General features: G+C 51.6%; 3 protein-coding genes across 9 annotated transcripts; 1 reads left to right on the plus strand and 2 right to left on the minus strand.

The window, feature by feature from the left end:
• Positions 1 to 2,499: 2,499 nt before the first annotated feature.
• On the minus strand, positions 2,500 to 16,710 carry DEXI (Dexi homolog). Its single transcript, XM_014793447.2, has 2 exons — positions 15,803 to 16,710; positions 2,500 to 3,168 (listed from the first exon to the last, which is right to left on the minus strand). Exon 1 carries the CDS (start codon positions 16,238 to 16,240, stop codon positions 15,953 to 15,955), a length of 288 nt encoding a protein of 95 aa, XP_014648933.1. The 5' UTR covers positions 16,241 to 16,710; the 3' UTR covers positions 2,500 to 3,168; positions 15,803 to 15,952.
• Positions 16,711 to 18,786: 2,076 nt separating this feature from the next.
• CLEC16A (C-type lectin domain containing 16A) lies at positions 18,787 to 228,399 on the plus strand. 7 transcript variants are annotated; one of them, XM_014793442.2, is made up of 24 exons: positions 18,787 to 19,012; positions 30,980 to 31,108; positions 34,558 to 34,691; positions 40,047 to 40,195; positions 42,966 to 43,071; positions 44,798 to 44,921; positions 47,662 to 47,836; positions 49,316 to 49,369; positions 53,141 to 53,254; positions 72,702 to 72,933; positions 86,282 to 86,414; positions 90,348 to 90,448; positions 104,828 to 104,950; positions 108,677 to 108,786; positions 109,601 to 109,645; positions 112,039 to 112,089; positions 115,220 to 115,348; positions 124,261 to 124,381; positions 172,126 to 172,277; positions 174,531 to 174,735; positions 176,420 to 176,587; positions 214,257 to 214,418; positions 221,033 to 221,156; positions 224,564 to 224,647. In XM_014793442.2, the coding sequence occupies exons 1-23, from the start codon at positions 18,933 to 18,935 to the stop codon at positions 221,107 to 221,109; spliced, it is 2,874 nt and encodes a 957-aa protein (XP_014648928.1). In that variant the 5' UTR covers positions 18,787 to 18,932; the 3' UTR covers positions 221,110 to 221,156; positions 224,564 to 224,647. The 7 variants fall into 7 exon arrangements, with proteins under 7 accessions (XP_014648928.1, XP_004438128.1, XP_014648925.1 ...); XM_004438071.3 differs by lacking the exon at positions 221,033 to 221,156 and having other exon boundaries at positions 224,564 to 228,399; XM_014793439.2 differs by lacking the exon at positions 221,033 to 221,156 and having other exon boundaries at positions 72,702 to 72,885; positions 224,564 to 228,399.
• A 49,820-nt stretch (positions 228,400 to 278,219) lies between these two features.
• Positions 278,220 to 280,013, minus strand: SOCS1 (suppressor of cytokine signaling 1). Its single transcript, XM_014793438.2, has 2 exons — positions 279,936 to 280,013; positions 278,220 to 279,350 (listed from the first exon to the last, which is right to left on the minus strand). The coding sequence occupies exon 2, from the start codon at positions 279,298 to 279,300 to the stop codon at positions 278,629 to 278,631; it is 672 nt and encodes a 223-aa protein (XP_014648924.1). The 5' UTR covers positions 279,301 to 279,350; positions 279,936 to 280,013; the 3' UTR covers positions 278,220 to 278,628.
• Positions 280,014 to 283,563: the final 3,550 nt, after the last annotated feature.

Below are 283,563 nucleotides of genomic sequence, written 5' to 3' on the forward strand. Positions count from 1 at the left end.
GACTTGGCAGGTTTGCTCTCTCCAGGGAGCGCCGCCAGCTCTGCTGCTGTTGTTTTTCACCCGGGCACGGCCTGCTCAGTCAGAAGCCCCGATTTGGGACAACTTGGCTTTCTCCTGGTGGCAGTGAGACCTGTCTGCCCGGCTCTAGTGCACCAGCCCTGATGCCTGGTTCACAAACTCGCCTCCTCTTCCCAGCAAGGGGGAGTGGGGGGTCGGGAGGGTCCGAGGGATTTGGACCCAGCCGCCTGGTTGGCGATCCCGGCAGAGGCGGTGCGTCCTGCCTCAGCCCAGCTGCAAAGGGCATCAGGCGTCATGACCCAGGCTTGGGTTTTAGATAGCTCGGGCTCGGGCGTCCTCCCTCAGGGCGTCCCTGCATTTGTGGACTTTGTGGAGTCCACGGGACTCCCCCTGGTGCAGCCACAGGGGTGAGCACTGAGCCAGGCTCCCTCCAGTCCAGGCATCTGCCGCCCCCTTCAGGCAGGCGGGGAGGGCGCTACTGTCCCCACTGCTTGTGGTCTGTTCAGACAAAACGAGGTCAGAGGCTGTGACTATTCATAGTCGTGGCTGTTAAACGACAACTACCATTTATTAAATGAGCTGATACGTGTAAAGTGCTTATCACAGTGCAAGGGATGTAGGAAGTGCTCGATACATACTGGCGTTATTATTACTTTGTGCTAGGCACCATGCCAAGCCCCCTACTCATAGTCTAGGTCAGCAGCACAGACTCCAGAGCTAGACGGCGTGGGCTTGGAGTCCAGCTCACCACTTGTGCAAATTACTTCTCTGTGCCTTGGTCTCCTCATCTGTAAAATGGGCACAGGCATAGGACCTTCTTCGTGGGGTTATGTGGAGATTCAAGAAGCTAACACACTGAGAACAAGGGCGTGGCATGTGGCTTGATATGTGTTAGCTGGCCTTACTGCCTATGAATAGGTGTTTCTTTCTTGCCTCTCCCTGGCATGTTCTTCCCGGCTCTTCGCGTGGCCGACTTCTTCTCATCCTTCAGGACTCAGTGTGAAGGAGAGCTCCCCAGGAAGGTCTACCAGACCACCCTATCAAACACAGACGCCCCTTCCCCCCCACTCTCCAACCCTGTCGCTAGTTTCTCTTCTTCCTGCGTGTGTTGTGTCGTCTGCTCTTGTCCCGGGGTGTGAGCTCCGGGAGGCCAGTAACCTGTCTGCTCAGCTCACTGCTGTGCTCTCTGCACCCAGCAAGGCGCCTATACATAGTATGTGCTCAGTAAATGTCTGTGGAATGAACGAATAATCCTTACCACTTTGCTATACTCGTTCCACAAATATGAACTGAGTACACAGTGGTGAATAAGACGCTCTGGTAAGTCTTGCTAATTTTAGTAAAATTTAAAAATCTCGGGGTAGGGCTGTTGGGTGTGGTGGGGCAGTCTGTGCACTGCACAAAGGCACCTGGACAAGGGGGCAGCTGGGGGCTGTAATCCAGTCTGGGCTCTGCTTACCAAGCTGTCAGTCCTGGTGTGGAGCCATCTCGGCCCAGAGGGGCACCTTTGTAACCAACACAAAGTCATCTCATGAGGAGAGTAAATTACTGTCCCCATTTCACAGAAGATGTGACTTGCCTAAGGTCGTACCCTATAAAGGAGGGAGTCAAGATGCAGACTCGACTTCTGACTTCTCTGGAGGGTCTCTCGGCGGGCACAAGCCCAGTACGCTAGAATTGTGGGGCGGGAGAAGCGATGCCCAGAAGGGTCCGGGCATCCGACACCTGGGGCCACACCGCCTGGCGATGCATGATTCCCCCTTTAGTGGATTTCAAGTCCAAGCATCTTTAAACCCCCACCTTTCCCCTCGGGCCTCTCCCAACGACAATGTCTCCCTGCTCACGCTCACCTTTCTCCTCGGGCCTCTCGAGCGTCTGCTTCTGTTCACATTTCCGAGTGTCCCCCGCCCTTAGACTCACATGAGGACACGCGGTGCTGCGATGGTCTTTTCTCGAGTCCCGCCGGCCCTTTACGCCCCCACCTGTCTCCTCACCTGGACAACGGGACTCATCATCAGCACTTGGTTAAGGAGGTGTGTACGGGAAGGTGCTTTGAAAAGCATCCAGTGCTCTACAACTGGAGAGAATTACTGCCTTTTTCTCTCGAAACTGAAGTGGAGCCGGTTTCACTCACTCCTTCGTGCCTCCCCTCACTCACGCACCCCTCATCTTGAGGGAGGTCTCCGTGTGCCCAGCACCAGGCGTACCACACCTCCAACTTCTCTGGGACTTGGGCCCCCTTTCCAGCATGGCCACAGGCCTTCCTCCCACACCCCAAAGGCCAGCCCTGGCTTGTCAGGCTTGCGGAAGCTAGGAGGGGGCCTCTGGGACCCCCGTGCCAGCCCAGCTGAGTGAACTCTCCAAACCCCGCTGGGCCTCCAACTGCGGAGGCCCCGACTCTAATGCCCTTTGTCAACCGTGAGGTTCTGCGTGAGGGCTCTTTTCCCGAACCTCAGAGAAAAAAAAGGCAGGGCCCCAGGATTGGAGTTGCATATATTTTTTAATTGAAGGAAGTCAGCCTCCTAAGTATTGCTTGTACAGGTGTATCGAAGTCAAGTATTCATACCACTCACAGTTTCAAAAAATATTTGCGGCCAGAGGAGCAACGTGGCGGCCCTCTCCCGGCACTATGTGTCAGTTCTGCAACTTGATGAAGAACAAGCAACTTGAAATGAATAAGTCGAAACCCCACGCTCAGCCCCCGACACGTCCCTCAGCTTCCTTTCCTCCTGAGTCACTCCCAGAACAGTCCCTGCATCTAAGGCCAGCCTGGGGCCAGACCCAGCCGGGCTTCAGGCTCTGCTGGCAACAGACAGCTGGAAGTGGCTTTTGCGTGTGTGTCCCGGGTGTGAAGTGTCCTCTCCAAAGGTTAAGTGGGGGAAGCAGGTGCGGTCGGGGGTGAAGAGCCGGGAGGCAGACTTGGGGTGCGTTCCTGTAAACATCCATCGCAATCGCGAAAGGTCAGAAGCCAAGGCAAGGCCATCTGTGCGACGCTGCGGGCGGCTGAGGTCTCCGGACGCCCTGCCGTCCCCCTCGGGCAGGGAGAGATGCCTTCCCCACCTCGGCCCTCAGTCTCAGTCTCTCCATCCCACCGTCCTGGGTCTGGACGGGAACCTCTCTGTTGGCACGGAGCTTATGAGGGGAGCAGGCCTGATAAGAAGGAAAAAGGGGCATTACCAGTATGGAAGCTCCGCCCTGCCACCCATTCGTGGGGGATCTAGACCCCCCCACCAGGCCTCAGGAGGCTCCAGGTGCGGCAGGGAAGCCTTCCTCCATCCCCCACACTCAGGAACCACCAGAAGCCCCAGACTCAGGCTACGAGTGTTTTCCTATAATTTTTATTAATAACTCTTTTTAATGAATTTGCCTGATTCCTAAGGACCCTGGGCTGGAGAACCGGTGCAATTTCACATGGGCAAGAACGACAGTCCATTATTGGGAGGGAGACGGGGATCCTGGTACCTGGAAAGAGGGCAGCCTGCTTGGGGCTCACCCAGGGCTGCTGGCTGACGTGAGCTCCGGGCAGCTGAGCATGGTCTGGGCAGTGGGCAGGGCTTGGCAGCACCTCGCACATTGCCCAGAAAATGCTTCGCAGCCTACAGAAAGGCTGTGACCACAGCCAAGGTACTCAGCAGCCCCACTTGGCTCGTCCTCCCAGGACATGGCATCATCCCACTGCCTGGCCCCTCGGCTGGTCCCACTTCCTGTTCCCTTCTCTCCGTGTCCAGCTGGGTGCCAGTGTCTCTGCAGCATCTTTATTCCCATGCCACCCTCCTGCCCTGGTCTGACCCTCATCTTTGCCAGCTCAGACTACTCCTTCTGCAAATGTCATTGAGCATCAAATAAAACTTACATGTTACACACGCAACATTGTTCATCAGGGTGCTATTGACATTGGGGGCAGGACAATTCTCCGATGTGGGGCTGTCCTGGGCACTGGAGAATGTTTAGCAGCGTCCCTGGCGCTGACAACATGCCAGTAGCACTCCCAGGCACTGTGACAACTAAGAATGCCCCCTTGCCCCATTTCCAAGGGCTACCAGAGGGTGCAGAACTGCTTCCACTGAGACCCACGTAGCTCCCTACGGTTCAGAGAAGCCAAGTGACCTGCCTAAAGTTGCACAGCTGTGACACGCAGAGCTGGCACTAGACTAGTGACAGTGATGGAAAAGATCACAGTCAGGGCAGCCACCACTTCCTGAACTTCTACTATGTGCCAGGAGCCCAAGGTAGAGGTGTGGGTGCCTCGTCCCATTCCCTCACTCACCCTTCTGGGGCATGCTGACCTGGTGGCTTCCGTCTGCAGGGACCTGCCTCTGCCCGAGACCTTTCTCTGCCTGGCCCCTGGGCTGCAAGTGCAGGCAGAGCTAACGTCTCCCCATAGCCGGCTTCTGACCAGTGATAGCCAGAAAGGCAGTGGATCAATACCCCGGCTCCCGCAGCTGGGGCTCTGAGGCATACTCTCCATCGACACTGGCTCCCAGAGTTCCTGAGCAGGACTGAGCCCAGAGCCGCAGTGGTGACCTACTCAGTGACACCTTCCCTCCTTCTCACTGTCCCACTCCCCACCAGTAGTTCCTGGGATCACCTTGTAAATAAATGACTTGCACTTGAAACTTTGTCCCAGTGTCTGATCCCGGGAGAGCACACCTGAGATGGAGCATTACACAGGTTATTTCATTCAACCCTCCTAACCCCAGGAGTTACATAGGATTATGATTCCATTTTACAGATGAAGACACTAAGGTTCAGAGAGGGTAAGTAACTTGTCTAAGGATGCTCAGCTCTCCAGGGTTTTGTCCCACTGGATATTTTAAACACTACATAATCTCATACTTCCTGTGTGCCAGGTCAAGCTGAGCACTGGGGACCCCATGATGAGCCCCTGCCTTTGACACATAATCTAGTGAGCAATTTCAGCCCGAAGTAATATACCTGACAACAGGAGGACGCACAGGAATTGAATGGAGCCCAGAGTCTGGGGAAGGCTGTGCAAGAAGGGCAGGCCACATAGAGGGAGGGTTGGTGACGAGGGCATGGCAGGTCCTGGACCCTCCTGCAGTTTGGTGAGGGGTGGGGGCAGGGGGTGGAGGGCAGGCCATGGGGGAGACATGGCTGGAGAGGTGAGCAGGAGCCTATCAGCCAGGTTTCTTGTGTCCTCTGCCAGATGCACCTTCTGGAGGCCAGCTGGGAACACAGCCTTCCACTGCTGAGACACCTTCCTGGGCTCCGAGTGATGATACAGGCAAGTCCTCGTGTCCTCCCACTGGACCTGGCAGCGGGAAGGAGACGCTGAGGCTGCAGCCAGAGCATCAGAGAACATGGCCCTCTAGAAAGGCATTTAGGTCCCCCTCCTATCCAGACAGGAGTCACCTTCTGCTAACCGCCCTCCTCCAAGGAAGCTTCAGGGTTCCCTCTGGGGTCAGTGGTGGTGCTCCTGAGAGCCCTGGGGTCCAGGAACCTGGAGCAGAATTATGCACCAATTCCCCCTGGCCAGGGCTCACCGCAGGGCTCCATGGTAGGGGTCACACCTGAGCCCACTGCAGACTTGTGTGGACGAGGTGTTGAGGAACCTGAATCCCATGGACAGAGACTCACTCCTCTCCCGATCCTCGTGACTACAAACAGCGCTGAGAGCCAGACAGGAGTCCGCCCGGTGGGGGCGCCTCTCACAGGTGCCGCCGCCAGTGGAATTCACCAATGCTCTTCTGTTTTCACCGTGTTTGTCTGTAGACTCACCTTCTATTTATGGCACGTGATGCCAGTTTCCCATTTCTGATAGTAATATAAAGTTCCTCTCTTTTCAGAACACTAATTCCACTTTATACAGAGAGCCGGTTTAAAGAAAAGACCATGTACATAATAGTTCAGGCAACAGGCAGATCAAAGCAAAAACTCTTGACAGTTATCACATGAGGTTTGGGAGACCCCAGTGGGTCCCACTCACTCCACAGAGAATGAAGGGGCTCAGAGAGGGCGGTGACTGGTGCTAAGTCACACAGCAAGTAGAAGACAGAGATGTATCTGTGGCTGGAGGACGTCCTGGGACCTCTCATCTGTGTCACCCACTATGGCTGTTAAAGATCAATCCCCTGTTCCTTTCACCTGGAAGTCTGGCCTCACAGCAAAGCCTGAAGGAGAATCTTGACAACAGCCAACATTTATCAAGTACTCTATGCTCCCCTTGTACTAACTGCTTTAACTCATGTCTTAGCTCATTTATCCCTCAAAACAACTGCAGGAGGTGGGGCCAAGCAGGACCATCAAGCCTGAATTTCAGATGGGGCTCAGAAAGATTAGTAAATCGTGCCATACAGGGCCACACAGCTTGTAAAGGGTAGAGCCAGGATTTGAACCTCCGCAGTCTGACTCCGAAGTCTTAATTCCTCTCAGCATCTTAGGTGCGTCTCTTTCCTCCAAGGCATCAAAAGCCCCAGGTGGACAGCATCCCGGAGCTGCAGCTTACAGAATTCAACGCAGCGGGTTCTCCAACCTTCTCACATCATTAGAGCATGACAGACAGTTCATTAGCCGCTGGCTTCTTTTTCTTTCTTTCTGAAACTGTAACCATTCATTCCATGAAAGGTTTCATTCCTCCAAGCTGGACAGAGGGAGTGGCCAGCTGACTCCTTTCTGTCATAAGAATGACAATTGGGCACTTGATCCATTTTTAGAAGCAATGTCTCAGCTCAATACCTCTGCGGAGAAGCTGCCTGGTTTGGGATTTGGCTTGAGCGAGGAAACGGCCCTTATGCCTTACGGGTGCTGGTGGGGATGCTCTGGCCATGCTGAAAGGGGAGAGGCCTCTTTGCAGCTCAGCCGTCCCGTTGTCACTCTCCTCTGGGGCAGCCAGGGCGAGCTCTGGAATTGGCCTATCTGGGGTCATTCTGGCTCTGCCCCGTCCTAGCTGTGAGACGCCAGGCAAGTCACCTCATCTCTCTGGGCCTGTTTCCTCATCTGAAACGAAGACAATGCCTACCTCATCGGGTTGTTTGTTGTGAGGATGATATGGAATCGTGTGGGTGGAATGTCTGCAGTTCCCAGCACACACGAGGCATCAGTACCTGGTGGCTCCTCCCCTCCCTGCCCTCACCTGTTCTCAGGTAGAAAACACAGGGGCAAAGGGCCCGGGCAGTGCTGGGGGCCTTCTGAAAGGGGCGGCCCTCTTCTTCTCCCAAGACCCTGCCTGCTGGAGACCCACTGCTTGTTCCTCTTCCTCCACGTACCCAACAACCAACCAAAGTGGCTGAGACAGGCGCCACCCCAATACCATTTGCCCAGCGTCTCCACTGTGGTCTCAGTGATGGGCTGTGTGACACAAGGGCCTCCGCCTGGTCTAGTTGACAAGTGCGTGGCCGGACAGGGACGGGAAAGGAGAGGCTGCCCAACTGCCTGGGTCTGTGTCCCTGATGGAGGCTAGCGTCCCGTGCAGTTTCTCAGCCTTGGACTCTGGTCTATCTGTGGGCTGTCCACGTGCATCAGCTGTGGGTCTTGTGAAGATTCTTGGTCCAGAATATGTCTCCATTTGGTCAGTGCCCAAGACTCTGTGAGGCCTTCTGAAAGACACCCTTTACCCAGCACCCTCACATGTCTTGCCACATCCAAGAACCACCCAGACTATTTAAGCATTTAAATAGTAGTAATATTTTAAATCAACGCACCTTTTTAACTCCAAAATTTTAAAAGGAACCTTTATGCCACTATTATGAAGAAACAGTATTATTTGTCATAAACAGAAGGCGATGCTAAAAATAAATACGATAAAATGAAACCATTAATTCCAGCCAGACACCGCCGGCCTGCAAAAGTGAGCCTGGGCCTGGTGACAAGGGAAAAGTACCAAGTGCCCAAGAGGTGGCAGGGCATTGAGAGCCTGGTCGCGCTGCTTCGGTGTATTCACTGCCTCCCGGGGACACTGATGGCAGAGGACCTTGCTCAGGAAGCACTGGGATTGTGGCTAGGAGGCCCAACTCGGCCACCTCATAGCTGGGCCCCTGCAGTGAGTCACTGAACCCCCCAAGCCTGTTCCCTTCCCTCCAAAATGGAGCTAATGAGCCCTGCCCTTCACAGGGTGACGGTCAGGGGAAGTGATGGAGACGTGGGGGAGGTGTTATTTATCTTTTTATGGAGGTCACATTGGTTTATAACATTGTGTAAATTTCAGGTGTACATCATTACATTTCAGCTTCTGTATAGACTGCATATGTTCACCAGCAAAAGTCTATTTTACATGTATCACCATACATATATGTCCCTTTTACCCCTTTCCACCCCTCCCCCTCTGGTAACCATCAAGCTGTTCTCTGTATCTATGTTTGTTTGTTTGTTTATCTTCCACATGTGAGTGAAAACATATGGTATTTGTCTTTCTCTGACTTATTTCACTTAGCACAATACCCTCAAGGTCCATCCATGTTGTCGCAAATGGCATGATTTTGTCTTTTTTGTATGGCTGAGTAGTATTCCACTGTATATATATATATACCACATCTTGATCCATTCATCTGTCAGTGGACACTTAGGTTGTCTCCAAGCCTTGGCTATTGTGAATATTGCTGCAGTGAACATAGGGGTACATGTCTTTTCCAACTAGTGTTGTTGTGATCTTTGGATAAATATCTAGAAGTGGAATAACTGGATCATAGTGTAATTCTATTTTTAATTTTTTGAGGCATCACCTTACTGTTTTCCACAGTGGCTGCACAAATTTATATTCCCAGCAGCAGTGTATGAGGGTTCCCTTTTCTCTACATCCTCTCCAACACTTGATATTTCTTGTCTTTTTAATAATAGCCACTCTGATGGGTGTGAGGTGATATCTCATTGTGGTTTTAATTTCCATTTCCCTAATAATTAGTGAAGTTGAACATCTTTTCATGTGGAGAAGCAGTTATTTTTAACCCCCCAGCCAAGTGCCCTGCCAGGAAGGAATCCCAGGAATGGAGCCTTCCCGTTCTGGAGGTGACCGGAACTGGAACAAGACTTAGGGCAGGGGACGACAGCTGTGAGGGCACCAGTTATCACCACCCTTGGGCTGCTTCAAAGGCTGCTCACACAGACACATCCTCCTTGGTAACTGGCCCCCAAGAAAAGGAAGGGTGCCTGAGGAAAGGGGAAGGCTTCCTGGGCTGAGCCTCCTCTGGGTCTGACACACTGTCAACACTGACAGATCATTTATTGAGGACTACGCGTCCTTCAGCATCTCATCGAATGTGCCCGAGCCCTTCAGCAGGTACTACTATCATCCCCATTCTACAGAGAAAGAAACTGAGGTTCGAGGAGGTCAAGTCTCTTGTCCAAGGTGTTGGTGGAGCTGGGATTTAAACCCAAATCTGTCTGATTGCAAAGCCTTTAAGCAACAATTTTGGGGGGAACATGGAGATGGCCTTAAATAACACCAAGTCACACATGACGAGCAAGCAATTTGCTTTTTGGTTCTCGGTCAATCCTTATGATTACTTTGGGGAGCAAGTTCCACTTCGGTGCTGCTGTATCTTTATCCCCTGACAGTTGCTAATCTCCCTTTTTAACAAAGAGCAGGCCTGAGGCCCTGCGCCATTAGCTGGCTGTAGTGTTTGGCCAGAAGTTAATGACATTGGCACTTACTCTTTTTAATCCGTGCCAAGCGAGGCTGGTGTTCTTTTCCAGTGACATAAACATTCTTTTAAAAATAAATTCACATAAAAAGGTAGATTTTTTAAAGATGAAACACTAAACCCAGTGTATTTCATTGTAAACTGTAAGTTATAAAGGGAGAGATAGTAACTTTGCAGCAGAGAGACCGACAGACGCCACCTTCGCCGAGTGATCGAGATTAACGGCACCAGTAATGGGGCAGAGAGACGTTACGTGTCCCCTGACACCATGCGCTCACTTCTCTGGTATTACTGCAAAAAGTACATCATCTGAACCTAATCTCCAGAGTAAACATCAGACAAACCCAAACTGAGACATTCTACAAAATAACAGACTTGTACTCTTCAAAAATGTCGATGTCATGAAAGACAGACAGACTGAGGAACTGTTCCAGACTGAAGAAGGCACAAGAGACATGACAACTGATGCAAACGGTGATGTGGGACTGGATCCTGGACCTCAGCTCCCCTCCTTCTTATGGTGAAAGGACACGACTGGGACAAATGCTGAAATCTGAATAAAGTCATAGATCAGACTGGTCATTAAGATTCTATCAATGTTAAATTTGCTGATTTTGACAACCGCACTGTGGTTAGATAAGTGGAATGTCCTTGTTCTAAGGAAATACACACTGAAATATTTAGGAGTAAAGGAGCATAATGTCTGCAATCCATTTACAAATGGTTCGGAAAAATAATTTTACATGTATATACATGTGTATACATACATGTACATATAGACACAGAGTGGGCACGTGCTGCATACATGAGCAAATGTGGCAAAAAGTTAATTGGTGCAATTGGTGAATCTGAATGAAGGGTTTTTGGGAATTCTTTGTAATCTTCTTGCAACTTTTGTATAACTGTGAAATTATTTCAAAATAAAGTTTTTTACAAAAACTCAGAAAAAAAGGAGCGAGAGTGCCTATGAGGCAGGCCTGGCAGAGCCGTGAGTGGTAATCCAAGGATAGGGGCTGAGAGCCCCTCCCTGGAGCCCCCAGACCCCACCCTCAGAACTGGATTAGGAGGTTCGGCTGTCTTAGCTCTGTTCCCCTGGCCCCTCGCTCCCCTTTTCTGGGCCTCAGTTTCTTTATTTGTGAGATGGGGAGAATGATGTTTGTCTCTTTTATTGTGATTTTGGTTTCTCAAAAGCAGACTGTGTTTTCAGAAGTCCCATATATGTTTTCAGAAGTCCCAGGGGGAAAGATAGCAGATAAACCAGGAATACGAATGGTCACATTGACAGGAGCCCTTAATTTCTTAGTTCAGTAAAAACAGACACCAGGGCTGGAGGGTGTCCCTTGGATGAATTCTCCAATTGCATAATGCAGGGACAAGGGAGCGGGACCCCCAGCATCTCAGCTGTCTGGAGACACATACCGGGGTCTTCTCCTGTCCAAAGGGGCAGCCAGCACTGATGCACCTGTGGCCAGCACCCTTCCAGGTGAGCCTCTTGTCAGGACAGAGCTGGAGAGTCAGCCAGGCCTGGAGGTGCACCTGCCTCCCCTCGCCACCATCACCTGTCTCTTGCCCGGATGACAGCCACAGACCCCTACCTGGTTCCCCTGCCCCCTGCCTGGAGCTCTCCCGGCTGCCTGTAGGATCTCCCATGACCTCAATCTATCGTACCTGTGTCCCCGAGGAAGGTTTGGGTTTCTAAGCAGGGCAGTGATATGCCCAGCCTGGCTGTTCTGCTGATGGCACAGGCCACTGACTGGCACAGAGGGACCAGGGCAGGTAGATCAGGAAGGAGCAGCTGTGCACCCACTTGGGAGACTGAAGCCTGGGAAACCCCATAATAAGTAGACGGATGGGTCTGGTTACCCTTAGCTCCAAATCTGAGCTCCACTAGGCCACACTGACTCTGGCAGCCACACTCTCTCCATTTCCAGTCCAGAGAAGCTCCTCTCTCCCAGCCCTCCCTCTGAGCCAAGGGAGGGCTGGCAGGTGCCAGCCGCTTTCATCAGCAACCAGAACAAATCAACCAGCTGAGCTGCCTCCACATGGGCACTGCTGGGACGGGAGACGTCTCCCGGCTCAGGCCAGCCGCAGCGGCCCTCTCTCCTGGGAAGGAGGGTGCTCCTGACTCCCCACTCCCGGGCGAAGATTAACATTCTAGGAAAAGTGCAGAGCCACGGCTCTCCCAGCTCCAGCTCTGGTGGCCTCTGGAGACCACAGGGCAGTGAAAAAGGTCTCCCGAGGGTCCTGGGCCAGGAAGGCAGCATGGGAAGCCTGTCCCAGGAGTCTAGACCTGGACCTACCCAACACTCAGGCAGCCAGGCCTCTTCTGCTCCTCGTGGGGTATAAATATTCATGCATGAGCGTATGTGCCAGCTTACACATTCGCAAGGGCTGAGGGTACACGCTTCCCATTATATCTGACAACAATAATAGCGGTTCATTTTAATATATCACTTACTGTGCACAGGAAGATCTACCAGTGTTACATATATCTCATATAATCCTTACCACGAGGTAGATTTTCATCATCCCTGCTTCAAAGAAGAGGAGTCTGACGCACAGGGAGGTACGCAGCAAGCCCAAGGTCACAGCTGGGGCCAGCCCAGTGGCGCAAGTGGTTAAGTGTGCGGGCTCCGCTGCGGCGGCCTGGGGTTCGCCGGTTCGGATCCCGGGCGCACACCAAGGCACCGCTTCGCAAGCCATGCTGTGGCGGCGTCCCATATAAAGTGGAGGAAGATGGGCACGGAGGTTAGCCCAGAGCCAGTCTTCCTCAGCAAAAAAAGAGGAGGATTGGCAGATGTTAGTGCAGGGCTGATCTCCTCACAAAAAAAAAAAAAAAAAAATCCAAGGTCACAGCTAGATTTGAACCCAGGTCATCTGAATCTCAGGTCCTTGCTCCTAATCCTGCCTCCTTAAACAGGTGCTCAACAAATGTGTGAGGAACTGAATTATGGGGGTACACACACAAGAGAAGAAGGAAAGAGAAAGAGAGGGCGCAAAAGTGCATGCATCTTCCGTCTTGAATCCACCCTGGTCCCACTGCCTGGCATGCCTGTCCCCTTAGTGGTGTTCCCTGGACTGGCTTGTATGTAACATGACATCGTGTCCACGAGAGAAGGAGCAAGAAAGAGCAAGATCTGACTACTGGCGTTCCTCTGTTTATGGAAAGGGGGGCCAGGTACAGCCAGGTCATCTTTAATCTTTATCAAAGGCTTTTCCTGCTCCCAGCAACCCCTCCCCGCCGGAGTCTGGGCTTCCCCTGTCCTCGGGGCCACGGCCACCCTAGCTTGGATTTGGGAGTGGGAAAGAAGGAATGCTGTGCATGGCTTCCAGCATTTCTCCAGGACGAGCTTTTCCCACAGCCCAGCTCCCCTCGGCCCAGGGTCAGGCCCTGTCACTCTGAAAGCTTTGCAAGGGTGTCCCTGAGACACACTTCCTGGTGTTTCTGCTCAAACGTTTGCTGCAACGTATGTCGCAGCATTTGGGCTTCAGTTTCTGGTTCAGAGTATGCCAATGTTTTCATTTGGAAGAGGAAGTGTTTCTGTTGATGTGGTGAAGAGATAAAATAAGACATTCTTCACCGAGTTACACTGTCTGAAAGTCAGGCGCTTGGCCTGAGGGCAGGGATTCATCCTGGGATGCCCAGGGCCTAGCACAGACGTGGCACAAGAGCAGGCAGGGCTAACATTTGTCGAATGACTGAAGGAGTGAATATGCAAAGGGCCTAGAACCAGGTGTGGTATATGATCAATACTCAGAACTGGTTTTCAATCCCATAGGTTCCGCCTTCCAAAGATGTTCTTGGTCTGTTCGTGTTTCTCTATCTTCACTAACTTTGGCTCATCCAAGTCTCTGTCACCTCTGGCCTGAGCAACTGAACAGCTCCTAACTGGCCTCCCTGCGTCCACATTTGCCCTACAGCCCACTATGCCCACAATCGCCACAGTCAATTTGCAAAATGTGAATTGGAATTATGTCATTCCTTGCCTAAAACTTTCTGAGGGCTTCGCATTGCTCACGGCTGTGGCCTCCCTGGGCCCTGCCCACCCCACTGACCTTTCCTGAAGCCACTCTCCAGCCACACTGGCCTCCTCTCAGGGGCTGGAAGAACCAACTCTCTCCTGCCCCGGGGCCTTGGCACAAGTGGTTCCCCTGCCTGGACTGCTCTTCTCCAGATCTTCATGTCTGGCTCCTCCTATTAATTCAGGGCTCAGCTCAAACGTGTCATCTCCCCAGAGAAGCCTTCTCTGATCCCCCATCTGAAGCAGCCCATCTCTCCTCTTCTGTTTCACTCACTCCACAGACATTTATTGAGCATCTATGAGACGCCTGGTGCTGTTCTAAGTGCTGAGGAAACAGCAGTGAACACAACAGGGGACACCCATGTCCTTCTTCCACATACTTCTCCCATGCCTTCGTAGCTCTCAAAAAAAATCTGATCATTTTGCTTGGGAACCTGCTTATCTTTCTCACCAAGTGCCAGGAGGGCCGGGGCTGAATCTGTCTTGTTCACTGTGTTCACACAGCAGGCAGTGCAGGTATTCAGTAAACATCTGTTCAATAAAACAACAGATCGGGGGGCTGGCCTGGTGGAGTAGCGGTTAAGTGCACGCGCTCTGCTTCGGCGGCCCGGGGTTCGGATTCCAGTCATGGACCTACGCACCGCTCATCAAGCCATGCTGTGGCGGCGTCCCATATAAAATAGAGGAAAATGGGCACAGATGTTAGCCCACGGCCAATCTTCCTCAGCAAAAAGAGAAGGATTGGCAACGGATGTTAGCTCAGGGATGATCTTCCTCAAAGAAAAAAAAAACAACAACAGATCAATCAACGGATGGATGGATGGATGGAAGGCAGACAGGCAGACGGAGCAGGCACGCAGAGCAGCTGACACATGCTCCACCTGGCACCTGACTCTTGCTTGAGGTCTCGCTGAGCTAAAATGAAGCTTCCTTCAAAGAAATCTCACTGTCAACCCCTCAGGGGAGCCCCCAGGCCCAAGCACTACTGCCAGTAGATCCGGCCCCACCCTGCATCACCCTCTGACTATGGTCATCTCCGCTGCGACAGGCAACAGAGGAGAGAGGTTAACTCAGCCTGCTTGGGGTGAGTGGCATTAGTGTCCGTTTTCCAAAAGGAGCCTTTGCCCACCACCTCAGTATCCCCCCCTCCATTGCCACTCGGGCCCTGTGCCTAGTGACACTCTAGCACAGTTCAGCTGAGGGGCTCCAGCCAAGGAGTTCCCACATGCCCCACGAACCCTCACCAGACCAGACAGCCTGCCTGTCTCTGTCTCTCTCCTCCAGTCCAGCGGCCTTTCTTCCTGGCGGTGTGACTTTGGCCAGGTCTTTCTCCTTCCTAGACCTTTATTTCCTTCCCACTAACACACAAGGTCAGGCTGGACACACAGCTTCCTGGTCGCAGCCCAGAGGCAGGACGTGAACACCTCAGTGCAATGACTTGTGGTCCCTTCTGCTGGCCCGAGAATCCCTTGAGGCCTTGCAAACACTGCAGCAAGGCCAGCCCCGGCACCAACCTGCCTGCAAAACTGGCAACCCCTGCAGATTCAAGATGCAGAACTGCTAACCAGGGGCATCCTGAAACCCGACTCCCAGATAGCAGCAAACCCCAGGCCAAAAGGAAGTACAGCGTTCTTTGCCGAAGGAGGTCTCTCCTCTCACAGCCTCGGCTGGGAGCCCTTGCTCTCAGTCCCCACCCAGTCCCCCAAGGGGCCACAGGACAAGGTGATCAGTGCCTGGCTCCCTACCTCTTCTGACACTCCAAGTCTTCACCCTTCCAGGACTAGTGAGAATCCCCAAAAGGCCGAGGTCACCATCAAGCCAGGCTGAGGTCAGGGGGAGGAACTGACAGCTCTGCCTCAAATGGATTTGGGCACAAAGGCTTTTTCCAGAAGTGGTGGCAGTGGGTACCATGGCTACCCCAAACACCACTTAGGCCATGACTCCCTTCCCCTCTTCAACAGCTGTCACCTTCGCTGGGGGAAGCTTTCCAGCCCTAACTAAGGGACCCAGAGGAGCCTGGCCATTTTTAGCATCCAAATAGACCCGGAGGAGGTGGACCCAGAAATCAGACGCTTGGGGGAGGGGTGTGTGTCTAGCCTTGGGATGTCTCCCTCTTCCTCGCCAGGGCCCCAACCCGCCCTCATCCCGCGCAGAGAGGGCACTCACAGGCCTGGGAGACTGGAGAGGGCCTCGTCCTGGGGGTTCCATCCCTGGCCAGACGGTGCCTCCAACCAGAAGCGGCGGCATGATCCGGGCGGCTGGTCCGGATGGAGGGCTGCGGGTCGCTGGGGGGTGGGGAGGGGACGGCAGCCAAGCCTAGTCCAAGTAACCATCGAAGACGTCGAGCTCCGAGTCGGCGTCGTAGAGGACCGAGCCGGGGTCGGAGAGCACGCCGAGGTCCACGAGCGCCTGGTCCATGTCCTCGGGCAGGAAGACGAGGCCCACGTTGAGGACGATGTACTCCATGAGGAAGGCGTAGTACAGGATCAGCACATTGACGAAGAACAGGCCCACGAAGAACATAGAGGGCAGCAGCGGCGGCGGCACGTAGGGGACCAGGGGGCCCAGCGCGTCCAGGTGGGCCGCGACCCGGGCGCCGAGCATGCAGGGGGCAGCGAGGGCGGCGGCGGCCCGGCGATCCCAGCGAGCTCAGCCGCTGCGGCGCCCGGCCGGCCGGCGAGGGGGCAGCTCAGCCATCCAGGGGCGCCCCTGGCTCGACCCAGGCGGCGCTGGGCCCCGGCGGTGCCCCCCGGGGATGGGCGGCGGCCCCTGCGGACACGCCCCGCCCCCTAAACGCGCCTGGCGGGGTCTCCGCACCCCCAGATGTGCCCACACGGCCCTCTCGATCCGCCCGGCGGCCAAGCGGGCCCCGCTAAGGTGGTGAGCCGCTGCCCGGCTCCTCCGATGCGCCCCGCTCGCACTCACGGGCCCTCGCGGCGCCGGCGGGGACCCCACCGCGGCTCAGCGTCGTGGGCCAGTGCCGGCGGCCGTGTCCCCAGCCCGGCCCGGCCGTTCCTCGAGACCCCTCCACACCACCGCAGTCGCTGCGCCCATGGCTGCGGCCGCCGCGTCGCCCTCCTGGTCGCGTTCCGAGCCCCGCCTCCCGAGCGGCCGCGCGCCCATTGGCCCCCCCGCCCCCCGCCCGCGCTCATTGGCCCGCTCAACGCCCGCGCTCATTGGCCCGAGCCATCCGGGGGCGGCTACCGCTTCGCTCCGCCCCTCGGGGCGCTGGCCTCTGAGTTGCTTCCCTGCTTCGGGACTCCGCCCGGATGTCAAATCCAATTCGCTCTGCGGAGACCCGCGGGGTAGGGGGAGGGGAAAGAGACAGAATGCAATTCAGACCTAGACTTATCCTGAGACCACAAAAGCTGAGGGAAACAGCAAGCTTCCTCTGCACCTTGCTGGACTTGTGTTTGGCGCCACGCCTCTTTGAGACTCAGTTTACCAGTTGAAAAGGAGGCGGAGTAGGAGAGGGGTGGTGGATTTTAATAGTGAAAATCTTGGACTTTCCCAAAGTGCCGATTTTTCATGTTGGGGATCATCAATCAGTGCCTCCTTCGTCTCCAAAATCTGGCTGCTGGAAGGTCTGCCCATTGGGGGGGTTTCTGCATTTATGGGGTTCAGGGACACCTGAGTAAAGAGATTCCTAGGCAGATCAGACCTTCGGCCAGTAGGGCTGCTGCTTGTTTCCTTTTTTCTTTGTAAACCACGTTTATAAACAACAGTAATGCCCATGGTTAAACATTCAACCAAGAAGTACACAGAAGAGTGAGTCTCTCTTCCACTCGCTGATTCCCCTCCTCATGGGCAACCCTATACATCCTTCAGGAGACTGACCCTGCCCAAAGCACCTTGCAAAGCAGTTGAACAAACCTTTAAATCTCAGGCCACACTGGGCTGGGTGCTTTGTATGCATAGCTTAATTGGAGCCAGACAAGGCAGCATAATATGTTACCCCTTTTTACAGAAGAGAAAACCAAGGCCCAGAGGACCGGAGGGACCTTGGCAGCCTGCCTGTGTTTGGAGGCCAGAACCTGCCCTTTTTTCTCCATGACGGTCTCTTGCCCCTTAGATAAATCACAGAGCAAACCATTAACCCTTCACTGGTCTCCATTTCTCCAACTGCAGAAGGTGAAACAAACCTTCATTTACTCATTTACTCTGCCAACATTTGTCGAATACCTAGTATGCGCCAAGCCTTGTGCTAGGCATTGGGGGGAACATTGGCCCTTAGCCCAATTCTGTCCTGAGCACAGTAAAAGGGACACGATAGGCCTTAGACAACTATGTATAGGAACGCATGAATGAATGAATGGTGAACAGGGCAGTTTTGCCTCCACACGAGGTTCCCACTCCTAATCCAGAAGAGAAATTTAGATACTTCTTCTTGGTTCATGTAGGAAGTTGAGCATTTCTTTTTTTTTTTTAATGTCGTTGTTTTGGAAATGGCATGTTTTGGGTGAAGACCAGAGAAATCCTCTGAAAGTACAGGACGTTCAGTTTTGGTACACTGTTGCTTGAAGGCCTTTCCATATATATTTTTTAATCGAAATGGAAAAAGAAAAAGGCTGTGAGGACAAACAAGGCTGTTACCGATTTGATGCAGTTTAGTTTATTGGGGGATAAAAATAAGGGTGCCTGGGTTTGAACTCTGGTTCTGCATGATCTTGGGCAAGTCAACCCCTCTGTGATTCAGTTTCCTTCACGGTAAAATGGGGATAATAATAGTACCCACTTCATGGGGCTGTTGGGAGAATTAAATAACTCAAAATATATAAAGCGCTTAGGGTAGTGGCACATAGTATACGCTATGCAATAGCTATTCTTATTCTTGTCATAAAGCTAATAATTGTTAATACTGAAGTTACTTTTATCCACCCATCTTCACCGATTCCCTCCTCAGGGCTCCGCCCCTAGGTTTCCCATTCCCGCCCACCCGGACGATACTGCGGACTCTCCTCCTCTCGCTCCGCCTCTTCTCGGAGCCCGAAGGCCCGCTGTTTCGTGAGGCACGCCGGGCTTTGTAGTTCGTTCGCAGAGTCCTGTCCGCGGGGGCCTCGCCGGCGAACTGCATTTCCCAGCGTTCCTCGTGGCGGCGGCCGTAAAGCGCGGCGGTCGAACGGCCGGTTCCGGCTGAATGTCAGTGCGGGGCTGTGGGCTGAGGAGGAAGGTGGCGGGCGGTCCCTCCACCACCTCCGCGGCTGCCGCCTCGGCTTGTGCTGCGGTCGCCGCCGCCCGGCCGCTGGGCCGCTTGAGCATGAGACCGTGAGGCGAGCGACGGGCCGGGGCCGCCGACATGTTTGGCCGCTCGCGGAGCTGGGTGGGCGGGGGCCATGGCAAGTCTTCCCGCAACATCCACTCCTTGGACCACCTCAAGTGAGTGTGTTGGGGATGGAGGGGGGAGGCCGCGGGGCTGGACATGGGGGTGGGGGCGCATAGCCCCGGGCCGGGGGCTGGGAGGCGTGAGAGCGGAGGTGGAGGGCGGAGAGACGCCTGGGAAAGGCTGTATGGTGATTAAGAGCGAGGGCTCTGAGGGTGCCTGGGTTCGAACTCTGACGCGGTAGCTCCTCGCTGTGTGACCTTGGGCAACTCGCTTAGCTTCTCAGAGTCTTACTAGCCCCGTCTGTAAAGTAAGGAGATGAAATTTCAGTTTATGGACGCAAACTTCCTTCTTGCCGGAGGCAGACGGTGGGCACCAAGCTTCCCAGGGTGGTACTTCTTAGGCTGGACAGCTTAAGAGTCAGAGGTCTGGAACCTGGAGTTGGACAGATCTGGGTTCGAATCTAAGTGTGTGAATTTAGGCCTCAGTTTCCTCAGTTGTAAAATGGATATTGTGACTGGCATCTACTTCCTGTGATTGTTTTGAGGGTTGGATAAGAGAATGCACATAAAGCTGGGAGCACACACAAGTGCTCAATAAAGGGCAATAATTAAAGACAGATTATATTCTTGGGAGAGTCTAAAGAGGGACTGTCAGAAGTAGAGCTCTGGGGCAGGACCGGTGGCAAGTGGGGGCCTGGGAGGCAAGAGTGCATAGAGTGGCTTTGCAGTCAGACCCGCATTCAAATTCCGATTCCACCTCTTAATGGTTGTGTGACCTTGGACAAATTACTTCACCTCTCTGAGCCTCTGGTTCCCTGTCTGCAAATGGGGATGGTGAACATTGTGCAAGGATTCAGTAATGTCACGCGTGGAAAGCAATTGCTCCAGTGTGTGTTACACAGTAGGTGGCCAATAGAGGCAGCTGTGTTAATCACCTAGGCAGGGCCTTCCCAGGTCACCAGACCTAAAGTGCTTCTGTACCCCAATTCCTTTCCGTCAGATCTTTCTCTTGATTTCATTCGGTGCATCTCCACTATCTGTAAGTATCCTGTTTGTTTTTACTACTTTTCTGTCTGTTAGGAAACTGGTACTTCCAGGAGGGCAGAGGCTGCTTGTTTTGCTCACAGCTGTATTCCCGGCATCTAGTGCTGTGCCTGGCAGCAATAGAAGCTCAATGGATACTTTTTTTTTTTTTTTTAATTTTATTTATTTGTTTTTCCCCCAAAGCCCCAGCAGATAGTTGTATGTCATAGCTGCACATCCCTCTAGTTGCTGTATGCGGGACGCGGCCTCAGCATGGCCGGAGAAGCAGTGCGTCAGTGCATGCCCGGGATCCGAACCCAGGCCGCCAGCAGCGGAGCGTGCGCACTTAACTGCTAAGCCACGGGGCCGGCCCTCAATGGATACTTAAAGAATGAAAAAATTGAGTGAATTGGGGAGAGGTGCAGCGCATGCAGGCAAGGCCTAGGATTTTGGGGTGGAGGGAGATGATGGAAAATAGAGACTTTTGAGGAGGGGATGACTTCAGGGAGGGAAGTAGAGTGGCGGGGGCGGGGGAGACATGAGTGGGGGAGTAGGCAAACCTTTGGTGGTGAGAAATTGTCTGGTTTCCAGAAGGAGATCCCAAGATTACTAATGGGAGGAAAGAGGGGTCGAGGGGGGAGGTGGGGAACAGTAGGAGGAAGACAGGGGCTCACGGAAAGGATTGGTGGGAGAAAAATTAGATGGAGGCTTCTCATTTGGCTGGGGTTGGGGGTGGGGTGACTCTCAGCTGTGTTTTTCCTAGTATGGAGCAGGCATTTAATGTTTGTGGGTCTCACAGAGTAGAGGGCAGCAGGGCACATTGTGTGGTGAGGGATGGTTTTGGGTGGTAGTGGTGAGAGAAGACATGGGGAGGAGAGAGGCCCAGCACAAGGCTAGGGGTGTGTAGGGAGGCAGGAATCTTAAATGGGAGGGCAGCTGGACGGGAAAGGGAGAGGCTTAAGGATTTCAGGAATTTAGAGAGTGGGTGGATATGGCTGAGAAGGGAAGGAAGGTTATCTAGAGGAGGTTGGGCCTTCTGCCAGCATCCAGGTGTCTGCAGGCCCTCACCTAACTCTGCCTGACTCTAGCCCTTTTAAATTCCTTTAATATTTATTAAACACATTTTCTGTGCCAGGTACTTGCTAAGGACTTCTTGTGTGTTATTTCCTTTAGTCCTCACAAGTCTATGAGTTAGAGGAGCTATTATTGCTTCCATTTTATAGAAGTGGAAACTAAGGTTCAGAGAGGTTATCGCTTGCCTCAAGGTGACAACAGCTGAGAAGTGTCAAAGTCAGGATTTGACTTGGGTGCTTACACTCATTACTCTGTCTTTTTGAATAAAACTTCCCTATAGGTCAGTTTGGGAAGACTTTCTTGGGAGTCTCACTGCCCAATGGGACATCTTTGCCATCTGGCCAGCCAGGGAATGGTAAAGGTTCTCAGGTTCCCTTGTAGTATCTGGGAGCTGCCCATGTTCATTGTTTAGGTCGTACGGCTGTTGGGTGCTTTTTGGAAACCCAAGCTGCCTGCCCTGGATCAGGCAGATCAGCTTAATCCATGTTACAGCCTGAAGAACCTGGCAATTTGTGTATGGTGTGGGGCTTAGAAGATCCCAAAGTGACTAGCCATGAGCAACTAGTGTCCACCCCAATGCTTGTGATGCCCTTTGCTTGGCTCTGATAGTGAACATCATGGGCCTTGGGTACAGGACTGCTCATTCCCTGAGGGAGTTCTCAGGCTGGTGAGGGAGACAGCCCTAGAGCCAGTGACTATAGAACATGACAAGTGCTGGAGACGTTGTAGGCCCAGGGTTCTGTGGGAACCCTTCATGGAAGCTTTCTGGGGGAGGCAACATCAGAGCAGAGTCTTCAAGAATGAGCAAGAGCCACCGTGTGGGGCAGTGGAGGGGGACCCTGGAGTTTGTAGAGTGTCAAAGTAGGGCTGGTGGTTGTGGGAAACAAGGCTAGAGGTAGAACGGGGCTTGGGCTTCCTCTGACATGTAGGGGGACCAACTGTCTTGGTGTGCCTGGGACTGAGGGGTTTCCCAGGATATGAGACTTTCAGTGCTAAAACTGGGAAAGTCCTGGACAACCAGTACAAATTGGTCACCCTAACAGTGACAAGTGACCGTTCCTACTACGCTCTTGTCGAGACCTAGGGCAGTGTGGCTGGAGAGGAAAGGTTAAGATATTTAAAAGAATTCAGAATTGACAATTTTTTTTTTTTTTTTTTTGGCACACAAAGCATCTGGGAACCCTCTCCCTTTTTTAATAGACTTTATTTTTAAGAATAGTTTGAGATTTACAGAAAAATTGAGAAGATAGTACAGAGAGCTAGAAATCCTTTTTGAACCACATTATTGTTCATAACAATCCCAGCTTTCAGACTGGAAAGGAATTTTCCTGCCAGACAGGGTTTTACTTTTGCTAAATAATGGAAAACTGTGTACCTGTGGTCTTTGTTTTTCGAACCGAGTTACCTATTTATTTGAGGTAGATTGAAATGGTGAGAGGTTATTTGCTACTCATCACGGGTGGTTTGTTGTCCAGACCAGTGGTGAGGCTGTGACATGACTATCAGATGCCCACCACCAAGCTGAACCTTTACTGATGGAGTTGTTTGATTGATACTAAAACATCACCTGGACCAGGAGCCGTGCCTCCACAAACTGATAGAACTTTTTGGTGTTGTGTTGCGTTGTTGCCTTAATTCTGATTGCCTTTGTATGCGGGTCAAGATTCTTGGTTGTGAGTGACAGAAATGCAGCTGGAATAGCTTTCAGCCCCGGATGGAATTGATTGGCTCCTGTCACTGACCTGTCTGTCCTAGCTAGGCCAGGCTCAGTCCAGGTGTTGAGACGAAGCTGTCAGGATCTGCCTCTTCCCACTTGTCTCTGCTTTCTTCTGTGTTGGTGTCATTCTCAGCAGGCTCCAGGCTGACATCGTATCAGCTTAGCAATCCCTGGGAAAAAGAGAGCTTCTTTTCTTAATGCCAGCAGAAGTCCAGAAGTGAGTATTGTTGGCCAGCCTGGGGTCTCATGCCCGTCCCTGAGCTAGTCACTGTGGCAAGGGGCAGGGGATGCTCTAATTGGTCCTTCCCTGGGACCAGGGTAGCATCAACTCCTCCTAAGCAAGTGGACAGAGAATGAGAGAAAGAGGTGGTTCCCCGTGGGAAAATCAGGGGTTATTACCCAAAGAGAAGAGGAATGTGTACCCAGCAGACAGATGCTCACCTACTCTTGGTATATTCAACTTTTGCCTGAGATAGCGCTGATTATTTTTAGAGCTTGGAGTACAATATTGCCAGATTCATTTTCTTAGAATATCATGCTCACTGTATCACACTCATAGTGAGTCCTAGGCACCCATTAGGTCAAGTCTAAGTTCTTCCAGGCCTTCAGAGCACTCCAGATTCTGTTCCCATCCGTCTAGTTTGGGAGCACAGAGGAGGGCCCTTTAACCCCAGCTAGGGAGTCAGGAGCATCCTTTGTAGGCAGTTGCCCATTTAATTGGCGGCCTAAAGCGTGAGTGGTTGGTGGTTGTTATCAGTCATTGAGGGAGTGGGCAGGGTAGAAGGGAGGATGCTTCCGGGAGAGGAAATAGTGTTTGAGAAGCCTGGAAGAGAGAGACTCAGGTCATTCAGTAAGGGGGTGCACATGGGGCAAGGGGGAGGTGTAGGACCCAAGAACAGAGCAATGATGAGGCAGGAGAGGTGCCAGAGGCCAGGTCCCACTGGGCCTTATAAATTGTGTTAGGGAATTTGGACATTAGGCTGAGGACAGTGGGGAGCCATTGAAGGTTTTTTAACTAGAGGGGTATTGTGGTCCAGCTGAAGTTTGGAGAATGGATTAGAGGAGGGCCAGACTGGAGGTGGGCATCCACTTAGGGGGCTGCTGTCATCTTCTAGTAAGTTAGGGTAGCAGCTGGCCGTAATCCACAGATATTTCTTGTGCCATTTCATGTTGATGGTCCTTCTCTCACTCACTGTTACACACACCTGACACGCCCACCTGTCTGCGTCTTTGCTCTCTGCACTAAGCTCTCCTCCTCTTCATCCCCATCCAAATGCCTAACTATATCCTTAAAATACCAATTCTTTCATAAAAATTGCACTGGTGACTTCAGCCAACCAGAAGTTTGACTGTCATCTCTATCTTCGCTTGTTCCTGTCCCGCTGGCCCACTCAGTTAACACATCATTATGTATAGTCTTCTCGTCACCAGGCAGTTAGACCAGCCGTTAGTGCTCTGGGCTCTTCAGGCTTTATCCCAACATTGAGTTAGAGCCCCAGGGAGCTGGCCAGGGTTCCTCAAGCCTGTCCTTCTGCCGAAATGGTCTTACTTGGTTATGTGTTTGTTTGTCTGTCTCTCCCACTTTGAATGTCAGCTTCATGAGGACAGAGACCTGTGTGGCCTGCTCAGCTGGGAATTGGCAGACGCCAGGATAGGGCCTGGCACATAGTAAGCGATCAACAGGTCCTTATCAAAGGATGAATCAAAGAGGCAGGTTCTGGCCAGGCTTTTCTTAACTTGCTGTTGCCAGTTTGGTCAGCTTGTGCCGGAGCTGTGGCTTTTTCTAGGGCTGAAAGCCCTGCCCACACCCTCGCTATGGTTGCCGGCTCCCCAGCGTCTCAGACCCAGTCTCACTCGCTGGCCCAGTTTGACATCTTCCGTGGGTGATTCATGGGGAGAAGCACCGCCTGTAACACCGTTCCCTGGTCCTCCAGTCCCATTCCACTCTGCCTGCGGCTTCTCCTTGTCCTGCTGGCTGGTGGCTGGGTGCTGACCAAACGGAGCTTTTCAAGGCACAGAGTAGGCCACTCTGGGGAGTCTCTGCCCTGGTGCTGAGCAGGCCAAACAGACACAGGCTCTGCGTTGTTCCCCCTACCCCTTCCCCGCCAGGCGTTGTTATCTGGGGGGGTGCTTTGGGGGAGTGGGTTTCTGGTCCCCCAGGCCTCCGTTACCCCACTTGTCCTTTCTCCCACTCGAGCTTGTGGATAAGTCTCAGGATCTTCCAATAGGCATGTCCTACGAGGCAGATTATACAAGTCATAAGACTTGTGTGAACTGGAAGTTAGTATGTCTCTCTCCGAAGTGGACAGAATTATTATTAACTGAAATGGTTTAACTTGTGAAATAAGAGACTCTCTTGAGAAAACAGGGTCCGTGGAGGCGGAGTTTGTTTACAGTCCATAGTTCTTGGTGATGAGCCTCTCGCGTGTTGCTGCATGTTGGCACTGGTCTGCAGTTTCTCGGTCTCCAGGCGTTTCAAACCCTTAAGCGCGTCTCTCAAGATAGAGTTTGCTCATGTTCAAGGGCCTGATATTGGGATTCTTCATTCTGCAGAGCTTCTGCTGGAGATAGGATAATGCTGGCTCATTTCCAAAGAAATGGAGTAAGGGTCAGTTATAAGAACTTACTTTAAGATCTGATACGTAGTCTCCTGCCTTTTTGGTTTGTTGTTTATTTATTTGGTTTTCTTGTATGCTGGGCATTCATAGCTTCATGCAAATGCTTGGCTAATAAAAGTATTGACTTCGTTGTTTGAGTTTTCTATACTGTGATGGTTATAAGCAAGTGTTCTGGAGTCCGACTGCCTGGGTCCCGTGCATTGGGACTCTGGGCAGGTCCTAGCCTCCCAGGGCCTCGGCTCCCCAGAGCATCAGCCCCGCAGGATTTTTGTGAGGGTTTAATGAGTGAACACATCTGAAGCACTCAGAACAAGGCCTGGCAATAGAGGCTGCAACTGTTTTTATCATGGTGATGATGAAAATTTGCACACACAGAGTTTGAGAGAAAATGTTATCATTGTAACAGTTATTATCATTGTAAGAGAAAAATCTGTCATTCTGTCCTTGGAAACTTATCTGAAATGTGGACACAGCCTTGCACACAAAGATGGCCGTCATAACATTGTTGATCATCATTAGGAATCCTAATACCCAGCAGAAGAGGAACTGCTGTGCTTGTCCTATCTGTGGTATACTATGTGGCCATTACAGATGCTTGCACACAGTTGTCAGTAACAAAAATGCTCTTATTTTAGTCAGAGGTGGGAAAAAAGATGGCATGGAAATGGGCATACAACATGAGCTCAACTGTGTAAATATCCATTGCAAAGAAAAAGACCCAAGGAAATACACTGAAGCTCCAGCAGTGGTCATCTCTGGGCAGTGGCATGATTGACAACTGCCATTTCTCTTTTTTTGTTGTTGTTGAAGTTTCCAACCTTTCCAAAATGAGTGTTACATTTAAAATTAGAACGTTATTAAACTATATTAATATCTCTGAGGTGGTTGAATTACTTCATCTTCCAAAGCTCTGGGATTAGATGCAGCATTAAAATATCAAACCTTAATTCATTCAGCTTTCTTTTTCCCCAGAACATTTAAGCAAACGTATACCGAGGGTCTCTTCCTGAAACAGTGTGCTAGGGCATTATGGGGGCAAAAAGATGAGCAAGATGCAGGTGTGATCATCATAGAAATTTAGAGCTTGAGAACTGGTAAGTGTTTCCATCCACCAACAACAAACATTTCGAAAACAAATATTTCAAATACTACCATTTACAACAGCATCAAAAAACATCAGATACCTAGGAGTAAGTCTAACAAAAGATGTACAAGTCCCCACCCAGCAAACATTGAAAGAAATGTAAATGCCACGATGTTACAGTATTGTAAAGATGTCAGTTCTCTCCATATTTAGCTATAGATTTAGGTCAGTCTTGAAGTCATAGCAGGTATTTTTGTGGAAATGGAGAAGGTGATTTTTAAATTTATATGGAAATGTAAAGGGCCCAGAATAGCCAATATAGTAATGAAAAAACAGAAGGAAAGAAGTTGGAGGACTTACATTATCATATAGCAAGCTTTATTTTAAAGCTGCAGTAATCAAACAGTGTGGTATTGGCACAAAGGTAAAAAAATAGATCGGTGAGACTAGAGCATCCAGAAAGAGTTCCACATGTGTAGTCACCTGACAGTGACAAAGGTGACATTGCAGCGCAATGGAGAAATGAGGACCTTTTCAGTAAATGATGATGCGTCAACTAGATGTTCATATGGAAAAAATGAATTTTGGCCAATACCTCACACCATACACAAAAATCAGTTCTAGATGTACTCTAAGTCAAAATATGAAAGGGAAAACAGCTTGATACAAAAAACACTATCCAAGGGAAAGGCTGATAAATTGGACTATGTTAAGATTAAGAACTTCTGCTCGTCCAAAGACCACTCTAAAGAGAGTGGAAAGGGAAGCCACATCCAGAGAAAGTATTTGCCATGTGTATATCCAGTAAAGGATATGTGTTCAGAATATATAAAGAACTCCATCAAGTAAGTGAGAAAAAGGTACACTACCTAGTAAAACATCGGCAAAAGACTTGCACAGGCGCCTCTCAGAAGAAGATACTCAGATGGCCATAAACATTAGTCATGAGTCATCGTACGCTAGAACCCCAGTGCGACATCACCATCCACCCAGCAGAATGACTCCACTGAAAAAGGAAACAGACCACAAGTGTCAGAGAGGCCATGCCTCCCAGCCACTTGGCTGTGGGCCAGCTACTGCACATCCCTTGGTTGCTGTCCTGGCCATGGTCCCCAGGTTACTGCGAGTAAGAGGGTCAGGTGAAGCCCCTCACACAGAGGCAGGCACGTAGTCTTCTGCCACATGTGGCAGCTCCTAGAATCTTCTTTTTGGGACTTACTACCCTGCCCTTTCCCCTGGGTTTGTCTGTAAGGGCCTCCTCATGGTTACTAGCATTTTTTTCAGAGATTATTTGACGAAGGCAATGATGAAGAGAGCAACAACAATAGCTAGCACTTTTATCGTGCGTAGTAACTGCTGGGTTAGTTATCTATCTTTTTCCTTGTTTATTCCTCCGAACAATACCATAATAGGTAGGTACTAAAGTATTTATGGGAATACCTAAATATTGCTGCTCCCATTTTACAGGTGAGATAACTGAGGTGCACAGAGATTAAGTAACCTGCTCAAGATCCCCCAGCTAATACCAAACTTTCCACTTCCTGCTCTGGTTTCTCTGTCTCTTCCCGTAATTCCTGCCTTGAAGTCGTTTTTTCATGGCTGTTTAGATCCAGCCTGATCTCTCCTTTCTATGTTCCTGGAGTATTCCTTGTATAATTTAGTAATGATGTTAATAACGGCCCCCATCATAGCGACCACAATATAATAATAATAATAGTAGCAGCTAACCCTGTATCTGTTGAGTGCTTACTGTATGCCAGGCACCATGCTTGGCTCTTTCTATGTGTTATCACATTGAATCCCTGGAACACCCCAGAAGGAGGCCTTGACTGTTACAGAAGCTGAACTCCAGAGAGGTGAAGTGCCTCGTCCAAGGCCACGGTTAGGAAGTGGCAGGGCCAGGAATCAAGCCCAAGTCTGTCTGTCGGACTCCAAAAGCCTGGACTCTTCACTACCGCTCTGTGCCGCCACTTGCTGTGTTTGGCGTTTGGACCCTGACTCTGTTCAGTCTTGTATTCCCTGATCTAATTTATGTTTATGAAGACAGTCCCCCACCCTCCCCCCATTAGCATTTATTGAGCACCTACTGTGTACCAGACCATTTGGAGTATATTGGGGTCAGGATTAATAAGGCGATGTTTCTGACCTTGAGGAACTCAGGTCTAGTCAGGGAGGCAGATCATTACAAATCAGGGTGTCTGTGCAGCAGCAAACACATATGGGTACAGAGGTGCCAGACAGGAGAAGACAGACAAATCCACTCCAGCAGGAGGGTAGGAGGTTCTTTAAGGAAGGCTTCACCAAGAGATGCCTGAGCTGGGTTTTGACATATGAGTATGAGTTTGCTGGTTGGTCAGGGCATCAGGAAGGCACAGTGAATAGAAGTCTGGGCTGGTCTTAAAGATTTTAAACTCTCCTATCCCTATTGGGGGTCTTGGAGCAGACCCACTCACCCAGGTCGCTGTCTCCTACTGGGCCAGGAGTGGGATGTGGGATGCTAATGGGTGTGTCTTCTCCACAGAAGGAAACACCAGACTGGGAGAATCTGCCGCTCCCCACGCTGCCTGCAGTGCCTGTCACAGCAGGGCATGGGGCGTACTGTGGACTGTGTGGACAGTGTCACTGATGGCCACGGAGTGGGTGAGGCAGTGGCTTTGAAACTTCAGTGAGGGCTCGTTCAAAATGCAAATTTGGGGCCCTGCACCCAGGAGTCAGATTCCATGGGTCTGAGGTGGGGAGCTAGAATCTGTAATTTAAACAGGCAATTCTGATGCAGGAGGCCTGCGAACCACAGTTTGAAAAACTCTGCTCTTTGAGTCTTTTGGAGAAGATGCACTCGAGGTGAGATGGAGACATAGATTCATCCCAGGGTGGTTCCGTGCTGTGTAGTTACCTTATCACAGAGGGAAACTGGCCTCGCGCTCCCATGTGCAGCTCTGCCAGTAGATTTGGGCACAAATGGTGGAGATTTCTATTTTTGGAGAGCTGTTCTAGTTATTGCATATTAAAAGTTGCAAGCAATTTTAATTAAATTTATTAAATGATTAAATGACTGATTATACTGTGTCTTTAAAATATAACAAACAGGAACAATATTAATAAATAAAACTCAGCCCCCTAAAGCAGCAGATTGCTCCTTATTCTGTGCACGAGGTTCTCCCACTTTTTTTTTTTTATAATTTTATTTATTTATTTTCCCCCAAAGCCCCAGTAGATAGTTGTATGTCATAGCTGCACATCCTTCTAGTTGCTGTATGTGGGACGCGGCCTCAGCATGGCCGGAGAAGCGGCGCATTGGTGCGCGCCCAGGATCCGAACCCGGGCTGCCAGCAGCGGAGCACACACACTTAACTGCTAAGCCACGGGGCCAGCCCGAGGTTCTCCCTCTTTATATCCTAACCATTTTTAGAGATTTTCGATGGGATGATCCTATCTAATCTTTCCCTGCCTTGCTCTCAGCAGCCCCTGCCCCCAAACTGAAGGTGGCCATAAAAGAAGTCAGGAGGTGGCTTTTCCTGAGTCACTCCCTCTTGGTGTCCCTTTTTCCTTCCCAAGCCATATCAGCTGAGTTATCTCAGTCTCTGGGCTTGGGGACGGTCTCTTAAAAGCTGTGCCAGGCGGCACTCCCAGGGCATCCGGCCAGGCTACCGGTCCCCACACGGCTCAGGACTGGCCTCAGCAATTCTTTTGGTTGCTCGCACCGCCAGCAGAGGGCCTTGAGGACTGGACTGGGCCTATCTGTCTCTGCCCCCGGGGATGGCACAGATCTGGAGCAGCACAGGCCTTCCAGGCACATCTGGGTGGGTGAAATACAGTGCCACAGCCTCGCAAGCTCACTTAACTGTAATCTGTACTCAGTAAATACAAGTGGTGCCCTTGAACTGCAAGCCACCCAGTTCATTTGAGCCATCAGTTCTGATGTGTGTTCTGTACTTTATGGGGGATTATGGGCATTCCTAGGGCAATCTTGATTGCACGTGATTTGTGCCCCAGCCACTGGTTTTGGGACCCACCCTCCCTAATCTGTGACCACCTCTCTGAATGCCTGTATCAGCCTGGCTGCAGGTCTTATTTAGGCATTCGGCCTTGAGCTCTGTGTCTCCACTTGCTCCACTGGCACCAGACTCACCTGGGGAGGGAGTGAAAAGGCCCATGCCTGGTCTTCCCTCAGTTCTGCTGAATCTGAATCTCCGGGTGGGCTCCTGCAGCCCCCGCTTCATCCAGCTCTCCAGGAGATTCTCTTGCACACTGGAGTGAGGATGGCTGTCTTTAAGAGCTTGACGATTCTCTTGCCTCAGTTTGGGTTGGTGTGTCCCTGGTTATTTGACATTCCAAGCATTGTCTGCCATCTTTCTTGGGTGGTGAGTTATGACTCATCTGAATGGGAATTGTGCTAACCGAATCTGAAAAAGCACAGCCAAGTTGTCCCCCAAATGTTGCTAGAGGTCCTTGAACCTGGCTTGCATTTCAGTTGGTAATCTTTAATTTTCTTCCCTTTCTCTCAGGTATCTGTACCACGTTTTGACCAAAAACACCACAGTCACAGAACAGAACCGGAACCTGCTAGTGGAAACCATCCGTTCCATCACCGAGATCCTGATTTGGGGAGATCAGAATGACAGCTCCGTATTTGAGTAAGGGTTTCTAATGGTTTTCTGTTTTTTGATTCTTCTTCTTCCTTTGAATATTTTTCTAAATGTGTATCATGAGTCATCCCTGATGATGTCAGGATTTGATGCCAGTTGGGTCTTGCGCGGAGATCTATCTATATAAAATGTCCTTGAAACACTGTGGAAATGCAAGCTGAAAATGGGGAAGTTATGGAAATGAGTATCTTTAGAAAGTCTGAAAACATCATAGATGATTTTCCAAGTGGTGTCTGATTATCTTCCCGAAGGAAGGAGAAAATGTCCTGGGTAGTTAGATTCTAAGTGACCTGAAAGGCCCCGGGGGAGACACTGAGGGCTGACATATAGTGTCTTTCCTGGTGGGCAGGCACGGTGCCGAGCTCTCCATGAGATAATCCATCTCAGTCTCCCAGCTACCCCAGGTGGGGCCCTGTGGTTGTCCCCAGCTTTGCCTGGGGTCACAGAGTTGGTAAGTGGTGAAGCAGTGGCTCACACCCAGAGCCAATGAAGGGGTTTCTCCTCATCCTCGTACTTCCTAGATGAGCAATCTTAGGCCAACTTCCGTTTCCTCCTCTTTAAAGGAAAGCAAGTTCCCTGCCTCGTGCCTGGTACAGAGTAGGCACTCAAGAAATGTTAGCAAATGATAATTTAAAAACGTCTCCCTGTTGGACCATTAAAAAGCAAAGGCTGTAAACCATGAACTCCTTTCCCAGTAGACCTGTCTTAATGTCTGAGTGCAGAAGGATTCGGCTTATGACAACCACCAAACACAGATTTTATTTTTATATAAAATAATCTCAAGTTTAAGTATTGAGGCTACTTAAAAACCCATTTAAAATAAATAAAGGTGTTCCATTTCCAACCTGTCTTCTTATTAGATATCCTGATTTTCTGGATAGCTCTATATTTTCATCTGTAAGATTATCTAAGATAAAGTAGCAGAAAATGGAAACTCTTAGAAATGCAAACCTGTGGCACTGGCCGTGATCCCCAAAGGAGAATGTTGTAATAAAGTGAGGTGTTGCTTATAAACGGGACTAGCTTCCTTTAAGGATCCGTGGAGAATTTGTTGGCTGATTGGCTGGTTGGTATCTGTTTTTGGAAATGAGAAAGACCTTGGGGTTAAAGATTAGAAACTGTGTCCCCCTTTACTAGAAGGGACTTTCTTAGTCCATCTGTCATCTTGGAAAAACTACTGAGCTGTTTAGAGGCCCAGTGATTCTTAAATGGCTGCCCAACAGAATCCCCAAGAGAATTTGTTTTTAATACATTTTTTATTTCAGAATAATTTTAGATTTACAGAAAAGTTGTGAGGATAGTACAGAGAGTTCCCATATACCCCTCATCCTGCTGCCCCCATTGTTAATATCTTATATGACTAGGGTGCATTTGTCAAAACTGAAAAGCTAACATTGGTGCATTACTATCGAGTAAACTTCAGACCTGGTTTGGATTTCACCAGTTTTTCCATTAATATCCTCTTTCTGCCCTAGGATCCCAATCCAGGCTCCCACAGTGCGTTTAGTTGTCACGTCTCCCCAGTTTTCTCTGGTCTGTGGCAGTTTTTTAGTCTTCTCTTGTTTTCCATGACCTTGATCGTTTGAGAAGTACTGGCCAGGTGTCCTGTGGAATGTCCCCCAATCTAGGTTTCTCTGATGTTTTTCTCATGATTAGGCTGAGGGTTATGGGGAAGAACGCCACAGAGGTGAAGGGCCCTTCTCATCCCATCACATCAGCATTCATGATGTCCACATGATTCCTGGTGATGTTAACCTCATCACTTGGTTAAGGTGGTGTCTGCCAGGTTTTTCTACTATAAAGTTACTTTTTTCCCCTTTCCCTACCCTGTTCTTTGAAAGTGAGTCACTAAGTCTAGCCCACCTGTGGGCATAGGAATTAAGCTTCACCTTCTGGAAGGGGGCAGTATCTACATATATTCCTTGAAATTCTTCTGTGTGGAAGGTTTGTTTCTTCTCCCCATTTATTATTTATGCAATCATTTATTTATATCAATATGGAATCATGGATATTTATTTTATACTTTGGATTATAATCCAGTACTGTGTTATTTGCTTTATTGCTCAATTTGTTCCAGCTCCGGGCGTTGGGAGCTCTTTCAGGTTGGTTCCTGTGTCCCTTTGACACGCCCCCATCCTTTGTCTTTTGAGCACTCCCTGACTTTGTGGCACTATAAGATGCTCCAGGCTCATCTTCTATTTTCCCTGTCCCAGCCCTAGAATTCGTCATTTTTCCAAGGAGCCCCCCACTCCCCTAAGGAGTTTTAAAAAATCCAGGCTCTTGGACTTCACGCTAGACCTAGGGAATGGCTCCCTGGGCAGGGTCTAGGTCCAGGCATTTTAAAAAGTTCCTGAGTTGGTCACTGTGCCACAGTGAGCTTGTTGGGTGATACTTGGTAGATAAGGTAAACAGAATAAGTCAAATGATAGAAATATTCTAGGGGTCAGCATGAATGGCTCTCAGAATCAGAGTTGGCAAGGGTTTTAGGGGTCTTTGTTTAGGTCATTTGTTCATTCATTTACCCTTTCATGGATTCAGACAGAAGTTGTGCAGCCCGTGAGCCGGCCATGTGGAGCTGACAGCCGAGGGGGGAGAGACACCCAGAACTAAGTCAACCAGCAGACACACGTGACTGTGGGGGTTTCTGCCCACTGTCCCAAATGGGAGGTTATCTATTCTTAGCTTGAATACAGAGAATACATAACTAGAAACATCTCTTTCTTTCTTTCCAAAAGGGCATTAGAGGGTTTTGTCTCCTTTTCAAGACTAAAAGAGCCAACATGTACCCCCAAAAGTCAGTGCCCCCAGGCCGCATACAGACAGATGTCCTGTTCAGAACAAGAAAGCCTTCAAAAGCAGACACGGGGACTGCCTAGGGTCTCACCACCACGTTAGCACCTTCAGTTTCCTTCCAGTTCTTTTTCCCCAGATATGGAAGCTGCAAACTTGACAATTTGGAAAACCAAAACTGTTTTAAATTCAGTGTTTTCTTGCCCCTTTGTAGGGAATTCTAGTTGTTGTTGGTTAACACTCAAAGGTATGGAGAGGAAAGAAAAGAAGCTTAATAAGGAAAACTAAGGATATAAAATATTTGATGGAAAATGCTGCTTGTCGGTTTTATAAGCATAGATTACTATGTAATCATTTCGTAGGTAAAGATCTTTCACATTCTGTCACAAATCTAGTTCACTGCTTCCTGGCATCAGAACTGTTCTCTCATTCTGGGAAGAGAGCTCCAAAGGTTGCATGTTACCTGGTGGAAGAGGGGATCGTGGGAGCTGGATAGCACGGAAGCCGAGGCCGTGCAGTGGCATGATCTCACTGCTCCTTGGATGCCTTTGGGGAGGTACACACGTGTGCTGTGCATGTCACAGGAGGAGGATTTGGATTTCCACGTGTGGAAGCAAACCACTGACGCTTTCCCGTTCTCTCCCCAGCTTCTTCCTGGAGAAGAACATGTTTGTTTTCTTCTTGAACATCCTGCGGCAGAAATCCGGCCGCTACGTGTGTGTTCAGCTGCTGCAGACCTTGAACATCCTCTTTGAGAACATCAGTCACGAGACCTCACTTTGTAAGGACCATCCTCGACACCTGCCTCTGCACCGCTGAGCATCAGCAGCGTGTGGTTTGGCATGGTTTTCATGTTGTTTTTTGAATGTCTGTGCTTACCGTGTCTTAGTGTGCTTGGGCTGCTGTGACCAAGTACCCCAGACTGGGTGGCTTGGATAACAGGAATTTGTTTTCTGGAGGCTAGAAGTCCAAGATCAAGGTGCTGGCAGGGTTGGTTTCTGGTTTGCTATGGCTGCTTTCTCATTGTGTTCTCATGTGGTCTTTCCTTTGTGCACACACAGAGAGAGTTCTGGTGTCTCTTCCTTTTCTTGTAAGGACATCAGTCCTATTGGATTAGGGCCCCACCCTATGACCTCATTTAACTTTAATTACCTCCTTAAAGGCCCTGTCTCCAAACACCATCACATTAGGGGTTAGGGCTGCAACATAGGAATTTCGGGGCAAGCAGTTCACCTATAACACCAGGTTTATCCCTGCGTGGTGGACTCCTGTGAAGGGCTAAGAGAGAGCCCCTTCTGCTGAACGATTCCGGGGGTGTTTGCATTTCTTCTTCAGATTTGTTATTAAAAAGTTGGGGTCACTGAATAATGGGCCAATGACTAAACATTGGGAGCCGCATGTGAGGGAGAGCTCGGCTGAGGAGCATGCAGGGGCGTGGGCTTTGGGGCCTGGCTGGCCTGCTTCAGGCAGCTGCCCGCCTGGCGAGTGTGTGCCTTGGAGCTTGTTCCCTGCCCTCACTAAGCCCTGGGTTCTTCATCTGAAACCATCACCCTGAGAGGCAGGTGTGGTCGGTGTCCTCATGAACCCCCGGAGTGTCCGAGGCGCGGCCCAAAGTGACAGCTCTAGCAAGGCCTGAATTGAGAAGGGGTTTCAGCCCAGGTGAGTTAGCTCAGTGTCCTCGACTGGGGGTGATTGTGCCCCCAGCAGATGTTTGTCAATGTCTGGAGACATTCTTGGTGTGTTGCCTCCAGATGGGGGCGTGTTGCCACTGGCATCTAGTGGGTGAGGCCAGGGATGCTGCTGCACCTCCCACAATGCACAGGACAGCTCCTGCAGCAAAGGATCATCTGGCCCCAAATGTCCACAGTGCCGAGGGTAAGAAACCCCGGTCTAGCTTCTAATCCTTGGGGCTTGACCACGAGCTTTATTATCCCAAGATGACTACACCAAGGCCCAGGCCCTGTCCGCAGAAAGTAGGGAAGAGAAGACAAGTGACCGGATTTCTATGTTAAAGACAGGCTCTGGGTCCCCAAGGCAGGTTTGAAAAATGTTTCTGGTGGGTGGAAGGAGGTAGGGGAGGTATTGTTCCTCCTCAGGGGGAAGGAGAGAGAGGTCAGAGAGCTGCTGAATGGTGGCTCTCAGAAGCGGCCACTAGGTGGTGCTGCTGCCCCAGGTACTCTCCTTGCCCTTCCCGATGAATCTGAGTTGACAAATGTGAGTTGACTCACTCTCCTAAGTGGTTTCCCTTGTTATCAGTGTTTGTTACGCTGGATATGAATTGCATGCGGTTTCTGAAAACTCCGAGAGGGGAAGACCCAGCTCAGTGGCACAGGCCCTGGACTCAAGTCCCAGGTCCCAGGTCCCAGGCCTAGTTCTGCCACATACCCCCAACGTGGGCTCTGGGGAGTGAACTCTCCACCTTGCAGTTTCTGCATCTGTGAGGTGGGGATAATACCAGTACCTGGGGAATAGAGTAGTTCGAGGATTAAGTGTGACAGCAGGTGTGCAGAGCATAGCATGGAGTCTGGCGGATGGAAGCGTCCAGAAGAGCTGGTTTTATCATTGAATCCAGTGTTCCCCACAAGGTCTGTTCTCTGGTGACCCTTTCTAAGCCCAGCTAGCCACAGGGCTACAGGATTGAAGACAGGGGTTGGGACAATTAAAAATTCTGGGGTTTCTGGCTCACATGGCTTTTCTTGTACTGTGACTAAAAAGGGTGCCATGCTATAAGAAACCCAGGCAGCTGCCACTGGCTCTATGGGGAATTCACCAGAGCGCTTTTAGAAGCCCCACAAAAGCAGCAGAAATCACTGCCTTTTTCAGAACTTGGATTTATGGGAGGGGGATGAGAAGGATAGACGACTTTTGCTTTTATTTTTATTTTCTAATTATAGAAAGAAAATGTCCTCATTATAAAACAACAACGAAAAATGGAATATTACAAAAATAGAGAAAGCAAAAGTTCTGTAGAATCTCAGTTCAGTGGACACATGCTATTTTGCTGTTGGCTTCATTTTCTCCCAGCCTACCCACGTATGGGAGATTTTCATATTGTCCATTCATGCATCCCTAGTTGGGTTTAAGAGCTGCATCTTGCTGGGCCAAAGCTTCTTTAACCTGACCATGGGCATTTAGGTGGTTTCCGGATTTTCACTATTACAAGCAGCCATTTCATGAGTGCACCTGTTGCCTGTTGGGTTTGGTGACCTAAGTGAGAGAAGGCCCGAGAGACTGAGATTACTTACAGACTCCTGAGTTTATTAGAAAAGGATACCACAAAAAGTCGGCCACACAGTGAGGGGGTAGTAGAAAAATCCCAGCCGAATAATAGAGGCGCCTCTGCTGCCCCCATGGTGGCTCCCGCCACCCACGGAGTCATTACGTGGAGGCCCGGGAAAAGTCCCCGCTGGGGAATGATTGGAGCGTGTGGCTTTTCCAGCTCGAGATTGCAGCCGAGAGGCTCACGGTTGCACATCTGAAGCTGCCAGCATAGGCATCTGTGCCTCTGGTGGCCCAGAAGGCACTAACCAGTCACAATAGGGCTCAACATGACGTCCCAACTGTCCTTCTTCTGCCAGCCCATTCATCCCCAACGACAGCCACAGTGACAGGATGGAGAGGAAGTGCTCTAGGCCTCTGCATCACCTGGCTGCTTGTTGCAAGTTTAGATTCTGGGTGTGTAGATTGTGGGCTATTCAAAGAATGCAATACTATATAGCAAAAAGAAAAAAGGGTGAAGCACATGGATAACTCTCAGATGTGGTGATGCGTGAGAGGCCAGACGCAAGAGGCGTGCACACCGTGTGACTCCATGTCTATGAAGGTCCAGAACAGGCAAAGCGAGTCTATGGTGATAGAGTCAGACTAGGGGTTGCGTTTGGTGAGGGGGTCATGACCGGGCAGGGTGTGAGGGAGCCTTCTGAGGAGCTAGGAGTGTACGCTGCCTGATCTGGGTGGTGCTTACACAGCGTGTGTACTTGCAAAAATTCATCAAGCTGGACACCTAGGATTTGTGAGGTGTGTATGCGTCTATGTACATAGGTACGTGGACTTAAGGTTCACATGTGTATACATCTCCATGTGTGTCAGGCTGTACGCTTCAGATTTGTGATACGTGAAACCTCATTTGTAAACACAGTCAGATTCTTAGGACCCACCTCAGACCCACTGCCACCTCTGTTGGAGCAGGCTCTAGGATCTGCCTCAAGAATTGTTATAATCAGGAGATTTTGAAAACCATTCTAAGACTGCAGACTTCACGGCCTGTCTGCACAGCCTGCTCCGTGAACACTCAGTGTGCTTTTCTGAACGCAGTGGCCTTCCCAGAGAGCTGGCTTTGGAGGAGGGCCCGGCTGTGGCCCCTCTCACGGTCCCATGCTTCTGGATGGCTCTTTGTGTTGTTTTTGGTGACTGCAGCCTTTTTAGTAATACTTTGGCCTACGTTAGGTACCTCTTTGGCACCAAATAACTTAATGGTTTATTTCTGATTCACCCAAGAGCAGCAGTATTCAGTCCTGGGAATATGGTGGCAGAGATGAGGAATCCCCGGGTGATAGTAAGAAGAATGGCATCTAGCATCACTGAGTGCTGCCTTTGTGCCCCTCACCATCCTTGGTGATTTTTGTGCATTATCTCCTTTAATCCTCACAACAGCCTGTGAGGAAGGCACTGTCATTCTAGTTTTCAGACAAGGAAACTGGGGAGTGGGGAGGGTAGGTGACTTGCCAAGGTCACCCAGCTAGAAAGTGGCAGAGGCACATGTTCAAACCCAGTGCCTCTCAAACACGAGCGTGATGGGAAGCCCTGTCGGGCCACCCCCAGAGATCTGAGGTCGGGGCTGGGGCCCAAGATTATGCACATCTGACAAACTCCAGGTGCAGCTGTGCTGCCGGTCCGAGGACCAGACTTTGAGTAAGGAGAATCAGAACCACTCGGCTCCACTGCCTCCCGTGTCTGCCTGTAGGTGCAGGTGTTGATCCCGGTCTGCGTTTAGCCCTTTGTGGGGAGGCAGGCAGGATGATCAGAGCTCACAGACTGGCCGCCCAAGGACAGACAGTGAGGACAGCAGCGCCTGCTTTGCAGGCTGGCTGATAAGGACTCAGAGAACGTATCCGTTGGGCAAGGGCCCAACACTAAGATTTGGAACTGCGGGCCCACGGGCTGCAGCTGGGCTATAGACCTGTTTTTGATGGCCAGCACAGCTTTAAAAACGAGTTGATCTAGTGGCCGACGTTTCAAGATCAGGAGATGCAGCATTAAGATCTGTATTTTCCAGCTTCCCTTGCACGGTCGGAAGCTCTCGTTTCTGCAGGGGCCAGGGGCTGGGAGCTTGGAGGGGTGGCCATTCTCCAGTTGGCCCCAGTGCCCCCAGGCCTGCATCACCCAGTTTTCATTGTTGGCCCCCATTACTGCATGATATTAACACAGGCTTTGACATCAGACCTGAGTTCGAATCCGTCTTTGTGACTTACTGTCTCTGTGTCCTCAGGCAAATTAATCAACCTCTCTGAGCTTTTTTTTTTACTCATCCACAAAATGAGAGGAATGAGACCTACTGTGCAGTATTGTCGTGGTGATTAATTATAGTGTAAAGCGCTCAGCCTGGTCCTGGGCGTGGAGTGGAGGTTCAGCATGAAGTGGCTTTTATGAAATCATGTTGCTGTATAGGGAGAAAAAAGCCATGCGTAGCCCTTTGTGGCATTCAGGGATGACAGGGTGACTCTTGATGGCAAAACAGGGCAGCTTTTTATAAAATGCAGCACTTTTTACCCTCATCCGTGGGTGGAGTAAGAAACCGCCCACGCACCAACTCAGCTGCCCCACCCCCAGCTCTATGCTGAACTTTCCAGCAACGAAAGAACATGTTCAAGGGTTCTTTTCTATTTGGTGTGGGAGGGAGGGTGGCTTGGGCTTTTCTCTGGCATTGCTCTTGAACTTTCTAGTGGCTACGCAGAGTGGGTGATTCCTTTGCTGGTTAAAGGTTAAGGGGCTCCCTGTTAGCTTGGTCAGCCCCACTCACCCAGAAGCTTCACTGGGTCTAGTCCCTCCACAGGATCAGCTGCTCCCTACCCGACTTCTCTGCTGTCTCTCCTCCAGCATGAATTAACCTGTTTTCCTTTGTTTTTTCTCCCTCTAGATTATTTGCTCTCTAATAATTATGTAAATTCTATCATTGTCCATAAGTTTGACTTTTCCGATGAGGAGATTATGGCATATTATATATCGTTCCTGAAAACACTTTCGTTAAAACTCAACAACCACACTGTCCATTTCTTTTATAACGAGGTAAGTAACTGCCAGAGGGTGCGTTCGGGTGGGAAGCTGGCTGGGTAGAGCAGCACCGTCCGTCTGAGGGGCCTTGTGTCTGTTGACGAAGTACTTACACACTTGCTGTTTCCTGATTTTCATAGCAACTCTGTTTGACCTTGGCATGCTTAAAATTTTTTTTTATTTAATAAGTTACCTCTCTATTTTTAATGTAAAATTCGGTTTGTGCTACCTGAGAGTGTTATACTTGACAGGGAGGGGAAGTGCCTGGAAATTGACTTGGGCTCGTGTTGCCCCATGGGAAAAAACAGGAACTCCAGTCAGACCACAGCTTTCCCTGCTGTGTGCCCTGAGAGAAGTCCCAGTCCTCTGAGCCTCAGTTTCCTCATCTGAAAAATGGCGATGATAATATATACCTTGTAGGCTTTTCCAGAGATTGAGTGAAAGGAGATGATGTCCTCAAAGCACCTAGTGTGTACTTGGCTCCTTAAGATCGTAGCCATTGCTGTTCTTTACAAGCTAACGGTCCTTATATGCCTTGGGAGAATTACTAGCAACTTAAATAAATAAATTGCTGTTGTTCTCACAGTTAAAAAGAGCTTGAACAATAAGGTAAATTTATCTTACATACCAAAAGGTACAGAGGCCAGTTGTCCTGGGCCTGGTTCATCCTGTGTCTCATCAAGGACCCAGGCTTTTCCATTTTTCTGCTCTGCTGACCATACAGTTGGCTGCTGTCCTCAGGCTTGACTCCTCATGGTCTCGGAATGGCTGCATCAGCTCCAGACATCACATACTCACATGCCCCTGCCAAAAAACCTGATGAGATCACTTTCCTTCTTGTCCCTTTTTAATTTCCAAAAAACTCTTCTTTCCCAGAAGGCTCCCAGCAGACTTCGTCTATCTTACTGGTCAAATTGTGTCACATTTATTGCAGCACAGTGTGTCTGGAATTTGGGAGCAGCCTGGCAGGGCAGTTCTGGCTCAGTCTCCCATGAGGATACAGTCGTCTGAAGGCTGGATTAGGGTTGGAGGATCTGCTTCCAAGGTGGATCCCTTGTACGGCTGACCAGTCAGTGCTGGCCGTTGGCGGGAGGCCTCGGTTACATAGGCTTCTCCAGGGGCCATTGAGTGTCCTCACGGCTTGGTGGCTGGCTTCCCCTAGAACGAATGATCCAGGAGACCAAGGCAAGCTGTAATGCCTTTTATGACCCAGCCTCAGAACCACACACCATCACCTCTACCATATTCTTTAGGCCACACAGGCCAGCCCTGATTTGGTGTGGGAGAGGACGGCACAGTGTGTGAATACAGGAGGTGAGGATCACTGGGCCATCTTGGAGACCAGCGACCACAGAGCCACGTGCTGTTTGTGTAGTAGGTGTCTTCTGACTGGTGCTGCACAGCCTGTATTTGAAGTCAGACCAGAGTCCCAAACATATCATCTAAGTTTAGACAAAACCCATCTGGCTGTCCCCATATGATGTGGCAACAGTGGCTGAACCTTGATTTTTTTAGTCTAGATTAGTAGTGGGGAAGAGCTGGCCTCAGGAGAAGTGCTAGCTGCCAGCCACAAAATATGTGGCAGTTTGAAAAATTAACATTGTGTGGCCCAGTACCTGGTACTCATTAAATGTGCCCAGGGGCCAGATGGACGACATGAGCATCCTCCCAGAGGCTCTCAGGTGGAAGAAAACCCACCTGCCAAGTTCAGAACAGAGAGGGGCAGATTCTCCCTCCCCTCAGAGGCAGCTGGGCTCCTGTGCACCTGGCTGGGAGGGCAGAACCCTGGGATTCTAGGGCCAGAGTGATGCCTCTGGAAGAGCATCCTGCTGGTCCCCAGAGGAGTGGTGGAGCCTCCTTTTTGAGGTGGGCTTGGTTTCCTCTTTTTTGTGGGCCAGTACAGTAGCCACCGCCTGTTAAGGCTACATTTGACTTCTAGCACTCAAAATGGCATTGTCCTTTGAGGACAGTGTCACCTTGCTGGAGGTTGCTGGTTGCCTCTTCCCGCTGCCCTCACTGCCTGTGGGTGTCCTCAGAGCCTGATCTGGAGCCAGGTGGGAAAACTGGCCAGAAGAGGGCAGCAGAGCACGCCACTGTGCAGCTCTAGGCCCAGGTCCTGTGGTGCTTTTTTCTAAAGGCTCCGGCAGAGGAGTTCTGTGGTTCTGAATTGATTTGGTCTGTTCCAATGATCCCTTTTAAATGTCAGAGGATTCCCGAGACCCTCCTCCTCCAGGATAATGTTTAACCTTTTAATATTTCCAAATAGAGGAATAAATAATAGCCAAAAGAGATTCCGAATGTCGTTGACTTTATACTTGCCTTTGACTAGTTGAAGCAGCATCTAATAGTAACAGCTAGCATTACTACTGAGTGCTTGTTAGGTATTAGGCACCGGGGTAAGCACTGGGTCTGAAATAATTTCGTTTAATCCTAACCACCATGAAGTGGGAATTATCATCCCCATTTTATAGATGAAGAAACAGAGGCTTAGAAATATCACATCACACAGCTAAGAAGTGGTGGAACAGATCATGGACCCTGAAGGTCTGGCATCGTCTGGACCTTTCTCTATTTCTTCCATGGCCTCGCTTTCCCGTCCCTTCCCACATTCCCCGCTGGGAATGAACTGCTGGCTTAAAGTTCACGTGGGTAACGTTTTGTTTGTCTGTTTTTTGCCTTTCACTGAAGTTGCGAGTAGGATTCAGAAAACTAGGGTGGGGGCAGCCTGTCCTACCTTATGTTACTTATGATTTGTAACTCCTTTTTGATACATCTTTCGTTTCAGCACACTAATGACTTTGCCCTATACACAGAAGCCATCAAATTTTTCAATCATCCTGAAAGCATGGTTAGAATTGCTGTAAGAACCATAACTTTGAACGTTTACAAAGGTAAGTTTCCTTGTGAGCTCAGGCCTTAGCTGATTTCTAGCTTTACAGCTCGTGCTTGCTCCCACGAATGTATACATACAATTCTCTGGAGGTAACAGGGAGCTCATTTATTATAGCCGGGGTTGCGTGTCTCATGGAAGGCTTGTAATCAGTGAACATTTAGCTGGTCCCTTACGTAATTTTTGTACTGCTGCCTTCTCCGTGCACACTCAGTTCTGCATGTTAAAGTCTTACTCAGTGCTGATACACTGAAGTAGGACATAATGTCCTAAGAGAGGCCCAGCTGGGACTCGGAGCAGCCATGTGATAATTAGATAAAGCAAAGTTGTAAATGTTAGTAAAATATGCTTCAGTACAGCCGGGAGGTATGTTATCTTTGAATCACGTATGAGACCATTTCATGTCCAAACAGCAGGGGGCGGTATTGGATTCTCCATCGGCTGCAAAGCCCAACAAACTCCTCTTTTCTTTCAAGGATGTGCTTAATGCCCAAAACCTTGCCTCCAGGAGAAAGCCCTTCCACGGCTCCCTGCCCGCACTAGCACAAAGGCTGGCTGGACAGGAGTTCCCGACCTGGAATTGCCCTCCAAGGCAATGCCTTTTCTGCCTAACGCCGGGGTTGTTACCCCTGTATCCATCCCACCAGAGCTGGGACTCCATTTTCTGAAGGACCAAAGGGCTTTGACCTTCATGAGATTGGATGTTATTATCTGAGATGACTCCTACTTGGGAGGGGCCAGGACCTCCTCAGGACTCACTTCCGTCTAGTTCTGGGATGGTGTTAACTTGAAGAGCCTTTCTAAGAGCCCAGTGGGGCCCATGCAGGGGTGGCAAACTGAGGGCCTGAGAGCCGAATCCAGCCCTCAGACATGTTTTAATTGGCTTAGATATTTTTTGAAAAAATATGTAATTGTCAGTATTTAAAAATTGGGAGAGCTTGGGTAAAAATCTGGATTTCTGACTTGAAAATGTAGATTTGGCTATCCTGGGCCCACAGTCCTGCAGGGCACTGGTGAGCTGGTGTTGAGAAGCAGCTGCTGTCTTTGAGCTCGAGGCCCAGGCGCCCCACTTCACACGCTGGGCCTGCCGGCTGTGCTCACCGAGTCCCCGGCCAGCCTGGCGGGCTTCTGAGTTTGCGGCCTGGTCCAAGCTGTGGTTCTGCCGCCTCTTGCTCTCTGATTTCTCCTGCTCTCCTCTAACCTGTGTCTTTCAGTTTAGATGCCTCCTGCCCTAGCTCTCCACCCCTCTGAGCAGCTGTCTCCCCTTCCCAGGTCCTCACCCTGCTAACTGTTGTCTGTCTTTGCCTTTCCTCCAATGGCGATTCCCGTGTTCCTTATTCCAGTGTCATGTAAGTTACCAACTTCTAGTTTTCTGCTTCCTTAACTTATCCTGACATGTAAATACAGGAAACTTGCCAGAAAATGGCACAGTTTTCATTGTAGTCTAGCTAAACGCATTGTTAACACGGAGGCTTTCTAATGCACTATTAATGTTTAGCCCAATTAATTAATTTTATTAATTATCAAAATGGCATAAGAACTGCCTTGATGAGTATAATTTTATGAATAAGATAACCATTTTCAAGTATTTCCAGGAAAGACAGAAAAGATTCAGATTATAGCAGAGGGCTTTTTCATTGTGGATTTTTTTTTTTTTTTTTTTAATATCCCACAAGTTATTTTTGGTAGCTTGACTTTTTTTTCTCTTCTTTTGTGAATTTTCCCAGTGGATAACCAGGCCATGCTGCACTATATCCGAGATAAAACTGCTGTTCCTTACTTCTCCAATTTGGTCTGGTTCATCGGGAGCCATGTGATCGAACTTGATAACTGTGTACAGACTGATGAGGAGTAAGTGACCTCCCGGGGTGCTTATTAGGTAGACAGAGTCGTTAGGGGAGAATTCCATTTTCATCGAGAAAAAATAAGCACTAGAACAAAACTAGGTGGAATATGGACTTCCATACTCCAAAAGGTTCCACCCACCTTTCCGCTTTTTATAACAGTGGAAAGTTGGAAACAACTCAGATATCTCCCAGAGGGGAATAGGGTAAGTAAATTCAGTAAACCCATAGATGGAGTGCTGGGCAGCTGATAAAAAGATGAAAATGATCCGTCAGCTGGTGGATGGGTAGACAAATGTGGTAATTGCATACTGTGGAATAGTATTCAGCAATAAAAAGGAATGTAGTTCTGACACATGCTGCACCAGGGATGAACCTTGGAAGCATTGTGCTAAGTGAAAGAAGCCAGATGCAAAGGACCACATTGCATTTATATGAAATTCCCAGAACAGGCAAGTCCAGAGAAATAGTAGATTAGTGGTTTCCTAGGGCTGGAAGAGGGGGTTTGTGAGGGTAAATGGGAAGCAACTACCTCTGAGTATAGGGCTTTTTTAGGGGGAGGGGATAAAAATGTTCTAGAATTGATTATGATAATGCTTGGACAACTCTGTGAATGTACTAAAAACCATTAAACTGAATAATTTAAATGGGTGAATTTTATGGTGTGTGAATTATATCTCAGTAAATCTGTTAAAAAAAAAAATTAAGATGGTGTTTGGGGCCCTAGAGTGATGAATGTTCCAGAGCAGGGTTTCTCCCGCTCGGCACTATCAATCTTTTGAACCAGGTAATCCTTTGCTGTGGGGGCTGGTCTGTGCACTGGAGGGCATTTAGCAGCATCCCGTGCCTCCACCCGCTAGATGCCAGTAGCACCCCTTTTCCAGTTGTGACAACCACAATCCTCTCCAGACATTGCCAGATCTCTCCTTTAAGGCAAAAGCGCCATCGGCTGAGAACCACTGCCCCAGAGTGACAGCTTTGCACAGACCTGGTGAGAGGCACACCTAGGTGGGGTCAGGATGATAAAAGTGACCCAGGAAAGAGGTCTCCTAGAGGGAGGGGGGCTAGAGAGATAGGATAATAGCTCCGACATTGGGAAAGAAGCAAGGATGGGTGGATGGCAGATCTGACGGAGCATTTGGGAAAATAAGGCCCGTATGGATATGAACAGTCGTGGATGTGAAACATAATGAGGCAGTTAACTCCAGAAAGAACAAAAAGTTATATGAGGAAGGCCATGAGCTCCTAGTGCTCTCTTTGGCTCTGCGGTGAATGGTTATGACAGTGTCAACACCAGTTGCTGTGACTATCGGGGGAAGGGGCGGAGGGAACGCACAGAGTTCTGTCATAACAGGAGGTCGATACATAATATCTAGAATGGCTCAATCGCAAAATAGAGGTCCTCACAGGTTTTATAGAAATTTGGGAGGAACTATCCACAGAAACAACTAGAAGATGTATAAACTGCCTCCTCTGGAGAGTGGGCAGGGGCAAGGGAGGCTGGGGCAGGAGCTGCTAGATTTTATTACCAGCTTATCAGTACTATTTGATTTTTAAACCCATCTGCATACATTACTTTGATATTTTTTAAACTAAAGGTTTAAAAAGTCAAGTGCATTAACTATCCTACTAAAGAAAAATTTCCCCAGTATCATATTAAGTGGGGAAAAGCTTGCAAAACACTGTGTATAATGGTGCAGGGCTCAGGGGGGCTGTGGGATTATAGGTCCTCATCCTACCATTAGGCTTTACTGCATGTATTTGCTATAAATATTTACCAAATATCTTATTAAAGTATAATAAGGAATAATTATTGAAAATGACATAAAAGAAGCAAAATTGCTCCTGCTGTTACTCATATGGTTAGCTGGATAGATGTGTAACACCTGCATTTGGGGTATGACTATAGGGAGACATAGAAATGTGGAAAGACAGTCTGTCAGGTCACGAGTCGCAAAATACTCTGTTAGTGGTGGGACTTTGACTTCTTTTGCTTTTATTTTCTTTCATTTTCTGTGTTCTAAAATGACCATCTATTACTTGAATAATAATCATAATACAAATAGAACGTCTCGCCCTAGCTAGATTGCTCTTTGCTACAAAGACCTCTATGGGGGTGATGTTTTAGGGGTTGTTTTAGGGGTTCTGCCCTTGTCGAGTGTGAGGTTGACCCACCTGTGGGCCCCAACCCACGCACCCGTTGCATCAGTGCAAGGAGACAGAGACCTCCTGGGCCTGGGGCCGAGATATCACGGCCGTGCACCATGCCCCACATATGGTTGGGGCCAGTGGGTCGGATGCGGCTGCTGAGGCCTGCTTTTCTCTTCAGAAAAAAGGGAGCATTTTAATTAGTGAGAATTTATTGCTCCATTAATGCTGCTTATCTTGGGTGTCGGGATCTTGCCACATTGACTAGTGGCTGCTCTTGAGAAATGGCTTGCTAAGGGCTTAGCTAGTTTTTGTTCTGTTTACTCATTTTGCTTTGGGCTACGGTGGTGGTGATGGTGAGCCATACTAAGGCCTCCAGAGAGTAAGGTACCCCAGGAGTCCCCTAAAGTCGATTGCAGTGGACCTGCCTGTTTTCTCTTTGTGTATGCCACTGGTTGGGCCGGGATAGGTGCCTCCTGACGCTGGCCCAGGTATTTGTTGTGTGAGTGAAGCACCGGTGACCTCAGTCCAGCCATTGCTTCTGGGCCCAAGGGCTCTGAGCTTCGGCTTCCAGGCTGAGGTGTTGTTTTTCTTGGCAGGCACCGGAATCGGGGGAAACTGAGTGACCTGGTGGCTGAGCACCTGGACCACCTGCACTATCTCAACGACATCCTGATCATCAACTGTGAGTTCCTCAACGACGTGCTCACGGACCACCTGCTCAACAGGCTCTTCCTGCCCCTCTACGTGTACTCGCTGGAGAACCAGGACAAGGTGGGTCTGGGGCCTGGCCCCATTGCTCCTGTGGGCTGTGGCCATCTTCAGAAGAGGGAATGACAGTCACCGTGAATAGGACTGAGCTTTGCGAGGGACCAAGGCTTTGTGCCTGAGAGAGATTCCTTTCAAAGCACACTGGTTTTCCTTTCCTCTTATTTCCTAAAAGGGCGGGCATGCGGGTGGGAGAGACTGCGTATGCGTGTGCGTGTAGACTGTAAAAGTGAATGAGAAAAGAATACTGACGTCAGAGGGAAACAGGAAACCTCTACAGATTTAGGTTTTAGGTTTCTATGCATCCTTCTCTTGAGGTGTTCTCATCCCTGGTAACTTTTTCTGGTAGTTGCCAGAGCTAATTGATTTGGAGAAGATCCAGCCAGCCACAAAACTTGCACAGAATGGACGGGGAGGGATGGAGTGCACTTAGGAAAAGACCCCAGGGCGATGAGTGTCCACGGTTAGCAGCCTCAGCTCCCTTGTGGAGATGGTGCCTGTTAAAATGCACATCCCCAGGTGCCCTCTCCTCCCTCTCTGGGATTCTGGCTTGGTGGGTGTGTGGTGGACCAGGAGTCTGCATCTTTAACCTGCCCCCTAGGTGATTCTTAGTTCTCGAATCCCCCCATGAGAAATGCCACTTTGGGGAGGGGAGGCCTTCGCCCAGCCCCTCCCAGAGTTAAGGGGTAGAGGCCTTGGCAGGAGGCGGGAGAGCCCAGCTGGTTTGTCTGCAAGGGTTTCAGCCTCTGCAGATGTGTCCCAAGAGGATGTAGCTTTCTTTTTGGAGATGGAGCATGGAGATTCTTGCTAAAAATAAGTAAGTAAAAGAAAATTGCAACCCTAACTAGATCTACCAGAGGCAGCTCTGGGAGGCAGAGAGAAAGCATGGGAATTGGAGTTTTCAAGACCTGGGTTCAAATTCTGCCTCTTCCCTTTCTGCACTCTGCAGCCTCGGACAAGGCAGTTAACCTCCCTGAGCAAAATGAGGGCCCTGAAGATCCTCACGGGGTTGGTGTGAGATGGAGCTCACTACAGTTCAGTACAAATGAGGGGCTTTTCCGAGGCCCGAGTGCCCCAGCCTCTCTCTGCCTCCTGTTTTGAAAGCTCTTTCTGAGAACAGGCTTCCAGAGGGGGCCTCTCCTGCTGGGCTCTCTGTGCCCCAGCTGGGGGAAATTAACGTTCTTGGTAATTTAAGGAGCTATTTCTTCTCTTGGGTCCAGCCTCTAATCCGTGACTAATGGTGAAAGATTTCTCAGGTGGAAAAATAGTGGCCTCGAAAATGGTTTGAATGGGATTCGGTTGCAAATTTATTTTGCAGAGTGGACTTTTTACTAGCAGCAGGAAAGGACAGCCTCAGGGTCATGGAGGAAGTCAGGGGGACAGGGTGCCTCTCCTTCAGACAGATGGCTTTTGGCTTTATGTATCGTGTGCTGCTCCTGCGTGTGACCTGGACTTCTCTCTCTCTTTCCCCTCAACCTTCCCTAGGGAGGAGAACGACCGAAGATCAGCCTGCCAGTTTCTCTGTATCTCCTGTCGCAGGTATGTCTGATCATGCACCCATGTCCCCACCAGATTGGGGGTCCTTGGAGCACTGCTGCCTGTCAGAAGTTTCCCAGGCCATGTCACCCTGTCTTCTTTTTCAGTGTCCCCCATCTTGAAATAAAATAACAATAAAAGGAGAAGGGATTCTGTTTTCCAGACACTGAGATGAGGTGCTGTGTATCGTCTTCATGGTAGTGGATGGAAATTTAAGGAGAAATAAAAAATAAATCAAACCCACCATGTATGTAGTTGATTTTTACCATGGGGACTGAGGTTTCCAAAACAACCAAGGAGTGTTTTAAATACCCTGGAAATGTGGACTGCATGGGTCTTATGCATGGCATTTTGAAATAAGCCCCAGACTAGGACCCACTGTGTGCATACACATGGCAAGCTTGGTTTAACAAACTTCCACTAATGAGGCTGTTTTTTGAAGGCTTTTTTCATGGTTCTAGTTCCCAGATTACCTTCTAGAAGGTATCTTGTAGCAGACTTAGTTCCCAGATTTGTGTCTTGAGCCAGTTTGTCTGCCTCCCCCCTTAAGCAAGTGTGTTTCCTTCTTGTAATTATGTAATATTTACAAGAAGGGAAAAACTCCATGGTGACCCAGTTACATAACTTTGAAAATATTTTTATTACGAGCAGTCCAGACTCTCAGGCCACCTCACTCGACTGTCAAGTCGTCAGACGTTTGACCAGAGCTCTGTTCCCACTTCTGCAATGGCACAGGTATTTGTTTGCTTTGCTGAGAAAATGTCCTTCTAACTTGGTCCCTGGGCCGTTTCAAGTTTGAGGTGGGGCTGTCTCCGGTTGGCCTGAGAAGAGAGATGCAGACTTGGCCTCTTCCCAGCGCCTGGGCCAATCGGGGATCCGCACTTGGCGTGCTCAGCGTTCACCCTCAGAGTCCTGTGCTGGGGGCTCTGCTCAGAGCTCTGCACTGCTGCCGACTCCTTCTGAATGCCCCTCTGTGCAACGGAGCTCACTGCAAACCCCAGCCTCTCCTGGCACCTTTTTCCACTGCCTCATTACAAATCTGACAGCATCTCCTGCTTGGGATTGTGAGAGTCTGGCAGGACCTAAGCAGCCCAGATGCTCAGCCACAGGAATCCCGTGGAACGCAGCCTCAGGACCCTGCAGCTATTGAAGTGTTGCACGGGCAGGTCTCCTCCGAGGAGCACGGCTGCCCACCCCCACAGCTGGCACGTTAATGGAGAGGGGTCAGACCACACCTTTTCTCTGAGACCCCCTTTTCTCCTGTTTTCTTAGTGAAGGAGCAGCAGCTCTGGCCCCTAATTACTTGTTTTGGTATCTCACAAAAAACATAGCTTGTAATTTGGGGTTCCTCAGCTTGAGTAATGGAGCCCTCCCTCCCCTTAATTTTCATTTAGCTTTATCATAATGTTGCCTAAATGTGTGAAAACCTCGAACCCCATGTCCGTAAGCCCTACATCAAAGCATCCTTGTAAATTATTTTACAAACACAGCTACAAAACCAAGAAAATTCACATTAACAACATTAATTTAGTGTGACAGGGGATGCCGTCCTGCTGAAACTAAACTACCGCTCACAATGAGTGCTCACAATGAGTGCTCACAACGAGAGCATGGCATGCACAGGATGGCCCAGCTTTTCAAGTCCAGCCTGCATACGCTTCCACATACCATGCAGTGACTGGCTCTCCCCAGCTTCTCTCCATCCAGAGCCCAGGGAGGAATGGGCACCTGTGTGTCCACAGGCAGGAATCAGTGGCCTTTGTCTGGTGGGCCCTAATAGGTCCTCACTGAATGTTTGTGGACTGAATAAAAGAATGAATAAATGATCAGTTAAGGTCACATTCATACAAGGTGCACAATAGATATTTGTGGAATGAATGAACTCAGTGATTGGGGTTTTGTTTTGTGGTTGGGTGAAATGTGGCAGTAATTCAGCCATGATGAAGGTGAGAAAAATCAGCATCATCATCATTGCCAACATTTGAATGCCTGTTGCAGCCCTGGACATGAGTTAACTCATTTGATCATACTATATAGTCTCTATGATAGTTTCTCTCTGGTGTTTTAAAAACAGACGTGCCTTGGGGCCAGCCCAGTGGCTCAGTGGTTAAGTTCAGCACACTCTGCTTCAGCGGCCCAAGGTTTACACATTTGGATCCCAGGCACAGACCTACACCACTCATCAAGCCATGCTGTGGCAGCATCCCATATACAAAATATAGAGGAAGATGAGCACAGATGTTAGCTCAGGGCCACTCTTCCTCAAGCAGAAAGAGGAAGTTTGGCAACAGGTGTTAGCTCAGGGCCAATCTTCCTCACCAAAAAAAAAAAAACCACAAAAAACAGATGTTCCTTTTTTTAGGTAGGTACCACATTTGGCCATTCTGCCTGTACCTTTAATTTGAATTGTATTTATTTTTTTGAACAATATATTCACCCTATTCAAACAGTACAAAATGACATCTAGGGAAAAGTCTCCCTCTTACCCTTGTCCCCCAAGCACCTAGTCTCACTCCCCAGAGGCAGCCAGTGTTTCAGTTTCTGCCTTTACTTTTTTTTTTACATTATTTATATTTTTAATAAAAATTCTTTTTAAGTTAAAAAGGTCAAACAGGTGAAAACCAAGTTTCCTTTCTACTTTTGTTCGGTCTCCTGATTTCTATCCCCAGAGACAGCTATAGTTACAGGCGTTTCCTGTGACGTTCTCAGCCAGGGCTTCTCAGCTGAGGGCAATTTCACCTGCCCCCGAGCCCCAGATGTTGGGCAGTGTCTGGAGACATTTTTGGTTGTCATGACTGGAAAGGTGGTGCTACTAGCGTCTAGTGGCTAGAGGCCAGAGATGCTGCCAGATATCCTTCAGTGCACAGGACAGCCCCCTGCAACACAGAATTATGGCTGACAGTCGTGCCAGGGTGTAGAAACCCTGTTCCATGCGTATATAAGCAAATACAAATGTGTGCACACTCCCTTCTTCTGTAGAAATGGTAAATACATCCCACGCTGTGCTACACCCCTCTTGCCTTTGCATTTTAAAACAAAGAGGCAGGTGTGGCCAGGCCGTTTTGAATACCCTGATTCCTAAAGCCATTCCTCTAAATCTTGGGAACAGGGTGGGGTAGCAGGGCCAACCCAGACAGCCCAGCACCTTCTGATTCTGCTTCCTGGCATGACTAGGTCTGTCTCTAGCTCGTGTGGCTTTTCTTCCCCACAGTTTCCACACCTGCCAGTGCTGCCATGGAATCCTAGTGTGCTGTCGCTCACCACCGGGGTCAGAGGTCATTCCAGTGATGGAATCTCTGTGCAGCCGACCCTTTGCCAAGTCCTTAATTGGAACAAGGTTCACTGGCCCCTTCTTCCCGCACAACTAAAGGATTGGGCTGGTGCCCTCTAGTCTCGTCATAATCGAATTTGACACTGAAATGCCTGTGGAGAGGAAGGAGTGTGCTGATTTGGCTGCTCCTTTCCCACGTTGCTCCACTGTGGCCTGATTTGGCTTCACCCAGCCGTGAGGGACAGGCTCACTTCAATGCACGTCCTTCCACTGACGAGTAGCCAGCCAACTAGGCAACAGTCTGAATGAAGAATGGGCCAGCCCTCGAGGGAGAAAAGTGTAACTGGTTTCTCCTAAATGTGCCCCAGTCTTTGAATTTTGCATCACAGGGATTGCTGCTTAATACAGGTCTTTATAGCCCAGCCTAGTTGTTACAGATCAAGGAAGGAAAGTTGAAGGACCACACACTTTTAATGCAAATCCCATTTCTTTTTTCTCACCAGGTCTTCCTAATTATACATCATGCACCCCTGGTGAACTCGTTAGCTGAAGTCATCCTGAATGGTGATCTGTCTGAGATGTACGCTAAGACGGAACAGGACGTTCAGAGAAGTTGTGTAAGTTATTAGCATCTGGACTGTTTCCAGACGTTGATAAGAGGCCCTTGCTCATTTTGTTAATGTGTGTGTTTCTCTAAACCCAGAAACCAGCATTCTGCTTATACAGCAACGACGATGCATAAGCTGGTCTGGGATTCAGGGAACCTAATCAGAGTCTTGAAATGCATACCCAGGAAAATCTAGGTTTGGGTACTACGAGTGGATTTAATTGATCGTATGTTACTGAAATTGGAATTGTACCATTCTGGGCCTCAGATTGCCTATCTGTGAGACACTGTTATTGGGACAGAATGAGAAAATGCCTTGTCTAAGACACAGATAACTGCAGAGGATGGACAGGGAGCGTCTATGCATGGCGCAGGCCCCGTGTGAGCACAGTGGGGTGGTGGGGACTGTGGCAGATTGGAGAGCGTGTGTGTCCTCTCTGAGCAGCTGCTCTGCCACCTCTGACTGCAGTTGCTCTGCACAAATATGGATGCAGTGTTGCCTGCTTTCCTCATAGTTCCACAAAACCTGGAAATCTGCATTTTGATGCAAACTCTCCCAAGTTATCTCTGAACTGTGGCCCTACAGAGCATGTTTGTGATCTGCAGGAGCCTTGAAGTTGCATTTTGTGCTCTGCTAAAGGAAAACACCTGAGACCAGTGTTAGGGCTTCTCCAGAGCCTTTCCCAGCTTGGCCCCTGTGCCTTCCCCTCCTCCATCCTGCTCACATGTGCTGAGCTCCAGGCTGCCTTAGTCCTGGTGCAGCTTGCTCTTTCCCCAGCGTGCCCTGGGTGTCTGCCTCCGTGCTTCTGCCCTTACCATACCCACAGCCTGGAAGGCCCTTGCTCCTGGCTCCCTCTCATTGGAGATCTTACGTGCTCTAGGCTGTTTATGGCAGGCGTCTTGTCTGTCATTGTATCTGCTGCAGCACGGGCTCAGCATACGTGTCTGAGATGAGCACAGTGTTGGACAGAAAGGCTGTTTCATGAGGGCTCTCTGGCTCTGCAGCCAGGTTCTCAGGCAACAGGTGTCAGGTAAAAGGGCTGTGCTTGCCCTTGGCAGTAGCCTCTGTTGCTATATCCGAGTGGGTGGGTGGCATGTAATCGTGTAGTGTGAAAGGCCAGAACTGCATGGAGTAGAGTTACAAGAGTCCCCTGCCCTTCTGGTTTTTCTGGTGTACAGTGGCTTGGCTAGGCCGATTGAGGGAGCATTGGAGCCTCTGAAACGGTTCCCAGAAACTTTCTGTCCTTGGTGGTGGTGGCGTTAGTTCAGCTGAATTGAATGGGGCCTTTTCAATGGCCCCTGTCTGGCCTATCCCTTCTTTGATTCATTCAACAAGTATTTATTAAGCCCTTTCTTTGGATCAGGCGTTATGCTAGTTCTGGGGATATACAAAATCCTAAATAGTCTCTGTCACACTGGAGCTTTATAGTCCAGTAGGAGAGACAGACATTGATTAGATATACAAATAACTGTACTATCTCAAGTCCTGTGAGTGCTCTAAGGGAAGGAGTAGTGTTTGGTGAGAGAGTTTAACCCAGAGGTGATGAGAGTGACAAGTGTTGATCAGGAAAGATGCCCCTGAAGTTCTGTGTCATGACAACACACGGTCTAGAAAATGTGGGGCTGACTTGGTGTTTATGGAGCCAGAGATGCTTTTTTGCAACTTTCTTAAACTACCTTTTGCTGAATGAAGGCAACTAACAGAATGCCGAGTCCGCAGACTCGGCCGGGCCTCCCGGTCAGAGCTGCTGAGGACTCCGCCCTCCAGCGGGTCACCCGGGGCAAGTCATTTCACCCCATTTAGAAAAGAAGGAGAGCCATCCCTACTCTGGAGGGCTGAGGGGAGGATGGGAAGAAAATAGATTCAAAGTGACCATCAAGTGCCTGATAGGTTGCAGTCTGGCCCTCAAAGCTGCTTGGTTTGCTCTTCACAGTGTTTAAAAGAAAATTTTATGAATTGCCAGATGTAAAATTTTGGAAGTTTCACGTAGAAATCCAGATTTCAGGCTTGCTTTGAACAGTGAAAGGATCTGGTCTCGTTGTGCGTGTGTTCCTGCAGGAGGCTTCTCGGAGGAGTCTGCCCCCAGTGGACGAGGTGTGCGTTCCCGTCACATTTGCCCAGGCCCCTCCCAGCCTGCTGCTGACTCCTGCTACGTTTACCTTCATAACAAGTCGGAATGTATGAGGTCCCTTTGGACTTTCTTTTGTTGCATGATTTCCAGACCCCCAGCTCGCTCTAAGGCTTCGTCGCAGAATCTTCCCTCACTGCTGCAGTTAGACTTGGGGTTCCAAGAGATGAACCCAGAGATCATCGGGGCACTGGAGTTTGCAGGGTTTTTTCATTGAAATTGATTGGCATGCAGTTGTAAGAAATAATACAGAGCGATCCCTGTACCCTTTCCCTACTTTTCCCCCAGCGGTAACGTCTTGCAAAACTCTAGTACAGTAGCACAAGCAAGATATTGACAGTGATACGTGGGGTTTGCAATCTGAGCAAAACAAATTGCAGAAACTTCCTGGCGACCTCTCAGCTTAGGATACCTACTTTAGTTGAACCTTCTAATCAGAGGGAGCGTTTAGGAGACCTGTTCTTTCTCCCGGTGGCGCTTCTTCTGGTGATGAAGTTCCTGCCTCCCTGTGATAGACACACAGCCGCTTGTGGTGGTGGACGCCTGAACTGAAAATGAGATTCTTTTGAGTGTGGAAGGAATTGCCAGCCCAAGTGAAAGTGTCAGCTTTCTACTTCCGGTTATTACCTTTCCCTGCCTGTGAAATCGAAGTTGTTGCATTCTGATGACTGCAGTTGAAATTCGGGAAGAGTGGAGATGAATCTCATTTATGATTTGTTTGACAATAGTCCCGGCAAGATTTACCTTCCTTCCCTCTGAGCAAGAACAGTCTCCTATTGTTTCCTGCCTAACTCGGATGTGGTTTGATCGTACTTGTTTTAAGTTCTTGGTCTTTTTTAACCTACTTTCTCCTTCCCGTAATTTGTAGATAAGTTACTGGTATTGCTTCATTTTTACCAGCAGACCTTTCACAAAACCAAACCAAAATTGAAGAGAGAGAAGCAGAGGGGAGAGCAGAGTTATTTGAAAAGTCTGTAATTTAGGGTTAAGTTTAAAACACATCAGCATGGTTAGATAAATGTCTAATTGAAATTCATCTGTGCATTAAAATCATATGGTTCCTGCTAAGGGGTAATTCTTGCTGTAATTCTAATGCAGAGCAGATCGTGTTTCTCGTCGGGGGAAATAGAGTAAGAGAACACTAATTCTGAAACTGCTAACATCTCGTTATTTTGCAAAGTGAACATATAGATTAGATTATGGGATATGCATCATTACCTGTAGGTACTTTTTTTAAAAAGGGACTTTTTTCATCCTGGGTGTCTGGGGAATAGTTTCCTTAGTTTTTGCGTTCATTCATCCATTCCTTCAGCAGAGATGCAGTGGTGCACAGGAAGGATATGACCCCTGCCCTCACTGGGCTTCCCATCCCCTGCAAGGACAGGGGACTGTGTTGTGGAGATGCCTGCATCGCCTGTGCACATCTTGGGGTTTGCCAGAGATGCTCAGGGGGCACTCACTGCAGGGATGAATGACTGATGGGTGAACCGGTGGCAGGGTCACAAGGACTCTCGTGATGTTTTTAATGACTCTCAGAACAGAAATAGCCTCGGAGCCTGACCCTCACATGCCACCTTCTCTGCACAGAGCGAGGCTTTGGGGGAAGGCATGGTGGAGAGAGTTGCTCTGGGCGCTGCTCCACTTTCCTCCTTAAGGGGCAGTCAAGTGGAGGGGACTCTGGAGTCAGACTGCCTCAAAGCAGGGCTCCTCGTCTTGCTAGGTGTGTCCCAGCGCAAGTTAGCCCACCTCTCCGGCCTCAGTTTCCTCACCTCGCCAGTTAGGGTGACAAACATGGGTTTGCGAAGAGGATTCAGTGCAATGTCAAGTGCATATTCCAAAGCCTGGTACACATCAGGGCCTGAATTGTAGATGTTAGCATTGTAACGATCTTAGTTTCTGAGGCTGCGCAGCACCCCTGTGTTCCCGACTGCGGACCTCCCTTCTGGGGGCGATTAACATAGAAGCACATTTAGTGCACCCCTTGGGGAGGTGCCTCATGACCAGACACAAAGGCACAGAGGGCCAAGCGTTAGCAACAGTGACAACGATGACAGCACTAATAATAAACGCTGCCTGTTAATGGCAATGGGCTGAGCCCTCATGTGCATCCTGGGCCCTTCGACTCGGCCGGGCCCAGATTCAGTCTCTGGAAAGTGCAAATACTTAATAAGCTAACATGCATTCACTTGGTCGGCTGGCTGTGAATTCAGAAGGGGACTGAGAATTCTGGGGGCCGAATGGGCTTGTTAGTCCCAAAGTGAGGACATTCAGCCAGTTGGGGTGGTCTCCAGAAGATTCTCTGGGGATCCAAAAGAGTGAGCACACACCTAAAATGGTAGCTGCCAATTCTCGGTGTGACCCATGTCCTTCTAGGAGCTGGACCCTGTGCTAGCAGAACATTCCTTGTGGCATGTGGAGCCGACAGCTGAGAAAGTAACAGCCTGGCTTCTCTGGGTTGTTTGCAGAATCAGAGCATTAATCATTGGCTTGGGTCCCCTGGTCACTGCTCAGGGCTGTCTTTCCAACCAGGCTGGAATCAGATGGCAGCCAAGCCTCCCGAGTATGGAATGCCTCAGGCAGGATAGCCCCCCTTGCAGCCCGGATGAGAGTTCCCCAGCATCTTTCAGTGACCCTGACCTTACTCGTGACCCCTGGTTAATCAATGCTGGTTCTGAAGCACACACATTCTTCTTCCTGAAAGTGGTGATAGGCTTCTGGGGGAGGGTTGATTGTGAACACCGAAGGAAAAAAATAGACTACTATAAATCAAGAGCCTTAATTGGCACAGTTGCAGACATTCCCACAGAAGGATTAGAACTCGTTGTGTATTCTCCCTTTTCGCCGGGCCATTGTGGTCTATCCTGTAATTGCTCAGCAGACTCGCAGCTCCAAGGCGCCATTATTGGCTGCAGAAATATTGAGTGGGGCGGCGCGGGTCCATGTGTAGGAGGATCTGACAGAATCAGAGAGAATCCAGAGGGTGACATGTACCACGTAGCAAGTAGGGTGTTGTTGTAGACAAGAGACCACTCAGAAACAGTTGCCTCTGCCTTTCTCCAGTGCAGAAGGTGGGGGCAACTGATGGAAGTCGCACAGTGTGGAGGCTTACGGAGGAGCAGCCTTTAGCCAGGGCTGCAGGTGACTGGACCTGAGGGGTCAGGGGTACTGGTCCTGGTCCAGTGAGCCAGAGAAATGCCTGGGGTTCTCGGAATGGCCACATCCTAGAGGAGCCAACAGGGAAAACCAGAGTGGGCAGAGCGAGGGTGGGGTGGCGTGAGGAAGGCTCTGTGACTCAGGCTCAAGCTGGCTTTTCTGTGTCTGCCCGGCAGTGTGATGCAGAATGGGCTGTGGTGGCCACGAGGCCAGAGACGGCCCTGTGGGGTGAGGTGGTGTCATGCCCCCTGCTGAGTGGGGACCTTCCCTAGTCTGCGTTGAGCCGTTGGTGACTTCTTCCAGATTTCTGTGAAAATCAGGAAACTCAAGGGTGGGAACAGACAAATGAAGAACGTACCACTTCCACTGTCTCTGCCCTGAGACTTTGTTAACTTTCATCAGAGCCTGGCCCCTTCAGGCATTTGAGTTTTTTAACCAGACTCTGAGTTCCTTGAAGCTAGGTCAGTATTGTTTATTCATCTATTCAACAAGTAATTATTGGGCATGTACCAGGCACTGTTCTAGGCATTGGAGATGCCCCAGTGAGCAAAACAAAGACCCCTGACCCCTAGAGCTTCTGTTGTAGTGGGAAGAGAGAGAGGAACAATGAAACTATTAGTAAATAGTACAGCCTGTTGGAATGGGAGAAGTGCTCTAGAAAAGCAGCAGTAGTGAGGCAGAGAAGGGAGAGGGAACAGGGCTAGGAGGCTTGGGTGGGGTGCAGTTCTCCATAGGGTGGCCAAAGTGGGCCTCATTGGGAAGGTGACATTTGAGCATAGACTTGAAGGAAGTGAGGGAGCCAGTCATGTAGCTGTCTGGGGGAAGAGCGTTTTGGCCAGAAAGAACAGCCAGTGCAAAGGCCCTGAGACAGGAGTGTGCCTGGCGTGTCCCAGAAACAACAAGGAGCAGCACAGCAAGGCGGAGCATAGTAGGAAATGAGGTCAGGGAGGGAAGGAGGGTCCGAGGCATGTGGCGCCTTGCAGGCCATTGGAGGGCTCAGGAGTTTACACTGAGAGAAATGGGAACATCCTAACCTTTGTGTCCCCAGTGTTTAGCATGGTTCCTGCAGTAGACAGTAGATTGTCTTGAAATAGCAAATCTCAAGAGGGAATCGAGCACTGTATCTCTAATGAGCCAAGGAAATCCGGTCTTGGTCAGTACCAGAGTCTGTGAACCAGGACAGTTGGTTTTGCTGAGGGTTGCTTCACTTGATGTAGGCTGGGGGGCCACACGTGGGCCAGAAGGGGGCCAGTCCGTTCACTTCCCTCTCATGGTGCCCCAGCAATTTAACAACAGTAGGCCAGGAGGGGTGGTGTGAGTCACTCATGCCTGATGGAGGACAGTGAATGTGGCGAGTGGGAATAACTCTCCTCCCAGGAGACAGTTAGTGGGGTTTCCCCAGTGAATTCTGAGTCCTGGCTGGCCTGAGATTGACTGCCCACTGACCACTTGTGCGATGTTCATAACCTCACCCCAGGGGACCCTCCTGGTAACCTCCAGCCAAGCATGGGGACAGATTCTGGGAAGCTTCATGAGCAAAGAGAAGAAAAATAACATTCAAGGGTTTTATTTACTCCACCATATTGTTCTGGGTGACACTTGAACCCTGGATGGGTCATTCCCTAGGGAGAGCAGTGTCCGTCTGTTGAGTACTTATTGCGTGCCAGGCTGGCCGGCTTGCTCACCCTCCCTTCTCCCTCCCACAAGTATTTCTGGAGCATCCACACATTCCAGGCTGGCGCTGTGCTGGCCGCAAAGGATACAGGTTAAACCAGACAGACGAGGTCCCATCCTGACGCTCTGGTGGGGGAGACAGACAGTAAACCAGCACATCAATGCAGATTTAAGATTTGGATCTGGGAAGAAATATGCAACAGCTTTGGGAGATGATGGAAACGGAAGTCCTCCCTGAGGAGCTGACTTTGGATTTGAGGACTGAAGATTGAGGAGCTTGCCCTGCTGAGAGTGGGGGGTGGAGTGGGGGCGAGGGCTGTGATGGTCAAGGTATGGAAAATGCTGAGTCCAAGACCTCAGTGTGTCTGGGATCAGAAGAGGCCAGGATGCAAGAAACGTTCTGGGTCAATGGGAGAGGGGGACATTTTCATTTTATAGAAGTGGAACGTGCTCATTCATCTCATTTAACATCTCATTTGAGGCTTATAATAACCCCAAGAGCGGGGTAGTGTTATCATCTGTTCTCCGCATGAGGAGGCTGACGCTCCCAGAGGTCAAGTGACCATTCTCTCGTTACCCACTTGTGGGACATTGCAGGCGTCCAGCCCCAAATCCCCACGCTGTTTCTGTTTCATGCCCTTGTGTCACCATCTGCAGTGATAGTCACTTCCAGTTCAGCAGGAGATGTAGGGGAGTGTCGTGTTCTGGACTGAATGTTTTGGTAACTGAGAGTCACCAATATTTCACAGTTCATTACTTTTTTTAAGAGAACAAAATATATTAAAATATTTTTCCTAAAGAACTACCAAATAAGTGCTTGGTATGCCATTGTTTAATGAAAGAGTGTAAGGTATTTTATTTTACGTGAGTGTCAGACATGCATCTTCAATCATAAATATCTTGCAATTAAATTCATCCCACAGGCATCCAGTGGCTCTTGATTGAATGTCAGACACAGCATTGCCGGGGACAGACTAGGCAATGCTAAGCGTTGGGAGGGACAGAAAAGATGACCTGGGTGAAGAAGGCCAGGGGGATGCAGCTGGTCTCCTACAGACCTAGCAACACCCCAGAGATTGCTTTCTAAGAACTCACAACACCGTCTTGATGTTACCTGCTGTTTCTCTCAAAGTCGGAGCGCTGAGCGCATGTGCAGTGTGAGTCCTCTGAGCCCTGAGATTGTTCTGACTCCAGATAAATGGGCATTTCTTTGGTTTATGCCTCTGCAGCTGCAACGCTCCCTGATAATTGGCCAATTCATGGAGAACAGTACCATGCTCCTCTTGTTAATGGAAGTGGCCTGTTACCTCTTCATGTCACCCCCCTCCATAGGTTTTATTTTCCCATTCAATTTGTCAGCATCCTCCAGTCGCCTCCCCACTGTGCTTGCAGTCGTGCATTCTGGATGTGTGTTTGGGCTTTGGTTCAGGAGCCTAGCATTACTCACGGTTTGGCATGTAACACATGCACCCATACATCACCCTGAGTTTACTCCGTCTGACGCTGGCTTGCTGATCACCTCCTGGAATGAGAATAGACTCGCTCTGCAGCAATTATCGGGCCAGCTCCCTTCGCAGCCAGCTGCAGTGCCGTTGGTCATAGTTGGTGTAAACCTGGGCCACCATGACCCCCTGTGCCATGTGGTGCTCTGTGTATACGAGACAAAGTGGGAGATGATTACACGTTGTGGTTGGCCATAATCATCATCAGGTCGGAGGGCCACCTGATGAGTGGTGCGTAAACCGTCCTGAGCTTTTGCTCCACGGAGCTTCCTGCTCCTCCGATAAGTGTGATATGGGCCTGGCGGGGCCTTGACATCCTTCCTCCCAGAGGCTGGCCCCGTGCTGGGAGGCTCGGCGAGTGCTTGTGGAAGGGCATGACTGTGTGAGCAGTCCAGCAGAAGGTTGAGCACGTGGGCACGGAAGCTAGACTTCCTGGGCTCAGGTCCTGGCTCTGCCTCTCACTAGCGGGTGACCTTGGGCCGGTCCCTTGCCCTCTGCAGCCCCTTTCCCCATTCAGTCGTCTGGAGGATGAGGTGAGTCTGTGTATATACAGTGCTCAGAGCAGTGCAGGGTGCATTTTAGATGCTCGCTGGTTGTTCCTAGTGGTTATTATCACCTGGAAAAAATAACGAGAAAGTGTGCTTCCTCTTGGCACCTCACAGCAGCCCTGTGGGGGATGCTAATCTGAGGCCCATTTGATGCATGTGGAAACTGAGGCCCAGAGAGGAGAAGGTAGTGAGCAGCACAGCCAGGACTCAACCCAGGGCGAGTGAGACCTGGAGCCTGGGCCAGGGCTGCTCCAGCATCCCCGTAGATCCCGCCCTGCCTTTGCTGTCCACCCTGCCAGTCCCAGCCCTGAGGCTGGAGGGTGGGGAGGTTGGCCAGGGGCCTAGGTGTACTTTGGGGAGGCAGAGTCTGGCCACTACCAGACCAGAAAGCCAGGGAACAGGAAGTTGCTAGGAGCTAGAGAGTCAGGTTTAAAGCAGAGAGTGTGATTGCTTTTTAAGTGTTAGCCCCTCCCCTGCCAGCTCTGCCATCTAGGGGTCTGTTTGCTGGGGGGTTGAAGGTGAATAGAGTGCCCTTTATGGCAGGTGTTATGCGAGGCATCTCTGCATTCAGGAGCTCATTTCCACCCTGCGGCGGCATGTGAGGGAGCTGCTGTTGTCCCTGTGTTGCAGATGAGGAGACCAAGGCTCATTTGGTCAGAGTCTCTTGGCCAGTAAATGGGTCTGAGATCTGGGCCTAGGTCTGCCCTTAGGTAGGGCATGTTTTTGTTAATCAGCATGGCCTGCCTCGTTTCTCCTAGTTCTCAAATCGCTTAGCAGAGGTGTTTGAACAAAAGGATTCTAGTTGCTTCCTCAGAAGGTGAGTGGGCTAGGCCTGCGAGAGCATGAAGGTGAACTTTTTTAGCTTGATCATTGAGACACCTCCTACAGACCCAGACAGAATTCTGGGGCCTCGTCACCTGTCCTTTCTGTTACCTGCCCCTTCTAGCCCCCAGTATCTTTCTCCCTCCTTTTCTTCTCAACCGAGATTCTTCCCACAGCGCCTGCCTGGCATCCCCATGCTCCTTTTCCTGGCCACTGCCAGCTACTGCCTTCTCCACTCCCGCTGCGCCACTGAGTAGGCGCAAAGAAACCCACTCAACAGGGTGTATCTGCCAGGCGCTGAGGCCAGGCACCTTGGCATCTCTTCCCAGGCCGTGAGCATTATAAACTCCATGAACAGCCAACTGGAGAGGCCGCCCGGCTGGCCCAGCACCACCCCCTGACTCTCCGTGGGCCTGCTGCTACCTGGGAAGCTGGCCAAGCACCTTGTGTCCAGGGCACCACCGCTGTCACCAAGCACACCAGCTCCTGGTGACCCTGGCCTTGACAGAAGTAAAGCGTGAATGGCAGAGCTCTGAGCTGGCCTTCCCACCATTCTCCTCTCTTCCCGAGTGTTCTGGTGAACTCCTGTTAGCATTCAGATCAGTCATTTCCTTCTCCATGAAGCCCTCCTAAGCTCCCCACACCCTGACCTGGCAGAGTTCCCCACTCCTTCCTCCGTACCCCCCATCACCCCTCTTTCTCCATGTCCAGTGGGACACACCGCAGTACACTGTTCCTAGCTGGACCGTGAGCTCTGCGGAGGTGTGGCCCCCGGACCCCTCACTCTCAGCCCAGCAGTGGGCGTTGAGTCTGGGCTCAGTGAATGAATAGTCAGTCCCCTGGTGACCGCAGTGAGTCTAGCTTCCCAAGTTGTCTGATTGCTCCTAGCTTGTACTGAAGGCATTATGACAGCCTGACTTCATTGAAAATCCCCTAGGTAAACGTTTTTTTAAATCGAGGAATAACATAAATAAAGTGCATAAAAGTGCAGTAATCTTAGGTGTACTGCTTGCTGGCTTTGTACTTATGATTGCTTTTGTGTGTAATTCAGGTCAAGACAGAAAACATTCCAGGCATCCCAGATAGCTCCTTCTCAGTCTATAACCAACATCCCCATCCCTCCGCCAGCTAATCACCACTCTGACTTCTAGAGGTGCCTTTTTACAGGTTTCTTCTTTGGGCTGGCCTGGTGGCGCAAGCAGTTAAGTGTGCGTGCTCCGCTGCGGCGGCCTGGGGTTCACCGGTTCGGATCCTGGGCGTGCACCAATGCACTGCTTGTCAGGCCATGCTGTGGCGGCGTCCCATATAAAGTAGAGGAAGATGGGCATGGATGTTAGCCCAGGGCCAGTCTTCCTCAGCAAAGAAAGAGGAGGACTGGCAGATGTTAGCTCAGGGCCGATCTTCCTCACAAAAAAAAAAAAAGAAAAAAAAAGGTTTCTTCTTTAAGTGTGGTAAAATACAAATAACATTTGTGATGGATTAACCATTTTTAAGTATACAGTTCAGGGGCATTAGGTGCATTCTTTAAAGGTGTTCTTTACATTTAAATGGCAGTGGTAGTACTTTCTTGGGGTAAAACAACTGAATGATACAGAAGCAATGAGAGTAGAAAGTGAAAGTTCCCCCAACCTCAGTATCTTCCTCAGAAGGAACCACTGTTTTCAGTTTGTGTATCTTCCAGACCTTGCTCCGTGTCCTGTCATGCCAATATCTATCAACAGAGGAAAACCTGATAGATATGTACGTTTTAAATTGTTAGTTGTGTTTTTTAACCGTAAACGGACTCCTTGCTTGGTGGCTTGCAGCTTGCTGGTTCACGTGCAGCCTGTGTCCGGTTCTCTCTGAGGGGGTGCACCCAGACACAGTGGAGGATGTTCTGTCTGACATCGTGGCATCGGCAATGCTGCCTCTCCTCCTGCACTCAGATGCCCCAGCCTTGCATGTTTCCGTCCTTCCTTCTGTTCCCTTCCTCCTGACCCCTCTCACTGTCCTTGCAGAGCCTGCCCTCAGATCCGCCAGCCCCGAAAGGCCTTAGTTATCACTGACCCCTGGACAGGCACCTTCTCCAGTATGTAACTTTTAAGCCAGGAGCAAAGCCTTAGGTTGAAGGGGGGAGTCTGGTGGAAGATGTCGTTAACCAGCAGGCAGGGGCAGACACTTGAGGGAGCAGTTAGGCCCTCGGGCCACCCCTGAAATCACAGTGTTGGCCTTCAGCTGGCCCTGACCCCAGAAGCCAGCCTCAGTGTCCAGCTGCAGAGCCCCAGGTCTCCCCTTCATCTGCCAGTGGGGTGCCTGGCAGAATCTGTGTATCAGCGAGAAGGGGCTTGTGCCTCTATGCTCCTCCTGCAGCGCGGGCTCCGGGTTCCCAGGAGACGAGCCTTGGCCAAACCCGAGCCTCCTGCATTTGGGAAACATAGACCTATTTGCAGAATACTTTTCTCTGGGGCTTGCATGGTGTGCTCTCTTTATGAGAAGATAAACCCAAAGGCCTTCTGATTTTTGACTCTAAAGTGGGCTCTTCCACTTCTTTTGGTTAGTTTCATCCTGCTTGCCCTTCCACTGTGCGAAGTCCAGCTCCTGGGGGTGTTAAGCTCCTCTTTTCTTTCCTTCTCTTTTTTTCTTTTTTTTTCTTCTCTCCTTCACTTTGGACACAGTCCGGTACAGGCAGCGGCGCGTTGAGGCCCTGTCCTGCTCCAGGCACCTGGTTTAGTGTTGAGAACACAGTGGGGATTAGGAAGGATGGGGCCCTTCTCCAGGGGGCTTTCCGTCAGGAACATCGGGATTGCCCAGTGTAACACGGAGATTCCTGGGAGGCTGGGAGCCGGGAGGCTCTTGACAGGAGCAGCAGGAATGATCATGAACCTCTGCCCACATTTCCCAGCCAAGCCCTATCAGTTTCTCCATGGTAACTGTGGGATTTTGATGTTGTTACTATTAAGAAAAAAAAAGTCAGGTTTTTCAAATACAGAATAAAAGAAGGGAAAGTAAAGTCCATAATTCTTATGTCCAAATGATCCTTGTTGAATTTTTTAACAAGTTAATATGCATACATGATTAGAAATTTCAAACCAAACAGAAAAGTATAGAAATGAAAAAATATAAGTACACTTGTGCGAGTGTACACGTACAGTACCACCCACCTTCTTTCTTCCCCCAAAGATGAAATGCTAATATATTCTTATGCAGCTTTCCAGGAAAAGTTGTGTTTGCACCATCATGTGTAGCCTTTGAAAAGCCTACCTGAAAGGGACCGTACTGCGTTCCCTGTTCATGCTTTTTCATCCTGGTGCTGTTTCTGCATCAGTATATCTAGGTATAAAAAGATCTCAGTCTTTTTAACATCTACATGGGTTCCCACTCTATGGACAGACCATAATTACCTAACCACTCCCCTATTGATGGACATTTAGGTTCTTTCCAGTTGTTTACTGGGTAGGTTGCATTTTAAAGGTTTGAAATTTCCCCAGTAAGCATGCCTCCCCCCTCCCCTTCCCCAACACCTGATCATCGAGAAAAGCATATCCCTTTGGAAAGTTCTTAAATTCATTTTCACAGTTGATTTTTTTTTTTTTTTTTGGTGTAGGCAGGGACAGGAAGGTAACTGTAGTATGTTAGATGCTTACTGTATCGCCAGGCTCTGAAGGAACTTTATATCCATGACTTCGTTTAGTTGTAGGAGGCCAGAATTACTTGCCCCATGTTTTAGACAAGGAACCTGCTCAGAGAGGGCCCACAGCTCATGAGGGTTCAGCTGGGGTTGACACTGATCTGACCAGCCCTGGACCTTGTGCATTGTTTCACTTCCCTTAGTTCTGCTAGTTGTTCTGTACATCTGAGTCCATACGGAGCTCAGGGAGAGGTTTCTACTTCTATCCACGTGAATTTCTGCTTGTAGCTTCTAACTGGGTGGTGTTTTGCTCTTTTGGGTCTTGGTTTTCTGTTTCTGAAAGCTTTGACTGCATATGGCATGCTCTAAAATTCACTGGGAGTAAGTGGTGATGGGAGGACGCAGTTGCTTCATCCTGGGGCCCTAACTTACTGGGTTCGCGTCCTTCGGGAGAGGATGGGGGGGCCGTCCGGGGGTGCGTTTGATCACACAGCATCCTAAGTGGGCTCTGATGGATGCTGTCTGTCAAGCGGTGCACGCTCAGAATGCTCCCATCTCTGGGCTCTTGGTTGTTGGTGTCTGTAATGTGCTATCTGGGTTTCCTGGACAGTAGAATCATGTCTCAATTTATCTGTAATTTTTGTGGATGAATAATCCAAAGTGGATAAATAAAAATTAATGTTTGGATTTGGATGCTAATTTAGCTTTAAATTAGGTTTTGTTTTGAGCGTTATTGAAATTAATCTGTGTGCTTTGAGCACATTCCACTTATTGGCAAGGTACAGTAGCCCCCAGAATGCAATTGGTGGTTGTTTGGGGTGAATTCAGAAGATGGATAAACCAGATCAAGATAATGGAAAAGTTTACTTTAAAAGTTTTTCCTTTTTTAATAACAAAATGGTATCTGAACATCATCCAGAGCCTGGAAAGAGAGAAACACTTCAGTCAAAGTTCTGTCCCAAACAAATCAGGCAGTTTTTCTTTTGCTCCTTTCTAGACCTGGCCTATTTGCATGTAAATACTTTTTAAAGAGTACTAAATATAGAACTGAATTTGAGCTCCTGGTGAAGCTCTGTTATTTTAGGAAGATCTTGGGCTTTGTAGTTGGGCAAGCTTCGATTCAAATTCTAACTCTGCAGCTCAGTAGCTGTGTGACAATGGGCAAGTCACTTAACCCTTCTGAGCCTCTTATTTTCTCATCTATAAAATGAGACTGAAGCAATCTACAGATTCAGTGCAATCCCAATCAAAATCCCAATGACATTCTTCACGGAAGTAGAGAAAAGAATACTAAAATTCATATGGGGCAACAAAAGACCCCAAATAGCTAAAGCAATCTTAAGAAAAAAGAACAAAGCTGGAGGCATCACAATCCCTGGTTTCAAAACATACTACAAAGCAATAGTAATCAAAACAGCATGGTACTGGTACAAAAACAGACACACAGATCAATGGAACAGAATTGAAAGCCCAGAAATAAAACCACACATATATGGACAGCTAATTTTCGACAAAGGAGCTAAGAACATACAATGGAGAAAGGAAAGTCTCTTCAATAAATGGTGTTGGGAAAACTGGACAGCCACACGCAAAAGAATGAAAGTGGACCATCTGCTATCGCCATTCACAAAAATTAACTCAAGAATCAAAGACCTGAAGGTGAGACCTGAAACTATAAAACTCATACAAGGAAATATAGGCAACACACTATTTGACATTGGTCATAAAGGAATCTTTTCGAATGACATGCCTACCCAGACTAGGGAAACTAAAGAAAAAAATAAGCAAGAGGGACTTCATCAGATTAAAGAGCTCCTACAAGACGAATGAAACCAGAATCAAGATGAACAGACAACCCACCAGCTGGGAGAAAATATTTGCAAAACATATATCTGACAAGGGGTTAATCTCCTTAATATATAAAGAACTCACACAACTGAACAACAAAAAAACAAACAACCTAATCAAAAAATGGGCAGAGGAAATGAACAGACACTTCTCCAAAGAAGATATACCGATGGCCAATAGGCACATGAAAAGATGTTCAACATCACTAATCATCAGGGAAATGCAAATCAAAACAACACTAAGATACCACCTCACGCCCGTTAGAGTGGCTATAATCACCAAGACAAAAAACAACAAACGTTGGAGAGGATGTGGAGAAACAGGAACCCTCGTACACAGCTGGTGGGAATGCAAACTGGTGCAGCCTCTATGGAAAACGGTATGGAGATTCCTCAAAGAATTAAAAATAGAGATGCCCTATGATCCAGCCATCCCACTACTGGGAATCTATCCAACGAACCTGAGATCAACAATCCAAAGAGGCTTATGCACCCCTATGTTCATTGCAGCATTAGTCACTATAGGCAAGAGGTGGAAGCAACCTAAGTGTCCCTCGACTGATGATTGAATCAAGAAGATGTGGTGTATATATATACAATGGAATACTACTCAGCCATAAAAAAAAGACAAAATCGTCCCATTTACAACAACATGGATGGGCCTGGAGGGTATTATGTTAAGTGAAATAAGCCAGAAAGAGAAAGACAAACACTGTATGATCTCACTCATATGTGGAATATAAACCAGCACATGGACAGAGAAAACTGTATTGTGGTTACCAGGGGCAAGGGGGGTGGGGGGTGGGCACAAGGGATGAAGGGAGACACATACATGGTGATGGACAAACAAAAATGTACAACCCAAAATTTCACAATGTTATAAACTATTAAAACATCAATAAAAAAAAATGAGACTGATAATCCCTATATCTCATGGTTGTTATAAGGACTGATACAGCCATGTTTTCCATAATACGGGAACTGATGACATGCCCTTTTTGATTTGTCTTAGAAGCCTTGTGACTTTTTCAGGGATAAACTTCTTCCTCTAGGGCGAGCTAATCTTTAACTGATTGCTGATACTTGGCTCTAAAGAGAGCCAACATTTGGCTTCATCCGGTACACCGTGCTTTCTCTTTTCTGTTATTTATTTTTATAATAGCGAGGTACGCTGGTGTTTCATTTCCTGTAGTGATATGTAGTTTCTTTTAAAATAAATTTGTTTAAATTAGAAGTTAATAATAACATCAGTGTGCTGTAGTTAAGACATAAATTGTGCAGGTGGTGTGTGGGTATGAATCCCAGCTCTGCTGCCTCTTGGCTGTGTGACGTTGGGCAGGTCATTTATGTCTCTGAGCCTCGGTTTCCTCATCTGTAAAATGAGGATGGCAACAGTACTATCTCGTGGGTTTGTTGTGAAGTTCAGGTGAGATAACAGAGCCCTCAGAACAGCATCTGGCACACACAGAGTACGGGCACACCTCGGAGATGTTGCGGGTTCAGTTCCAGACCACTGCGATAAAGCAAATATTGCAGTAAAGTGAGTCACACGAATTGTTTTGGTTCCCACTGCATATAAAAGTTATGTTTACACTATACTGTGGTCTCTTAAGTGTTGCAATAGCATTATATCTAAGAAAACAATGTACATACCTTAATTAAAAATATTTTATTGATACAAGATGTTAACCATCATCTGAGCCTTCAGAGAGTTGTAATTTTGTTGCTGGTGGAGGGTCTTGCCTCGCTGTGGATGGCTGCTGACTGATCAGGGTGGTGGTTGCTGAAGGCTGGGTGGCTGTGGCAATTTCTTAAAATAAGACAACAGTGAAATTTCCCACATCGATTGACTCTTCCTTTCATGAACAATTTCTCTATAGCATGAGATGCTGTTTCATAGCATTTTATCCACAGTGGACCTTCTTTCAAAATTAGAGTCAATCCTCTCAACACTGCCACTGCTTTATCAACTAAGTTTGTGTAATATTCTCAATCTTTTGTTGTCATTTCAACAATCTTCACAGCATCTTGACCAGGAGTATATTCCATCTCAAGAAACCACTTTCTTTGCTCATCTTTAAGAAGCAACTCCTCATCCATTAAAGTTTTATCATGAGATTGCAGCAATTCAGTCACATCTTCAGGCTCCACTTCTAATTCTAGTTCTCTTGCTGTTTCCACCACATCTGCTATTACTTCCTCCACTGAAGTTTTGAACCTCTCCAAGTCATCCATGAAGGTTGGAATCAAATTCTTCTAGACTCCTGTTAATGTTGATATTTTGACCTCTTCCCATGAATCACAAATGTTCTTAATGGCATCTAGAACGGTGAATCCTTTCCAGAAGATTTTCAGTTTACTTTGCCCAGATCCATCAGAGGCATCACTATCTATGGCAGCTGTAGCCTTACAAAGTGTATTTCTTAAATAATAAGACTTGAAAGTCAAAATTATTTCTCAATCCACAGGCTGCAGAATGGATGTTGTGTTAGCAGGCATGAAAACAACATTAATCTCATTGTACATCTCCATCAGAGCTCTTGGTTGACCAGGTGCATTGTCAATGAGCAGTAATGTTTTGAACGGAATCTTTTTTTCTGAGCAGTAGGTCTCAATAGTGAGCTTAAAATATTCAGTAAACCATGTTGTAAACAGATGGGCTGTGATCCAGGCTTTGTTGTTCCACTTATAGAGCACAGGCAAAGTAGATTTAGCATAATTCTTAAGGGCCCTAGGATTTTCAGAATGGTAAGTGAGCATTGGCTTCAACTTAAAGTCACCAGCTGTATGAGTCCCTAGCAAGAGAATCAGCCTGTCCTTTGAAGCCAGGCTTTGACTTCTCCTCTTTAGCTGTGAAAGTTCTAGATGGCATCTTCTTCCAATATAAGGCTGTTTTGTCTACATTGAAAATCTGTTGTTTAGTGTAGCCACCTTCATTAATTATCTTAACCAGATCTTCTGGATCACTTGCTACAGCTTCTATATCAGCAGTTGCTGCTTCCCCTTGCACTTTTATGTTATGGAGACAGCTTTTTTCCTTAAACCTCATGAACCAACCTCTGCCAGCTTCAAACTTCTTTTCCAGCTTTTTCACCTCTCTCAGCCTTCATAGAATTGAAGAGAGTTAGTTAGGGCCTTGCTCTGGATTAGGCTTTGGTTTAAGGGAATATTGTGACTGGTTTGGTCTTCTATCCAGACCACTCAAACTTTCTCTGTTTCAGCAGTAAGGCTGTTTTTCTTATAATTTGTGTGTTCACTCAAGTAGCCCTTTTAATTTCCTTCAAGAACTTTTCCTTTACGTTTACAAATTGGCTAACAGTTTGGCACAAGAGGCCTAGCTTTCAGCCTGTGTCGGCTTTCAACATGCCTTCCTCACTAAGCTTAATCATTTGTAGCTTTTGATTTAAAGTGAGAGACATATGACTCCTACTTTCACTTGAACATTTAGAGGCCATTGTAGGGTTATTAATTGTCCTAATTTCAATATAGTTGTGTCTCGGACTAGGGAGGCCTGAGGAGAAGGAGAGAGACAGAACGGCCTGGTAGTGGAGCAGTCAGAACACACACATTAATCAGCTGTTTGCTATCTTACATGGGTGTGGTTCATGGTGCCCCAAAACAGTTATAATAGTAACATCAAAGATCACTGATTGCAGATCACCATAACAAATGTAATGATAATGAGAAGTTTGAAATATTGCGAGAATTACCAAAATGTGACACAGAGACACGAAGTGAGCAAATGCTGTTGGGAAAATGGTGCCAGTAGTCTTGCTTGATGTAGAGTTGCCACCAACTTTCAATTTGTAAAAAATGCAGTATCTGTGAAGTGCAATAAAGCGGAGCACAATAAAACGAAGTATGCTCGTACCATAAAAGTGTCAACCAGAAATGTTTTTCTTGTGCAAACGACTGATCTCTGGGAAGCCCAGAGCGGGGGTAGGTAAAGTGCAGAGTCTCTGACGTAGGAGGGTGGGCAATAAATGGTAGCTGGTGCTATTGTTTTGATTATTTAATAATGATGATATTAATAATAGTCATAATAATAAACTAGGAGGTAGCATTTGTTGTTCTGGAAATTAATTTCCTGGGGAAGAAACTCTCAGGCAGCTTGATAGGGTCCAGTGAGATTCCAAGGTTCAAATCCGTCTTTTCTCTTGGTTCGACTTTTCTAGGCCAAGCCCAGCATTCGGTGCTTCATTAAACCCACCGAGACACTAGAGCGGTCCCTTGAGATGAACAAGCACAAGGGCAAGAGGCGGGTGCAAAAGAGACCCAACTACAAAAACGTTGGGGAGGAAGAAGATGAGGAGAAAGGGCCCGCCGAGGATGCCCAAGAAGACGCCGAGAAGGCTAAAGGTACAGAGGGTGGTTCAAAAGGCATCAAGACGAGTGGGGAGAGTGAAGGTGAGTGCGCCTGCGAACGCCACCCCGCCCGCACTGCGAGCGAGGCTGTCATTTTGTCTGGTCCCCCCTCGTGTGTCAATGGGTGCTTCTGTTCATTCCTGACACAGGTGTACCTCATTCTGTACGACCCAGCCATTCGGAGGCAACTATGGGCAGATCCGGTACAAGACCCGCCCTCATTGGATGGGTGACCTGGAGCGAGGTTTTTTACTCATAACCCCGTGCCTCAGTTTCCCCATCTGTAAAAAGAGGGTAACAAAGAATATCTACTTTGTTATTTTGAGAATTAAATGAGTAAATACACGTAAAGTGCTCAGAACAGTGCCTGGCCTATGTCATAAGTATTTGCTGCTGCTGCTACTATTACTACTATTAATTTTATCATTATCTTTGTGATTGCTGCTCTTATTATTCCCCATAACCTGGAATTATGATTTTTGACAGAAGTCATTATTTCCAGTGCACTGAAGGAAGACAAGGGACCCCTGTTTAATGAAATTATATGCATTTAATAGGATAATGTTTTTTGGGATTCAGATAATCAAATGGAGTCCCCCAGGTTCTTACATTAAGATTTTTTAAAGTCCTCTCTGTTTAGAATGAGGTACACTTGTGTTTGGTGCATATGTGCTCAATAAGCAGAATCGTTCAGTCCTCTTTTTGCCCTTGTTGGGATGATTCTGGTTTATTCTTCACTTCCCTCTTGTTGAGATACTGAACCTTTCTCGATCTGGAGAGCATTGTCTGCTCTGGGATTAAGTGTGCTTGAACTGTCCAGTTCCCTGTGTCATGGGCCAGGCTCATAGCCACACAGATGGGGTGTCTGGCTTGGGGAGGTCATGGGGTGGAAGTGAGGCAGGGGCTCTGCTCACTGGAGGTGAGCTCTCGCCGCCTCTCCTGGGACAGACACAGGCTCTCAGCGCTGGGCTGTGGTCTGCTAGGAGTGTGGGGAGCACTTCTTGCGAGCCGTCCTCCTGGGCCCTGGGCTACAGTAGCTGCTCTGAAGCCAGACCCGTCAGCCTGGACTGTGTGAGTCTCCCAGTCCACGGCATCTGAAGCTGGAAAACAGAGCAGCTCAGTAAATCAGTGACTGGGAACTCATTTGTGTTTGGGAGTTTGCCACATTTATGCAGCCAAAACCAGCCCCTGTCCCCACCCCTCTGGCCCCATTCTGATTTTCTTGGCGGTTGTCAGCGAATGCCATGATCACATTTTGATAAGTGTAACCAGAGCGTCTCTCTGGTGCCACCCATCTCTCTTTTTAAGGCAGAGATCTCCAGCATGCCTTTAGTTCTGTTCAAAGTGTGCAGTCAGCATTTTGGTTTAGGAGTTCTTTTTTGGCTTGGGAAATCTTTGCCAACGAATATCACTTTGGTGGGGAGGTGAGGGGCAAGCACAAGGTAAGCCATACTCATTTGCTTATTTGGATCATTTTGATTTTTTTTTTTTAACTCGGAAGAAAATCGTCTGCTTAAACCCTAGGTTTAGCTGTGCTGTAGCCACACTGGGGGAAAATGGACAACTTCACCCCATTTTGTACACTGTGTTCTCATCAATTTTGTTTTGGAAAGATGCTGCCTCTTTCGTTCCAGTCCTTTTAAGGGCTGCTCTCTGACCAGGCCCGGGCCATGACTAACCGTGGTGTGGACAGGGCAGGCCCGGCCTCAAACACACAATCACATGAGTCAGCCAGGCGGCCCAGTCCTGGCGCACGGGGGCTTCAGTGGCTCAGCAAGGCTGCCGTTCCAGCTCACTGTTGGGATTGGGGTAAGGACTCCCTGCACGCTGAGCCCACCTGCCCTATGCAGGGGGCAAGGGGAGAAATATTCACTAGCCTCCAAAAACGTGTTTTCTGGGTGGTTACTTGGCCAAGTTGCGCCAGGCAGGGCCCTGGAATTTCCCCAGCAGCCTTGCCTGGACAGTTGATGCTGACTTCAGGGCTCAGTGGAGCGCGGCTCTCAATGACCCCCTCGGCATTTTGGTGCTCTCCTGTTTTCTCAAATGCATATTAGTCATTCCAAAATATGATGGGCCTGTTGTCTTCCCACCCAGCTCACCATAAATAGGTACAACTTTTCCAGGCCTATCTGGCAGACACGCCTAACCGGGCAGCAGCGGTTGTAGTCGGGAGCTTTTTGAATTGTATACTTGATCTCTTAGTTATTCTCAAATTTGAAGGCGTGGCTGGTGGGTGTTCTCTCCTTAGATTGTATCAGTGCTTGAGTGAAACCACACAGCTGTGAATTCCTGTGACTTGGAACGGTGTCAGGCATATTTTCTCATTCAGTTTCAAGCCGGAGGACAGTGTAGATGGGGGGAGGTGCCCCCGGAGATGGGAGATTGACTTGCAGTCCTGTCTCAACATCTAGGTTTCTTGTGGGCCTTGGATCTTCTCCTTAAGCTCTGGACCTCTTTTTTCCCATCTGGAAATGATGAATATAGAAAATATAATTCACATGTTGACTTTTTTTTTTAATGAGTATTTGTTAGGATCCTTGCATTTGCAGGATTTAGAAATTCTACTCAGACTGGCTTAAGCAAAAAGGGTGATTATTGTTCACATCACTGGGAGGCTTGGGCAGGGCTGGATTCAGGTGCAGAGATGACCATTGGCAGCGCGAGGCTCGCATCCTGCTAACTTAGCCAGCAAGTGGAGAGGGAGCTGGTCCTTCCCACTGGCTGCAGCGGAAGGCTGGGGGCCGATGCTCGTAGCTGCTGATAGTCCTGGCTTGTCCACCGCTGTGGAGGGATGTTCTGTGCTTTGTGGCCAGGCCTGGGTCACGTGTCCACGCTACTGTGACTCCCTCAGTAAACAATGAGGTGCGCTCGTGAGAAGAGGGAGCGTGGGTGCTGGGCTGGCAGGAACAACAGGTGCTTCGCTGGGAAGCCGCACTCTGTTTCTGTGGACCCTCGTCCCCTCAGGGCTGTCTTCTCCCTTCCTGTTTTGAGGTGGATGTGTGGCTGTTTTCTCCTGCAAAAGTACTTCTTCTCTAGCAAGCTGCCTGCATTGTCCCTGGATCTAGGGGCTTGTTGACAGCCTGGCTGTAACGGATAGGCACAGGTGACTCTTGAGTAAAGAGATGCTGGCACCAGATCCCCCCATTTTCATGGTAAACTCTTTACCTGAAAAGGTGGTATAAAGCACAGGACTGAAAGGCATTTGGTGACAAGTCACAGCTTTGCCAGGACCTGACTTAAATGTGGCATTAACATGTTTTTTCCTACAAATGCAACACCCAGAGTTCACACCTCCTCCACGTTTAAGCCTAGACGAGGAAGTTGTGTGAAGTGAATGTGCACCCGGGACCCTCCAGTCCCATCCCCGGGTTGCAAAGAAATTGCTCTGCCTCTGGGTCCCAAGTGATGGGCAACTCATTCTGAAACCAAGAAAATCACAGAGCCCCTGAATTTGCAGAAATTGAATACTAAGAGGAACAAGAGGGGAGCCCTAGTCCCTGTAGCCGAAGGAGTGTTCATTCGGATGCCCGTTCGTGTCTTAACTCGCTCTGCAGTCTGAGAGGACAGTCATCTCTTTCTGGATTCTCTTAGAGCAGTGGCTTAATAGACAGACCTGAGACAAGACAACGAGTCGTGTGAACTTCTTGTTTGAAAACTAGGGTTTGGCTTTTGTTTTTTGCCTATGGAAAAAGTAGGCCTCAATTTCACGGCCTGACCTTCAAAGCCTACTCTTTTCCTGGAATCCAGCAAAGGCACGGAGTGAAGGCGACAGTGCTGACTTGGAACCTGCCAGGTTAGCTGGCAGCTGGGGTGCCCGGGAGTCTGGAGCCCCGGCTTTGCCTTTTCTGAAGTCTACTGAAATGAAACAGAACCCTGGCCTCCTTTCTGGCTCCTCTTGCAAAGCCAGAGCCAAACCCTGGCCCGGCAGACCTTTCTGACTGGAATGAGCCGTGGACAAGCTATTGGGGGGTTGGGGTCTGAATCCCAGACGCCTGAAGGGCTGCCCCTGAGCAGCTCTGTGACCCTGGACGGGTCATTGCTTCTCCACCAATAGAGGTGACTTCACGACGCCCAGCCCTCAGGTTGTCAGAAACGAGAACATGAGTGCCTCAGCATCTAGCACTTGATGCATGAGCACTGAGTAGGAACCCTGGCCAAGACAGAGAGCAGAGTGAGGCACTTGAAGGGGCATTTGTGCTTGGTTGGGGGACTTTGTGCTTGAACACCCCAGCGAGTTTCTATGGGGCCTATTTCTCTGTTAGTTTCTATAAGGAATACATGAGGTGGGTGAGCGTGTGTGTCTGTGTGTGAGTGAGATAGTGGGATGGGGCGAGGAGAAGGATCAGGAGGCTGGCCCACCATTGTAGAGACATGTGGGAGTGCCAACTTTTCTAATGGGCTTAACTAGGATAAGGAGAAGGATTGCAGATGACTTTAGACAAATCCTCTGAAAAGCAACTTCCCAGAAAAACATTCTGAATTCAATGCTCTTCAGTAAAAGATAACAAAAAACAAAGGAGGAGGTACCCCAAATATTCAGCAAATACACACCCTGCCATTGCCAGGGGCTATTTGCCTCTTGAAATTCTGCACCAAAGCCACTAGTAGCCTGCAGTCCCTCCCTTGTTTCCTAGGTAAGCAGCAAGGGCATCTTTTTCCTCCTTAGTCAACCTTCTTCTTAAGGCCTTCTTACTCTCCCTGCCCCTCTTTTTATTGTCTGTCCTCGCTGTGATTGCTGGAATGTGGAACACAGAGGGCAACTGAGAAAATCCTTGGGTTTGTGAAGTCAAAGACTGTTGGGAGGTCACGCCTGCCATTTCCCTGAAAAGCGCTTCATTTACCAAATGTTAACAGATTAGAATGTACATCATCCGGGCAAGTTGGTGAATTATTGCCGTTATTTAAAAAATCAGAGTGTTCGAGTATTGGGGAGGTGCATGGGTTTGGCCAGAGTGGTCATCCTGAGAGGCAGAAGTTGACGTCCTTGTGTCCTGGGGGTCCTCAGGCCTCTCCTGTACATTCACAATATCTGCAGCCGTCACCACATCCAGCCCCGGAACTCTTTTCATCTTCCCAGACTGAAACTCTGTACCCATTAAACAACTCCTCGGTCCCCTCCCCCAGCCCCCGGCAGCCACCATTCCACTTTCTGTCTCTATGAATTTGGCTACTCTAGGTACCTCATATAGGGGGAATCATACAGTATTTCTCCTTTTGTGACTGGCTTATTTTACTTGACATAGTGTCCTCAAGGTTCTTCCATGTTGTAGCATGTGGCAGGATTTCCTGCCTTTTTAAAGCTGGATTTTTGGATATACTACACTTTGCTTATTCATTCATCCATTGATGGACATTTGGGTTGCTTCCACCTTTTGTCTATCGTGAATAATGCTGCTACAAACCTGGGTGTGCAAATCTTCCACTTTGGAGGTTTCTGTGGAAATGATAGAGGCCAAAGAGAGCCTGGGCAGGGTCTGCTGAAGCCAGAGGAGCTGGGGATTTAGGTTCTTGCTCCCAGCTTTGCAGCCTCACAAGCACGTTCCTCACTCCCAGCGGCTGGAGACTGCAGTTGTGTAATGGGGTCGTGCCGCCCACCTGGCTGGGGTACCAGCCCCTTCAAGATTATGCCTGGCACAGGAACTAACACTGCACAGACGTCTGTTTATACGACGCAGCCAATGGGCAATGCCAGAAGAGCAGCACACAACAGCCGGAGGCAGAGGCCCACCACCTAATCCCTCTGCACCTCAGTTTCCCCTTCTATAAAATGCAGAGATTACGCTAGCTCAGCATTGCTCCAGCTGCAGGCTATGGAGATATTTTAGGTGGGACACAGAGGGCCTTATAGACCGTGCGAGAGGATTCTTATTGAGTGATTCGCTCTGGGGGAAGCCTCATGTTTGGTGGGCCACATCTTAACACCTCTCTCACATTCCTGGATCTCCCTTTTTCAGTGCAGTCAACAGGCTTTGGCACCTTTTTGTTTATTCATCATGTGTATTTTCACAGTTGCTTTCTATTTATACTGGTTTTATGCTTATAATGGTAATTTTAAAAAACTTGTTTGAAAATAATTTCAAATTTACAAGAAATTGGAAAAACAAAAATAGTCTAAAGAACATCTGTTTACCCTTTACCCACTTTCACGTTTTAACATATTATACCGTACACCATCTGCTTTCTTATTTGTGTTTTCTCTCTCTCTACATGCGTGCGTGTGCGTGTACAAACACACACTTTTTTTCAGAATAAGTTAGAACCATCATGCCCCTTCCCTTCTGGAAGCTTCAGCGTGTGCTTGCTAAGAACAGGGTATTCCCTTTCATGACCACAGTACAGTCATCAACTTCAAAATAGTTTTCTACAGTCCATGTTCCAGTTTATCTGTTGGCCTAACAATGTCCTTCATAGCGTATTTCCTCCCTCCGGTACAAAATCCAGTCTGGGCTCAGGCAGTGCCTTCAATTGTCGTGTCTCTTTAGTCTCCTTTACTCTGGAACATTTCCACAGCCTTTTTTCCTCTTTTACAACGTTGGCGTTTTGAAAAATATAGAACCTCCCCATCCTTTGTTTTAATAAAATGTTTCCCATTCTGACTTTGATGTTTCCTTGGATTAGATTGAAGTTTTTCATTCTTGGCAGGAATACGGCGTAGGTGACATCATGTCCTTCTCGGGGTGTCACATTTGGAGGCACATGGTGTCCTTCTGTACCTCATGGGTGATGTTAATTTTGGTCACCTGGTTAAGGTATTGCCCAGTTTCTCCACCATATAATTACTTTCTCTTTTCTTTGCAACTCATCAGCAATCCATGGGGAGACACTTGGAGATAATGCCGATATCCTGCACCTCATTACAATCTCCCCTTAGATTTGGTGTTCATTAGTGGTTCTTGATGGATCCAGTCAGGATGGTGGCAAAATGTTGATTTTCCAACATCAGCACTTTGTCCATGTGTGCAAGTCAGCCCCAGCATTCCACTGTGAGCAAGATTCCTCCCTTCTCCCCATTTATTTATTTATCTATCTATTCTTGGCACAGACTCGTGTTTTCTAGTTTTTTAGTGGTTTATATTTCATTACTGTATTTAATTAATGTAATGCTCAAATTGTCCCACATTGGCCATTGGGAACCCTTTTGAGCTGGCTGCTATGTCCTTGCTGTGATAAGCCCCCATCATTTTCTTCGGGCAGTCCTTACACTTTCTGGCATTAACAAGGTATTCCAGGTTCCTCTTGTACCTATGCTGCCCATCCCTGGGATTAGCCGTTTCTCTGAGAAGCCCTGGTTCCTCCCCATAGGCAATGGTATTAGAGGCCACAGTCTAAGCACGAGATATGCTCATTGCTACTGGGGTGTCTTGCTTTTTGCCCTTTTCAGTGGACAGAGCTAGGAAATAAATGCGTGTATATATACAAAATACATTTATTCATGCGTATGTGTACATACATACAAACATGCATATACATAGACATATTTTAGAAATCATAAGTTCATACCAATACTTCCAATTCCCGTCAATTCCCAGAGAGTTCTTTCCTGCCTTCCTCCGCTCCAGATTTCTGTGTTTCTTCTTCCACAGTGAGAGCCCTCGTTCCCAATGACATCAACACATTTCTTTGCTCAATCCTATAATATATCTAAAAAAGCTTCAGAATTATTTATTGTTTAATAAACAAACAAAGAGTTCCTGATTGTTTGCAGTTCTCCCCCCGCCGCCCCCAGGACTTCACCTACCCCCAAACTGAGGGTGTAGAGTCAGGTGTGGTGTTCATAAACTACCTGCATTACTCTGTCCTGCCTTCCTTTCTTTTCCCCTTTCAGGGCAGGTATGATATTCATTTGAAACAAATTGAGGGTTTTTTTTTTTTTTCAGTTCAGAGTTCTCCCTTCCCATTCTTATTGATTTAATTTCTTTTTTTAAATATATGGAATATAACAAACTCAAAACTATGCAAAAATGTGTGTTCAGAGAAGTATCCCTCCTCCCATATTTCTTCCATCTCATTCCCCCCACCTCTTGTAGATAACCAACTTGATTATTTTCTGGAATATCCTTCCTGTGTTTCTTTTTATAAAAAGGAGCAGATTTATGTATGTTTTCTTATTTTCCTTCTGTCTTACACACAGGGTAGCACACTATATGTATGCTCTTTGGCACTTCACTCTCTTCACTTATTAGCAGTGTGTCCGGAAATCACTTTATATCTGTTCACAGCAGTCTTCCTCATTCCTTTTCACAGTTACACTGTGTGTGTACCATAGTTCATTCAACCAGTCTTTATGCTTGGACATTTAGGTAGTTTCCAGTGTTTTGCAATTACAGATAATACTGCAGTGAATACCCTAGTGCGTGTGCATTTTCGTATTGTTGGAGGTGTATTTTCCAGATAAATTCCTACAAGTGGGATTGCTCAATTGAAAGGTAGAGTAGTGATTTAAAGTTTCCTTTTAAAATGTATTAAAGTAAAAAAAAATGATATAGTTCAAATAAAATGATTAAGTAAATAACAAATAGTATAGGCAATATACAGACATAGCAAAAATTGTGAAGGCAAGCAAATGACTGACATTTGAGCAAAACTGGGCTAGATTATTGCAGCAATCCCTTCCAACTCCAAAACAGAAACCTGGTTGGGGTGGGGGCTTGTGATATAGTAACTGAGGTTGAGACAGCCCCCCTGGGAATTCATCATCAGAGCCTGAGGCCTGGCCTCAGTGACCATCAGTGGAAATCTGTGTCCACGTGAGCCCACTGGTCTGCTTTCCCCAGTGGTGGCAGTATGTGCACGCGCCCTGGGAGGGGAGTGAGGCCACACTGAAGCAGGCCTGGTATCAGCAGGGAGATGTGGGAGTGGGGGCCCAGAAGGCTATGCAGAACCATGCCTTAGGTTCTGCTATGGCAGAAAGAGGGCTTCATTTTGACCCTGAATCACCAGGAAAGGTCACATCCTCTTCAGCATTCTCTTTCAAAGATAGCTGTTTAGCTAATCCATTTTAGAATGGTGAGAATCTGGGGAGACCCTCTCCCCAAAAACCTATTACCCTCTCCTCTCATGCCCACATAGCATTTGCATACAGTTTCAGGGAGTTGGCAGACTCTAGGTAAGAATCACTACTTTTAAGAGTTGTTTGGATAAAATCATTAAAAAGCAGGGGGGAAAACCTGTTTTTGCATTGGAAGAACTGTTCTACATTCATCTAGAAAATTAATCTAAGTGGAGCAGCTCATTCCACAACTATGCTGGTTGGATGATGAGTATGTCGGGGGAGATGGGGGTGCAGCTGCAAGATCCATGGTGACACAGCTGAAGTTCGGGAACCTCATTCTGCATGGAGAGGCCCTTGTGGGCCTGGTCATGCACCTCCCTCCTGAGAGAGGTGGCAAGGGGTAGCAGTCCTGGCTTTCATATAGCTACTTTTAACTATATTAAGAGCCACTGCACTTCTGGGTTTCTCTTTCCTCATATACAGTATCCAGGACCAAACCGTGGTTTTTAGGTAGTTTTATGTGAAGCTCCAGAATTCCAGAAAGGAGCTTTAGGGGCCTCTGTGGAGTGCATGAGGGAACCGTGGTTGGAGACGTTTGGGTACCCACCCACCCTTTACCTGGAGCAGCTTTGCTCTCATCTGCTTACTGTGGTGGTGTGCCGTGGGAGATTGTCATTCAAAATTAATATTCAACTGCTTAACAAAGTTTGACGAGCACTAGACTAGATTATCTTTATTTTAACCTCTCCTCTGCTCCTGGTAGTGTCCAGGGATACCAAAAAGCCAAAAGCACTAGGGCTTGGCCTCATAACCTTGGGGAGTCCTTGAAGCTGAATTCCTGCCGTGTTAGTCAGGCAGGGAGGAAGGGGAGCTTGCAGCAGTGCAGGAGGTAGGTCAAAGGTCACAGGGCAAAAGCCAGAGGCTGACACCATAGTCTCACTTGGTAGTCTTCAGATGTCTTTGATGACACACCCCATCAGTAAACACAAATAGATACATGATTTAAGCATGCATCTCCCAAATATATATACATTTGTTATTATTTATACGTATTTATTTTACTGTGCTAATGTTATGTACATCATAAACAAAATAGATTTTTAAAAGATGAGAATAATTAAAAATGAAAGAAGCCCCGCCCAGTGAATCATCTTGCATACCCACCGAGGTGTCAGCACAGCGTTGTGGAGAGGACTGGGGTAGTGGGGGGCACCTGAAGGAGGTTGCTGGAGGCGAGGATGGAAGGACGGGAAGGAAGGGTGGTTCTTAGACGGCTGTCTGCACCACCTCCTGCTCTTTGCCGTGTCCATGTGCTACGAGGACGACTGTTTACTCAGCAGTTCTCTGTAAATTGACTCACTTGTTTTTTTCCTAAATTTAGCCTCATCCTAAGCAGTAATGTCCACAAAAGGACAGGTTTTTTGTGCAGTTAGAATTTTCTTCTAATGCACATTAAAATAAATACAAAACTATGCAAACAAAACATTTGTCCACCTACCACTTAAAAATCATGTGTCAGTCCCCACCTGTGTGATGGGGGACAGCCCTGTTGGAGACTCTGGTCTGTGGCCTCTGAATCCAGACCACAGTGGGAGGGAAGGGTCTGGTGAGAGCGAGCCCCCGAGGTCCGGGCCCATGTGGACATGTTGCGGGGTACACTCCTCCATGCCAGAGGACAGTTGCAAGCAGTCATGCCTAACAGTCCCAGAAGGGCGGTGAGGGTGCGACACCTCCAGGTGAGAGCACTGTATACGCCCTGATCCCAGATGGGTTGGGCTGTGGATCACCGTGCTGCACGTTGCAGCTGCCATGCATCATTGCTGGCACTATCTGCTGCCCAAACCTCCTGCAGTGGGCTAGACCAGGCATCCATCCGTCCATTCCAGAGATATTTATTGAGCATGTCCCATGTGCCAGGCTCTGGCCCAGACACTGGTGTTCCAGTGGAGAACAAGACAGAGAAGGCAGCTGCTCTTTTGAAGGCCACACTCTAGTAGGGGAAGGCAGGCAGGACACAAACAAACCAATAAGTAGAAAATGTAAGATCCAGGTAGTTACAAATGCTGTAAAGTAAAATCAAGATCGGGGGGAGGGGACAGATCTATACAGAAGAATTCCAAACGGTTTATGTAGCTGCTCCCTCCTCAAGGAGATAGAACTTAACTCCCCACTCCTTAAGTGTGGGCTGCACTTAATGACTTGCTTCCAAAGATTATGGAATGAAAGGAGGAAAAGTCACTTTCCGATGGAGAAACCTGACCAACATCTGCTTGGCCGAGTGATGCAGGTTAACATCCGCGGTTGTAAGTCATGTAGATAGCCTGTCCCCTTGCTGTGATGTGATGAGAAGGGCACTTCCCCTCTGTGCTCTTCCTCCCAGAACCCTATAACCTCAATCTAATTATCAGGAAAACAGCAGACAAACCCAGACTGAGGGACATTCTACAAAATACCTGACCCGTTCTCCTCAAACTGTGAGGTCATCAGAAGCCAGGAAAGTCTGAGAAACTGTCACAGCCCAGAGGAGCCTAGGGAGACATGGTGACTAGATGAGACATGGTATCCTAGATGGGATCCCAGAACAGAACCAGGATATTAGGGGAACACTAAGGAAATCTGAATGAGCTATGGAGTTCAGTTAATAAAACAGGTGGAGAGAGTATCTGGGAAGACATCTCTAAGGAGGTGACGTTTGAGCTGAGCCTTGAATGATGTGATTGAGTCATGCCTGGGTAGGGAAGACCTGGACTGAGAGCGCTCTAGGCAGAAGGAACAAATGTATGAAGATCCTGGGACAGAAACAGGCTTTGGGCCGATCAAAGAAGAGTGAGAAGGAAGCTGAGCACAGCTGGAGCGGCGTGGGGCGGAGAGCGCCAGGGGTGAGGCCAGCGGTGGAGGGAGGCCAGGCCGTGGAGGGCCTCGACACCATGGAAGGCGTTGGATTTCATCCTGAGTGTGGTGGGAAGGCTGGGGAGTTTTGAACAGAAGGATGATGTGAGCTAATTCCCACTTAAAATCACTTTAGTCTGTGTGGAGGCCAAACTACGGGGAGCGAGAAAGGAAGCAGAGGCCAACAGGGAGGCCCCTGCACGAGTCCTGGGGAGCATGACGGCAGAGGCCGTCAGAGCCCCAGGTATGCGTCTGTCCTTCCGGAAGCAGAAATACATGTTCACATTTCATCATCGTTTTTTCCTTCATTATGTCTCCTGAAGATGGGGGAAATTACCTGAACTGTGGATTCCAAGAACTAAGTATTTGGAGGTCCATACCCATGCATCAGAGAACTCTGTAACACCTTATAGCACAACAACCATCCATCTCTGATGTTTCTTTTATTTGTTCATACCTTGTTCTGAAAGATAAAAATATACATCATGCTTAAGTTGGTTGCTACAAGTTGCCCTTATTTAATTGGGAAAAATAAAACGAGGTCCCTAACCTCTCTCTGCTTTCTGGAAGTTGCAAGTGGAAAGAGAAAGCAAAAGGCTTCGGTCATGGCAAAGCCTTTTCTAAAGTGTAAACAGTTTCAGAATATTTTCAGTGAATTTGGTTGTTTTATTATCTACGTATTCTACACTTCCTCAACACCTTTGGGAAGGAAGTGTGGTATCAGTAAAATAAAATAAATATCTTTTTAAAAAAATCTTGAGGGGCTGGCCTGGTGGCGCAAGCAGTTAAGTGCACGCACTCACGCTTCACTGCGGCGGCCCAGGGTTCGCCAGTTCGGATCCTGGGTGCGCACCGACGCACTGCTTGTCAAGCCATGCTGTGGCGGCATCCCATATAAAGTAGAGCAAGATGGGCATGGATGTTAGCTCAGGGCCAATCTTCCTCAGCAAACAGAGGAGGATTGGCATCAGGTGTTAGCTCAGGTCTGATCTTCCTCACGAAAAAAAAAAAATCTTGAAATAAAATAAATGACTGCAATTTGTGCCTTCTTGTCAAAATCAGGGCCATTGGGCCGACCCAGTGGCATAGTAGTTAAGTTCGCATGCTTCAGCGAACTTCTGCTTCAGCGGCCTGGGGTTCGCAGGTTTGGATCACAGGCGCAGACCTACGCACCGCTCGTCAAGCCATGCTGTGGCGGCGTCCCACCTATAAAGTGGAGGAAGATTGGCATGGATATTAGCCCAGGGACAGTCTTCCTCACCAAAAAAAAAAAAAATCAGGGCCGCGTTTCCTGGCATTGCTCAGATGAGAGGAAAGAGAGGTTCTGGCCTCCGTCCTATCTCTCCCTCAGCGTGTTCCCAGGACAGTGTGCTCCTGTCACCACTGTTGAACGTTTGCTTGATGTGTTAGGGGCAGTTTACTCAGGCTTTGTCTTGAACATGAGTATGTCTGTAAATCCAGGTCTGTGAAGCTGTCTGGGCTCATCCCAGTCTTTGTATTTGTTTCCAGAGATCGAGATGGTGATCATGGAGCGCAGCAAGCTCCCAGAGTTGGCAGCCAGCACTTCTGTGCAGGAGCAGAACACCACGGACGAGGAGAAGAGCGCCGCCGCCACCGGCTTGGAGAGCGTGCAGTGGAACAGGTAGCCGCCTGGGGGGCCCTGCCTACTGCGCTGGTGCTGGGGCTGTGGGTGGGGCTGCCCACCAGCCAGTCCATCAGTCTGGGGATTGCTGCTCAGTCTCTGAGATGAAGAGATGGGCTCAGCCAGCAGGGTGGGTACCTTGGCTGAGGTGCCACTAAGGATAACCCAGGGCCTTTTCCCGCCACCCTGATGGCTTCTGCCTCTCAGCCAAGCTGTCCTGCCTTTCCCTGCTTCTCCAGCCCATGGCCACCAGGGACATGGCTCTTCTTGAGAGGCCAGGGGTACAGAGCTGGCACTCAACACTGTAGTTCTCACCCCTTGGAAAGAGAATGACTGAGACATGGTGCCACCACCCTCAAGCACTTTGGTGCTAGGTCCCATCCTAAAGGGTGTGGGCTGCCTTGTGGCCTTGTACTAACCACTCCTGGCAATGCTCTGCCGCTCCCAGGAAGGATCCCCTTGGGAGCAGCGTTTGGCTCTCCCTGTCTCATTCATTTGCTGCCACGAACACCACTGTCCATAGGGCCTGCCCTCGTGACTCAGCCAGCATGATTCAAAGCTGCTGTCCACTTTTGACTTTTTGCCCGATGGTTTATTTCAGTGATGGGCTGCCGAAGCTACATCCTCTTAAACCTTGGAAATGCCACATTTCCTGGAACCTTGCTGTAGCACCACCCCTTCCAGAATCCGATTGGGTGGTGGAAGGCTGCTCCCAAAGTGTGCAGTGAACTGTTAGGAGGGCTTCTTCATTTCAGCATTATTTCCTTATCAAGTGGCCCCCTGCACAGCTCCCTGTGATAACTTCCTAATCCTACCTTTGTGTTAATAAGTGCACAACAACGTGGTTTCTCTGTCAGCCTGCAAGGCATTCGCTTCCTGAACCCTCAGGGTGGAGGTGGCTGAAATACACGCACACTCCATCCCATTTATTAATCCAACTTAAAGTGAAAAGTTGAAGCATGCTAATTTTTTCCTCCACATCTTGTTTATATCTTTGCTTGGCAAATGTTTCAATTATCTAACAGACAGGATTAATTTTTATCAGATGTACAAGGGAGCCACTATTAGTTGTGGTTGAATAACAAACATGGGAGTGTGGTGTTGGCTATAAGTTGTAACTTACGAAGACCTTTTTGATTGTGCTTGACAGCAAAAAAAGTAACTCTTGAAGCTCTGAAAATGAAGGAAATTGTTCTAAACACAGACAGGGAGGGTAAAACAACCTTTAGGTGCTGGCACGGCGTTAGTTAGAATATGAATAATTGGGAAAACTACGAAAAAACTCATCAAAATGATGAGCTGTGGGGGGTGCTTAAGCACATGGAGATGCATCTGCTTCATGGAATATTATCTGCTGCTTTTGAGTGAAGACTGTCATGATGTATTCAGTTTTTTAGGATCTGATAAATGGAGACAGAGCACATATTTTGCATAGTATGGTAATGCTGTAGCTTTGCTACAGGAAAAAAAATACCCATGTATTTTCAAATAAAAAGGTGAGCAGATCAGAATGTTATGTTTGAATGTTGGGGTTGACGCTTCTTTTTTTTTCCCTGAGTTTTAGTGAAGAGAGGGGTTCTCTTAGATTTGATTGAATTGTTTCTTAATTTTTGGTGACTAACTGGTATCTTCTACCCTGTGGCTTATAATGGAAGCTGATCCTGGTGCCTTGAGTTGGGCCACATGCAGGCTTGTGGCCCTGGGAACTGTGGGCCGGAAATCTGCTGTGCTCTGAGGCCGAATGCCAAGGAGAGTCTGGCCCAGGAAGAGAATTGCCTTCTCCTTTGCAAAGATATTGAGTTGTTGGTTGTCAGAAACACCACCACAAACTTCTGTCCTCCCAGTTCTGGTACTGAGCAGGGAGGAGGGCGCTGATGGTAAGGGAAGGGAGCAGTTTGTTCTCCTTGACATGAATTGAATGGGGTCTTGACATTGGTCCACTTGTCCAAAGAAACAGCATAGCACAAAACAGAACTGTTCTTATATTCTCTCTACTATGGGCTGTATCTGTGTTCATGGTTAAATGTGGGCCTAAGAGACTAAAATTCAAAACATTCATTCTTTTCTTAAAAAAAAACTTAAAAAAATTATAAAAGTACTAGACATTCAGAAAATGTAAAAAACCTTGAAAAGTATAAAGAAGGAAAAAAAAAGGTCTCTATGATGCCAGCATTCAGAGGCAGCTGTTACTAACATTTTGGTTATTTCCTGCCAGTCATCTTTCGATGCCAATTTAGTGGGAATTCTGCCGCCCCCCCATAATTTATACTGTACCATGTCTATTATTTCTTCTTCTTTATTTCTAATATCAAATCCTGAAGATCTTTTTCACCTTATTGTACGCTTAGTAAACAGAATGCTAATGGCTTCATAATACTTCATCTCATAAAAGATGGTACATCCACCCGGCCCTCTGCTACTGGGGGAGGTTTGTTATTTGTATTATTCCCACATGAAAATATAATCCAAATTCCAAGCAGCTGGTTTACAAGAAAACGTTTTCTACTTTATCTTGCTCTTAAGTTTGGACATGTTATCCCTGGGGGCTTACAAAAACCCAATCCTCACATGGCAAAACTATTCACACACCTGAAAGGTGATGTCCGATCTGGTCCCGAGAGCATATGGGGCTCAGGAGAAACAGAGCCCAAATGTAAACGTCCCCTTTAAGTTTCTTCCTTTAATTTCTGTGTGTCACATGTTTATTTGACATGTTATGACAACTACGTTTTCACTGCTTTCTCTTTTGCATTTTTCAATTTAATATTTTGAATTGATGGTACATTTATGGACTTCAAAATTCAAAAAATTATAAAAGCTTATGCAGTCAATAGTCTCCCTGTTTCTCTGCTGCACCATTTCAGTCCCCCTAGACAACTGATGTTGACAGTAGCTGTGTGTCCTTCCAGGGGTTAGGTGTGCTCTTGATCACTCGTCGAGGTGCTCTGCTCTCTTGGCTTCAGCCTGGCATCCAGAGGGGCTGCTGCAGATGGTCAAGAGATCCGAGTCTTCTGCCTCCGGGCCAGATCTGTGCATATTCTGTTATCCTTGTGTGCAAGAGTCTTTCCAGTCCAGGCTCCTCACCTGGAAGGGCAGCGTTTGGGGTGTGCGGTTTGTGATATTTGCAGCCGCTCTGTAGGTCTCACCCACCAAGTATCAGAGGTGGGAGACCTCATATCGATTCTTGCCAGTGAGGGCAAGTCGGTCCAAGACTTTCCTGGGCCAGGACCTGCCAAAGTGAGATCCTGGAGAAGTGCCCTTGGAATACTCAAAATAGAAATCAGCAGCTCCCACGTGCTACACTTTCCACTATGTGCCTGGCCCTCTGTTAAATGCCCTTCACTTCTTTCACTTGAGTCCTCATAATAACCCTGTTAAGGGTTTAATCCTCATCTGACAGGTGAGGAGATGGAGAGGTTTTAGGTAACTTACCAAGGGTTTGCTCCTAAGAAGAGGCAGAATCAGAATTTGAACCCAGGCAGTTGGCTCTAGGCCCATACTGCGAAGTTGTTTGGACTTGGTGGTGCCCTGTCTAGAAATGTTAGTCTGTCACGCTGCCCTGTTTTCATTCTCCTGTCACTCTTTGAAGTGACGATGTGGTCTGTCTGGTCTCTGTCTCTGCCCATTGGCATGGGAGTGCCACAAGAGCAGGGACTTTGTGTCATTTATCCCCAATGTCTGGGACGGCTCGTGAACGATTGTTGAATGATTAAGTGGTCTTCAAGGTAGCAGCTTCCCACGGGCAGAGCCTGTCTCACAGTTGTCTTTGTGTCCTCAATGCCTGGTGCTGGACTAGGCACACGGTGCACTTGCTACATGCTGGTGGCAGAGCTGTGAGAGCAGAGGCCACTGGAACCCCAAATGCAGGTGGGAAAAGAGAGGTGTTCACCCTTGTGCACCTTGAGGCTCATGCATGCCCCTCCTCTTTTCCAGACCCTTCCTGGATATGGTATACCACGCCCTGGACAGCCCGGATGATGATTACCACGCTCTCTTCGTGCTCTGCCTGCTCTATGCCATGTCTCATAACAAAGGTAAGCCTGCTCGCCTCGCCCGCCTTCCTGGCATCTCTCCCCCCTGCTCTGTGGAAGGAACGAGGAAAGCTGTTTTCCTTGAGGAGTTTCCTTTCTGGTTTTGGCAGACTCTCACGAAACTTCTCTTCAGCTTTGTTAGAATTTCTCAGGTGCTTTTCTACAGGCTAAAGCCACAGGAATTGGTTACTCAGGCAGTATGGGGGGAAAAAGGTTCAAGTGTTGACTAACCTAGTGTGACTGTCTTCACACTGTGGTTTCCTTCCAACCCCCTGCTTTACAACTGACTTAGCAGCCGACCTCTTTCCTAACATCAGAACTGAAATCAGTCGAATTGTAATCTTGGTTTTGCTATTTATAATAGTGATGTTCTTGCTCTGGGTTCAGAACCAAAATAGACTCTGGGTGGATTGTGTGGAAGCGTAGGTTTCCTTTCTGAAGAGAGGTGTGGTTCTCTGGCTTCCCCTGTTGAGGCTGAGTGGTCAGCATCGGACTCCTGTGAAGCTGACAGATGCGATGAGGATTCATTCACTCACTTCCTCCCTGGGAGCAGCCGCTGGTGTGTGCCCCACCTGGCTGGACATGGGCAGGGTCTGAAACCTCCACCTCAGAGTCTCTTGGAAGAAGATACCAAGAATATTCCTCTGGCCCCTGCCGAGAGCTGGGCTTGGCCTAGATGAGACTTTGCATCAAAGTGACATTTTAGTAGGTTTTTCATAAGCTTATTGGTGGAGGTGGGTTTTACTAAGACAGCCTATGGCTAGAGACATTTAAAAAGCACTCAACAAAGTTTTTATTTATTCTTAAATCATGAATCGTGATCGATAAGTTGACCAGTGGCAAAAGATTATATAGTGAAAAAGTCTGCCTTCCCATCTTTATCCTCCAACTCTTCTTCAAAGGCAGTTCATGCTGCCAGTTTCTTGTGTGTCTTTTTAAAGACATCCATGCAATCCCAAGTATGAGTATGTATGGTTTTATTTCTACAACTGCCCCCCCAACCATAAATGGAGGTACTCCTTGTTGTCTGTTCTATACCTTGTTTTTCTTGTGTCTTCATGTGTCAACACATCATTTCACATCCCTGTAGAATTGCCTTGTTCTTTTTAATCATATGTCTGTGCCATCGTTTATTCTGCTATCCCCTTATTGAATGACACTGAGACTATTTCCAGGCTTTTCCTACTGTAGACAGGACTGACCATGATGGCTCTTCTCACGTATAAGTCATCATGCTCACATGCGAGTCTGTGGATCCAGCCTGAGACTTCTCAAAGAAGCACAGCCAGCTCCGAATCCTGCTGACGTTTCCCTCCACAGTCTCGTTCACTCCCAGGGCTTCTGCGATCCCTTCTAGCTCCTGGCTAGGTGCCTGGCACGCAGGAGCCCTCAGTTACTGGGAGTAAACAGGATGCCACGAGACTGACTGACTCCCACCCATGGATCGCCCACGACTCCCTGGCCCCCGCCTTCTGTGCCCTCCTCATTCCGGCTCTGCAGTCTGAACTCCGGCCGGTTGGATGCTGGAGTCTCCTACCTAGGAGTTTCAGCAACACCTTGAAACAGTCTGTCTACACTACACTCACCCCCATAAATATACCCTGACCTCGTCACACTTCCTGCCATTTCTGGTTCAGTTGAAATTGCCAACCAAGGTTGAAACTGCCATGGCCTTTAGCCCCTTTCTTCCTCTGATCCCAGCATTTAGTCATCAAGTTTGTCAGTTCTCCCTCTTCAGCCTATCTGATCTGCAGAATTTACCTGAGTCCAACTCAGTTCCTGGCTCTCAGCTGGGTGCTGGGGGCAAGAACTGAAGGCATGAGAGCAAGAGAGATCTGGGCACATGTGTGTCATCACAGCCTCCCGAAGGGGCCAGACATTCAGCCATTTTATAACCCATCCTCCATAGCACTACCAGCTCATCCTCTGTCAGACTATGTGGACCATATCCTCCCCTGTTCAGAAACCTCTGGTGCCGCCTTCTTTCTCTTAAACTCCACCCTCCTGTGCCTGTCATTCTGAGTGTCCAGATTGCACCCGCCATTCCAGCTTGATCTGATTCCCCTGACCTCCCTTCACAGACGCTGGGCTCTGGCCCAGGGGCTCAGATTCTTCTGTAGTGATAGAACTCTTTCATAGAGATAAACTTGTGGTTGCTGTCGTGGTACTGAACTCTTTAAAGTTCTTTTGGTTGCAAGCAACAGAAACCACCTCTCATTAACTTAACTAAAAGGGAAAGTCTAGAGGAAGGCCCCTGGGGCAGCTCGCAGGATCCAGGAAGTTGCTGAAAGCCAAGGGCAGGGCAGAAACCGACCAGCTCTGGGGACTTCCCTCAAGGTAGATTGTGATTTGGCCCCAGCAGATCCCAGGCTGGGAGTCTGTCTCCATTTAAGTTTCAAATTCTTGGGCAAGAGATCTGATTGCTTCAGTTGGTGGTGTGTCTAACTCTGGAACAGTCGGTTATGGCTGGGAGGTCAGGGTCACATAGCAGGGACTTGGCCCCAGGGCTCTCAGCCCTGGGTCTAGGACTGTTCCCGAAGAAAGGAGCTTCTTTGGAAACCTAGCAGCCACCCCAGTTGGTGCCAACATGCCTACCTCTTCCTGGCTGGTCTGCCATTCATTTATGTTTTTTCCTGCCCTTTTCTCTACCCCACCGTCACCACCCATTGAAATTCAGCTTGCCTGTCAAGGGTCCACTCAGAAGTCATCTTCTCCAGGAAGTTTTCTTTGATCTCTTCAGGTCACAGTCCCTCTGGGTTAGTACCATCTCATGTGGAAGGCACACTTTATACATTGCTAGATTTGATTTGCTACAATTTTGTTAAGGGTTTTTGCATCTGTGTTCGTGAGTGATGTTAATCTGTGGTCTTCTCTGTAATTCTCTTGTTTTATTAGCTGTCAGAGTTATGCTCATCTTATGGATTGAATTGGGAAGTGTTCCCTCCTCCTGAATTTTCTGGAGAGGTTTTTGTAGAACTGGTGTTATTTCTTCCTCAACTGTTTGGTAGAATTCACCAGTGAAGCCATCTGGGCCTAAGAGTTTTCTTTGAGGGAAGGTTTTTAACCACTCAGTTTTTTCAGTAGATATAGGGCTATTGAAGCTTGTCTGTTTTTTCTTGAGTGAGCTTTGGTAGCTTGTGTTTTTCAAAGAATTTGTCATTTCATCTAAACTGTTGAATTTATTGGCATAAACTTGTTTGTTATATTCCTCTATCATCCCTTTTAATGTCTGTAGGATCTGCAGTGATGTTCCTTTCTAATTTGTGTGATAGTTCAGGTCTTCATTTTTTTTTTTTCCTGAACAGTTTAGCTGGAGATTTATCAATTTTATATTAATCTTATTGATACTCTCAAAGAACTTTCTTTTGGTTTCATTGATTTTTCTGTATTTTTTTTGTTTTATTTTTCATTAATTTCTGTTCTGATCTTTATTTCTGCAGCTACTTACTTCAGATTTAATTTACTCTTCTTTTTGTAGTTTCTTAAGATAGTTCAGATCATTGATTTTTTAAGCTAATCAATTTATTTTATTTTACTTTTTAAGTTAACATACAGTAAAATTAACTCTGTGTATAGATCTATGAGTTTTAGCACATGTATGGATTTGTGTGAACACCACTGTAATCAGGATACATTACAGTTCCATCAACCAAAACATTCCCGCACGCTATTCTTTTCAGTCATACCTTCCCCATACCAGTCATTGATTTTTAAACTTTTCTTCTTTTATATAATAAGAATTTAATGTTGTAAATTTTCCTCTAAGCACTGCTTTGGCTACATGCAATAAATTTTGATATGCGTGCTTTTATTTTTATTTAGTTTAAAATATTTTATAGGGCCGGCTCCGTGGCTTAGCGGTTAAGTGCGTGCACTCTGATGCTGGCGGCCCGGGTTCGGATCCCGGGCACGCCCCGAGGCACCACTTCTCCGTCCAACGCGAGGCCGAGTCCCACGTACAGCAACTAGAAGGATGTGAACCTATGACATACAACTATCTACTGGGGCTTTGGGGGGAAAAAATGAATAAATAAAATCTAAAAAAAAAAAAAATAAAATATTTTATAATTTCCCTTCTGATTTCTTCTTGTCTATTTTATCATCTGTATAATTTCGAGATATGTTTCTGTCATTGATTTTTCTTCTGGTTGGTTTTGGGTCATATTTTCCTTTATTTATTTTTTTGCTTTCCTGGTGATTTTTGATTGGTTGATGGTTACTATGAATTTTACATTGTTGGATGCTGAACTTCTTTTTTTGTTTCAATATTTTTGGGCTTTGTCCTGGAACATGGTTAAGTGACTTGAAATCTGTTTGGTCCTTTCCAAGGCTTGCTTTTTAGCGTTGTGGGTGCTGGTCCAGAACAGCCTTTAGTCTCAGGCTCACTTGGCCCCACTGCTGAGGCAGTCCCCTTCTGAGGACTCGACCTGATGAGCCGTGGGTAGGCCGTCTTTCTCCGCCGGCCCCTGGGAATGTGAACTCTTCTCTGCGCTGTGTGAGCTCCGCGGCTTGTTCCACCTGTTTCATCCTGTAGGTCTTTCCATTTCCTCACGTGCCTGCACAGAGCAGAACTCAGCTGAAGCCTCAAAAGGAACCCTCTGCAGGTCTCTGCAGCTCTCTGTGCAACTCCCTTCCCTCCAGGGCTCTCTCCTATCACTTCTGGCCACTGGCCTTCTCTGAAGTCCAAACTCGGCCTTCTCATCTCAGGGACACCGTGGGCTTGGTGTGGGTTTCCTCTCTCTGTGCTGAGGCCTGGAAACTCTTTGTAGACAGTGAGCTGGAGCAGCCACTGGGCCCTCTGCCTTTGCTTCCTCTCTGTCAGGGCCTGTCTCCTATGCTGCCTGTCCAGTGTCTCATAGCCACTCTTTTATATATTTGGCCTGGTTTTCTAGTTGCTTGAATCAGGAAGGTAAATCCAATCCATCTTGGCTGGAAGCCGTAGCGCTTTAAAAAAACAAAGTTTTATTGATATACAATAAACTGGACATATTTAAAGTGTACAATTTAATGACATATGTATACACCCGTGAAACCATCACTACAATCAAGAGAGTGTACAGATCCTCACCCCAAACGTTTCCTCCTGCCCCTTTGTTACCCCTGCCTTCTCCCCCTCTCTTCAAGCAACACTAAACTGCTCCCTGTCACTGTAGATTAGTTTGCATTTTCTAGAATTTATATAAATAAAATCATACAGTATTTACTCTTTTTTGGTATGGTTTCTTTCAATCTGCATAATGATTTTGAGATTCATCCGCGTTGTTGTGTGTATCAGTAGTTCATTTCGTCTTATTGTTGAATAGTATTCCACTGTATGAATGTACCACAATTTGTTATCCATGCATTCCTGTTTTTTTTTGTTTTTTTGTTTTGGTGAGGAAGATTAGCCCTGAGCTAACGTCTGTTGCCAATCCTCCTCTTTTTGCTGAGAGAAATTGGCCCTGGGCTAACATCCGTGCCCATCTTCTTCTACTTTATATGGGACACCTGCCACAGGATGGCTTGATAAGCGGTGTGTAGGTCCGCGCCCAGAATCCAAACCTGCAAACCCCAGGCCGCCAAAGTGGATCGTGCGCACTTAACCACTGCGCCACCGCGCCAGCCCCTATCCATTCATTTCTTAATGGACATTTGGGTTGTTTCCAGTTTTTGGCTATCACAAATAAAGCTACTATGCACATTTATGTACAAGTCTTTTGTGGACATATATTTCCTTTTCTTTTGGGTAAATACTGAGGAATGGGATGGCTGAATCATATGATAGGTATAAGTTTGTTTTTGAGAAAAACTGCCAAACTGTTTTCCAGAGTGGATGTATAATTTACATCCCACACCAGTGTATGAGAGTTCCAATGTCTTTGCATCCTTGCCAATACTTGGTATGGCTGTCTTTTTAATTTTAGCCATTCTGATAGGCATGTAGTGGTGTCTTATTGTGATTTTAATTTGCATTTCCCTAATGATTAATGATATTGAGTATCTTTTTAAGTGCTTCATCTGCCATCCACATATTTTCCTTGGTGAAGTATGGTTTTAAATCTTTTGCCCATTTTTTAGTGGGTCACCCATTTTCTTTTTTTGTGTGTGTGAGGAAGATCAGCCCTGAGCTAACATCCATGCCAATCCTCTTCTTTTTGCTGAGGAAGACTGGCCCTGAGCTAACATCCATGTCCATCTTCCTCTACTTTATGTGGGACGCCGCCACAGCATGGCCTGATAAGCAGTGCGTCGGCGCGTGCCCGGGATCCGACCCCGCGCTGCCAGCAGCGGAGCGTGCACACTTAACCGCTAAGCCACGGGGCTGGCGCCGGGTTGCCCATTTTCTTATTGTTGAGTTTTGAGAGTTCTTTATATGTTCTGGCTACAAGTCCTTTATCAGATGAGTTTTGCAAAGATTTTCTCCCAGTCTGTGGCTTGTCTTTTCATTTGCTTAACACTGTCTTTCGAAGAGCAGCTCTTTTAATTTCCATGATGTTCCCATGGCACTTTTTTATTCCTCTTTTTCTCTCTCTATTTTCTCTCCCATTCTGGAGTGCCAGGCCTCTAAAGGCAGAGATCACGTCTCTCCTGGTGGCCCACTGCGTAGTCAGCTTAGCGCCTGGTCAGCACCCAGCCAAAGTCTGCTGATCGATTGCCTCTCGGCCATGTGGCTGCTCCCCTAGGCCACTTCTTCCTGGTAGCCTGTGCTCAGGGCCTCAGCAGGGCAGGTGCTGTCTTGGGGGTGGAGTTGCCAGGCTCCCGAGGGACAAGGGACACATGGGTGAGCTCCTTGCCTTGTGGGTGGCTGGCTTTCCCAGCAGACTTCCTTCCTGGAGCCTCAGCCTGCGCTGGAGAGTAGAGAAGTCATGGTTTGCACACGCACACTGCAGTGCTCCTTCGTCCAGTGCTGTGGCCTGGAGAGCCCACCTCCTGAGGTCCTGCCTGGGGAGCCTACCTTTTCTTTCTTGGGGATTTCTTCTTAAAAGAGTGGAACTCTATATTCGAGGGAATTTAATTCCTTCTTCCATTTCTTGCTAATGCTGTTTATTTATTCATTCACATTCTAACAAATATTTTTGAAGCCCTTATTAGATGCCAGGCACTGTGATTAATATTGAGAATACAGTGGTGAACCAAACAAATACTTTCACAGAGGCAAGTGTGGCTGCCGTGGAGGATGCAAGGCGAGAGTGGTGGGAGGGGAAGGCAGCATGACCAGCGAGCCGGAACCCCAGGCGGTCAGGAGCTTTGACTGTATTCTGAAGCAGTGGGAGCTCTGAAGGGGGTTCAAGCAGGAAAGCATAGTGTAATCTGCGTGGCTTACATGTGTTTGCCTTCTTTTGAACGTGACCGTCTGTTTGATCTGAAATGTCCTTTGGTTCCAAAAGACCGTATAGATCAGGTGGCTAATGATGAATTTACTCGTGTAGTTATTCAGCAAATGCAGGTGAGGCACCAGCTGAATGCCAGGCTGTGCGCTTTGCATGGGGGCTACAAACTCCAGGCCAACCAAGGCCATTGCCCAAGAGAGTGTCAGTCTGGTGGAAAAGACTTGTAAGGAGGCTATGGCACCATGGAGGCCAATGGGCCTGGTGACGGGCATGCACCCCACCTGTGGGAGTCAGGGCAGACTTCCCAAGGACACTCGGCCTGAGGGTTCGGGGAGCCGGGAAAGAAGTGACCAGAGAGTTGAAAGGCTAACTGGCGGAGGACAGAGCATAAGGGGGCATAAGAACCTGTGATGCATCTGTAGGATCGCCATCCATTCATCAGGCAGGCAGGCAGCGTGTGCAGGTGCTCTGAGAGGTGGGCAGCCTGGAGCCACTCTGCAGGGAGTGGACGGGCAGCAACTGCGAACTGCACCCTACGAGTTGTGTGGGGGCTGCTGAAGGACGGTCCAGCCGGGAGCTGATCTGATCCTCTCTGCATCCCTTGGAACAGGTTCACAATAGTTTAGCCAGAAGACAGGCGAGATGGAGAGATGTGGGCAGTGTGGGCAGTGTTGAGGAGGTGGCACTGAAAGGCTTTCTTGTCATTCGACAGATATCTGCTGAGCACTTACTCCATGCGAGGCACTGTTGTAGGCATTGGAAAGAGTCTGATGAGCCTCATTCAAGTGAACAAAAAGATAAATTGTGATTGTGGAGTGATAAAGAGTAAACCAGTGGTGGTGCAGGGGTTACCAGCTAGGGTGGCCAGGGAAGGCTTCTCTGAGGAATGAACATCAGAGCCGAGGCCCAAAGACTGAGGAGTCAGCTCTGCAAAGATCTGGGGCAAGAGTGCTCCAGGCAACGGGAACAGCACATGCAAAGGCCCTGAGATGGGAAAGAGCTTACAGGTTTGAGGAGCTAAAAGCAGGCCAAAGTGAGGCTGACCAGGTGGGCAGGAACCAGATTGTGAAGGCCCTTGAAAGCCATGAAAAGGAATTTAGATTTATTCCAAGTGCAGTGGGAATCCCCTAAAGGATTTTTAAGTAGAAGAGTGACTTGATCAGATGGAAATTTTTGAAATTACACTCTGGCTACTGGATGGAAAGTAGATTAATGGAGGTGAGGGAGTCATTTGCAAGAGGGAAAGCTGGAAGGCTTGTTATGGAGCTATTGCACTAGTCCAAGCAAGGGACAATGTGGATTGCAGTAGCATGTTGGCTATAAAGATGGAGAAAACTGGAAGGTTTTACGATATATTTTGGAGCTAGAGCCAGGATGAGCTGATGGATTGGATGTGGGGGTTGAGCAAAAGGGATGCTTGGGCAAGTGTGTGGGGCCATTTTACTAAGATGAGAGACAAGGTGAGGAGCAGGGCTCGGGGAGGGGGGAGTTCTGCTTGATTTGGATGGGAGGGGCCCCCCAGGGAGGATGATGCCCTGCCGCTGACTCCTGCCACCATGAGCTGGTGGTGCCGTTTCCAGAACCAGCAAGCGTGAGCCATGGAGCAGATTTGGAGAGTAAGCTGGAGAGTTTGAGTTTGGTGCCCTGAGGCCCAGGTGCCTGGGGTCCGCCAGGGGAAACTGCATAGCCGGGGAGCTGCTGCCTGGCTTATGTTCCAGTCCTGGCCTGTAGGCACAGGGTCTGCACTGGGTGGGGGTTTGTGGTGGTGGTGGTGGGTGGGTGGGTGGTTTTTGGTTAGGCAGCAGGTGGTGCGCTGCACTGACCCTTCAGCCTCTCTTTTCCAGATTGGTACCCTCCAAGCAGGACCCCTAATGAAATGGTCTCTTTCTGATAGATTTTTCATCATAAGACAATTTTAACATAAAAGCAATGTTAATAAAAACCAAATGTTAGCTCAGGCCTTCCAGTAAATCATAATAGATTAGACACTGTACCGAAATGAATATCCCACAGTGGAAAGGGTTGACCGGTTGGAGGAAGGCGCTCATCGTGATTCAACCGGGCCACATAATGAATTCTGGTTCATATTTGTAATAGAAAATGCAGCCCTCTCTCCTTTGTCAAGTCTGCAGAGCCCTGGCCCAAGGGAGGGGGTGAGTTTTGCAGCTTTTGTATTCTTAAAGGTTCCCCACTCCACCCACCACCCTTCCACTCCTGCTTCTGCCATTTATCATTGTTTACCCAAGAGGAATCTTGGGCTTTTTGTTTTTTTGTTTTGCTGAGAAGTTACTGGAACAGGGATGAGAGGTATGAGAAAGGTTGAAAGGTACTAGGCTAAAGGGAGGCTCTGACCGTGCAGAGAGCTGGCAAAACATCATTTTGGATCTCAACTGACACAGAGTCAAATTGGAAGTACATTGGAAATCGGCCCAACATCTGGTTAGCTTTCGAAATAGTCTATAGTTTTCCAGAACTGGCAATGCTTACGTGACCACAGCCAAGGAGACCTTCCATAGTCAAAAGCAAAAAAAAACTTGACCACTATTTATCTGGCACTGTTGTGGTACTTTTATCCAGGTTTGTCTGTCTACTTCTTTTTATGTAGCTTTGGTCTGGATCTCTTCCACCCCTGTTCTGAATGGGGGCTACCGCTAAGAAGGAAGAATCCAGAAATCACAACTTAGAGGAGAAGCTTGGTAACTGGTTACTGACATCTCAGAGCCACACCCTTCCCTTCTATTTTGGATTCTCTGAGTTCATTAGTTGGGAGTTCCACCCCTGCCTTGCCCCCGAGGGCCAGTGGAAGCGATGAAGAGGGGCCACCCGGTCTGACTCATTCGGGCAGAGCAGAATCTGACCAGGCGAGAGGGGAGCAGGGAAGCATGTGGTCTGCTGGAAGGCTGCACTTGCTCATGTGTCTTCCCAGGCCATGTGAAGTCCATCTGGTTTCTTTGGAATTTGTCTGCCACTTGGCACTTAAGGCTTGAAGCAAATAGGACAATACATTATCCACAGTATTTATTTCTGTCAGAGGGAAACGGCCAGCAAGGAAACTCAGTAGGATTTGCAGCAAAACCTTCTTGTCAGTGACTGAAACCTATGTGTGTGTGTGTGTGTGTGTGTCTGTGCGCACACACGTGTGCTATTTCCCCTTCTCGTGCATGTTGTTGTCATGTTGTTGTCATGTCGTGACATTGCCCTTGTTCACTCACAGCTCTCAGCCCCATTTTGTTTGGACCCAGAAGAATGTCTGGAGCTTTTGAATTGCTGCACAGGCCTGGAAAGCCACAGGTCGGGGTGGGATAATTTGGAGTACCAGAGGGGGTTTTAGAGGCCATGGTGGGAGAAAGAGAGAAATAGGGGAGAGAAAATGAGGCACCTGGCCTGGGAGGAACTTTGGGGAAAGAACGGAGATGGTCAAAGGGGTTTTTAAGAAAGTTTTGCTGTGTGGTGTGTGGAATCGACCCTGCTTTGTCTCCCCATAGCTGGTGGTAAAATCTGTCTCACGTAGAATGCGTTGCAATACCAAGTCTGTTTGGGGGAAAGTGCCAGAAGCATGGAGATCACCTTGAGTGGCTGGGAGAATAGAGGCCAGAGCACCACTGGATTGTGTCCCGTCCCCCTAGCTGGCCTCCAGGGATCCTGGCATCCAAGCCTTGCCTGTCCCTTCTGCCCCACGTCTGCCTCATCACTTCCTCCCAGAGCCCCTGGTCTGCCCTCCCCAGGCTCTACCACACTCCTGCCAGTCCCCTGTTGGGCCTGGTGAGTCCTGGCCTGCCCCGTGCAGCTCAAGGCAGATGCCTGCTCACCCTTCAGAATCCAACCTGAGGGCTGGCCCGGTGGCACAGCGGTTAAGTGCGCGCTGCACTTCGGCGGCCTGGGATTCACAGGTTCAGATCTCAGGCACGCACGGACGCCCACTTGTCAAGCCATGCTGTGGCGGCATCTCATATAAAGTAGAGGAAGATGGGCACGGATGTTAGCCCAGGGCCAGTCTTCCTCAGCAAAAAAGAGGAGGATTGGCATCTGATGTTAGCTCAGGGCTGATCTTCCTCACAAAAAAAAAAAAAAAAAAAGAATCCAACCTGAGCAGCTCATCCCCTGAGCTGGCCCCCAGAGGACTCAGCGTGCCTTCTTATTAGCTTGGTTTTAGCTTTTGTTAGGTTGTTTTCCTTTTGGCCCTTTTGTTCTTTCTTTCCTCTCATAATACAAACTGTATACAAATACATTAAGCCACGCTCAAAGAAAAATCCCGTCAGTGCATAATAACGACAGGTAACTGTTATTGAATCATAACACATGCTTCTTCCCTCTGGATCCTGACACCAGCTGTGGAATGGGCACTTACTGTCATTATTCCCATTGCTCAGGTGAGGAGACTGAGGGTCAAAGAGGATAAAGTATCAAAACAGATTTCCTCCTATGCCCGACTCGCTTCTCCTCCACCCCAGCCACAGTGTGGAAGGTACCCTAGGAAAGAGGGAGCCCAAGGGCACAAGGAGGCCCGGAGGAGGTGGCCGTTGTCGGCACAGAGGGCAGGCCTTGCACGCTGCTTGCCGTGGTCGGCTCACTGTGCCGGTGGTACCACCACCTCCCCATCTGGATCTTGTCCACCTTTGGAATCATCCTAGTTCTTTTTTTTTTTTTAAAACATCCCTTTTGTTTTTGTTTTTTTTTTTTTTTAAAGATTTTATTTTATTTTATTTTTTCCCCCCAAAGCCCCAGTGGATAGTTGTATGTCATAGCTGCACATCCTTCTAGTTGCTGTATGTGGGACTCGGCCCCAGGATGAACGGAGAAGTGGTGCCTCGGTGCGCGCCCGGGATCCGAACCCGGGCCGCCAGCATCGGAGCGCGCGCACTTAACCACCAAGCCACGGGGCCGGCCTGAATCATCCTAGTTCTAATTGTGCCTCTAACTTGCTCTGTGGCCTTGAAGACGTGACTTAATGTCTCTGGGCCTTAATTTCCTCACTAAAGGAAGAGGTTGGAGTGGACTCTGTCCTGTGAAGTTCTCAAAGTGTTTCTGTCTTCCGGAGCCCCTCCTTTCACAGAGAGTAGAGCCACCAGTTGAGGAAGGTCAGGATAACCTCAGAACGTTTTTTTCCTTTTGAGAGAAAATTTTGCTACAGATTTCCTCATTTTTGAAAATTCTAAGGGAGTAGGGGGCAATAATAGGAAAGAGACAAAATGGAGCCTACCACGGAAATTCAAGAACTGGTCGGAGTCTCTGTCTCTCCTTGGTTCTGCGGGCCACCACCACATTCCCGAAGGAACCAGCAGCTGGGCTCTTGTGCTGTTCTCTGTGGCGTGGGTGACAGATGGCCGGGTCATGACGTCGGGTGATGCACCGGGCAGGCTGAGGAGCCATTTTTTTTCCCAGAAACACTGACTGACAGTTCCCAGAGGGCCAGAAATGAAAGGATAGAGGGATGTTAGGACGCTATTGACAGTTCTGGAGAAAACCAAATGCCAGAAAGATTCAGTTGACATTCTTCTTGCCATTTAATAATATTAACCAGAATGCTTCAGAGTTAGACATTTCACATCAAAATGGGATCTAGAATCCACAAATGAAATTTTCATTGCAATCAAATTTTTTAAGCAAGCCACATTCGTGGGGTGTGAGAGAGAGACCTGCCCAACTCAAGCCCTTGGGCCGTCCCTCACCCGTGTCATCTCTTGGCATGACTTCTTCTCTGGTTTGGAGCTGGAAGGAGTTCAATAAAGCAAGATGTATTGTTGTGGTTTATTGCGTCAACGTGTGTGTGCGAGTTACTTAGAATCCGGACAATCGGCTCTTCAGTGCTGTCCTCCGCTCTTTTGTCAAGGTTCTAAATGAAGCGTCGGTCGAGTACTCAAGGGGCCGTATTTCAAGAGTTCCGAGAAGTGCCACCTTCCCCCCTTTTGTCGAATAACAGGAAAAGACGTGCTTCAAGCACAAACAATCTGGTCAGCTCTCCAGACTTGGATCAAGTGGAATGTTTGTTTCTGCAAGTGTATTTTTCCAGAGCTTTGTTAGATGAGAGGACAAGGATTTGGAACTCCTCTCGTCCCACACCTGGCCTGCTGAGTAGCCCCAACAGGTCTTCCTGTGACCCCTGCTCCAGGTTGTGCTTTAGGAAAAATGACCCTCGGTTCACAGCCTTTGCCCACTCCCTTTCCTTCCCACCCACCTCTCCCCCGTCTTGTCTGTTAATGCCATTAGTTTTCGCTGGAGGAAAAGCGATTCCTTTGCTTCTGAAATACAGATCTGCTCTCCTGGGTTCATTGTCTTTGCACCTTTCTGTACTAAGGTTTCGCCTGGTCTCTTTCTGCTAATGCCACCCCCTCGCCCAGCGCAGTGCCTGCTGCCCCTGAGTTTGTTGAGTGGTGGGCCCAGCTCTTTGAGTCTGGTGTTAAGAGCTTGAGGTGCGATTGTTGGATCTGACTGTGGGTTCTGTCCTCTCGGGTGTCTGTGTGTGTAGGTCTGTGTCTCCCCCACTGTGGGATGTGTCTAACACAGGAGTGGCCTCGGGTGGCACGCAGACCTGGCGTGAACTGGCAGTGAAGCACACTGTGCGCGAGTGACTCCTCTGTCCATTCCCTTTCCAGTCCCTCTGGTTATGTCCAGGAGCTCGTCACCATTTGGGGCTAGTGCGTCTTCAACACCTTTTGAGTAACTGCCAATCTCCCTTGTTAACACAGACAGAGCAGGCCTCGGGCCATAATGAATAGCCAGTCAACAGTCTTTGGCTAAAATGTAAAAACATTGTTGGCTTAGGTTTCTTCCTTCCTTCCTCCCTCCCTTGCTCCCTCCCTCCCTCCCTTCGTTACTGTCAATATTGCAGCAATGCTGATTTCCTATTTACAAATAGTGATAGAAATTGCATGCTTTAATATATTTACTTAAATTCCATTTACAGAAAACTCCAAGGTAAGTTACAGTACAGGCAGCAGCCAGGCGAGGCAGAAGTCACGCAGAGGGACCATGTACGGCCGGGGTAGGGAGCCCACTCTGAGGGGCCTTTCAGGATGAGGAGGGCTCTCGATGAGGCAGCTCCGCTTACAGCTTGCTCCTTCCTCTGTTCCAGGCATGGATCCTGAAAAACTAGAGCGGATCCAGCTCCCAGTGCCCAGCGCAGTCGAGAAGACCACCTACAACCATCTACTGACGGAAAGACTCATCAGGATCATGAACAACGCTGCCCAGCCAGGTGCCTGGGGCTGCTGGCTCTTCACAGGGGTGGTGGCGTTAGAGGCACCAGGCCCCCACTCTGGGCACCAGGAGACCTGGTGCTAGTCCTGGCCCTTCCAGGAATCCGGGCAGATCTCGGCCACTCCTTCTGCCACACACACTCGTGTCTGGGCCACCCGTACCCTCCTGCCCACTGCAGTCAGGTCTCATCTCTGGGTCTCCCCTGTTTCCTCCCCCATGGTGTTTGTGCCAGCCCGTCTTTCTTCGCCTTCTGTACCCAAGCTTCTTCTCCCCGTTTTGCCAGTGTCTGCGGCCCTCCTCTTGGGGTGGCCCACGCTGAGAGTGTGAGCAAGGGAGAAGGTGGAAGGTTTGGATCCGGTACTCTTGATAATACAAGACGTGCCCAGTGTCTGGCACTTGGCAGCCCAACTCTGAGGTTTTGGTCAACACTGATCTGCAGCCCCAGCAAGGGCTAGAGGTAGTGGGTGGGATGACCTCGCACAGTGGGTCTCAGCTGAGGGCAGCTTTGCCCCCCATGGGATATTTGGCAGTGTCCGGAGACAGTTTTGGTTGTCACAACTTAGGGAGGTGGTGCTACTAGCATCTAATGGGTAGAGGCCAGAGATGCTGCTAAACATCCTACAGTGCACAGGACAGCCCCTGAAGGCAAAGGATTATCTGGCTGAAAACGTTAGTAGTACTGTGGTTGAGAGACCCTGATTGCAAGGCAGGTTCTCTGCCAAGGCAGGGAGAGAGTCTGTGGGGTTGTGAGTGAGTGCGTGGGGAAGGACAGAGATGCGGCCTGCTCGAGAGAGAACCGCTGACTGTGCGATCAGGAGCAATCCAGGGGTGGGCCCAGGACAGCTCAGGAGAAGGGCAGGGGCAGGGTTGTGATTACAGATGAGGACTTCACAAGTCAAATGTGGCCAGAAGCACAGTGTGACTGCCAGGGAGTGAGTGCAGGGGCTTGGAGAGCCAGGTCCATGGTCTCAAGGGTGTCAACAGGGCGTCAGTAAACCGGACAGCGTTTATTGAGTGCTTCCTGCATGCCAGCCACTGTGTGCAAGTGACAAGTGTGGGACAGACATGGCTCCTGCCTTCCAGGAACCACAGCTGGGCTCTGTGAAGTCCTAGCAGTCTGGGACTCCATGCGGAGATGGAATCTAGAGCTCCGAGGGTCAGGGCCAGAACTAACACTGTGGGACTCACAGACAAGTGGATGGCTTTTAAAACCACGGAAGAAAAGGGAGGCGTGTCTAGGACCAAGCCCTGGGCCACTGCGGATATCTAGAGATGACATAGAGGGGGAGCCAGCACAGGAGCCTGAGCCAGGCCCCATGTAGGAAGAAGAGGGGCGGGAGGGGGGTGTCTTGGGCGGCAAGAGATGCGTGTGGCTCAGGACCGAGGGTTGCCTGGTGGGGTCAGTTTCTGCTGAGAGGTCGAGTACAGGGAGGCAGAACGTGTCCCTGAAGATTGTGGCTGAGGGGGTGATTGGCAGGAGCTGTGTGCGCGGACGTGGCTCATTGGTCAAGCAAGGTGGAATGTGGCCTGGATGTTGGGAGAGGAACCTCCAGGGTGGGGAGGGACAGCGGGCCCCTTGTAGGCTGGTGTATAGAACAGCCTGGATTTCTGAAGAGAAGAGGTTGAGGCAGCTCAGAGGGACAGTCTGGAAGCTGCGATGAGGACTAAGGGGCTTGCTGCTCCCTCCGTTTCCCTCCAGAGGCAGGGCCTGTGGGAGCAAGTCAGCTCCTTTGCAGGAGCTTGCAGAGGAAGAGGAGTCCTGGTGGAAAATCACATCCTACTTCCCTGGAGGCAGCAGGAGGGGTGTTTCTGACTTGGTCAGCAGTGGGGTTGGTGGAGGACAGGCAGGAGTGAGACTGTGCTCCAGAGAACTACTGAGCTTGGAGCAGGGCAGACGGGCGGGAGCTGCAGCACGGAGGATGTCAGTGCTGGGCTGGGTGGGGCTGGGACCAGGAGAGCCGCTGAGCTGAGACTAACCAGCCTTTTCCCAGTGGCCCCTGGATCATGCTTAGGAAGCTCTGGTTTTGCTCGTGGATAGCCTGTTCACTTTTAAGCAAACGGAGTCCCTCTTCTCATCTGTTCCCCACCTGACAGGTGAGACATTTACAAAAGGACAGGCAGGGAGGTGTGTGATGAGGCACCTGCCTTGAGTTTTTTCCCAGTGGCCCATCCTGGTCCCTCGGAGGTGTGGCTGGAGACTTCCTCCTCTCCTGGCCCTTTCTTCCACATCAAGACCTCCCCAGAAATGAGCTTAAAGCCCCAGGCAGGAGTTTGCGGAGGGACAGGCTGCTCGTTGGTCAGGCAGTCACAGATGCTTCTAGGAGCCATGCCAGGTGTGGGTTCTGGCATTCAGAGCACCTGGAGTCCACCACTGCTCGGGGCGAGACTTTGGACAAGTCACTTCGCCTTTCTGAACCTCAGTCTTTAGAGCACCCATTGCAGTGGGTTATAGAGACTCCTTGGGGGAGCGTCTGTAAAGCGCCCAGACAGTAGAGAGCAGGCTGTGTCAGTCAGAGTGTGGTTGCAGTTGGCAGAAACCAAGCCCAGACTCCCTGAAACAATACAAACAAACAAAACTGTTGGCTCATGTAACTTGAAGTCTGTTAGGCTGTGGCTTGAGCCCAGCCGGATCCAGGGGCTCAAACAGCGTTTTTTTTTCCTTGTTCTTTTTTTTTTTTTTTAAATAATTTTATTTTTATTTATTTTTTCCCCCCAAAGCCCCAGTAGATAGTTGTATGTCATAGCTGCACATCCTTCTAGTTGCTGTATGTGGGACGCGGCCTCAGCGTGGCCGGAGAAGCAGTGCATCAGTGCGCGCCCGGGATCCGAACCCGGGCCGCCAGCAGCGGAGCGCGCGCACTTAACCGCTAAGCCACGGGGCCGGCCCTCAAACAGCGTTTTTAAGACTTTCTTTGGACTCGGCAGCCTTCTGTGTTGGCAAGCTATCTGCCAGCAGCTCTGGCCTTCCCTCTCTCTGTTGGGCTCTAGACTTGCTAAGGGAGAGACACTTTGGGCAATCTGGTGGGAAGGGGGGACTCAGGGCCCGGTTTGCAGAACGCTTTACAAAAGATTGAAAACACTGGCGAGGGTGGGGCGGTGGGCACTGTGGGTTGTCATGCTTGTGCCACTCAGGGCCCCGCCCCTGCCCCTGTCCTCCACAGCCCAGCACAGGAGGGACTCTCTTGCTCAGTGGTTCCAGCAAGCTGTGGAATTGAGTCTTTCTGCTGACTGGTTCCCTTGTCTGTCCCCTGTCCAGTCACTGTGACCAGAGGATTGGAGCACCCTGACCAGCCTGGGTGATGTGCCCATCCCTGGGACCAGCTCCACCTAAGTCACATGACCAAGAGTGGGGCTGCTGGTTCTCCCAAGGAAAAGTGAGGGTGCTTGTCCCTGAAGGGGAAGGAATGCTGGACAAGCAAAGCAGCCCCGGACGGCCACTTTCTAGGCCTTCCGTAATGATTAGTTACCCTCTTTTTCCTGCCTCTCCTCCTCTGATAAAGGGACTGCAGGGGAGTATTTGGTAGAGGCAGTTTTGATGGGAACATTCTGTTGTAGTCGATTTGGAAGGGGGTGGGCATGTAGGGGTTCCCTCTGTGTCCCCACTGGATGTCAGGGGGCCTCGTGTAGTCGGCCAGTCAGCTGACCGGTCAACCTCCAGTAGGCGAGACTGTGTTGAAGGCGTGCAGCCTGGGGTGTGCGAGGCTGACCTTGGTGTGCTCTGCAGACGGGAAGATCCGGTTGGCGACACTGGAGCTGAGCTGCCTGCTTCTAAAGCAGCAAGTTGTGACCAGCACAGGCTGCATCATAAAGGACGTGCACCTGGCCTGCCTGGAGGTGAGGGCCCCCCTCCCTCATGCTGCCTGTGCCGTGGAGAGGGGGAGGAGGTCGGAGGGAAGCAGCTGGATCCAGATCGGAGCCCTGTCCGCCGGTGTCCACAGCACCAGCGGGAGGAAGCTGGGCCTGATACCCCTGGCGCCCTGCTGCAACCCACTTGTTCCAACGGAACTGCCCTTCCGCTGAGATGGGCTTGACGGGCCCACTTAGTGAATTTCAGAAGTTTCTGTTATAATTATTTGGCTCTGTATTTGTCTCCAGGATTTTTAAATTTTTCTTTTATATTACAAAAATTTTATGCATATACAAACACATACACACATTTATTTATAGTTTATTGTGCTTGTATATACATTCTGTAAGGTTCTGAAGGGAGATCAATGTAACACTGTTTTAAATAGCTTTTATTGTTTTACACCTTATTCTCCATGTTTATTTTAGAAAATTTAGAAAGTACAGAGAGGTAAAAAGTAACAACTGTAGTTGACGTTTTGAGTGTGTCTTTCCAGATACACACTCGCATGCTTTTTTTTATAAAAATGGAGTCGTAACAGTCATATTTTATAACCCATTTTCCCCCACTTAACTGTATATTAACCACTTTCCATGTCATTACGTTGAACGCCTATCCTTTGCCCATTTCTATTTTGAGCTCTCCCTCCCTCTCCCTCTCTCATTAAAAACCACTTTACAGATTAAGGATATTAGCCCAGCATCTGTCTTATATACCCTCAGATTTTAGAATTTGTAGTTTATCCAGCGCCCTCGCCCCCATGAGACCTGCCTCCCTTATGCCTTCCCTCTCTGTTAACAGGGCGCGAGAGAAGAAAGCGTTCACCTAGTGCGGCACTTTTATAAGGTAAGTCGGCCAAGCACAGGGTTAGCAGAGTGGTGTGCGCTAGATAAACAGGGTTGTAGTGGTGGCTCTGTGCACGTGAAGGTCACGTGTCTTCAGCTATTTCTTATACCTGTGGTTCCTGAGTAAGAATGCCCAAGTCCACAATCTGCAGAGCAGCGGTCTCTGCACTTTCCTGCCCATGCTCTCTCCTTAGCACAACTTTTGAGGACTTATGAATTTACCTGTAAATTATGAATTATTTACATAAATGCACATATGACTAAATTATACATATGAACTTATATTTACATGTGCTTATACATATACAATTACTTTTGAACTCCATATGAATTATATACATGTATATTATTTATATACATGTATGCTAAAGAAACCTCATACAGGCTTCTCAACATTTACCATTAGGTTTAGTGAGATTTTGTAAAGGACCACCATGACTTTCAGTATCTGAAAAATTTGTAGATATGTCTTCAGATTCCAGATGATTCGTTTTAAAATTATCTCATTGTAATGGTTTTGTTTAGCTCTAGTCTTAAGGCGTAGTATATTCGTAGGCAGGGCTCATCATTTGTCAACAATAGTGGATTAACCCGTACGTCAGACAGTCCTCATGGTTTTCTCATTTTTTGGCTTCCACATCAGATGTCTCTAGATCCAGCTAGTGATGCTTTCCCCTTGTAATTCAGCTGGTGAAGAGATCCTCTTAGGAGGAGCAAAGGTGTCGGCGCTGCATTTTCGTTTTGTTCACCTGCACTTTCGTTATTTGTTTTCCCTCTAGACTGCTGTGAATTATGTACATATTTGCACAGGGATCTTTTTCTTTGCAGGACACTTTTTAAGCCATTGTCCATTATTGTCAGTGTTCGATGAGATAAAACCAGGTCATGTAATCTGTAATCCACCTCCCCAGGCTCAGGTGACCTCATGCAGCTGCAACATGGGGTACATGCCTAGCCGAGGGTGGCAGCACTGTGGGCCCCCATGCACTGGGGAGGAAACCCCTGTCTCCCCTAGACCATCCCCAACCACACCTGGCTTCTAAGTGCGGGCACATGTCCTCCAGCAAAGCCCAGAAGGAAGCAGAAACCTCGCAGTTGCATTAGTTGTCTCTGACTCTCCTTTCAATATAACTGCTTTCAGTTTATTTCCCCCCTAGAAAGCTTTTGGATTGAAAAAACACAAGGACATATAGGTAGGCATTTTCCACGAAGGTGTTTCTTTATCATTAACAAAAGGAGAGCTGTATTTGAATTTCAGCTCCCTTCTCCCGACCCAGCTCTCTTTTATCCTATAAGATTGACACCCTAAGTATAGTATCTCAGAAGCTTTTGAGTTTCCAGTGGTTGTTATTTCCCTGGTTGTTGTGTGATATTTAACCACGCAAGAATATTCAAGTTTATCTGTAGTTCTGATAACTGGAAAAATATATAACGGACCTATTCGTTTTCCCCCTCCGTGTGTGTGTGTGTGTGTGTGTGTGTGTGTGTGTGTGTGAGAGAGAGAGAGAGAGAGAGAAAGAGAGAGAGAGAGAGAGAGAGAGATTCAGGACTTACGAGAGAGACAGGACAGTTCTAAGAGTCATGACGCATTCAGCTGAATCTCCCCTCCCCTCCCTCACTCTGGTCCCTCCCGTCCAGTAATGATTGTCAGGACCGTGAGTGCTAACGTTTACCGGCCCCAACTGAGCGGCAGGCTCTGTGCTCAGTAACTCATTTCATCTTCACAATGACCCGCACAGATGGGGGCTGTCATCCGACTCTTGCAGCCAAACAAAGAGAGACTTCGAGAGGTAAAGCTGGGATTTGGCCCCAGGTTTATGTCTCGGAACCAAGCTCCCACCCACCACCCTGTTCTGAGAAGGACCTCCTGGGCAGAGTCACAGCCTGAGGAACTACGAAACCCCAAAGATGTGACTCAAAAACGAATTAACACACCGTATGGTTTTAGTGTTGAGCGTATTTAATTATACTCCTCCTTTCTGAGGCTTGGAGCCTCGTAGTTTTAACATGGCAACTTAACCAGGATTCTTCATTTTTCCAACCTTCTTGACAAATAGATGATATTAAACACTTGAAAAATATTAACCATTTTTATATTTTAATTAAATGTAGTGCTATTTTTGTTGGTTTTTTTAAATTACTTTGATAGAAGAAATCTAATTATATATGCTTTAAAAAAGGAGAAAAACATTGAGAGGTGCAATTTGATATTTGGTCTTTCATCTGAGCGTGTGTGTTGGTGTTCACGTGTGTATTTTATTTCCTGGTGATTTACGAGAACTCGTTAATGAGAAACAGATGTCCCCCAAAGCCTTGAACTGGAGTTTATAACACTTTGTTGCTTATGGAAAAAATATGCATAATCTTCTCTTCCCTCCCTTTCTTTCTTTTTAGGGAGAAGAAATTTTTTTGGACATGTTCGAAGATGAGTTCAGGAGCATGACAGTAAGTGAGGGGCCAGAACGCCCCCGTGCGCCTGCGGAGCTCGCCCTGCAGAACCCAGAGAGAGCTCTGTCTAAAGGGGCACTTTCTGAGCAGATGGCAGAGATTGAAGGGGAAGCGCATTGAAAACGGGGCCTCTTGATCCTACCACTGCTGAAATTTCAGATGACATTCACTCCCTCTGAGTTGGGCTGTGTCAATGTAATGTGGGTAGTATTGGATTGAGGACTTATTCCATGTCAGGTGTGTAAAGCATGTTGTCCATATTATATCTCAACTCCCCACTCAGTCCAGTGGGAGTAGCTGCTATGATTACCGTCCTTATACTGGTAAGGGAACGAGAGTCAGAGAGGTTGAGTGAGGTGCCCCCATGTGCCTGGCTAGCGAGGGCCAGAGCCAGGATTTCAGAGCAGAGCAGTTTGCCTCCCGATCCCCTGCCCTTCTGCGGGTATTATGCTGCCTCCTTCTTTGTTGTGCCGCCAGAATGTTCCAGCGTGTAGCTCTTTCTTGAATCTGCAGCACCAGCCCAGAAACTTCTTTCTCTGCCCAACAGGCAGAATCATGGGAAAAGATAGGTTCAGAAGATTGCAGCTTTCTCTGTTTTGCTCATTTGTCTGTGCATCCCCAGCACCTGCCCCTAACTTGGCACTCAATGAGTAGATGATAAATGATCCTTTTCATGGACATTACTCACCAAAGAGTAAAGTGATTCAGGAAGTTTATAATAAACCTAAGTGTTTAAAGTGTCGAAAAGAAAAAGGCAGGCTGCGTGCACTAAGTGGCTCCCGAGCCCGCTCACCAGGTATCTGGACAGCTGGAACCTCACCACGTCCTCACTCACAGCACATCTGAGGCTCTGCAGAGCCTTTTCAAGGGAAAAGCGTAAGTTGGCCTAATTCATCTCCAGAAATGCCCCAGCAGGCCCAGGCCTCCTCACAGTGATGTGTGGACTGCCCACGTGCGCCTCACTCCTGTTGAAGCCCACAGCACTGTTATTCCCCTGCCCCTAGAAGAGGGTCTCAGTCTTCTCCTGTTGGGACCATTAATTACAGTGGAGTGGAGTCAGTGGTTAGCTACTGTTTATCCCGCCCCTGTGATGTCCTCTTCCTCAGTGTGGTTCTCCACAGTTTGGTCTCCTGGTTGGAAACGTAGGCTCCTATGTCACCTGACACTGGGCAAGCTCAGGCTCTGAAATCCCTGCATGGTTTCTGCTGTGTTACTTACCAACTATACAGCCTTGGGCGGGCTGCTTACATTCTGAGTCTGCATTTCTCCATCTGTCAATGGGGCCCGTACCACGTGGTTGCCCAGGCTGGATGTGAAATACCTACGAGATGCCCCCTGTAGAGTGTACGCACAACGAATATGTGGTTCCTGTCCCTCCCACCGTGGGGAGCTCCCTGAGTTTGTTTGTTTGTCTGTCTTAATCACGTTTATTGTGTGTCCTGCACAATGCCTGGCACTCTGGAGAAATACAAAGGTGACACCCCCCAGCCCCCGTATCTGAAAGTCAGTCCTTAGCTCAGTCTTCAGGAGGCCAGCTGCTAAGCTAAGTGAAGTGGGGACAGGCACTTGGATGCTGCTAAAGTGCCCTCGGAGGGCCCTGCACCAAAGCCAGGCCTTGACTTTTGACCCTTCACTCATTTCTCTATCACCTCTTGTTTAACACACAAGGCATAGTGAGTGCGACCATCTGCTGTTGCCACCAACAGCGGGCTAGAAGGGGCTCCCTAGGAAGGTGTTGAGAGCAGTGGGGAGCAGAGTGGAGGGGAGCTGCAAGAGAGCAAAACACGCTGCTAGAAGGCTGGTGCCAAGGGCGGCCCCAGGACGAGAAACAGGGCTCTGCCACCCCTGCCCACGTATGAAGGGATTTGGGGTTGTGGACCTCAGGCCTTGGGAGAAAAGTGCTTAAAGTGTGCAAAAGGAAAAGGCAGATGGCATGGGCTAAGTGGCTCCTTGGCTCCCTAGCCTGCTCACTGGTCTCTGGACAGCTGGGCCCTCACCACGGCCTTGCCCTGTTCTCTCAGCTTTATGTTACAGGAGGGGAAAAAGTGTGATATGATTGAAGCCCACTTTCTAAAAAAAAGAAGACACAAACAGAAGCTTGTGATGCTTGAAGGAGTAAAATTAATTTCACAGAAAATTTACCCTTGTGAAATGTCGTTCCTTTATTATGCTGGGTAAACAAAGTGTCAGTGTCTAGCAACATGTGTCCCTTAAATGGGCAGTACTGATGCAGCAGAGTTCTGGGAGGGGAGGTGATGTTACCTGTGTCTTAGTTATCAGAGAAGGCCTCACGGAGGTGGTGTGAAAGGAGGCAGGCAGCTCTGCCCCTGTCTGGCCCAGTGGCCGTGGGCATGTGTCCTTCCTCTGAGCTCGGTGTCTCCCTCTGGAATATGGGGCAGCACCAGCATCTGCTGTCCAGTAGTAGATGAGCCCTGCAGGTCCCTGGCACTTAGTAGATGCTTAGAAGTGCCTTTGCTATGTTATCCCAGGTAAGATGCTAAGGGGGCGAGGAAGGAAGGGGGAATGTTGGTCGTGTGGTGGGACTCATAGGGGTCTGTGTCTTGGTCCTGCCACCAGCCGGCTGAGTGGGCCCAGATCCATTCCTCGGCTTCTCTGAGCCTCTGTTTCTCATTAGCAGATTGGGCAACATCCCCTCTGGAGTTGTTGGGAGCATTAAACAGGATCATACACCAAAAGCCTGTAGCTCACCACCTGCCCCGAAGTTAGGAAGCTGCAATCACTGCATCCCTGCGCCTGTTATCATCATAATTGGAAGTACAGAGGAGGCAGGCAGCAGTCAGGCTCACGCACAGCACAGAGCACCCTAAAGGGAGCGGCCTCCTTACTGAGGACCCCTCTGCCTGCTGGGTGGAGGGGGAATGAGAGGAGGAGAAAACAAAGCTTTTCATAGCAGGGAGGCAAATTCTCAAGAGTATCTGAGCTGTCGCTTCGATTGAGGAAAAATCTGCAACTTAGAAAACAAAAAAGGCACATCTCTCCCGTGTCTGGCTGCCTCCAGGCTTCACTTCAGTCTTAATCCGGTGGATGTGGGCATCTGCTCCGTGCAGACGAAGGTGTGTAACCTCTCCCTCCCCCAGTGAAGTCTCCTGTGATGTCTCTCTTCTAGATGAAGCCCATGAACGTGGAGTATCTCATGATGGACGCCTCCATCCTGCTGCCCCCAACGGGCACGCCGCTGACAGGCATTGACTTCGTGAAGCGGCTGCCTTGTGGCGACGTGGAGAAGACCAGGCGGGTGAGTGAGCACTGGACCCGGGCTCTCCTGGGTGGCTGTCTGCCAGGACCACTCCCGGGCGGGGAGGAAAGGGTCTCTGACCAGGTCAAGAGCCCGCCTCCCGGGGCTGGCCCTGTGGCTTAGCGGTTAAGTGCGCGCACTCCGCTGCTGGCGGCCCGGGTTTGGATCCCGGGCGCGCACCGACGTACCGCTTCTCCGGCCACGCTGAGGCCGCGTCTCATGTACAGCAACTAGAAAGATGTGCAGCTATGACATACAAATATCTACTGGGGCTTTGGGGGGAAAAATAAATAAATAAAATCTAAAAAAAAAAAAAAAAGAGCCCGCCTCCCAACACAAGTCCAGACAGTGGGTAACAGCACCTCCCTCACACCCTGCCACGGGCATAACTTTCCAGAACGTGTAGCCCTTGTTAAAGCGGGGATGGGAATTCCATCACACCTGGCGCCAGATGTCGGTTGCAAGCAGGGTGCCTGTGCTGGTGCAGAGCACAGGCCCAGCCCCTGAGCTCTGAGAGAGGAAGCCAGGGGCCAGACTTCTGCGAACAAATGAGGGAGTGAGCAGAGTAATGCAGTGCAGGTGAGGCTGGTGTAAAATCTTAGCCCAGAGTGGCTCAGGACCCCAAAGATTATGCGATGTTTGGGTATCTGAGTGATCTTGGGGCTGGGCATACGCAAATGAAATTGTGATTCTTGCCGGCCTGCGGGAGAAACGTGTGAAGAACAGAGTAGTTCTCAGAACCCAGCTGTAGTGTGTGCTTCCGTTATCAGCACTTGTTTTCTGAAGCAGTCTCACAGAGCTATTCATGGTATTTTATCTCCCTCGTAAGATCACAGTTTCTTTCTTAGAAAGCACCATAACCTTTTCCTAGAAAATCATTCCCTGGAGACGTGAATGTTAGTGGATAAATTAGAGGAATTCGCTGCACTCGGCTCCCTCCCGTTATCAGCCTGCATCTTCTTCTGAGTTAATCCGAGTGTAAGGAGTGAGGCAGAGGTGTTTAGCTTTTGGATTTTGAGAAGCAGGAATGACCTGCTGAATCCGCCTCAGACTAGAGAATTTCAAGACTTTCTTCCACCCACCTGGCAGTTTTGCCTCGGAGGCCTGGGTGGGGCAGAGGAAGTTAGACCTTGTGTCTTAAGTCAATCCACATTCCCTGCTGTCTGACCAAACCCACAGCCCTCACCACAGGACCCACCCTGTCCGAGCCAATGACGCCTTCCTTCCTTGTGCTCCCAGCCAGCGCTGCAGGCCCTGCGGCCAGGCACACAATTGTTTGTGGGTGGCAGTGTTTGCACCGGGCATCCTTGGCATGGCTTTTACAGGAGAACTGGTTCTGACAAATGAGTATCGTCTCAGCGACTCCTTCGTGATGCGCGCATGCTCTCCCTTAGCCTTTGGCTGGCCTGAGAGATGCTCCCGGCAAGGTTACCATGGAACTGGCCAGGCTGCAGCGTCCCCAGGCCAGAGAGGACCCAGACAGCCCCTGAGCCAGAAGGTCCAGAAAGCTGTGAACATTGAGAGCTGCTGCTCTGGGTTGCATCCTTTTTTTTTGGTTCAAGGTCCATCAGGTTTTCTTAACACTTATACGAACTCATGTTCTTTGCTATAAATTGGATCATTCATATCAATTCTTTATGTGAATTTCCTCATGTAATTCTACAACCATCCTTGGAGGTTGGCACTATTATTATCCCCATCTTACAGAGGAAGAAACTGAGGCATGAAGATGTCAAAGTGACATCTGCCAGGTCAAGGTCACCCAGCTGATAAGCAGCAGAGCCAGGCTTCAGCCCAGGTGGTGTGCCCTGCAGAGCCTAAGCTCTCAGCCACTCTGACCCCCTGCTCCCTTCACTGTGTTTATTAGCCCTACTCAGTGCTGGACACCAGGGACATAGAAAACACGGCCCCAGGCCTCAAGGCATCAGTCTAGTGGGTGAGGTGGGAAAAGGCAGCATCATCCATGTAGCTGGGGCCGTTACTGAGGGAACATGGGGTCAGATCCCTAATCCTACCTGGGCAGGGAGGTGGAGCAGGCACCAGAGGGATGGTCCTTAAGCCAGGAATTGGGGATGGGCTGGGCAGCTGCAGGAGGCAAAGGCCCAGAGAGATGTGGCACATTCCTGCACCTCCAAGGAGGGGACTGAGGCTGGAGCCCAGAGTGAGGGAGGCTCCGTGGGAAGTGATGAGGCTGGAGGGGCTGGAGGAGCCGGCTCTCAGGGGCCTTGGACTTGTTAGCCCATGGCTGACATCGCGTCCTGCTGGCTTGGGGCGACAGTCCTGATCCACAGGAGAGAGAGGGAGGAATTCAGGGGTGGGGCGTTTGGCGGAGGGAGGGTTGCTCAGGCTTTGGGGTTCCTCTCCTTCCTGAGCCACTCTCTGTTCCTCTGGGAAGCAGCATGTGCCTGCCTCACCGGAGCTCTCGTGAGGACTCAGTGAAGGGCAGAAACACAAGGCCAGCAGCAGTCTTGAGGGCCAGAGTTCTCGTCTTCCCTTCGCCCTCATGTCTCACTTAGTTGCACTTCCCAGGGCCGTGCTGTCCGCCTGCATTGCCCCAGACGGGATGCCCGGCCCCAGCTGCTAGCCCCAGACAGAGCACTACGAATGCCTGGGCTTCCCTGGGGTCTCTCGTTCATCCTTGTCTGACCAGTTTATAAAAGAAGCTCTCAAGTTCCAGAGTCCATGTGTTTAGAGCCAGGGAGAAGGTGGCAGAATGGTATAAAATAGGGCTGCCCACCTCAAAGCAAAGCCATCCACCTTAGGAAAGCTTCCCTTTGTGACTTCAAAAATTAATTTCTGCAGGGGAATTTCGGCCACTCACCTCAGTCCAGTTCCTGTTGCAGGGCAGCTGTCTGGAATCCTTCAGAAGCTTAGCTCCCCGGCCCATTTCAGACTTCAGAACACAACAGTGTGCTTTGAATTTGAGCTAAAGGAAGTCTATGGTTTAGCAAGCAGTTGAGGGCTTATGTGGTTTGTTTCAAGTTCTTTGCTTGTATTCAAAGAACATTCCATTTCATCCTTTTGGATTCAAAGGTTTTCTTTTTTTTTTTTTCCACCAAGTAGACTTTGTCAAACTTTTCAGGAGGCTGATCCTTTTCAGAAATCCCACCCTTTATTTTCCTTAAGGATTTGTCAAAGAAGTTCAAACAACGCTTACTGGTAAATCATTCCTAACCTGTAAAATATCCCTGCGTACATTCGTCAGAGAGCCCTGGGTTCCTACTGTATGCCAGATGCCGTGCCTGAGGGTGCAGAAGTGAGCAGGACAGAGGTCCCTCCTTCTGGACCTCACAGGACATCGAGAGAGGGAAAATTTGTTAGCAAGCAAGTGAATGGCAGTCTGATATCGGATTGCAGTAAAGGCTCTGAAGGAAAGGGGTGGCACTACTTCAGACAGAATGTTCAGGAAAAGCTGCTCTGCCAAGGTGATGTCTGAGCTGAAACCTGAAGAGCGAGAAGAGGAGCCATGCAAAGACGTATAGGAGGCACTTTCCAGACAGGGAACAGTGAGTGCGGAGGCCCCCAGATGCCAAAGAGTATGGCGTGTTCAGGGAAGAGGGTGACCAGAGCAGAGCGAGTGAAGAGGGCAGGAGGAGGGGGCGGAGCCTTGCAGGCCATGGGGAGGCATCTGGCTAAAGTCGATTTTCCCTCTTGCGTTTTGCAAATGACATTGTTTATTCTTCCATTCGGCATACTTGTTGAGCGTTTGCTAGGTGCCAGGCACAGTGCAAGATGCAAGGATAGACAGTGAACAAATAATATAGAATAAAACCAAAATAGCAAGAGTGCTGCTGAGCCGTGCCAGCTGAGAAGGGAAACTCATGTGGAAATGAAGGTTACTGGAACTACTGGGTCTGACGGGAACATGCAGGCAGAACCTCGGACTTGGGCTGGATCCACCCCGTGAGTAGGGGCAGTTGAAAGAAGCAGTTAAGAAAGAACACAGGCTTTTGAGTCAGACCAGCTGAGATTCAGTCCCAACTCTAACTGTGGAACCTTGAGCAACTTACTAAACCTCCCTGACCCTCAGGTTGCTCATGTGTCCCGCCTCTCAGCTCTTGCCTAAAATAGATGAGAGAGCAACCGAGGTGGGGAACCCAGGGCTTGGCACACAGTAAGCGCCCAGGAAATGTGGGCTGGACAGCGGTGGAGCATTCTAGCGTCTTAGATGGGAAAGAAATAGTCTGTAATGACCTCAATCTATTGAAGCCTAACACCAGAGAAAAGAGAGTTAGGGAGAGGGTTTTTGGTGAATGTCAAAATCTGAATTTAAGCCACTAGCCATCTTTACATAGTGCTCTTGGAAGCCATTGTGAAGTAAATGTATTTGCATGAAGTTTTATTTGTCCCCGCATCTGTTTCCCTGGTCCCTTGTAAAACCACAGACAGTGTTTGTGTTTATCGCTCTTGACCTTGAGGAAATAGGATATTTTGCTTTTACTCTTTAGATGTGTATTACGCATTAAAGAAAATACAGTAACATATAAAGTTTCAAAAGTAGAGCGAAAGAATTTCCTGTGATTTCATCACCCAAAACAAACAACACTTAGACATTTTTGTGTCTCCTCCCTATCTTTGTTTGCAGACACATCTTTTCATGGTGGCCGGAAAGTGTACCATGGCCTCGCTTTCAGCCTTCCCGCTTCTCTCTCCACTGTAGAGCAAGTTTTCACGTGATACAGTTTTAATAAGTCTGATTTCTTACTGGTGCGTAAAAGTGTTATCTGGTGACCTCTGCCATAATTGACTTGGGCATTTTCCTGCTGGTACACATTTTGGTTGCCTTCAGTGTTACCTTATTTTCAACTAAACTGTAATGAGCAGCTCCGTGAATACAGCGTTTTCTTTCTTTTGGCTTATTTCTTGAGGATAAGTTCCCAGAAGTGGCATTTCTGGTTCAAAGGGTCTGGACATTTTTTGTGACTCTGCAGTGGCCAAATGACTTTCCCCATGGGCTGTGCCCACTGACCCTGCTCCAGCCCTCTTTTAAGAATGACTCACTTTCACAGCCACTTCCACGGCCTTGGTGGGCTTCTCACCTGAGTGACCGTCACCTCTACTCAGCAGCTTGCAAATGCAAACTGAGCATTTGATCCAGGACTCAGTGTGTTACCTGCACTATGTTGCGCCTTCGCAGTGGCCCCATGATCAGGGGTGGTGGGTGCCCCATGTGCAGAGCTCCAGCCTGGTCTCAGGGAATTCGTGTGACTCGCCTGACCCCAGGTGGAGCCGAGGTCGGTCTGACTCCGGAGCTGTCCTCCTGCCCCACTCCTCCGACTCATTGCCCAGGCCCCTCCTTGCCCAAGTTTGCTCCCAGGGGTGCTGAAGCTAACTGGATGAGTCTCTTCTTTGTATTTGAGCTTGGTCAGCTCTCACCCCTTTCCGGTCTGCTCTGTTTTTCCAGAGCCAGTCTTCCTGGCGTTCTATGGAAGCATCTGAAAGAAGGGCTCCTCTTTCCTTGTTAGTGACATTGTTTAGTTTCATGTGTGTTTAGCAGGGTAAAGAAAGGCACTCAATAAAAGCCTGAGTCCCAAGCCTTAAACCTTCTGAAGGCAAAGGCATGTGGTTGGAAGAACACAGACTTTGGAGTCCAGTTATTAACTGAGTCACCTTGGGCAGGCTGCCTAACATCTCTGGGCTTGGGTTTCCTGTCTGTAAAATGGCAACCACGCAGAGTCATTAAAAGACTTGAATGAGATGGCATGGTACAGCCTCCACCCATACCTGGCAGGCTGTGGGTAAGCAGAGGGAGTGGCGGCTGCTTTAGGGGGCGGTCGGATGAATTTGATGCCCCTTACCTGGAATCTTGCCTTTCTTTTGTGGATTCTCGGAGTTGTGGGGCTGGTCAGTGTGCCTGCCAGACCCCACTGCCCCACCATGGGAGCCCAGCTGTCGCCCAAGTGGAGCACCCAGCCCTATGGGCATCTGCCCTCCTCACAGTCATGGGCGTGGGCTTTGCACGTGTTCTTCTTTCTCTTACGAGTTGGGGCAGAAACCAGGAAAAGTATTATTGGGAAGTTTTATTTTATATGTTTTATATTCTACATTATGTTTTTTACTGTCTTATTGATTTCCTGGAAATATTTTTGTTTGTTGCTTGCAGAACAAAAGCCACTGTTTTACCGAAAAGGTCTACATTAGGAGCCAAATTCCAAACTCCTTTTGTATTGGCAGGTTTCCGGTTTTCAGAGTGACAGTCTGCAGAGAGCCACACACGTTCCTCTTTCTCATCCCCTGGCCCGGGACCTGCTTGATTTCTTTGCCTTCAGAACCCCAAGAGGAATGGGTTTTTGACAGAAATGAAGCATCCACTCAACTTGGATCTGACTGTCCAAGACGGGCCTTTTTCTTTCTTTTTCCTCATGTCTGAGGTCATGACTTGATTTAAGAGCTCAAACTGCCAAATAGGCCAAGTGACCACCCACATCTTGGGCTTTCTGCGCTTGGGCTGGTGCGGGCGTTTGTATTTCCTTGTGTGCTGGGTTAAGTGACGCAACTATCAGACGTTCCTGGATTCAAACCCCAGCTCAGCCTCATCAGCTGTGTGAACTCATTGCTCTGCCCTCTCAGCTCTGTTTCTTCCTGCAGAAAATCTTTACGTGGCAGTAAGTGCCCACGGTGCCTGGTGCACAATAGGTGCTTAATAAATAAAAGCTGTTTTGATTTTTTTTTTGAGTGAAACTACACTTCTTTTTCTTCTGATTGTTGCAGATGTCTTTATAAAGACCGTACAGTCATGCGCTGCATAGTGACATTTCGGTCAGCGATGGCCATGTATATGACGAGGGTCCCCTAAGATTAGTACCATAGAGCCTAGGGGTGTAGTAGCCTGTACCATCTAGGTTTGTGTGAGTACACTGTATGATGTTTGCACAACAAGGAAATCGCCTAACAACACATTTCTCAGAACGTGTCCCCGTCGTTAAGCGACACGTGACTGTACTTTAAGAAACTGTTAAGAACAATCTAATCAGTACTAATGCCACCACCACCACCACCATCATCATCATTATAAAATAAAAGCTTATCGTTGTCTAGTGCTTATGGCTGACAGAGGAGAATACATGACTGCAACATCGGCCTAGGCGGTGGAGTTGTTCTTCCGGTTCTCTACATTAGGACGTGAAGTAATTGGCTCAATCTCCCACCAGGTCCAGGCCAGCGCAGCATTTGGCGGAGCTGATGGGCATCCTTGTTGCCTGGGTCATCAGGAGCCAGTGCAAGCCCCGCTGTTTGCAGACAGTAATTTGTCCCCGCTCTTGTTGGGGGAGGCACCTTGTTGTATAAAGGGCAGCCTCCCTCTCAGTAGGCCAGGCCGGTAGCTCTCAGAACTGTAAACAAGAAGACCCAGAAGTGGGCTGGAATTCATTCTTGTGTGGATCACCAGTGGTGACAGTGTTTGGGTGCCCACCTCCATGTCCAGCTGTCGAGTGACTGGAGTAAAGCATGGTCACTCTTTTACGGAACGCATGCTGGCTGCTTCCCCTTCAGCATTATCTCAGAACCTCCTAGCAGCCCTGTGAGGTATGGACTACCGTCCCCGTTTCACAGATGAGGAAAATGAACCTCACAGAGGCCAAGGGCCTCTCCCAACGTGGAGGAGCTGGGAGTCCAACACAGACCTTATATGTCTGACTCTGGAGCTGTTCCCCTCGGGTGCATGCCCGCCAAGCAGACACTCAGGGAAAGTGGCCTGGAGGTGGCCTCTCCTGTGGGCTGCCCCTCTACTTCCTGGCCTCTGGTTGATGGACAAATCAGCCCCAACCTAGGACTCAAGGGGGTGCTGCTACCAGGGCAGGCCGGCCCCAGGGTGAAAGCTGCTTTCTGTACAAGTTTCTCTGCCTTCTGGGGCCTGGGATTCTGCTTTTTTTCTGCTCTCTGGAAATGCCTGATGGCCACACCGGATTCTGCCCAGATCCCTTTTCCACGGAGCCGCCTCTGCTCCCAGAAAACTGGCTGGGATGTGTGAGGGGCACTCAGGGCACTGATGTCACTGCACACCTGCCGGGTGCCAGATCCGCTGCCCTGTGGGTGGCACACCCTCTGTTGTAAGGCCAAGGGACTGAGGCTCCAAGGTGAAGGGGCTCACCCAGGGAGGGGCAGGGGCAGGGTTTTATTTGGGTCTGGCCAGCTCTGCATCTCCCCTTCTTCTGTCTGCCCCGCCCCCACACCCTGAAACAGTTTTACTGGTGACTGGGATTCCACACTCTGTGCTGGTGTAGTTGGAGGAGGCCTGGTGCTAGCCCTCCCTAGACATGTGCCTGGGGCAGGTCACTTCGCTTCCTTGGGTCTCGGCACCTCGTCTGCGAAGTGGGGCTGCCTGCATGCGGGTCATGTGACACTAGAGAAAGGTCCTGGCAAATGACAGGTGCTCAGCTGAGGTGTAGTGGCCCAAACCCAAACCCATGGATAACTGAAAACAGGCTGCACCCCTTTGATTTTTTTTGCCTTGCTCTGAAAGCACCAGAACCGTGATACGGGCAGGGGTGGGCTTTTGTTTTGTTTTCTTTCTTTTTTGTTTTGTTTTTTTGTTTGTTTGTTTTTGGGTTTTTTTGAGGAATATTGGCCCTGAGCTAACATCTGTTGCCAATCTTCCTCTTTTTTTTTTCTTTTTTTTCTTCCTAAAGCCCCAGTACATAGTTGTATATGCTAGTTGTAGGTCCTTCTACTTCTTCTATGTGGGACACCGCCTCAGCATGGCTTGAGGAGCAGTGAGTAGGTCTGCGCCCAGGATCCGAACCGGCGAACCCCCGGCTGCCAAAGCGGAATGTGTAAACTTAACCGCTGTGCCACCGGGCCGGCCCCGTTTTCTTTCTTTTTCACATGGAGAGTCACTGTGATTTCTCCACGTGGAGCATCCCACCGAAATGATTGTATTTCCACTCTCCTCTGCTTTCTCTCCTTCCGTCCAGGCCATCCGGGTGTTCTTCATGCTCCGTTCCTTGTCCCTGCAACTGCGAGGGGAGCCGGAGACCCAGCTGCCGCTGACACGGGAGGAGGACCTGATCAAAGCTGACGACGTCCTGGATCTGAGTGAGTTGGGCGCCCTGAGTCAGGGCCGGGGGTGGGGTGGCAACACTACCACGCTGACTCACACGGCACTGGGAGGGTTGGCGCGAGACCTGCATTTTGTGCTGCTGTTGATCTGTGATGTGAGCTAACACAGTGTGCGTGTGTTGGCTTTGAAAGAAAGGGCCCCAGGTTCTGGGCACCTTGAAGTCAGTCTGCGGCTTCTGTTGTCTGGAGACCAGGTAGAGCTGTGCAGGTGGTTTGCTGAGCAATCCATGCAGAGGTGGGCACAGTTCTAGGATCCCTGCCCTCTGTATAATCCTAGCAGCACCAGTCTGATTGGTTTTGTATGTTAAGGGTTTTCTGTATGATTCCAATGATTAAAGGATTCTGCTGCTAAAAGAAAAGAAAGCTTTCAGAAATGCCAGTCACCAGCATTTAGGTAAAGAGGAAGGATTTGGAGGCTGGAGAACCAGGTGCTTAGCCTGCAACCTTGGGCTGCTTGTCTAACCACGCAGTGCCTGAGTGCTCTCCTCCGCAACACGACGCTGAGATTTAAAGCTTGGTCACATTCCTATAACCTTTCTCATATTCATATAGTTCTCTGTTTCGTCTGTTTGCTGTGGCGCATGTGCACATTGATGTGCAAGATGGTTTTCTGTTTCTTAAAGGCATTGTGCTATATTAGGACTATTTGGTTATAAGAGACAGAAAACCCAACTTAGGCTAGCTTAAGGAAAAAGAAAGAGGAATTGGCTGATGTCACTGAGAAGTCCAGGAGTAGTTCTGCCTTCAGGCGTGGCTGGATCTAGGTACTGAAGCAGTGTCATTTGGAAGCTGCCATGCTCCATCTTGCAGCTCTGCTCTCCTCTATTCTGGCTTCATCCTCAGGAGGGCTTTCACCAGGTAGTGACAAGATGGTAGTGACAGCAGCTCCAAGATCTGCTGAACCTGCTAAGCAGCCCTGACAGAAAGAGAGCTTCTCTTTCCCTGTAACTTTCATAGAAGTCCAGGGCAGGGCTCTCATTGGCCTGGCTTGGCTCATATGACCATCCCTGAACCAGTCAGTGTCAGAGGAATCTGATTCACTGATTGGCTAGGCCAGGGTCCCATCCCTGGAGCTGGGAGGTGAGACCTGTTCCTGTTGAACCCCATCAACTGAGAGTGAGGAAGGAGGGGGCCCTTGAGGGAAACTGACAAAGAAGAGATGGAGGCTGGGCAGGCAGGAACAGCAGATGGCCACTCTTCGTGCTGTATGGTGAGGAGAGGCTCGTTATTGTTTTAAATCAGTTTATTGAAACACAGTTTACGTCCAATAAAATTCACCAAGTTTTAGTGTACAATTGAATGTGTTTTGACAAAGCTATTCAGTTGTGTGACCAGCGGTCATGATATAGGCCGTTGAGGGTTGCCTTTGAACCAGACTCCCCCGCCCTGCTCTGTATTCCCTTGAGCAGATGATTGAAGCCCCCACAGCTTCCGTTTCCTCACGTGTAAAATGGGGATGATCTTCCTTATGTTATGGGGTTGTTTTGAGACTTGAGTGAAATATAATGTGGAGTATAATATGACCGAACATAGTGCCTGGCATATAACTGTGCTCAGGAAAGTGTAGTCAGTGTTCCCCGCTAAAAAAATGAGGTGATGCATATAAAGAGCAAGGCACACTGCCTACACATAGAAGATTCTCAGTCAGTGATTATTGTGGGTTTTACCTGGTTGTCTAACGTCTTTTTCTTGTCTTCTTCTTGTTTATGCTCTTTTTTCCTTCTCTGTCTTGAGAGAACAAGGAAGCTCAGTCCCCTCTGTGCCCATCTCCTTTGGTCCTTTCTCCCTTGAGAAATGGTCACAGGGATTTCTGTCAGGGTTTAAATTGATCGAGTTGGCTGGAGAGAACCATAAACCAGTCTTTCTCTGATTTGATTCAAGGAAAGAAAGGGAAACAGCTTGCTTTAAAGGGGCCACTCCATCAGGGCAGCAAGAATGTTTGCATCCGTGAAATGGATTAAATTGTATGCTGCAAACTCGCATTCTTCCCTCCTCCCCCTAGGAATGGCCTGCTGAAAGAAAGGTTAAAAGTATTTCACTTACCAATTTTAATTGATTAGATTGCTAGTTGAGATTAATTGATTAGATTGCTAGTTGAGATCACTTAACTGAGCCTTTTTGGGTAGTTGGCCATTAAGAAGGTAATGGCTGGCTGTCTTTACCCTGCCTGATTGCAAATTATGTCTTTGCTGGAGAGGGCGCCATCCAGAAAACACTGGGAGTCATGGATTTGTGAGCATGTGGTACTAGAATAAGATATGCTTGTGTCGTTGCATGGCTTTGCTTTTTCTTGGTGATTGCTCTTAAATGCTACAGCTCCTCATCTTCCACTGGGGAGAAATGAGCGTGCCTTGCATTTCACAGAATGCCTGCTGTGTATGGAAGATGCAGGAAGCCTCCTAACGTGGGTGAAGGCATCCATAGAGCTGACCAGTGGAAGCTGGTGTTGGGGAAGAGGGAGAACCCCCCAACCCCCCTTCCCTGTCCCTTGAGGCTCTTATGGCCAGCCAAATAATTACAAAGGCAGGTTAGCAGGAGAAAATCAAACAAAGTTTAATAACATGTATACATGGGAGAGACCCAGGGAAACTGAGTAACTCTACAAAATGGCAGAGGTTCTCATCTTAAATACTATCTTCAGGTGAAGACAAAGGAGGATGTTGGGGGTGGGAGTTTGGGATTTCAGAGGGGAGGAAGGCAATTCACACGGAAATGGAAAAGCAAATGTTTGAGAAGGTGGCCCGAGAGACAGAACTTGGACAAGGCTTGTAGGTGCCTTTCTTATCACACCTATTTTACATTATACTATAGTTATCTCCTGGTATTAGCTCCTTCCTGGAACAGGCTTTCTATCTTAAATTCTTTTAGGCAGTGGGGGAGAAGGCCAAAGTTTCTTTCAGAGTCTTTTGTTCTTAAAAATAATCAGGGCAAAGAGACACATTTTGGGGTGGCCAATTCTGATCCCCTACACTGGGCAGGCTTCCTAGGAGCACACTGCTTGGTCTCCCTGCCAAGCTTGAGGACTGAGGGAGAAATGTTTGGGATTTGTGGACTGTTATCTGAGGTGACATGGTCTGAAAGTCTTAAAGGAATGCCAGCTCAGCACAGCAAGAAGAGGTGACCTCAAGTGTGTTTACTAAACACACACTTGGATAAGAAACCACAGCATGCGAGTCCTCGGGAGCCATCTCACAGGTCTGCTGACCAGCAGCCGGCCTCCGGCCAGGTGTGCCAGGTGAGCTCTGGAAGGGTGGCTTCTGACAGGGAGCATCAGAGAGGCGTCACCCCTCCAGAAAGAAGCAGACTTACTGTGCCTAAAGCCTGTTTTGTTTCCGATGGAGAGGAGAGTGATGTGGGGCAGAGGTCACAAACTGGCAGCTGCAAAGGAAGAAAGGAAAGGAGAGAGGAATGAAGGGAGGGAGGAACGAAGGGAGGGAAGGAAGGGAGGGAGGAAGGGAGAAAGGGAGGAAGGGTGAGGGAGGGGAAGGGAAGGGGGATGGGAAGAGAAGACTATACTAGATAAAATAGATTTGACTTCCAGAGAGAGTAACACCATGAATCTCCATAAACCCAGCCTTCAGCTTCAACAAGTTATTACCCTTTTGCTAAGTCTCATTTCATCTGCCCTGCCCTGTCTCTTTAAAATAACCCCTCTGGTACATTAAAGCCAATGGAAGACATCATATTATTGCGTCTATAAATACTGCTCTCTAACAGATAGGCACTTTGGGGTACTCTTCTTAGTTGAATTGGTTGCCACCATTGCAAATCATGAGCTCCCCCAGCCCTAGCAGCCAATGCTCTGGGGGGAGCGGAGGGAGGAGGGGAGGGCAGCCCCCAGAGATGGGGCCTGTGTTCTCCTGTGTGGTGCCACCCTGGCCCCATCGACATTTGACTTTGCAGCCCCTGGAGTAATTGGAAGTGGTCAGCTTTGTGGTGGTGCTCAGGGTCTTAATGCTGTGAGGCTCAGTGGCCTTGCCTTTAAAATGGTTCTAAAAGCTTTGCAAGGAAGGCTGTCAGAGATCAAATGAGATCACGTAAAGCGTGCAGCGCCGGCTCGACGCACAGTAGGTGCTCAGTGAATGAGCGCCGGCTCTTGTCCCTGTGCAGCTGCTGAATGAGCGAGATGGACTGTGGGGCACCACAGGGTTGGCATTTTCTGCTTGAACAAGGTTTTGAGGAACGTATCCTGAAATATTTAGACCAGTTCATCACTTGTATGATGACACTGGGAGGGAAAGAGAGACAGCTCTGGCTGCTTGGGCCCAGATGAAGGGTCTGGACACCCCTGCACATTCACCAGTGGGTCTACTGACCGGCAGTCCCCAGTAGTGCTCCAAGGACAAGCAGGCTTGGAGAAAAAGCCAGGTTCCTGCCTGGATTGGCATCAGACCTTCTGAAAGGAGTCTTACCTGTTTCTAGATAACAGGGGCGGTCACAGTAGGGGGAAATGCCCCCATTGTCCAAACACCTTAAGGAGATACCAGGCAACCAGGCATCCTCAGGAAACTTCTGCTTTGCTTCCCAGCCTTATCCATGTGGGCACTTGACATTTACACAGTTGCAGCCGTACCGTGAGCTGCACGTGCCTAATCTTGTAGTCTGATTTTTTTAATCCATTTATGAAATACATCCATTCATTCAACTACTTACTGAGCACCTGCTGTATGGCATGCCCAGTGCCGGGGGCCCGGCTGTGAGAGTGAGCTAAAGCCAGACTTGGTCTCTGCTCTCGTGGGGCTTCCAGTTTTGGGGGGACGGGGAAGGACCACGAACAGGTAAGGAAGTAAATGCGCAATCACAGCTTGGTTGAGATGGCTCTGTGGAGGTGATGAACAGGGTCCCATGCTGGAAATAACTAGGAGAAAAGACCTCCTGGGCTGGTTAGGGAAGGCCTCTCTGAGAAGTGCCGTGTGGGGAGGGACCAGAAGATTCTAGGAGAAAATGCAAAAATGAGGCCCACTAGTTAGAGGGAATGGCAGAGGTGAGGCTGGAAGGTGGGAGAGAGTTTGGTGTGTCCCAGGCTCCTAAAGGATGCTGGTGTGGCTGGCAGGTAAGGTGTGGGGAGCGGGGGAGTCTGAGATGAACCAGATCGCCATCACAGGGTTCCCGCAGGACATCTGTCCTGAAAGTGCACTCTAGAACTGGAAGTGCCAGGTCAGACAGTCCTGGCAGAGGCCTGTGAGCCGTGTCAGGGGCTACAGAGGCCACGCAGCACAGTGGTTATGAGCGTGGGCTTGGGAGCCAGACCGTGCCTGGAGTGACATCCAGCTTTGCCGCTTTTCACTTGCCAGCGTATGATCTTTGGCAAGTAACTTCATCTCTTAGAGCTTCAGATTCCTCTTCTGTAAAACAGGAGTTGGTGGGAGGAATAAATGAGTTAGTGTACCTGAAGTGCCTAGAACAGCCTGCCACGGTTGCAGGGAGGCCATTTAGGAGGTTGTGGCAGGATCCCAGAGCCCATGAGAGTAGGAAGGGGGGAGGAGGACACAGTCTGAGGACAGCATTTTGTGACTGACTCACCATGGTGACTTGACTCTGGGTTCTGAGCTTGGGGACAATCCTGGCAGCAAGGGTTGGGGGACGGTGATTCTGTAATCCATAGGGCCAGCGTTGGAGGATGACGAGGTTAGTTGGGTGATCAGATAAGAGGTGCTGGAAGGCAGCTCAGCCGAGATGTCCAGGGACCGGGTTGGAAACCTCTTCACGTTCATGTCGGAAGCTGTTTTTCACGTTACCTCATAGATTTCAGAGTTATCGCGTTGAGTGGCTTTCATAATATTCCATTGACTGAGACGTCTCCTGTAACAGTTCCACAGTTACTGACATGTCCACTCTTGCTCTGTTGTAACCTACATGGCTGTTTCTCAGAAGAGCCTTGTGGCAGTTTGTTGGAATCCTCAAGTGGTCTGTGAGAGAGGGCCCCAAACCCCCAAAGAAATGCCCACAGGTAAGCAGATCTCTGGACTCTGCTCTGATTCCTCACCCAGGCTTGGGTATACTTGCTAGAGTCTAGGGCGTGGAAAATAGCCATCGAAGTATAGAGCAGTGCTTCCCAGGGGGTCCCAGGCCTCGGACTTCACAGCCCAGTAAAATGCCAAAAACAAAGCCCAACAAAGCATCTGGAGTAGATCGCCGACTTGTTATTTTACCAAGTAGTCTTTTATTTTTAAGCCTTTGTGAACTGTCGTTTCGTAAACTAAATCAAAGGATGCTGTTAATACCGGATACGTAGGAAGGGCACCGTTTCGGAATGAGGGACAGACTTTCCGAGAAACGGCAGTGGCAGCTGTAGTCCCACATACTGTGCTTTAATGGGATGAGGTTAAGAAAAAGTCCGAGTACAGACCAATCACAAGAGTGGAAGCCGGCGTCTCTGTCTTTTCGAGCTCAGTCTTCCTGGGGAGGCGAACCACAGTCAGACGGCCTCTGTACGAGGTGCTGTGAGAGCAGGTTACAGGGTTGACCTGCCCGGAGGTCAGGGAGCCTTCTGAGGGAGTGACCTCCACTGAGGGCCAGGTGTCAGGAAGCGGCCCCAGAGGCAAAGGCCCTGGGCCTGAAGGGGAGTCGAGGAAGATGAGAAAGGGCACTGTGGCTGGAGGGCAGGGGTGAGGTGAGTGGTGGTGAGATGAGGCTGGCCGGAGGGCAGGGGTGAGGTGAGTGGTGGTGAGATGAGGCTGAGGAGAGTGCCTCAGGCCCAGTGTGCGGGCCTAGTAGGTGGATCAGGGATTCGGGGTTTTATCCTAAGAACAGTGAGAAGAGTTTAACCTGGTGATGTGACCAGATATGTACCTCAAAGGGCCCTCTCTGGGCCCAGTGTAAAGAATAGATTTATGGAGTCGAGGGGCAGCATTACAGCGGGGAGACACATCCTGCAGAAGTGTCCAAAAGATGGTGCGCACGCGTTTCTTGCACACACTGTTTGCCCCAGCAACTTGTTCTCAAGTGCTGCTGTGTTCTGCTCTGTGGCTTGGTACAGGGATTCTTTATTACACAAGGCCCACCCAGTCTGATCCAGCTATTTCCCTGGAGCCTGAGCTATTGTGCCTTTGAAGCTGATTATTAACAACAATAATACTATTTTGGTTGTGCTCTTCTCCTGGCGCGGCAGGCTGCTGTGGACTTTCCCTCTACCTCCGGGCTGTTTGTAGGACCTGCCAGGGCCTGCCTCTTTAAGAAGGTGGCTGAGGGTATGGAGGAAGCCTTGGGTCCCAGAAAAATGCAGGCTTAGGAAAGGACAGATCTGGCATCCAGATCCCAGCTCTGCCTCTTCTTTGCTGTGTGACCTTGGACCAATCAATTCAATCTCTGAGCCTCAGTTCCCTCATTGATAAAACGAGAGCAGCAGTGCCTACCTTTGCAGGATTATTGTAAGGCAGCATGATAAGGTGTATAAAGAGAGAAAACTGCTGGCCCTCAGGCAGATAGGCCCACAGATATAGTTTGGTGTTTGCAAGCAAATTTTATGTTAGTTGCCAGCATTTTAAAATCAGGATATTTTATTGTACAAACCCAGATATCTATCACTTTGAATATGGGACAGTCTGGCCCCTCACCCCTGCATCCCCAGAGGCAGCAGTGAGTTGCCTCTTTTCATGGGCGTGCACCCTTCCCACCAGCTCACCCTGTCTCCAGCCATGAGCCTCCGCTTAACTCCAGACCTGAGCACCCGGCTGCCTGCTCAGCATCTCACGCTCACCGGGAACACGTTGGACCTCTATCTTCCCCACAAACCTGCCTCTCCTCAGCCTTCCCATCTCCCAGTTGGTGGCAGCTCCATCCTGGTGGGAAGAACCTGGGGCTCATCCTTGACTCCCCTCTTTCTCTCAAACTCAACTTCCGATTGGTCAGCACACCTATTCAGCAATTCCCTCCAAATATATCCAGGATCTGACCATCTCTCCAGTTCTACCCCTAGCACCCGGTTTGCCCTGCTATCATCTTTCACCTGGATTGTTGCAGTAGCCTCTTAACCAGTCACTTGCTTCTGCCTTGTCCCCTTCAGTTTACTCTTAACACAGTGTCCAGTGTCATCCTCTTAAAATATGTCAGATCATGTCCTTCCTTTGCTCAAAGTGGCCTCCATCCCGCTCTGACTAAAAGGAGAGACCTTTACAGTGACCTGTGAGGCTGCGCATAGTCTGGCACCACCTGGCTCTCTCTGCTTCCTTGCTGTTCCTGAGACACAGCAGACATGTTCCCACCTGCAAACCACTTGTTCCCCCAGAACGAGCACAGCTGTGCGCACTTACAAAGTCCACAGAAGCCCGCGTGACAACTGTGTTCTATTGCAAATTCTCCATCCGTGTTTGAGTTCGGGCCAAGTCCCCCTCTTTTGTTTGTTGATGAATATGGATGTGAATGTCATGAATGACCCTGCAGGATTCCTTATTTCCCCAGTTCCCAGCCCTCTGCGTGCTTCGTCCCAACGCCCTTGCAGGTGGGAACTTTTAGGCAAAGTAGAAGTCCCTGGCTGTATTCCTCAGATTGCCTAGAGATTCATTTCCAGCAAGAGTATTATGAAGCTCCCCAAGCAAGTTATGTGGTTTGATTGTAAGTCCATGAAAATGTGAGCTCATTGATTTGCTTCTCTTGCAAAGCCAGTGATAGTTTTGTGGTCCTATCTGTCAGTTCTGGAAGGTTGTCTGTGTTGCCTTATTTTGCTGATGGCCCAGTCATTGTCCTGTGCTTCATCCTGGTGAAAATGAGAAAATAGCATAAATAATGAAGACTATGAAAGACAAATCCAGAGTGTGGGACATTCTAGAAGACAACTGACTTGAACTTCTTGTAAATGTAAATGTCATGAAAGACTGAAAAAATGGAAAGGGCCAGGGGTGCTGTTCTAGATTATTGAAACGGAGGAGACATGACAGCTGTCAGTTGGACTGGATTGTACATGGAGGAATAAAAACAAAGTTGCTTTAAAGGACTTTTTTGGGGTAAAATTGGAAAAATTTGCATATAGATTGTGATTGGATAATATAATTAGGGTCATTATTACGTTTCTTGGGCGTGATAATGGCATGGTGGTTCTGTGGGAGAATGTCCTTGTTCTTAAGAAGTACAGGCTAAAGTGTCAAGGGGTAAAGTGTCATGCTGCCTGCGACTCGGGAATGGTTCACAGGACAAAAATGTGTGGGTGTGTGGATAGCATGAGAGAGGACGCAAATGCAGCTAAATATTAGCAATTCGTGAATCTGGGTGAAGAACATATGCGTGTTTATTGTAGTATTCTTGAAACTTTCCTGGAAGTTTGAAATTTTTCAAAATAAACGCCTAAAGAAATGGAAGGAGTGAGATCAGGACCTTGAAAATCCAACATTTAATTAATGAGAAGTGTAATGTTTAGGAACCAGGGCCCTGGATTCAGAAAGACCTGGGTTTGAAGCCCAGCTGTGTGACCTTAGGCAAACTAGTTAAGCAACCTGAGCCTTTCTTCCTCATCTGTAAAGTGGGGATGGTACTGCCTGCTTCAGGGCTGTTGAGTAGACTGAAAGAGAGAATCCATCAAAAATGCTCAGGTCGGGGTCGGCCCTGTGGCTTAGTGGTTGGGTGCGCGCGCTCCGCTGCTGGCGGCCCGGGTTCGGATCCCGGGCGCGCACCGCCACACCGCTTCTCTGGCCATGCTGGGGCTGCGTCCCACATGCAGCGACTGGAAGGATGTGCAGCTATGACATACAACTATCTACTGGGGCTTTGGGGAAAAAAAATAAATTAATTAAAAAAAAAAAAATGCTCAGGTCATCCTGAGCATATGGAGGCTTTCCTAGTAAAAACGGTCATTAGTGTTCATCATCTGGACTACACGCTGGGCACTGAACTGTTCTTGTTAGAAGGTTCTCTGTGGGCATTCTGACAAAGCAAAGCCTCATAACTTTCTGTCCATGGGGTACATTGAAAAGTGGAGGAGGTCACACAGGCCTGTTGATTAGATGGTAAATTTCTTGGAAAGATGACTTTCAGGAAAGTGGGTCCCGGCTGAGGGGAGAAGAAGTGAAACTTGCAGGGAGGCTTGATTCAGACCCACATGGCCCCTTGGGGGCGATTTAGTTCCAGAGTCAGACGTGGAGCCCCGGGGTAGCGGTCTGTTTAGTGCTGATGCTGACGTGGACTCATGTTGACGTGAAACCCGAGAGGCCTGTGTGGGTATGGCATTTGAACCCCCATCTCAAGGCAAGCATGGTTTTGTGGCTCTTTGGCCCGCACTTGCCCACCAGGTTTCGTCTTTAAAGGGAGTACGGTCCCCACCCACCTGTCGCCCAACCTTGGAACCACTCCTGACCTTACTCCAACCCCACGGTCAGGGAGTCACCAGCCATTCCACCTCTGCAGCTCTGCCCCGTCTCCAGCCCGGGTTCTCCGTGCCCAGTGTCTCCCATGTGGGATCCCAGCCCATGGCCTTGGCCCCCACCAGTCCACCTACCCGGCTGCCTCGTGTCCAGAAGGCGCATCTCGCCCACCATCACTTCCCTGCTTGGGAACTTCAGAGCTCCTGGGCACAGCTGCCCGAGCTGGCTTTGGCCCTCCGTGTCTGCCTTATGCCTCGCTGCATCTGAGCCCACCTGTCTGTGCTGCTGCTTACAGCCTGCCTGCCATTTCCCACCTCTGGGCCTTTGCCCAGGCTGTCCCCTCTGCCAAGCCTTGCCCTCCCAGGCGCCTTTGCCGACCTCCTTCCTCCTCACTGCCGGTTAGGTAGCCCTCCTCCGGATGCTCCCCAAACACACCACAAACGTGCACTGACCACTTTGCTTTTCTCTCTCTCGGGCCCGGCGCAGGGCCTGGCACATAGTGGGCACTTGATGAGAGCTCATTGAATTGACCTGATTAAAACCTTAGCAGTCGCTTTAATTGCTCATAAACATGGTGCTTTCATTAACATGAAAGTGGCATTTCTAAATATTGTCTTGAGTAACTGAGGCAGTTGGATTGTGAGTTAAAAGAAGGACGTCTGTTTGTTGTTACCATACATTTGAACACTCAGGGTCCCAGTGCAGACTTACCCCCTAATGAAATATACGAAGAATCTTACACCCACCTTGGCGTTTTCTGAAAATGTGGATTGTCTTAATTTCAACAGTGGAGCTATTCTAAATCATTTTACCTAACAGCTAAAATGCTGATTTTTTTCCCCTGCATGTAGGACCCTGAACTAGGCTGATCAGAAAAAAATCACGTTTGAATTAAACCACCAATTCTCTAAGGGAACGGAAAACATGGAATTAACAGCGTTTCTCCCTCTCTATGAATTAGGCTGCTTCTCCGTGTGCTTGATGAATAATGTTGCTGGCCCCTTTTCAGAAATGAAGTAGAAATATGGAGAAATGAAATTTGTATCTTATGAAGTGACTGGAAATGTGATTATAATACAGCTGTCAGTTTTGTTCAAGTGGAAAATTTTTAAGTAAATCCAATTGCAGCATTATTTGGTTCTTTTAAAGCAGAGTGATGTGGCTGCTTCCTGCGTATTGATTATTTGATTGGTACCTGTCTGCTGGACCTATTTTTTTTTCTCAGTAGCACTCATTGATGTGGTTTAATGTATATTCCTGTAATCTTTCCCTGTTTCATAAACTTACCATCATAATTGAGCTACATCAGAGAGATGTTCTGCTGAAATCTCAAGGTTACCTAATGGCTGTGCCCTCTTTTGTTGGTTGTGTATTGAAGTGGTCCTAGGACAGTTTTGAAAAAGACAAAAATTAATATTTTTTTCCTCTACAAAGAAGAATTTCTACACTCCCTTCTATGCATCGAGGAAATGAGGTGTTTGGCTAGTAGAGACTGGGTTTTGAGGTTTTTTCTTCATTGCCTATTAAAATGATCATTTCTGCTCAAGGACTCTACGATTTAAGTATTTTTTCCAAATCCCAGCGCTTCCCATGCGTTTGAAAATGGGGCCACAGTTTTGATTTCTCCTATCAGAGGAGACCTGGTGAGTTAGATTTGCTCAAGGAGCAGCATCTTCAGAGGCATGTCACAGCCCTTGTTAAGTGAATGGATTCCGGATACGGCTGCATCTCAGGGTGGCCAGGAGAGCAGACGGGGGTCTGGCTGGTGGTGGGGTCCTGGCCCCAGCATCCTTAGACTCTGTGACATGGGGGTGGCCCCCTAACCCTGGATCTCTCTGTACCTCCTGGGGCTGTCCGGAGGCAGCGATGCTGCCTGCCCTGCTGAGCAGTGTCTGGTACTACTTGATGGGGCCCAGCCAGCAGAGGCCAACAGAGATGTACCTTGAACCTGACAGTCTTTTCCTGTCAATAAACGGATTTTAATCCGTTTTTGTAATCACTCAGGGCAAAAGTCTTAGAGTAGTCTGTCTTCTCTCATCCCTACAACCAAGCTCTCTGCAAATCGTGCCAGTTCAGGCATCAAATAGATCCAGAATCTGGCTCCCACTCACCACCTTCAGTGCCTCCACATTGGTCCAGACTCTGGAAACTGCCCTCTGACTGGGGTGCAGCTTTCTCCACTGCCCTTTCTCCACCAACAGCCCGTGGCATCCTTTTCAAGTGGCCAGCAGAACCCTCCAGAGTCCTGCCTGTGATCTACAGGGCCTGCATGATGAGTGCCTCCCCCAGCTCTCCCTCCTGCGCTTCTCCAGTCATAAGGAACACAGGAGAGTCCCGCCCAGGCCGCTGGCTTCAGAGTGTGTCCCCAGCCCCCGCTCTGCCTTGCAGTGCTGCCGAAGCCAGCCTCCTTACCACCTCTGGCTGACGGGGGAGGGTAGTGAGCTGCCACAGGAAACAGGAATTCGTGGGGGGAGCAGAGTTGAGGGTTAACGTTGAGTTTCAAGACATCCTTTGCTCCAGCCCACTCGGTGAGGCTGTCTGGGGCTCTGCCTACACAGGGCTCCTCGCTCAAAGCCACCAGTTTCCCGCCCACCTCTAGCACTCTACCCGGCCACCAGGGACAACACAGGATCTGGTGACTGCTCAGGCCTCAGGAGGGGAGGATTGGCTTCTGGCCCTGATACCTGATCAACCACAGAATACCCAAAACAAATCTCTAGGGAGACTGAAGCAGCCACAGGCCTTTACCGAAGGTCCACAACAGGAACGGGCCACCTGCCCTGCACCTGTCCTACTACCCACCGACTCTGCTTTCAGCCATCCTCCCCCTCCAGCCCGCTCCCTTCCCCACAGAGGAACAGGAGTGGGAAAAGAGTCCATCCCCTTCCTCCACCTTCTCTTAGGAGGGAGATGGGTTCCATTCTGATGAGTGATGTCACCTGGAATCCTAAGGGTCAAGGCGGAGGCATAAGGAAGCACCTGGAATAACACGGAATGACCACTGAGTCTCTGATTTAAGACTTAAGGACTCTTGGGATGAGGAGTACCGTGTTCTTGGAGACCGGCGTCGTCAGGGCGCCGTAGGCCATCTGGACCAATTTTTCAAATGAATGTCAAAATGTTATTTGCTCTGCCGAGCTTTTAAGAAATGTACAGAATACCGATCTTGGGACATTTAAAAGCTTAAATTTTGTCATTTCACTTTGACCTGCCTGAAAATAGAAGTGAAAATTGCTTTGCCATGCTGCCCTTTCGTGCGGCTACCCATCCGAGGAACTGCTCTTGGGGCATCTGACTTGCCCCTAACTCCATAGGCCAGGGCTTGGCCATGGGTGGTAGAGGGCAGGCGAGTTCTTGCCTGGGGCTCTCTGTGTCAGAAGCGGGCAACAGCGGAGATCCTCAACCCGTCTTGTGCCTTAAAATCACTTTAGGATCTTTGAAACTATCCATGCCCATGCCCCGCTCCAGAAGGTTCTGATTCACTTATTCGGGAGATGAGGCTCGGGCATCTCTTATTTTTAAATGCTCCCTAGAGGATTCCGTTGTGCAGCCATTGTCGAGAATCACTGGGTTGGACAGAATGAGGAATATTCTGGAACTTAATACTCAGTCTCCACTTTGCTGCTCTCCATGAATTCCAGCTCCCTCTTGGAGCTCTCCTTCCCAGCCTCTTAATTGACCGGACGTTGCCAGGGAGGTGCCTTTGGTGGCATGATGCGGCAGTCACACCTCTCTCTAGGTTCTGAAGTCCACTTCCAAGGTGGAAACCTTGTGTCGTCCAAGTCACCCTTACAAATCCCTTGGGAAGGTGACATGTAGGACAGTGACATCTCTCAACAAGTCCAACGCAGCCGGTGTTCACTCCAGGGCTGAAATAGACCTGTCCTTGAGCACCCACGGAAGGGAACATTGGCCGCGTTGTGTGAGCGTGGGTATCTTTACCCGGGAGAGTCCAGCTGGGCACTGTGAGGGGCACTCAGGGGAGAGGCAGGAGGAGCTGGCCCGTGAGGGAGGCAGAGTCCCCCCTGCTCCTCAGGCTGACTCGGGGCTTGTGCTCCTTCTGGGGGGTGGCAGCCAGAGTAGCCTGTAGTATTGAAGCTGTTACATCTCGCTCCTCTCTTCCTTCCGGAATGCGCACAGTTGAGTTGGTGTAAGTTAACTCTGCATGCTGTGCCTCTGCCTTAGTTGAAGACAAATCACTTCGCCTCTCAAGCCTGGGCACCTTGTGAGAGGAGAGCAAGGGCCTGGGTGGTGGGCTGGGCTTCCTGGACCACCACCCCAGCCCAGCCCTGCAGCACCCCAGCAGCCACTGAGCTGCTCTGTGCTTGCCTTATTCATGATCGACGCGGCTGGGCGAGAGTGACCCTTGCAGAGCTAGCAGTCTTTACAGCAGCACTGAAACCCCAGCCCATCCCTAACTCTCTGGTTGTCCTGAACCAGCCAGTTCTGGAAACAGCCTGTGCTGCTTCAGAATTGTAAAAATGCCTCGGGGCAGACAGGCAGACCAGGAGGCTCGGAAGTCAGTAGGGCTGAGTCCATCTTTCCAGGTCTCCTGACTTTTTAAGTCTTTTGCCTTTAATTAAAAGCTGAAAGTTCTCATCCTGTCTTCCCTTCCTTCCTCCCTTGGTCTGCTCAGGGCCACCATTTTTTATACCAGGGTCAAGGTGAGATAGCCCTTTCCTCTCTCTAATAAATCCTTGTGCAGAAAAGCCCCATGCAGCCTCCTGGTTTTCAGCTTGGCACATCCGCATTATCTTTTGCATTCATCTGTTTTCATTACCCATACCCAGGCCTTCAAGTTTTATAATATGCTTTGCGTTTTTCTAAATGCAACCGGGGTTTTCCAGAGCTCTGCAAAGCCAGGAAATATGCATGTCATTTAAATGACTCCAGTTAACCTTTAGCCTTTAACTGGTTGCTCATAAAACTTGCCTCTCTCCCAGTGATGGCTGCATTCTCCAGAGCAGCAAAATTGATGAAAATCTATAGCTTTCTTTGTTCCTTGCTGGGCCCCTTTCCCTTTGCTGCCTTCACCCCAGTGAGCCCCGGCACCAGACTCTCGTAGAGGAAGCTGGAGGTGGGGAAATGTGAGTCCCAGGCAGTGTCTAGCGAAGGTTCTAGGCTAGATTTATGCAGCCTTGTTGCCACTCCCTGAGGTCTCCCTCAGCCCCTGGTTTCAGCTGCTTCCCTTCCTGTTCCGGCATCCTCTGCTGGATCATACAGTAATGATAATAGATACCATCTATTTCTTTTCTTTTTCTTTTTTTTTTTTTTTTGGTGATGAAGGTTGGCTCTGAGCTAACGTCTGTGCCAATCTTCCTCTATTTTGTATATGGGATGCCACCACAGTATGGCTTAATGAGTGGTGTGTAGGGGTCTGTGCCCAGGTTCCGAACCCACGAACTCCCGGCCTCCAAAGCAGAGTGCGCAAACGTAACCACTACGCCCTTAGATACCATCTATTGATCCATTTCCTCAGGCCGGGCACTGTTGTAAGCATTTTACATGGGTTAACTCATTTAACTCTCACACCCTGGCCAAGCAGGTCCTGTTATTACTCCCATTTTACAGATGAAGAAGCCAAAGCACAGAGAGGTAAAGTAACCTGCCCAAGGTCACACTGCCAGGAAGTCAGGGAGCCAGGACACAAACGCAGGACTCACCGCGGAACTCATACACCTGACTCTGGGCTAGGACTCTTCCGCCCAATTACTTACCCGCTAACACATCCACTGTTCATCCGTCGTTTAGTGAGTGGTGGGCACTGTGCTGGGTGCTAGAGATACAGGGAACAGTAAGACACAGCCCTCCCTCAGGCAGCAGGTGTGTCCTGGCAGGAGTCACATCAACTGGTGGATGGAGGTACTTTGATGGAAACTGTAAGGTACAGTGAGGGGAGCAGAGAGCAGTTGGCCTTGCTGGGGGTAGGGAAACGGGGAGAGGAGTTGCTCCTGAAGTCCCTAGCTTTCAAGCCGAGTGTTGTTCTGAGTGGGCATTCAGCAGGCACACAAGCTGGACAAGAAGCTTCCAGGCAGGGGGGTATCCTAAGTGAAGACACAAAGGTGCTTGTGACGACCCTGGTCAGCACCCCAAATCTGGAACATCGGGTGGTGTGTCTTTTTCCTGTTGCTGCTGTAACAAACGTCTGCAAACTTAGCGACTTAAAACAGCACACATTTATTATCTTACAGCTCTGTAGGTCAGAAGTTTGACGTGGGTCTCACTGGGCTAAAATCAAGATGTTGGCAGGCCTGCTTTCCTTTCTGGAAGCTCCAGGGAGGAATCGTTTCCTTGCCTTTTCCAGCTTCCAGCTGCCTTTATTCTTTGGCTCATGGCCCCCTCTTCCATCTTCAAACCAACAATGATGGGTTGAACCATTCTCATATCACATCACTGTGACCTCCACTTCTGCTTCCCTCTTCCACTTTTAAGGACCCTGTCTGATTAGATGGGGCCCACTGAGATAATCCAGGATCTTCTCCCCGTCTCAAGGTCCTTAATTTAATCACATCTGTGCCATCCCTTTTGGAAGGTAGCATTTTCACAGTTTCTACAGATTGGAGCATGGACATCTTTGGAGGCCATTATTCTACCTTCCATGGATGGGATGTGGAAGCTGGCAGGAGGTGGGGTGGAGACTCTGTGTGACACCCTGCAATTGAGGAGTCCCTGAGACCAATGGCAATTGGATAGGCTAGGGACAGTTACCCCTCCAAAGCTCTTGGGTCATGTGACCAGACCCTGCCTCCCACCACATCCGTGGCAGATCCTTCTGATCTTTTTGCCCTATGCAGGGCTGAGGCATGCCCAGCAGGGCCCCACTTTGGTGGTACAGGTTAAGACTCGTCTCTCCATGCCTTCTTCCTTCCTGCCACCGTCCCCAAGATGTCCCTGGTCTCTGCCCACTGACATTCCCCAAGTTGCCTTCACCAGTTCCGGGCACCTAGCCACTTCCTGCCTTTCTTGCCAGTCTTCTCCATCCTTCCCCTGGGTTCCTGCTGTGGAGGTTCTTCCTGTGGTTGGTGCTCTACCAGGCAGCTCAGGCTTATTGCTTCCCAAAACTCTCTGTTTTGCCCTAAAAGGCTCAAACGTCACCCTCCATGGCCACCTGACCCCCCAAGTCCTGGACCACCTCCCACACACACAGACACACACACACAAGGCACCGCTCCCTTGGGTCCTCAAGCCGTAGGACCTTATTGTTTCTTCTCACACACCATTAGTCTAGGACCGTGGTACTGAGAAGGGGGTTCTCTCTGGCCGATTTTGGCCTGGAGGAGTTTTAATCAAAAGCCCTGGTTTGGTTTTGAGAGAGACCTTTCTCCAGGAAGGGATTAGAGAGTTCCAGTTATTAAATGGTCTGTTGCAGAATGTTAGTCCTTGACTAAAGTGGTTGGATTTAAAAATGAAATAAAATTGGGCCGGCCCCGTGGCTTAGCGGTTAAGTGCGTGCGCTCTGCTACTGGCTGCCTGGGTTCGGATCCCGGGCGTGCACCGACACACCGCTTCTCCGGCTATGCTGAGGCTTAGCGGTTAAGTGCGTGCACTCTGCTACTGGCTGCCTGGGTTCGGACCCCAGGCATGCACCGACGCACTGCTTCTCCGGCCATGCTGAGGCCGTGTCCCACGTACAGCAACTAGAAGGATGTGCATCTATGACATACAACTGTCTACTGGGGCTTTGGGGGGAAAATAAATAAATAAATAAATAAAATTTTAAAAAAATAAATAAATAAAATAAATGCGTTTTCTGGTTTTGTTTTGCTTTTTTTTTTTTCTCCCAAGAAATGAGAACATTGTTGACCATGATGGAAAACATTCTGATTCAGGCCTTAAGTGTATGTATGAGAATTGAGGTTCTGCAGAGTTCTGCAGATGCCTCCCTCAATTTTGATGGCTCTTGTTAAAAAACAAACTGTGTGTGTGCGTGTGTGTGTGTACATATGTGTCTCTGCACGTGCACACATACGTGTGTGTATGTAGCCTGAAAGCACAGTACCTCGCTTTATGGAAATCCAAATCCACTCATTTACAGTCACTCAGCCTCGGGACCAGCGACTGTGGGCTCATGAGTGGTGCCACTTCCCCATCCAGGCCACCCTCCCCAAGACCCCGGTCCAGGCTTTCACTTCTCTTCCTGCTGTGAAGAAAGTGTTTCTCTAGAAAACAAGTGACAGCCTGTGCCGCCACTCCCTATATGATATCGTGTGACACCAAAGACAGGAACTCGTTTGGGTAAAAACTTGGGGGTTAAAAATGAAACTTGACAAGGCTTAAATCCTGATGGGTTTACTAGTGAATTGGGAATTGAGTACAGTTGCGCGTCACTTAATGATGGGGATATGTTCTGAGAAATGCTTTGTTAGGCGATTTTGTCATTGTGTGAACATCACAGAGTGTACTTACACAAACCTAGATGGTACAGCCTACTACACACCTAGGTTCTATGGTACTAATCTTATGGGACCACCATTGTATGTGCGGTCTGTGGTTGTCCAATATGTTGTTTTGTGGCGCGTGACTGTAGTGTGTCTCGGCAACCAAAGGGGCTCTGCATTTGTTCAGCAGCCATTTACTGAGGCCCTGCTGTGTGCCAGGCCTGGGCCGGGCCCTGGGGACAGAGATAAAGGGGCCCTGCCTCTTGTGTCCCTCTCTTCAACTTTCTCTCTCCTCTTGAAAAGAAAGGGACGCTTTCTTCCTAAGTCCAGACTCACTTGCAGCTGGGTCCAGGGTAGCAGGTTCCTCCTGCCTGGGATAAAAAGTTTTAAAACTTCCATATTTGGTGAGTCTATATCCTGGTTTTGTTGTTTGGCTGTGTGTGGGTGTGAGATTATGTTTAGCTCTGAAAATTGTGGGAGGTAGAGAGCCAGCTGCATATGGACGGCTTCTCTGCCCAGTTAGGGAGAAAGTGGGAGCTCCCTGTCGGGGTCTATGGTTGTAGCTCCTCCTCCAGCAAATCTTTGGGTTTACCCTCTGGAGCCCCAGCCCTCTCTCCTGACCTGGGGAACACTCTTCTCCTAGCCTCTTCCTGTCTGTGGAGCTGCTCTGTTGGCTGAGAGGGCCCGGCAGGCCATCCAATGGGAACCTATCGCGGAGTTTGCCGTTCGGAAGGAGCAGGGACAGTGCTGATCTGCCATTGTGTGTTTTTACCAGGGTTGGAAACCAGCAGTAGGCCTTTTCCTCTGGTCAAGGAGGTGAGGGCAGGGGGCACATGGCCCCTGGCCCCTTTCAGCAGCCACATCCAAGCTCAGCTCTCCCTTGCTAGTTTCTCTGTTCAAGGCCCGAGCCCTGTGGGCCGCAAAGGCCTGCACAGTTTGCCCCTCAGCCTGCTCTCCAGCCACACTGCTCACTCTGGGACCCAGCGGCGCCACCCTCTTTCAGTTCCCTGACCATGCCTCACGTGCTCCCCTCTGCTTCTGACCCTTGTGCAGGCTGGTCCCTCTGCATAGGATGCTCTTTCCTGCCGCCTTGGTCCCCTTTACTTGGCTAACTCCCTGACATCCTTCAGATCTCTGCAGGCAGCCGACTTCCCAGCAGAGAAGCCTACTTCCCACCTTTTCTGACCACCAGATCTCTCTTCACAGCATCGCTACCGTTTGTAGTTTTCTATTTTCATGCGGTTGATTTGTGTGGGCATGAAGCTGAGTGGGGGCAGAAACCCTGACTCTTTTGTTCAGTTGAATTCTAGGGCTGATAGCATAGTAGGTACTTGGTGAAGAGTTGCCAGACGTGAATGAATGGAAATGAGAAAGTGGCTTAGGAACTGAGCCCATAAATGAGGACATTGGCTTTGTTTTCAACAACAGACCATGATTCCAGGGCCCACGGGCATTCTTGTAAAACTCGCCATTCTGACAAACCTCTGACATTCGTCCTCACGTGGCGTTGGTCTCTCTTCTCACTGGGAAGTTGGAATGAGATCAAGACTTGATTCGAGGACCCAGCATTAGTCTTCTGAACTTGCCCAGCTTTATGAGTCATCTGCATTGTGGAGGGAGGGAATCTGAAACCCTAAAGGTCAATCAATACGTCAAAATATGGAGTAAATCACACCACGTTCTACCTGGTGCTCCTTCTAGTCCCTTGAAACGCCTGCCCTTGTGCAGCTCCCAGGAGTGCTGCTTAGGAAGGAAGAAGCCGCCCAGGCAAGGATGGTGATTACCTCGAGGAAAATTAATACCGTGCCATCAATTCTGGAGGCAGAAAGGGCCCCTGGCCAGATGGCTGTGCGTTGGCTGGAATAACTCACAGCCGCTGTGGGCCTGGTTTGGGGAGCCTCTCCTGGCCCTGTGTATAAATCAGCAGGCGTTCTGCGGAGAGCCAGCGGTGCCTCTGTCGGGGGTGGGGAAGGGAGCCAGCCCCAGAGGCCCTCTTCCCAGGAATCTGTCATTGTCTGAGGGGTCGAAAGGCGCCTCTCCGACACCTGTCCTCAACCAGGACCAAGCGCTGGACTCATTCGAGAACAGGGCTGCGAAGCCCACGTCCTTGTCCCCCATAGGATCATGGGAAGGGGCTTTTTGCCTGGCTGTCAGAGCGAAACATGACAGACCCATTTTCACGCCGCAAGCCTTAATTGGATGGTCAGAGGGCACATCTGGGGCTTATAAAAAACAAATGGCAGGACGATTTTAGTGAGGGAGAGAAAACTTGCCTCAGATGGAGTCCCTGGGGATCGAGATGCTGGGAGGCGGCAGGCTGGTCACAGACAGAGTTGGGCCAAGTCCCAGCTTTGTCCCTCGCTATGAGGGAGCCTCAGCCGCTCTCTCCATCTTTACAAGTCTGTTTCTTCATCTGTAAAATGAGGATAATGAGGCCCAACACTATAACATAAAATAACATGAGGCTGTAAAGAGGATTTGGTGAGAAATGCCTTTAAAAATATTTACCACAGTGCCCATGTGTTACAAGCACTGGCAGTCGTCACTACCCCCTGTGGTCTTGGGTTGCCAGAGCCGAGAACAACCTCATGTTTTAATCTTCAGTGGCTTCGTCTCACTCTCTGTGGGACCCCAGTCCCAAGTGTGGTGTGCTGTATTCGTCAGGTCTGGTCAGGCTGTGCTGCAGGAACAGACTAACCTCCGGGGCATCACACCACGAAGATTTATTTCTTGCTCACTCTGCTTGTCCCACATGGGTTAGTGGCGTGCCCCCTTCCCACGTCACTCAGAGACTAGACTGTAGCTGCACACCTGGCACACTCCCACCTCCTCAGTGTGAAGGGGGGAGGAGTGAAAGAACTGGAGGGCCACGCCCCAGCTCTCAAATGCCAGCCCTGAGGGGACACACTCTTTCTCTCAGTGCCCCCATGGCCTCACCAGACTGTCAGAGGTGGGGAAGTGGGGGAGGGCCTGGCTGGTGAGCAGTGAGTCTCGGCCACGTGGGTGAATGCATATCCTTTGCCTATGCCCTAGGAACCTCTTAGTTCAGCAGCTGGCGTTTGGGGGTTTGGGGAGCAGGAACCCCCCCCCCCCCGAGCCAGAATGAAATCTAAGGAACAGTCAGTGAGGGAGGAGCAAAGACTGAGACTGAAAGGGAAAGGGAGGAACTCAATGAATTAAGGCTTTGACCGATTTCAAGACGTTAGGCAAAAGCTGGGCTGGGCTGGGCTGAGATGGGGCAGGCCATTTGGGGAGCAGGGGTTGATTTGCAAATGGTCTTGTCCCAGTATCAGTAACATATGTGGGCCCTACTCTGTGAAAGGCGCTTCAGGGAGCACTTTTTGTATTAAGTGAAAGGAATCTCGTGGACTCTTCCTGCACCTCTGAAGCAGGTAACGTCTTCATCTTATGTCTTTGAGGGCGTAAGGCTCCCAGGGGTCGCGTGATCGGCCCAAGGATGCGCAGCTGGGATGTGGCAGAACTAGCCTCGAGCCCTGGCTGCCTGGCCCCCAGAACCCCTTGCTCTTCTGTCCAGGGCCAGGCCTCTGCCCTTGGCCCTGCCCAGGCAGACTCAGGCAGCCCTTAGCCAGAAGGTCCAGAGTGTTTCCTGTTCAATTACTGTTGCTGATGCTCCAGGGCCATTCTCCATGTACTACTTTCAGCTGGGGGGATCGGGGGCCCTTGATGGGGAGGAGGAAGGGCCCCGAAGAACCTCTGGGGTGTTTTCTCACACCCAGAGAGCTGCTGGGAGAAGGCCGCGGTGACCCCCAGCTGGGCGGCTGAGGAAGCTCAGTGCTCTCAGGGTTTTTGCCCTCTGATGCACAGCTTCAGGCTTGAGAGTGTGCCCACCACCCCAGCATGGGCCGAGACTTCTCCAGAGTAGACTGGTGGGCTGCTAGAGCCAGTGCCCTGCAAACCTGTCCTTTCCAGAGGCCTGGGAATGATGCAAGATAACTTTGGCATTGGCTGGAAAATGGCCCACACTTAATGCCATCTCTGCCCCTCACCCACCCATAGAGTGGGCACCCGTCCTGGGCCCAGTCAGGTTGGGGTCCTGCCATTGAGTCAGTCAGTTCATGTTTTCCTTTGCTGTTCAAAGGTCACCAAGTGATATAGCAACACATTCACATGGTAAAAAGCTCATAAAATATAGTGTATAGAGTAAAAAGTGAAAGAACCCCTTCACCCCTCCCCAGCCATCCTGTAGCCCCTCCCCATGCCCGCCAGCCTTTCCAGCAGTGACTCCCAGCTCGGTCTGCTGTGTCTCCTTCGAGACCCTCTTTTCTGCACCTGCACACATCTAAGTTCCTACTCACAGACACAGACTTTGTCTTGTTCACCACCATCACCCCAGCCCAGGCACGGGGCTGGCACTCAGTAGGCACATGATAAATATTTATTGAATGCATGACTATCCCTGTAGTTTTTACACAAATGGCATTATATACATCTTGGTCCATAACGTGGTTTTTGCAATTAAAAGTGGGGCTTTCCTTTTGTCAGGACACATAGGTGGAGCTTATCTGCACGTTATCGCATGAAATGGAAGTGCCCTCAGTGCCTTCCTTGTGTGGCCACCTCCATTGATGGGCATTTGGAAGGCTTCCAGTTGTTCCCCATCCCAAACAACCCGGGGCCTCATGGGCAGCTCTGTTCACAAGTGCTGTGCTGTGGTGGGAGGAGTGCTGGCTATGAAGTCGCTGGCTTAGAGGTAGGAATCTTGATATGTATGAGAGCTGTTATCAAATTGCCCTTCATAAAGTGGCTACACCCATGGGCCTCCTGAGGCCTGTGCAGGGAAGCGCCCATTTCCTCCCCTCCCCCCGACTGACCACCGTCGGCCTCTTTAATTTGTGCCAGTGTGACGGGCAGGAGCACAACTGTCTACCAGGCATTGTCAGCCTGGTTAAGTAGTCAGAGGGGCTGCAGGAACTCCGCCCTCCAGACCCCCGGTGGCTGGGGTGAAGGGCCCAGCTCAGGGAAGGGTTCGGGTGGGAATGGCAGGGCAGCTTGCCAAGAAGCATTGGGCTGGGCTTGCTGCTCAGGTTCAGCCCTCCCAGCGTCTCCTGTGGGGCTCCATCCAGACCAGTCGGCCCTGTGCTCTGCTTCGTTTTTCCCATGCCCGTCTTCGCTCATCAGAGAGGTGCCAGAAGATTCCTGCAGTGGGAACTCCTGCCTCCTTCACGCATGTTTAGAGGACACACGGCTGGGTTCTCTCATCCTTCACACTCAGGGTATCTGTTTAGACATTCCCAACTCTCTGCTTGGCAGTTGTTTATTCTAAAATAGTACCAGAAACATGCTTGCTTGGTTATTTGGTTCTCTGCCAAATCTCCATCGTGTAAAACAATGTATCCCCTGCATGGTTCCTCAGAAGAACCACGGAAGAGGGACCTGCCTCATAAGACTCAAGCTTCACTAGTTGCGTGGGTGACCCATCGTCACTCATTTCAAAATTCTTGGCTTAAAGAAGATCTTTAAATGTTTGCAGATTCACTGAATGATTCTTAGGGGCTGGTGAGAAAAGGGACCATGGGGCACCCAAACTGGAATTCGCACATGACAAACATCCTCAGGAAGCAGAGTGTGATGCGAGTGGGCATCTGAAATAGTGCATGGAGCCTCTGTGTCTCCGCAGGGGACCATTTTATTACGGCAGCTCTTCCAGTAACTCCCCCCAGCTGCCCATCCTGCCCCACTGCCATGGAGTCTGTAGTCCTGTGCCTTAGGAGGCTCTCATAGCCTGTGCTTTTACAGCTCCCAGCCTCCTTTCTCAGGAAAGACATGAGGTAAGCAATCTCCCTCCTATGTTTATATCTACCCCACCTTGCACCAAGAAGTGCTTCTATGAAAAGAAACCGGAGATTGATAGCTCGTGTTGAGAAAGGTATCACATATTCTAGAGGGTGAAAGGTCGGTCATATGTGGCTTTCACTACAAGCTCACTGGCCTGTTCAGTGTCGGCCACTCGATGAAGAAGGCCCACTTTGTGGGGGTGCTCCAGGGTCTGAGAGAGCAGGGCCAAGAGGCCGGAGCACGGCTCTGGAGGGGGGAATTCCGGCTCCTCCACTTGGGGTGGGCAGAACTGTGTGCCCCAGGCAGCTCCTGCACCCCTGGGGCTCAGGGCCTCCTGCCACCTCTGCAGGGCTGTCACGAGGGACACCGCATAGGGAGGGGCCCTGGCACAGCAGCAGGAAGAGGGAGAGGGTAAGCAGTGTGCCCCAGAGGCCGACTGCCGGCCCTTGAGCCAGCTCTGCCACTCACCCGCTGGGTGACTTTGGCAGGACAGTGAACATGAGCCTGAGGTTTTCTTCTCCTGGAAAATAAGGAGAGTTGTCGGGAAGGCCCTGAGCACAGTGCCTGAAACACAGCAGGCCTCTAAGAAGCGTGAACCAGAGGTTTATGCCTGAGGCTACAGAATGACCTGCTGGGCTTCTGGTAACTGAGCTACAGCCCATTGGGCCTGAGCTCTCCTTTCTAAAGCAGGAAAGGCGTGCCTGTGGAACTGGTCCGGAACAGGGTGCTCTGAGCCCCTGGGGACAGTTCTTAGGCTGCTGTGGGTTTGCTTGGTCGGGAGGCGTCCCCACCAGCTGGCCCGCTCTCTCTGGAGGCCTGCTTGGACCCGCTGTGCAGGAGCCCTCCATACTCTATTGGAAATAAGCTTTTTGAAACACTCTTAAAACCATTCCCTGGCTTGTAGGCATTTCCAGCATTTCCTTGAAAGTTGATTTGCAAATACAAATTTGAAGATAACTGATTTCAGTTCTCACCCCAAAAACTTTGGGTTTCCATTCTTTCTTTTTTTATCCTTTCTTCCTTTTATTCTCAGCACAATGGTAAGAGTAGGGGCTCCGAGTCAGAATCTCTCAGGGTTGGACCACCAGGTCTGTTGTCTCTTAGGTATATGATGTTAGGCAGGTTCCTTACACTCTGTGGACCTCTGTTTCCTCATCTGTAAAACAGGGTTGTTGTGAGAATTACGTTACTTGATATACCAGCAAGTGCTTGCTCAGTGCCTGGCCCATAATATAATGCTCAGTGCCTGCCAGCTGTCATTGTCGTCCTCATTGTCATGACCATCCCCAGTCTAGTGGGAGACAGGCAGGAGGTAGGCAGCCCCCCAAGTGTTGAGGTTCCCGTGGAGCAAGGAGGAGCCAGGACGAGGGCCGTCTTCACCTGGACCATCCCTCTGGAGCCATCCCAGGATTCTCCCTCTCCCCAGCGCCCCTATCCTCCCCCCACAACCTCATGGAGCTTTCAAGGCATTGCATAGAGTGCACCTTTATCTCACGTGAGTTCAGCTGGACCTAGCAAAGAGAGAGAGAGAAGGGGCAGTCCTGGCTTGGGTAGAGTAGCCCATCCTTGCCATCCCTTGCAGAGAGCCTGGGCCCCTGAGCAGGGGCATCTGCAGAAGAAAGCACTTTTCTCAGCCAGTCTCGGTTCCCATGGCCGTACTCGCCCCAGCAAGTATGAGTCCAGGACTCACAAATGTGTATTTTGAGTGTATCACGGCCTCCTAAAGACCAGCCAATGCGTCCTGTGGTGCTCAGCCAAAGACACAGCAGGCTTCCAGTGCAAGGGCTGTGGGGCACACGTCGGTGGCCACCTGAGTGGTTTTCCCCAGGCTTGGTTGTCTCTTTCTCCTCTGCTCCCCTCCGTGGAAGGAGGGCAGTGATGGGTCGGCTTTCTCTCTGTATCCGTGCTGCCTGGCTCTGAGTAGCTGCCAAATAAATCTCTCTGAAGCAGAGTGAACTTATTTTTGAAGAAGTAAACATCAGCCAGGCCTCCAGGAGTGGGTGGAAGCCCACCAGGCAGAGGGCATAGCATAGGCAGAGAAGGGCAGGGTGTGCACGGGCCCAGGCGTCGTTGGGCTTGAGAGAAGTGCAGAGTGGGAGAGCAGAGGGCACAGAGGGTGTGGCAGTGTCGAGAGGGGGATCCTCAGAAGGAAGGAGGAGCTGTGCCTTGAGCAGAGGCGTGATGCACTGGGATGTGTGTTCTAGAAAAGTCTGCCACAGCCACCATTACGGGTGATAATGAGGTAGCGAGACTAGAGGCGGGCGACCGTGGAAGGCGCCTCTCATTGGACCTGGAGCGAGAGGAGGATGGCCGAACCAAGGCAGGCCATGGGGATGGGGCAGTGGGTCTGATGGGTGGAGGTTGGGAGGGTCCCCCGGCTTCATGACCTCTCGGAGAGGAAGGGGGTGGGTATGAGTGCCTTTGGACACGAAGTAGGCAGGTCTCCTTGGCCCACATTGGGCCATGGCGGTTTATTTCTGTCTTTTATAGCAGCAGCATTAGGAAGCGAGACTGCCCCCACCTTCTGAGTGATGCCCTGGTCTCAGCCTTTTCTTTAGGGCACTTGCTGGCTCTGCAGGGCCCTTCCTGACCTGAGTCCTAATGAACCACCTTGTAACAGGCCCTGCTGCTGTGTCACCTTTGGGTGACAGAAGATGCAGGCTCTGGGGGCTCAAAGGGAAACTGAAAGGTGATGTGAGTCAGGGATTCCAGAAGCTTGACCCAGAAGCTCAGAGCCAGCCCCAGGCAGGCCTTGCCTAAGAAGTTTCCAGCCCTCATGAGAGATTACAGTAAACAGTCTGGAGGGCCCCTACCTGATGGGTGAAGGCCAGGCTTCACCTACAGGTGCAGGGTTTGTGGGAGGAGGCAGATGGTGCCCTTGTGCCTAATAGGCCCTCTAGGCACCAGCTGCTCAGGCCTGGGCAGCTGAGTCCCACAGCAGGCCTGGCCCTCTGAAGTAGAGGCATTTGCAGATCCCTTCCCCCCACCCCACGCCACCTACCAAGCCTTCCTTGCTGCAGCTGACCATGTATAGCAGGTATTTCCCTTCCAGAGAACTGACCTTGTGTCTCCCCTCTGCACTGAGTTCTTTAGAAAGAATCATTCCGTTTTTTCCTTCAGGGCCCTGGATGCCTGCCTTGGCCCCTACTGCTGGAATATGCTTCTGTCATTTCCCTACTGCCTCTGCTGTGTAGTTCATAATATAACTCAAATGTGAAAATTTAGCTCTGCATAGTTGCCATGAATTTTACATGAAGCACATTTAAATCAGTAAAGTCTGTAGAATGAATCGAGTTATCCTTATTATGAAGAGGTGGGAACCAATTTAAAGGGGCCATGGGCCTTTAAGCACACCACCCCTTGTGTGGGGTGGAAAAAGTCCGCCAGTGGATCAGCCACGAAACAGCAAGTAACCTTTTGCAGGTCTGGGCTCCCTCAGCACCCGGGATGCCTTTGAAGTTTCTACTTTCTTCTTGGGAGGTGTGATCAAGCAGAACCAGAATGAAAGTCAGATTTTCCATGACTTGTTTCTTCTTTGAACAGTTGCTAATCTTTTTTTTTTTTTTTCTAACTTGGTAATCTTTTAAATGACATTCTGTTTCAAATGTGTGAGCTTGGGATCTTTGATGTAAATAGCAGGAAAAAGTGGGCGGTAATGTTGTGGAACGTGGAAAGCCTGCCTTTTCTAGGCCAGGCTTTAAGAGCAAAAACCAGAGAGAAGCAAGACAGGAAGGGCAACAAGTAGAAGAAAGGAGAGTGGAGAAGGAACAGGAATGAACAAGAAAAAAGCCCCTGTGAGAGATGGAGGCTGCGTAGGCCCCAATCTCAGCCTGGCCACATGTTCTAACTCTGTGTGCTCACTCTCCCCGCCTGCCCATCTTCACCCGGATCCGACCTGGCATTCTCCCCACGGCCAGCTCGTCTTGGGGGAAACAGGTGAGCTGCATGCAGGCAGGACCTTTCCCGGGAGCAGAGGCCTGGCACTTGGCCACGCACCTCTGGATGGTCGAGTGAGATAGGAGCCAGAAGTCTGGCAGTGGTATAAAGTCAGCACTGAATGGGGCCTTCGCTTTGGAAGTGAATATTTTTCATTAATTTCTAATTACACAAATACTGTACAAATTCATTGTCCTTCTAAGAAAGCAAAACTAGGTAATTCCTGCCCCTCCCCCCATCCCCTCCCACCTGGGGACCCATCGGAGAAGCATAGGACCACTGAAATTTTTTAAATTTAATTTTTTGATCATAAAAGTATCATCAGTTCACGGTGGAAAATTGAGAAAATAGAGATAAGCATTTCAGAAACCACTCATAACCCTGCTGTAACCCAAAGATAAGCACATGAGTTTGTTTTACATAAAACGAGGTCATTCTGCATTTGCTGTTTGGTAGCCTTCGTTTTTCACAACAGGCCCTCTGGGCCCGCCTTTCCACTTCATCAACCCTTCTTCTCAGCGGTACTTTTGAAGGGGCCGTGCCTGAGACAATTTTTGGTGGTGCGCCTGTGAATGTTTTGTCCTTATAAATGGTTATGTCCTCTGCTGACAGATGATGCTAATTTTGCACTTATGTAAATGATACAAAGTTTCCTTTGAAAATAAATTGAAGTTAAAAGGGGGGGACATAAGGGGCTGGCCCAGTGGTGTAGTGGTTAAGTTTGTGTGCTCTGCTTCGGCAGCCCGGGGTTCACAGGTTTGGATCCCAGGCACGGACCTACACACTGCTCATCAAGCCACACTGTGGCGGCATCCCACATACAAAAGAGAGGAAGATTAGCACAGGTGTTAGCTCAGGGACAATCTTCCTCACCAAAAAAAAGGTGGGGGGAGAGGGACATAATTTAAGGAAAATATCAAATAAATGGTACAGACGGTACAACTGTGGAAAAATCCTTTTAGAGTGGTCAAGAAACGACCGAGGTTTAGGAAAGGCTATTTTAATAGCATTAAAAAAAAAATAAGTACATAACACCCCATCGTGAAGGTCTGCCAAGATTTAGCTTCCCTTTATCCGTGAATTTTCCCCTATTTAAAGCCCTCTACACACACACACACCCGAGGTTGAACTTCCCTGTAGCTGAATCTCTGTGAGGGCCGTAAGCGTACAATTCTAGAAGTGGACTTGTAGGCTCAAGGGCAAGCCAGGCTGAAAGGTTTTCTTTCACCTGTTGCCAAATTGCCCTCTGGGAAGGCTGTACGGTGAGAGCAGGGGGTGAGTAACCAGGGGCTGTTTTCCAGATTGAAATTCACAGCTGGAAGTAAATGCCTCACATCACTTACAATTCCCTTATCTGAAAAATTTAATCAGTTCCCTCACCACTGACAGATTTCATGCCCTCCCTGTGTTCTGGGGGCCTCTATTTAAGTGCCTTGTAATATTTCCATTGTGTGTGTTAATCTTTAATTAGAATTTGATGTATCAGAAATATTTTTAAAAGGCTTGGCTCAATTAATTTCATTCCCTGCCCTATTATTTTACATCTTTCTTTACCTGAATCATTAATGGCAAAGAGCACTGACACGTAGGACTGAGTTCAAGGCTCCTCTTGTTGACTGCCGAGGATGCCGTAAGCGGTCCATCAGACCTGGGATGGTAGCACAGCCTCTTGTCTTTACTGGTGTTTTCTCAGCGCCCTCCCTGTGCGTGAGAACCTCACTAGCTTTCTGGCCCCACTGGACATCTGTTTTGTGAACGGCCTGAAACATCTTGCCCCAGTGTCTGAGAGTAAGATGAGGAAAAGGATTTTGTGTTTTGTTTTGCTTTGTACTAACAGTGGGCGGCAAGGTCCTTGTGTTAGAATAGCAGGATCATAAGCCTCTTCGTCAAGGCTGAGCTTGCTGTTGGTCAGGGTGTGGCCTTGGCCAGGTCTGTGTCCTCAGCTGGACCGGGGCGGGGCGGAGGGGGGGTCTGCCTCCTCAGGCGATGCTGGAAGGCCATGGTCTACAAACTGCTGCAGAGGGGAGTCGCCTGGAGCGCTGTTAGGACTCCCAGTGCCCAGGTCACGCGCCATACCAGGGCAATGAGACCATGCAGAGGTGGGAGCCGGCATCACTTTTTAACAATCAAGTTTGGGAGCCCCTGCTGTAATGTGGAACTGAGGCCTCTGCGGCACGCTCTGGCACAGTGACTAACAGAAGAGTACTCAGTGCCCACTCCTCAAAAAAAAACCTGGTTTGAGGAGAAGGTGGGAAGCCAGAAGTCAGATCCTGCTCAGCCCCCTCTCAGTGGAAGGGCCAGGTGAGCCTGCGTGCTGGGAAGGTGGCCTGTGGGTGCTGGGGATGGCGGGGAGGGGTGGTGAGCTTCTTGTTCTGAGTTGCTGCCTGGGATCTCTACATCCTGACCTGTGTAGTGTGTCTGCCGAGTCCCCTCCTCCTGGGAGAATTGTCAGGCCCCTCAGTAAGAGGAGCCAGCCCGGCCGTGGCTTCTTTACGAAGAACCGTGAGCGCTGGGCCTCAATGTCGCCTTCTGTCATCGTATTTGGGCTCTAACAGGTCTCCAAAGCGTCCGACCGTAGACCCTCCCACCCCCTAACTCTGGAGTCCTGAGATCTGCACTGGCCACTGGTGCCAGCTGCCCCAGGCTGTCCGTGGCCCTCACTGTGAGAAATCCTGGATCCCTCCCGAGGTCACGTGTCTGAGCTGCAGCCTTTTCAGTTGTCTGAACATTCCCTTCCAAGTGCTAGATGCGTGGGAGTCACTTTGCAGCTCATTTGTTCCATGAGCCCTTCCTGCCCTGCCCTGTGCCCAGCCCCACCTGCAGGCCGGGATGTAGAGAAAGCCAGGCAGTGAACACACCAGACCCTGCTTGTCCTCGGAGGCCTGGCTAGAGAGAAGCGGGTGGCCCACAAGGAATCCCCGCCGAGAAGTCAGATAAAGAGAGCAGTGCCTATCCGCCTGTTATCCCGAGTGCTCCAGAGAGCTGTGTGGGCTGTGGCCCTCTGCGGGATCTGCAGGGGTTGTGGTGGCTAAGGTGACACATGGGCGCTAAGGCTCCCACGTTGAGTGAGCCGAGAGCCAAGAGAGCGTGTGGCCAGAGCGCCCTGTTCCTCTGGGTCAAGGAGCTCCAGGCCCTGGGTCGTGCTGCCTCATGTCACCAAGGTTTCCTGAGAATTCATTCTCATGTGGAGCTCCTAGCCAGGAATGAGCCAGGGCCATTTCCCACAGTTCCACACAGTGGTCAGTGTCTCTTCTTTCTCTTTGGTTTCCTCCGGCACTGCGCTGTCCAGCACAGCAGCTGGGAGCCACATGTGGCTATCTAAATTTCAATGATGAAAATAACATTAAGGTTAAATAAAACTAAAGAATCTATCCCTCAGTCACACTAGCCACATTTCAAGTGCTCAGTGGCCATATGTGGCTAGCATGACAGAGAATGGAAATTTTCATTTTATTTCACTTTCATTTAAATTTAAAGCCTCAAGTGGCTGATGGCTCCCGGACTAGACAGCACAGGTGAAGAACATTTCCATCAACGCAGAAAGTCCTATTACGCAGCACTGTCTGGCCAGCGGGGATAAGTCAGGAAACAGGGAAAGCAGAGGTTTCAGAGTCTTTCAGAATCCCGGCTCTGTGTTTTCAACCCTGCTGAGGCAAGTGCCCTCCTCTGTGGCCCGGAGGCAGATGAGCAGTGTTGATCACAAGAGCAGTGATGTTACCGGATATTGCCTCTGCTTGTTTGTCCCCCAGTGCCTAGTGCTGTCATCACCCCTATTTACAGGTGGGAAAGTGGAGGCCCAGGGCCTGCACTGTGTGTGAGCACCCAGCACCTTGCAGGAAGCAGAAACAGTAGGGCTTGTGATTCTCGTCTAATGAGAGTTGCACCTGAGGGTTAGAGGCATGGCTGCCGGCGCTGCCTCCCCACCCCTGCCCAGCATCCGGGCAGACCTCCGCAGCCTGGCCATCTCCCCCCTTCCTCGGCCTGTGCCTTATTCTTATTTACCAGTGGACAGCCTGACTAGCTCTCACGTAAAGAAAGCAGTGCCCACCTTTTCTTTTCTTTCCTTTTGCCTAACAAACCTTAATCCGCACCTCCTCGCTCTGGGAACACGCTCTGTGCATCTGACTCACGAAGGAGTGGGGTTTTCAGTGCTGGCCACGCGGCAGCAAGGTCAGCTCCTTGGAGTCTGGGCTTTCTTGACACCTATTATCCCCTCCTCCCCTCCTGCCAAAAACACTGTCACTCTTGAACCTTTCCTTTCTCTCCCTGTTGGTGAGTTTCCTCTGCCAAGAGATCAGCAAGAGCAGCTGAAGACAGTGATGCTTCTGCAGCCCGGCCAAAATGAAGTCACCCCGACTCTTGCTCTAAAAGCAGCCGTGTCTTAGCACAGGCAGGCAAACGTAGTCAAATCCTGGCCGGTTCGGATTCATCTCACTTAGTGTAGAGTGTGGCCCACAGAATCTTTCTACAGGATTGGGGTTTGGTTGCAAGTATATAGAGGAACTTAGACCTGACTCACTCTGCGTATTTCCTGCCTGGGGTCCTGGGACCTGACCTTACTGAAGATCACAGCAGCACGACCTCAGGCAAGTTACTAAGCCTGCCAGGGTCTCAGTTTTCTCATCTGTAACCTGGGAATAATAGCACCTTCTTCATTGGATTGTTTTGAGTGCTTAGCACAGAGCCAGACACTTATTAAAATACTCAATAAACTAACTGTTATGATTTGAAATGAGCGTAGTGCATCTGCAAATGGAACTTTTGAAAAGTTTTTTTGCAGGATTTGCAAATCCAAGAGTTTCTTTATAAGCAGGTTAAGCATTGCCTTCCCATTGTGATAGCGCAATTTATGCTAATAGATTTATTTGTTTGTGGTCTGTCTGCATCCACCGGACTGTGAGTTGCGTGAGGGCGGGGACCTTCTTTTTACCCCCTGCATCCTTAGTACCTGGGACTGTGCTTGGCACGCAGCAGATACACTAGGTAAATATTTGTTGAGTTAATAAATAAAGGAATGAATGGGAAATCTTGTTGATTTTTTCATATCCTTAATAAACCCTTTGTCATGCATATTATAAGTTCCAGTCTGGGTCTTAATTATAAACTTCCAATTAAAGACCTGAATTAAGTTTCAGTAAATAACCACAGGCAAAAACCTTTAGTTGCCATGACAACTTTCCCTTAGTCCCCAGTTCCTGGGCATGTGTTTACACTCCTTGACATGGCTGTAATAAACAGCCCTTACTGACAAGTCTCCACCCTCCACCCCCCACCAGGCCTCGCTGCCTTGTTCCACATGCCCCTCCAAAGGACACAAGTTTCCCAAACTCACCATGTCCTCACATGTTGACCTACCACACATGCCCTTTCCCCTGCCAACTTGAACCCATCCTTCAAAAGTCTTTGGGAGGACCCACCTGCTTTGAATGACTAAAGTGAAATGAACGAAGGAATGAGTTTCCTTTCTTATTTTGTTCCTCATGAATTTAATAGAGTAGTTCATGTTCAAGTTTATTTTTAAAAGAAGAAAAAACTCAGAAAAATAGTTAAGATCCTCCATTTTTATCTTGTTTGAAACGTGGTTTAATAACTTAAAGAAGGCCATCTGATTGGGTGCATAGGCCTGTGCAGAGTTATGCTGATAAGATTTGGTTTCATATTAACCCTATCACCTTAAATCATATGCTTTGGAAGTGTTGTTCTAGTGCCAAATGTTCTCTGAGACTCACTTGAGTGCTAGAGATTAAAAGATAAAGCAGGCAGTTTGGAGTGTGAAGTGTACAGCTTTTGTTTAAGCCCAAAGGTATGGCTTGTCTCCACCAGAGGTCCCCCATATTTTACTGTTAATGTTGGAAGTATACTGAATTCCCACAAGCTAATTAAATATCAGACTGCTATGCCGGTAAGCATTCAGTCTGTGAACTGATTTCTGCCAAATGGCCATAAATGTGTCCCCCGGTATGAAATTCAGATGTTCTTTCCCATCAGAAAAGAGGCCTGTGGTTTAGTCCCGACCTCCTCATCTGAGAGAGAAGGAAACTGAGGCCCACCCAGAAAGGTCAATTGCCTTGACCAGGGCCGTGCAGCCTCACGCGTGCCGGGCTGGGATGCAGAGCCAGGCCTCTTGCTCTCAGCTCCCTGTGCTCACCAAAGCCTGCTTGCTCTGGCTGCTCTTGAATTCAGAATAATTCTCTTATTCCTGAGGGCCAGGCACTATTCTAGCACATTACGAATATCACTATAAGGAAGGAAGTTGTCATCACCCCCGTTTGCCGAATGAGGTACCTGAGGACCAGAGGGTAGGCAGCAGCATGCCAGGTCCCACACAGCGCAGTCTGGCCCACACCCGTGCTCGACACCACGAGACTGTGCTGCCCCAGGAGGGAAGACCTAGAGAAGGGGCAGACACAGAGGGGAGACCCAAGTGATGGGCAAGGGAGTGCGTGCGGATGCCCCTGCTGCCCCTCTGACCAAAATGAGGCAAAAAGCCTGAAACCCCAAAGGATTGGTGGAAAACGGGAGGCTAGTGCTGGGCCAGGAAGGGTCAGATGCAAGAATGGGTGAGAGAGGAGCCTGTGAGCCCTCTGGAGAGGGACAATGGCTTGATTTGGCCTGAACCGCCGCTCTCCTCCTCTGCTTGGCCACCTTCTGGGCTTTCAGGATTCAGTTAAAAAGTCACTTCCTGCAGGAAGCCTCTCCTGACCCCCAGGCTGTGTTGGTGGCCCCTCTTCTGGCCTTCTGCAGCCCCCTGGTCTTCCTCTACCACGGCCTTTGTCACATTACATGTAATTGTGACTGGTTTGGTCTCCCACACTGAATAGGAGCTCCTGAGAAGCGAGTCTTGCCCATCTGAGCGGCCCCCTTTGGCAAGCACAGTGGTCTAGCATGGAGGAAAGTGCCCCAGAAATACTTGAATGACAAGTCTGAGACAGTGAAGGGGAAAGTGAGTGTAAATGGTTCTATCTACAAAGCCATTTTCTTCCACCAACTGGCCTGTCTCGAGAGGAGGGTCCAGGTTGGGTATTAGCAAGAGATAACATTCCCCACCCAAGAAGGGCCTTGAAGGCCAAGCTCAGAGCCATTGACCAGAATAGCTCCCTGAAGTCTAGCCAGCATCTGTGGGTACACGGATCTCCACAGATGCCTGTGTGACACCCACATATGCCTTCTCTAATGGGGTTAACAGTATAAACCCTGGAGCTTTTCACACTTGGGGAAAACTGTCTAGCTGATGTTCTCTGCCGGGAGGATCCCCCCACCACCAAGGAGGGAGAATTCCCTGGACCAGGATCTGCTCTCTAGAATACCCTTGTGTACTCTTCTGATGAAGTGTCTTAAAGAGGAAATCCAAGGGAAAGAGAAGATTTGGCCCTATCTTCAAGAACCTTCTCTCCAGAGGGAGAAAGGAGACATGTGCCCCTACAATGCATATAGAGAAAAATTGCAAGCTTCTTCTGCGTCTCATCTCATTTGCTCCTCATAGAGTCCCTATGAAGTAAGTGGTGCATCCGTTTTTCAGATGAGGAGATTGAGGTTCAGAAAGGTCACCCAGAGCCAGGGATGTATCTGCCTCCTTCATCCCTGTAGCCCAGTGCCTGCACCTGGTAGCCAGTAGGCAAATACTGGGTGGAGAGACCCCCGGTGGAAAAATGAAAGAAAGAAAGGAAAGGCAGAGCCTTGATGGAGCCCAGGTCAGCCTGACCACATCCGTGGAGGGGCCCAGAGCAGAGAAATCCTGGGGGTGGGCGGGCTCCTGAAGACCAGGACATCCTCCATCATCAGCTGCTAGGCTGCCCAGTAGCAGGAAGCAGGAAGCCGTCGATTCTGTATGAGTCTATCTTGCATTGCATAGTGAAGAGCTTAGGTATTCAAATCTTTTCTTGGAAATCTCAAGTATTCCCTTCGGCTGCCTCAGAGTTAGGTAACTTTATTTACTCATGCTAAACAGGGCCATTTTCAGAGAGGAAATTATGCAATGTACTATGCAAATGTGGCATTCCGGGAGAGCAAGTGTAGAGATAAGTGTGGTCACCAATGCATTATAAAGATCAACCCACTGTGCCTCTGGTGGCAGGCTGTGTGTCACTTGATAAGGGGATGTGCCATGCTTTACTTGGAATTGCTGCTCATTTGGATTCTGTTTCTGGTAATTACTTTTTCACAGAGTTGTCTCTCTGTGAACTTTGTTTAGTGGGAAGAAGGAACAAGGAATAAGGCTTTTGCAAGTTGCCAGTCCTTATGGTAGACTTGAGCAGTCAGAGGGAGCTGCCCCACACACGTCTGGACGTGTGGGAACAAGAAAACTCAAATTCTCACTCTTTGTTCTCCCAAGAAGAGAGTCTCTTGAAATCTTCCAAGGGGGAAAGATGAAGACATGTGACGGGTTTTTTTGGCTGCTTTGTGAAAACTGGTTGCATTATTTGACTAGACATGGCGTGTGCATTTCAAGCAAGAGAAAGGAAGTGGCCGTGGAAAACCCCTCCTCTGGAAGCAGAGCCGAGCCCAAGCCCAGCGCTGTCTCCAGCCTGTGGCACCAGGGACAAGGTGCCTGGCCTCCCCCAGCCCTAGGCTCCTTGTCTGAAAATGGCTCCAGTGCCCTCCCTCCAGTTAGTTATTGCTCCTGGGTCATTAAACAGTCACCAAGATGACGACCCATCACATGGTCACTGCTTGAATAATTGCTGAATGAACAAATGACAGACTTACCCGCCCATATCAACAAAGGGAGCGTTGATGTAACGTCCTTGGTGGCCCTGGAGTCCACCGGGTGACATTGAGATTCTGCAAGGTTACGAGATGCTAGAAAGAGCACGCCCGGTACCCTCTCACATCTACACGCTTCCTATTAAATTTCTGCTATTCAAACTTAGATCCAAATCGATTTCACAGCGAGGGGATCCTGTAGTCATCATATGAAAGTGTGATGTGAATAGGTCAGAGCATTAATCAAAGTCACATTGCAGGCCCCGTTGATTTCCCAGCGCATGTGTCTCACATGCTGCTGTGTACTTGTGTGACTTGCACAACAATCCTAGGAGGTCAGTTTTTTCCCTGTTTTATTTTGAGAAGTTTCAGGCATACAACCAAGTTGAATGGATTGTGCAGTGAACATCCTTATACCCACCGTCTACCTTCTACCACTGACATTTTTCTGTGCTTGTTTTATCACATATCTGCCCCTTCATCCATCAACCCATCTTCTCTTTCTTTTTTTTTTCTTTTGATGCATTGCGAAGTAAATTGCAGACATCGGTACCCTTCTCCCTAAATGCATAACATGAGGTCAAGCTATAAAGTCATTTTATTACCCTGGCCTATAGGTGAGGCAACTGAAGCGAAGTCACATGCCTAGAGTCAACACAGCTAAAAAGTGGCAGCACTGCACCTCACCTCCAGGCAGCCAGCCCCAGGCCTGGCTTGGGCTCTTCCTGCACCGCTCCCCTGCGCTTGAGCTGCGGGCATGGGTGAGGAAACAGAGCCGGGATGTGTTAGGAGAGGAGAGCACAGAGCTCTCTCAACAGTGCTTCCGACAGTTGCCTCTTGGTGCTCTGGGTGGGGTGAGTGGAGAGGAGGCCGAGGCCCTGGTCCTCCGTGTGGCAGCTGCTGGGGTAGCCCCGGGGATCTTGGTTGACATTTTGGAACCCAGCGCTAGGTCACAGTTTCCCTGGGTGACTGGACTTCAGCACATGTGCTGACGTCTGCATCCCTCATTGCTGCTCCCCCTTGCAGATCCGAGGAACACCACCAGTACATTTTCTCCCTTTATTCCTGGAGGAACCAGACTCATATGCCTGGCAGTAGAAATATGCCAAGACCCGCTCTTCATCCAGGAAATATCACGCTTTACAACTGCCCCCATGCCGTGCTGGGAAGGAAGGCTTTAGGGAGCTTCAAAGAAGACAAAGTAATTGATTGCTACTTGAAGCCAATAACCCGTAAGCTATTGCTGGGTTGATGGAGAAACGGTTACTTAATTTTCTTCAAAGGATTGATTTGACTGTCAGGAGAAGTACCAACCTAATTGAGTGTGCTGGTTCACACCCTAAGAGGGAACAATCAGAGCTCTCTCATTTTCACTTGGGAATGTCCTGGACTGTGCATGGAGTCTCCCCCTGGGGTTAATCAGGCTTAAGAAGGTCTTTGTGTCACTGGTACAAGACCACTCTCCTTTGGTGGGTCTGTAGATTTGCCAGGGCTTGGTTCCCTGGCACCCCAGCTCTGCTGGGGTGCATTTGAATCAGCACAGGGCTTCCTTTTCAAAGCACTCAGCATAGCTCCCAAGGACCTGTGTGTGAGTGACTTTCTTACGGTCCAGAATGCCAGTTGTCTTCATTTTTGTAGTGGGTGTTGATAGAGTGGTGACGTTTGGGAGATGGATTGTACTTTCCCACTGGACTTCTGATTGACTGCCTCGTACCACGTGTGCCTGCCTCCCCACCTCCAGACCCCCCCGAGAGCCAACTGGAGCCGGGTGATTCATCAGTCGCTTCCCAGCCGTGCATTACTGGTCAGTTAGGGCCTCTCCCCTCAGCTGCATCCTGTCATCAGGGAGCCGTGCCAGGCTGGTTTTCCCTGGAATCACTGTCAGAGCTTTATTCACTGCCACAGAGAACCTTCTCTCTCTCTCACACAGGCTAGTTCCCAGGGTATCGGACAGCTCCCAAGGGCTACATCTGTCCCCGAGTCTCAGGCTCTGTGAAGGCAGGGGCTCGGCCCATCTTGCTCCCACCGTATCCCTACAGAGCCCAAGGGGCAGCAGATGCCCAACGTAAATCTACTCTGGATGCCAGGGAGAGGAACCCTCAAGGGTGGAAGAGAGGCGGCGTTTCCCCGAGCTAGAGAAGGACCTCACTCTGCTGCTGGAAGGGGCCGCCAAGTGCCTGGTGAAGGAGGAAGCTTGCCAAGGGCAGCCCAGAGCATATAGGCAACTCCGTGCCATCCACCACCGTGAGATCAGAACCCCTGGGACCTGCCTGGTGACAGCTCACATCATTTGGCTGTCCCCCTGCCAGAACCAGCCAGCAGCAAGCCCCAGTCAGGGGTACCCCCTTCTCTGAGGGAAACGAGGGTCGGTGCTCTCTGGCCCCATCCAGAGGACTAGGACCTCAGGTCGCAATACCTTGTTCAAGATGGTGTGAATGTCACACGTTCACGCTGGCTTCATGCCACCTCATGTCATTCTCAGTTGAGTGTCCTGGGGAAGGTTACATGACATCCCACAGCTCCGTCCTCTGGAGTCAGTGACCCCACCTCGCAGGATCCGAGGAACACATCAAGTGAGGGCTCAAGGCCTGGCATATGGAAGCACTCAATAAAGGTTGGTGGTAGTGCCAGCAGCAGTTATAAAACTGGGGGAGGGGGGTCCCCTCTCCCAGAACTCAGCCCTGACAGCCTTTCAATATGAGGTTTTAGAGAACCAAAGCCCTGAATAGCACCAGCTCCCCACTGGACAAGGCCACCAGGGAAAGTCAGTGATCCCCTTGTCTCAGCTCGAGGTGTGAGGGCCCACACCACTGCAGCTTCCCCTCACTGATCCCAGGCTTGCTGCAGACCCTGGAATAGAGAGCCATCTGCTCTTGGATGCACAGAGGGGCCGGGACCACGTGTTCCTTGTAAAAAGAGTCATGTGCCTTTCTGCTCACAAAGGAAATCCTCCTCTCCTGTCAGCTGTCTCATCATGAGGTCTCCCGTCAGAGGTCTCGCCATGGGCCTGGTATCTTGGAATCCCAGAGTGAGCTTGCCTTGTCAAGGAATCGGAGTACCCTGTTCCCAGCCCCTCCTGACCTCGGATTAACAGTGCGTGCCTGAAAGGCTGGGTAGTGTTTACAGAGTTGCTAATCTAAACTCCAGCTGTGGTGGTGTTCCAAGTATTGGCCCTAAAGCCCAGGGTATTGGATTTCAAAGCACTGGAATTCAGCTGGCCTAGAAATCCTGCTCTAAGGATAAGGACTTTGATTCTAAATGTATTTGGAGCCACCAAGGCCAAGAATTAAATTACAGTATCGGCATCCATATTTTATTATGAAGAGATCATTTAAATACAGCAGAAGTCAGTCAGCCCCATTTATTGCTCAGTAATGAGCTACAGCCTGTCAGAGGGAGCTGTGGAAAGGCTTCAGCCCGAGGGCTGAAAGGACGGCAGTTGAGAAGTCCTCTGCCTCAAGACGGGAGCACCAGAAGACATTAGCGTCCCTCCATCCAGTGGACAAACACTTCTTCAGCGCCTGCCACTGCCCAGTCCCCTCCCAGGGGTACAGCAGTGAACGAGACAGGCCAGGGCCCTGGCTCCCTGGGACTTACCTCTAGACAGGGAGCAGCCTTGAGCAGGAAAAGAATCACCGGGATAATTGGAGACCAGCTGCATTGGGGTGCAGCAGGGTGAGATGGGTGGATGTGGTGGAGAGTGACTGGTGGGTGGGGCAACCATGGATGAGGGGTCGGGGGGCCTCTCGGAGAGGCCAGGGGCCTGTGTAACTCCGCTACCCACGACACCACAGGAGTTCTGAGAAACAACCGAAATCCATGATTCATTTTCTCCCTCTGCGTTCAGAAAGCATGACTTCTGCTCAGGCAAAGGGTTCTGACCAGTCAGGGCTCCGAAATGTCGGGTGCTTCCAGGCAGCAGCCACAGCTGCTGGAGACCCCACAGCTCACGCTCACCGTTCCTGGTGCGCGCCAGGCACAGTCCTGCAAGGGCTTAGGGCTGGGTTTCATAAGCGAGGAACTTGAGACCCAGAGCGGGAGGGGGCTTGCCTGGGGTCAGTCACACAGTTGTTAGTGGCAGAGCTGGGATTTAAACCCAGGGCTCCAGGGCCCCAAAGCCCAAGCTGCTCTTCCCAGGCCAGGATGCTTGATTCTGTTCTTAGTCAGGTGACTCCTCCGTGCCTTTTCCTTTTCTTCTCCTCTCCCCCAACATCTTCAACTTCTGTTGGAAAATGGCTGCACTCCTTTCCCTTCGTTCTGCCTAACACGACCTTCTGCACATTCCACATCACCAGCCCCGAGCTGTCTCCAGGCCAGTCTCCCACAATGTCGTGTGCAGCCCCTCTGTGGTGCTGGAGGAATTTTAGAATTTTAAGTGTGCCCGGATACAGCACTAAATCATAATAAATCACTGTTGCGATTCTCTATTGCTGAGTGACAAACCACCTTAAAATTGAGCAGCAGTTGTTTTAAAACAACTTCAGTCATTCTTTTTGCTCACGAATCTAGAGTGTGCCTGGGGCTCAGTGGCAATAGCTCATCTCTGCTCCACATGGCGTCAGCTGGAGACTAGAGGATCAGCTGGGGGGTGGCTCTGGGCCCCGGGCCTTGGTTTCTCTTACTGGGGTCTGTGTCTCATTGGGCTTCCTCACAGCGTGGTGGATAGGTTCCAAGAGCACTTTTATGACCTTGCCTCAGAACTCCTATAGGATCACTTCCACTGTACTGCATTGGTCTATGCGTTCACAGAGGCCCACCCAGGTTCCAGGAGAAGGGACACAGACCTCCACCCCTTGATGGAGGAGGGTCAAGGTCACAGTGTAACAAGAGCATGTCTGCTGGGAGGTGTTGCTGTGGCCATCTTTGTAAAGTGTAGTCCATAAGAAAATCCATTTCAGTGCCGCTCAGGTCGTTTGTATTACTTCAAGGGGAAAGTCTCAGATTGGTACTAGTTTGTCTTAGAACTTCTCTAATCTTGGGTCTCCTTTTTTTATCAAAAGAGCAGGCTATGGGGCCGGCCCGTGGCTTAGCGGTTGGGTGCTCGCGCTCCGCTGCTGGCGGCCTGGGTTTGGATCCTGGGCGTGCACCGAGGCACCGCTTCTCCGACCATGCTGGGGCCGCGTCCCACATGCAGCAGCTAGAAGGATGTGCAGCTGTGACATACAACTATCTACTGGGGCTTTGGGGGAAAAAATGAATAAATAAATAAAAATTAAAAAAAAAAAAGAGCAGGCTTTAGGCTATAATTTAATAAAATAGTCTTTTTAGTCTATTTTCATAGTCACCTTATTTATTGTAAATAATTCTGGTTTCCCCTTCATGGTAATAATTTGAAGTTTCCTTTTTAAATGAATTTCTTTTAGCAAAACGTGAGTGCTTTCAAGAGAAAAATTAAGCACGAGCTCTACTTTGCTCCTATAGATTTCCTCTCACATGTGCGTATGAATAAGGATGTTCCCTGGTCTGTTGCAGCAAAAGCTTATAAACAACCTAAATGTCCATCCGCTGGGGAGCTGTTAAATCATTGAGAGTCATCCCTACTCTCAGTGGGAGAGAAGGCAGCTTTGAAAAAGAGTGAGGAGGGTCTCTGTGTGCTATTGTGTCACCAAGACACATGGTTAAGTGGCAAAAGCACAAGGCAAAGAGAGTGTGGCATGCTACCATTTGTGAAAGACAAGGCGGGGAGAACATAGCTGCGCTTAGAAACACTTAGTGGGTGGATAATAAGAAATCAGTTGGGTGGTTGCCTTTGGGGAAGAGGGAGGGGAGACTTTATCGTCCACAGGAAAAAGTTTCACACCTTTTTAAATGGGAATATATGAATATATTATCTATTCAAAGAGATTGATAAGCTTAATATTTTCAAATCAAATTAAATGGCAAATCTTCTCCTCTTTCAAATAAATGAAACAAAAGGCAGCGCCTAGGAGAGAAGGTCCGGACATGTCACCTCTCCCTGGAATGAGGTTCCACTGGAAGGCACGCTACACCTTCATGGTCCTAGGGTGCGATGGAGACAGCTGTCATCCCACCTGCTCTGCCCGTAGGGTCTGGTCCCTCCCCAGGTGGCGACTTTGTCTACACTGTGTTTTGTGGTCCCAAGCCCAAGCGTCCCTGCTGGCCCCTTAGCCCCTTGAGGCAGGGCCAGGCCTCATTCTTCTTGGTCTGGTTCCCCAGTACAGTGCCTGACACCCACCAGTTTGTTGACCTGGAAGCCAGAGCCCTTCAGCTCACACGTCTGGCCAGTTTGGAAACGTGCAGGCCTGTGTACCAAGAGGTGCTGTCAGAGAGCCATCGGCTTCTTGCCATTGCGCTGTCCATGATGGCACTGCCTTCGGGATCAGGCAGAGTCAGCTGGCCGAACAGCTTGGCCTGGTGGTGCTTCCCGACCCTGGCCGGGCCCCAGAAGGACCTGAGGCCCTTTGTGTACGAATGTGGCAAGAGATTCACTTTAATTTTAAGTACACAAACAACATACCTCTTTGCCCTTTGAAAAATCAGAACGTTACATATAAACTAAAATGACCTTGACCCGGCCCTCTTAATCTCACCTCCTCCCTTCCAAAGAGTTAATCACTCTGCACCCTGCCAGACAGTTTCTTAAATTTTTCTTTTACATCCACATGCTTGAACCTATAGAGAAAGTACAGCATCATTTTGTGTGGTTTCATTTTACACGAATTGTGTTATCCTGGGTGTGTCATGCTGCAACTTGCTTTTTCCATTCAACACTATGTTGAGACTTAACCGTGTTGAAATTATCTAGAGATTTCATTCATTCCTTGTCATTGCCATATGGTTTTGCACGGAATGAACGTACAATTTTTTTTAGGCTTGTTGCCAGACCTTTGGGTCATTACAGATCCAAATCCTGCTGTCAGCATCCTTGTTCGTGTCTCTTGGCCCACATGTGTGTTTTTCTTGGGAACATACCAATTGCCAGTTCATATGGTGTGAAACTTTCAATTTTAACAAATAATGCTAATTTGCCCTCCAAAATAGCTATGTTAATTTATTCTCCCACTAGCAGCTTTTGAGAATGTCAGTCTTTCTATGTCCTCACCAATACCTGATGTTATCATTTTTATTTTTGCCAATCTGATGCATAGAAGGTGGTGTCTCATTTTAATTTGTTTCCTGATTTCTCATGTGGGTGACACCTTTGTGTGTGTTAATTGGCTGTCCCCATTCTCTTATCTGTGAATGCCCCGTGGTAGTCCTTCACATTTACTGCTGTCTTTTGCTTGTTAGAGATATTTTGTAAATATTTCCCTTAGTGTGTAAAGTCGTTTGTTATGGATGAGTTAAATTTTAATTTTGGTATAGTCAGTTTATCGATCTCATTCGTCTTTATTTGTATGCGTTGATTCTTGTTTCTTTTTAAAAAAATCTTTACCTCCCCTAAGGTCACATGGATATTCTCCTCTATTGTCTTCTGACAGTCTTCTGTAAATTTTAAAAATAGAATCCTAGGCCCCACCCCTTTTGGAGTGAAGTTGGTGTGGGAGGGACCCAGGAGATTCAGATGGGCAGCGAGATCTAGGCAGCACCAGTGTACGGATGACCTCTCACCTACACTGGTCTCCTCTAGCCACAGGCCACTCCTGAGAGTCAGGCAGGGAGGCTCATGGGGCTGCCATACATGCGACAGAGCTGCCTGCTGCTGAGTCCTCCCCACATCGCCGCGTCCCTCTGGCTACCTCAGCACCTGTCATGGCTCCCCCTGGCTTGGAGCGAAATCCACAGGTGCCTGTATGAAGGCAGCAGGTGAAGGGCTGAGACTGTGGGCAGAATTGGGTTCCATTCAGCAGCTCTCTCCTGGGTCCGCCTCTGCCCAAAGCGTGGCCATCCAAAGGCAAGCAGACAGCCCCGTCCCCCAGGGCTCCGGACGGGAATGCCCACAGCCAGTGTGTGGATGGAGGTGGTGAAGGAGTTCCCTAAAAAGACACTGAAGCCCACAGACGAGTCACCCCAACCGGCATTCCCTTGATCTCCCTGAAGGATGCCCTTCTCCTTAGTCTCGGAAACCCACATCATTTCTCCTTAACTGCCCCACAGCTTCTGAAAAGCCGGAGGCTCCTTCCCTCTCGGAGCCATCCTGCTCTTGGTAACGGTTGCCCTTTAGTTTTCTTATGAAATCTCACAGGCTTTGATGTCTCAATTGCATTTCTGAACGTTGTTCCGCTTTGGGGTTTTGTCCTTCCTTTTGTGTTCTTTGTGGCGGAGGTGGTAGGTCTTTTTCCCCTGAAGCCCCTAAGGGCCCTCGGCTTTATGAGTGGGTTGCCTGCCGGCACAACTGACACCTATGTCTGTGCCCGCTTTCCCGGGTCACACCCTCAGATGGACAACTTCTGTGAATGTGGGAAAAGAAGGAAGCTGAGTTGTCCTGTGTGGAGACAGGGAACGGAAAAGGGAGGGAAGAGAGAAAGAGAAAGTAAAAAAGGAAAGAAAAAGCATCCTTTATTAGTTTTGTTTTCTATTTTTAAAAAGTAAAAGATTGTCATTGAGTAAAATGTTTTAAGTATTGAGTAAAGAAAGTAAATTCTGTGTACCACAAACAAAATGTTTATAAGAATGAATGTAATGACTTCCATTTCTGATAATATACAAGGCTAGATGTCTTCCAGTATGGAACTAGAAATTTTAGAGAAAGTAATTTTTAGAAGTCTTTTAAAATACTTGGCTGGACTATTGGGAAAGGGAGGAAGATTCTTGCCCTAGATAATAAGAAAGTACAGTCCAGAGAGTTAAGCCTGTCTGGTGCTGGTGTTGCCATGGAGGTGTCTGGCTATTCTAGGTGGTCATATGCTGGGGAGAATAGACAGAAACACGAGGCCTGTAAAAACCGGGAGGATGGACTGGAAGACATCCCCATGAAGCCAGAATCCCAGACAGATTATGCTGTCCGAGGGTTCAGCTGAGGTGTGTGTGGGGAGGTGGTGCCTGAGAGAGACAGAAAGAATAAATTTACATATCATCCTGGAAATCTAAATGAAAAGTACAAATGGGGAAGAAATCCTTAGAGAATCCCTGAGCCCAAGTTTGTCATCACATGTGCTTGGGGCCAGAATTTATACCACCTGTGTTACCTTCTCCTGCCCCCACCCCTGCCCACCTACCACCAATAAATTTAAGGCAAATATTTGGTTACAGTGCTCCCAACTTACTGAGGTGATGGAAGTGTTCTACAACTGGAATGAAGTAATGCACATGCACAACGGTAAATTTAGTAAAATTCTAACTGTACACTTAAAATGGGTGAATTTTATGGTATCTAAATTATACCTCTATAAAGCTGTTTACCAAAAAACACCTTCCATTCTTATAATCAGAGACTTCCTTTACTGTTTTAGCATATTTCTCTGGATTTATATTTCTTTGTAGGGATACTTTGTTTTTAACATATCAAAATCATAGTAATAAAATTTTTATCCTCTTTTTCCTTTAAAATTTGAATGTCTTTTCCAATGTCATTGCAATTATTTGTAAATAGGATTTTTTACTTGGGTTTTTAACACGTATTTCAAAAGTACATCTTAAGTACTTTCTCATTTTAAAATAATTTCAAGCAATATAGTGGCATATAGGGCAAAAATTAAAGTGCTCCCATTGAAACTCCCCCCTCGCCAAACACACACACTCCCACCCCCGGTTCTCACTTCCCTCCCGTAGGTAACCACTGTTCACAGTTTGGTTAAACATAATTTTGAAATGGGTATATAATTCTTCGTGTGATGGGGAAAAAAATTATCCTCAAATTGTTCCCCTATCCAGGGGCATTTAGGTTGTTTCCTGGTTGGCTATTTCTTTTAAAACTTGTGTAGCAGAAGATTCTGTTGGAGGGAACTCAGAGCAGACTATAGATTTAATGATCCTATGTTACTCGGGTGATTTCAAGCCATCACGGACAGGCACTAAATTAGACATTGAATTTAGTGATAACTTTCAAGTAAGAGAAGGGGCCCAGCATACACTGAGGACCCCATGCTAAATGCTTTACCCATCTGTTCTCATATAACACACGGAGCATCTCAAGATAAGGGAAATTACCGCCATTTTTGCAGATGGAAAACCAGGGTTCATAGGGGCTGAGTGCCTCACCCAGGATCACACACCATCTGGTGCAGAGCTCGGCTCTTAAGTTGCCAGACACCACGTTGAGAGCTCTACCGAGCAGAGGACTCTTGTTTTCCTGTCTTCGCTTGACTTAGGCGAACACCGTTGCAACTGTAAACCACCATTGGTCTGCAAGGAAGCACTGAAATGGTACTGGGAATCTCAGTTTATTGCTTCTTTTTTTAGCTACAGTTTGAGCACGTAATGTGCAGTAAACGTTGTACTAATGCTTTATGTGTTTATTCAATCCTCACAAATAGCGCTATGAGAGGGATAGGCATGAGCCTCCTTTTTCAGATGAGGAACATGAAGCTCAGAGAGGTAAAAAGTTGCCCAGCATGACTCAGAGGAGGGACTCAGACCCAGGTGTGTGTGACTCCAAACCTGGGCTCTGACCACTGAGCTCCACTGCTCAGCAGAATGCAAGTCAGCTTGAGTGTCTCCATCAGGCTGGGCAGCCGGACTGTGCCTCATTCTGCTCTAATCTCCCTCCTCCTAGACAACAGTGACCTCATCGCGTGCACGGTGATCACCAAGGATGGCGGCATGGTCCAGCGCTTCCTGGCTGTCGATATTTACCAGATGAGTTTAGTGGAGCCCGACGTGTCCAGGCTTGGCTGGGGAGTAGTCAAGTTCGCAGGCCTTCTGCAGGTATGGTGGCCAAGAACTCCAGAAGGTCTTCTTGGTTGGCTCTACAAACACACACATACAAATATCTCATCTACAGTTAATTTCTGATGACACAAGGGCTACGTGAACAGAGTATCATTGAGAAAAGCTAAAATATTGTACAGATAAAGACCAAGTCCTCTTTGACCAAAACCTTGTATTCTGAAACTTTCTTCTCCATGATCAGTATGATCTTTCCAGATCTGGTGCTCTGCCAAATGCATATATAAATATAACTACATGTACTGTTTTTAAAATTGTGTATACATACTTGAGAGGGAGTGTGTGTGTGTATTTTTTATAGTGCCACATTGAGCATATTCTAAACTTTGCTTTTTTTCACTCAACGTTTGTCTTAGAGAGCTGACCATGTTAGTTTATGCAGATTTACTGGTATTCTTTTAACTGCTGCATGACCATAGCAAGGCACAGGTAGTTAGACAGTGCCCTGTGGCTATTTCCAGCTTTTCCCTTTACAAACAGTGCTGCCGTGGACAGAATTGTCCTTACTTCCTTGTGCACGTGAGCAAGGGTTTCCCTAGACAGATACCAAGAAGTTGGGATGTGCCTATTTTTAGTGTTCATAGACACTGCCAAATTCCTCTCTGAAATGATTGTTGCCACTGGCAATTTATGAGAGGTCACTTGTCCTCACCCCCTCTCCAGCAGAGCTGGGCTCTAAATTGCCAAACAACACGTTGGGACTTGGGTTTTCTTAATGTTCGTCTCTATGATGGGTGACTAATGCCAGCTCATTGATTGAATGAAGCATAGAACCAGAAGAGTTGAAAACTGCCTTCCAGCTCACATCCCCTGTCAGACCCCCAGTCCCTGACCGTCCGGCAGACTCTTCCAGACCTAAGACTTGCCCTGCTCTGAGGCCATCCGTTTCCTTGCGGGCCGTCCTGGTTGCTGGCAAGGCCTTGCTCGGGCTGACGCACATCCGTCTCTCCACAATGTGACCTGCTGGCAGTGTCCTGCTCTCTAAGAGAACCACCCATGTGTTTGAAGATGCTATTGCAACCTTTTCCCCAACCTCCTCTTTTTCAAGATCTTTCCATTTTAAAAATGTCTTTTGCGAAGGGTGATGTGAGAAACAACTATATGAAGAATTTTTCATTTAGAAGACTTCCATGTAAGAGGTTGTCCATTAGGTAACTTAGTGCTTCTTATTTATCTAGGCTTATGATCAATTTCCTTTAGAATTTAGTGTCAGGAAAGTGTTTTTCTCCCTCAAAGGATTAGTACACGCCTCCATCAGACAATGAAAGCCACATAAACCTTTTCTTTTGGTCATCTTCCAACAGCTACCATCTGTCAGGCTGTTACTATGTGCCAGCCTCTCTGCCTTAAATGCGTAATATCTCATCTAATCCCCACTGCAACATTTCAGTGCAGGGATTATTTCCAAAGAGCCCGTGCCAGATTTACTGCCTATGAACAGTAACCATCTTACCTCGTGGGCCTTTTTCAGCATTTATCCCACCTTCTCCAGCATTTCGGCCATTCATGTCTATCCCCTGTCTCATGCTTTTATCTTAAAGCATCTCAGACCTTTGTGGGAAGCAAATTCTTTACACACAATCCATTCTGAGGTTTTAGATTGGCTTCGTCCTTATTACTCTTGCTATACATTAGTTTCCTCTCCACTTTTCAAATGTAGCTTTCTTCAGATATCTGCTAAATGGCCCTTGCTGTCCCTTTCTCAGGGTTAGCATTCTCCTTTAGGGACCAGAAATTCTTTAGAGACATACAAATGGGTGCCAACAATGCCCCCTTCTTAAGAGAAACGAAGAAATTGGTCAGTTGATGAGTGCATATACCTAAGATCATGCCAGATGGAGATAGGAATTTGGGGTTGTTGTCTCTGGTTTCTCAGCAGTAAGAATTGTTGGAGTTTGACTCTTGGGCTTACCGTAGCCCCTTGAAGAGGCGGTGGACCTGCTTGTTCGGTAGCTAACTCAGGTCCTTGTGGGGACAGTACTAGCCACCACAGCCAGCATCGGCTCCTTGAGCAAGCTCTGTGCTTGCCACCCTGTCTCCTCCCACTAGGCCTGGTCTTGTTTGTGCCCACCTTGACTCTCTTAGTCAAGGCTGATGGTCTCCTTCAGAGCAAAAGCAAAGTTGAATTTGGAAGACCTCCTTCTAGATGAGACATGGATCCTGCAGCTTCTAAGCAGCTACGCCCCTCCTAAACCTAATGAAAACCCCTTTTTTTGCCTCCTCCCCCTGCAGGACATGCAGGTGACTGGCGTGGAGGACGACAGCCGTGCCCTGAATATCACCATCCACAAGCCTGCATCCAGCCCCCATTCTAAGCCCTTCCCCATCCTCCAGGCCACCTTCCTCTTCCCGGACCACATTCGCTGCATCATCGCCAAGCAGCGCCTGGCCAAGGGCCGCATCCAGGCAAGGCGCATGAAGATGCAGAGGATAGCTGGTGAGTGGCTGGCCCTGGTGGAGTGTCCTCTGAGCCCTTGGGGGGCAGCAGCAGCCACAGCGCTGTCAGCCTGTTTCTCACATTGACCTTAAGACACCCCATAACTCCTCTAGAAGAGGACACGTGTGGTTCAGGAATTAATTGTGTTTCAGTGAGAGAATGGAGAGTCTGCTCAGAATTCCCCACTTCCCAAGTGTTTGATTTATAGAGAGTTTCTCTGGCTGCGTGAAAGAGGAGGAGAGCCCTCTGTCCCAGGCAGGAGGCGCTGAACAGGCAGGCATCAGCGTGGGACAACTGTTGTCACTCCTGCACACGGAAATTCTCTAGTGTATGTTTACAAAGTGCCTCAACATTCCTCTACCGCCTTCAGTCCTTAAAACAACCCTTGAGACCAGTAGGGCCTGTTCTGTCCATTTTGTAGAAGAGTAAACTGAGGCTCAGTGACTTGCCCCAAGTCACACAGGCAGCCAGTTGGCAGAACCCAATGCAGAACTTCCTACCCTTCCTCCTCTCCCTTCCCGGCTCTCATGAGAAGTGGCCCTGCTTGGTGAGGTGCCGTGCCCCAGTACTGAATTGGGAAGTCGTTTTACATTTTGCAGGGATTGTGGTGAATTTGTAAGAAGGCCCAATACTGAGACCCCAGCTTTCTTAGAAGTAAAGGCTCTGAGAGAGGGACGTGCTAGTCATCAGGGCGGAAGGCACAGCCTTCTCCTCGGGGAAAAAGGCGTTCTATCAACTCCTAGAATTATAAACAGTCTTTCTCAAGACACTACCACCTTTCAGTTCAGGCACCAATGGTTGTTCTAGTGTGGTCGCTGGGAGGATGTCCAGCCCACTGCTGGAGGAGAGGAGCTTTCTCAAGGGATCACCTAAAAATAAACACTTGGAGGGCGGGGTTGTTGGATGAGGTGGGTTGAGTTACTTCCCGTGCATGCCCCGTTGATTTGCGCAGGCCTGCATCCCACATCATCCTCGTCTTATTTCTCCCTTAGCTGAAAGTTGGCCTACAAAATCATTACAGAAGCATTTTGTAATGTGCAAAGTGACTTAAATCATTCAGTCCTTTCTTTTAAGATTTATTTTCAGAGGGTTTTTTTTTAATGTAAAGCAATTTCTCACAGCTGGCATGAAGGCTAAGTATTTCATTTGAAAATTGAGAATTACGCCGTAAAGTGGTTGTTAGAACTAACGCTTTGGGTATTTCTTAACTTGGTTTTAAAAAGCCCCTCCAAGTGGCTATATCATGAGATTTGTTTATGGAAGCGAGGATGGCAACTGTGACAGAAAAACACACACTCATAAATACACATGTGCATGTGCGTGTATATTCTCTCTCACACACTCTTCTCCATGCGCATAGATATATATTATGTCTCCATGTATGTATGCAGACGTGGCCCCATTTGCTGGGGCTCTGAAACTGCCCCGAGGCTAGGCCTTGGCAAGGGTCTTTTGTGTGTGGAGGCCGAGAATCTGGGGTGGAGACTGGCCCGCATCCATTTCTGAAGCCCTCGCCTGGCCCCAGTTGTATTTGGAGCCTCAGGCAGGACCTCTGGTGTCTCGCTGGTCTCCCCAGCTCGAGGCTACCATGGCCATTGTGGCTACAACCACCCCACCCAGGGTCTCGCCACCTGTGCTTCCGTCCTACGTGCTGAGCATGAACCTCGGGTTTGTTTGCACGCAGCCCTCCTGGACCTCCCGATTCAGCCGGCCACCGAAGTCCTGGGGTTTGGTCTCGGCTCCTCCTCTTCCACCCAGCACCTGCCTTTCCGCTTCTACGACCAGTGCCGCCGGGGCAGCAGCGACCCCACAGTGCAGCGCTCGGTGTTCGCGTCTGTGGACAAGGTGCCAGGTAAGCCGGCCCCACCCTGCGCCACCTCTTGGTCCTCTTGGAGTTGGGGGGTGTTTCCAGGACTTTCTCTCTGTTGAGCCCGTGTAAGCATCCCTTCCCCTCTGAGAAATCCAGTCAGTTGGAAACACCAGTTTCTTAGAATTTATCAAAGTAGAGCTCAAGATTAAACACAAGCCCCAGAAAGCAAGCTTGGCTTTCTCTTTGGTGTTCTGCTGCAGAGTTTGGTTTTCCAGAGATTTGTTGGGGATGTGTAAGGGCTTCTTAGAACTAAGACTAAGGAGTTTCTTGGAGATTTCTTGGAAATACTTAGATTATTAGTAATGAGGTTGTGGGAGAGTAATTTCCTTCTCCATGTAGGATGACTAGAAAGAGAGAATGTGTGTGGTTCCTGTTACAGCTCCCTGAAGAAGTAAGACTTGAGAAGAAAGCCCCGCTGCCCATGGGGCGGCTGCCAGTGTCTCCCGTCTGGGAGCCTTTCTTCCCACTTTCACCAAAGCTCATCTCTAAGCCCCGCCCACCCTCCCCTGAAAGAGAACTGCAAATGGAAAGTTCATGGTCAGCTTGGCAGCAGAAAGAGCTGCTTCTCCAGAAGGGCAGGCGGGCTCTCCCTTTCCTGTTCTCGTACATCTGCTTTAAGTAAATCCATATGCACCCTAGTCCCCCCAAAGAGAACCTTGCTCTTGATTACAAAACTTCAGAAAACTGGCCGAGCTGTCCCGTGCAACTTAACCTCTCCATGTTTAGGGTTTCGAACTTCAATTGCAAATGTTGCAAAATATTTTCAAAAGCAGTTACCGATTTGGGAACAAAATGCAGCCATAAGAACCTGACCAGAATCAGGGTCCTTGTTTCCCTCCCACTTCATGATGCATTCTATTTTCATTCTTTGGTTTGATTCATTTATTTTGGAAATATATATACTGTAAGCACATGATTTTTTAAAATCCAAACAGGACTTGATAAAATGAAAAGTAAGTTTACTTGGCCCCAGAAGTAACCACTGTTAACAGTTTCTTGCACATCCTTCCAGAAATACTTGTTTGTATGTCATACATATGTTTTTACCTGTCTGTTTGTATGCCTGGGGTTATGCCATATATGCGATTCTGCGCCTTGATGTTTTTACTTAATGAGAAGTCATTGTTACGTGTTAGCATCCGTAAATTGACTTCGTGCTCGTTAACTGTTGTATGGTATTTTATCGTATGGATGGACCAAAAATACCTTTTATAACATATCATATTGATGGATATTTGAGTCATTTTCAGTGTTTCGCTCTTCCAGTGTCACAGTGAACATCCTTGGGGTATCTTAGTGTAATTGTGCATATCTCACGTTTCTGTGGGATACGTTCCCAGCAGCGGATCTGCTGAGTCAAAGGGGAGCTTTTTCATCTTGATCTGTGTAGCCCCAACATGCACTCTGGAAAAAGTGTACCGGTTCATGCTGCCACCCACAGCCTGTGACTGTTTCATTCTTAAAACCAGTCTTAGGCCACGAGACTGATTACAGTACTGCCACTGTTTCCAGCTGGAAAATGTGAGATGATTCTGCCTGCTCCAGAGTCTGGAGGATTCTTTGTTAAAAATTCTCCAGGTTGCTTCGTATTCTGTAGAGATCGTTGCTAAGTAAATATAAATGATCACCATGAGTCTGGGTTAACTAAATACAAATTGGCCTAGTAAGAAACCATTTCTTTCTTCCTTTTTTAACACACAGTCGTAATTTTATTATATTTCTATAAGCATCACTTTGTAATTTTTTTTATTGAGATATAATTGACACATAACACTATATTAGTTAAGAAATCATTTCTGTAGGGCCGTTGTGGCTTCTTTCACCTTGAGAACTAACGGGTTAAGGAGAAAAGCCCAGGCCTTATTTCTACTCCATCCTTTTTGGAACAAGGGGAGTGTAAATAAAGAAATAGAGCCAATGTCACATTCTTTGGCATCTGCATAATCATCTCTCTGTTTGCAGAAGGCTTTACAATGACTTATTACTTACTTCTTCCACCCTTCCTGGGCTCCAGGGGAGGTGTGAGGTCATTCAGTGCTGGGAATGTGGCCCTGTCTGCAGGGGCGTGGGCATGCCTGGCAGAGGGTTGACACAGCTGGAATGCCCATTTGTCCTGTTGCTGGTCCTAGGGTCAGGGTCTGTGAGGTTGGGCCAGTTGGGACTGTGGCGAGTTAAAGGTAGCTGCTGAAGGAGGCCATCCTCCCCGTGGCTGTCTCTCCCTTGACAGCCTGGAAGTGCCACTTGAGTGGGGGGGGGGCACATTCTCACAGATGTGCCCCCCAGGGCGGCTGCTCTGGGCCCTTGGATAGAGAGACCTCGCTGTCCTCCTGCCTTGGCCTGGGCCGGAGATGTGATCTAAAGAGCAAGTGGAAACCCGTGAACCTCAGCATGATTCAGAGAGAGCTAGGGGAGCTCTCTCTTCCTCCATGCCGCCCCTCCACTGCCTGCTGTCTCAGTAGTCGGCCCCATAGCAACCCAGCATCTTGGATTCATCCTTAATTCTTCTCTTTCTTCTCCCACACCCACTGGCCTGCTCCGCCTCCAGAATGTACCCCACCTCTTCTCCCCATCCCGGCCTCCAGCATCTGTCCCTAGATCACGGCAGCAGCATCCTCAGTATTCTCTGGCTTCCAGTCTTGTCCCCTCCTTTCCATTCGTCCACAGGGATCTTTTTAGAACATAAATCAGATCATATCATGCCCCTGCCTGCAACCCTCAGTAGCTTCTCATTGCACTTAGAACAAAATCCAGACCTCTCACTCTGATCTTGTGTGATCATCGTGAGATTGGCCCCAGCCAGCCTCTCAGACGCAGCCCCTCCCTTCACATTATGTCCTACCCGAGCTGTACCAGCCCTGCTCCTCCTCTAAGTCAGCACTTCTCAAAGTTTTGGCCTCAGGACCCCTTTAAATAACATAGTTTTTTATGAACAATAACTGTCCTTTTCAAAACAAAAAATTAATGTTTTGTAGTTTTGCAGATCTGTTTAATATCTGGCTTAATAGAAGACAGCTGGATTCTCGTATCTGCTTTTGTTTTCAGTCTGTTGTGATAGCATTTGCTCTGCGGCCTCTGAAAAACTCCTCTGCATTCTCGTGGGAGAATGAATGTAAAAGGGAAAGGCTGTCTTGTGATTTTTATGAAAGTGGTTCTGGTGCTGGGAGGCCCCCAGGGTTCCCCAGACCATGCCTTGAGAACCACTGCTCTACGTCTTGGAGCTCTCTCCTGCCTCTGGGCCTTTGCACTGGATGTTATTCCCCTGATCTGTGTGTGTCTGCCTCCTACTAATTGCTCAGGCCTCAGTCTGCCTGCCGCCTCCTCAGAGAGGCTTTTCCTGATCCCCCCCTGGCAGAGGTTACCCCCTCCCCTCCATCCCAGTAGCCTGGTTTATTTTCTCCGTGGTCCTGGGGTTCCTTACCTGGCCATGGTCTCTCTCGCCCATGGAGGGTGTCACTTCCGTGGGGGCCTGGTCTGTCCTGGCCCCTGCTATATGTCAGCGTCCAGCGCCGTGCCTTCGTTCAGCACTTGTTGAATGAAGAGGGAGCCTACACCTGTTTCCTGCACAGCCTTGGAGCAGACCCCATGCAATGCCGTCTCCCTCACCTGAACACCAGGAAGACAGGAAGTCCTCCCAGGGTTCCTAGACGTCGGGCGCTTTAGTCTCTAGCACTTAGTCTCAGGAGGGAACTGAGACTCCCAGGAGATCGTAAGCAGCATCCCTCTGCTTAATTTCTGTCACCGAGGAGAGCGAGGTGTGCATCCTGGGGGGCAGATGCACCCAGGTGACAGATGTGGGTTGGTTGCACGTCTCTGAATGCCACCGCCCTCACCTGGCTCAGAGGTTTCAGAAGACCAAGAGTGGGGCTGGAGCGGTCATCAGAAGCACGGCCCAGGTTGGCCTCCGATGCCGTGGCGTCCACGCTGCCATCGGGCCATGAGCACAGCAGGGTGCCCCTTCCCGCCGCTGCATGGTCTCGCTCTGGGCCCCTTGCCGTAGGCTGCACTGTTGCAAACTCCCAGGCGGTGCAGGATCTGCGCTCCTGCCCGGGGAATAACTCCCAGGGGAGAAAACAGCCCTGGCTGCCGGCCTTGGTGAGTGCTGGAGGAGCTGGCTCTGTCATGATACGTCTTCCCACTTCATCCGCAGGCCCAGGGAATTGTCACAGAGCAGTTTGTCTCCCCTTTAGAAGCTATAAATGATTCTAGTTGATGAAAATATACCTTTCATTTCCTTGGAAGAGATGTTAAAGCAGAATATAAATCAGGGCTAATAGGTGAGTAACCACTTTGGTGTATTTTTCTTCTTCCATTTGGCTTGGAGAGAAATCACAAATTCTGTTGATCGGCCAGTTTTAGTTTTATGGCTCTCGCGCCCAGGGGATGGTCGTTGGGCTCCAGGAGGGCAGAGGCTTGTGTGCACACCTGGCTGGGGAGGGGGTGGGCGGTGACCGGTTAGTCAGTGGGCAGCACGACCAGCTCTGGAGTCTGCCTTTGAGGTGCAGCGCTCCGTGGTTAGCGCCCTCGAGGACCTGTCCTGTCGACCTATGGTGACAGCTGATTGCTAGAATCTGCCAAGGGGGCGGGGTGTCCAAAACTAGCCCACAAGGGCATCTGTCCATAAACACCAAGTGGACCAGCAGACCCCAGAGCAGAAGCTGTTCTTGGAAAGTGACCCTGGGCATGGTGGGGGCAGTGGCCTCCAGTCAAAGGGCCAGGGCTCTGGCCTCACAGAGCAGCCTCCATCCCCACTCCCAGGCTCCTTCTGGCCCTGCGGCTGCTCACAGGCGTTCACCTGGTGGGCAGGGCGGCGGGGGGTGGTTGGCAGATACTGCAGTCCTGCTTGCTCACGTCCTCTCCACGCCCTGCCTAGTTCTTATCCAGATGGTAGGGCTCTACAGCCCTAGGGCGTTGCGGGAATTTGAATGGTCAGCCAGGCAGATTGCCACTCGCCGACCCTCACTGGTGGGGGCTTAATGACATGACCAAGAAAAGTGAGCCCTCCCCACCTTGTTTATCATCAGCTCCCCCCCATCACCAGCCTTTTGGCTCCGGGGACAAGGACTGAGTCTGCCTCTTTCATGCTCTCTACCCTGCTTGAAACCCTCCACCACGCCCTGTCCCCAGGCCCTCTCCATGGCCCCTGCCCCCTTTCCACTATCAGCTCTTCTCGCTTCCCCCCCATCAGCTCTCTCTGCAGGTAACACAACCCGGCATTTCAGCCGCACTGGCTTTCTGTCCGTGCCTCACGAGGGCCAAGCGCACCTCTTCAGGACCTCTGTCCTCATGCCGCTTGCCCTCTGGCTGGAGCCCTCCGTGAGGCTGCTTCCTTCTCAGCATTCAGGGCTCTGCTCAGATAGCCCCTCGGAGGCCTTCCGCCGGGGCCCCAACCCACCCGCAGGCCTTCTCTGGGCAGCAGCTGGTTTTTATTTCTTTAATTGAGGTGAAATTCGTGTAACATAAAACCATTTGAAAGTGTACAGTTCAGTGGCGTTTAGTACATTCACAGTCTTGTGCCACCATCACCTCTACTAGTTCTAAAACATTTTCATCACCCTAAATAAAACCCCGTACCCATCAGGCAGTCAGTCCCCATTCCCTCTTGCCCCCAGCCTCTGGCAACCACTAATCTGCTTTCTGTCCCTATGGATTTACCTATTCTGGATATTTCATATAAATCATACCATATGTGGCCTTTTGTGTCTGGCTTCTCTCACTTTGCATCATGTCTTGGGGGTTTGTCCATGTTGGAGCGTGTATCAGAGCTCCATTCCTTTTCCTGGCTGAATAATAGCCCTCGTGTGGATAGACTACAGTTAGTGTATCCGTTCTTTCACCCGTCCACTGCCGTATGGGTTGTTTCCACCTTTTGGCAAATGTGAGTAGTGCTGCTGAGTGTACAGGTACAAATTTTTGTTTAAACACATATTTTCAGTCCTGTGGGGTTTCTGCCTGGGAGTGGAATTGCTGGGTCATGTGGTCATTTGACTTTTTGAGGAAGTGTTTTCCCATGGTCCTCAGAGCCCTTACTGTTGTTAGCTGAAGTTGCCCCTTTTGTCTTGTGTACGTCACTGCCGTCACTAGTGTGGAAGGTGCGGGGACCCTGTTCGTCCTGCCCTCAACTGCTGGCACTTTGGTGACCAGGTGGTGGGCACGTGGATGGGTGGGTGGAGGCTGGGCTGTTCTCATTCTCCCCGCAGCCTGTCAACAGCGGGGGGCTGTACTGTCTGGCTCACGCCTGGGTCTGGCACCTGCACCAGTTGGTGGTGGCTCGTGTGCCAACTAGAGAGTCTGCTTGCCTCACTTCTTCTGCTCTACTCTCTGTGTGTCCCAGCTCTTGTCCTACTGGGTTCAGGGTGCCGTCTGTCTCTGGGCAGACATTTCAGTCCCTGAGCCCTGCGAGGGCTGTGCTTTCCACAGGTGTAGTCTTTATCAAAGGCAAACAAACCGGCCCTACCAGTCCCTGGCCCAGAGCACTTAGTAGTTCCGCGGAAAGGCAGCGGGCTTCCAGAGGAGGCTTTGGCAGCTGAGTAGCTGAGGAAGAATGTAAAGATAACAGTGTGCCCAGAGCCAGCCGAGCTGACCACAAAGCCTCGACCGACATCCAAAAAAAAGGGAAAAAAAACCAATCGCTGTTTAATTCATAGACCTCAGTTCTGCCTTCTCCCCTGGGATAACGTCCTAGGTGCTAATGTCGTCTTGTGGCAGTGTTTCCCAGAAACTAATTTTTTAGGCCTGTTATTTTCTTGTTTCCGATTATAAAACTGGAGCCAGTTCTCTCCTCCCAGCTCCCCGAGGCAAAATATACCCTTTCTGGAGTCAGCCGGGAGGGGAGGAGGGCGAGCTGCCTGCCCGCCTGCTGCTGTCCTGCAGTCTCCCCAGCCCCATAGTAACCCCTCCCAGCCTGCAGCCCCCCAGCCACTGCGGGGTGTGAGTGACAGCAACTTGATTCTGAGCCCCGAGGCCTTTTTTTTTTAGCAAAATGTATTGAGCTGCTAAGCCCTTTATGCAGATTCTCATTTGATCTTCGTCAGAAGGAAGGTTTTGCCATTTTCCTTTTCTGCGTGTGACCTGCCCAAGGTCACACCAGATACCCCTCCCCCAGCGAGGCTTCCCCCCACCACGCCCTTTAACTCCTCTAATTCCTCTGACACGGCTGAGGTGAATTCTCCCCACCTGAGGCCTCACTGTATCTGGCAAAACCCCATTGTTGGCTCCAACGTTAGGTGTGTTTCGGACTGAAAAGTCATCTATTTCTGGAAGTGTGGAGTACAGTTGGACCAGAAGAATTAACGGTGCCCTGCACTTTGTATGCATTAATTCTATCCTTCAGATGGGGCTGGGAGCTGGTATCATTTGCCCTGCTCTAGAGATAGGAAACTGAGGGTCAGACCAAGGCCACAGAGCTCACAGAGGCGACTCAGATCCTCCCTCTGCTTCCTGCCTCCAGATCCCGTTTGCTTCAGGGCCGGCATTGGTGACGGCTGGGCAGCGTCACATGACGGCTCTGCCACCTGTCTCTGAGTGTCAGAGGTTGGCAGGACAGTCCGCCATTAGAGAGGGGATCTCGTGTGGCCCTGGCATAGACAGAGCGTTCCCCACGCCCATCTTCTGTCCGCCACACTCGCACACTCTGGAGTCCTCTTGCTCCAAGCCCTGCCTCCGCTGGATGAGGGACAAACCTGCAAAGCAGTGATCCAGAAAGACACTCTTCTGCCATAGCCACCACCTCCAAACCAGGCTGGAGGTCAGGGTCACACAAAGGCCTGTCCTTGTACAAATTGGCTCCTGATCTGATCTATCATGACCAAAAAGCAGAAACGGGACTTCAAAATCCTGCCTGAACAAAAGCAGCAGGATTTGAGCTCCTTCCCAAGCTTTGTGGCAATCGTCTCTAAGAGATCAGCCTTCAGGTGGCTGGGTTGGGGGTGTGGGGACCAGGCCCCACTCCAGACTCAGCCCTGAGCTGAGTCCAGGGGGTGCCTGCTTGCCAGGCCTCTTCTCAGAGCCCCCGCGGCAGCCGCGAAGAGAGAACCTGAAGACATTGTCAGGCTGGGAGCGCACAGCCTGGGAAGGAACCACATTCCTGATCAGGGCCCACAAGGCTCCTTCACCTGGAACATGCCACAGAAAGACAGCTTCCCAACAGACACGCTAGCCCTTGTTGTCTGAGGAGCCCTCCCTTGCGAAACGCAGCACACAGCAGGCAGAGCCAGCCATCGTGCGCCAGATGCGCTCTTTCTGGGGGATGGAGGCAGGGAAGAGAAAAGAGTTCTGGAGAATTGAGTGTTGCTTCACTTTTCGGGGTCATTACCCTCCTCAGATGGCTGAAGCGACTGCGTGCCCTGGAGTCTTGTCATGACAACAGCATGTCAGACAGCAGGGAACACTTGCCAGGCTGCGCACAGAGAAGAGCGTGGAGAGCCCATGCAGGAGGTTGTGGGAAGAGACCAGAATCCCATCTTCGCTCCGCCATTTGACCTGGGCTCTGCCTTGAATGTTCTATAGGCTCTGGTGGGCCCACGGGGACAGCCTCGCTGGCAGCACAGAATGGGCAGGCATGCGCCAGAGCAAGTGGCACAGCTGCTAGAGGGCACACCGGCACACACCTGTCCCTGCCCCGTGGACTACAGCTGCTGTCCGCTCTCGTCTCCGAGCTTCTTAGGACAAGTCAGGCACATTTATTGCAGAATAATTGGAAAACATGGAAAAGCACCAAGAAGAGATAGAGAGCACTAAATCTCGCCACCTGAGGTGTCCCTGAAGTAAATCCCTTTGTCCTTTCCCATCGTGCTTTCTGTTCATCCTTCGTGGGCTTTCTGTTCTCAGCAGCGGAGTGTTTGCCCAGCTGAGAATCCGCAGAAGGAGCTGGCTTCGCACGGCTCTGGTGCAGACAGTCCAGGCTCGAGTCCTGGCTCCACCTTACGCTCGTTCATGGCCTCGGCCCAGTTAGTTCACCCCTCTGTCTTGTTTATTCATGTAAAAAATGGGGATGATACGTAACAGTGTGAATGTACTTAAATTCTACTACTGAACTGTACGCTAAAAAACAGTTCAGATGGTAAATGTTATGGAATGTGTATTTTCCACAATTAAAAAGAAAAAAAAATGAGGATGAAAATGTCACCTAGCTCCTTAGGCTGTCGGGAGCATAAAAGGAGTCAATTCTCGTCAGTGCCCAGAATGGTGCCCCGCATGTGTGCAGTATGCGGTGAGGGTTGGCGGCTCTCAGTGTTGTCACTGTTGTTATTAGTCAGGGCTGACCCTGGGGACCCCAAGTAATAGAGTCCCCTTCTACGTGTTAGATCAGTTGTACAAAGGTAATCATCCAGTAGCCCCTGCTGCTGTAAATAGCAAAGACAGCCTGCAGTTGTACAGGTTTGCTCATTTCAGAAAGGCTTTCATCAGGTGCTGATAAAACACTGGGGCAGCATTTGCCTCCTCCTGCAGGAGGACCGTGAGGATCCTGGTTTTGTGATTTGCCTGAGGTCCCACAGCTCCTAGAGGCAGAGCCAGGGCCAAAGGACAGAGCTCCATCCCCTGCGGCCCCCAGCCCAGCACGCATGCCTGTGATGCTGACACCTCATTCAGTCTGCACCTGCCTGGGCCAGGTAGTCCCTGCCGAACCTCACAGCAGCCCCGGGAGGCCGTTCCTCAGACCAGGAAGCCTGAGCTCAGAGAACGGGAGCACTTGGCCCAGTGTCACACAGCTCACATGTGGCCAGCCTGGGATTTGCACCAGGCCGGTCTGCTTCCCACTTCATGAACTACTGTGTCTTCTGTCCTGAAGACTGTTCAGTGGCAGAACACCTGGGAACCAGTTGTGCTTTGGGAACCCCAGGAACTATTGCTGTATTCTCTTCCATCACGTGAACCAGGAACGTGGAACCCAGCAGAGAACATTCTGTATTCTGTGGATACAAGTCTCTGTGTCTAAAGAAAAAGTCCATAAAATTATTTGAAGACACTTTCCGAGCCCTTTTCTATTGAATTTCTGTTCATTTTTTGCTGCTGAGTCATTTGTTTTATCAACTACACTTTGTCATTAGTAGACAAGTGATAGCAAATGCCAAGGATTGAAGGCTCGTTTATGAGGGAAAATACCCAGAAACAGAGAAAATTCTAGCCCTTAGGTTTATCTGTGAATTGGAAAAAGACCACCTTGATTTGTTTTTTGCCTTAAAATATCTCCCAGGATATTAAAATAAATGCCTTAAAATAGCTCAAGGAACCCCAGGGTCCCCTCTAGAACAGGGTTTGAGAACCACTTTACCACTTCCCAAGAACCAGTCATAGTGCCTACCTTAGGATCCAAGAGAATGAGATGCCAAGTAAGTGGCCTTGCTGAGTGTGCAGACGGCCAGAAGGAGGGTTGTTGATTGATGAGGATCCACTAAGAGTGAGAAGAACCAAAGCAGAAGGTGGGGATGAGACACAAGAATAGTGCTGACGGTTCACAGAGAGGCATGTGGCAGCTCCTAGGGGGCGGGATAGGGGACCACCAGGGAGAGAAGGAATAGGGGGATGGGTGAGGGAAGAACTGGCATTTTTAAAAAGGATTTTAAAAATTCCAAGGAAGTTACATGACAGATACACTAAATAGGGTCAGGAAGGGAGGATGTGTTCAACGAGTGTTTACTGAGGTCCCTCGTGAATGAAATACATACTGTGCTGAGCATACAGAGAGGACTGGATGGAGGAGATGGACTTATAAGCAGGTTGTGCAGAGCAAAGAGGCAGGCGCAGTGGGGACAGCGTGTGCAAAGGCTTGAGGGAGCAGGCGACATTTGGTGGACATGGCCGTGGGGTAGGGGAGTGGTAAGAGACAGGCTGGAAAGCTAGGTGGGGTCAGATGGTGAAAGGCTTTCAGGCCTGCTGAAGGGTTGGAATTCTACCCTGGAAGCAACAGGAAGCCATCGAGGCTTCTAAGGCAGAGGAGTGGTGGGTCAGGGGACCTGGGATTTTGATTGACTGTGGTCGGGAAGGGCAGGGGAGAAGGGGGTGGACAGAAGAGACCCAAGGCCCACTCAGCCTCTCCCTTGGCGCTCGCCCCCTGTGCTGTAGGTGGTGCTGTGCCCATCCTATGGATGAGAAAAAGTCTCTCCGTAGAGGTACCCCTGCCTCAGCTTCGTGTACATCCTTCTGTATGTTTTTCTGGACATTTACATACTGTACTTGTACTATAGTTTTATGTTGCCTTTTTTTTTTTAACCTAAATGAATGCTATCTTCACTCAACGGTATGTCTTGGATTTTTTTTTATGTTAGTTCATAAGAGCACCCTCATTCATTCTGACTGCTGCAGAGCAATCTGTCATGTGGGCAAACCACTGTTTATTTAGCCGATCCCCTACTGATGGATGTTTAGGTCGTGGCCAATTTTTTGTCCTTCACAAATGATGAGCGCCTCCACACACCCTCGTGCAAGGATTCTCTGGGGTGAATCCAGAAATATCTAGGCTGTGGAACTCACAGGATTTAGTGACCAATGAAGTATGGGGACAGACGGAATGGGCTAGTTAAAGGCAGAATATCAAGAAGCCTCATTTTCTCTCTGAATATTCTCTGTGCCTTTAGCTACAAGGGCATTTTGATGATCCCAACTTCTGAACCAGAAAAATCCTCATTACTGGTGGATATTGTCCTGTCCAGGAGGTCTTCGGGAGCTATGATAATTGGAAAGGTTCCCAGGGGCTGTCTGGGGTCTCCAGGGGTTGGCCCACCCATGGCTTGGCTTGTCATCCCACACAGAGTGTCAGAGCTTGACATGCCAGAGCCACCAGTGGATTCTACTCCTACGTTTTGGCATCTCTGCTGAGGTTATGACTTTCTCTGATTCTTTTCTCTGCAACCAGCATCCCATGGCTAAAATATAGCTTCTTTTATTTGTGGCTGTCCAGCCATGGCATTTTGTATAAATGTGCTTGTGTTCAAAAACACACACAGTATTATTTTTTTAACATCTCAAATTCCCAAAAGGCCGAAAGTCAATATTATCCCAGTGTGACGGGAATGGCTGTTTTGTGACATCTCTTCACATTTAAACAGTCTGCTTGCTTAAGCCCCAGAGTAATCTCAGAAAGCTGTTCCACGGCCCATCAAGTTGGGGCTGATGGATTGTTTTGCTCTGTCTCCACTGCTGCCTGCTGTGAACTTAAGTCCTTGCAAGCCGCCCCCTCACATGATTTCAGGAGCAGACGCTTCAACTGTATGAAATACTAAGTTTGGACTGTGATTTGCAATGAGTCCTCCCAAAATATTTGCGAGCTGGTAAAAATTCAGATGTGTGGCGTATGTGGTATACTTCTAGCACCACAGATTTTGTTAAGGCCCCAGGATAAAAGTCTCATTTATTGAATGCCAGCTAGTTGCTTTACATAAAATGAGGAGATAAATATGTAAAAATTGTCATGTTACTACTCCCACTTTTTCAGCTGGGACGAGCAAGATTCAGAAAGTAGTCACTTGCCTGGGGTCCCAGAGTCAACAGAGAGGGAGCCTGATTTTAGACTCCTGCTCCTTCTAGTGCTTCTGCCTGCTTCCTGAGAAAAAGGTCGTCTCCTAACCAATGTGCTTTCCTTTCCTGCTAAGTTGACTTGAAGGTGCTGTGGAGCATCTGAGGTAAAGCCGCCCTTTGTCATGGCTTTCTGAGCGTGTCGACTTGACAGGCCGACAGTTGGGCCTCAGATGCTGGATCCCACACACACTCCAGCCTCTTGGATTGAGCAGGTCCTCATAAATCATTGGGACGGCCTGGTGGCTGGAAAAGTCGGTATTGATGGAATGAGCCTCCCCCAGTCACCCCCTCCCCTTAGTAACCTGGAGAATGTTCTAAAATAGTTGACATTTATAAAATCTTGGGCGTTTTGGAAAAATGCTTTTTTTTTGCCAGATTTCCAGCGTGATGTCCACCGGCTCAGAGCAGCATTCTAGCGTCCTGCAACAGTGGCCGGGCCTGGTGGAGGCCACAGCCTGCTCACCGTCCCCTCTCGGTGACCTCTTCACTCCACCCTCAGCCGAGAGCAAATGCAGAAACCACCCCCTACGGACTCCTTTCTCCACTGGGGCAGCAGGGGCCCTTTGTGCTGGCCTAGACACCACAGGAAGCTGCTGACCTCCAGCAGCTTAAAAGCTACCAGCACTTGGGCATCTGCTGTGTGCCAGAAGCGTGCCACTGTGCTGTTTAAAGCGTGCCACATCCCTGCTAGGGACCCACTGCCATGAGGAGGTTAGGGGCACACGCCCTGGAGTTGGCCCATCTGGCTTTAAGTCGGCACCTACCCACTGACAACTGTGTAGTGCCGGGAAGTTCTGTACGTCCCCTGGGGACGTTCCTCTTCTGCAAAATGGGTCTGAGGAGAAGACCTGCCTCACAGGGCAGCACTCAGTAGTTGCCTCACGCAGTCCCAGTATGTCACAGTCCCTGCCGTTGAGGAGGAGGGATCCGGGGCCCAGAGGGTGCGAGCAGCCTGCCCTCTAGCTCGGGGGCAGAGTAGCCAGCTCAGGGTTGGCAGGCCAGCGTTCCAACCTTGTGTCCAGGACTCAAGCCCCTGGCAGGGCAGCTGGCCCAGCTCCTCCAGGCCACTCCACAAGGCACGCACAAGTATTCCAGCCGGTGCTCTCAGGCTCTGCCAGGCAAGGGGACTTCGGGGCACCTGCCCTGCTGTAGCCACCAGAGGAGGCGCCATCTCAGGCATCATGCGTTCTTCCAGCAAGAGCACGCTGAGCCCCTCCCGCAGCCCCACTCCAGGCCCTCGTGCGGCCCACAGCCCAACGGGGGAGGCAGACATGGAAGTGGGGTGACCGCCGTGCCAGAGATCACTGAGGGACAGTCACCGAGGGGGGATCACCTCGAGGACCCGTGCAGCGGGAAGGCAGGGAGTGGGGGCGGGGGCAGGGGAGCAGGTCCCTGAGGTGGGAGGGGCAGGCCTGGGAGGGCGTGTGGATGTTGTTCTGAGCGGAGTGGAGAGTGCTGGCCTGAGGCGTGTGCGTCTGAGCTGACTGTGGCTACTGGGTGGGAGTGGATTGGAGATAGCAGTGCGGGGGCTGTTGGGTCCACCCGGAAGCCAAGAGCCGGGGCAGGATGGGGTTGCACTCTTGGCAAGCGTGGTCAGTGAGGGGTTTGGGTACAGCTTGCCTGGTTGTGACAGATCTCCTCCTGAGAACGGGGCTGTCCCTGCGTGTCGTGTAGCACCTCAGAGTTGGCAGAGCGTTTCGCATTCTTGATCTCAATGATGCCGTGAATGGAGGGAGATGGGGAGATGGAGGCATGAGAGGTGACATGACCAGCTAGGTCACACCTCCAGGAAGCATTAGTGTGCTTTGCACTCTGCCCCCATCAGCCTTTCTGAGATTGAAATGTCTGAATGGCTCGGGCACCACTGAAGAGGAGCGTTTCCTAAGGCTCACCGTGTTGCCAGCATCGGGCTAGGTGTCTCCACGATGGCAAGGGTGGAGGGGAGTCACAGCAACCTGGGGAGGAAGGTCCTGTTACTATCCCCACTTAACAGTGAAGAGACTGAGGCCCAGAGAGGTTATGTAACTTGCCCCAGGTCACACAGTGGTCCCTGGGGCTGCTGAAACCCACTCCTCGGCCATTTCATCCCACAGTGTGCTCAGTCCTGCGTCCAGGGATCCTCCTGAGGGCCTGGGACTTGAAGAAATTCTTGGCCTTGCCCTGGGGGAGCCGTGGTTAGAAGCTGGGACGCCATGATCTCAACTGCAGCCACTCGCATGTGGCTCCTGAGCTCCCGTCTCCACTACTGGGCCGAGCAGGTTGTTCTGAGCACGCCTGTCAGAGCTCGCTGATAAATCAGGCCAAGATGCCTGCGCTTGGCTGGCAGCACTAAGTGGTCGTCTCGGCTTCCCCAAGCCAATTGACATTTGCCCAATAGGTGTGATGTATCAACAGCTTTTTCTCCTACTTTTTGCAGCTCAGGCTGGCTCTCAGCCAGAACTCTTTAAAAAAATAATAAGGCACTGACCTGCAGCGGAAAATGCTGGTGCACCAGCGAGCATAGGAGTCTCTGCAGTGGAGATTTAAGGTCTGTTAGTCTGGGATGAATTTAGAAACTTTCTGGAAGGTTCTAGAGCTTGCCCAGAGTATAGTTAAGCCCTTCAGTGATGCAAGTTTGGGGACTTCTTTAGCTTGTTGACTTCATGGATCCACAAAGGTGGGTGGGCTTCTCTGCTGAGCCGTGGAGTTCGCCTCTTCCTTCATTGCTTTATTCAACAAACGTTTTTTGAGCATCTGCTGTGTGCCAGGCACCGAGCTTGGGTTTGGGGTGACAGCCATGAGCAAATCAGACATTCATGGCCCTGCAGCATGGAGCTTGCAGTCTTTTAAGAGTGACAGGCATTATTCAAATAATCGGACCAGTAAATAATTAGTTGAAAGCAGGGCACCTGGCCTTCTCTAGTGGGGATCAGGGAAGGCTTTCTTGAGTAGGCGGGGTGGGCTCGTGGGAGCAGGAATCACTGGAGCGGACTTGGAGGTGAGAAGGTGTTCCAGGCAGGGGACAGCAGGTGTGGGGCCCCGAGTCAGGAAGGGACTGAGACGCAGAGTGAGGGGTGGGGACCAGCTCCCCATCGCTGACGGGAGGCGGGCTCCCTGAGTCCCCATCACAGACAGGGTGGGCTCCCCTGGCTTCCATCCATGGGCTGCCTTCTGTGCTTTAAGCTCTGTACCCAGCGTGTTCCATGGACTCATTATCTTACCTTCAAAACCCCCCTGGGGAGAGGTAGGCGTATCCTCATTTTGCAGTTGAGGTTTCCTGAGGCTCAGAGTTGTTAAGTAACTTACCTAGAATTGCACAGCGAGTCAGGAGCACCGGTGTTCCATCCTCCCTCTGCCTGACCCCGGCGCATGCTCTTGCCAGCCTCTCTCTCTTTGTTCTCCTTTTTACTCTTATTCTCTACCCTATGTTATTACTGATATGGCTCAGAGGCCTGCCAGAAGGATCAGAACCCCATAACTAACGAGCCCATGGGAGGCTAATTACTTCTCAGCCCCAAACCGTGCCTTGCAGGTGTCTCCTGTTCCTGGCACCTGGCACTGTCTCAGCAAACCACTTGGTTGATTGACTCCCGACCTCATTTCATGTACCTTAGAGTAAGCGCATCCCTGAATCTGGGTCAGGAACCACATCCAAACAAGGCACAGTGGTACCATCCCCCGAGGAGCAGAGGGGCCGAGCGCCCTGTCTAGCTTCCGGGGGTGTCCCTCCAGCCTCAGGCTGGGGAGTGGCCCCATTCTCCTATTGCTGGGGATAATGGGGCCTGCTCAGCTCCGCATAGACTTCAGGTCAGCTCTTTGCTCCTCCAAGCAGGTGGACTTGTCGCTCCACATCCCATACCTCCACGGCTTCCGTGGGACAGCCAGCTTAGGTGATCAGAGAGTCAGTCGACTAGAACCCCTTCACTCAGCCAGAGAGGCCCACAGGACCTGCCCTCACAAAGCAGAGGCACGGCCCTTTTGAAAGCATGGAGCCCCAGCACATGTAAGATCTTCTCCAGCTAGAGGGCTGGCCCAGCCTACCCCTGGGGCCCTCGGGCCTGGCTACACATTTCGAGAACCGCTTTTAGAGCATTTGAAAAGCCCAGTGCCCATGCCCAGTAAAATCATAGTGAGGAGAGGGTCATTGGTGATTTTTGAAGCTCCCTGGCTCATTCTAATGTCCATCCAATCTTAAGAACACTATTAGGGATGAAAAAAATCTCACTGAATTTCTCTTAGGTGGCTTTAGAAAAGAGTTCTAGGTGACAATTGGGACCAGATGCTGTGGCCTCCTTGTCATTTTCTTTAGTCCACACATGTTCGCCGAGCACTTCCAGTGGACTTGCGCGGCACGGGGCCCGGCACGACTGAGGGCCATTCTCCATGATCTGACATGCACCTGTACCCAGCTGCCTCCCTTGTATCTCGGAGATGGAGTGACAGCTTGGCAAGCTGAGGGCGTGCTCAGACAGGCACTCTCCTCCATTGGAGTAGCTGCTCCTTAGTGAGTTTGGGGTACCAGGGGGCTCTGGGTATGGGAGCAGGATATAGTCAGTGCCCTAGGCCCAGTTTCAGGAGAGGCCCATTCTTCAAGGCTTGTCATGCTTTCAGGAAACCCATTATGAGCACTGCTCTACACCGTGCTCTGCCAAGAACTGGAGGGTGGAAGGTTCTGGACAAGCCCTGCCCTCAAGGAGTTCATGGTGTCCTGGGAGTACGACACCTAACCCACTATCACTACTTAGTCAGGTCTGCACTGGGATGGGGTGGGAGCCCAGGCCCGCCCTCCCAGAATTGGAGGGCAAGGAGGGCTCTGGAAGGAGGTCTTGACAGATGGGCCAGGTTAAATGTGGGGCAGCCCGGGCAGATAGCAGGGCCCAGGCTGTGAAAACCAGTGTGCATGTGGGTCCTGCAGGCGGCCTGAGATGTATGGGGTGGGAGGCAGCAGGAGGTGAGGCCATGTGGGAATGACCTTCTGCACCGGATTGGCCATCCTGGACTTCATTGGAGGGCCCAAGGGAGCGCTCGTGGGCTTCAACAGGGAGGCTCGGAGCAGGAAAACAGTCGTTCACAGGGGCTGGCCCCAGGCTGGGATGCCCATGGGAGCCCATGACCCATACTTAGCTGGAAAGAAGAGGTGGTCATAAAAATGTCCTCACAGAGAGCAAAGGGGACCAAATCACTGGTCCCTCCAGGACCAGAGCTCCCCAGCCTGTCAGCACTACCCGGGGAGCAGTCAGAGTCCAGTCCCCTCTCACCACTGCCCCCACATCTGAGGCCAGGGGTTGGCTAACTTTTCTTATAGGGCCCGATAGTAAGTATTTTCAGCTTTGGGGCCGTGTGGTCTCTGTCACAGTCTGACTCTGCTGGTGCAGCCAGTATGTAAATGAGCAGGCGCGGCTGCATTCCATTGCAACTTCACTTTCAAAAACAGGCGCGTTGCCAATTTGGGGATTTGGCCTGCAGATGTTGTTTGCTGACTCCTGACCTTGGCCTTCAAAATCCGTTCCCCTGCTTCTCTCCCTCTGTCTGTTCTCAGCACCATAGCTAGAAAGATGTTTTTCCAGCGTAAGTCAGATCATGTGCGTCCTCTGCTTAAATCCATCACTGGCTCCCATTTCACTCAGAATGAAAGCCAGATTTTTCACAGTGGCCCCCAAGGTCCCACCCAGGCCGGTCCCTCTGCTCTTCCTAAGGCTGGCCTCACCTCTCCCCACTGTCCCCATGGCCGTTCCAAGGCAGCCCCAGGGGCCTCCGGCTGAGCCCCTGCACTGGGTGGCCTCTCCTTGGAACACTCTTGTCCCGGGTACCTGCATGGCTCTGTCCTCACTGCCTTCGGGATGTTCCGCAGACCTCACCATCTCAGAGGGGCCTGCCCCGACCAGCCTGTGGGAGTCACAACCCTGCCTCTCCCAGCTCTCCACACTCCCCTGCCTGCTTCCTTCTCTTCCAGCACTCGTCCCTCCCAGCGTTTTCTGTGTCCTCATTGTCTGCCCTCCCCGCCCCCCATTATTGAACTGTAAGCTCCAAGAGAGCAGACACTGTATTTTCTTTACTGACAAATGCCAAGCTCCTGGTGCTGTACCAGGAAGCATATAGGTGGTGCTTGGAAAGTGATGCATGGATAGGTGTAGAGGGAGGGAAGGAGGGGTGGATGGATGTAGAGGAAGGGAGGAGGAGAGGGGTGGATGGATGGATGGGTATAGAGCGGGGGAGGGATGGATGGGTGGATGGATGGATGGGTATAGTGGGGGGAGGGATGGAGAGGTGGATGGATGTAGAGGGAGGGAAGGAGGGATGGATAGATGGATGTGGAGGGAAGTGGGGAGAAAGGGATTAATGGATGGATGGAGCCAACAAATCTTCAACACCCCCTTTATGTGCTAGACATTATTCACTGTGGGCTCAGGGCTGAGCTGAGCAGAGCAGTCCGTTTGGAGCTCCCAGGCACTGTGGATGCCATAGATAGTCCAGAACTGCCACCCGTGATCAGGGCCCTGGGGGAACCGGCCAAGAGCTGGGATAGTGTGACACAGAGGGATCTGGCCTGGACAGGGCCTCCAGGAAGGCTTCTCTGAGGAAGCGATGTTGCCCTGGGAGGAGGTGGAGGAGCACAGCTGGGCAGGAGTCCACCCCAGACAGGAGCCCACGGAGCCAGAGAGCCGTTGAGGTCTCGGCCCACAGCCTGCCCAGATCCCCAAGGAGTGAGAACATTGCTGTCCATGTGCCATCTGCCACCAGTTTGGCTGGGCACAGAACTCCCCTTTGTCATCAGTTTCCACCCTGGCCAGGTAAATGGGACCCGAGATCCTGGTCCTCGTTCCCAGGAAGGTGTGCAGCCCAGAGCTCCCAACAACGGCCCGAGTCTCCTGCATTAGATAGAGTGCAGAAGGAGGAATTTGACCCAGGACGTTTTTCTGATGAATTCCATTGGAAGGGAAGGTTCTTGGGCTCGGGCCTCATGTGAAGAATGAAGTGTTTTGTGCCACATGCAGGAGAACACATGGCAGACTCTAGAGTGGGAGCTCCTTTAAAAGGCCGGGTTACAGGCTCATTCCGCACAGTTGGGGATAGATGTGTTTGTAACCCCTGTGACTAGTTATAACCACAAGTAGTTATAAGGAGGACGAAAACATTCTAAACTTAATTGTAGTGATGGTTGCACAACTCTGTGAATAGACTAAAAATCGTTGGATTGCACCTTTTACGTGGGTAGATGGTACAGTATGTGAATTATATCTCAGTAAAGCTATTGTATATTAAAAGCAGTTCTAAACTAGTTGGACTGTCACAAAGCTGTCATCTTTTTCTGAAGACCACTTTGATCATAAAATAGTCCAATTTATGCAACATTTTCCTTACAGCAGTCCAAATGTGAAAAAAGAAATTGGAACCCACAACACATTCCGGAATAATTTGGAAACCTTGATGCAATCCAAACTCACCTGGCACCCTTCTTCCTCCCTAAAATTTGCCTTTTTCCGTTTCTTTTTGACCTTGAAGAAAAGACTCTATTCTTGCTGGTAAAATAGCCTCCTGTTCCCTTTTCTTTCCTGTAAATTATGAGATAAGTTTGCATTTCATACCTTTCCAGAAATCTCTGTTGATTGTGGTCTGACCTCAGAATCATGACTTCTGGGAAAGAAAGTAGGTAGAATCACTGCTGGGCGCATTGGTCAAAAACCTCTCAAGAGGCAAGCAGCTCAGGTTGGGGATTTGAGGCAGAAAACAGGTGAACGGTCCCCGCTTGTTGCTCTGGAAGTCACTTCCCAGTGCTGGGCAAGTCAGCCACTCTGTCCAGCTCCCTCCAGTGACTTTTCTCAAATACAATCCTGAATGCTCCATGTTACTTCTCAGAGGTGATCAGGGCTGGTGTGCGCTTCTTTTGGGTGGTAGAAGCTGGTGAGGGGTGTCCGGAGATAGATGGGCAGAGCTGTGCTACGACTTCATAATGATTATTGGCCTGTGATGTTACTACCTGTGAGCCCCTGTGCTAAGGGTGGTTGTGTGCCTTCTCCTCACTTAATCCTCACAGCAGTGCAGAAGGTAGCGATCATTTCCCCCACACTGTACCCAGGGAAACCGAGGCTCGAGGCCACACAGGCAGGCAGCATGGGGCTGGGGTTTGAACCCGTCTGTCTGCCTCCAAAGCCCGCGCTCTAACTTTTCTGCTGCACGCCCATTCCCCTGGGTGTTCCTCAGTGCCTAGACCCCAGGCCGGCGCCGCCTCCTCCTCGCCGCCTCTCTGCGGGATGGCTTGAAAGCTCAGCGGTCTTGTAGGCTCGAGAGCAGCTCAGACAGTGAGGACACCGTTGGTACCCTCCCCCAAGTGCCCTGACAACCAAAATGCTGTCCCCCTAGTGACGGGTGACGTGCCCTTCACAGGCCTCAGGGGCCCAGAGAGGCGCTCCCGCAGTTCTGTTTGGGAGGCAGGATGTGCTTCTCTCTAAAGAAGTGCTCTCACGATTATTTATTAATTGTGAAAGGGAAGAAAAAAAGAATAGGGTTTCCTGGAAAGGGATAAAAGTTCAATATGATAAACTCTCGAGAAGCAATCAGAGGCCAAAGAGGGCAGAAAAATAAAGGACAGAGAGTAAGAGAGATGATGAATCAAAGTGGCGAGTGTGGGAGCCGCGCCCGGGAAGGGGCCGCATTTCACGGCAGTGGAGGTGCGCCCGCCACGCGGCTGGCCGGAGGAGCGGGAGGGACCCCGGGTGGCGGCGACAGCGAGTCAGGGGGCAGCAGGACGCGGCCCTGCGAGGTCGCCAAGGCCTGGGGATGGACTGAGGATGACGGGAATGGATGGAAGCAGTCAGCTGTTCCGCTGTGACTGCAGGCCATTGCGTGCATTTGTGTGCATTAATACATGAGTGTAGGAAATTATCAATGAAGCTGGAAAGCCACGGGAAGAGGAAATCGCCACAATCCCACCCCCAGAAACAAGCATCATTAGTATTTCAGTTTATTCTCTTCTGTGTCTTCTCTGTTTTTTCTCTTTCTCTCTTTTCCCTAATTTTTAGTTACCCAAGAAATACAAGTTGATTCTTCATTAAAAAAAAATTCAGACATGACAAATGGGACTTAAGTCCCCCTTGACTGCTCCTTCCCAGACACCCCATGGTTTGGCTTATCTCCTTCCAGACCATTCTCTGTGCAGTTGCATTCCGTATGTGTACCCACAGCCAATGGACAGAGCAGAGCCACAGCCCCTCCTCTACGATTCTGAAAGCCAAGCAGCGCTGAAAACCAAAAGATTTTCCATGACTCGGTGCAAAAACCTGCCCTGAGCTAGTTACAGCTACTTATAGGAGTTGTAGATGCCATTTATTGTGAATATACATGTTTTTTCCCTGCAGAAATTTAATATGTTTGGTTTTAGCTGCCTTAGACCCAGCTGAGGGTGTGACCGAATATACATGTATGCACCACATGGCCTTTTAACTCTTAAAGATTCTAAATTCCAGAACACATCTGGCCTCAAGAGTTTAGGATAAGAGGTTATGGAACTGTAATGGTCTTATGATTTGGGCTGCCTTTTTTTTTTAACCTAAACAGGATCCTAATTCTATATACCCTTCTGCAGCCTGATTTTCAGACACCACTATGAATCAAAAATGTTTCTGTGTTAACGTGTACAGATTTCACTCGTTCTTTTTCACAGCTGTGTAGTATTCCAGTGTGGGTATGTGTGTTTCTTTCACTGGGCGTTTTGGTCCTTTCCAGGTTTTCGCTATCTCAGGTACTGGTGGGCACTGCAGTGGGCATCCTTGGATATACCTCTCTGTGCACACGTGCAGCCCAAGATCAGAACCGCTGGGTTGTGGGGTTTCATTTTTCACCATGTCGCTATTATGTCAGAAGCATTTCCCTGTGCTGTAGAATACCTCTTCCTACACTTCATTTTTAATGGCTGCATAATAGTCCATCGTCTGAGTATTAGTTTGTTACAGTTGCCATAACAAAGTACACAAACTGGGTGGCTTAAACAACAGAAATGTATTGTCTCACAGTTCTGGAGGCCGGAAGTCTGAGATCAGGATTCACAGGGTCGGCTCCTTCTGAGGGTGATGAGGAGGGGTCATGCCTCTCTCCTCGCTTCTGGTGGTTTGCTGGCAATCTGGTTGTTCCTTGGCTTGTACGAGCGTCACCCCAGTCTCTACCTTCATGTCACATGGTGGTGTCCCTGTGCACACCTCTGTGTCCAGATTCCCCCTTTTTATTAGGACACTCATGTAGGTTAGGGCCCACCCTAATGACCTCATCTCAACTAATTACGTCTGCAGAATGACCTTATTTCCAAATAAGGTCACATTCTGAGGTACTAGGGGTTAGGACTTCACCATAAGAATTGAGACAAGGGACAGAATTCAACCCGTAACAGTCTGGATTAGTTAAACTTTACTTAGCCAGTCTGCTTATATTGGCTACTTTCTACTGCATTATGCAGTAATTTCTACCGCATTATGAGTCACCCTGTGATGAACACCTTTATACAGAAACCTTTGTCCATGTTCCCGATTATTCCTTTAGAAACCATTCCTTAGGGTCATTGGTAATGCCTGTATTTAAGGGTCTTGATAGCACCTTGCCAGGTTGCCTTCCAGAAAGCAGAGTGGAGGATGCCGAATGGCCATACCCAGGCCTCGTATTTTTAATTCCCTGGGGCTCTCCAGAGATGTCAGCCTCCTGGGCACTTCAAGGCGAAACTCTCTTTACAGCGTGTGTGCACATGCCTGCCAGCAATGGGCACGTGCATCCTTTCTATCAAGTCTCATTTTCATTTTATTTCTTATTCCTGCCAAAAAGAGAGAGAGTCCACAGGTTAACAGCAAAATAGAAACCGTAGCTCAAAATGTCTCATCAGGGCATGTTCTCCTGCAGCCATGTCCACGAATAAAGATTTCAGAAATCCTGGGCTCTCTGGGCATCAGGCATTAAATCAATCAGTGAAATCGCGCTCCCAGGGCAGCTTGCCAAGCAAGGCCAGGAGAAAGAAGTAAGTTCTCTGGTTTAGTTCAGTCTGTAAAACCCATGGCAGCCTACATCATCCCAGTACTTCGAAAGGCAATCAAGTAATGAGCACTCAGCCGCTTTGGGGGGTGGGAGCTGGCCAGGAGGGGTTCTCAAGAGCCGTCGTTCAAAGCCAGCCAGCCTGATTGCTTTTCGGGGTGGATTTTGAGAGCTGGGGCCAGGTAAAGAACCAGGAAGCTGAATGAGGCAGCAGAGGAATCCTTGCGAGAACCGAGGGTTTGTGTGCAACAACTGAGGGTTTGTTGGTGAACAAAAGGACCGGGGCTAGGTGCTCGAGTCCACCCAGCTAGGGACGGCGTCGAAAGACAGACGCTCCACTCCGCAGGGCGAGGGCCAGCGCTGCCCGCCAGCTTAGTGCAGAGGGCCGGATGCAGGGAAGGATAAATTTAGACGGCGTTTCAGGGGAAAACATCGATCTCAAATGTAGTAGTGTCTTTTAAAGGAAAGTGGAAGCTGTCGGCTGGCCATTTGGGACAATTTCACTTGAACAGATAAAAGCCCAGGAAAAACGAATGCTTATAACCAGCTTTTCCTATTTGCAAATCCAAAGGACTTTCCTTGTGACAGGAGGGCGGCTAGTTTCGGCAAGGGCCTAATGAATGGTCCCCCCTCACCTCCCCTTATTTGTTCCCAAGAAAAGGTGCTGCCTTGTTTTCTGGAAAGATTTTAGGTTTATATTTCCCATCCCAATGTTCATCTTCACAAGGAGTGACACCGGGTGCAGGCTCTGAGTTCTCTTGGCCGCTGGCCTAGGCTGCTGCCATCTGATGAGCTTCGTGTGTCAGAGCAGGGTCCCTGCCAGCCCCTCTCCAGTTGTCTCGGAACTGAACAAAGGATATCTGGTGGCTGTAGACAGACTTTTTTTTTTAAACTGGACGCTTGTAACATGCACATGGCATCACGGGCGTTGTTTCTACCTGGGCAAAGCTGAGGGCACCACAGGCCCGAACAATAGAGCGCCTGTCCGAATGACATTCCTGCAATCTCACTTGTCTGGTGGCGACAGCATCTTTCATGCAGGCTCCCTCTGACACTGCCCCCTTGTTTGGAAGGGGAAGAAAGTCCAGTCTGTCAATATTTGGGGCACTAATCATTTGCATTCGGGCGCCAGGGTCATTTAAAGGCTGAGACGTTTCCAGGAATTCATGGCTCTAAAAACGTGGGGCTGACCGTAAAGGATTTCCAGTGAGGGTGTGAAAGAAAGAAACCCAAATCTCAGCCCCGCCCCCACTCACCAGCTCGAGCATTGTCCATTGTGTCTTGGATTCTTGGGAAGAAGTGAAGTCAACGTACACAGTGATGTGGGTCCAAGTTAATAATAAATGTGGAGGAAGGAGAAAGGATGTTCAATATTTAAACATTTCAGAGCGCTCCGTTCGGTTTGCCAGTTACTGCCCTCCGCCCGCTTCCTGGATGGGTTCTGTAAAACCGAGCGAGCGTCTTTCCCTAACTCTGCAACTGGCATCTGATGCTGGTAATTTAGATAAGGAGGGAAATGAGCCTTTTCTAGGCAACTCCAAACCAACAGTATTTCTTCTTGTTTTCAGTTGGCTTTCTTAAAGGAAGGAAGAGAGATGACAATGTGAATCCTCTGGCACTTGTAAGGCGTCGTTAAGCTTTGGTGTCATGTCTAGGGTTGTCTTAATTTTCCCACATTAGTTTCCCTTGGAGCTATCTCGTATGTTAATGTAAATTTTGTGCTTTGGTTCTTACCTCTAACAGATAAAAAGGCTTAACAGTGAGACCTGTGGTCACAGTTAAGAAATGTCAATCCAGTGTACCTACAAGAGATGTTCCTTAAAAGTTGCCTATAGTGCAGAATTCTGTGAATCAATGCCTTTTTTCTTCTTGACACACATTATATAAAAGGAAAAGCATTCCTTTGGGGGTAGGAAAAAACATTTGGCCCCAAGACATAATAAAATCATGCTTAAGGATGCAGCAAACTTTAAAGTCTCTTAGTTAAAGGAAATCAATACTTTTATGATGAAATATTAATAATACTAAAAAAAATAAGTCAAAAGTACAAATGCAGAACAACCAGGGCGATTCTAGCATCGAACACATTAGCTTAGCATTTGCAAGGAAGCACAAAAGGAAAGCGCGTCACACTGCAGCCCACCCAAGAAGCCCCTCGAAGGCCTTGTAAGCCCCCTTTTCAGGAATTTTCCATCAGGAAGACACACTCCTCTCCTTAAGTGCCCAGATCATTTCCAAGCGTTTTGTTGAAGCTGCTCCCTTTTAGAAATGAAAAGATGAATGTAAGCTGGAGAGAGGAGCACACACACATGTGCACAGACACACACATACACAGAGACGCACACACACACACAGAGACACACACGGTGTGATGAGAACTGAAAGGGAGAACTAGGGAAAGCCACTTGTTTGAATACACAGCTGGCTGTGTCCTCCCCCACCCCCATGAATTATTCCAGTGGAGATCTGGAAGAGGGACAAATTCACATTCTGTTGAACTGTATGAAATTGCTGTCTTCATTGGACCTGTTGGTTGAACATGGGTGACTACATACGGTTCCACCTAATACATTCAACTCTCTAGCAGAGAAATACTAACAGACAGAAGAGTCATGTGCGTCTTAAACCCAATCATAACAGATGCAATTTTAGGAATCTAGGTGAAAACAACAAGAACCCCATTTTCTTTTTTTTTTAATTTTTATTTATTTATTTTTTCCCCAAAGCCCCAGTAGATAGTTGTATGTCATAGTTGCACATCCTTCTAGTTGCTGTATGTGGGACGCGGCCTCAGCACGGCCGGAGAAGCGGTGCGTCGGTGCGCGCCCAGGATCCAAACCCGGGCCGCCAGCAGTGGAGCGCACGCACTTAACCACTAAGCCACGGGGCCGGCCCAGAACCCCATTTTCTGATACACCGTTTTCATATAAATCCCTTAAACTTAGATGTTTAAAGTTACTTCAGAAAAGCTCTGTCTTGGGGCCAGCCGGGTGGCACAAGCGGTTAAGTGCATGCGCTCCACTGCGGTGGCCTGGGGTTCACAGGTTCGGATCCCGGGCGCACACTGACACACCACTTGTCAAGCCATGCTGTGGTGGCCTCCCATATAAAGTAGAGGAAGATGGGCAGGGATGTTAGCTCAGGGCCAATCTTCCTCAGCAAAAAAAAAAAAAAAAAAAAGGATTGGCATCGGATGTTAGCTCAGGGCTGATCTTCCTCACCAAAAAAAAAAGGAAAGCTCTGTCTTTATTACCTCCTAAAACCTTCCGTCATAACTGCTAACATGAGGGAGAATTTTGCTTTGTGTTGTGTTGTTTTCTCTAAAGAGCTGAGCCATTCCCTCTGTCCCATCCCCTGTGTGTGAAGACACTTATAAAAATGAAAATCTCCAGATCTTGCCTCATTGGGCCCAAGTTCCAGGTGCCATAAGTGCCAGTTAAGTAATCAAAACAGCACCAACTGGACACTAAGACTGTATCAACTTGTTCAGTCCTCATGAGCCCTGTGAGGGTGCTGTTGTCACCCATTCACACATGAGAGCGCACAAGCTCATGGGGTAAGTGGTTCCTCAAGGTCACACGTGCACGTGGGGTGGCCGGACCCCTGGGCACTCTCTTCACCCCTGTCTTCTGCACCCGGAGTGGGCACTGCAGGCCCAGAGCCAAGTGTTTGCTGTGCTCAAGGCTCCTCCCTTGCAGATGACAGAGCCATGTGTACCTGCATCCCACAGGTCTGCCAGGACAGAAGTTGGCAGAGTCCTATCTACTCGACCTCAGTTACGCCTTTTGAGCTGTTCAGGGCCGATATCCATCGCGATCTTCGTGTGGCTTTGCACACGCTCCCTGATTCTATCTGACCCACATAGTTCCAGATGGTACCTCCAGTTCTTTTTGTGGATGATGTGCAATAGAATGTCATCATCTTTCGGTCTGGCCTCGCCCTAATCTGTTCAAACACACATCGGGAGAGGCTTCTGTGATGCAGCCCAGCCACAGGCATTAACCACCCCGCCGTGCAGAACCTGAGTCCTGGCAGACACACCAGTGGGACCAGGACCACGCATGTACGGTTCTGTTCTGGGAGTGTATTAAGTATGTGTCGAGTGCACACCCCTTTTGAGGAAGACCAGAACTAATTCCCTGGCCCTTTTGCACACCACACCTTGTAGAACACACAAGGCAAGGCGTACATGTCAGTCCTCACCCGCTTCTGGCCTGAGAGCCCAGAGCAGGGCTATTGAGATGAGAGACTTGCCAGAAAGAATCAGGGATCCTTGGGCCAATGAGAACCTCAGGAGGTTGTCCTTTGCAAGCAGGGCTGTAGCTGACCAGCCCCAGCCCTGCTGGTGGTTCCAGGTTCGGCCCCCTTAGGCCCTGGGGCCAGAGGAGCCAGGGGGCACTGATCCCCCTCTGTGTCTGGAAGCGCTCCCTGACAACTGGCTAACCCGCCTCCCTCTCACTGCTCTTTCAGCCCTGTCTCCTGCCTCAGCAGAGAGGCAGCCCAGACGGCCACTGATGGGCTTTCTAATGCCTTTGCTGAGAGACTGTTGTGGAGCTCTTTGCTTACTAATGTACAGACGGTAATTCCACTGGAAGAGGGCAGAGGCTGGGCGAGGCAGGGACCTGGTCCTTGGGAACAAAGCCCAAGTCCTGGGAACCTTCAGTTTTAAGAGTCCAGAGCAAGGTTATGCCACTGTAAGAGATTCTTCAAGATCTAGTCCCCCCATGACCTCTGCAGGCTGGCGACCCTCTGTGCCTGGAGAGGTGGTCATGTCCAAGGGGGCCGAGGGAGGCCAGCACAGCTGAGCACAGCAGGGTGCTGACTTGTACACAGCCCAGACACCCCCCCGCAGCCACAGGGACCACTCGACCTTGGATCTCTCCCGAGGGTGGCAGCCCACTCAGGCAGGCCTCACCTGAGAGCACAAACACTTTAGGGGCAGAGTTGGGACAGAGCTGGCACAAAGAGAAGGCAAGATACTGAAAGACCGTTTTTTCTTTTCTGCAGGTTTTCAAGTATAGTCCTTAAAATCCAAGAGGATTTATCCATGGATAAAGAGCTCTAGGCTAAAAGAGTCTGCAAGTTCCCCGCTATTTTTGTATGTTGGAAATGTTATCCCTTTAAAAGAAACCAGAAATAAAAGTCTTCAAGCATTTTGAGGCGCAGCCAGTCAGTGATGTAGGGGGTCGCCTGTGGTGAGGTTGCTCAGGCTTGGATAGAGACGGTAGAGACGGTGCCTTCCCAGGTGACTGATTTACACATCTGCCCCCTGGCTGGACAGGAAGTGCACACAAGGAAAATCAGAACTCACAGAGTGGCCACTGAGGGAAGCTCGTAGATTGTCCCTAAAACCCAGAGTTTTGTGCACACAACTCTAACACCGTCAGCTGTGTGCGGCTCACCAAAGGGAGACTGGAAGGAAGGTGTCTGCAGATACCTGAGTCTTCCACCTTCACTCAAACCTCAGAGTCCTAGCAGTGAGAGAGGGGACTGCAAGGGACCTCCAGGGTCCTGCTGGCCTACAGAGTCCCTGCCATTCTGAACCCTGCACCTGTGTCGGTAGGTTCCTTCATTTTTGTGCGAATTCCCCAGAGGAGTCCTGGTGGGCACCCAGGCCTCACCTGGCCCATTGCAGATGCACCGTTGTTGGACTTGAATCTGAGCCCTGCTCCCTCGGCACCCCCACACATGTTCTTTGAACAGTGCGGGTAATTTGGCTTCTGGCGTGGCCCCGCACTCCATGGCTCCCGGCCCCCACTGCCCTCGGGCGTGGCTCTCATCTTGCTGGGAGGTGGGCTTCAGAGCCAGCCTCTCCAGTCAGAAGTGTGGATGAGAAAGCTCTGAGTCGCCTAGAGACCCTGTGAGCTGCAGACTCTCCCGAGCCACCAGCAGGCCCAAGTCCCAGCCTCCCCCCAGCCCCTCCTGCCTCCCCCCAGGGACCTGGCAGGCTGCACTGGAGGGGAAAGGGCAGAGCGGCGGAAGGAGCCGGGGAAGGGAGAGAGAAGGCATGCTGCACTTGCTGTCTTGGGTTTTGTGCACGAGGTCACTAGGCCAATTGATTTTTTACTGTTTCCCAGCATCGAGGGCTGGTGCAAAAATATGCGCACTGCATGGTGGAAACCTGAGCTGCACTGGGGCGGCATGAATTTGCTAATGAAAGGCAGGCTGGGGGCCCCTCGCCCCGCGGTCCTCATTCAAGTCGGGACTGTTGGAAAATACGTGGGTTGCTTCTCCCGAATCAGCCCTCGCAGGTTTCATTTTATGCTTTTCAGTGTGGAACAAGCAAGAATGAATGTCGGTTTTTCTTAGGACAGAGGGCTTTCCCCTCCAAATCTTAGAGCTTTTTCCTAAAAGAGGTCTCTGGAAAACTGGTCTTCTTGGAAGCACATCTGTCTGAGACTGAAATGGCTTCGGGTCGTGTGCTTCAGACTCAGAGCCATGCAGGTCAGGAGCTTGGACAAGGTGGCCTCAACGTGTGGTCCCCGGGTCTCACCTGGAGCAGAGGCTGTGCGCTGATGGGCCACACGGACGGGAGACACGCTTGGTTTGGCTTGCTTGGGGTTACCTGCTTCTCGTTTAGAAAGGGAATGTGAATTATGTCGTCAACAATTTTAAGAATCAGGAGGCTTTACGTAGAAATCCAGGTATCCAGCTTCTCCTCAAGAACGGGAAACCGTGGCCACACTAAGGCCCGGGTGCTCAGGCAGCAGAGTCAGGGGAGGCTAGGGAGCCGCACTTCCCAGTTTTTTCCAGTCTCCGCCAGTCCCTATCGCTCAGTCACACAGGCTGAATGTCCTGGTACCATGTTTATTATTGCCCGAGTTGCAATCAAATGAGGGAAAGCAGAAGGCAGATGGGGAGGATGGTCAGCCTGCTACCCTAGCCGCTGCTCAATCACCCACGTTACCCATCGGCCCTCATCCTCGAGTTCACAGCCCCTCACTCGAGCCTTTGAGGTACCCACTGGCCGTGTGTGTGATCTTGAAAGGTAGCGTCTGCAGAGGTGTCTGGAAAAGACATGGGAAGCCCACCCTTGGTGAGGCACCATGCAGCCGGGGCGGCAACATCTGCGTCTTGTGTATAAATTAGAGGTTCACTGTTGGGAAAAAAAGTTTGCAGAACGCTGTGATATGGCATTATCTGTCCAGAATGAGGCCCCATCTCCAGTCAGGCAGCTGTATCTTCCAGGAAGCTGCCTTCAGGAACATTGCCCCCGAAGTAGAGTGGGATGGGAGCCTTGCCCGTGAACTGGTATGTCATGAGAGCTGGGACCCCTGGGACAGTTTCCCTTGAGGTCGCGGCTCCCAGGAAGCGCAGAGCTAGTGGTGATGTCAGCCTCCCATAGCTGGATGTCATTCTGGTGTAACTTGTCACTTTCCATCACCTTTTCTTGTTGGACTCTCGTCATCTAGTCTGTGTTTTAGTGGCTTTCAGTCTTTAGTATCTGTGGCACCTGGGTTTGGCTTTTAAAATACAAGCCACCTCAAATTCCTGGAAGCCACTGATACGTAAGAGCTTCTGTAGGAGATGAGGCTCTAGGGTGAGATTAGTGCTGTTTAGCAGAGAGCAGACTCCCTGGGGTGAACTCCAAGCCCACTGGATTCCTTCCACTTCAGCTCTGTACAAGGTCCCTATGGAATCCCCCACGTGCTCAGGTAGTTTTCACATCTTCCAGTTTTTAACCTGAAATAGTTACACTTCAGTCACGTAACCAGTATCCTTGGAGGAATTACAGTGTGCAGAACAGCGCAAGCTCTGGGCAGACCACAGGGGTCAGCTGGGGCCTCTCTGCTCCTGAGAAATTTAGGAAACCTTTGGCTCAAACCCCCAGTTCTCTAGCCTGCACACATGCAAGCCTTCCACCCTTTAGTCTCTCGTGGCTCCCCTGTTTCCAGGTCTTGGCCCTCTTGCATAATCTCTGTGTGGCCTGGTGTGAACCCAGGCGGAAACTCAGTCCCTTGACTGGTTTCCACCAAAAAAGTCCACTTGCACCACAGAAGGAAAAAGCTGAAGGAGCATTTCCTAAAGATCTGGGGGGTCTTGGGGAAGGTCACCTCCCCCATCTCAATTGCCCCTTCCCCTCTTTCTCCTCACTCCACCACTCCCAGATTTCCCCAGGAAGTACAGGGCAGCTTTCCCAACACTGCAAGCGCTGGGGCCAGCCAGTCCCTTGTACCTACGGAGCTCAGCTCACATCCCTGCATTAACAAAGTTTTTTTGCAACTGTCATTTAAGATTAGGTTCAACTACATAATAAAGAAAAACCAAGAAGAGAAGTTTATTTCCCTCTCAAGTAGTCAAGGGCTCCATAAAGGCATCAGAGACCCAAGCTCAATGCTCAATGCTCTGCCATCCCTAATACATGATTAATCTTCATGGTCCAAGATAGCTGCTGGAGTTCCAGCCATCACATCCATGTTTCAGGAAGCAGAATGGAGGAAGACACACCTCTTTCCCTTTAAGAAGCCTTCCTGAAAATCCAGCATGCCACTTTCATTTATATCTCGTTGGCCACAACTTAGTCACATGGCCATGCCTATGCCAGGTTCTGTAACTGCAGATGAAGGGGAGAATAGGTAATGAGAGACAGCTCACGATATCAGAAACACTGTCCAAAACCCTCTTAACCCCAGAGGATTCCAGGTACGGGCTGCTAAAGTAATGATAGTCATGGCACAAAATAGCACAGCATCTTTGCATTCAAGTTTCTTATGCCCTACTTGGGAAGTCCAACTCCTATACAGCTGGCAAGGCCCCAAAGATAGACAAGGCAGGCTGCGGGAGCACAAGGGAGAGAATAGTTAACCCCGCCGGCTGCAGAAACTCTTGCCCAAGCTGGCCCTGAGCTGCGTGGGCCTCAAAGGATGGGGAAGGGATTTGTGAAGATGTAAAAGAGCCAAAAGGGAATTCCAGACCAAGGCAACAGCCCAGCCGAGGCAGAGAGCAAGTGGGTCTTGTCCTGTGGTCTGAGGACCTGCCTGGGCTTCTAGAGGCAGGCAGCCCCATCTCAAGAGGCCCCCCAGTAATTCTGTGGGGTAGGGTTTGAGGAGGGAGGTGACGTGAAAGGTCTCTGGGGGCTGGAACGTCCCTGAGTCCTGTGGATTTGACCAAGAATCTGAGGATAAATAGCAGAGATTCACAACCGAAGTGCCCACCAGCGCCAGGCCAGTCAAGGTGGGGAGGGGAAGGAACCGGGTCCGATTTGTATGTAAAATCTCGCAGTGTAAATGGTGGTACCTGAAACAAACAGACATGATGTGAGCAAAGCAAAACTCTGCTGCAAGCCTGGGCTGCTGTCGGCCTGCTCAGGACCCCGATTCACATAGCAGCCTGCTCCTCCGCGGGGGGAGCCTGGGTGGGTGTTTCATCCAAAGAGAAGGGCGTGGGCAAAGTATATTCACTGTGTGTTTTCAGTGTCTTCTGCTTGCCCACCTCCCAAAAAGGTCATAGGGTTCAAATCAAATTCAGATTTATAGTGAAAGAAAACTATTGACCATGTAAGCCAAGAGATCCTCACTCACTGTCTCGTTTTTCACACGGAGACGTGGAGGCCCGTAGAGGAGAGGGGGTTGTCCAAGGTCACAGAACCTTTTGGGCAGAGCTTGGGCTCAGACTGGGCGCTCTGACTCCCAGCTCGGTGCTCCCTCTGTCAGCAGGCCTAAAATAGAAGGCTGACCTTTCGTGGTCTTTTTGCACTTGACAAATGCCAGAGAGTTACTGGCGAGCTCATCTTCCCAGAATAACTGGCAGAATGGGGCCAGAGGGCAGCGGGAAGACCCCGCCGGGTCCTGTGAGCCTGGGGCTCCTGGAAAGCAGGGGACGCGTTTCACCATGGGCGCAGGCCCGCGTGCTGCTAGAGCAGCTGCCTGGCCCCAGCTGTGGGAGGTTCTTGTCGCGTCTGGGGGAGAGCCTCGGAGGTCAGGGCAGATCCTGGCGGCGTCTTAGGGACCTGGGAGCTTCAGCCTGTCCAGCTCCCACATACCTTGTGTCCTTCCTCCATCCTGCCTTTTTTTCTGGTTTAAAATAATATTTGTAGTAGGCATCCTGGAAAATTCAGACGAGCACAAAAAAAAAAAACTGAAACTCACCATGATAAAATCACCTGGTTCTTCTGAGACTTCAGCTTTGGTCCCTCCAGAATGTTTGCTCTGCTCCATGAGGGAGGCAGAGCCTGAATTTTTTTTTTTTTTTTTTTTTACAACAGTGGGAACATATGGGACATGCTTTTTCTAACCTTTTTTAATTTACTCTGTCTGGAGCATTTCCCTCCACACTTAATCTTTTATACCACCATTTTTAACAGCAGCAGAGAATTTGACCATCTAGACGTATTAGAATTCACTTGGCCTTTCCCTGATTGTTGGATATCTCGATGGTCTTCAGCTCCCTGTCACCCACACCAGCGCTTTGAACATCCACGTAGTTCGCCATGTGGATCGACCCACAGTGCCTTCCCCGGCATAAATTTCTAGGTGTGGAATCGGTCAGATGGTCTGAAACTCCGGCCGGCCTTTGATACACATTTCGCAGGCTGTTCTTGAGACATACGCAGGGAGAGCCAGGAATTTTATCTGCGGGAGATCTCAGGGAGGCTGCTCCGCCTGTGCCATTGTCCCATGATCCCTGGCGTGTCTGCAAGTACTTGGCAGTCCATGAGTGTTTGACTCGCGCCCAGAAAGCCCCGTGGCACCTCCGCCAAAGTTAGTTCATCAAGAACAGTCCCGTGGGGGTGAAGCGAGAACAGGGCAGGCACCCTGGCCGCAGGCGCCTGTCCTGAGTTCTCTCCAGAGCCTGCCTGACTCTCGGACCTGTCAGACTGACTCTCACAGTGGTCGCCACCTCCATTTGGGTCGGAGCCCTCGAAATTGCAGGGGAAGTCTGGGCACCCAGCAAAAACAAAACAACATCGCCCAGCCTGTCTAGCTCCCCAGTGCCGTGGGGGAGGGGAGAGGAGCGGGGAAAGGCGGGGAAAGACGGGAGGTGGATCTTGAGACGCAGCAGGGGAGGGAAAGATGTTTTCAGCTGCCTCTGCTCTGACAGACCCTGCGAACGGGTGGTTTCAGAGGTGATTGGTGATTTTCTTTCTTCTATTTAACTCTCAATGAGTGCAGAAGGTACGCAGTATTTATTGCGTAATTTATGCAAAAGATGCACAGTCTGTGGCTCAACCCCTAATCCATTCCCAAAATGAAGGAGCTTTAGAATCCTGACAGCAGTTGCAGCATCTCATCTGCTGCCCCACCCGGGTGTCTTACGATAATAAACCAGGGCTTTAAAGAGCGTGAGAGAGAAGACGCGTGTCTTAGGGAGGGGCGGGTGACCACCTTGGTGACAGCCACATCATCCATCCGTTCCGCCTGGGGTGTTTTGTCGGGAGCATAAAAGGCTTCCTCCCAGCTCTGTTACCACGCTCGCCGGCCCCTCTGTTTATGGCTCTGATAAATAAGCAGTTGGGAAAAGCCACCTTGACATTTTGGTTAGCTGAGGGCTGATTTGTTTTCGAGGCAAGTGAGCAGCTTGTGAACTGGAGGTCAGCACTTGACGTGGTGAGGCAGCTGCCAAGCGGGTTCTGCGGGGCTGTGGCGGATGGCCCCTGGGAGTCTTCCTGCCTGGGGTTGGCTCTGCCTCCACGTTTGCCGTGGTTAATCCGAGGGCCCCTTCGCCACACACAGTGTACCACATAAAGCCTCTTCCTGAGAACCCCAGCGCGGTAATCCTGGTGTGCTCTTGGCATACGGGGGAGGCGGGGTCTGGGAGTCCCACCCTCTGCGAAAGAGCAGCTGCGAAGTTCCCCGCCGTGCTCCCACCAGGCGTCACGTCCTCGTGCATCACACTGCCTGAGACCGGGAGGGCCTGGCCGGGGTATAAATGGAGACGCGGCTGTTAAGGAGCTGATCCTTAGACAAAGGAACTTCACCCAAACGTTAGTACGAAATAGCCCCTCCGCAGTGGCCAGGTTTGGGGTCCCACTAAGTCCTAAGCGGGGACAGCAGCAGGTCCCCTTGCATGCCCCCCGCCCCCAGCCAGACCCTGTGCGCACCCACCGGTGGGTGAAGGGAGGGAGGCTCAGGGGAGTGCAGAGACCAGGCTTTCCTGATCCCAGAGCCTGTGCTCCATCCTCTGCCAGGCTCTGCACACTGTTTCTGTTGAAGGCCAGAGAATAAAATATCTCAGGCTTCGCTGGCCACACAGCCTCTGTGGCAGCTCCTCAGCACCACAGACGTAGCTCGAAAGCAGCCCAGACGGTATGTAAGCACAGGACCGTGGCTGTGTTCCAGTAAAACTTTATTTACCAAACAGTCAGCAGGCCGTAGTTTGCCGACCCCTGCTCGACACCCTGCCGCCTTCCTGAGATCTGAGAAGGGCAAGCTCGGGGCCTGGAGAACCTTCTGCAAGAAGTGTCAGTGGGGGCTGGACCACCGGGTTCAGGCAGTGCCGGTGGCGTGAATGAGGTTGGGGCTGGCTGGGACAAGTGCGCTGAGTGGGCAGAGAGGTCTGATGTGGTTGTGTTACCGGCACCGGTCAGATCAGTGTGGTGGAGTCCCAGGTTCTTGGTCCACAGACACAGAAGAATGTGAGAGCGGACACACAGTGGAAGTTTTAACAGAGGAGGATTTATCAGCAAAGCCAAAGTACACCCCAAGGGGAGGGGCGGGCAGGCTCGAGGGAGCAACTGCGCCAAAATTGTGATGGTCAGTGATTTTGGAAGGTTGGGTCCACGGGGCCAGTGAGCGGCTTGGAACATGTGCCAGTTGGGGCATTGTCTCCACCCCCACCTCGGGAGGGAGAGAGTTTTCCTTACATAGGCATCTCCGGAACTGTCATGGTGGTGATCCCCCACAGGGAGGGTCAAAACCACATTGCAGATGAGGGTATGATGAGGCTTGGGGCTACTCTCGGTCAGGGTTGCGGGGAGTCCTGCACGTCTGAAGAGCCACTGCCCGGTAATTAGGACGCTGCGCCTGGTGGAGTGACCTTGCTCCCAGCTCATATCTAGCTTCCTGCCTATCTCAGTTGGAGGGTTGGAGTCTCCACTCTCAGCTGGAAGGAACACTTGCCCCCTGTCCCCGCCCAACTTAATGCTGCTTCTGAACTATGGGGCAGAGCAGCAGGTGCCCAGAGCACTTTACCGTTGTTCCATGTGAGCCTTCGTGTGTTTAATGCATAAAGTCAGAAGCCTTGGCCCTTTAGAAAAGCAGACTGAGAAAAGGGCAGAAGTCACGGTGTGCAGAAAGCGCCTATCCGCTGGATGCGGGGCTCCGGGCGGGCTCGTTCTGAGGGCCCCTTCATGGTAAAGCACGCATCCATCTCCCACCTGCCACACCCTGTGCAGGGGCCCGATGGACATTCTCTCATGGTGTGCCCACCGCATGGGTGATGAGAAGTTGGCCATGACACCCCCAGCTAGCGGTTGGGAAACGACCCTGGGCGCGTGCTCCAGTGCATCTACGTGGTGAGACAGAGTTTGCCCAGGTGTGGGTGTCTCCAGCCGTGGGGCTCGTCCACTTCCCCGTGCTGGGGTCCCCATCCCCAAACCCGGAGTTGCTCTGCGGACCACGTGGAACTCTGGAATCGGTAGCTTCTCGCCAGAGCTCTCCTTCCTCCTGTGCCAAACTCGCCAGACCCGCCAGGGCAGAGCAAATTCTTAGGCAGAGAGAGTCTTGAGGGCTCTCCCCTCCCACCATGCCTTTGGCAGAACTCGGGCACGTTAGCAAAGGCCCCGAGATTTTGCTGTATGTCCCACATCCCTGTGTGAACTTCGCCAAGACACCTATGAAGGCCCGAGGCTGCGTGTCCCCCTCAAGGGCACAGCCTGCGCACTGCTGAGCCAGCATCAGGCACTCAGATTTACGGCCACGGGCCTGCCCTGGGCTCTGTGGCTGGCTGCACCCTTTTCCTTGAAACAGCTTCGAAGTGCATCCAGGCCAGTCCATGACTGGCGAGGTCAGCTCATTCCAGGGAACAGACCCAGATTTGCAAGGAGCTGGGTTTGGGTTGGTCAGCGAAGCCTTTATGTTCAGGCCCCCAGCCCCATCTTTGAGGTGAGGGCTTACCCCCCAGGGTCCCACACGGTGGGCATGGCAGCACCCCCTCCTGCCAGGCTGGCTTGTTTCCTCCTCCTTGGTCACGTCACCGCCCTGTCTCGCAGGCTTCGCCGTGGCCCAGTGCATAAACCAGCACAGCTCACCGTCCCTGTCTTCACCGTCGCCGTCTGCCAGCGGGAGCCCCAGCGGCAGCGGGAGCACCAGCCACTGCGACTCGGGAGGCACCAGCTCATCGTCCACCCCCTCCGCCGCCCAAAGCCCGTCAGGTATTGGCTGAGTGACACGGTGCAGGGTGCTTTGGGGAGCCCTGTGATCCCTCGACGCCGAGACTGCCGACACCCAGCACTCCTAGCCACTGTGTTTGGGGGCGTTGCCTGTTGGGGGTTCTGCGTCTGCTCTAACGGGACATCGCCCAGGGGCCGGCTGGTTTGGCTCCAGCAGAGAAGCACTCCCTCCTTTTGCAGGCTGGCCTCTGAAAGGCCTTCCCTGACTGCAGAGCCGGAGGGGATGGACGGCAGGTGGGCCGAGCCTAAATCCACCCCACCATCACTCCAGTCTTAGGTGTCACGAAGAGGGGTCTCCAGACGTGGTTGTTTGAAGCCCTGCAAGAAAATCATGTCTCTGCTCATTTTTTTTTCCTCCATAGCATACCAGTTTCCTCTTTAAATGTTTGGTGCAGTCCAGTCGTCTGTGACCAGGGGCTCATCTTGCCGCCCTTTTGAGAGTCTGTCAGGATGTGCTCGAGTCGCATCTTGCCCTCCTGTAACTTGCACAAGTGCAAACATGGCACAGAGAGAACCCGTGAGCAGGGAGCCTGGAGTGAGACGTGTGAGCAGGTCCCCCGTGTTCTCAGCTGCCGTGAGCCCCTCACTGCGCTGCATGAGACCCCGGGAGTAAAGACACCAAGCTTATTTCCTGAACAACACGGCCCCAAAATGCAGCCAGAGGAGCAGGGCCCGAGCAGGAACGGCGCAGTGGCCTTGAGAGTGTGGCATGAGCCCATGGGTCTGGAGGGCCCCGGTGACCCTGGTCTTCACCCCCATTTGGGGACCCTCGGTCCCCTTCGCTGTTCCTACAAGGTCCCATCCAGAACCCTCGCCCATCATATTTCAGGGGCACCTGACCAAACTCTTGTTAAGTCCTAGATTGATGGGTCGTGACGGAAGCGATGTGCCAGGGCATGAGCCACCGTGGTGCCAGGGAGATGGAGTGCCACTGGCCACCGTCCCTGCAGGGCTGGAGGTGGAGGTTTCCTTGGGTGCCCCCACCTCTCTCAGAGTTTTCAGCTTCTGCGTTCCCCAGCAAAGGGTTAACCAGCCCAGTCTCCATGCCTGTGGCTGAGGCCCCCTCAGCCCGCCTGCAAGCCCGCCCTCCTCCACGAGCATCCATTACTTCCATCTCCTGTTGGCATTCCTGAGGCCCCGGCAGCAGGGTCACCCGAAGCCACCTCACTTAGACCCTCTTCCACGCGACACCTGCTCGTCTCCCGGCCCGGGGTTGTGGGGCTCGACTGCCCTTTCTGAGCTACTTCTGAGCCCCGTTTAAGGTTGGCTGCATAGCCGAGCAGGTGCTGTGCCGTTGCCAGGCTCGTAGCTGGGAAACCCAGACGGAGCTTTCTCCAGAAGCCGAGAACAGCCTGCAGCCCCCCCTGAAGGCTGGGCTCATGCTGGCTCTGAGGGCTGAAGTGCAGGGTTGTGTGTTTGTGTGCTCGTGTGTACACTCACATGCTGCCTGCCTGTGCACATTTCTGTCTGTGTTGTTGTGTGTGCCCAAACACACGTATACTTACAATTGCATTTTGGGTGAAAGGTCTCTTCCAGGTGTAGCTATGTACGCCTTTTTTTCATTTTTAGGGAAGCACAGCCAACAGCTAAACGGACAAATGAGCCATACACTTGTTCTCCTAAAACCGAAATCAGCAGAGACCCACATTATCAGAACCGGGCCTGCGTATGCAGATGCCCACCTGAGCGTGGCCCCGGGGCCTCGGCTCTGCACTTTCCCCCAGAGGCTCGGGGTCTGCCGGGTGCTCGTGTCTTTTCTCTTGGCCTCTCTCAGCCCCTCCGTCCCTACCCCCTCAATCTCCTGCATGGTGCACACGACATGTCTTCTTGTCTCAGAAACGCAGGGGCTTTTAGCCTGGCTGTCGGGTAGCCACGCAGTTCCAGTCAATAAGTGATGGGCAGACCCTCCCGGGTGTCTGCTCCCCTTCGGTGCAGCCCTGGCAGGCCTGCGGAGGCAAGTGTGCCAGTCCCCATTTTTTATGCTGCCTGACAGTAAAAGCCTGAAGCCCAGCCTGCCTGCCCGAATCTCTGCGACGCTGAAATAACTCACCTCCTGATGAAGTGCTGGCCTGGCAGGCAGCTTGTGCTTCTCTCTTAACGAGCGCCCAGCTGTTGATCCCTGGAGGGGGGAGCCTCGGAGCCTAGAAGCTCTTCCCTGTCACAGGTGCCCGGCCACAGGAGCTCTGTCCCCAGGCCCACGAGCTGGGGCGGCAGGTCGAGGGAGAACCACCATTCCCTGGCCTCTCGATGCCAAACTTCCAGGCCAGCCTTCAGTCTCCTGGGTCCATGCAGAGAAGAGCACGTGGGATTTCCATGTTCCCTGTAGGGGCAGGTCTACCCAAATGGTTGCAGCATCTGCCTGCTATCCTGCTGAGCCGTGCTGGACAGGAAGCCAAGGAGTGAAGGCGGCAGGCAGTTTTTGTTGGGATTGGGGCCCTTCTGCCAGTTTCATGGTTTGACGTCAGCCCGGAGTGGCGGCCCAGCCTTCAGGCTTCTGATTTGGAAAGGCTGACCCTGTGCTGCCTGCTCACCAGGCTTCCCGCCACGGGGCCCAGCCGCAACCTGCCAGAGGCGGCATCCTTGAGGGCCAGCCAGACGCGGAAGGGGCCTGCGCCTCTCCCCACAGCCCACCCAGCCTGGACGGCAGAAAACAGCTGCAGCCCAGCTGAGGGACCACTTGCCTCCAAAGTGGTTTTGAGGGTGCAGTGCTAAATGAGAAGCATTCCCATCCCTGTGTTTCCAGAGCCTGAGTCCAGGAAGTTCCCAGTGTGGAAAGCAGCTGCCAGCCCCTTTGCAGCTGGAATTAGCAAACTCTAGTGGCTTCTTTGCTCTTGAAACCCCACTTTGCACAGTCAGGTGTTTGGCTGGGAAAGCACACGAGAGATGCCATCCACCAAATGGTGAGACAGGCCCAGTTTCCATGTCTCCACTCCAGGGTTTTGAAACCTAGAATTGTACAAGGTTATCTGTAAAAGCCAGGGGTGGCCCTCACTCTATTTTAGCAGTTGATATGGCACAGGCACCCACCACACAGCCTTCTCGGTGTGTACCCGTTGCATGGCGTCCCAGGAGCCACTCCACCCAAAACCAAGCCCCCCGTGTGCCAGGCACCGTGCTCATTTACAGACACCCTCTCGTTGAATCCCGCCACATCCACCTTACATTGTACAGTTGAAAACACGGGCTCATAAAGGTCACGCAGCTTGGCCAAGATGCTGCTGCTAGTAAGAGGGGAGCCCGGACGTGACCCTTAGCCTTGGCAACCCCAAAACTCCCGTGCTCCACCTTCTGAAATAACCCAGTGGAATATCGATGCGGTTCCTAGGTCTGTCTCATGTTCCAAGAAGGGGTGTCACAGAGACCCGTTCCTGGGGTTTAGATCCCGGTTGGGGGCAGTCCATAAAGTGCACGTGTCTATCCTTCTAACATGCATGGTTGTTCTAGAGCCCAAGTGAAAAGCCACAGCCCGTTCACAGAGGCCTGGGTGACTGTGCAGACCCAGCCAGCAAAGGCGGGGCTCTGCGGCCCCCCTGGGGGGAAACCTCGTGGTCCCCCAAAATCAACAGCTAGGTGGACCCCAGCCGGCCACATGTCCTCTGCCAGCCCACGTGGGTTCATCCCCTGATGTGGGCGTGACACTGTCCTGATGCTCGGCTCTGTGTTCTGCCTCCCTGCTCTGTCCAGCCCAGCCGACCTTAAGTTTCCTTGTTTACCCCAAATACAGATTTTCTCAGCTTCCCATGGGGCCTTCAGTCTGAGCAACTCAGGTTTTGTGGGTGTCAGACCTGATCTCAGTAGGGTCCCTCTGAGCGTGGCCCTCCACCGGCCCAGCCCCTCACCTGATGTCTCAGCCCCTTAGCGGGTCATCTCTGCATTTTATCTGCCTCGACCTTGGTACCCCAGCCCCCCGTATTAACTTTTCTAAACAAACAGGTTTCTGTTGAGTCCCTCCTGTGTGCAGGCACTGGGGACAGAAGGTAGTAAAGGGTGGAATGCACAGGCCAGCAGGGGAGGCCGAGGTCCATCAGGTGACCACACACATAAGCGCCCAGTTACAGACAACGATGAAGGAAACGTGCAGGGGGCTCCGACAGCACAGAACAGCTGCAGGAGGGGCCGGAAGGCTCCCAGAGGAGGCATCACTGGAGATGAAAGCCAAGGGATGAGGGGTTAACAAGGCCTGGGGTCCGTGAGGAAGGCAGCCTGTGGTTCTCACACAAGTCCACCGAGGCCAGGCCGGAATCTGGCAGGAGACAAGTTGGTTTCTTTTCTCATCTCCCTGGGGTCTGCCTATGAGTTCTGCCCTTCCAAATACAGACTGGGGGGCGGTCTGTTTTTGAGAAGCAGTCCCCATGCCCACTAGGACGAGGCCTGTGCCCAGCCCTGGCAGAGGGCCCCTCATGGCAGGGGGAAGGGACTCCCCCCAGAGGGGTCTCCGGTTTGCCAGCTGCCCAGAGAAGCAGAGGAGCATCTGCTCCTGAGTCTCTGCACCAGAGACAAATTGTGGGCGCTTGTGAGTGGCTTTTTAGCAAGTGCTGGCCCTCAGATCGGGGCCAAGAGAAGCCCCAGACTGAAGGAAAGGTCAAAACTGAATTCCCTGGTAACCGAAGGAACCAACCAGAAGAGTGGGGAGCAAGGGGATTTCATTTTCATTGTCGGTTATTTACCTGTTAAAGCTGAGCCCAGGGCATGTTACTGTTCGGTTTAACACTGACGTGTGAGTCCGCCTGTCCACACTGTCCTCTACAGAGAGTGCTTGGAGATGCTCACGTCTTTCTGGGGCGAGCTGGGGCACCCTGCGCTGTGGAAGCATCCGGAACCCGGCATCTTGTCGCCCACTCGTCCAGCACAGCTGGCCTGCGAGGCCTCGGCTCATTCCCAGTGAGAAAATTACAGGGTTGGAATCGGCATTTTTTTTTCCTGAAACATTTTATGGTTTTGAGAAGCTGAAATTGCAGAAAACTTATGTCAGGAAAGAGAAAATAGACCCAATTTTGGAACCAAGCGTAAGACCGGTAGGAATTCTTTAGAAGTATTTTCTGGGTTAACGCCTGTGGGTGCACACACACAGTCACGCACACACACAAGTGCACACTCACGCTCCCACACACACTCACACGCTCACACACATGCTCTACATGGGATTCTGGTAAGAAGAGCGTCTCCTCAGATGAGAGCTCGATGACCCACACCGAGTTCCTTAAACAGCCTCCTGTGCCTCCGGCCTCCGTCCACGCCTGCACGTTTCACACATGTTCTGGGGGAGCTGCTCTGAGGAGCAGGACGAAAAATCATGTGCTAAAAAATGAAGTCAGAGTGAAATCCAGCCTGCCTTTTCCACTGCCCACTTCCCAGGCCCATGGAATTATGGGTCGTGGCCACTCTGACTCTTCCCCGAGGGTTTACAGACAGAAGGACGAGTTTGGCTCCTGGTGGCCCAGGATTGGGAGCCTGACAGGGCCAGGGCTGTGCTCTGCTGGGCCTCCCTCCCCGTCCTCACCCACTCCCTGAGCCAGTTGTCTGAACGTACAACCGTCACCCCTGCACATGGCTCCATGTGGGCCACTGCAAGCTGGACAGCCCGAGACTGACCCGCATGTCACTGAACTCAGTCACCACCGTGAGTGGGACTTTTAAGGACAGAAACCCCCAGTAGGATGTGTTACCTTTTCTCCCCAGCTTTCTCCATGGCATTACTTTTTCTTTATTGTAGTTAAATATACATAACATAAAAGGTACCATTTTAACCATATTTAAGCCTATAGTTCAGTGGCATTAGGTACATTCACCTTCTTGTGTTCTGTGGCATGAATTTTAAGCTTTGCTCTAATCCCAAGTTTGTCTCAGGGATTGTGGTTCCTTCCTTCCCAGTGAGATGCTCCTAACCCTTCTGTTTCAGCCGATTAGAATCCACCCCTTGGCTGCTGGGCACCTGGTCTCAGATCTTCCTCCTGTGGTTCAGTCTTGGTCTTCAGAGGTGCGGATGCCCAGAGCATTGCCTGGAGAGCGTTGCCTTGTGGCTGGGGAGGGGTCTTCCAGAACCCAGACCTTGCAGAGCCGTGCTGCTGGCTTTAGCGTGGTGACACTGAGCCCCATCAGCCTTGTCAGTTGGGGTCAGAAATCTGCTTGTGTCATTGGCTGGTTTGGCTCCGACCCTCCAACCACACACCCTTCCCTCCTCAGATGGTCCCGGGGATGCAGGGTTCTCATCGTCATTGCTGGTTCGCATCTAAAACCGACAGACAACTTTGTTCTTCTGCCCCTGAGGTTCCTCACCGAGACCAGATGTTGCTGATGACGCCAAATCTCTCCTTTCCGACAGGATGGAACCTTCGCTGCCTTTACCCCAACTGAGTCCCACGAGCAAACGATGTGGTTCTTAGCTGTCCCGACCCTGCATTGTCCTGGGGCGTGGAGTGGGGGTATCTCACCTGCATGAGGGGCTGTACCCCAAGCCCCAGCTGTCACGGTTCCCCGCTCCCCTCACGCTCTCATCGATGCTTAGTGTCCGTCGCTGCTGTGTCGCCTCTCCGTGTCACCTTTCTCTGTACCATTGTTAAAGGCTTTCTATGATCTGTCGCTGTGTTTCCCTCTAGTCAGGAGTGGCAGGAAAGGACGCCGGCGAGTGTTCAGCCTGTCGGAGGCCGACAGTCACGGCGGCCACTGGGTTTAGTGCTTCGAACGGCAGCTGTCACGGCGTCTCTCGCACAGTCAATTCAGGCAGGTCTCCGCCATTAGCCTCCATGGCCACACCGCCCCTCCACGCTGCATTCCCGCAGTCAGCAGGCTCTGCACAGCAAGTTGGGCCTCCCGGGACGCGGGCCGTGGGCACAGGGAGCCTGCGCTGCCCACCCAGAGCCGCTCTCCAAGTTGGCACCTCCCCAGCTTCCCCGAAGCCTGCTCTCCCATCCCCTTTCTGGCCTCTTCCCATCTGAGGACCGAATCCCCCTGATCCTCTACCCTCGTGTCAGTTCTTCCCCACCAGACTCGGGCAGCCTGGAAGCGCTGTCCTTCCCCTGGAACTACCATGGGGCGCAGGCCCTGAGCTAGAGGGGCTTCTCCAGCCTAGCCCCTGCAGAGCCCCCCAGTTTAGGCCACAAGGGTTGGGCAGTAGAATTTGCAAAAAGCCAACCAAGAAGTTAACTCGTTTCTTATTTTCTTTTCCCTTTTACCCCTGGCCTTGCTCAAAGCTGAGTGGTAGATTCGGTCACTGTTCAGCCAGAGGCCAAAAAGTAGTTTCACTTATCGACACACCGAAGGATGTGACTCCTTCAGGTCCCTTTCTTACGCTGAGTGCTCCAGATAGCCACGAGGTCGGTCTGTGGGCCGCTGACCCGCGGCCGCACGCTGTGTGGGCCTGCCGCTGCTGCCTTCTCCAGCGACGCTTCTTTTAGGGTTTCCCACGCGCGCCCTGCCGCCCGGTGGGTGCACTTGCCAGTCAGGAGCCGTTTGCCTTCTTTTGCGTTTACAAGCTGTTTCCTCTGCGCTTTTGCCCTGCGACTTGCTGTGCTGCGCTGTCCTTTTCTTCCCTGTGTCACGTCACTCAGTCCCGCCTCTCCCAGCCTGAGCACGCCAAATCCACGTTTTTTCTAGAAACTGTCGCTCACTCACCAGGTTCAGCCAAGCCCCTGCCCCAACCCACAGATCAGCCTCTGAGGGTGCCAGCTAGGGACGTGGGGGCCGCTGCCTCTGTGTCAGCTCAGGGCAGAGCCACGGAGACCTGGATGTCCAGGATTTCCCCCTCCAGCCTCCACTCATCTCCCCAGCCTCTGGCCAGAAAGCCAGAGTGTTCTCCAAATCCCTCATTTCCTGGGCCAAGCCCCAGCTTGTGGCCTTAGAGCTGAAAAACACCAGCAGGCAAGGGAAGCCAGAGGCTCAGCAGTAACCTTTGCCGCTTGACACTTGACCAAAAATGTGTCCTCGCTGGGTAATTTTCCCCCGGTGAAAACCTGGCGGAGTTCTCCTTTTTTTTCCCCCGTGTTGAATGGATAAATTTGTAGATCACATTCAGGAAGCAGTTCTTAATTTTTAAAAAAAGTAAGACAGTGTTGTGGGTGATGGGCAAAAGGAGGTTATGTCTTCCCCTAAAAAATAAAAGAGACTATTTTTAAGGGAAAAAAATGACCCTTTTAATAAAATTGATGGTTCTTTTCCTAAAGAAGAAACCAGTTTGTGTGTGTGGTATTGTTTGCTGGTATGTTTGCTTTTTAACATATTTGATGGCAACTTTCCCATGTCCTCGATTGTTTTCATCTCCAAAGACCCCACTAGGGATCAGGGAAGGAGGTGTGCCAGCTTTTTGGAATGTTTTTGGAATATCTGCATGCAAATGCAGCCTTGAGCGAAGAGGGAACTCTTGGTTTTGAGAAAACTCGAAGGAAATGTCTTGCAGCCCCGTCTCCAGATGGCACAGAAGTGCCATTTGAAGCATGAGTCATTTCTAAACTGCCAAGTCAGCAGCGAAACTTACGTGTGGATCCATGTGTACGTAAGTTCGGAGACGTGCTCACGCTCCTCTGAGGCGAGGTGGAGGCCACGGAGCGGGTGAGCCCCCCTCCCAGAGAGCCACATGTTCTATGAACAACAGGCACACTGTGCTGGCTCAGAACATGAACCACCCGCCCATCACCACGAGGCGTCCTTACTGAATGGAGCAAATTCGTTGAAATTCAGAGAAACCAGAATTCGCGTGGAGTGTTTACTCAGCATTTCTGGCCTCAGATCACACCTCGAGTCACTTTTTCCACTAGGGCTCGCCGGTGCCCCACTGCCACCCTCCCAGAGCGAGGACAGACCCAAAGCCCCACGCAGTGGTTTTCTCTGGGCCTTATTTCTCTCAAAAAAAAAAAAAAAAAAAGGCCTTATGAAAGAAGTTAACTGGGACTTTGAGAGCTCGTCTTGCCCGGGGTCTTGGGGAAGAATGCCGACATGACCTTTGGGAGACAGTCTCTTGCTCGTGCTCTCTTTCCATGATGGGGACCCACTTCCTCTCCTTCATCCCATTCTCTGTGCCCTTTGGTTTTATTTTGCTCTTGGCTTTTCCATTTTTTTGCTCTGTGTTCCGTTTGCAGCTCTGTTTTGTTTTGGCTTAATTTAAAAGAAAAAACAGCAACTAACTTCAATGGAATCATGTTAAACAAAAAAAAGTCTACCGTCATTGCCAGAGTGTTGTCACACTCGTAGCCCAACACGGCGCTGTCAGCACCTTCTGCCGACAGCTTGTCGGCCCCAGATGTGGACAAATAAGAATTTGCTTTCCAAGCAGGATGCCCATAGCCTTCTTCTTCACTGTTTTCAAAATACTGGCACGTGAAGTCCTGGAGACGTTTCCACAGTGAACCCCAGTCACAGCTGGTGTTTCTAAGTCCAGGCAAACTCGTCATTGGAAAGCAAATAGGCCATTTGTAATCTAATCAAGGATTTTGAGAAGCACCAAAAAAAGAAATGCCACTCCAAAAATAACCACGTGGGGTGCAGCCTCCCTGGCCGTCCTCCTGACGTGGTTCTCTCCGTGGCCTCTTGGGGACCTCGGGACAGGAATGGCCCCCATGATCTCAGCCCCTTTCTGGGTGCTAACTCAGCACTAAGAGAAGCAGCAGGAGACAGACCATGGTCAGAGGTTTGGTTTTGGCTTTGCAAGCTGAAAATTTCCATAGAATTCCTTTTTTTCCATTTTTTTTTGAGTTCCCTCTTGGGTAAATGTAGATTCTGGAAATGGCCTCAAGTCATGAGCCCACCCAAGCCCATTTCCTCCCTAAACCCGTATTTATCATCAGACAGGTGGTCCAAGACTCGCTTCCATGTGGAGCTTGCCGGCCCGGTTCCCAGCACCCGGGAACTGGGCTTCTAATCCACTCATTGATTTTGCACAAGCCCCTGGTTTTTCCCTTGCATCACAAGTCAGGGTAACCCCCAGCCCTGAGAGATTCTCCCCCAGGCCTGGGTAAGACTGGATCTGCCAGGTTCTGTGTCCCCAGAAGGAGGAAGTGGAGACAAGCTGTTCCCCCAGCACCACCGTCTCCCATCCAGATTCCCCTGGGCTTTTGTTCAGGACGGGCGCAGAGGGTGCCAGTGTGAGCAGAGTACATCAGAGCTGAGCGTACCTTTCTTTTCTCTCCCCCGCCCAGATGACCCCATGACCGCCGAAGAGCCTCAGCCTAACCTTCCCGACCAGTTGGTGATCGTCAATGAAACGGAAGCAGACACCAGGCCCAGCAAGAGCCTGGCCAGGAGTGGAGACGTGGAGACAGTCAACCTGTCCCCCAGCCTCATCCCCACCCAGCAGCCCACCATCTCCCTGCTCTGTGAGGACACTGCCGACACGCTGAGCGTGGAGTCGCTGACCCTCGTCCCGCCTGTCGACCCCCACAGCCTCCGCACCCTCACCGGCATCCCCCCAACGCACACAGTGGACACAGTGACCCTGGGCGAGGAGGCTGCGCTCCCAGAGCCAGTGGGCCCCAGCGAGCGCTGAGGCAGTGCCCGGCCCCTCCCTCTGTGCGTGTGGCCCTGCTGGTAGGGACCCGGTGCAGCTGGCTGAAGGACACGTCGGGAGCATCCGAAGTTCTCCACGGCCCCCAATAACCGTCTCAACCACTGGTCCCTGCGCTCTTTTGCTCCATTTGAATTCCTGTTTGACCCTCACCTCTCGGAGAGCAGGCTGGGACTGCTGGAGACACCCCAGCGAACCCAGATGACCAAGGCGACCGCCGCGGGGAGGAGGCTGGGCTCCTGGTCTCTGAGCCCGACGGCCCGGGGGTGGCAGGACCCACTGGCACCACGGCCTTCATCAGCCAGCCCCTCCCCAGTCTCACGGCTCCTCTGCCACCATCCCCAGTGTGCACGGAAGAAGCGGACAAGGTCACTTTGGGTAGAGATTTGTAGAAGAGCAAACTTCGATAAACATCTCCTTTGGATATTTATTTCTGCTTTTGGCAGCAGATAAAAAGCATTTTATTTAAAAGGCATCTATTTAAACAAGAAAAAAGTCCAAAAGAAAATCCTCAACCCTAAGGTTTGATGTCGTGTTCAAAGTGTAATATTACTGTGAAGATTTCATTTTCGCTTTCCCTTGAACTTTCCAGCGTTTTGTTTTAGAGTTCTAGGTCTGGCTTTCTCTGTTTTCTTAAGTGATTGGTTTTTCTTTATTACTCACTAACTCTGAAAACCTGTGGAATGATAAAGTACCTTCCTGGAAAGTTTAGATTATTTTTTAAACGAAAATAAGGGAGATACATGTATTCTCAGGTACACATCGAGCTGAGAGGGCCAACAGTTTCTCTGCCGTGGCAGCCAAGGGGCCTCGGGTGACCTGAATGGTCTTTCCATGAAAGAGGACGGTGCAGTCAGCTCCTCCTCAGGACCCATCCCTCATCTCTCTGGGCTAGAACCAAACGGGACAGTTTTCCAGCATCACCTTCAGTCATTGCCATCTCTGTTTGTCTAAGAAAGAACTATTTGGGACCGTGGAGGCTCTGACCCCAGTGGCCATGATGGAAAGCAAAGGCCACGGCAGCCATCCTCGACTGTGTGTGCGTGCCCGTGTGCAGGGACTGCCCGAGAGCCCGCTCCCGCCCACCTGCGAGGATGTAACGTCCGAGCTCGTGGAGTCCTCCTGGGAGCTCGGGGTTTGTCGCTCTTCCTCTCGGCTGCTGCTGCAAAGACACAAGCTTGTTTTTAAAATGAAAACTGCACAGTTTCTTCTGCATTCGGGCTGGGTGTATGCGGGCCCGTTCTCCAACGTATCCAATAAAGCCCCCACGATGTTCCCTTCTACTTAGCCAGGCACAGCCAAGTGACCCTCGCCTCTCTCTGATCAGTGCTAAGACCTTCCACAACTTTCCTCCATGTGTGTCCAGCAGGATGTCAGCACACACAATGTCAGTGTCAGCCGGCCTGCTTATTGGGGTGGCCTCCAGAGATGCTCCGAGTGCTCACCATCTACTGAAGCCAGATGTCAGCCTCCCGAAGGAAACAGTGGTCCCCTGGAGGAGACAGAGTGGTGCCAGGTATTTCCGGTCATCAGAAGCTCTCCGAGGAGATGTGCACACCCAGCTTCAACGGAGAAAAGGCCCAGTTCAGAAAGGAGGCCATTTAAGCAGAAATTCTGGGGGCCCCAGCAAGGAGGGACAAGTCGTGACCATCAGCAGAGTCCCCCCAGGAAGGAAAGGCAGGGGGGACGGAAGAAGGGGGAAGACAGCCGTGGGGAGAAAAGGCATGTCGTCGGGGTCAGGCCGCCCCCCGCCCCGGGCAGCTAGCCGTGTTCTGCGTGATCTGCTGCTTGGATACAGGAGCGGGCCCGCCCCAGAGCCAGGCACTTCTGGTTTTGAAATGACTCTGGAGCAGCAGAAATGAGAGAAGGAGTCTGACCTCCCAGCCCGCTGGCATTATTGTGAGGAGTAAGCCTGTGCGGGTGGACCCAGGCCCTCCCCAGGGACCATCAGCCGGCCGTTTGAAATCAGTGGCTCCAAGTGGCTTCGCGGCCACCAGGCACTAAAGGAGGAAGGTCTTGGGCAGAGGGCCAGCGTGTCCGGAGAACCTGCAGCAGCACTGCCGAGGCAGGGGAGCTGAACGCAGCCCAGCCTCCGTGGGCCATTGAATAAAAGGTGCCAGTCAGGCCAAGCTTCTGCCCTGTGCCCCTGGCCAAGGGCTGGCCTCTCCCGGGCAGGCATGGGCTCTCAGGGTTTGTCCCGAAGCCTCGCTGCAGCCAGGCTCCCCGGGGGAGCCCACAGCCTGCTGGCAGCTCGCCTCACAGGACGCCTTAAGGTGTGTGGGTGGGGACTTTCTTTGCAGGGGCTCCCAGACCCCTTGCTGGTGAGGAAGAGGGGCACGTGTCCTGTGCTGGGAGGTCTGGGTTCTGGAGGAGGTGGGCAGCCATCTTGGCTCTGATGAAGGACCTGCCTCATTAGTTCTTGGCCGTCTTGGTGGCAGTGGGCATGGCTCTGTCTTCAGGAGCCCCCCGCAACACAATGTAACAGCAGCGGCACCCCCAGGCAGGCCAGTCCAGACAGAGCACCGGGTCTCTGGGGTTGGGCCGGGAGAGGAAGAGCCAGGAACCCTTGAAGAGCCCGGAGCGGGAGCCATGGCCTCTGACACGTGGTCCTAGACTCAGATCTCTGGGGTCAGCCTCCGAAAGCCATCCAGCCTGCCATCTCCGTGTCCCTACAGAGAGACGGGCCAGGCCCACCCTCCCAAAGCCCACATTGGGCCCGCTGGGTTTGCCCAGTTAGGGGCAGAGTTGGCCACCTAACCCCCCAAACCTCGGCTTTGAAATCTGCTGTGGAGAAACACATGTCCTTTCCAGTTTGGGAGCTTCAGTGAGCAAGGGCACCTCTTCCCGAAGGCCAGCTGGGGCGAGGCCAGGAGCCCCCCCGGGAGGAGCAGGGGGCCAGCCCCAAAGCCACAGCGAGAATGTGGGGCAGATGCCCCCAACCAGGGAGGGGTGGGAGGAGGGTCCTCCCGCCACCAGCAGGCTGTCTGCTACCCTTTCCCCCCCATCCAGCCTATCCCGCTCGCTGCTCTCTGCAGAAGGCAGCCTCCCCACCTGGACTCCTGGCTTAACAGCGACCCAGCAGGTGAGTGAAGACGTGCACCTCTTTGAAGACATACACTAGATTTCTCTAGGTCTCAAGATGCACTGTTAAAAGACGCACGGAGTGAACGGATTCTCATCTTCTTTTCTAGATGCAATAAGTAAGAAATATTTAATGCAGTTATGTTGACACTGGGCATAAACTGTAAGGTTTCCTTATCTTCTGAGCTATGAAACTATGTCAGTAATCCTGTCCCAGGAGGAGCGGGGGTTGGGAAACCTCATGCTTCTGGGCCACGGGACCCTTCCAGGGAAGTACCTGCTCTTGCCAGCGTGACTCATGCTTCGTGGGTACTGAACATGAGGGTGGAAATGAAAACTGGAACTTCCTTGTAAATTTGAACTTGGCAATAAAAGAGAAAGAATTACCAAGAATGTGGCTGCTGCTCTGTGGTGCTGTGGCAGGGAGGCCACAGCGCTGCAGAAGAGAAGTCTCTGCTGTCTGACCCCTCAGCCTGTCGCAGCTGCTTGGGGGGGTGCAGCAGAGGGGGGCCCCTCTGCCCCCACCCTGGCCAGGTATTCCCCAATTTCTGAAAGGGAGGTGGGGCCAGTCCTACCCAGGACTGGGAAAACGCCTCAGGTGCAGCCAGTTAGAAAGCGCCCTCAACCCCAGCCAGGTGCAGCCAGGTCCGTGGTCTGCATTCCTCACCTGTGGGGCAGGTGGTCCTCCATCCGAGCCTCAGGTTCCGCACCTGTGGACGGGGGCATCCGCTGTCAGAGCCCCACCTCACAGGGCCAGCGCAGGGCTTGACGCGAGGACGCAGGGAGCCTCTGCGTTGTTGCTGCCAGGCCAGGGGAAGTGGGAAGGGCTCCCCACCGAGGACAGTCGGTGAAGTCCGTGCTGGGGTGGGCACCATGCCGGAACACACCGACATGCCCCAGTGTGAGCTCTGGAAATCCCTGGAAATGGGTTCACCAGTTCTTTTGGTGACCCTGCTGACCCTCCAGCTTAAACCTGGCCGGGAAACAGCTGGGACCTTCTGGCATTGAGGTAAAACCCAAACTGAGTCCAAAGCCTAAACAGGGCAACCCCCCACCCCCAGCCTGGGGCCAAGGGTTGAGGCGATGCCAGCGGAAGGTGGAGGCTGCTGCTGAGGGCAGGGCTCGCCCACAGTGTCCAGCCTCGCACTGGCCACCAGTGGGGCTCCCTTCCCCACGTGGCCAAGGTTTATCCGGGGTCAGTTCCTCCTAAGTCTGCCCACGAGGCCTGGGGCTGTAAAGGTGCTGGGGTCCCTGGGTTGAGGTTGGTTCCCGCTCTGCACTGGGGTCAGCTGGGGGCTGGGCTCTGGGCCAGGGCCAGCCTGCAGCCTCACCCATCCCCACAGCAGCCCTGCCTTGTGGGCACATGAGCACTCACGCATCGTGATGACTTCAGTCTAGAAAAAGGAACTTGCTGGAAGGATATCCAGGGAGAATGTGGAAGACAGGCTTCAGGGCAGGCGGAACCAGGGAAAGCGGCTGTCTGGGCTCCTTGCAGAGGGTCTCAGAGCCCCTCTGGGCCAGCCGAGGGCTGGAGAGGGGTACCAGGAGCAAGGAGCGAGGGGCAGATGCCTGCAAGGGGCCCCCCCTTGCAGCACAGCATTGCTTCGGCACAAATGAGGAAACTGAGGCCCCGTGGGGCTCAGTGACCTTCCCAAGGGCCCTGGAGCGCAAGCCCAGGCCTGCGCTCTTTGTGCTGTCCGTGTGGCCTGAGATCCCTGGGCCGAGGGTCCCTGGGCTGTTGATAGAAAGGAGGTGAAGCAGCAGTTCCCAGGCGTGAATGGGTGTCGGAATCATCTGGAACACTTGTCCACAATCCAGAACCACGGGCCGCCTACCTGGTCAGTGAGACCCTGAGACCGTGTCCAGCTAAAGGCCGTTTGCACAGTGCAGCCGCAGAGGGTGCTCCATGGATGTTTTCTCCTCCTCTGCCTCTCGGCTCTTAGGGAAGTGTGGCTTCTCTTCAGGAGGCGGAGGCTGGGGCCAGACCTGCCACTCGCCACCTGGGTGGCCGTGGCCAGGTCACCTCTCTGAGCTTGGTTTCCTTGTCTGCAAAGTAAGGACAGGAACAGGCCTGCCTCGCCGGTTGTTATGATGGAGGGAGTCGAGCCAGCCAAGCGCTCAGCCAGGGCAGGGGCCTGGGGGCCTGGGGGGCTCTTGGCACGAGACCCGCAGTGGCAGCTTCCCGCACCCCCCTTCCCAGCCCAGACTCAAACCCGGGAATGGCCTGGGGCCCCGGGCCGGTCACTTTGCCTCTCCCAGTCTTCGGTTCTTCGTCTGTAAGGCAGGCTGGGAAGCCCCCCTCGCAGGGTTCAGAGGCTTCACCGAGAGCATTATGTGCCCTCCGGCTGGAAGTGGCCCGCTGTGTCCCCAGGGGCCTGTCCAGTGCCTATCAAGAGCTGACCGAAGGGGAACTGGGAGGTGAATCCCGAGGGGTCTGCCTGGTGGAGGTGCCCGGCAGGCCTGTCTGTGCATCCTCTGAGGGCACCTGGAAGGTGGAAGGGCAGGTGAGGGCGGGCAGGCAGCGTCCTGCTGACAGGTGACCTCACAGCCCACACCTGGGGCAGACTGCGTCCCAGCGGCCGCCTGCTGGAAACCCCCTTCCCTCCCTCCTCCTCATGGCGCTCCAGGGTGGTGGGAAAAAACCCTCCACATCTAGAGTGCTTTTCTCCAAAGGAAGATCGGGCTGAATCACTGAACCGGGAACACGAGGGGCTTCCCGGGAATGCACTCGAGTGTGCGGACAGGGCCAAGTCAGGGCTCGCACCTGAGCCACCGCAGCCCCGTGCCCCTTAGCCCAGCCTGCGCTGGCCCCTGCCCGCCCTCCTCCAGGGCCGCACGCCACCCAGCTCGGCCTGATGTCCCTCCAGGACAGTTGTGTGCCCCCCTGAACACACACGTGCCTGACACCCGCGCTGCCGCTTCCTTGACCCTGGACTCACCTTATCAATTCAGTGTAAGTAAAAGGGAGACTGGACCCCTGGAGGCAGAAACCCAGCACCCCGTGCTGTGTCTGTTTCCCAGGGCTGTCATAACAAATGACGGCAAACTGGTGGCTTAAAACAACAGAAACTCATTCTCACAGTTCTGGAGACCAGAGGTCTGAAATCAGGGGTCAGGTGTTGGCTCCCTTTGGGGGGCATCCGTTCCCTGCCGCTCTCCAGGCATCTGATGTCGCTGGCGTCCTCGGCATCCTGGCTTGTGGCTGCGTCACTCCAATCTCTGCCTCTGTCTCCACATGGCCTTCTCCCTCTGTACCTCTGTGTCGACTCTCCTTTCTCCTATAAGGACACCAGACATTGGATTTAGGATCCACCCGAATCCCGAATGATCTCTTCTTGAGATCCTTAACTTCATTACATCTGCAAAGACCCTATTTCCAATTAGGGTCACATTCTCAGGTCCTGGGGGTTAGGACGGGGACATGTCGTTTTAGGAGGGGGTCCCCATTTAACCCACTATCCTTGCCAGAAATTAAAGACACCATACAAGTAAATACAATAAAAGCAAATCCATATAATTAAGTTTTAACCACGACCCTTTACCTGCCCTGGGCTCTGGGCCCGAGGCCCGCCCTCTCTCTGTTAAAAAGGGAGACCAGCTAGTGTTAGAGCCCTGTTAGCGCCCACCCAGGGCTTTCTCGTTGATAGGATCAGAAGGGCCGACCAAAGAGAAGAGGCAGCTCATGCTGGGACTGTTGTTAAGTCTGGGTCCTTGTTCCCCTTAACATCATCTCAGGACCACCGGGTCGGAGATGCTGTGATCAGCACACACAGGTCACCGTGTGGTGCCGTGAGTTTTTGGGTGTTTTTTTCAATCTTCCTTCTCCAGTAGACTCATCTACAGGCAAGGGTTGTGTCTCATCTGACCCAGTCTCCCTGAGGCTGGGTACAGGGCCTGGCCTCCTGTGGGCTCTCCATAAATGAGTGTTGGTTGTTCGGATGGATGGATGGATGGATGGGTGGGTGGATGGGTGGTTGGGTGGGTGGGTAGATGGATGGATGGATGGAGAGATGGATGGGTGGATGGATGGAGAGATGGATGGGTGGATGGATGGAGAGTTGGATGGGTGGATGGATGGGTGGGTGGATGGAGGGACGGTTGGGGACATTCTCGGACACAGTCCCAAATTCCCAAAGCCTGAATTCCATTCCTGAGTCTACGCCGATGACCCTGACCTTTGGCCTCACCCTGTTTGTTTTCACTCCTGTGTCTTCCAGGCCTTCCCAAGGCCAGCCAGAGACATTTGAAAGAAGCTGCTAGGGCTGGGCTGACAAAGACAGGAGCATGTGAGGGCTCTACTTTGCCACCATCAGAAATTCTGTGTCCCCCACCCTTTCCCAGGTGTCTGAGCTGAGACGGCTTCCCCTGGCATCTCCACGTCCCCTGAAACCTCACACAGCACCAAGCAGGCTTCAGAGTGGTAGACCAGGCGTTGTGACTCCCCAGCCATGTGGCCTTGAGCTCGTGGCTAGACCTGGGACTCTCCCTGGCAGGGGCCTTGGTGGTGTAGATGGAGTGGGGGCAGATAAGCTGAGCGCTCAGCGCTCGGCCTGGCATGGAGGCACCTCGGCCAGCTGTTCTCAGTGGCAGCCCAGCTAGAAGGGAGGAGGGGCTTCGGAAAATTCCCAAAAATGCCCGGGCCCCTCTCAGATACCAGACAGGGGTGGGGAGAGCCGAGGAATTTTTCTTGAGGCCCCCGGGTGGTTCTGAAGGGCAGCCAAGGTGAGAACCAGCCCTGGCCACTCCCGTCCCTTCTCGACCTAGAAGGCCTGAGCTGTTTCCCAGGACAGGCCTTCTGCATTTGCCCTTCTTACTCTGAGCGCCCTCCCCCGCCTCTGCACCTGTGGCAACTTCTTGTTCTTCTGGCTGCCACTTACTTGTCACCTTCCAGAGACCACCCTGAATTCAGTCCCCTGCTTTCTTCTATCAAGGTCCATGTATTTCCTTCCTGGCACTCGTCACACCTCGAATTATTTCTGTTTGTTTGTTTGATGCATCCCAAATCCCATTGTTCTAGTTTGGGGAACCCCTGAGAGCAGAGCCAGAGATGAGGACATGGGTGCTGCTCGTTTATTTGAGGGAGCGACCCCAGGAAGCAGGAGTGGGACCAGGGAGAGTGAGATGGATGGGGACAAGGAGAAGGAGCCAGTCAATGGGGCGACTGGGCTGGTCACTGGGACTCAGCCCCGCTGTGGACCCTCTGCGGTGCCGCGTGGGATGAGCTCAGGACTGCCCCAGGGAGGACAGGAGGTCGGCACCTATCCACCGATGCTCCTCCCTGTTGGTTGAGGTCATCCCAGGGTGAGGATGTCCTGGTTCCTCCAGCCGCCCTGCCTGGGTACCCAGATGGCTCCAAGCTAGGCTCCTTGGGACTGAAAGTCGGAGACTCAGCAGGGACTCGAGGTGGGAGGCTGGTGGGCACAGGGGGCCCTGGAGTCAGAGGTGGGCACGGGGAGGTGCTACTGGGCCCCAAACAGGTTGGCTACACCCATTAAACCAGGGGTTGCCAACTAGTGGCCCAGCACCCAATGCTGCATGTTCTATTTGGACTGTGCGAGCTTTTTTTTTTTTTTTTTTTGGTGAAGAAGATTAGTCCTGAGCTAACATCCGTTGCCAATCCTCCTCTTTTAGCTGAGGAAGATTGGCCCTGGGCTAACATCCGTGCCCATCTTCCTCTACTTTATATGTGGGACACCTGCCACAGCATGGCTTGACAAGCGGTGCGTAGGTCCGTGCCCAAGATCCGAATCTGCGAACCCCGGGCCACTGAAGTGGAGCTCGTGAACTTAACCACTACGCCACTGGGCCAGCCCACTGCATGGGCTTTTAAAGAAAAACTAAGCGAAGATTTTAAGTGGGGATCTCATGTAAACATCTGGATTTCTGGCTTCTTTCTGAAAATCAGATCTGGGGACCGTGGGCCCACATCCCACATGGTGACCGTCACTTAGAGGTGATACGGACCAGTCGTTGGGCAAGCGTGGTCTCGCCACCCCACAGCGCCACCTGCACCTGGGCCTGGGGTCAGTGACTGGGGGTCGGAGGCTTGCAGGGTGATTTTTTCTTACCCCAGGCCCCTCCCCCGTGTCGGGCTCAATGACCCAGGCCCTCATCTGTCTGCCCACCGTCCTGTCCCCTAAATAGCTGAATAAGCTAATCCGTGCATGACTGGTCCAGCCCCTGTGGGTAAACTGAGGCCCTCTTGGGGGCTCCCCACTGCTGCCTGTGCCCCCTCCCTAAGAAGGCAGCCAAAATATCCAAGTTGCTGCCCTTGGGCCGAGCCCCAGGGCTTCCACTGTCTCTCATTCTGCTTCCCTCCGGGCCGGCACCAAAAAGGTCACAGACAGCAAAGAAAGTGAGTGCACGCCCCAGGAGTGTTCTCTGGTCCAGGGGCTGGAGAGTAACTGGGCCTGGGCGCAGACTGGCCCTTTTCAGCCAGAAGCAGGCACCCGGCTTCCCGCCGGAGTGCGGGGCAGGAGGAGGGGTTCACCTGCCCCCACCCTCCCGCTGCAGGACGGTGGAGGGGCCCTGCTGCAGCCTGCTCTGCGGCGGGGTGGGCGTCAAGGAGGCGGCTGAAAATCCTTCAGCTTTTCATTATTACTATTGTTGTTATTAATTGAGGTAAACTTCACATAATATAAGATTAACCATTTTATAATTTTATTTATTTATTTTTCCCCCCAAAGCCCAGTAGATAGTTGTGTGTCATAGCTGCACATCCTTCTAGTTGCTGTATGTGGGTCGTGGCCTCAGCATGGCCGGAGAAGCGGTGTGTCGGTGCGCGCCCGGGATCCGAACCCGGGCCGCTAGCAGTGGAGCGCGCACACTTAACCGCTAAGCCACGGGGCTGGCCCAAAATTAACCGTTTTAAAGTGAACTCTTCAGTGGCTTTAGGTCCGTTCACAATGTTGTGCAACCACCTCCTCCGTCCAGTTCCAGCATACTTGTGTCACCCCAAAAGGAGGTCCCGGACCCACTAAGCAGTCCCTCCCGTTACCCGCTGCCCCCACGTGTCTTTCTCTCTGCGGATCTGCCTGTGAAGTGTCCCGTCAGTGGAATCACGCGATAGGTGACCTTTTGTGACCGGCTCACTTCACGTGGCACACAGTTTTCACGGGTCCCCCACGTTGTGGCCCGTGTCTGAATCTCACTCCCGTGTGAGGCTGAGTGATGCTCCGTGGTGTGGACAGACCACCCCTCGTTCATCCGTTCGCCGCTGAGGGACACTCGGGTCGGGTCCACTTTTGGTGACTCGGAGGGAGGCCGCTGTGAACGTGAGTGCACGAGCAGCCACCTTCAGCTTTTGAAGGCTAGTTCGATTCGGCAAGTGCTTGACTGAGAGCCGCCCAAGTGCCATCCTGGGGACACGGATGTGACCCAGACACGATTGCTGCCCTCCTGGAGGCCAGGATCTGCCAGCAGGCAGGCAGACAGACCATGACTTCCCAGGTCCCCCACCTGCACAGAAAGCACAACACCTGCCTTCTCAGGCCTCCGTTTCCGCGTCTGGAAAATGGGTCTTGTGGGAGTAGCTCAGCCCTCCGGCGTCCCCTGGGTCCCTCTCCCCGCGCACTCCTCGGACGAGGGTAGAAACCGCTTCACTAGTCCCTTCGACCCACGTGTCTGTGCCGGGGCCCCGCTCTGCAGCAGCGACTTCTGTGCCGGGCCGGGCTGGGCGTGGGTGGTTGGTGGGCAAGACGGAGGGAAAGGCAGGAGCGCGTGGCGATGTGAGCCCGTGCCCAGGGGACCCGCCTGAGCGCCCCCTCCAGGTCTCGGAGGCGGCTCTGGGAGCTTGGCTCTGGCGCTGAGAGTGCTGGGGCGCCTTGGAGGAATTTCAGCAAAGAAGGGATGTGATCAGACGAGTGTTGCAAGGGATGGCTGGGCCTGCAGGTGAAGGACGGTTGGAGGCGCCTGCCGCCCTGGGGAAGGGTCAGGGGTCACAAGAGACGTGGGTGGCCGGCGATGTATTTAGGAGGAAAGACCGACAGGTTTGTCCGACTGGCCACGCGGGAGAGGGCCCAGCGTCCCCCTGAGCAGCCTGTCACCTCCCCTCTCCGTTCCTTTCTTCTTTGACGTGTTTGATTTTTCTCTTGCTGTCTTGCTTCCACCGACTGCCACAGGATTGCACGGCTCTGCTGACAAACTGGCAAAGCATAGAAAAATAGTATTTTCCATAATCCTGCCGTTCGGGGACAACCCCCTTGGCACGCTGGCAGATCTCCTCCCAGTCTTTTTTCTATGCATTTTAGCAATTGAAGTAATACGGTGGTGTAATCCCATGTCCTGCTTCAGACACTTACCCCCTGGTCTCAGCATTTCCCAGAGTTCCTGGAAGTTCCATTTCCAAAGAGTGTAAGAAGCTCTGCTCCGGGACGTGTCCCTCCGGTCAGCTGTGGCCCGTGGATGGACATTAAAGTTGCTTCCACTCTTCCTATTTTAAAGTGCGCTGCAATGAATGTCTTTATACATAAACCTTTGTCTGCATTTTATATTATCAATCTATGGTTCTGAGCCTGGGAATTACCAGGTCATAGAAACAGAAATTATTTTAAAGCTCTGGCTACAATTGCCAAATTCCGGAAAGATCGGACCGTTGACATTCCTACCAGCAATGTGCCAGTTCACCACAGCATCCCCAGCACAGAATGTTGTCAGTTTTTAAATCCTTCTCATTTTTATGGCTCAGCTCAAAGCTCACCTCCTCTGTGAAGCCTCCTCGGATTTCCCCTCTCCGTCCTCAACATGCCATGGCCAGTCGCTCCCCTCCCTCCATCTGCCGCAGTCTGTCCCAGCTGTGGTTGACTGTGGTCCTTTCATTTGCTGCAGGTCTGTTGCTCCCAGGGGTGGAACCTCCTCCGACACAGATGAGCCCCCTCAGCACATTCTGAGCTTCTATAAGATGCGGGAAGCTTCCCTGACAACCATTGAGGTCGGCGTTATGCTCTCTTCGGAGGAGCAACTGAGACCCAGCCCAGAGAGGCTGGGTGAGGTATCCAGGGTCACACAGCTGCTCAGCAGTGTCGCAGGGACTAGAATAGCAACCACTCCCGCTTGGCGGACACTCCCTCCATGCCAAGCCTAGCGAAGCGATTTACATGCCTGATCTCAGCGTATCCTCCCAACAACCCCACCGCACGGGTACTATTATCATTTCCATTTTACAGACGAGGAACCCGAAACCCAAGGTCACCCAGCTCAGACACGGTGGAGACTGTGAGGTGCTAGTCACGCCCTCTGCCTTCCAGAGAGCAGGGCCAGCCCCACCCCACGCCCCACCCCTCCCTGCTCCAGCCCTGCAGGGCAGCCCTGCTCTCTACCTGCCTGGCGAGTTCGCAGGAACTGGCTGGCGCGCGTCCCATCTCAGAGTGTCTCCTCCTGAACCTGCTTGTCTCCTACGCTTCGTCGGCTCTGGCCTTCCTGCCAACCCGCTGGGCGGGAGCAGCCCTTTTGGGGCAGCTGCTGCCAAAATACCTTGGGAATTGCACCCTCTGCCCGGCCTCGGTGGCATCTGTCCCTGTGAGGAGCTGCCCGCAAAGCCCCACTGCCCTCGGCCCCTCCCGGGAGGCCCAGTAGGAGGAGAGGGAGGGTTTTGCTTCCCCCACCATTTGAACATTTATTCAACCAACACTAATTGAGCACCTACTGTGTTCTGGGCACCATGCCAGGCACGGGAGAGGCAGCAGGAAACAGTCAGAGGAATCTCTGTGCCCTCGGAGCCGACCTCTCAGCAGGGAGAGGCAGCAATGAAGAAAATAAATATGCAAATCTATAGTGACTAAAAAGTGCAGAGTGCACGGGAAAATACAAACAGAGCCCCAGAAGGGAGATGGGCCGCTGGTGAGGAGGAGAAAGGGGCCACAATTATAAACAGGGAGATCAGGGAAGGTCGTGCTGAGAAAGGACATTTGAGTAGAGATTGAAGGAGGAAGGGAGGAGTATCTGGGGTAAGAGTATCCCAGGCAGAGGGAACAGCCAGTGTAAAGGCCCTGGGGCACGTTGGGTTGGTGTGACTAGTGTGGCTGGAGAGAAGCTAGGGAAGGTGAGAGGAGAGATGAGTCAGAGAGATGAAGAGACAGACTAGGGGTCCTGGGAGGCCATGGGGGGACTCAGACTTTTCTCTGAGGAGCATGCAGAGCCCCGGGAGGAAAGGGTCATTGTGCCAACACCGCTGGGGCCAGCCACTCTCCACCCCTCCTCTCGGCAAAGTGCAAAGTCTGCCCACCGCACTTCTGGAAGAAGGGGTCTGAACTTCCATTTACCAGGAGAGGCAGCTGAGGCCCAGAGATGGGAAGTCACTTCCTCTTGGTCACACAGGAAGTTGGGTGGGGAGCCCAAGGAAACCGAGGCACAGACAGGGTATGAGACTTGCCCAAGGCCGCAGATCTGGGAGACGGGGCTGAGACTGACTCCCACCCTGACAGCCCTGCTCTGGCGCCCGCCCCTTGCCCCTAGCCCGGCAGGGCAGCCCTGGTCATGGCCTGGGCCCCTCAGGCAGGCTTCGCACGCAGCCCGGCCCTTGCTGTGCGCACCGCGGCTCATCCGTGTCCTCACGGATGCTCCTCAGAGGCGGCGGCTCACTTCCCCTCTGCCCCTCCCGGAGTGCTTTCCTGTCCCTGGGTCGGTGGGGGGGAGGGGGCGGCCCTCTTTCCCAGAGGGCAGCTGAGGCGGGGACCAGGCAGACTCCCTCCCATAGTAGGTGCAGGATTCCCGGTCCTCCTCCCACGCTGCGTCCACTGAGGGCCAGAGAGAGGGGCAGCCTGGGAGGTTGGGGACAGGGTTATCATCCACAGAGCACGGCCCCACCACCCCAGCCCCCATGCACCTTCCAAAACCACCCGCTACCCCCCTTACGATCTCCTGGTGGCCCTCCACGCCCCCACTGGGTCCCCCCAAATGAGAGAGATGCCTCATATGACCTCAGATGGCAGGAGAGAAACAATCCCCTTTCAGTCTTTCAGGTGAAGGCAAAGAGAAGGTCCCCATTGGGTGCTTGTCCGTCTGTAACAGCCATTCATGTGCACGTGCAGGGAAACATTTGCTAATCTCCACTTTTTGCAAAACAAAGAAGCCCCTGTCCCCGATCTTCCACTGGCGACCTCTGGAGCCAGGACTGACTGTTTTCTTTCATTTTCATTTTACTTTTTGACAGTCACCTGCTTATTGGGGCAAGCCAGACTGGTGTTCTGCTTGTGGCGACATTGTGAAATGTCCTGTTTGATGAAAATTAGCTTTCAGAGTGTTGGGTTTGAAATAAGTTCATTAACCACAATGAGATATCACCTCACATCTGTTAGAATGGCTGTCATCACAAAGACAAGAGATAAGTGTTGGTGAGGGTGTGGAGAAAAGGGAACACTTGTGCACTGTGGGTGGGAATGTAAACTGGTGCAGCCACTATGGAAAACAGGAGGGAGGTTCCTCAAAGAATTAAAAATAGAACTGCCATATGATCCAGCTGTTCCACTGCTGGGTATATCCGAAGGAAATGAAATCACTGTGTCTAAGACCTCTGCACCCGCATGTTCACGGCAGCATTATTCACATTAGCCAAGGCACGGAAACAAACTCAGTGCCCATTGATGGATGAGTGGATAAAGAAGATGTGGTATATATACACAATGGAATATTATTCAGCCATAAAAAAGAAGGAAATCCTGCCTTTTGTGACAACCGGATGGATCTTGAGGACATTATGCTAAGGGGAATATGTCAGACAGAGAAAGACAAATACCGTATGATCTCACTTATACGCGGAACCAAAAACAAAACAAAACAAAACAAAATCACAGAAACAGAGACTAGATTTGTAGTTACCAAGTGAAAAAAGGGAGACCAGCCTGGCTCATCCCAGAAAGAGAGGACGGGTATGAGGCTGTGGAGACCCAGAGAGGGCGGATGGGGCGCAGCTGACAGCAGAGGAGGCTGGAGGCCTGCTTCTCCGAGGACAGCGGGCAGCCTGGAGGTGGACGTGGCCGGGAGACACATGCCAGCTGAGGGAGGGCCTGAGACGGGGCCCAGCCCTGGCGCCCACAGCCTGTGAAGGGCCTGCAGAAAAGCCAGAAGTTCCCAGTGCCCGGGTCCTGAGAATTCCAGAATCCAGCTAAAGGCTCGAGGGTCAGGGCGGCTTCGGTTATGCTGCAGTAACAAGTGGCCGACACAGGGGTAGGTCTCCCCCGGCCATATGTCCAGCCTGGGGTACGGGGCTCTGCCTGTCACAGGCGCTCAGGTCCCAGGCCGCGATGGAGGCTGCACGCATCTCAACACGAGGCTTCGGGGCAGGGGAGGAGAGCAGGGAGGGGCCCGCTGGCCCAGAGGTGACACGTCACATCTCCATTCCACTAGTCAACGCGAGGCCCTGGAGTCCACTGACCTGCAGGGGGGTGTGCGCCTGGGAGGAGAGGAGAAGTGGACATCTTAGGGGGCCCTAGCGATGTCTCCCACACCCCAGAGGACCCCCAGACCTGAGCAGCCGCTGCTCAGGACGAACGCCACAGCTGGGCTGGTGCCAGCCCAGGACACCAGCTACGGGCAGGGACCCAGGCGCCATCCGAGGAGCAGAAGGCCTCTCTCCCAGGATGTTACCCCTGGGAAAATAGACGGAGTGGGGAGGAACGGAAAACAAGAGTCCTGAATCAAAAGAGTCAGCCTGAAAGAGACTCATTTAAACCATAAGAGACTGGTAGGCGACGAGGGCAGGTTCCTGCCATCAGCAGGAATGAGGATGAAGTCGTCGCTGTTGGCACCTCTGGGTCGTCGTCATAATCCCAGTGGGCACCAACACAGCCCCCGCCACTGCCCGGCCCCGCGCAGGCGTCTTGCACACATCGGCTCCTTCCATCCTCCCGACCCTGTGAGGAGGCCCTGCTGTTCCCCCATTAAACAGAGGAGGACACTGAGGCCCTGAGAGGTTAGCATAAGAAAACACCAAGAGCTTTACCTACAGGGTCTCTCACTGCAGCCACACCCCATGCAGTGGGTGCTGTTATCAGCCCCATTGTGCAGACGGGCAAACCGAGGGCCAGGGAGGGAGAGCCACCTCCCTGAGCCCCAGAGCTGCTCAGGGCAGCATGGGGGCCAGGCCCTCTGACCTCAGAGCCCAGGGTCTCACCCTGATGGTACATCCTCACTGGCAAAACCAGGACACTCCGTGTTGCCACCTGCATGGCCTCGGCACACAGTGGCCCCATAACAGAGTCCTTGGCCCAGCCCGGGGTGGCTGTGATGGGCAGGGCCTTGCTCACTTCTTTGAAGGAAACCTCCAGGCAGCCTGTTCCTAGAAGAAAGGGCCACACCCCGTGTTTACCTGCCGGGCACGGGTGCCAGTAGCAGGTAGCTCCTGCCACGTGTCCACTTCCGGGGGAGGAGGGGGGAAGGAGTGATCAGCAGCCTCGGGCAGGGCTCCCGTGGGTCCCGGCCCTCTGGCACCCAGGAGGTGGGCAGAGCAGGAGGCACAGACTCTAGGGTCCTCCTTCCCCTCCGCCCTGCGCACCAGGCAGGGCTCCTCTGCCCCTCTCTGCGCCTCAGTCTCCTCGTCTGATTCATGGACACAGTAATCCTTCCTTCCCAGAACTGGGCAAATTAGATGCAGTCATGTGTGGGGCTTTTCCAAGGAGCCCAGACTTGATCTTGAGGGCCATGGGGAGCCCTGGTGGGGTTCCTAGGGGATAGAATATAATGAATAGAACTAATTTAAAAATATATATTGATAAGCTCAAAAGAAGAAAAGGGAATCCAGGGGCCAGCAATCAAGCAGGGACTCTAGGTGGACTGGATGTGACCTAAGCAGGCGCTGGGGCTTTCTGCCCCCTTGGGGGACGGGGCCTCGGACAGGAACGTGGAGGGGAGCGGGAACGGAGGACCAGCATGAAGGCAGGGCCCCGAAGGGCTGCCCCATCCATGAAAGGGGCTGCACTCTGCCCACCAACCCAGGGCCGCAGCCGCAGACGAGGCGGCGGGGGTCTCTCCTGAGGACTTGGAAGTCTACGAGTGGAGAGCTGGGGTCTGGGATCTGCTGATTCTGCGCAGGGTCGCCGCAGTCTCAGGCCAAGGCAGCATCGGGGTGAAAACGGGTCTCCGGCTTGGCGACCCCCTGGAGCGTCAGGCAGAGCAAACTTACGGGGCCCCGCAGGCAACGTCCCGTCCTGCGGGGTGTGGTTCGTCCACAGAGACACAAGCCCACCGCCAATCTCCCCCCGAAGATGAGCTGACAGTTCATCCCAGGAGCCAGGGAGAAATCCCACCTGCGGAGGACCCTCACCTGGGGTCTCTACTGGAGCCGGCCCGGCTCTGCTCTCCCCCGGATGTCAGGCTGAAATCGAGGGCCCCACTGCCACCAACCCCTCGCTGTCTACACTCCAAATCCTGGGAGACCGCTTCTCACAGATGCCCCCTGGGAGCGTGGGGTTTGTTTTGAGGAATTCATGGGAAAGCTGAGTTTTTCTCCTGGGTCCACGAGATGAGGAACAGAGAGAGCCCTGTGCAGTGGGGAGACAACGGGAACACAGAAGTCTCTGGAAGTTCTCCGGGAACCGGAGGGAAGGTGCCGGCCTTCCGCAGGGGGTGGATTGCGGGTCTGGGGATGTTGCACAGCCTCCAGGGACCATCGACCTTCACGAGGCAAACCTCCAAGAGCGGAGCATGAGGAAGCTTGTGATGGTGCAGGGACGCAGGTGGCCAGCCAAGTCCCTGGCCTCCCGAGTCACAGGCTGGGGCCAGGCCACCCTAGTCACAGTGACCTTTCTGCGCGGTGCACGAGCTGTGTTGGGGTGCCCTCAAGCTGGTACAGGGGCGCAGAGGAGGGGTCCTCAGCCCAGCGGGGAGGCACAGCATGGGAGGGCACAGCAACATGTTTTCTAGAGATGGTGGCAGGCCGGGATTCAAATCTTGACTCCACACGATGGTGCTGGGCATACCTGTGCCTCGGTTTTCCGCTCTGTGTAATGGGGTGCTAACAGCCCTCCTCCTGGGCCCTGGGAGGATTGCAGGAGAGAACACACCTGGCGGGGCAGCTGCGGGGGACGGGCCCCCGGAAGAATGGCCGGGCTTATTACTAATGGATGAAGATCTGGCCCAGCTGATGAGTCACTAGACTGAGCCACCGGGATCGATGTGATGCAATGAATGGACAAACGAGAGGAAGGAATCAATGAATGAAATGTTCAGAGGCGGGGTCTGGTGCTGGGGAGGGGGGGAAGTGCAGCCCTGAGCCAGAACAACGGCAGAGGGCAGGTGAGGGCTCCGCACCGCGCAGGGTGACACCCCACTTAATCACTCCAGATGATAAGGTGCAGAGGGCACAGACTCTCTTGAGTCACCTTCCTGCAGGCCCCACCCCCCTCCCTGGGCCTGGCCGGCCATGAATCAGGGCTTTTGGGGGAGAAATGAGAATCGGAAGGCTCAGTAACTCTGGGGGCTGTGGGCGCGGCCGGGGGAGGGTCTCCTGGCACCTCCCAGACAAGGGGACCCCGCGCATGGCTGCAGAGCCTAGAGACTCCTGGGCTGGGGCCAGGGTGGCCCTCCTGCCCCCCTCTGCTCTGGGCGGAGCTTCTGGATGCTGAGGTCTCCCCTCATAGTTGGCGCCACCCCCCCGCAACACCCGGTAAATAACAGTAATGACGATAAACATCCACGGAGCCCGGCGCCGTGCCACGGCTGCTGTTCATTCCCTCCCTGAGTCCCCGTCCCCAACAGGAGGTGGACATCGACACTGCCCACAGCCCAGCTGCGTCTGCCCTGCAGAAATGACACGCTTGTGTCATTCCACCTAGTAATCTCAATGTTCCCAGCGGCTAAGCGGCCTGGTGAGGGCACTGGGCAGGAGATCCTCGGGGGGCGCTGGGGCAGGAGGGGCAGAGGAGAGGCCTGTGGCAATGATTCTGGGGACGTGGGCCGGCGATCCCCGCCAGGGGAATTCGCTGCTGGGGATTTGAGCTGGAGGCTGGGGCTGGGGCTTTCTTGCCTTCCGGCTGGGGCCCCTTTGGGAGTGGGCTGGTTGTGCCTCCATCCCGCTGTCCACCCGTCGGGGGAGTCCCCTCTGTCCCCAGTGGTGACCCTCACCAAAGCCGTCTGCAGAGCCTCCCTGGGGTGTTAATTTGCACATGCACCGGGGACCCTGGAGAGGGCGATGCCAACCCAGAAGGAGGGTCAGGGGTGGTGGCGCTTCAGGCAGACATCAGTATGGTTTTCTCCACCAAGGGTGCCCTTCTAGAAGACCGAGACTCCCAGGCAGAGGCAGCCACGGAATCGGCCTGTGGGCCGAGCAGCCCTCGACAGCTCTGGGAATTTGGAGACTAGCCAACCTCGAAGAGATTCAGATGCTTTCGGTGGGCGAGGGTGGGGGGGCGGGCAGGTAGCCCCAGAGCGTTTTCTCCCTCTGCCTCACACGGTGGTCACAAGCGGACCCTTCACTGCCCAGACCACAGACTCAGGGCTGGCTTGAGTAATACCACTGCCACCCCCCTCAGCACATGGAGGGGGCGTCTCTGGTCTGTCCATGGGGCACTGTGCTTAATTAAGTGCCTCACACGAGGATCTCCAGGAAGTCCCATCATAAGACGTGAGCAGAGGCTGCTCTTTCCCCATCTTTCAGGAAGCCAAGAACAACCAGAGAGGTTGAGTAACTTGTCCAGAGTCACACAGCTCTAGGAAGTGGAGCCAGGATCAGAACACAGAACCAAAGGATTCTGGGTCCTTGTTCTTTTGGCTGCAAACACCTCGGCTGCCTCAAGAAGTGTTTGCTGAGGGGCCGGCCCAGTGGCGTAGTGGTTAAGTTCGTGCACTCAGCTTCGGCAGCCTGGGGTTCACGGATTTGGATCCTGGGCTCGAACCTACACACTGTTCTTCAAGCCATGCTGTGGTGGCGTCACACATACAAAATAGAGGAAGATGGGCACAGATGTTAGCTCAGGGCCAATCTTCCTCACACCCCCCCAAAAAAAGAAATGTTTGCTGAAATTATAGACTTGGTTAAATTTGTTGCAGTCTGTCCATAACGTGGATCATCCCCTGTCCATTACAATGGTGATTTGGAATATTTCTTCCTCTGGGAAAATGCCCAAGGTGTTTCGTTAAAGGAAAAAGCAAGTTCCAAGAGTTTCAAAACTACAGCTCCATTTTCGCTCATTTAGAAAGTGCTGGCATAGAGAAAAAACCAGAGGACAGTTGTATGTTACAACGCTGGCAGTGGGGACCCAGAGGAGGGAGAGGGGGTCCCATGGGGAAGGACAGGGCCCAGCCCACCAGGCATGGTGCCACCAAGCTATCCTGCCTTGTCTGTGACACTGGCTCCCATGTCCTGGCAAAGGGGGCGTCCCCACTGGTAGGGGTCTGAAGACCCCAGAGCAGGGGAGAGAGTGACAGTGTCCAGGTGGGGAGACGGGGCCCCTGTGGGGGTGTGACACAGTGGGAGCCTGGGCTGATTCTTCTGCCCGGGTGCTTCCTCTACCACCCTTGTTGTCAAACCTGTCGGTCCTGGAGACCAGCTCAGACATCTCCTCCTCCAGGAAGCCTCCCTGGATGTCCCTGCCAGGCATGTGCCTTCCTCAGCCCTTCTCTGGACTCCTCGTATAGGACTTAGTGCTTCCTGCTTCCCCCCATCGGCTCTGCCCTCCCTGATGGCCATGGACACAGCCACATAGGGTGCGTTTCGGTACTGCCAGCCGCTCCCGCGGGGGGCACTGCAGAGTTGAGCTTAACGCCCTCTTGGTGGGCTCACGCCCCTCACATTGCTCTTCTCCTCCTACCAGGCCCTTTTTGTGCCTTATCTCTCTAGTCCTCACCGCGACCCTAAGGGGTGGGTACCACTCTGTATTCCCATTTTACAGACGCAGAAACTGAGCCTCAAGGAGGCTAAGGAGCTTGCCCTAGGCCACACAGCCAGCAAGTGGCAGAGCCAGGATCCAAACCCGGGGCGGGCTGTGTCCACAGGATGTCTCAGAGGGTGCTAACCTTCCTCCACCTTGCTCTATAAAATGTTAAAATCCGGTTTCTCTTTCAGCAGCTGCCATGAAGAGGCATCGCAGCCTACAGGCAGATGCGAGTTCTAGAAGAGCAGTAACTAGCGTTTCTATGGCACCTTCGCTCACGGAGGGAGGCATGGGTATCCCCATTGTAGAGATGGGGAGACTGAGGCCCAGGAGGTCTAGGACTCCGAGGCCTCCTGGGCCTGATGAGGCTGAGCCCCCACTTGCCCCGAACTCCTGGTTTCTGAGCACAGCTCGGCACGTAGGGTCCTGGAGCCCCACACGACACCTGGGGAGGGGCATCTGAGCAGGAGGCTTCCTGCTCAAGGCCCGGTGCTTTCGGGAAAGGAGCTGGGGGAAACTGGGAAGGGCTGGAGAGGGGGTCAGGTAGGGGACAGGCACACTTCCTGCCGGACGAAAGTCTACTCGTCACTTCTGGGAAGCGGGCGGGCAACAGCCTGGCGCCCTTTGGCCCCAGTGGAGCACCCAGCTGTCACTGTTGATGGCCCCCCCTCTGTCCCCGGGGGACGCAGCTGGCCTGCGTGGAGTCCCCATGTCTGACGTCCAGGTGTGCCTATCCATCCGGCCACCTGTCTGGCCGCCGGACAAGGTGCCCAGCTGGGGCTCCTGCCAGCTGTCGGGGGCCGGGGGACCGGGTTGGGCAGCCCAGGCTGGGCCATCCGAGCTGCGCCTCGCGCTGGCCAGCCAGCCCAGCCCGTGCTGATGAGGCAACGCACGTCCCGTTTCCTGTTACTGTGGCTATGCAAATGGGGGAAATCAGGGCCTCTCCAGGGGCAGGCTTCCGGGAATGATGGCATTGATTGTCCCGAGAAACCTGGCCACAGTGGGGCCCCCACGGGAGGGCAGGCTGTCAATGGCCAAGATCCCTTTCTCTCCTGGGGCAGCTCTGCACGCGGGAGCCTGCACGCCGGGCTCCTGTTCTGCTGGGAAAACCATCTGCGGTCCAGCCCACCTGGACCGGCCTCCCGGACAGCCGGGCGGCAGCTTCTGATGCTCACCCTGCATCCCCAGCGCGTGGGGCGGGGAGCAGGAAGCACAGGTGGCCTCGCTGGCTCTCGGTCCCTGTCCCAGACGTCACCATGCCCAATCTCTTCTATTTACAAATGAGGAAACTGAGGACGCCACCCTGGGCCAGAGACTTGCGGCGGCCTCGCCTCTCTCCCACTCGCCTGGACACGCCCCAGCAACAGTGGCAAACTTCTGCTTGCCGCCAGGAGCCTGCTGGGCCTCCGGATCCTTCTGGTCCCTCCTGCCTTGCCAGCCTCGGGTCCCAGCCCAAGCCTGGCTGGCTGGGATTCTCACCACACCCCTGGCTGCCTGCCCCGGCCCGTCAGGCTGTCCAAGGGGTCATTCTCAAGCTCACATCTGACCGCGTCATTCCACTGCCCTGGCATCAAAGCGGGGCCCCACAGATGGCCCATAATCAGGCCCCCTCCTCCCCATGTAGCCTCATCTCTTGGCAGCCCTGCTCCAAGCACCCTGGGTGATGCCAGAACTCCTAGGAGTCCCCTCCTGTGCCTCCGTGGCTTTGCTCAAGCAGTTGTATCTTCCTGGGCTGGCATTTCCTCCACCTTTGTTTCTCTAAATCCTATTTTAAAACAGCATTGCCACCTCCAGGTAGCCTTCCAGGATACCCCTAGCAGGACGAGGTTCCTCCTGTGGGCTCCCCTGCCCCTCCATCATGGCCTGTGCCACACAGGGCTGTCATTGCCCCTTTAGCACCTGTCTCCCCCTCTGGCCTGGGGGCTTCTTGAGGAGATGGCACAGAGAAGGTAGGATGTAAGACATTCTGAGGACGTTCAGCCTATAGGGTTGCTGAAGGATCAGACATGGGCGTGGGGAGGCAGAGGGGAGTGTTACGGAGGGCGTGACTGGGTGTTCCACGGTGCCTGGGGGTCAGGAAGACGCAGAAGCTTTGGTCATCTTTAAGCCCGCCACCCTGTGACCCCCTTCCCACATTTAGGAATCTTACCCCCTGCCCACCATGGGCCTTGGGCAAGAGCCGCCTGCCAGGGCAGGAGCCCAAATGGGCCACACCCACTTTCCCAGCCTCCTTTGCCACCAGGATGGGGCCATGTGACCTGGGCTCAGCCAATCAGAGGCCCCTGCTCTGGAGTCTGAATTAGGAGCTGGTCTTGCGAAGAAAGGATCTGGAAAAGTCTTTCTGGAGAGAGCCTGGGCAACGTGGAGTTCCCGGGGCAGCTGTGTAGACGCGTGGGCATCACCAGGCTGGCTCTGTGGCAGAACCGGAGTGGGGGCTTGCCTCCCTGGTTCTGCCTTCTTCGTGTGGGCCTTCCTGGGGGTTCAGTGAGTGCCCCAATATCTGTGCAGTATGTTCTTCTGTTTAAATGAGCCACAGTGGGGTTCTGGTATTTGTCGCTAAGACTCCTGGAGGATCCTCTGGGGGCACCACTGACATCAACCTTGAAGACAGTCAGTGTGGACAGGAAGTGCATTCGGGGTGCAGGGAACAGCTGACCAGGGAACAGTCAAGGTCAGGCTCCAGGGAGAGTACAGGGAATGTTGGGGATGACCACTCATCTGGGTTAGGAGTTTGAGGTTCAGGGTGGAGGATGAGGTCAGAGAGGCAGGCAGGGAGCAGATCCAAGACAGCCCCAAATGCCAGGCCAAGATCAAGCCTGGACACTACCTTGCAGGATGTGGGGACCGAATGACGTGCTTTAACTGGAGGTGTGACTTAGTCAGATTTGTGTTTTAGAAAGCTCACTCTGCTGCTACGTGTGGGACATGCCTAGCTAGGGAAAAGCTAGATCAGATGGAGAAAGACTGGGAGAGCAGGAGATCAAGCAAGAGACTACTGCAATAGTCCTAGCAGATAGTCCTGGAAGCCAGAAAGAAGACTGAGGCAGTGGCGATGGGCAAGGGCAGAGCTGGGATTCGGTGTGGCTGGCAATGGGGAGCCCTCAAAGGTTTGGGTGACCTGACGTGACCATAGAAAGTGGAGTCTGAATTCCATGTCTGCCTGGACGTAGGATCCTAATGTTGTCTTGCCCTCGGACAGCGCTTATTACTTCTTAGGGCTTCCCCCTCATGGATGAGGTGTTGGGTGCCTTCCAGCCAAGCTGATACAGACCTTCAGACACAATTTAGGAATGGAAAACAGGTCTATGAACTCCATACTACTGCCAAAGCCGGAGGAGAGGCGGAACCAGAGGGCCACCTCTGTCGGGAAAGAGGGGCTCAGATGGGGCGGCTGGGGGTCTGGGAATATGTGAGGAAGGGTCAAAAAGGTTGGGAAAATGGGAGGCGGGTACCGAGCACCCAGCTGCCACCTGCCAGCCCAGGGTGGGGGTGTGAGGGAGGGAGCTGGGCGAGGGTGGCGAAATCTCTGGGTCAAAGGGCAGCAGCAGATGGGTACCAAGTCCATGGTTTACTCCCCCTGAACCCCAAACAGCACTGGCCTCATCCCTGGGGGTCCCCTGTGCCTCGTCCCTGGGGATGGGGAAGAATATCTGGGCTTCTTTTCCCATTTTACAGATGAAAACTTGGAACCCAGGGTCATATAAGGTACTTGATTTTCTTTCCTTCCTCAAAATACACAATATAAAAGCCAAGTGGGGGCTCTGGGACCCTAATGGGCTCTCTTTCCATGTGCCAGTTCCTTAACCTTGCTGGGCCTCCGTTTCCTCCTCTGGAAAACGGGGACGTGTACAGACAGCCTTTGGCCAAATGCCTGGAGATGGTAAGTACGTCCTGGGGACGCCCCCTCTGTGTTCCTTCCTCTCCCGCTGGAAGCCTGACCTTTTTGGGGAAGACAGACAAGCCAGTCCTGCGAGACGAGACGGGGATAAGGAAGGACCCACACCCAGGGGCAGGTCCCGACTCCGCAGGGTTTGCTGGAGGCGGAGGGGCAGGGGGGCTGGTCCCGCTGGGGCAGGTGGGAAACGCAGCGGTGGGGGGTCACACCCTGTCCCTCTGCTGGGTGGTCTTGGGCGTGGCCCTCCCCCTCTCCGAGCCTCACCCGTAGAATGGGGGAGTCCCCCCACCTACACCACCCGGCAGGCGCGTGAACACAGCAGTGTAGAGCCTGGACGTGGGACCCGGGGAGCTGTCTCAGGGATTCCATCCCTTCCTGGACCTGTTACCTCCTCCTCCTCCCCCTCACCTCAGAACACCTGTGGGGCTTGTCTGACCTCAGATTGGACTAAGAACCTAAGCGCCCTGTCACCTCCCCAGGGGGCTCTGGGACGTGGGGACACCTCTCAGACCCACCAGGAGTCCTCCTTGCCCAAGCGCCCTCAGGGCCCCTGGAAGCGAGGGTAAGGAGCATCCTGGGAGGGACGGTCCCCATGCTGAGCTTCCCCCCGAGACTAACGGTGGCTCTTCCCCATCCCACGACCGGTCCTTCAGCAAGGCCTCCTAGCCATGTCTGTCCACCCCTCTCCGTCCCTGCGGCCACCAGCCTGGTCCACGCCGCCTCTTCCCTCCCCTGGGCTGTCCCTGCCGACAGCTCCGACCTGGTCTCCTGGACCCTGCCCTTCCCCCAGCAACCCAGACTCCCCACGGCAGCCAGCGTGGCCTTTTCAAAACCCGCCCCGCTCGCGCTGCTCGGCTCTCCATCCCACCACCTTGCCGTCGGGACAAGGGCCCCGCCTGCAAGGCTGGGCGGAGGACCCCTGCCCACGGCTGCCCCGGCCGCCCCCTCCATGCTCCAGCCCCGCCTGCCTTCCCTTTCCGCATCTCCCAGTCGTGCGCGCCTCCTGCCTCCCTGACACCTGCCAGTCTGTCCCTTGGCCCGGTAGGAACAGTTCGCTGGAGACAAGCAGGGGCTGCCCCTCCCCCACGCGTCCCCATCTCTCCTGGCACTTAGACTGTCCTCTTCTTAGACGGGAGGTGTATTTCTCAGCCCTGATCTCCATCAAACCAGGTCTCTGGGGCGGGCTCGCTTCCTTCAGCCACCTCCCTGCACCTGGAGGCAGCTGAGTTTGCGACCTCTGAGGGCTGGGGGCCCACCCAAGAGGAGGGGACCGTCTGCCCAGCTTTGCATTCTGAAAGTCTCCTCTGCTGCTGTGTGGACAGAGGCTCGCGGGGCCGGAGGGAGGCAGGAGCCTGGTTCGGAGGCCCCGGGTGTCCCAATGAAGAAGGGCAGCTGTGGGGTGGAAAGAAGCAAACATCTTCCGGAAATAACGAGAGGTCAAGTGGACAGCATTCAGCAGCTACAGCAGGCCCCGCCGGTGCCCCGCCGGGTCCCCCATCCCTTCATTCCCCCGGCCCCCCAGGGAATTTTCTCTGCAGCAGCTGGCACCTGCCCCTCTTTTTCCGGAGCACCATTCATTGCTGGCAGCAGCCTTGCCCGCGCCCATGGAGAGCCAGGAGAGCAGGGAATTCACGGCCCCCAGGGGGGCACCCTTACCAGCCACAGGGGACGTGGAGGCCCTTACCTGCCCTGATCAGGACCCCCAGGGGTGCCCTCACCGCTCCAGCGTGAGTCCCTCCGAGGGGCCCGTCCTCTTCCTGAGCCTCCTTCCCGCCCCACCTCCCCTTCCTGGGGACACGCAGGAACCCTCATCTCCAGTCTGCTTCCGGGGAACCCAGACTGAGGAACTGATTAGATTTGGGGGTCGAGAGGAAGGGAGAGGCTGAGTCTGGACTTGTTGGCTTGGGCAAGGGCGGCTGTCCCAAGATGGGGCGCACTGGACTGGGCGCCCTGAATGGGCCGGGTGAGGGGTGCAGAGCTGCCTTGTGGACAAGTTGCTATATTGGTCATGTTGCCAAAAAGGCCCCGGGCAGTTCACCATCCAGAACAGTGGGGTGTCCCAGCGAGGCTCCCCTCCTGCGGGGGGCTGACCAGCCTCTTCCTGGCCTGGGCCGACTGCAGCTGAGGCCTGGACATCTGCAGAGTGCAGAAGGGGCCAGATGCGGGCTTCCTGGGAAGTGCCTCCCAGGGGACAAGGCTGGTCCCAGAAAGCGTGTGTCATGAGCGGAGCAATCCGGTGGAGCCTCTCCCCCCGAGCCAGGGCGGAGGGCGCCTCCCAGGCTGCCCCCAAGGGGCGCAGCCTCCTGTCATCCTGGGAGTGAGGACGTGCACGGCGACCCCGCCTCCCGTCTCTGCGTTGATCCCAGCCCCCGCAGCGCCCCGAGGACGCGCCCGTCCAGCAAATGGGCTATGCCCAGGACTTGCCGAGGTCACACGGTGACACAGAGCTCAGCCGAGCTTCCCGACACCTTTCTGCTCTGCCAGGCCGATGTCCAGGGTTCCCGCGTGGGAATTCCCCCGGTCTCCCCACCGCCCCCGCAGCGGCACCCTGCAGAGTCATCACTGCCTGTGGGCGCCAGTCATCCAACACCCTTCCCGGCACAGGACAGGAAAGAGTCAAGCTCCTGGCGGAACGGAGCCCAGAGCACCCCCAACCTCGAGATTCCTCAGCCCCTCCCTGCACCCCTCGACCCTCCCACTCCTCCAAGTGATGCCTCGCGGTTGGTGGGCCCCGCCCTGCCCCTCCCAGCTGTGAGTCCCGGGGCAAGGCCAGAAGGCGGGGTGTACAGCAGTCGACACCCCCCGGGGGCCCGGGAGAGAGTGCGCCCCCTCTTTCTGGAGCAGAGCTGCCTCCAGCTCTGCACCTGCCACAGGGCCCGGGTGGAGGGAGCAGGCGGCTGCAGGCATGGGTCCTGCACAGGGAAGGATGGGGGCTGGGAGGGCAGGCGATCCTGGGGTGGGGTCCCTCTCTCTCCTGCTGGTCCCCCGGCCTTCATAACCCTCTCACCCAGGTTACTCTGGGAGGCTGGCTCGGCTGTCCCCTGTGGGCACCTACCCCAGCCTGCCTCCAGGTGGGGCAAGGGACTCAGTGGGTTTCTCCCTTCTCCCGGTCCAGGGCAGGATCCTTGAACCTTATTAATAAGAACAGCCAAATCTATTAAGTGTTTACCCCATGCCTGGCCTTCGGCTGAACACTAGGCCCCCATCATTGTACTGACGATCCCCACTTTTCAGACAAGGAAACTGAAGCTCAGAGAGGTTAAGCGACCTACCCCAAGGCACACAGCTCTACGTGATGGGGCTGCTATGTGACTCTCAACCCCTGGATTGAATAAGAATAGGCCTTTCCTATTCTTCATAAACCCTTGTTGTAGATTCAGTCACACATAGTCAAGGGGGCTTCCGGCAGCTTGAGAAATGTTTGTGGAATGAATAATCACAGCTGCTGCTCTCTGAGGGCTGCCTACATTTCTATTTATTTACTTGACATTCAGGTGATCTTTTTGAAAATATGGTTCAAAATGCCAAAGGGACAAAGGGCACCCCCCATTCTCTGTCCCTCAGCCACCCAGTTCCCTCCCTGATACCAGTCTCTCATGTTTCCTTCAAGGGATAGTTAATGCATCCCCCTCCAATGCTAGTATGCTCTACACGCTGGATTAGTTAGCTATTGCTGCATAACAAATTACCCTGAATTTAGCAGCTTAAAGTATCACTAAACGTATATGATCTCACAGTGTCCGAGGGTCAGGAACTTGGGAGCAGCTCACTGGGCGGTTCTGGCTCAGAGTCCCACGTGAGGTTGAAGTCAGATGTTAGTGGGGGCTGTGATCGTCTGAAGGCTCGACTGGGGCTGGAGGACCCACCTCCAGGATGGCTCACCCATGTGGCTGTTGGCAGGAGGCCTCAGTCCCTCACCAAGTGGAGGCTTTAGTGTCCTCATGACGTGGCAGCGGGCCTCCCCCAGGGCCAATGATCCAAAAGGGGGCAAGGTGGAAGCTGCAATCTTTTATGGCCAGAAGACGCACGTTTCCACCCTGTCCTATCAATTACACAGATGGGCCTTAGTCAGCGTGGGAGAGGACCACACACAGGCATGAATACTAGGAGGGAAGAGTTATTGTGAGCCACCTGGAGGCTGCCTGCCCCACATATCATCCTGCACTCTGCTTTTGTTCACTGAGCAATGGTCTTCAGAAAAGTTTTATATCGATACACATAGAATGGCTTTATTTTTTTTAACTGCATAGTATTCCATGTGGGTGCACCGAGATTTATGTACCCAGTCTTCTATTGAGTCCTCTATTTGGGTTGTTCCTGATCTTTTGCTGTTACGGCCAGGACTGCAATGACTGTGCTTGTACAGGAATTATTTCCAGTCTAGCTGGAGGCGTAATAGGCAGGGATGGAATGGCTGAGTCAAAGGGTGTGGGGCTTTGAAACACGGTCATGAAGTCTTTGATATCTTTTGGATTGAGAGATGGGGTCCATATCTCCTCCCCTTGGTATGGAGTGGGCTTTTGATGAAGTCACCTGAAAGAGTATTGCAGAAGTGATGCTATGTGACACCCGAGACGGAGTCATAAAAGGCCACACAGATGCCACCTTGTTTGCTGGAACACTTGCTCTTGGAGCCCTGAGCCCCAGTGTGGGGCTGCCATGCTGTGAGGAAGCCCAAGACACATGAAGAGGCCATGTCAGCACATCAATCAACAGTCCCAGTGACACCCGGCCTCTGGGGAATGCCAGCCAAGATTCCAGTCATGTGCATGAAGAAGCCTGCAGACATTCTGAGTCACCCCCTGGCTGAGGCCTTAGACATCATGGAGCAGAAATAAACCACAGAAAACTGGAATACAGGGTACGGGCACTTTTTATTTGTGCCAGGCCCTTAACACACACCTTAGCTCTTTTCATCCTCCCAACAATGCCCCAGGGCAGGAATTATCATCCCCATTTTACAGATCAGGAGACTAAAGCTCAGAGAGGTTCAGTAACTTGCCCAAGACCTCACAGCAGGACTGAAAGAGCTGAGATGCTAATACAGGTCTTTCTGACTCCAGACCCACCCTCCTACCCGGGCACAGGGCTGTCTGCTAAAAGCAGGAAGCAACTTGCTGTGCCAAGCGGGCAGGCTCAACCATACGGAATTTCTAGACCTGAAGAACACGCTGGGTTACATCAGAAGTTCCATGCCCGAGGACTCTGAGAGCTATTTTTGGCAAAAACCACTTGGAAATTGTGCATTTACTCTCCCTACCAATGCGGTTTAGGCAGCGAAGAATATGTAAGCTCTCTATTCTTGCCAGAAATTCTGTTCATTGAGAATCTTGACTGGCCAGAGTTTCCTACCAGCAGTTAGCAACCCCTCTGATTAACAAGCAAGTGAAGCTATTACCTTCTTTAGTAGGAGGGGTGCTCTCTAAACGGGGAATTCTGTCAGCACTTTGCTGATAAGGAGGTGGGAATTTCCTGCCTGGTGGCCTCCCCTGCTGGTGGTGGAAGGTATTGCAACCCAGCTCTATGAGACAACAGGGCGGCGAGAGACGCATACACATGGGGGCAGTCCTTGGAGCTGGAAACACTTCAGAGGAGGGCTCCACTAAGAGGCAGGGCTGCATAATGGTTAAACTGGCGGTCAGGAGTCGGAAGATCTGAGTTCAAATCCCTGCCCTGCTGCATGTCGGTTAGGAAAACAGAAACCACACTGGGCATTTCAAAGGAAAATGGTTACACGAATGATGACACTAAACAGGAGGTGATGAGGCCCCTGGAGATGAGCACCAGCAGGAAGCCATTACTGCCCCTTTTGCTAAAGGGAGAGAGGGGACAGTGTCACCAGATCCCGGAGCGGGGCCACCAGTGGGGTCAGGAATAGCAGCAGAACTTTTCAAAAGGAAGGACTTTCCCCTGGAGCTGGTGCCACAGAGAAGTCCCCACTGCTGCCAAAGATGCCGCCTGACCCAGAGAGAGGGAGAGACGCCCCACTTCTCCCTGCTCCCACGCTCCAGGCTCCAGCCGGGCCTCCTGTTGGCAGAACCCGGCTGGAAGCCGGTGGGCGAGGCGGCCGTGCAGAGGCGAGCAGGAGATGAGTCTGAGAGCAAACAGGCACAGGCTAACACGGCCTCACTGAATGCCACCTCAGTGGAGACCAGGGCCCGGGGGCCTCCTGCTCTGGGCCCTGGCTTCCCCTCTGGGAAGAGGGGACAGCATCCCACCCATGGGCTCACTGTGAGGGTCGAGAGAAATGGCCCAGGCGGGGTCCGTGAGCACCGCAGGCCTGGAGGGGCTGTCGGCTGACCCCCTGGCCCCCCACTGGCCCCACCAGAAGTCGCCACCGGGGTTGTTCTCACAGGACCCATCTCAGATTTGAGGACAGGAGGGGTGGGAATGGGGGTTGGCTTCGCAGCAATGTCCTCTTACCTGCCACTCGCCTTTTCTATGAACGTGTCCCAGAGGAGGCTCTGCTCTCTAAAGTCTGTGTGTGTGCGAGGGTGTATGTGGTGTGTGTGAGTGTGAACGTGTGTGTCAGGGTGTGTGGCATGTGCGGTATGTGAGTGTGCAGATGTGTGTGAGGATGTATTGTGTGTGGTGTTTGTGTAAGAGTGTATGGTGTGTGTGTGTTTTGTGTGTGTGAGAGTGTGTGAGGGTGTGTGTGAATGTGAGGTGTGTGTGGGTGTCATATGTGTATGTGTGTGTGGTGTGTGTGTGAATGTACTTGTGTGATGATGTGTGTGGGAGGGTTGTGTGTGTGAGCATGTGTGGTGGGTGTGTGAGAGAGTGTGTGGAATGTGTGTGTGTATGAATGTGTATGGTGTGTGTCAGGGTGTGTTGTGAACGCACTTGTGTGAGCATGTGTGTATGAATGTGTGTGGTGGGTGTGGGTGTGTGGTGGGTGTGAGTGGGGCTGCGGGACGAGGGTCCGGCGCCCGGGCCTTCTGAAACCGAGCCCCAGAGGAACCTTTGAGACATCCCCAGCCTGCCGGCCATCGTCTCCAGGCAGAGTTGGGGGGCCCCGGGGGCTGGGGTTCTTCTACTCGAGACTGAGCTGCCTCTTGCTGGCTGTGTGACCTTCGCAGCCCATGTAACCTCCTCTGTGCCTCAGTTTCCACATCAGTAAAGTGGGGATCCTGACCGGACCTCCTGGGAGGCTGCGAGGATTCCAGGGGTTCGTAGGTATGACGTGCTCGGCCGGGCCTGGGCCAGGGGACCCGCTGGGAGGCGTCTGCTGCCATTGTTATCAACTCCTCCATTTTAGAGCTCGCTTTGGAAAGAGATGTCTATTTGCTTCAGTCCATGTGCAGAATTTAGTCTTGCCATTTTCTCTCATCATTGTATTTATTTAATCTAAAGACTGATAACAACTCCTAATAGAAATTAAAATTTTCTAAAGTCAATTTTCTAAAATTGACTAAAATCCACAAGGCTGACTATACCAAGTGCCCTCCAGGATGCAGACCACAGGCACTCTCGCACCACTTCGTGGATCAGAGCCCTCTCAGTCCTGAGAGAACTGGTGGCATCCACCCGCTGGAGTTAACTGACCTGGCCTCAGGCCTCTGCAGTCCCCCTGTGGGGATTAACCCCAGGAACCAAGTGCTCCTGCCCCACAGCCAGGTGTGGGGATGTTCGCAGCAGCATTGCTCAGAACAGCCCCAAATTGGAGACAGCCCAGGTGTCCACCAACAGGATAAACAGTGTGATGCATCATACACCAGAATACTATGCAGCCATGAAAAAGGACACATTCCCACTATACGCAACAGCCTGGGTGAAGCTCACAGACATCGTGTGGAGCAAAAGAATTCAGATGCAAAACATCACACACTGTATGAGTCCACTTACCTGAAGACAAAATTCATCAGTGGGGACAGAAGCCAGAACCAGGGACTACCTCTAGCTGGGAGGAGGGGATGGGTGGTCTGAGGGAACTTTCTCGGGTGCTAGAAATGTCCTATTTCTTGATCCAGGTGGTGGTTCCACGGGCACACACCTATGTCAAATATATCAAGTTGAACACACCACTGATTGTATGTTTTACCTCAATAAACTCTTAAAAATCATCTTTTAAAAGCAGTTGATGGATTGTATGAGTCGTGGGAAAGAAGCGCTGTCACAGGCTACAACATGCGTTAACCTGGCAAACGTCATGCCCTGTGAAAGAGGCCAGGCACAAAGGTCACACAGCGTACCGCGTGAGTCCCTTTATATGGAATGTGCACCACAGGCAAATCCATGGAGAAGAAAAGCAGATTCAGGGGTGTCAGGGGCTGCGGGGGGAATGAGGAATGACTGCTCATGGGGACAGGGTTTTATTTGAGGATTATAGAAATGTTCTGGAACTAGATAGTGGTGATGGTTGCTCAATTCTGTGAATGTACTAAACACCACTAAACTGCACACTTTAAAATGGTTAATTTGACGTTATGTGTATTTTACTACAATTTTTATAAAAGTAATTGATGGTAAAACACACATTCGCACTCCACTCTTAATCCTCACAACGCCCCCGCACGAGCTGTCCTATCGTCTCCGTTTTGCAGGTGAGGAAGTTAAGACCCAGAGAGGTGTCCGAGTCACACAGCCTCCCCAGACCTTGGCTGTGAGCCAGCACCCAGGTCGCAGGAAGCGTTCCTGGAAAGCAAGCTGCCCCGAGTTCCTCGTAGAGATCAGAGGAGCCGCAAGATCCCCAGGCCAGGGCAGAGGTCCCCACCCTGGACGCTGGTGACACTTCCCCCAGGTGGGGAGGGGGGCGGGTACACGCTGATCTCAGCCCTGAACAGCGTGTCCTCTCGCCTTGTGGTTCTCGGTAGGCTGAGAACAGCCTGTCCTGTCGAGTTTCCTGTCGCTTCCCCTCGCTGCCTGCTGGTCTTGGGGCACCCAGCGGGCACTGGGTGGTCTTGGGGCCGTCCTGAGCTTGCAAGCCACCTCCCACGGGGCTCTCCCTGAAAGCAGCTTTTTTCAATGAACCCAAGTGATGCGTGGCAATGTGATCAAGGCGTAAATACAGAGAAGCAGATTGGGGGCCCCACACCTGGAAATAGCGTGGGTAGCGGTTCCCCTGCCCTCCCCTCTCCTCCCCTCCCCTCCCTCCCTCCCTCCTCCCCTCCCACCTTCCCTCCCTCCTCCTCTCCTTCCTTCCTTCCTTCTTGCTGCAAACATTTGTTAAACACCTGCTGTCTACCAGGCTCTCACAGCTCCAGGCACTGGAGACGCGCTAGTGAAAAAACCGAGTCCCTGTTCTTGCACCATTTACATTCTGGAGGGACTTTCCGTGTGTGTGTGTGTGTGTGTGTGTGTGTGTGTGTGTGTGTGTTGATGGTAATGCAAGCTAAGATGCTTGTTGAGCCTTTCTCTGAGCTGTGCCATGTCCTGTACATAAACCCACTCAGTGAATCCTCAGGACACCCCCATGAAGTAGGCGATGCTAGCAAAGAGACCCAGAGAGGTGGAGTGACTTGCCCGGGGTCACACAGCCAGCCAGTGGCAGAGCCGGCATTGAACCCGGGCTGCTTAACCACGGCGCTGAATTGCCTCTAGAGACAGCAGCAGCTGGTGACGGAGATTAATGACTGGGTTTCTCTTGCAACACCAGCTCGCGTTTCCCAGGCTGTTTTGTCTTGATGGCTGGTGATGGTCCCCAAACCTCTGAGCTCATTGTGACAGGTACAAGCAATGTGGAAGTCTATGGAAAGTCAGCAGTGAAATCCTCTCCTCCCCCACACCCCCCTACAGCCCCAATTCCATTCCCACAGTTTGGGGCGTCCACCCAGGACTGCCAGCCAGGTGGGGGCTGCCTTGGCCCACAAGACACCCCCCCGCGGCTCCCCAGGCCCAGGGTCCCCTCCAGGGAGTGGACACCCCCCCTTCCCTAGGGCCCAGCCTGGTTTCTCTTTCTGGCGTCTGCAGTCCCTGGCTGCTGTCACCCGCAGCTATTCTCGGCCCCCGGCCCCTTTCACTTTCTTCTCTGCCTCTTCCTGCCTCGGGGCTTCCCCGGCAGCCCCTGCCCCCTGCTGGCCCCAGCTTTCTCTCACGCCCCTCTCACGGTGGAGGCGCTGGCTCAGCCCGAAAGCCAGGGAGGAGGCCAGACGCAGAATGCAGCGAGGTCTGGGCTCCCGTCCTGCCCTGTCCCTCCCTGGCCATGTGACCTGGCAGCCTCTTCCCTCTGAGCCGCGTGTCCCCACCTGGGAAGTGGGATGCCACTGCTGTCTGCCCTGCAGGGCTGTTGGGAGGATGGAGACTCAAGGAGCACTTCTCAGGAGTCATCTTAGCACAGGACCCGGCACACAGTAGGAGCGCAGTAGGAGCACAGTAGGACTGCCACGTCTGGTCCCCCGTGGGCTGGGGCACTGAGAAGAAGAAAGCAGGTGGGGCAGCCACGACAGCCCTGGGTGGGCTCCAGCCCTGCTCTGCTTTGGGCAAGTCACTTCCCCTTTCTGGGCCTCAGTTTCCACATCTGTGTAGTGAGGCAGCTAGACTGAAGGATAGAGAGTCACAATGCAAAGTGACGAAGGCAGGGCCAGAGGAACCCCAGGGGGCTGTAGGAGCCCCAAGGGGCTCTAAACTCAGGTGGGAAGTTCGGGAAAGGCTCCTGGGAGAGGGGACACCTGAGCTGAGTCTCAAAGGAGAAGAGTGTTCATAGGCCATAGAAAGTGGGCCACACAGTCCAGAGGGAGAAATCAGCAGGTGCAAAGGCCCAGGGGCAGGGAGTGTGGGGAAGGGTGGTGGGGGGAGGGGGAAGCAATGAGGCTGGTCTGCAGGAACAGATCACGCTAAACCTTGGGCAGACCTGCTCCCCAGGCAGTGGGGAGCCACGGCAGGGCCATAAGCTGCAGTTGACAAGTCTGTGTCCCACCCAGACTAGGGGATCCCTGAGGTGGGGGCGAGGCCTCATCAGTCATTGAGTTTCCTGCATCTAGCACAGAACCTGCACAGAAGGGGCAGGAAGATGTAGTCAATGAATGAATGACATTCCTGCTCCTCTACAAGGCCTAACCTCCAATGAGTAGTTAACTGCATAATGTGGTCAATCCCCCGTACTGGTTAGCTCTTGCTGCATAACAAACATCCCCAGTAGGCGTTTACTATTGCTTGTGGGTCCATGGGTTGGCTGGGTGGTTCTTCTGGTCTGGGCAGGGCTGGGCTGACCTTGGGTGGTGCACTCTCACGTCCACAGTCAGCCAATGAGTCAGCTGGGGCTGGTGGTCTTTGGTGGCCTCAGCTAGGATCGTTCCTCACCGCTCCGTGTGGCCTCCCGTCATCCAGCAGGCCAGCTGGGGCTTGTTCTCCTGGTGGGTGCAGAGTCCCAAGCAAGCAAGCAGAAGCCAGAAGGCGTCTTGAGGTCGAGGCTGGGAGGCAGCCCAACACCACTTCGTCGCTGTCATTGCTTCCTGGGGGCTAAAGCACCCTAGGCTCTAGGGAGACATATAGACTTCTTAATGAGAGGAGCAAAGCTGTATTGTCAGGAGCGTGGTACAGGGAGGGATGGAGAATTGGGCCGTGTTTTTCAATCAGTCTGACACTCTCTCCAACACTCACTCCACATCAGTTGGGGACGCTCCAGTCCCTGGGCAGCAACTGTTCCGACAATGGGCAGGGAACCCAATTCTGGCCAGTGAGACAGGAGGAGAGCCTGCTGGGGGTTTCTGGGAGAGGTGTCCTTGCTCCTAAGGGGGAGCCCCGGGGAGAGATGGTTTCTGGTTTTCTTCTGGATGTGGCACCTGGACCTGCGTGGCCAGCCTAGGACCAGCCTCAGCTGGACCCAATGCCCAGACGTCAGAGCAGAGAGACAGAAGGTGGCGGCCTGGTGGGGCTGCTGAATCAACCAGTCCAGGAACCCACATGACCTCTGGACTTCCTGTTGAACAAGATCCTGAAGCCCCTTGACCTCAGGCTTCCTGTTACTTGGACCAAAGGCATCCTCAGTGATGCCCTGGGGCTTCTTTCGGTCTCTGTGACCCTCCTCTGCCTGAATGGGCCAGGCCGGGGGCTCTAGGCTTTTCTCTTCTGTGATGTTGGAGGGCCCCGAGTGCAGCCCTCTAGCTTTTGCACAGGAGCCACCACCTGCCACCTGCGCCAAGGACTCAGCCCCAACAGCTGAAGCAGCAGCCATCAGCCTGGATTCAGAAGACCTGGGTTCTGGTGGCTGGGCTCTGCTCTTTTGCGCTGTGCAGCACCAGGCAAATTCCTAACCTCTCTGAGCCTTAGGGGGCTCTTCCATAAAATGAAGAAACGAAACCTAGACAGGTTTCATCTTGTCATAGTTGGTGCTTAATGACAGCAAGTTGAACATATTTCAAAAGCTCTGTCAGGCAATGAAAATTTGCATCTCTATAGCTTTTTGTAGTCTCCAATTTGTTTCCTAGTACCTGAACAATAATAATAACCCCAGTAATAATAACAGCCAACAGTTATGGAGCCCCTCCTACGTGCCAGGCACACCCCTGAGTGCTTTCCATGCACTGTCTCATTTAATCCTCCCAGCAGCTCATCGGCTCAGAGCCCTTCCGTGCTCCCATCTCACTCTGAGTAAAAGCCAAACTCCTTTCAAGGGTCCGCAGGTCCCTACGTGATCTGATACCGCACCCCACCTCTCTGACCTCCTCTACTCTTCATCCCCTCGCTCACACTGCACCCGCCACACTTGCCTCTTTCCTTGAACATGCTGCCTCAGGGCATTTGCACCTGCTCTTGCTTCTGCCTGGAATGCTGTGTCCATATCCAAATAGCTCACTCACCTCTTTTAGCTCCCTGCTTCTCAGAGAGGCTTCCCCTGACCTCCAAATAAAATAGCAACCCAGACCTGGCACCTCCTAGCCCCCTGCCCACTTTATTTTACTCCATAGCACTTAGCTCCATCTGACGTACTCTTTAGCATGGTTAATAGTTACGGTCTGTCTCTCCTCCTGCTAGACTGTGGGATCTTTGAGGGCAGGCAACTTGATCTGTTTTTGTCACCAGAGCCAGGAAGAATGGCTGGGACACAGCAGATGCTCAATAAATGTTTGTTGAGTGAATGAACAAATGCATGCCCCTCTGAGGTGAATGCCAGGGTTATTCCCATTTTCCAGCTGGGATACATGAGCTCAAGGAAGGAGACTCGCCCCTGGTCACACACCAGAAGCAGCCGTGAGAGGACTCTACCTCGGAGCTGGCAGGTTCCAGGCCTTGAACTTCCAGGACTCACCCCCAGCACCTGCCTCAGATTGCCCCATCCTCTCTCACGCCTCTGCTCCTGAGTCTGCCAGATGGGGCCTGATGCAGGGCCAGACTCCAGAGAGCCTTCCTGTCGGCGCCTCTGCAAATCCTTGCCCCCTCTCCGCTCAGGGGAAGCCAGCGCCATGTTGTGAGGGCACTCGAGCAGCCCTACGGTGATGCCCTTGGAGTGAGGAGCTGAGGCCTCCTTCCCACAGCTTTGTGAGTGAGCCACCGTTGAAGCAGGTCCTCCGGCCCCAGTCAAGCCTTCGGATGACTGCAGCCCCAGCTGGCATCTTGACTGCAGTCTCATGAGAGATGCAGAGCCAGAACCACCCAGCTGAGTCACCCTCTGATTCCTGGCCCCCAGACACTGTGTGAGATAGACGTTCATTGTCTTAAGCAGCTCTATGGGTTATCTATCGCTGTGTAACAAATTAGCACAAACTTTGTGGCTTAAAACAATGCCAATTGATTATCTCACCATTTTTGCAGGTCAGAAGTTTGGTATGGCATGGCTGGATTCTCTGCTCAGGGTCCCATTGGGCTAAATCAACCAAAATCAAGGTGTTGGTTGGGGTTTCAGTTCCCATCAGGAGGCTCGGAAAAAATCCACTTTCAAGCTCATTCTTGATTTTGGCAAAATTCAGTTCCTGTGGTTGTAGGATTGAGGTCCCCATTTCCTTGCCGAGGGCTGCTCTCAGCTCTGGAGGTGACCCCCATTCCATCCACATGTGGCTCCTCCCCTCCACTCCAGCAACGGCGCATCAAGTCTTTCTTGTGCTTCAAATCTCTGACTTCCTTTTCTGGCACCAGCCAGAGAAAACGCTCCGCTTTTAAAGGATTCATGTGATTAAGTTAGGACCATCAGATAACCTCTCTTTGTAAAGTCAACCACTCGGTATAACAACCTGATCACAGGAGCGAAATCCATCATATATACACATTCTGGGGATTAGGCAGGGTGGTGGGAAATGATGGGGGCGATCTTAGAATTCTGCCTACCATAGCTGCCAAGAGCTGGGGTAATTTGTACACAGAAATAAAAAATCAATGCAATCATTGATGGTGTTTTCCAGTATGAAACACGTGTCCTTTAGTTTTAGAAAATTTCCTCCCTCCATTTCCTCTGTTCTCTCTTTAACTCCTATCGGTCGGATGTTCTATCTTGTGGAATAATCTACCTATTTTCTTATCTTTTATCGCGTATTTTCAATCTCTTCGTCTTTCTGGGAGATTTCCTCAACACTCTCTTCCAATGCTAATATTCAAGTTTTGTTTCTGCTCTCATCTTTCCAGTCCTTCCTTGTTCTCTGAATGATCCTTACACAGCCTCTTGTTCTTGTTTTATGGACGCAACATCTTTTATGTCGCTGAGGGTTTTTTGTCGTCTTGATTTCTCCTGCTCCTTGCATTGGCTCTGTTTTCTAGAAGTTCTTTTCTCTGTCGATTTTGGTCTCTGACTTTCATTTTACAAGCTTGCCAAGTGTCCACCGATGCTCAGCTGTGAGTCCATACTGAGGAGCAGGAAACTGAAAACAGGTCGTAGAAGCTCTGTGCCTGTGGGCAGGGTTTATGGACAGGTGCGCCTCACCCAGGTCACTGGGTGGGGTCTGGGTGTCACTGTAGGGTCCCAGAGTCAGCCTCTGAAGCGTCTTCTCCTGGGCATGTCAGAAACTGCTGCCTGGGGGAGAGCGGGGCTGCCAGCTTCCAGGGACCAAGTAGAGGGATGGGGGTAAGGGGCATCTTGCTGACGGGCATGTGGCCTTTCCCTTGACCCCTTGTGTCAGGCCTCACCCCTTGATTCAGCCTGCTGTCCTCAAGTTCAAGCCCTCCAGCACCGTTTTTATTTAGTTGGTATGTTTATTAGGGGCGTGGGGTGACAGGCTGATAGAGATTGGGGGGCTGAGAGCCTCACAAATTATCTCTTGGCACTGCTGTGATGCCAGGTGGTGGGAAATAAAAATGAACCAGACATGCTCTGCTGTCAAGGTTGAAGACCTACTAATTCCTGAGCACCTACTATGTGCTGGGCACTGAATCTAGATCACAGATTTGCCCCTTAGGGAACATATGGCTATGTCTGGAGACATTTTTGGTGTCACACCTTGGGGGTGGGGTGTTGGGTACTACTGGTGTCTAGTAGGTACAGGCCAGGGATGCTGCTACACATCCTACAGTGCACAGGACAGCCCCCCAACCAAGGATTACCCAACCCTGAAAGTCAATAGTGCTGGGGTGCAGAAACCCTGTTCTAGAATTCCCTGACTTCATGGGAAGGGAGCAAAGAATTTCTATCTCTTCAGCACCAACCACGTGCTTTTGTAGCAACCCTACAGCCTAGGGACGCTGAGCCCCACTTGCTGGATGGGGAATCGGAGGCTGAACCAGCCACAGGGGGATACGGGGGTGAGAAAGCTGGGAGGGGACAAATCTGCTCTCGGCCTGTGCCAGGTGTGTGTGTTGGGGGGGCAGGACCGCACATGCCCGCCTTCCTGCCCAACCCCCTCCTCCCCTCCAGCCTCCGGGGAGAGCAGAGGTGGCGGCAGCTGCGGGATACGAGCCGGCCCAGACCTGTGGCCCAGCCTGACGTTTGTCCCCACCAAGCCATGTGACGAGACCAGGCCACAAGAAAGAGGTTTCAACAAGCGTTATCGCTTCCTGGAACTCCGACTCGGCGACTTCCCCGAAGACCGGCTGTGCCTGGCGGGCGGGCTGTGTGCAGCGGGGACCAGGCTGCCCTCTCCTCCTCCGCTGTCTCCGCAGCTGCCACCCTCTATCGCAGTCTGACTACCTGGAAATACTCCGCCCCTCCGGGCCCAGTGCCCCTCCGGCTGGGCTGTCAGCTCAGCAGCGCCCCAGGAGTGGTGGGCTAGGGCTGGTCCAGAGGGTCATTCCAACGCCCTCTGGGATGCTCGGGTCGGGCTGGACCAGGCTGGGACCCCAGGTGTCCAGAAACCCACCCCCTCTCCCCTCGGCCCCTGACCAGGGCAACTGGCAATCAGGCTGGCACAGATTTGCCTCGGTGTTCCTGGCAGCAAAATGGACACACACCTCCCACCCCGTTTCATCTGCCCACCAGCCTGGGGCCCCTTGGTGGGCAGGCACGCAATTTCTGTTTCTGTCTTGCTGGTTTGGGCCTTGGAAATCCAGAGAGGCGGAAAAAAAACAACCCACTTTGGCGGGGGCAAGGGGGTCGGTGAGAAACTCAGAATTCTTGGATGCTGTTATCTCTGGGTGGCTGTGATGACTCTGGAATAAGTCATTTCCTCAGTCCCCAGTTCACAGAAACCCGGGCCGTAAATAGAGACCTGGCCGCAACGGGGCGGGGGGGTGGGTGCGCGGGTAGCCAGAATGAAAGGGTGGGTGAAGAGGAGGAACTGAGGACAGAATCTGAACCCTCTGAGCAGGCAGAAGCCTCCAGGTCTGCCAATAGGGTTTGCTTAATCCGTGAAATAAAGATGCCATTAGGTTGAACTGCATGAAATTGCCAACACCCTTGTGTTTTGGACCTATAGAAATGGCAATTTCATATGATCCAGCCTAACAGGATCAACCCGGAAGATTGTTTTAAGAATTAAACGAGATTCTGTGTTTAGCACAGGGCCTGCACGTCATAAGTGCTAAATAAAGAAGAGCCCTTGTGCTTATTATAATACACACTTTATATCTCCTAGCTAGTAATAGATCACCAAGGATGAGAGGACAATAAACATTTCTGGTTTCACCCAAGCTTCTCTTGTCAAACCCATAGCAACTTCCATTCGTTGAGCATCTAGCACGTGCCCGGGATGGGTGTCAGCATTCTTCATCGTCACCAACACCCAATGTCACCTACGATTCCTGAGCGTGCGCCGTGATTCGAAGGCTCGACGTTCGTGTACACGAGGGACGCAAGCCAGCACTGTCGCCGGGGGCCGCTTCTCATTCTGAGCATCCTGGCTGGGAAGGTCCTGTTGCCAGGACTGAGTTTACACTCAACTATAGTGTTAAGGCCAGAAGTCGCCCTGTATGGGGCCGATTGGTTCTTTTAACCCCAATGTAGGACTTGACATTAATGTCTTAAATTTCACCTGGGCTCAATGTCTTAATCCAGAGCTCGTTCGGGATCCTGACTCTGTTGCCCAGTGGGTTCCCCATCTTTGCAATAAACAAGTTGTCTGGATTCTTATGAAGGAACCCAGGAAAATGGGAGGAAGGACACAGCTGAGGCCAGAGCTCTGTGGCACAGCACTCAAGACTGCTCAGCCAGTTGGCGTGTGTGTGTGTGTGTGTGTGTGTGTGTGTGTGTGTGTAGTTAACAATTTACAAAGTCAGAGACCCGACCTGGAGGTTGATGCTTCTGTCTGGATTCAGACCTCACTGAGGTCTATTTTGGTTTTGCCACACCTTAGCTGTGTGACTCTGGGCAAGTCACTTCCTTTCTCTGGGCCTCAGTTTCCCCATCTGAGAAACGGGGATAATAACAGTCCCACCCCTGTAAGGTGGTAAGAAGGATTGACTGAGACCGTGTGTGTGTGTAGAGCTCCCAGCATGCCCAGCACCCAGGAGACACTTAGCACGTGCTCCAGGATGAGAACAAGCCAGAGGCACGAAGCATTTCTGCACCAAATCCATTCTGGAAAGTTAACCAGCAGCATGTCCACAGGGGCAGCAATTTAACCAAGGCAGGGATGTGGCAAGGCTGTCCCTCAGGGACTGGAGCACTCGTGTCCCCTCAGAGGGCTCCTGGGAGGGCCAGCCTCCCCCCTCTCCCTACACAGGAACAAAACTTCAGTGGACAGTGGAGAGCATCCAACGAAATGTCCGTCCCAAGGTCGACCCCGGGCCCTTCCCTGCTCCCCCTGGACCCCAGCTTCCTCCTGACCCCAGGCACCATCACCCCCACCTTGTCACCAACCACCTGGAAGGCCGCTCATGAAATGCGAGTGGAAAAAGTCCGTTACAATATGGGTCATAAAGAATGCTGCGTTTTTTTTTTAAAGAAAAAATCTGTGTATCTGTAGAAAACAGGAAAATACATATAATGTATTTAATACTGACACTATTGGTAGATGCTTTTAAAAATTTAAAAACAAATGTGGAAATGAAAAAATCACGTGGATTGGTGTGGGGTGTCAGAGGTGGGGGAGGCTGTGCGAGTGTGGGGGCACTGGGTACATGGAAACTCTCTGCTTTCCACTCAATTTTGATGTGAACCTAAAACTGCTCTAAAAATAAAATCTGTTTCAAAAAATGGGAAGGAAAAATTTTCTTCTGTGGAATTTTTTTTCCAAAGTTGTATTAAGAACAACCGTGAATCAGGAGGTGTGAAAGTGTCTGCGTTCCAGCTTTCCTCGAGGGCAGACCTCGGAGAGAGAGGGGATCACAGTGGGCCCCCCAGCTCCTGGTGAAACTAGTCTTGGCTCTTCCAGACTGGAGAGCTATTTTGTCTCTTCTTAGGATGCGTGGCTCTATTTCACTCAGTTGCCCTTTCTTCCAGCCAAACCTGACCCTGACTCTTGCTGTTTTTCTGACTCTGATCACCCAGGACTCTTCGGGTTGCAAGTGACAGAAACATAACTCAGACAAGCATAAGCAAAAAAGGAAACTTGTGTGTGTAACGGGTAAGTCCAGAGGTGGATTTCAGGCATGGCTGGATGCAGGGGCTCATGCAGTGCATCAGGGCTGATTCGTGCTCCTTCTCTTCAACCTTTTTGACACAGTGGGCACAATGGCTGCCAGGGGCAGTTATACGGATGATGGGAGATAACATCGGTCACTTTGCATATGCTGTTCCTCTGCCTGAGATGCCCTTCCCCACCAAGGCTGCCCAGGTGAATGCCTTCCCACTCATGCTTGAGGACTCAGACAGCGCCCCCTCCAGGAAGCCTCCTCTGATTCTGAGTCTCTGCCCTTCACTCCATGCTTCCTGGGCCTAATTAGTTATTCTTTTCTTGGTGCCCCCCACCAACCTCCAGCCACCTTCCTGCTGGGGCCTGGATCAGGCGGTGCTGAAGCTATGTCTAAGCCCTTTTTCTCCTCTCTGTGTGGCTCAGATTCACCTGCTCCTCCCACACCTGGCACACAGGAGGTGTGAATAAACATTTGTGAGATGAACGCACGACCGTCAGGCCTCCTGGGGGTCTGCCACCTCCAGCACAGGCCTCTGGCCCTGTCTCTGCTGGCAGGTGGCACCTGCCGGGCGAGGGGGCCCTTGGTGAGGGAGGAAGTCCAGGTCACAGCTGGGACCCAGGCAGCTGACTTCTAAGAAACCCGCTGAGGGACAGGAAGGTTGGGCAAGGCTCTGGACGGCTTTTACTTTCAGTTTTCTAGGGCCGGAGTGGAGTAGGTGTCCCAGGTCCTTGGTTGGGAGGGGAGGGTGTTGCAGGCACGGCTCCCCAGCGTCCAGCGTTGGGAACACAGTCACCACTTCAGGACGTGGACCAGGCCCGGAGCCCAGAGAGGTCCCGCATGGCCCCAGCCACACAGCCACGAGGGCCGAGCAGGGGGCTGCCGGGGCTAAGGACCCGCCCGCCAGTGCGTCATTCATTTGCCTTTTATTTCATACATGCCTTGTATCATTTATTCCCTCACTCATTCACTCATTCCTTCACCCACTCATTCACTCATTCATTCACTCACCCATCCATCCTTGTGTCCTTTCTTTTATCCTCACGCCCTCTCTGTTTTCTGCTGCCTTCCTTTCTCCCACCTGGTCTTTGCTCTCCCTTCCCTCTTCTCCTCCCCTCCGCCCGTCTCTCTGTCTCCATCTCTTGCTCCCTCTCTCTGCCTCTGTCTCCACCCCTTCCCTCCTCTCTCTCTGACTCTCGCCCTCTTTGTACATCTCTCTCCTCCTTCTCCATCTCTCTGGCTCCTCTCCCCTCTCTGTCCCTCTCTTTTTCTCTTCTTTCTTTAGTCCACCATTCCTCAAACTTCGCCATTCACCTAAGACGTTTTTCACCACGTTTTCTAACCAAATGCCCCTCTCCCAACTTTATAGATATCTCAATACCTTCTTTAGTGTTGTCTCAGGCCAGAAGAGCCATAACATCTCAGGTCTGAGGAGATAAAATTTTCCCTAAGACACACTGAAATAAACATGTAAGAGAATTTTTGCCAGTTTTATGCCTAACATATTGTGGCGGGGTGGGGACAGGCGGGGGGGCACAGCTGCACCTCGGGGCAGGGCTGTGTTAGCACCTCCTCACCCATAGGCCCTGGTACATCCTTCTCTCTCTCCACTGCCCCTCAGTTTCGCCTGTCACTTGTACTCACTGCGGGATTGTTATTCCATTTCTAGAGAACTTGGTTTGTACCACGCAAGCTTCTAAGCCCTTTACACATATGAATGCATCTACTCCCCCTAACAGTCCTGGGAGATGGCGACGATAATAATGGGGAAACTGAGGCACAGAAAGGCTTAGTAACTTGCTTGTATCACACAGCTAACAAGATGGTTCCTGCCCACCTGGCACTCACAGTCCAGAAGACAGAGCAAACCTCTTGGCACTCTGATGTGAGTCTTAACAGAGGCAGGAACAGGCAGTGGGGGCCCAGCAGAGTCAAGGAGGGATTCCTGGGGGAGGCGATGGCTGAGCTGGGTTTTGAAGGTTGAGTAGGAGTTTGCCGAGCGAAGAGGAAGCGAGGGAAACACAAAAGGCTTTCCCTGGGTTGCTCAAAAGGCCTAGGGAACGACGGGAAATTGGGGATGATGGAAGCAGATGGGGAATGTGAGGGGGACGATGTGGGGCTAGAAATGTATGTTGGGGCCAGGTGGTGAAGGACCTGGAATTGCACGGGAAGGGGTTGTAATTTAGTATCTAGCAGTTGGGAGCCACTGAATGCTCTGGAGTCATCTCACGTGGATCAGGTATGCTTCTATTCCTGTTACCGGCTGTGAGATCACAGACAAGGACCTCAGTCCCGCCTGAGGCCCAGAAAGCGCGAGATAAGGGGGAGCTATAGGAGTACTCACTGCAGTGGGAGCTCAGGGTATGTGTGACCAGGCCTGTGAGGTGAGCGAATTTGCAATTTGGGTGATAGGCTCAACTCCCTCATAGTGTCTGCAGAGGGGCTGGGGCCAGCCTCTCTGGGCCTCAGTTTCCCCATCTTGAATCCAGCGAAGGGGGGCCCCACTTTACGGCTCCAGTGTGCATCCCTCCCCCTGCCCCCCTGCCCCTGTCCGTCTGGTTGGGGGGCCCGCAGGCCCCTCCCAGCTGGACCTGAGCGAGTTTCGCTTTGATCCACCTTCCAGGAACTGTGGCCCTTCCTGTCACCAGGCTAGCACAGAGGAGACTCGGCCAAAGATGAGACAAACGACACTGAGGAACCCCAGGCTGGGCGCACCGGGGTTTCATTTTCAGTGTCCCAAGCTGGGGGGGTGGGGGGCAGGGCCCCCGACACAGGCCCCGGCCTGCGTTCCCAGCCTGGGGCTTCTTACTGAGCACGTACTCTGTGCTTAACTGTTCCTAGTCACTTTTTAAAAATCCTCCATACCCTGTGAGATCCGGATGCCCATTTCACAGGCGAGGAAACTGAGGCTCAGGGTCAGTGAAGGGGCTGCTTGCCCACGACACATCTGGCAGCCAAGCTGGGCAGAGTTTCGGGGCGTGGGATGGGTGCCCTGCAGGGTGTCTGGATGATAGTTTTAGGTGGAACGCAGGGTCCCTTTCATAAAACATTGAGCCCTCCCTCTGCCATGAAACAGCCATTTCCTATGCTCTTTCTCTTGTAGTCTTTCTGCTTAAGTCAAGGAGAAAGTCTCATGTGGGTGCTACTGTTTTACTTTATTTTATTTTTTTCCCCCAAAGCCCCAGTAGATAGTTGTATGTCATAGTTGCACATCCTTCTAGTCGCTGTATGTGGGACGCGGCCTCAGCATGGCCAGAGAAGCGGTGCGTCGGTGCACGCCCCGGGATCCGAACCCGGGCCGCCAGCAGCAGAGCGCACGCACCTAACCGCTAAGCCATGGGGCTGGCCCAAGGGTGCTACTGTTTTAAACACCTCTCTGATGCTTGACATTTCTCTCTCTCTCTCCCTCTCTTCCTCCCTCCTTCTCTACCAAACACAGAGCCGTCCTTCTCTGAGAGCACAACGAGACACCAACATCTAGCTAGAGCTCGCTAACATTGCATTTCATTGCATCTTTCTAAGAGTTACCTCTTTGTGGCGGGTGATTCTGGCTTTCCGTGTATGGTCATGCTACGTTTCCCTTTAAACACAACTTACTTAAGGAAACCAAGTAACTTGATTTGAAGAAAATAATAATGTAAAAACAGAATAGTGGAACGTGGATGGATCTGGCAAAAATCGTATGAGTGGAGTTCCGGTGTCTGACGGTTTGGCAACATCAGCTTAGAGCTAAAAATGAGGGAATGGCTGTAAAATCGGGCTGCCTGTGTCAGAATCCCCTGGGTTCTGCGCTCTATCTGCTGTGTGACCCTGGGCACTTGATTTAACCTCTCTGTGCCTCAGCTTCCTCATCTGCAAATTGAGGAGAATAACAACTATACCTGTTTCCTATGGGTCTTTGAGGATTAAATGAGATACTATGCACGGATTACATAGAACAATGCTAGCGTCTAGTGAGCATTACACAGGGGTGGGCTGGTAGCCAGCGCTGTTCTTAGCCGATGGCAAGCCAGGGACCGGACCAGGTCTGTCTGACTTCATGGCTATGCTGATTCAAATACATCTGGGCAGCTCGCGTGACGCAAAATAATTATTATTATTATAATTCTTATATTTGAATGGTGATCCATTTTGTCTCTTATATTAAAGCATTTGATCCTCATGACTCTTCTGAAGCAGAGCAGAGTGGGTCTAGTTGAGTCTAACTCTTGTGTTATAGATGAGGCCACCACAGTCACCCAGTCGGCAGGGTCAGGCCTCGAACCCAGGTCCTGGGCAGCTCTGTCTGCTTCTCCTGCTGCCTCCCAGGCTGAAACGTTGGTGGGGAGGGGCCATCGTGGCTGACTTAGCAGGCCTTGCCCCTCCTCTCCTTCATCGTGCCTCTGGCTGCCCCTCCCAGCTGCACCCAGGTGTGGGAGGGAGTGCATGTCTTGCCACACAGGCCCCTGCAGGTCCCCAGGTGGGGCCAGCCCTGAATGTCACCCTCGCAGCCCTGCCCTGGCACAGGATCCCGCTCTCTGGCTCATGCTGTCCCATCCATGCCCATCCTCCCTTGCATCCACAGGCGCATTTGCAGCCAGCCCACCAGCTCCCAGAGCCCCTTCCGACCCAGCAGCCCCGGCCACTCTCCTCGGCTGAGTTCTGATGCAGCCTTGCAGATAAGTTACCAGCCCACTGCCTCCCTGGGCTTCCCAGCCTGCGCTGCGGGGAAAGGGCGGGAGAGGGAGATACTCTGAGCCCTGGCTGGTCCTGCGGCTCTGAACATCCTCCGGGGTGGTCCTAGTGTCAGAAACGAAACTTAAACCCAGGAACCCTGGACCACTGCAAGATCATGAACTTGGGCTTCAAGCCCCTGGAGACAAACTCTGGCTTTGCCACTGACACAAGCATGGGGCGATTCTTCACCTGTGTGAGCCTGTCTCCTTATGACGCAACCTGGTGAGGCGCTAGCCCCGTCAGGTGCTCAGGAACGGCATTCTTTTAAAACAGCAGCAACGCAGGAATCCAGCAGCGGAGAGGGCCAGTCTCGATTACTGGAGACCTATCACGTGTTCAGCACTTTGCAGGCACCCTTTACCTCATCGCGCCCGTGGGGTGGCTACAGCTATTAACCGCATTTCCAGGCGAGGAAAACCTAAGGTCTGTGAGTTGGGGGAGGCAGGGGTCGGTGTGGACTGGGACGGGGTGGAAGCGCTTTTTGGTCCCTGAGGACTAGAGGGGGCGGGGAGGGCCGCTATTCTGGGCCTGACCTGGCATGCCCTTAGGACATGCGCTCTCTGGGCCTCCGTCTTCCCAGGCCCCCAGGGCCCGCAGATGGCCCGCGGGCAGCACGCACCGGCGGCGTTAGGACCCCGAGGAGGCGAGAGGCCGCGGGGAGCCGAGCGCTGCCGACAGATCCGAGTTCGCGGCCGGTGGGCTCGGCGGCCGCTGCAGGTGAGGGCGGCGCCTGACGCCATGAACGCATGCCACCATCACGTGTCGGCCCTGGAGCGCAGGAGCCGTGGGGGTCCCTGGGGCGCGGGCGACAGCGTCCTGTACTTGTCCAGCCACTTTACCTCCAGCCGCCTGGGCAGCATCGCCAAGGACGCACGAGACGGGGGAACAGCCTGTGCAAAGGCCTGGTGGCAGGAGGGAGCGTGGTGAGCGCTGAAGCCAGACAGGTGGACGGGGGCCACCTGCAGGCCTCGAGGGTCCTCATGGGCCTTCTCCTGAGCGCCGCAGGGAGCCATTGGAGGACTGGGGCACGGCGATCACGACCCCACACTGGGTGTGTGGGTGGGGGAGGGGAGGAGGTTGTATTGGAGCCAAACAGTGTAAAGCGTGGAACAGGTTTCCCATGAGGGCTGTCTGTCCGGTCCCATCGCCAGAGGCAGGGGTGGGAGGGGCAGTCTGAGCGCCCACCTTGGGCACCATTGTCCCCGTGTGGATATGCTTTGTTGAAAACTGCGCTCCCCTCTCTGCGGGACTTTGAGATCTCCCCGAATCAAGCTAAGCCCATGTAACTCCCTGGCAGCCTGGAGCCCTGGGGAGCCTCTTGATGATGGCTGTGGAGGCCTGGGGAGGGGCCGCCCAGCTGAGGGGGATACAGAGCAAGCCTCCAGGCGGGCAGTGGCCACACCCACCCTGTGTCAGGCCCCAGTCCGCCGCCTCGCAGGACTGTGCATCCTTCTCCAAAGTTGAGGCCAGCCTGGCCCTGCACGGGTGAGCACTGCTCCCAGAAGCCTCTCCCTCCAGTCTGGGGTGCCAGACGGGGGCTCTGTACAGATCTAGGCTGGAGGATCTGGTCTTACCCAGGGTCTCGGATGCCTGCCCCAGGGCTGGCTGCTCCAGGCTTGGCCCACACAGTCCCAGCATCTGGCCAGGGCAGGTCCTGTGGCTGCCCCTGCCTTGCTGTTGGCCGGACTGGCGGGAGCTGAGGGGCCTGGACAAGAATGAACCGCCCCCCATCCCACCCCCTCCCCAGATACACACATCAGAGGGCAGGAAGCCTAAGGCTGTCTAGCCAGGCCTCCCTGCCTTAGGCCATCTCTACCCAGCAGCCGGCGGCCCCGGTCACCCCCAGCTCCCCATCACACTTCAAGTCCACACTCCTCACCCGGTCTCAGGGCTGTGGCCCTGCCCACCCCCACTAGCCTTCTGGAACGGGCTAACTCCGTCCCAGCTGTTCCCTCTGCCCGGAATGCCCGCGTTCCAGGCTGGATCCGTCATGTGCCAACTTCAGTGTCACCTTAGGGAGCCTTCCTGACCTTTCTTTCTAAAAGAGCGCCCCCCCACCCCCGGCCCTGTCCAGCCCCCCTGTGGAGTTTTCATCTGAGCACTGGGACTACTCGTCCTGTTGGTTTTACATCTAGGTATCTACTGTCTGAGGCCCTGACTGTGGACTCCGAGACTTGGTCCATTCCTGCATCCCCTGCCTGGGCTGCAGCAGGTGCTCGGTGACTGCTCGTCACGGGACCCTCATCCTTCCTCAACGGAGCTCTGCGTCACTTGGGGGTGTGCTGCCAGCTCTGTGCTAAGTGCTCTGTGTGCGTCACCCCAGGAGCCGCCACTCTCTGCTTCCTGGCCGTGGGGCAAGGACAGTCCCGTTCATAAGGCCGGCAGGATCAAGCTGGCGGAGGTGAGGCCTAGGAATGTGCATTCACAGGAGCCCCCTCTGCCCTCCCCCACTAAGAAACCAATTGCCTTTAGCACTTGGTCCGTGGGACGGACCTGGTGCCAGTCTTGGCTATCACTTTTAAGCTGCGTGACTCTAAGTGACTGTGCTGCTCTGAGCCTCCACTTCCTCACCTCTACAACGGGGATCAGTCCCCAGCTCAGGGGCGGCTTTGATGCGGGTGGAAGGCCACTCCGCACCTGCACGCCGTCCCCATCGTTCTCAAGAGCAGCTCCCTTCCCGTCCTGCTTGCTCCACGCTGCCCAGCCCACCCACTCCAGGGGAGGAGACCTCAGCGGCACATGGGCCCCCAACCCCAGCCCACACACACACACCCCCTCTCACTTTTCCTTCTTGTAAATTGACGTCAGCACTGCTGAATCATGAAGCTGAGGTTTCAGCAAGACTCAGCAGGGCCGGGGAAGCCACATGGTACACGTCGCGCCCCCAGCCCTCTTCCTCTGCAGGGGTGCCTGCACAACATCCCAGTGACACGGGCCTGGACTGCAGCTCCCGGGGGCTTTAGGTCACTTGAGGTCCCTCTACATGTGTTAGTAGAGACTCTTTGAAAATGACCCACGAAGGGAAGAAGGGGCCAGCTCTGGGGAGCGTGATCAGAGAGGCCTCTACTCTTAGCTGTTTTTGCTCCAGGTGTTATGGGGGGAACGGGTTTGTGGAATGAAGCTATGATTTTTGAACTTTTTTTAAAAAGGAGGAAAGAGCCCTGAAAATATTGTAAACTACCTGCTAATTCGTCCCTCTCTAGATGAGGCCGTTTCCTCATCTGTAAAATGGGGATATTAATAGCAGCTAAATCATAAGGTGAGGGTGAAGGCTGGATGTTTTAATATAGGTAACTAGGGGCCTGGGGTGGAGCCTGCACAATGACACTATATATAAACGTTAGCAGCTGCTGCTGTTATTATTATTGCAACCGTTAGGCCCTCTGGGGAGGCTGTGCTGCCTGGTGGCGCCCGGCCGCTGAAGCAGTCCTGTCTGAGTGAAAATCTGGCTCCCCCACCTCCTGTGTGCCCTGCTGTGCCTCTCTGAGCCTCAGTTTCCCCATCTGTAAAATGAGGGAGAGGTTTCCAACTCACAGGCTGGTTGCGAGCATTCAACAAGGCAGTGCAGGGCCCAGCATCCAGAAGGCACTCACTAAGTGTCTGGGATATGCCCAAGCTTCGCCTCCTGGGATTTCTTGTTTCTCCAGGCGCTGCCCAAGCTGGGTAGAGACAGGCCAAGTCAGAACAGGGACGGGACTGGAGCCACAGAGCGGAGAACAGAGGGCAGGGAGGTGGTTAAAAGAAAAAGCACACAGACGAGACGTCACCTCCGTCCCTCCCAGCCCACCTCATTAAAGGATGAAATTGCGGAAGCTCTCCCAGATCCTGAATCTCTCCTGGCCACCCTTACCCTTGAGGTCTGGCACCTGTTTAATCCCCAAGACAAGCCGCCCCAGCTCTCCAACTATCAAGTTAATTTTATGCTGCACTTTGGAAGCTGAGAGGTACCATTAAATATCAGGACACTCCACTATAAGCATGCCCAAGGCTGCAGAGGGCCATGCCCACTTCTCAAAGTAAAGTGCAACACGTCCGCCTACCCCTAAACCCGAGAATGACTCAATTCACTGAGGACGGCAGCACAGCCCTGAGCTGCCAGCCCGGCTTATGTGTCAGGCTGGCCACAGACACAGGAGTAGCCATAAAACCCGTGTCACGGGCCCTTTCTGGTGGTGCGGGCCAGCTCCAGGCGTCCTGGAGCAACTCCTCCCTCCCCTGGCTCTTGAAAACATCACCTCCTCCGTGATGCAGACACCTGCTGCGGAGGTTACAGCCACCGCCTCCTCCAGCAAGCCCACTTCAAGGGTAGACACTGGGCCCCAAGAGGCAAAGGGATTTGCCCAGAGCTGCTGGCAGGGGCCCCCGGCCTCCGCAGAGCCTTTCTGGCTCCAAGCTGTGTTCACCAAAGGTCCACGAAACAGAACAGTGGGGAGGGAAGTCAGGCCATCCCATCTCAAGTCTGCCTCCCTTGATGCTGAGGTTCACAATGTGCCACTCCTCCTTCCAAAAACTCACCAAGCCCCCCCTTCCTGGAAGTCGTTGTGCTCAGAGAATGAAAGAAGTTTCCTCTCTGTCATCCATTTCAAACAGATTCTGGGTGGACAGCCAAAAAAGGCCCAAGTATCTTTTGTGACACGGGAATAACCACAGGTCACTTTACCCCTGCCTCAGTTTTCTCTTCTGTAAAATGGGTGTTAAGAGCCTTGCTTCCTAGGGTCAGACTCTAGGATTAAGCAAATTTAAGCACATAACAACACAGAATCGGGCCTGGCACACATTAAGTGCTCCAACGTGAGCTGCCTTTACTGGACACAAAATACCAAAACTAGGCCAAGGTCCCCTCCGGGCACTGAGAACTGTGGGTGGCACCACACAGGGCTCCCAGCCACAGAACACCTCCAGCAGACAGGGCAGCCTTAGGACCCCTCTCCCCTGGACCTGTTCAGAAGCAAGGAAAACCTTTGACCAAAGCACACGCTCTAGAAACCTTGTTTCTTAAAAAAAAAAAACTTTCATAATAAAGTTTATTACCTAAACTGGTTGTAAAAAATATAAAATAGGATTCTGCACAGCAGAAAAATAAAGCCAGAGACCCTCCCCCAACCCCTGGTTTGTGCAAAGAGACTGGGTATATGTAAACATGAAGAGGTAGGAGGTACGAGTTCAGGTCCCGGCCACAAACACAGTTAAGTTAAGCTGCTACAACAACCAGCGGGACCCAGAGGGAGCACCAGGAGCGGGGCACCCTCCCAGAGGTGGGGAGGGGCAGGCGCCTCGCCCCCAACACCGGCTCCCTCCAACCCAGGCGGGGAGGGCCCCCACGTGGTTCCAGGAAAATAATAATTAATAATAAGAAATAATAACCAGGCGCCCCAGTTAATGCTGCGTGCGCGGCCGTCAGATCTGGAAGGGGAAGGAGCTCAAGTAGTCGCGGAGGACGGGGTTGAGGGGGATGCGCGCCAGGTTCTCGCGGCCCACGGTGGCCACGATGCGCTGGCGACACAGCTCCTGCAGCGGCCGCACGCGGCGCTGGCGCAGCGGGGCCCCGAGCATGCGGCGCGGCGCCGCCACGTAGTGCTCGAGCAGCTCGAAGAGGCAGTCGAAGCTCTCGCGGCTGCCGTCCAGGTGGAAGCGGCCGGCCTGGAAGTGCACGCGGATGCTCGTGGGGCCCGAGGCCATCTTCACGCTGAGGGCGAAGAAGCAGTTCCGCTGGCGGCTGTCGCGCACCAGGAAGGTGCCCACCGGCTCGGCGCGCAGCCGCTCGTGCGCCCCGTGCACGCTCAGGGGCCCCCAGTAGAAGCCGCAGGCGTCGAGGAGCGCGCTGGCGCGGGTGATGCGCCGGTACTCGGCGTGCGAGCGGAACGTGCGGAAGTGCGTCTCGCCCGGGGCCGGCGCCGGGGCCGGGGCCGGGGCCGCCGGGCAGGCCCGCGCGCGCGCCGGGGCCGCGGGCGCCGAGGAGGAAGAAGAGGAGGAGGAGGAAGAGGAGTTGGAGGAAGGCTCTGGCCGCCGTCGGGGCTCTGCTGCCGTGGAGATTGCATTGTCGGCTGCCACCTGGTTGTGTGCTACCATCCTACACGCGGGGCCAGCCGGAGGGGTGGGCCATAGCGTCCGGGGGTGCGCTGATGGGAAGACAGAGGCAGTGAGCGCAGGGGCCGGGTGGGGCCGGGCAGGTGAGGGGCCGCGAGGCAACTTGGAGGGGTGGGGCTCCAGGCTGAGCCGACCCGAAAGTGCCGAGGGCGGAGGACCAAGTCGGCGCGGCCCCTTGGAGCCTCAGTGGACGCATCTAGAAAATGGGCTTCCCCGTCCGCAGAGCGTTTCCAGGCGGGTGCGGACTCGGTGGGGGAGGAGTCCAGCCTCCGGGGCGCTCGGAGTTTGGGTAAGAGAGGGGGGCGTGGAGAGAGGTGCCAGAAGAAGCTGCCTGCCCCGACTCCGGCCACCTGGCCCTCGGCTCGCCGCCCCGCGGCCGCCGCCTGCTGGCCACTCCGGGGATGGGCGCCTCGGCCGGGCGATTTGGGCAAAGGCAGGAGAAAGCTGCGCTGCGGGAACCCCGCGCGCGGGGGGCTGCCAGGGTGGGGCCGGGGGGAGCCAGGGGCGCGGCGGCCCCGCGCCCACCACGCAGCCCCCGAGGCCGCCCGACAGCCGCTGTGCTTTCCTTTCCCTGCCTCCCCTCTCCCTCCCGCTTCCTTGCCCGGTGCCTGGCTCACCTGGCGGCGGGGCGCGGGGCCGCAGGCGGGGCGGCGGGGGGCTCCGGGGCGGCTCTCGCGCATGCTCCGGGGCCGGGAGCCGTGCAGCAGCCACGGCCGCAGCTCGCTCTGCTCGCGCCCGCCCCTGCGCCGGGCTTTTAAACCAGCGTGGGAGGGGGCGGCTCGCCCCGCCGGCCCCGCCCCGCCGGCCCCGCCCCCTGCAGGTCCGCCCTCCCACGCCACTTTCGGTTTCCTTTTCAGCCCAGGCGCGGGCGCGCGCCGGGGGCCCCGCGAGCTCCACCTTTTGCAAACACCGGGGGACCCGCTTCGCGGAAGCCCCCTACCCTGACCTAGCCTGCACGTGTCCTACGACCTCTCCATCGAGGTCTCTGGCCCCGCCCCTGAACCCCCGGGCCACTTTCGGACGCCGCCTTCGGACCTGAAGCCCCTGCTTTTGCGCCCATGACCCTCGGTCGCAGATTTCTGCAGCCGAGCCCTTAGGATCCTCTGGACTGGCCCCGACACACCCCTCTCCCCCGCCGGCTGTCTCAGCACCCATCTCGGGCAGTTCTCTGCCCTCCACTCCCCTCGAGCCAGACCTCTCCACCCCACCCTGGGGTCCGGCCTGAAGGTCCGGGCCTCGGACCCCTCGCGCTGCCTCCGGAGTCCCGGAGCCTCGGGCGGCCGCCCCCGCACCCCTCCCAGCCGGTCGGCGTCCCTGGTCTCGGCTTAGGCTTCCCAGGAAGCGGCAGCCTGACCGCAGGCTTCGGAGGAAGCCTTCAGCGGCGCGAAGGGCGCCTCGACTGCGGGCCGGCAGAGTTCCTCGGAAACCGGGCGGGACCGGCGCGGACCCCTGCGGCCTTGGCTTCCCTCCCTACTAGGCGACTGCTGGAGAAATTGAGACCGGGAGGGGCTGTGATTCACAGTGACCTGCAGACGGGGAGCTCTGGACGAGGCACGGCCTCTTCGCTTTTGTTTTGGGGGAGAGGAGCAGCTGGGCACCTCCAGACGCGCTTTGGAGCCCAATGAAAAGATGGTTCATTTTCACATGTGATGATTCCACCCTGCTTTGAGTTTTCCCGGCCAGCCCTCCTCTTCTCCCGCCTCTACCTGACAGATCCCCCTCCCGCCGCTCAGTCAAGCATCTGCTCCCAGCCCGCCTCACTCCTCGGGCTTGGGATGATGGGGGCTTACTCTAATTTGTACATTTGTGTGTGTGATCCAGTGGTCCTGGGTCGTGGAAAGGCACGGAGTAGGTGCCTGGCTGGCACGTATTTTTGAAGGAGAGAAAGAACAAACGGGTTGGAGCTGGTGTGGGTACTGTCTCAGGGTCACACAGAAGACAGGCCAGGCTGGGGCACGGTGACTGGCCTCCCACTGGCGCGCACTGCCCTCTACAGGCAGCTCTCAGGCTGCAGCCCAGCCAGCTCGTCTCGACGGAGCCTTGGGCGCCTTTCTGGCCCTTTCCTTCCCTGGCCCCAGGCAGTGCCCAGGCCCCCTGTGTTTCCTCCTAAACAGAAGGGGGTGGCCCAGAACCGGCCTTGCTTAGGACTCCACCGGCTCCCTGAATCGATGTCGGCAGCGGCTGATGTTGGTCATTGATGCGGTTATCCTGGGTCTTGCACGCACTGTCCAAGGCAATGACAGATGCAGAGCCGTGCATGTGCCAGTGTTCAGGTGCTGTGGTCACTCCAGAGCACCTGCTGGGGCCGCGCCTGTGGTGGGTGCTGAATGGGATATAAAGTAGTGGTTAAAAGCCCCACTTTCGACCCAGACTACCTGGATTCCAGTTCCAACTCTGCAGCTTTCTAGCTTTGTGACCTTGGGCATAAATTAACCCCTCTGCCTCGGTTTCTTCTGGGAGACATATAAGAATAGCACCTCCTTCGTAGCGCAGGGATTAACTGAGTGACTATGGGTCAGGTGCCCAGAACAGCCTCTGGTGTATAATAAGCATTCAGTAGGTGTCTGCTGTTGCTGTTGTTCATTCAAGGGTGCCTGTGGCCGTGGCAGTGAGTTGAAGCCTGTAGACACGTGGCTTCGTCCTTTGGGCCCACTTTAGAAGCCCTAGCCCAAGGAGCACAGGCCAGAGAAGGCTCTGGCGGAGTAGAAGGAGGGGAGTTTCTTGGGGTGAACCAGGCCCCTGGGTGCCAGCATTGTGTGGGGGGAGCACCTCCTTCGCACTTGAGCTGAGGCGGTGGTCCCACCCAGAGAAGGCGGCCAGGCTGGGCTGACTCCTGCATGACTTGTCTTCCTGCCCTCGTGTCTCCTGGGCAGGCTCTGGGCAGAGGGAACCTATAAAGAGCTGCTGGCCAACATGTCCCCCAGCCCCTGTTGACAGCCTCGATGGCTACTTGGGAGAGCTGCCCCTTTTCCCCAGGGACTGGGGCCTCTCTCGGCCCCCCTCTTGCTGCCACACTCCCACCCATGCCCACGGAGCCCCCTCCTTCGTTTCGTTTACTGGTACCTGTGACACATTGGCCTAAGCTGTGTGCTCAATCCTTTACAGTCCTTACACCGTTGGAGTGGCACAACAATCCAGTCTGCCCATTTTACAAATAGGGAAACTGAGGCTCAGAGGGAGAGTCACTTGCCCAGGGGCACACAGCTCAGAGCTGAGACCACACCCAGGGCATCAGACCCCAAAGCTTTCACCCTTGCCCACCGTGCTGTAACCTCCCCCTCCCCCGGCACCATTCCTGGTGGTCTAGCACCCTCATCTATTTTCTGGAAAAACAGTAGATGCTGAAGAAATCAAAGTGCCCCGTGTGTATCCTGAGCCTGCCTGGGAGGAGTGGGGACTGGTCTGCCGGCTTCCCTCTCCTTTATGAGCTTCAGGAGGCTCCCGGTCTTGGCCTCCAAGCCTCCGTCTCGCCCTTGGTGGCTTTGGGCCCTTCCCAGTCTCAGATTCCTGGCCTGCATGGTGGCCTGGCCCCCCCTGACGGGACCCTGCTTGTGAAAACTGGTGAGTCAGGCACCAGTCACCGAGCACACATGTGTTTTCCTCACTGCTGACAGCCACGGTTGCTATGGCTTTGGTTTCATTTTCTGAAGTCCTGAGTTCAAAACGAAACCAAATCCAGATGCCAGACGGGAAGAAGAAATAAGCTGACTGACAGGCATCTCCTCCTTGACTGCTCTCCGGGAGGACCGGGGCTGGGTGCCAGGCAGCGGGGGAGCCCTGAGGGGCTGCCTTCAGACTCCAGGCCTGCTGCTTCCCAGCTGTGTGACCTCAGGCAAGCCACTCGCCCACTCTGGGCCTCATTTGTCCCATCTGCGAAATGAGTTCTGGAGGTTTTGTGCCTCACAGAGCAGCAGTGCACGCAAAGCCCTGAAGCCGAGTGCCAGGCACAGAGAAGTGCTCAGCACGAGTGGCTTCCCGTCACAGGCCAGTTGGGACAGCCCTGTGTCCACAGCATGCTGGACCACAGTCAGACATGCAGAATGGTTCCCCAGAAGTGTGGGGCCCAGCCAGCAGTGGGGGGAGGTCGAGATCCTGGCCCAGAGAACTCAATTGTTCAGTTTCTTATTCCAGCTTTGGCAAGGTCCTGCTGGGAACAGCAGCCCCTGGACGGCATGTAATCCTGAAACTGCCCTCTGCCCCAGTCCTAGCGTGCCTTTTCCTCTAACTCATGAGGCAGCCGAGGTT

This window comes from Ceratotherium simum, chromosome 26 (genome assembly GCF_057802395.1).
Source record: "Ceratotherium simum simum isolate JZ-2026a chromosome 26, ASM5780239v1, whole genome shotgun sequence".
Classification (NCBI taxonomy): domain Eukaryota; kingdom Metazoa; phylum Chordata; class Mammalia; order Perissodactyla; family Rhinocerotidae; genus Ceratotherium; species Ceratotherium simum.

Bases quoted from the DNA above. Each gene is read 5' to 3' on its own strand.
- DEXI (XM_014793447.2), bottom strand. From the start codon at position 16,240: ATGCTCGGCGCCCGGGTCGCGGCCCACCTGGACGCGCTGGGCCCCCTG.
- CLEC16A (XM_004438071.3), top strand. From the start codon at position 18,933: ATGTTTGGCCGCTCGCGGAGCTGGGTGGGCGGGGGCCATGGCAAGTCT. The intron at 31,109-34,557 runs GTAAGGGTTTCT...TTCTCTCCCCAG, and splicing joins AATGACAGCTCCGTATTTGA to CTTCTTCCTGGAGAAGAACA. The intron at 86,415-90,347 runs GTAGCCGCCTGG...CCTCTTTTCCAG, and splicing joins GAGAGCGTGCAGTGGAACAG to ACCCTTCCTGGATATGGTAT.
- SOCS1 (XM_014793438.2), bottom strand. From the start codon at position 279,300: ATGGTAGCACACAACCAGGTGGCAGCCGACAATGCAATCTCCACGGCA.